General features: G+C 43.8%; 12 protein-coding genes across 23 annotated transcripts; 8 read left to right on the forward strand and 4 right to left on the reverse strand.

Annotated features, from left to right (window-relative positions):
* Positions 1-702: 702 nt before the first annotated feature.
* Positions 703-19,811, reverse strand: LOC311260884 (sodium- and chloride-dependent GABA transporter 1). The gene is made up of 13 exons (XM_084359153.1): positions 19,261-19,811; positions 17,473-17,607; positions 12,043-12,253; positions 11,082-11,214; positions 10,372-10,506; positions 8,418-8,521; positions 7,087-7,211; positions 5,815-5,927; positions 4,845-4,985; positions 4,610-4,709; positions 4,411-4,511; positions 4,133-4,300; positions 703-3,957 (listed from the first exon to the last, which is right to left on the reverse strand). Exons 1-13 carry the CDS (start codon positions 19,478-19,480, stop codon positions 3,844-3,846), a joined length of 1,800 nt encoding a protein of 599 aa, XP_084215279.1. The 5' UTR covers positions 19,481-19,811; the 3' UTR covers positions 703-3,843.
* Positions 19,812-24,539: 4,728 nt separating this feature from the next.
* limk2 (LIM domain kinase 2) lies at positions 24,540-45,752 on the forward strand. Its single transcript, XM_084359842.1, has 16 exons — positions 24,540-24,999; positions 25,198-25,294; positions 32,771-32,906; positions 37,596-37,705; positions 38,336-38,521; positions 39,198-39,303; positions 40,143-40,357; positions 40,472-40,658; positions 40,749-40,835; positions 41,153-41,284; positions 41,802-41,858; positions 42,262-42,327; positions 42,609-42,783; positions 42,885-42,940; positions 43,999-44,156; positions 44,510-45,752. Exons 1-16 carry the CDS (start codon positions 24,984-24,986, stop codon positions 44,721-44,723), a joined length of 1,998 nt encoding a protein of 665 aa, XP_084215968.1. The 5' UTR covers positions 24,540-24,983; the 3' UTR covers positions 44,724-45,752.
* Positions 45,753-46,998: 1,246 nt separating this feature from the next.
* Positions 46,999-55,242, reverse strand: pik3ip1 (phosphoinositide-3-kinase interacting protein 1). Its single transcript, XM_084360508.1, has 6 exons — positions 54,979-55,242; positions 54,720-54,848; positions 54,284-54,400; positions 52,575-52,763; positions 52,389-52,467; positions 46,999-49,019 (listed from the first exon to the last, which is right to left on the reverse strand). The coding sequence occupies exons 1-6, from the start codon at positions 55,088-55,090 to the stop codon at positions 48,803-48,805; spliced, it is 843 nt and encodes a 280-aa protein (XP_084216634.1). The 5' UTR covers positions 55,091-55,242; the 3' UTR covers positions 46,999-48,802.
* A 2,251-nt stretch (positions 55,243-57,493) lies between these two features.
* On the reverse strand, positions 57,494-71,559 carry LOC311261199 (tRNA (32-2'-O)-methyltransferase regulator THADA). Its single transcript, XM_084359672.1, has 31 exons — positions 71,279-71,559; positions 71,015-71,195; positions 70,844-70,930; positions 70,737-70,764; positions 70,511-70,659; positions 70,313-70,435; positions 69,425-69,545; positions 69,090-69,229; positions 68,915-68,999; positions 68,702-68,838; positions 68,416-68,613; positions 67,594-68,323; positions 67,335-67,487; positions 67,124-67,233; positions 66,871-67,031; positions 66,646-66,788; positions 66,356-66,520; positions 66,117-66,265; positions 65,890-66,027; positions 65,693-65,797; positions 65,395-65,595; positions 65,166-65,316; positions 64,770-65,022; positions 63,794-64,030; positions 63,503-63,707; positions 62,995-63,183; positions 61,352-61,599; positions 61,118-61,270; positions 60,768-61,037; positions 60,241-60,443; positions 57,494-60,147 (listed from the first exon to the last, which is right to left on the reverse strand). The coding sequence occupies exons 1-31, from the start codon at positions 71,386-71,388 to the stop codon at positions 59,897-59,899; spliced, it is 5,574 nt and encodes a 1,857-aa protein (XP_084215798.1). The 5' UTR covers positions 71,389-71,559; the 3' UTR covers positions 57,494-59,896.
* Positions 71,560-73,100: 1,541 nt separating this feature from the next.
* On the forward strand, positions 73,101-78,143 carry tctn2 (tectonic family member 2). The gene is made up of 18 exons (XM_084358923.1): positions 73,101-73,227; positions 73,430-73,543; positions 73,812-73,882; positions 74,047-74,248; positions 74,340-74,440; positions 74,554-74,753; positions 74,850-74,970; positions 75,065-75,218; positions 75,306-75,389; positions 75,476-75,598; positions 75,687-75,761; positions 75,864-75,962; positions 76,080-76,197; positions 76,283-76,386; positions 76,515-76,662; positions 76,817-76,960; positions 77,056-77,144; positions 77,805-78,143. The coding sequence occupies exons 1-18, from the start codon at positions 73,128-73,130 to the stop codon at positions 77,924-77,926; spliced, it is 2,169 nt and encodes a 722-aa protein (XP_084215049.1). The 5' UTR covers positions 73,101-73,127; the 3' UTR covers positions 77,927-78,143.
* Positions 78,144-80,305: 2,162 nt separating this feature from the next.
* On the forward strand, positions 80,306-92,216 carry atp6v0a2b (ATPase H+ transporting V0 subunit a2b). Its single transcript, XM_084359798.1, has 20 exons — positions 80,306-80,900; positions 81,172-81,250; positions 81,634-81,731; positions 81,824-81,961; positions 82,105-82,202; positions 83,456-83,582; positions 85,025-85,107; positions 85,252-85,345; positions 85,948-86,160; positions 86,628-86,778; positions 87,310-87,449; positions 87,586-87,731; positions 87,931-88,021; positions 88,504-88,622; positions 88,722-88,932; positions 89,050-89,169; positions 89,268-89,387; positions 89,502-89,619; positions 90,262-90,433; positions 90,528-92,216. The coding sequence occupies exons 1-20, from the start codon at positions 80,784-80,786 to the stop codon at positions 90,628-90,630; spliced, it is 2,538 nt and encodes an 845-aa protein (XP_084215924.1). The 5' UTR covers positions 80,306-80,783; the 3' UTR covers positions 90,631-92,216.
* A 4,338-nt stretch (positions 92,217-96,554) lies between these two features.
* emid1 (EMI domain containing 1) lies at positions 96,555-156,161 on the forward strand. Of its 4 annotated transcripts, none has more exons than XM_084360772.1 (17): positions 96,555-97,799; positions 104,872-104,985; positions 106,467-106,570; positions 142,202-142,291; positions 142,495-142,556; positions 142,655-142,787; positions 144,097-144,141; positions 144,242-144,349; positions 146,425-146,532; positions 149,732-149,821; positions 150,558-150,610; positions 150,730-150,792; positions 150,876-150,920; positions 151,116-151,160; positions 151,332-151,343; positions 153,276-153,360; positions 155,308-156,161. In XM_084360772.1, the coding sequence occupies exons 1-17, from the start codon at positions 97,624-97,626 to the stop codon at positions 155,439-155,441; spliced, it is 1,467 nt and encodes a 488-aa protein (XP_084216898.1). In that variant the 5' UTR covers positions 96,555-97,623; the 3' UTR covers positions 155,442-156,161. The 4 variants fall into 4 exon arrangements, with proteins under 4 accessions (XP_084216898.1, XP_084216901.1, XP_084216899.1 ...); XM_084360775.1 differs by having other exon boundaries at positions 142,655-142,769; XM_084360773.1 differs by lacking the exons at positions 151,332-151,343; positions 153,276-153,360 and adding an exon at positions 153,555-153,645.
* A 137-nt stretch (positions 156,162-156,298) lies between these two features.
* Positions 156,299-159,699, reverse strand: rhbdd3 (rhomboid domain containing 3). Its single transcript, XM_084360776.1, has 5 exons — positions 159,207-159,699; positions 158,729-159,112; positions 157,520-157,646; positions 157,188-157,436; positions 156,299-157,075 (listed from the first exon to the last, which is right to left on the reverse strand). The coding sequence occupies exons 1-5, from the start codon at positions 159,367-159,369 to the stop codon at positions 156,907-156,909; spliced, it is 1,092 nt and encodes a 363-aa protein (XP_084216902.1). The 5' UTR covers positions 159,370-159,699; the 3' UTR covers positions 156,299-156,906.
* A 1,121-nt stretch (positions 159,700-160,820) lies between these two features.
* On the forward strand, positions 160,821-169,343 carry ewsr1b (EWS RNA-binding protein 1b). Of its 5 annotated transcripts, none has more exons than XM_084360171.1 (15): positions 160,821-160,888; positions 161,403-161,442; positions 161,722-161,773; positions 161,929-162,070; positions 162,379-162,574; positions 162,664-162,920; positions 163,047-163,206; positions 166,692-166,729; positions 167,303-167,332; positions 167,447-167,562; positions 167,648-167,777; positions 167,891-168,001; positions 168,227-168,353; positions 168,445-168,801; positions 168,962-169,343. In XM_084360171.1, the coding sequence occupies exons 1-15, from the start codon at positions 160,873-160,875 to the stop codon at positions 168,996-168,998; spliced, it is 1,809 nt and encodes a 602-aa protein (XP_084216297.1). In that variant the 5' UTR covers positions 160,821-160,872; the 3' UTR covers positions 168,999-169,343. The 5 variants fall into 5 exon arrangements, with proteins under 5 accessions (XP_084216297.1, XP_084216299.1, XP_084216298.1 ...); XM_084360173.1 differs by having other exon boundaries at positions 161,932-162,070; XM_084360172.1 differs by having other exon boundaries at positions 160,822-160,888; positions 166,695-166,729.
* Positions 169,344-172,880: 3,537 nt separating this feature from the next.
* On the forward strand, positions 172,881-196,299 carry gas2l1 (growth arrest-specific 2 like 1). The gene is made up of 5 exons (XM_084360012.1): positions 172,881-174,088; positions 183,724-183,831; positions 188,358-188,454; positions 189,853-190,177; positions 191,651-196,299. Exons 1-5 carry the CDS (start codon positions 173,378-173,380, stop codon positions 193,725-193,727), a joined length of 3,318 nt encoding a protein of 1,105 aa, XP_084216138.1. The 5' UTR covers positions 172,881-173,377; the 3' UTR covers positions 193,728-196,299.
* An 868-nt stretch (positions 196,300-197,167) lies between these two features.
* On the forward strand, positions 197,168-221,716 carry ap1b1 (adaptor related protein complex 1 subunit beta 1). 5 transcript variants are annotated; one of them, XM_084359141.1, is made up of 23 exons: positions 197,168-197,226; positions 198,903-198,963; positions 200,939-201,044; positions 201,148-201,283; positions 201,498-201,743; positions 201,918-202,108; positions 202,208-202,429; positions 202,565-202,685; positions 202,793-202,888; positions 203,065-203,180; positions 204,222-204,387; positions 205,100-205,198; positions 205,631-205,890; positions 206,874-207,081; positions 207,291-207,311; positions 208,196-208,225; positions 208,322-208,459; positions 208,554-208,699; positions 208,794-208,923; positions 211,716-211,800; positions 212,238-212,324; positions 212,888-213,042; positions 220,161-221,716. In XM_084359141.1, the coding sequence occupies exons 2-23, from the start codon at positions 198,927-198,929 to the stop codon at positions 220,233-220,235; spliced, it is 2,871 nt and encodes a 956-aa protein (XP_084215267.1). In that variant the 5' UTR covers positions 197,168-197,226; positions 198,903-198,926; the 3' UTR covers positions 220,236-221,716. The 5 variants fall into 5 exon arrangements, with proteins under 5 accessions (XP_084215267.1, XP_084215268.1, XP_084215269.1 ...); XM_084359142.1 differs by having other exon boundaries at positions 197,216-197,294; XM_084359143.1 differs by lacking the exon at positions 197,168-197,226 and adding an exon at positions 197,261-197,311.
* A 2,865-nt stretch (positions 221,717-224,581) lies between these two features.
* Positions 224,582-240,912, forward strand: rasl10a (RAS-like, family 10, member A). The gene is made up of 3 exons (XM_084360042.1): positions 224,582-225,604; positions 236,076-236,200; positions 238,763-240,912. The coding sequence occupies exons 1-3, from the start codon at positions 225,389-225,391 to the stop codon at positions 239,031-239,033; spliced, it is 612 nt and encodes a 203-aa protein (XP_084216168.1). The 5' UTR covers positions 224,582-225,388; the 3' UTR covers positions 239,034-240,912.
* The last annotated feature ends 2,919 nt before the right edge of the window (positions 240,913-243,831 follow it).

Raw genomic sequence — 243,831 nt, forward strand, 5'->3', positions numbered from 1 at the left:
GTACTTCTGCATTTTTGTTTTGTTTTGTTTTTGTGACTATACAACCTCCAATGTTGATGCTCAATAAAAACATATTCATGGTTTACAGTATAAAGACTGTTACCATGTTGTAATACAATTCTGTGAGTATATGGATCGACACTATCATTGGATCAGAACAGGATACATTGCACATTTGTCCGTCCTATGAGCTCAAATTTGTGCTAAACTCACAACCCAGCTTCCCACAGTCAGACTGTAGGCTTATCGTTGACACTGCAGTATTGTTAGTTCAAACCAGAGTTCAAGCTGTGAGGATTTCATTAGATTTTTTGGCTGGGTTAGGGTTATTTTTAAAGTAAAAGATTTTTAAAGTAACGAAAATGTAAAAAAAAACCTTTAAAGATAGTGAAAAATGTTTTGGATCCATCCCCTAATCCGGATCTGCACCAAAAGTTAAAGAGGTCTATCCAGGGTCATGACCTATCCTCCATCCAAGTTTCGTGGGAACCCATTCAGTAGTAGTTTGTGTAATCGTATTGACAAACCAACGGACCCAGGCGAAAACATAACCTCCTTTGGCGGAGGCAGCCAAAGAGTTTGGCAGCCTGGAGTTTTGATTTTTGAAACATGACCTTCGAGTTTTTCAGAGTGGAGCGCATCGTTCCAGTTTTTGTGTGTATATAATGAAGAAAAACCAAAGTTATTCACTGACACCAGAGCAAAAATGAAGGCTTTTTATTCAACATAATATAAGACACCACAAACCACTACACAGTAGAAATATGATAAAAATATAAGGAAACACACATTGATATGAAAAATCAAAGAGACTGTGGATTTGTAGATTTTTGTTAAACAAACATGAAACATGAGAAAACATGAAAAAATATCCCACCGTACAAATATATATACTTGTTATATATAAAGTCTGATTAGCTTGTTCACAGTGACACTGCGTGAATGTGAGGATACAGCAGGTTTACAGTGAAATTACTATGAAACTGTAACAAATTACAATGACAGCATTGAAGACTAAATGTGTATTATGGCAGGAAAGTTGAAAATATGTGTGAGGACAGTGTGATTTCATGGAGCAAAGAACTTCTGCCGGTTTTCATTCATTCATCATCACACAGCCACAAACTGCAGCAGCTAACGTCATGGATCGATTACCTCAGAATCACCAAGTAAAGTAGACTATTACATTTAAGTTGTACGAGCTAAAACGTTTAACAACTCAAGATTATCAGTCTACCTTACATGGTCATTTTGTGGTGATCGGTTTCCTCAGTTTTTTTTTTTTTAAATAAAGTCACTTTGTCAGATTTTACAGTGTAATCAGTGAAGTTTAAAGGTGAGAAGAAAACCAACAGTGTCAGCACATCATGGTACATGTCTGCCCAACTCCTGTCTTTCAAATAACCCACACTGGAAGCATAATTAATGTTACACTGTAAATTATAATGGTTGACTTCCCGTCAGGATACTGATAACCTCAGAAATACCAAGTAATACTTTATTACATTTAAGTTGTGCGAGCGGAAAAGCTTTAACGACTTCAAAATGATTAATCGACCTCACATGGTAATTTTGAGGTAATTGGTTTCATCGGTTTTAGATTTTTACAGTGTAATCGTCCGTTGAAATTGTGTATTTTAGTTCATATTCAAGCTAAATATCATGAAGTGTAAACAGGAACGTATTAGAAGGAGAATCTTTGCATGTTTAAAACGGTTGATACAATTCATAAAACAGGAAAATAATGCACTTTACACTGTAAATTTTCGAAAGCTGAATTTACTTTTTTTTTTAAATCGAGGAAACCGATTATCTCAGAATTACCAAGTAAAGACGACGACCACTTTAACAACTTAATTTTAATAGTCTACTTTACTTGGTGATTACAATGTAATCGGTTTCCTTGATTTTTTTAAGTAAAGTCACTTTGGGTCAGATTTCTTACAGTGTACAACAACAAATACAACATGCAACAGCTTAAATAAAAGTTTTGGTTGTCAAATTAAATAGATTATTAAACACAAATCATGAAAGGCACTTGAAGAAGGTAACATTAAGTTTCATGAAACAGATGCTTCTCTTGTGAAACTTTAAACCCCATTGTTATGATGTAATGAGTTTTGTTTGTAGTTAGCACCTACAGTACATCTGACAGTTTTGTTACAGACCTGGGATTTTGTATCTAAGACAGTGGTGTTGCACTCAGAAACTGCCAAATCGCACAAAATGACGACTTCTTCATAATCGTTTAAATAGTGAGAACGAGGTGTAAGATACATGTTTCGTCATTGAGAAATATCATCATCATGAAATCATGTTCAGATGTTTTTTTTAGCATTTATTATCAGAGCATGTGTTCGATGCTTTGGGGGAAAAAAGGCACTCCGGGATGAGGGTTTGTCTGGTAAGATATCAATAAGACATAGTTAGACAATCTGACTGTGAAATAACTCCTCCGGTCATTTCCAGTTGAGGTTGATCGTCTACTAAACATTATACATTAACCCAAAGCTTATACTTCTGACTCTGACTGAACCTTCTTCTGTTCACGTACGACGAGGAGGTCAATCATTAAAAGAAATGACTCATCACTGATGTCCAATCTCAAGGTTAAACCTTGAGTTAGACTACATTTTGTTTCCAACCAAAGTAAACTCATTGTCCTCCAGTCAGTGATTGACTGCAGGTTTTTGGATGTCCGACTGCAGGAACCAGAGAGATCCCAGATTACCAGATAAATGTTGCCCTCCCGAAGATTATCTGCCCTCATTAGCCCGATTCAGCTTCGTGGACGTGGATCAAAGGCAACACTTATAATCTCTAAGAGTCGCCTGCTCCAAGAGAGTCAAAATAATGCAGACGCACTACTGATTAACCCACTTCTCAACCTGCAGAGATCAGATGGATCGTCCAAGCGCTGATTCATGGGTAGAACATTAACCTGCAGCCCAGATCACATCAGTCCCTGTCCCGCTTTTGATCACCTCTGCTAATGTCTGTTCAAGGATTTTACCTCAGAGACTGACATCACATGCTAACGTTTCTCATAACACTTTCTGGCTCGGACAGGTTGTGTCACGGTTCAGAGGCTCTGCATTTAGATGATGTCTTCAGCCTGTTTGTGATGCATTTCATCAAAACATGTGGCCTTTAACGGTTTCAACACAAATGTATTCAGCTAAAAAGTAAGTAAGCTAATGATTGCCTCTGCCACAGATGAGTAATACACTTAATCCACACAAACTCACTGACATTTATCAGAGATTGCAAGAGATTATCATTTGTCTCTTTATCTTTGGCTGCATAGTCGACAGGACACATGATCACTCAGACCTGAATCAGATTAAATTAATTTAACCTAGTCCACAAAACATTTCTGGAGCTTCACAGCAAAGCAGCGCTGCAGCATTCTCCTAAACAACTGAGGTAGACTTTGTTTAAACCCTTTCTAGAGCCAAAATCATGTCTTTTCAAATCAATTTGGGATCTCTGGGCTTCCGAAGATTTGGATTATGCTGGACAAGCTCTACGGAGCCATGTTGTGTTTCTTTCTGTTGCCCCCAGCCACCTCAGATGTTTAGGAGAAAATGCTGCAACGCTGTTTTGTGCAGCTCCAGAAGTGTTTTGTGGACGACGAAACTTCACCCGACTTTCCATCGGCATGAGGGTGAGGAGATGACGACAAGATTATCCTTCAAGATAATGTAAAGAGTCCTTTGGTAATACAAAAAAGGATATACTTGTAATTTTATGATCGAGACTTTAAGACTGTAAATATGTTTCTTTACATCACTCAACACGACGCGTATGGACGCACTGACGTGGCGTTTGCTGCATTCCTGCTCATGCCACTGAGGTCAACAAGGTTTCAGTCGCAGGGTTGTCGAGGTTTAGCTTTTCCGGCAGCCAATCCTCAGCATCCAGGTCTATTGTGGAGGTCAAGGCTTTTTTTAATCTCTGGAGGTTGAAGAAGGAAACATTTTAGACACAAACAAACTCTTCAGGGAACTTTGTTCAAGCCTGTCGGCTCAGGCAGGCGAAAAAAAATGGAAGTGGGGTGCAGTCATGCAAAATCATTAAAACCCCCTCTGAGAAACTTCTACTAAACTTTTGCCATGGCTGTTACACTCACCTGAAAAAGTGAACCTTTGTTGTTATAGATCTCTTGAAAGGCTCCAAGTGGGATCCACACGATGGACACCAGTGAGACGCCCCAGCCCGCCCACTCAGCCCACAGTGGGTATGTGTACTTTTCATATTTAGCTGGAGAGTACTGGGCAATGCTGGAGAGCAGGATACACTATGCAGGGGGGGGGAAAGGATAGTCAGAAATTTGTACTGATAATGCAACACGATTAATTGAAGCTTGAGCTGCGGTGATTTGAATTAAGATTAAGTTTAAAACCTCACCAGCACCAATACAGGACAGAAAAACCTCCAACAGAGACGAAAGAAGATGTTTGGAGTTTTTCCGAGCATCCTCTTAATCATTAAGGAAATCCTCGGGACACCTGATGAAAAAAGGAATAAAGCTCAGAGGTCTAAAGCGTTTACCACGAACTGGAAATCCGAAAAACATTTGAACTTGTGAACTCTATGTGGATCTTACCAAAGACCCAGCAGACAGCTACAACTTCAAAGAAAGCCAGGAACATGAGGGAAACCACAGCGGTGTAGTGGTCCATCAGCTGAAACACATAGATACCTCCCTGTACAGGAAGGAGAAGAGAGAAGAGAAAGACCAACCCTGTCACTGGTGGTGTAGCTGTTACCCTGTAGGTTATCTCATATCCTCAAAATGTGGTTCTCTGAGAAGTAAAAGAGTTTCACTGTTAGATATCTACCTTGGTAATGTGAGGAATCCCCAGAATGAAGAAAACGATGCACACAACGAGGGTCAGCAGCTCTTCTCTCTTCAAGTAGCGCAGAACTTCAGGTCCAAACTCGTCTTTTATGAACGTCACGGCGACCTCAGCTGTGGCAAACTGTGGCACACGCACAACACAAAACTGTGATTATGAAAGTTAAACCATTTGCCGTTTTCTCTTGATTTGTTGTGACTCGCAGACATTTGTTTATCTTTGTTTGAGGCTGTGCCAAGAGCCGTGTAACCATGACTACAGAGATGAGCGTCAAAATAAAAGTAGTTTAGTTTGTTGCACACAATTACTTTTGCCATTTTGCATCATAAGTACCTTTAATTTTGATACTTTAAATACATTTTGCTGGTAAAAAGTATGTACTTTTAATGAAGAAGAGTTTCTGAGTACTTCCATACAGGAAGAGGTGAGAAAATAAAAGCATCAACAATTTGGGTAATTAGCTTTTTGGACCTTAAAGTTCCAAAATAAAAAGGAGTGGGATGTAAAAGTTAATATAAGGAAGAAAAACTTTCCAGTAATTGTACATTTATGCTTGTAAGAGCCTGGCAGTCAGTTTGGGTCAGAGGCACTTTATTTATTTTGATGAATAAATTCTGTGTGTAATCATTTCCACGACCACGGCCAAATAAATGACCACAGCTAGGTCACAGAGAAACAGTCTGTCTGAACGTGCACAGACAGAAATCCTCTGTATGTATGTTGAGTAATGACACATCCACTTTGCCCAATTTCCCCAAGAGCGTGCCTCTGACCTGACGACATCCGAGAGACAAACAATCTGTCTGACTTCAGTTTTATTGTGCGTTTCCAACAAATTCGAATTTACAAAGAGCACAAATTCAAATGTGCATTCCTTCATCATCATCTTCATACTGTTCTCCTTCTCGGACGGTCTCACAATGTCCTTACAGGAGTGTTGAGAGATGTTTACCTGACTGTCCAAACCCAGACACAGCAGCATGAAGAAGAACAGAGTGGCCCACAGCTGAAAGACCGGCATGGTGGAGAGGACCTCCGGGTACACGACAAACACCAACCCAGGACCTGAACCGAGACACAGTTAAAGTGTTGTTAGTACGATGAGATGCAAGATGTTTATTAGCGAGCTTAGAGGTGGTGGTATGCCGTCTTTTTTTTACCTTTGGACAGAGCTAGGCTAGTCATTCTCGCTGTTTGCATGCTAAGCTAAGCTAACCGGCTGCTGGCTCCGACAGGATAGTTTTACTTTGTAAATGATCTTCTCAAACCTTTCATTACATCATCACCATGAACCTGATTGACTCTTTTCTACATTTTTACATAACACAGTGCTGTTGATGTAGTGTGGCTGTACCGATCGACATGATTCATGCCCCTTCTTGGATTGATCTTTACTGAACTGAAGTTTAAATCCTCAGCTAATCCAAGCAGGAGCTGCTGGCAGTAGATATGAGCAAGAGGACAGCAGCAATCACTGCAAGACTGTGAGTCTCAGTGTGTGTCTTCGTGGTACAACTGTGCTAGACAGAGTCCCAGAACTTTACAGGTGCACAGTTGAGATCAAAATGATGGTGGTTCAAAGACGGTTCTGGTCCGAGTGAGGGCGCTGAAGTAGGAGGGTAGGAAGTAGGGAAGGGGCCACCTCACTTAACGCCCCTGGCCCACGTTCGTTTTAAGAGACCCATTGTGCTTTTTCATTTTTTTCCTTTCCAAAAAACTGGATTCTACATTTCCCATAATGCACCTCGTCTTTCATTAGACCTTCCCTGCCTGAACAACCAATTTATAAATGACATTTTGCAACCAAAGGATTCTTCTTATTACAAACTGGATGTGAAGGATATTTTTCTCTGCAGCAACAGAAGAAGAGCAGCTGTTACAGGCTCAGTAATACTTCTCATCGTGTGTCAACTGAACTTGCGTATAATCGGTGGAGTACCACTTTAAGAAACTGTACATTTCTGCTATTTATCCTTGAGTGACCTGCACATGACAAATACTCAAGGCAGACGTGCACATCCAGAAAAGCGTGTCTTGTTTTTCCATGGAAAGAAGGACAAAATGCTCCCGGGAGGATGAAAAACCAAAACAAGTTCTTGCAGCTGACAGCAGAGTTCAGGACCTATTTGTTTGTCCGTCTGTAACACCCTGACATCATTTAATACATCACAGTGAGTCCGCAACAAACAAACTCAGAGTGTGCTGCAATGGGCTTGATGCTTACCATCTGTTGCTATGTTGTCCACTGGGAGGTTGTGAATATGAGCCATGTAGCCAATAGCTGAGAAGATCACAAAGCCAGCCAGGATACTCGTGAATGAGTTGATGACTGATACAATTAAAGCGTCCCTGAGAAAAGAAGGAGGACAAAATAAAAATTTTCAGTACAGTTCAAGAAACTTAAGACACCAGAGACACCTGGATCAGCAAACTCCTTTTGTTTGTCAGGAAGGATTGCACACATTGGAAATAAAAGTAGAAAGTGACTGGTCGGTGAATAATGCTGAGGCAGTTGAGGGTTTGTGGTCTATTTTCTGCATCCCACAGAGAAGCTGAGGCCTTCGTTGGTGCTTCACTGTCGTAAAACATCCTTCAGCTCTTCTGGAAACTAGTGATTCACTGCTGGAGAGCAGGGTAAAAATGTTGGTATCACCATGAAACTTCTCCAGACGATTACTCACATTGACATTTTTAAGATTGCAAGTTTTCTGACATCATTTGTTTAAATATGCAGATAAGGTTTTGTGTAAATAAGAACAGGAATGAAAACGTTGGATAAAGTTCAAAATTCTTGTTTCATTTTGTTGACATATTAGCGTCATATATTTTTTCACGTGATCGAATATTAAAGAGCTGTTACTGCATCCTCTGGCTTTTATTTTGAAAAGAAAATGCACACCAAGCTACTTCCTCCATAAATGTAAACAATGCTTTCACCAGTCGTTCTCCATTTCTCCCTGTCTGGTTATGTGGATGGTAGCGAGCCCATCAGACTGGTTATGTGGATGGTAGCGAGCCCATCAGACTGGTTATGTGGATGGCAGCGAGCCCATCAGACTGGTTATGTGGATGGTAGCGAGCCCATCAGACTGGTTATGTGGATGGTAGCGAGCCCATCAGACTGGGTTCATCTCAGCTCTCTGCAGGCTGGGAGTGGCCTCCCGAGAGAGCAGCTCATGTGTATGTGTAACAGCAAATTTAGACAGAAGACTAAAACTGGAGCTACTTCCATAAACAATATGTCCACTTTGTTTCTCTGCTGCTGTGAGAAAAACAGCCACACACACACACACACACACACACACACACACACACACACTGTGATGGTCCCCTTTTCAATTTTGGTGTTTCACTTGATTGTTTATTCTGTGATATATCTGAATTTTCTTTTAATTTTTGGTCCCCATTTCAGGTCATTTTGGTGACACATTTCATTTGACATGTATGTATGTATGTATATGCACCCATATCACAAAATCCCTAACTCATCGTGAGTGGTGTTCATACAACAGAAACTCAGAAAGCAGTTTCCCACGCAGAGGATAAATTCCTTACCTGAGGATGTTGTTGTTGAACTTGTTGTAACTAGCCATCGATATCATGGAGCCAAATCCTATTCCAATGGAGTTAAATACCTGGGCAGCTGCATTAACCCAAACCTGTCATGGAGATGAAGCACAGCAAAGAGTGGAGATTAACTTGATTTAGTTTTTTAGGCCCCACAGAAACCTGTTTTCCTCCGAGATGCAAAACACTTTCAACCAAACTTGGATCAGTCTTGTTTTATTCACGAGAGATTTCGATATCCGTGGGGTTTTTATCTGAGCGCTTCTTACAGGTTTGAAGTTGGAGAAAAGGTGATGTCCTGCAACTCTGTGCATCTATAAAAGCCCATTCCCGCCAATTGGATCACGTAAGTCATTATAATGAGACACTGTAACTCAAAATAACCAGAAACCTTTTAAAACGTATTAACTAAAATATCTCTTAATATTTACTTAAAATAACGAGTAACTTTCTCAATATTCTGACCTACGTCTATCACTAAGTCCAATGAACAAGCTAGCTTAGACTCATTATTTTGAGATGCTAAGTCATTATATTAAGAATGTTTCTTATATTTTGTGATTATGTGTTATTATATTGAGATACTAGGTCATAAGTCATGATTTTGAGATAAGAATTCATTTTTTACAAAGTATATAGAAAGTCATTAATCCGAGAAAAGTCATTACTTGTGAAAAACATTGTCATTATTTTGACAAAGTTTCTCATTATAATGACTTATAGTTTCTTATTTATTTATTTTTGGCTGGAATGGGCTTCCACAGTGCACTAATGGGGATTTAGCAACATTTGAATCAAAATGTGATCACAGCTGTTGCTGATGTTGTCAGTCAAATCTAATACAACTCAAACAATTGACTTTTTGAGTGTGTTTGTGTTTCTCTTTGACTTTATTCGATTGCACATTTAGTGAATTATGTTTAATATTCTTTTTCACTGCACAGGTTCACTGACATTTGTATTTATAGTTTTAAACCTGAGTTGGGCTATTCTCGGCTCAGTAAGGGAGCACTCTGTACCATATCCAAGCATGTTTGACCCCCCAAAGTCCAGTTTGTTTGACTAGTGTGAGCACTTTCTTGGCCCTGGCGCGGTAATAGGAGGCGTGCTTCGGCACGGTACGGTTTCTAATGCACAAACACAAGCATGCAACATGCACGTGTCGTATAATCGGCACAACTATTCCTCTCCACAATCATTTAACAACAATGGCGGCAAAGGTTCACGTTGGTCCGATGCAAAGCTTGAGTGTTTCCTCGAAATTTGGACAGATACGAGTTAAGTCAGTAAAGTTACAGTCATGTTCTCCGTGTATCTTGTGAACTAAAGGGCGCTTTATGATGACGTAAAGTCATGCGGCCCGGTTGGGGCTGGAGCAATACGAGTACAGGCCAGCAGGGGGACTGGGGAGGTGGGACAATCGTGCTTCGGCACAGTACGGAGTAACTGGGCCAAGTGTGAGTGTACCATAAGTAAACAGCTTATTTTTGTCTTGTGCTACTAAGAGGTCCAACAAATCTGTCTGTAGATGTCCCTGACTATTTTGGGAGATTTGAAGCACTGATTTTTATCTATCAGAGGGAAACTATCACTCTAGTATGGCTTTCTGTCCTGAAATGTTATTGTGGTAGCGTCTCTTGTCCCGAGTTCAACCTAAAGAGTTTATCGAGTTTATTCCTGCGTTGACCTCTTCCCTTCTTTCCTCTCGCAGCTCTGGCTTCGGTTGACTTTAAGGCTTGAGCAAACACAAGATAAGAGCCTATTCTGTGGAAAGGGAGGCTTCAATCTAAACAAAGGTGATTTGTATAACATCCCTTGATTTCTCACACAAACAGAAGTTAAATATAACATCAATACCATTTATCCACCTCTACTGTTTGAGATAATAACTGCCAGGTGAGCTTACTTGTTGTGATGTTTGGTGTTTGATTATGAGTCTCACCTTCACTTCGAACAGTTTGCTCCAGATGGGTGTCAAAAAGAAGAGGATACCGTTCATCGCTCCAGGGAGCTGCACATTATTAATGAGCAGGGCAAACAGGATGAAGTACGGAAATACAGCGGTGAAATACACAACCTGTGTGACACAAACGGTGAAAAGCAGAAACTGATCAACGCACTGTGAAGTTGCAGGAGTTGAGCTTCTGCAGCCAGTGAGGATGATTTGATTTGGCTCAAAGAAGGTTATTTTATCAAACTTTAGGTGATGAGTTACTGTACAGCATATCAAATTAAATCAAAGACACATGCATGCTGTTAGAATATCCAGTCGTCACTGTGTCATTCTATCGCGTCCTCATTTGAGTTGGCTGAGCAAACATGTTTGTTTTGTATCTGAAGCTTGTCTGTGTGCAACAAAAGTGTCCCACCTGCAAAAGACATAACACATAAGGTAGAATATGGTGAATAACCATTTTACAACACACTTTAAGATGCACACTTATCATTTTAGATGTCATTCTTGGAAATATCAAAGCTTACAAACTATATTCCAGTAATCTGCATGAAAATGAAACGCTTCCCTGTAAACCTCCCCCTCTACACATATTAATTTTAAGTGTCACAGAATATAATTAAAGACCAACGAAACATTCATCATATCACCACAGTGCATAAACACATCTTGCAGAAAAAAGCAGCCGTTGTTCTAACCTTGCCGCTGGATTTGACTCCTTTAAATATGCACAAATACACGATGACCCAGGAAACAAGGAGGAGGCCAAAGAGTTCCCAGCGAATACCACCAGCTTCGTCAATGCCATTTGTTTTCTCCAGAAGCCTGTGACTGGGGGGGGGGGATGGAAAAAGAAGTGTTAAAAAGACAAACGGCATCCGTAAAGCCAATGAAAACTTGGTTTCAAACCTTAGAGAAGTATTTCTGGGCTGTCTACGCACTTAAAAGATTAAACTGATTTGAATTTGATTCTACACGACCGGAGAAAACAGCTGAAAGAAAAGGACTGTGGTGTTTTTTCCTTTTGCTCATAAGGTTAAAAAACCTACAATAACCAGAATGCAATGCGCCACACCAGACTAATAAACACTCCCGCTGATGGGTGACGTAGTGTAAGTTGGCCGGTGCTATGCCAAAAAGGTTTAACACTCAAAACTCAGCTAATCTGCTTCATCAGGACTGTGTGCGCGACGTTTTAAAAATAATTGTCAGTTGCCTCGTAACATAAACCTAAACACAACTGTCGACAAATTTTGATTCATATGTTGCTAAATATATTATAGACACAACAACACACCACATGATTTTAGTGACGGCGTCTTCCTCCACTGAATGTAGGACACGTTGCCATAAATAGCATAATTGTTAGACTCCGACCTGTGCTCATTTAACGGTGCCGATACTGATACGATTATAAGGCAGTAAAAAATTCTGATGACGATAGATCGGCTGATATACACGTTTATGGGAAATGATCCCTAAAATGACATTAGCACAATTAACATTTAACTTTTAGGGCATTTAGCTGACGCTTTTGTCCAAAGCACCTAATGATGTATCTGTGATAGGCCAATATTGGTCGATAATATCGGTCAGGGTCTAGTTATTATATAGAAACAATACATTTCTGTGGTTGAAAATGAAGGAATCTTTTCTCACTCAAAGAACTGCTGGCTGGCAGACTGCAGGTGAGTGTTGTTGCCCTGAAAACCGCTGGAACAGTTTCCGACTTCGTTCCAGGTGTTGTTGCAGGACGTCCAGGGGAGGGTCGCTCCGAACGAGTTGAGCAAATAGTAAAGTGCCCAGCTCATGAGCACATTGTAGTACGTGGAAAACACAAAGGCGATAACAACTGTGGCCAGACCAACACCTGCGGAGTGACACGTAGGGGGGAAGAAGACACAAAGTGAGGGACGGATCTGCCGAAGTGATGCCATCTGTGTGGAAGAAGTTGTAGCCTACACTTTTTAAAAACTGTTCTGCAGGGGAAGGGTCAACTATTTGGGCCTGGGATTGTAATTAGGGCTATATCTTAACATCTTACAAAAAGTTAGAGAACAGTGAAAAGCTGGTGTCTAATCTCTGGGCAGCGGTGGCCAAGATGAAGTCAAGCAAAACTCGGCCACACATAAAAGGCATTCCTGGAGCAATGGATTAAACATTCCTCTCTGTCATTTGTCCTGTGAGTACAACAGGCCCTCGCTCAACTGAATAAAGGTGAGATCAAAGTCCTCCGACAAATGTAAATTATTCAGTCTATTTACACCTGTGGTTGTCTGCTGCGTTATCGCATTTCAGGTTGGGGTGTGTATGCTTGCATATACGATATGTGCGTTCCTAGTTTTTGCACCTGTCTCCTCCTGAGCAGTGACTCAGCAAAAAGAGCTCAGCAAGTAGAGGCTCATTATTGTGACGGAGGACACTTCAGTGAAGTGGACATGGAAGATTAAACATGTACCTTTTTAAATACAGGAAAGTATCCTCAATAAGCAGCCTCGATAAGACATTTTCCACTGCTCGCTTCTTCCGTTTAAAACTGTTATTTCTGGAATAACTGCTCTACTTTTTGCTCTATCTGACACATAGATCAACATTTTGCGAAATCTGCATATCCGCTGACTTGCTAAGAGACTCTTAGCTTAGCACAAAGACTGGAAACAGCTGGAAAAGGCCTGGCCTTGCTCTGTCCAAAGGTAACAAAATCCACCTAGCAGCACCTTTAAACCTCACTAAAGCCCTGTTCGCACAGGATTATATTACAGCGGGCTTAATGTGATTTATAAATTAGCCCGGGGAATAAGAAAAATCTATATTTCATGTGATTTACCGACATTATCTTTGAATATGATGTCAAGGCTCAAGGTAACATCAACGTCTCAGAGGCAGATACATGTTCCTCAACAGCCAAATTAATAATATAGTTCAGTGATTATCTAACAGTGGTACGAGCTCCACTGGGTGGTCCAAAGACCATAAACTGTCATTCAATTTCATTTGAATACGGACAAAAGTGATGTATACACATAGAGTATATACACATCACATAAATAAAACAAGTATCTGTCAAATTTCAGCCACGCCTAGCCACGTAGGTTGAACATGAACGTGACATCACGTTACGTAACCTACTGTATACGTCCTGAAGTTGGTGGTACTTGAGAAATTTGGTTGTGCATATAGTTAGCTAGCGAGCGAGCTAGTAAGCCAACTGTTTCCAGTCTTTATTCCCGACTAGGCTAACTGGCTGCTAACTCGAGCTACTGACCCTCCCATACAGCAGACAAGCAAATAAGCTAATTTCCAAAAAACACTGAACGTTTCCTTTACATATCACTATTCCTAATCTTGTTCATCATGTTATCATTGCCATGTTTGTTATTTAAGAATGACAGAGACGTGCTTTGCCACTGTCTCTGAAGGAAGTGGCTCTCTGTTTTTCAGCAGTTTATGAAAACGTTCCTGTCGAGATTTTCTTTACTCGACTGGAATGCCACGCTCCGCCGGACCCAGTGTCAATATCTGGTAAATGGGAGGACAGGCGGCTGAAAAACAGTTCTGTGTCATCACAATGACAGAGCCAAAAGGAACCCCCTCTCCAAGCTCCAGGATCAGCAAGAACTACTGTGTGCGATCCACAACAAGCACTCCTTCCTTTGTTAACGCCTGCTGACTTCTTTTGCTTTGCAAATCTAGCTTACGCGGTCGACTGCTCTGCTGGTACAAACCCCAAGTGGGGAAGTGATTTGTCATTTTAAACTGGCAAAACATTACCGGCTGTTGGACTCGAAAACACGGCAGAGCAGACAAAGATGGAGGGAGTCGGTGAGAGCTATCCTCCTCTGTCTCTTTTCTTTTTATTAATGCATTACCTTGTCATACCTCACCTGTTCACTGACACAAAATTTGAAATTTTTCCAATCAAAACTCCACATTTCTACGCTTTGATTAAGCATATTGCAGTAAATTAAACATGAGCATATTTTGTTGATTTGTGATAGATATGTGCAGGGGCATCTAAATCAGGGATCACAGGTTCATCACAGCAAACTGCACTGAGTTGCACAGTGAAATCATTCAAAAGAACATACAGAGAAAAACTACCTGCTTTTGGACCTTGTTTAGCACAGATCATTAACCAGGAAGAAATGAGCGATAAATCAAGTGAAGGACCCATACGTTTTGACCGGGTAGATAATCTCTGTTATTAAGGAGATAAGAAAACTAGGGAGAAAAATCTTCAGTTAGAACAAGACAGGCAGCATATTCACTTCACACCCACAAGTATTGATTGTTGATGGCTGGGCTCTTGTTTGATTTGATCAGTAATCGGTTAGATGAGCTGCCGGTGCTCTCTGAGTCCAACACTTTTCAGCTCAGTCATACGTTTGATTTTACGATTTTGCAAGGAGCTTCTGCCGTGTGGGATTTTTTTCCACAAGCACGTCAAGCTGTTAAACAAACATCTGAATGATTTGCCTGATTATTTGTTTTGAGAGCTAATGTGGACTGTGAGAGCACGTCTTCGGTCGTTTGACTTAATCATCGTACGAATAGATCGAATTCAAGGTTACAGAGCAAAATGGTTCAGTTGATTTTAGTGATTTCTTTCTGAATGATACACATTCAATGTTTATTGCGTATTTAAAAACAATCAAGATAAATAAGTCAAAAGAGAAAAGGGATTGAATTGTTAGTGCAACAAGTTCTCATCCATCAACAAGTGAAAACAATTCGTTTATCAAGACAGAAAAAAGTGCAGATTTCATTTCAAAGAGAAAACAGAGCACTCCAGCCTGCAGCACAGACCTCTTACATGATCGCAAAACATTAAAAACATCTAGTTTGGATTTCCAGATATGCATCAAAATATACTAAGACAGAAACATGAACACAAAGTGAAAATGTTCATGAAGCCCTGTCTCGCAATGAAAGACCTCAATGACAGACATAAACTGACACAATCACATACAGTTATCTAACTGCACACATATTATCTCTCATGAAAAGTAGACTCACTGGCTAGTCAATATATAACTACTGACACAGCCCATCCACGGCTGACGTGACTGAATAGTTGTAGTTGTTGCGGCCCATGAAGAAAAACCTTAAAACTGAAATACTGCTCTTACTTGAAAAGCTGCATCTTACATACACTGTAAAGATGTTGGATGTTAGAGGTATATATTATAATTTGCTGCAATTTATGCTGTGCAGAAAACAGCAGCTTTAAATTATACAAGACTGCTGAATAACCCCTCAACTGAAGAGAGGAAGACTGTCTGCCAGTTCGTCTCCACAGGCTTTTACAAGTAAGAAAAAGTACCTGTACTTTGTACTCTGATGCAATGTGCATACAGTATTACAGTTTGTATGGGTTTTCTTTATGTTCCTGTGCTCAAATGCATGTGGGGGTTGTTTTTTTTTAGCAAAACCTCCATTCCAAAAAAAGTTGGGACACTTTGTAAGTCATATACAAAACAAAAAGTGATCATTAGCTCATCCTTTCTGACGTATTCTCAAATGACAACAGTACAAAGATCACCCAAGTTCACCCAAAAATGAACCCTCATGTCGAAGGAATCATGGGTAAAGTTTCATTGTCCACAAAACATAGCTGTGGATTTGCTTTTTAAAAAAAACAACAACTGAAAAATAAAATTAAAATGGCTCCACACCACTTGTCCTGCACAACCAAAGTCTCTGGAAGCCTCAAGATCCCAAAGTGATTTAAGACAGACATATTTAAGCCCTGGATGCGTAGTCAAGCTTGTGCACTCGTTTCAGACGGCGTCCAGCTAACGCTTTTAGCTTAGCAGCTACAGTGATGATTTCGACCAAAAAAAGGTCTAAATAACATCTTTTCGAATAGATTTGGGATCTCAAGGGCTTCCAGAGACTTGCCATTTGCCGGTTGAGCTGTATGGAGCCATTTCATGCTTTCATCCATTTCTTTTTTACACTTCAAAACAAGTCCCCGTCTACTTCAGCTATTTGGGAGAATGCTGCAACGCCGTTTTTGCTGTGAAGCTGCGGAAAATGTTTTGTGGACGACAAGAATCCGACTTTCCATCGATACGGAGGTGAGTAGAAAATGACTGAATTTTTCATTTTTGGGCAAACTTATCCTTTGACTGGTTACTGGTGTCATGATTGGGTGAGAGGAGGTATCCACAAAAAGGCTCAGTCGTTCACAACTCAGGATGTGGTGAGTTTGCCACTTTGTAAAACACATGACTGTGTAAAGGATATTGCTACATGGGCTCAGAAACAGTTTCTTTGCAATTGATAGCTTTCAGTTTTCTATTGACATTTTACAAAGCGTCCCAACTTTATTGGAAACATGTTTGTACAACTAACAGCAACGAGTGCTCACGTTCACATCATATCTATTGCTGATAATCTACTATAGGAGTCATAACTGTGAGTTATTGCTTCATTTTTACTGACTCAGCCCTCAACAAACTCTTCTGTTATCAACAGCTATAAACTCTTATTTTCATTTTAAAATGTTGATGTTATAGACATAAAAATGTATCATCCTCGTGATCTGAATGAATTGATATTGTTCACACCGTTTATAAACCAAATGTGATGCCTCGTCCTCTCCAGAAATTGTCTACTTAAAAAATGTGGAGGTCTTTGTTTACATACTGTATTGATCAACTGGGATTTCTGGGAAAGATGGTTAATAATTCACTTTTTTGGGAGGTAATTTGTTCAACAATGGCTTGTAGCAACATTTTGATGGTAACTATACAAATAAATTGCTATCAAACCAAAAAATTCCTTCCACATTTTCATTGCCCTTTTATGATAAATGAGGATGTTTTCCCACCTCCATGATGAAATCATCCTTTTGATGATTAAATCAGGGTTGAATAGACACTTCTTATCAAATCTGAGTATACAAGAGGATTTCTTGAGAGGATGCACCCACTGGTTTTGTATACAAAAACTTTATATTTGACACAGAGTAAAGGACTAAACAACAATAAATTGTCTCTATGCAGGACTCAAACATCAATTTGAAACTGAAGGTAAACTCGTCAGGTGCTCGTCAGCGACCCCTCGGCCTGGAGAGTCACTCACCTTTGAACAGGGGACACATTTTGGCGAAAGCATGCACGGGACCTAAACGAGTGTACTGCCCAATAGTATACTCCATGAAGAGCAGAGGGAAGCCACACAGGACCACCATGATGAGATAAGGGATCAAGAAGGCACCTGAATCAGAAGGACAGAGAGGAACAGTGGGTGGCTCATAGTACAAGCAGCTACTAACTAGCAGTCAAGTATGTGTAGTCGTGCTTCTTTAGATATGATGTGGTAGCTGCTGTATCATTGATTGGATAAAGCATGCTTACAGTGCAGAATGGTTTTATGATTGGTTAATGCATTTATAATGCTCAACAAATCACTAAATACTGTGACTCTGTTCAGCTCAGTGAAAATGAAGCTCATGTTTAACAGCAGGACACTTACTCCAGTGGGCTGAATTTTGCTGAGTCATTCTCAGTTACAACAGAGATGATGTCTTGACTCAGTCTGTCTGTGTAATGATTACTAATAAACATACAGCGATCGGCTCCTTTCTAATTCCCCTAACTGTCGCTGTAGAACATTTTAGTGGAAATACTTTGACGTGACGTGACTCGGCACTTCATCCAAAGATGTCACCGTCACCAGCCTGTGCAGGGTTTTTCCATGCATCGCCCTAACTTGCCTGATATGTACCCAAACAAGTTTTATAGTTCACAGAAGAGATGGATGGCTGGATAACAAGACGTTATAGATTGGTAAGGAAGATAAACACCACATTGACGCATGTAATGACTGAGGCTATTTATGAAAATGCTTTTGTGTAGGTCATATGCTCATGTGACTGCTTGCTTTCTTGCTGCAGATATTAGGGGTTGTGTAAGAAGATGACTCATACATTGTAAACATGGCAGTCAGAATGGTAGCTCACATAACCTTTGTTAACTTAATTTTTCTGTTGTTTTTGTGTGTGTTTTCACTCACTTGATGACTTAAATTCAGTTGAAAAGTCGTCTATTTCCACTTTAAGTTTCGTTGAGTCCCACTCGATTTCAAACCTTATATTTATGTTCCACATCTTTCGAACAATACGAGTCGTATTCAACTTTTAAAATCTCATTCATACTCGTGTCTAACTAGCTACTGCTGTAGCTGTGTTATTTTAGATCACGCTACCTCGCTCGGTAAGACCCCGCCCTACTCTGCATCTGATTGGCTACATTCTGCCCGTTAATTACATTACATTAATGTAAGTTTTAGTCACTGATGCTCTTATCAGTATCTATTGCGACCTTGCACAAGCAGTCTTCACCTACTTTAAAATCGGTCACACTCTATTTATATTTATATAGCTTTTATTATGGCTTTTTAAGTATTTGTATTATTGTTTGTTGTTTTGCACCTACAGACCACAGCAAATTCCTTGTATGTGTAAACTTACGTGGCAATAAAAGCAATTCTGATTCTGATTAAGTAATGTGCATTTGCAAGCCTCACCAAAGATTGAACAGAGGCGAGATGTCTCACTCTGTAGCTAAAACGGAGCGTTCAAGACACAGTGTGAAAAGGGATGATGCGGTAATGCACCATATGAGAAAAATGACGTGTTTTCTGAAAATTAAAGTATGTAAACCTGTTCTACTAGGACCCCCAAATAAAAGTACGAACCTGAAAATTAGCATCATATGACCTCTTTAAAGTTTAGGCTCCTTTTAAGTGTCCATTCTGGTGGCTCTACAACAGCAATGTCCTAAAGTAGCCTTTTACAAAACATAAAAGCTATTTCACATTTGTATAAAAATGTGTGTTCAGACAGGGGTGAGGCTCCCTCAGTCTCACCTCCACCGCTGCGGTAGCACAGGTAGGGAAACCTCCACACATTGCCCAGCCCCACCGCGTACCCCACCGACGCCAGGATGAACTCCAGCCGCCCACCCCATGTGGGTCTGTGCGCCTCTGCTGCCGCCGTCTTCTCGGCGACCACCTTCAGATCAGAGGGCTTCACAGCATTACCCTTCTCATCACACGGTATCTTTGAATTGTCTTCACCGACCTCCATCGTGGTTTAATATCAGTGATGAGGGTGTAAGTGGCTGCTTTGTGTTCTCACTGCGCGTTTCTGTCTCTTGTCTCCGAGGACAAAAAAGCACAAATCAGAGAACAGACTGCATCGATTCCGTTTGAACTCGAGTGAATGAGCCTCCTCAGGTGTACAAAATCCTCTGTGTGATGATCTCACAACACCGGAATAAACTCCCACCAGGTCCGTTACTCAACAATGATTCATGGTTTGTCAGTGAACGCGTAAATTCAGCGCCGTGGAGCCAGTGAGGAGCGCGGCGCACGGGAACACAATGACCGGCTACATACACGTGCAGAGCGACCGGCGCGTCTGTTCCTCATTCAGCCAACTCAGTCTGCTGCTGTGACATAAGTGCAGATGTCGTTTTCCACTCACACCGACCCGGCTGCTGTCAAGCAAGCGGGGTTGAGGCGGGGCCCCCTCCAAAATAAAAGCCCGGTAGTACGCGTGAGTCAGTATGGGAGCAGATATGTGTGTCAGCAGGCCAGGAAAACACACTCTATAGAAAGGCTGCACCTCATATACTTAAGTAATGTCTGACTTCTGCAGGATGCATCCTAAATCCCTGAAGCTCACCATTAAAGGGGCAATACGTAGATTTATTTAGGAAGCGATTCAAACTCAGAATTGTAGTATTTACATTATTAATGAGGTAATAATACAAACACAGAGTAAATTAAAACTGCAAGCAGTGATGAACGGCCCTCGCAGTCCTACGCATGTCGGGGCATGCTGCTGTCATGAAGTGCTGCTGTTGGGGTATGCTGCTGTCGGGCTTGTTCATACAGCAACTTCTGCTGAGTTATGAAAAGTGAAGGCAGTCAAGCTGTTTTTTTGTCATTTAGCAATAAAAGCGCCACCTATTGGCCGATTTGCACCAAATTTTTCACAAAAAAAATATAAAATGAAACTGCCACCAGAGCGCCACCTAGTGGCGGATCGGTAAAACCTTCAACAGATATCCTCAGGAGGGCATTGACAATAATTTTGCCCAGTTTTGTGTTAATCCGACCAACCGATGTGGAGATATAAAATACTTCAATTTAAAGAGTGCCACCTAGTGGTCATCGGCCAATTTTGCACACAGGCTTAGGGGGTTATGGGGAAGTAGTATCCTGAGTTTCATGTCATTTGGACAAACCAATGTGGAGATATGCAAAACTTGGAACACACTTGGAATATCAAAATTATTTTAATAACTTTTTGTCAGGAGGGTCCACAGATGGTGTGTGGCAAGGTTGGTGCAAAATTGCCTGGGAGGAGTTCGAAAAAGTAGGTTTGCGTCATTTTGCGAATTTGCAGAAAAAAAAAAGCGGAGGCGGATATGGGCGTGGCCATGCAACACTGTTTGAAGCTAGAAAGGTGGCAGGGTCCGCCACATATAAACAAAAAAGTCAAACAGTATGAGTGTTTATGAAAGCACTGTGTCGTGACCTTTGTAGAAGAAAATGATTTTACTGTTATTATATCATTTTGTTGTTGTATTTTTCTTTCTTTCTGACCTGAAGCCACTTTACATTGATAACAGACACAGATAAACAGACACTGATTAACAGATCTCTGTGGTTACATAAGACCAGCCCTGTGAGGCGTCACACCAGAGTCTCAGCTGCTCCTCCTCCATCAATACAATAGTAATCTAAGTAATAGTGAGGTGTAATCTGTTTCACCCAGGAAGCCTGTTATTCAGTTAGCCTTTTGCCTTGAAACATTTGCATATTGAGCCCATGAATATCTACTCAGACTTGAGGATTTCTCGGATGCCCTCCCCCAAACCTATTTCTTCCTGTTACCAGTGACCAGGAAGTTACTTTGCTCTTGATTTACTACAATAATAAAAATGATTCTTGTGCACTGATGCACGAGTATAACAACATTTATCCCTCATCAATACACATTACACCATGAAAAGATATTAATGCATCATTTATTCTTTGTGTGCCAGATCTTTTAAACATTTCAGCAAGAAGCTGACACGCTGAATGTTGACGGAAAGATATTTACACAATACTTCCTCTTTTCCGCTCCTCTCATCCTCCTCCCGACCTTCACCCCCCCTGCTTTCCTGTCCTCCTCTCCTCCTCCCCACCCGCTCCTACTCTCTACCAGTGTTTCATTGCAAATATGGGATCTTCTTTCATTGAAAGCACAAGACACAACAGGTGAGGGCATGAAAACTGACACATCTTTGAGGTGTAAGTGAGCGTGTAACTAAGCGTGAGGTTTGAATAACACCTGCCTCGGGGGTGTGAGAGCTCAACAGGTTTGGCAAATAGAAGGACTGCTGATTTAGATGATGTTTTTCTTTGTGCCAGTCATATCAATCACTACGAGAAGTGTTTTTTTGTCACGATAGCTCACTTGGTTCGAATCCAAACTGCAGCCCTTTGTTGCATGACGTCCCCTTTTCTCTACCCCCCCCCCCCCCCATTCCTGTCATCATCTCCAGCTGTTCTGTCACATAAAAAGACACACAACTCCCCCCAAACAGATAAATCTCTCTGTGTCACAAAATTGAAAATAACCCAAGTGTCGTGTCAGCTGTCAGAGGTCTTAAAGGAGGAAACAGCATGCAATAAAATGAGGACATGGCTCAACACTGGTATCATATCAGGTCGTGTTTAGGACACAGTGACGCACCTTGACTGTATCTATCTCAGTGGATACACACGTTATTGTTCTGTGTCAGAGGAGGACACCATCTGTGCTGAATGAGCAGGTTTTCTCACAAACTCTCTCCACAAACGGAAAAAAAATGATTAACTGCAAGCTTATCAGGAATATCCTCCTGATTACGCTTTCACTACGCTGCTCTGTTTACTCCTCTCAGTTACACCTTTTCTATTATTTGACTGTGGTGTCAGAAACAAAAGGCACAGTTCTGAGAAATGGGTCTTCCAGGTATCTGAACGGCAAGTTATACGACTTTTATACAGAATAACATCATTTTTTAAATCATCTTCTTTATCAATACAGTTCATCAAAACATAAATGTGGTTATTCAGCGTTAATTAATAAAATAATTACATACAACAAGAAAATATTTTAGTGTGTTTTCTTCATGGTGTTTTATTTTTTAATATAAATCAGGTTGTACTACTGTTACTGACCTGACCAGACACCTTGAATATCAAAAGGTTTGTGTGGCCAATCCAACCTTGTGAAGGCAGAATATATCCTTTGGTGCATATCGTCCATTGGAGTGGAGAAAAAAAAGATGTAGAAGAAAAAAATAATATTGAAATTTTAACATCTCTAATAGCAAATTATTTTACCTGTCTGGTTTTGTGAAAGTGAAATAATCTGGCAGTAATTCCTGACTCACTTTTTATAACGTTGATGCTCCTTTTAAATATATTCCCAAATATATTGGGGGGAGTTACTGGCATGATTTCTCACTTGTTTAAGAGTAAAAACAAACAAAAATATATTACTTTGTGTTTTGATAATTAATGCAAGTAAGAGTTAAATCATGTGTGGTAGCTCAGCTTTATACAGTATCATACAGAATCACGTATCATCCAGTCAGGGAGGGACATGATCATCTTATCTATACCTCCAGACAGAGTGTATGCAAAGTGTGGAGGACAATGAGGCTCTCTCAGGTCAGCTTACCATGAGCATACAATAAACATTCCTTCACATACATGAGTTTCTCCCACAGATGTAAAGAAGGGTGGACCGGGGCTGCTTGTCACACTGGTTATACCTCCAACACCAGAGGGCGCTTTTTAAAAATTCTAACAGCTGGATGTGCCATTCATTGTTCTGGGGTGGCTTTGCTCTTTGCAAAAGCCCATATCAGTGACAAAATCTAACCTATGTGGAACCAGTCAGTTTGGTTTATAAATGTTATATTTAAAGAATGAGCATTTATAGATCAAGCTCTACTCGATGGACAGGACAGATGTATCAGGCCGTCCTTTAGAGAGGACAACTCACATACTAAAGGCCAAACAGCAAACTGTTTCTTTGTTGTTTTTCATTATTTCTTGATGTAAAAAAAATATTTTATTGCTATTATTTTTGTAATGATTCATTAAAAGTGCTGGGCAAGTTACTTTCAAAATGCAATATATTACATATTACTAGTCACCTCCATTTTAAAGTAATATCTTACGTTTCAATATTACTGTCTGCGTAGAGTAATAAATGACTTTTTACACTACTTTTTAGTTACTTTAATTAAAAAAAAAGCCCAAACAATCTATATAGAACGATTAAATAGCTGGATGGATTGTTAAAAAAAAACAACAATAAACTCTTCGGTCGGTAACGCAGATTGTAACGTGTTACATGGCATAGCTGTAGTAATATATTACTGAAATATCATCAATAACGCGTTAGATTACTCCTTTACTGCTAAAAGTAATATGCTACTGTAATGCGTTGCTTTTGTAACTAAACAAGATTTTACAAACACTGGAAAAGAAAAAGAAAAAGAAAACTTTTCTTTTTCTTTTTTCTTTTTTCTTTTTTCTTTTTCTTTTCTTTTCTTTTAATAAGATTTTACAAACACTGGAAAAGAAAAAGTAAAAGAAAAAAGAAAAGAAAAGAAAAGAAAAAGAAAAAAGAAAAGAAAAGAAAAGAAAAGAAAAGAAAAAAGAAAAGAAAAGAAAAAGAAAAGAAAAGAAAAGAAAAGAAAAGAAAAGAAAAGAAAAGAAAAAAGAAAAGAAAGAAAAAGCAAAGAAAAGAAAAGAAAAAAGAAAAGAAAAGAAAAAAGAAAAAGAAAAGAAAAAGAAAAAGAAAAGAAAAGAAAAGAAAAGAAAAAAGAAAAAAAGAAAAGACAAGAAAAGACAAGAAAAGACAAGAAAAAAGAAAAGAAAAAAGAAAAGAAAAAAGAAAAGAAAGAAAAAGCAAAGAAAAGAAAAGAAAAAAGAAAAGAAAAGAAAAAAGAAAAAGAAAAGAAAAAGAAAAAGAAAAGAAAAGAAAAGAAAAGAAAAGAAAAAGAAAAAAGAAAAAAGAAAAAAGACAAGAAAAACAAAGGAAAACAAAGAAAGTAGACATCATCTCACACTACTCACTCTGGTACAGCAGGTGGCGCTGTGCTCTCACAAGTCGCCATAAACAACAAGTAGAACAAGAGCGTTGCAGCGCGGCCATTTTGTCAGCAGGTGGCGCCACTGTCGCCTCCCGCTCGAAGCTCAGCGTCCTCCTGCTTCCAGGTGCTGCAGTTGAGCCCTTCCGCTCTCCGTACAGGAATGTGTAGACTGCATTACGTCAGTTATCCTGCCAGCAGCAGCGAGAGAGCAGCTCCGTCCAAGAGGAGTTTGGTTACTGTGTGTTTTTTTCTCTCTCTCTCTCGCTTTCTGCGGTGAATTAAAGGGATTTGCGTGATTTTTTTCCCTCTTCTCACTCGGGAGTTTGGTGTCGTGATTTGTCGACGGGGACGGATGAGAGTTTGAAGCGGCGCATCACAGCTCTGCTCCTTCAGTATGAGAAGTTTGTGAACGGGATCGACGATACTCTCCGACATTAGATGGAGGGACTAGAAGGTGAGGAGATATCTTTCAGGTTGTGACTTTTAACACCGGCGAGAGGCTCACATCTGTCTGCTTTACCGGCGTTGTGTTTTTCGCACTTTCAGTGTAAAGTCGAACATTTGCTGCCAGTTTTTGTGTTTGTTTTTCCTCACTTTCTCTCAGTTTTTTGACCTGTTTTCATGTCATTTTTCACGCCTTCGTGTCCTCCAGGTACAGATGCGTGTTACTGTGCGGGCTGTGGAGGAAAAATCCAGGACTCGTTTCACATGAAAGTCCTCCAGGACACCTGGCACAACGCCTGCTTTCAGTGAGTCCACGATTACGATTATAAACACCGCCTGCGAGCACTCTGTGTACTGTAATGAGCATAGTTGTGTCAGCCCTGGTTCTGATAAGTGGATGCTTTGTTTGCATAGAAGAGAAGAGAAAAGAGGGGACAGTCTGCATTGACATGGACACAATTGTGTGTCTCTCTCTTACATATGGCCTTGTGGGTAATCCCAGAAGTTTCTGTCCTGTAGCCTCAACATTGGGTTTAAATCATTGTTCTCACTACAACATGTAATGTTTCTGCCTCAGACCTGTGCACGAGATGATCCAGGTTTTCTGGTCAGTGGACATGGTCCTGGATGTCTTGGGGAGGGGGACTTTGCCCAGGCTGTCCCTCTGCTCTGAAGCTTAATGATTGCCACACTGGGTTTCACAGGTCACTGCCCCCACAGGGAGATATCTCAGTGAAACCTGTGGCTGTGGTTGACTGCACCGCACATGCCAAACACGATCGGACTCTTCCAGGGTTTTTTCCCCTTGGTTAACAGCCGCATTCATGTGCCCTCACAGGAGATAAGATGCCTAAAGATGTAATAATAGTAAACTTTATTCGCAGAGCACGTATCGGACCGAAAGAACAAAGTGCATACATAAACAGTGTTCTCACGTGTCCTGAAGACCTGGAAAATCTATAAAAATCTAATACTAATTCACAAGAGGATAAAGGCATTGGTGTTATAAATTGATTAATTAAGGAACATATGAGTGTGTGGGCACGCTCCCTGTCTGTCCCATCAGCCAGATCTTCACTGAAAACGTCCTGGAAAATGATTTCTAGAACAATAAAAGCAGGAAAATCACTTAAAATCTTATGCTTTCCATTAGATAAGGCTTAGAAGAAGACACTGACTCACAAAGACTTATTCCTCGGGCCCTGATAGCAAAGGCTCTGTCTCCTTTAGTTTTCAGCCTGGACTCTGGAGGAGACAGAAGACCACATTTGTCTGGTTGATAAGGGATTTAAAGGTCTGAAATATAATCTGGAGCTTTAAAAGTAATCAGTACTATCTCAAATATGGATTCTGGGAGGCTAAAACAGGTGAGATGCGATCGTACTTCTTAGTTCTGGTTGTAGTCGTGTTAAGACACAAGAAGAAACTGTTTCAATAATCAAGACGTGAGTAGATAAAAGCATGTACGACAGTTTCTGCCTCTCCCACATATAAAAAAAGATCTTACTCTTGCAATATTTTCTGAGGTGAAAATGGCTCAGATTTCTCTCGTCACACTGTTTCTGGTCCAAACTGTCATGTAAGGTTTGACGGGAGGATCACAGCTGCTTTTTCAATAAAAAGAGCACTCGCTCAATAGTTAACTGTGTCTAATTTGACAGTTACATAATCAAACAGATGATTAAAAATCTGTGAATGTAGCTGATTTGCAGCAAAGCTTTTTCCTCGGTAACCACATACTGCAGAGTATATCCAAAATCCTTTGGTTATGTGACTGGAGGTTGGCTCTGGAGGACTCCTGGCTGGTCCAAAAAGCCTTAAGAATAGAATAAATTAAATGCTGACCGACCAAAATAGCTCTCTTGAAGTTCTGCGCCAGTATCTAGCAGCACGTCGTCCTTACATAACCTGGGATTTCACTCTTCCCAAACACTGACTCTTCAAAAAACACATGCTGCTACTTACATCATCTCAGTGGCAAAGTTCCTGATGCAGCTGACCAATGATCTTCTCTCCTTTCTTTGTGCTGTTGTACTCCCTCACATTTCATGGCATCCTCTGTCGTAGCAGCGTCTTCGTCTAGAGGATAAGTCTACCCAAAAAGTGATAAATTCAGTCTTTATCTACTCAGCCCCATGCTGATGGAAAGTCGGGTGAAGTTTCTGAGTCCATTAAACATCTTTAGAGCTTCACAGAAAAACAGAGTTGCAGCATTTTCCTGAACAACTGAATCTGTTGAGGAGTTGTTGATCCCAAATTGATTTGAAAAGATGTTATTTACAGCTTCGATGGGCGGTCGAGCTCATGCACTTCAGACTTTAGCTCGGCAACTAAAGTGAAAATTTCATCCGTAAAACCACGTGAATAACGTCTTTTCAATTCAATTTGGAATTTGTTGCGAAGCTCCAGAAATGTTTTGTCGACTATGAAACTTGACTTGACTTTCAATCTGCATGGGGGTGAGTAGATAGTGAATCTTTTTCATTACACAGGTTAAGATATCTCCAAGCTGCATCTCGCCTCACGTTGCGATACAGTTATGTTGCTTAACGGGACTCTATAGAGCTCCTGAGTTGTGCTGGAAACCGGTTGTTAGTTTATGTTAGCGACTCGCTTTCTAAACTAATTTTAGCTATTCTTTAGAGGCACTACAACGAGGCACTCGAGAATACGCCTAAAGTCACATCCTTTGGACTTTTGCACCAAATCCAACATGAGTCCTTCTCAAAGAAATCCACAGTCCAGCAAATCGTCCACTGACTTGTAAAGGCAACCGAGACAGACAGAGAGTCTTTCACATATGGCCAGTAAGAAAAAAAGTGATTAAGACGTGTAATCTACTACAAATTGTTACAAAGGGCCCCTTTAAGAGGCTCAATCTCTGAACTTTGTCATGGAAATGGTAGAGCCAAAATAAAATGTCTTTGTTGACGTGACTACCCCATGTGGTGCTCCTATTGTCTATTGTCCAGTCGCTGCCACTCTGCCCTCCACGTACCTCCACCTCGTGTAACATTCTTACAAGCAGACGTCACCCGTGGCCTGTTCCAGTAAACCTGGCAGTGTTATTGAGGCCTATAGGTAACGACACGTTCCACTCGGCTCTGTTCTGCATTCCTAGACGGCGATTCAGAGATCTGAGTGTGCTGTCTCAGACACCGACTGCACAATGCTTTGGTTTTTTTTGGTCTCCAAAGACAGCTGGATATTTCCTATGTTGTACTTCGCTGAATGTGTGCAGTGCTGCAGATGTTATCATAACACTTGGCCACAAAAATAGGATTGCATTTCATATTTATTTACAAAACACAATGCGGTGATACTGAATACCCTTGAACCCCTTTCCTACTCCTGTTGCCCTCGCCCTGAGCACTACCGTCTTCGAAGACGACTTTCATTTTGTTCTCAGCTACACACCTGAACAGTTTCATGACTGCATGTTGTGTAGTTTTAACGTTAGCAGGTTGACAAAATCTGCTGTGGCTGTCTAGCAAACAATTAATAAGTTAATCTGCAGATGAATCGATAATAAAAAAGATAATTTTTTAGTTGCACCTGACTGTGATGTGAAGACTGTTGCGTAATCAAAGCCTGATTACATTAGCAATACTCTAATACCCTTGTGATGTGAGTGGAGAAATAACTGTCACTCTCACTCCTTGAAACTCCTTGAAACTCCTTGAACACAGGAACACACCAGCCCTCAGATAAGGTTCACATGACAACTGAAACACTCCCTCCTCACGTCTTTAAGGCTGCAGCTCGAGGTCCCTCTCTTACCATCTCCACTCCGTCCTCCAACAAAGGAATACACTCCAGCAGGAATGTGGATTTAAGGAAATGAGTAATGTTGACATTGTAGTGTTTGTGCAGGCAGGACCTTTGCATTGTTCATTGAAGAACCACCTGAGTTTACCCGCCCCCCATTCACCAGTAAACACAGAAAGAAGTCAGGTGTTTACATCACTTTATCTCCATATATCATAGGGACATAATGGACAGTAATTGTAGTTTATCCGCTCGTTGTGGAGTGGAAGGCAGACAGGGTGGATGTCTTTGTCTCTTCTGCCACACCTGGACTGATACTGAATACTTGATGCATACCAGTTGAAATACTACACTCTTGACAAGCTTCTTTCACCTCCCTTTTATGCAAATGTTAGTTTTTTATCTGATTGGATCAAATGGGTGCACTGGTATCACCAGGTGATACTGAAACTGATCCTACCAGTACTGTTGCATGCTGTAGCTTCACCAATATTGGGGTTTTTTTAGGGGCCGATACCAATTATAGGGAGTAGAAAATTCAAATATCGATTCAGCGATTTTCAATTACTGCTTAAACAGAGACGGATAGCAAAATATTATAAAGCCAGCGGCCTACACGTCATGGCATTGCGCCTGAAAAGGGGTGGATATTAGCAAGTCCACCCAGGTGTTGTGTTTCCATCACCGATCGCAGCTGGAGCCACTTATCACCCGAGACTACTGCAGAGTCATTTGATGCTGGAGTAAATGCCGATTGTACCCATTCACATTAAAGACAATAGCCCGATGTTTGTGGGTGTTAGTGAGTTTAATGTCCGGTGTGAAATGGCACCATGTTCCTCAGTTTCTTGTCACTCTTCAGCTGACAGACACACCGACACTGATTATATCTTTGATAAGGTCGTATTCAAGACTGATTTATTGGTCGCGCTGCATTGTTGTGTATTTAAATGCTTTCATAAGCATAAAACAGAACCTCATGTTATTCTGCTCCCAGACTTATTTCGCAGACAAATGAGGCCACAACAGCACAGCTACCATTACTCATGCAGTCTTTACCTCAGCAGTCTTTCAGCGCTGCCTCCCCTCATCATGTCACAGTGTGATGAATCAGGCTGGAGTCATTATCACGCTGACCTCATGCTCATTCTTAATTTTTGTTGCTTTCAATGTCAGAAGAACAGAATGTTTGTTTCTTCACATTATTTGTTATAAAGCCATTAACAAGGATGTTAAAGACTTAAACATCGCCCTGCCTGCGTCACAACCAGAGCCTCCCCGTCTCTCCGCTCTTCTCTCCACAACAGACACAAGCATGTGGTCTTCCCCCTATAAGACGGCTCCTTCTTAACTAATGCCAGAAAACTCAGAAATATGTGGAGTCTTTGCCAGAGTCAATAAGCCCCGGATCAACTATACCTGCAGTGCGGAGAGCAACGTGATGCATGGGGCTCAGCAACAGGCCGCTGCCAGCTCTGCACCAGAAGATTAAAAATGCACAAAAACACACATTCCTACTCAAAGTAAAAATTTCTGACTTGTCATTTCAGGTGGTTGCATAAGACGTAAAATGTGATATTCATAAAGTCATCATAGACGTGAGCATTCGGGGGGAATTTTTTCCAGAAGAACAACAGCATCAGCAGAGCTCTCACAGTCGTACTGGTTACGATCGTAGCCCCCATTAATTCATTTTTTTACTGCCTTCACCAAGGAGGTTATGTTTTCGCCTGTGCCCATTTGTCGGTTGGATTGTTGGTTGGTTTGTTAGCAGGATTACACAAAAACTACAGAAGGGGTTCCCATGAAACTCGGAGGATGGGTCTCGGCCCAGAATAGACCCGATACAGGGATGGATCCAGGAGTTTTTTCTCTCTTTCTTTAACAATGCATGGATCTTGATGAAACAAATCAGGCAGATTGAGGTGCCTGTTATCTATGAGAATAATTTGATGCAGATCCAAATAAAAATCTGGATCTAGGAGATTTTAAAGTTCATGTTTTTTGACATTCAAATAGGCTTGATTCTATGAAAGGGAACTGTTGGGCCCCGGCAGAGGTATACGCTCTACTGAGTGCCATTCTAGTGTAACCTTTATTTGATGAGGCAGCAGCACAGTTACACAGCTGCAGACATAAAACAAACATAGAAGAAGAGGGAGCAGTGGGCAGCGTATGAGGACTAACTCCTGATCTGAGCCAGTGTGTTGGTCAAGGGCACTGACTGGAGAATCAAAAACCATAAATTATCAAAACGTTCATCAACATTTAAAACATCTACAGCCAGATATCCATTTTTGCAAGTTGTTCAGAGTTGCTTTAAATGCATCGAATGAGACCAACCTCCAGGAAGATTCAGGCAGTTTTGTAACTGACACCAGGCAGGGGGAGCAGCAAACTGTAAGGCCCTTTTTTTTCCAAGTTCAGTGCATACTTTAAGGACAGTTAGTAGAAATAAACTCTATGTCCTTTGTCTGAACTTCATCACCTCAAATTATTTCTGAAAGGCGAGCACAAAAATGTTGTGAAACAGTCGCAGCATCTGCACAGTCCGACTGCAGCGACGGCACAAAAAGGCAGCAGCTCCGGAGACATTTCTGTAATCTAATCTCCGACAGGACGGCTCTTCATTGACTGTTTTCTGGCAGTTGAACCTGCTGCCACCATTTCACATAACCAGTGCAGCTTGTTCAAGGAACACCCATAGCCTGCAGGTGCTTTCCAGGCTGCTAGCGACTTCGGCGTTCTGCAATCTGAACATGTTGTCCCGGAGCGGCAGCCAGAAATGTCCCTAAATTCCCAACGTTCTTGTGAATCGATCAGCTGTTAGAGTACTATTATGCAATGAAGGGGAAATCATATGACAAGTTCAACTGCTTTTTACATTTCATCTGAAGGAGACAATAGAGAGTGACTAGAAATATGGGGAGAGTTAGCATACAATGTGATCAAGGCCCCCGGATGTTAGTCAAATGATGTGCACTTTTGACCGCAAGGCTAACGGGATGCCTCATTATTGTTTACATTGACCTAGATAAGAAAATGCACACTGAGAAGTTTGTTGTGTAAGTGCGAACAAAACAGCACATTAAACAACCAGCTGATCCGAGGACTTTACCCCTGAAGAGATTTTTTCTTAGGCTATAGATTCGTTCTCACAGCGGTCGTGCAAGCTTCCCCTCGAAACAACTGGATCCTATTAAGGTGCTGGAAATTGGCAAAGTATTTAGAGGCCTTGTTATCGGTCGTGTGCACAAGCTAAAAACAAAACGTTCCTGGTATCCTTTTCCAAAAGTGGAACAGCTCTTTGTGCCGTCTGTTTTTTCTTACTCTGAAACGGTGCACAATAAACGCACGCATGCAAGACCCAGCAGATGTCAGGACGAGGTATTTACCGTGCCCTACACCCTGTTAAGAGAAAAGTACGTGTTTTCGTTTTCAGAAACTTGCCCCCAGCTAATGTTCTTGTCCTATGCAACCTCGGAGTATAAAATGTTGTCTTCAGCAGAATGATTAATGGTTCGAGATGATCTTTCTTTCATCTATTTACGCCATTCGCTGGTATGTAATGTATGAGCTTTGAAAAAATGTACATATAGGTAACCTAGTTTGTGTGATGGTTCAAATATTTAACTCTTACTAAACTGTAAATGTCTCATATTATCAGTGTTCTTGTGGCTCTCATCTCATCATAATTATGTCTTGTAGTGAGCTATTTGTCAACTTTATTCACTAAAAGATGAATTGACTCATAAAAATACTGCAGTAGATTAATGAAATCCTTTTCTTGCAGCACTAAATGCATGTTAACCTGTACAAGACAGACACGAGACACAGACGACACCCACATACTTTTGAAATTATAAACAGGTCTTTGAAATAACACCCAAGGCCTTTGAGTCTCTGTTGTATTATCTCAAAGGAGATTGCTTCACGCTTGGCTTAATTTTTCCCCGTTCGCCCACTTTGTTCTGTGCAAACGTGACCGAGACTTGTTTTCTGTGTCCTCTCAGGTGTTCTGTGTGCTGTGACCACCTGACTAACTGGTACTATGAGAAGGCCGGCAAGCTGTACTGTCGCAAACACTACTGGGAGAAGTTTGGAGAGCTCTGTCACGGGTGCTCTCTGCTCATGACTGGACCTGCCATGGTAAGACTGCTGTGATTATTGTTGATCACCCTGTGAAGAGATTTACAGCCGGTGTCAGTCTGATGTTCCACTGATTTATCGCAAGCAACCCTGTTTCCAAGAAAGCTGGGGCCATAGGGGTGAGAGAGATATTGATGCAGCGATACTGAAGAATAGTATCACTTCCCCATACGATATGATTATAGATATGCTGGCATCAAGTAGAAGCACAGATACTTGTGTAAATAAAGACAAAAGTAGAAATACTGATTCAAGTTCTTTACTGTAAATGTAAAGAAAGTACAGGCTCACACATTTCTAGCTCACTGAAGCTCACGTCATGTTAATACAATGCAGACTATTATACTTAAAGGTAGAATCATGTGGATTTGTCCACGCTGTACGTAAACGCACCAGAAAGATAGATGATTGTTGACTCTCAGTCGCAGGATGTCAAATGGGTTTGTTCCAGCCAGCCAGCAGAAACTGTTTATCTTAAGTATCTGTTTGTGACTTTTCTTTCTTGGACACCACACGTTTGTAACAGACAGAGTGGAGGTTTTTTAAAAAAGGGACTCAAAGTCGGGATATGTTAGATTATCTTTGATTATAACCATCCTTCCCTCACGAAGTGGAACAAAGTTGAACCTGTGACACCTGCAATTTCCTTCTATTATCTATAATATTTATAAATCTTTGCAGGTGTATAATGAGCATTATGTACCAGACTGTTACCTCGGCTACATACTCTAACATTGTTTTTGTGTGTGCTGGCTTGAGTCTAATAAAGTCCAGCGCTGGGTCAGAACTGTTGGACCTCTGTTACTATGTGTGATTGCCAGGCGTTACATACCACGATCGTATAACAACAATCGCCAACAATTTCCTTACTTACTTCTGTAATACCAGAATGCCCACAGAGCGTGTCAGTGCTCGATTATTACATTTACAGATGAGTGATACTTTACATTGGCTGCTGCTGAACATGGCACGTTGGGCTCTCGGCCTCACTTGTGAAACCCCCCCCGGAGGCCCCATTATGTTCCCTCTCGGTACAGAAGTTCTCCACAGTTCACTTCCCCAGGACACAGAGGATCTGGTGGGAAGACGCTAGAACACGAGGTGGTTTCAGAGCACGTCATGTTCAGTCCTCTGTGGTGAGGTGGCTCTGTGTTATTACACACAGTCTAGGAGCTGCTGTTAAAGCAAAACTATATCAAAGTAGAAAGACAGATTAAAAGTTTGATTAATAAGCAAATGAAATGCAACTTTAACTGTCAGGGGTTTAGGTGCCACAGTCCTACTTCTTGTTCTGGTACCAGTAGCTTGTCTGCAACATTGAGTTATGTAACAGATATTACTGAGTAAGCACACTGACTTTGTTTCTACTGCTCGCGTTCTGCAGAACCTGTTACATGTTCAGGAGACGTTTTGTTGCCATTACCTCTGCTCACAGTTTTCATTTTCATTTGTTCAAGTCTGTATCTTCCATCTGGCATTAATCATTTTAACTTTATCACAAAACTGCAGCTTCTGTGACTTGTACCATCTTGCAATTTTGTAATATATCGATTTTATTGCGTAGCCCTACCTCTAAACAATTTCTCATAGTGCAGAGTTGCGATGATCGAGAACTAATACAAAGAAAAGTCACCAGAGAAACTGGTGCGTGTTGAGTTTAATCCGAACGTCAGCCAGCTTTCATTTCGTATCTACAAGTTGAAACATGAAATTCAGGTGGCAGCAGCTCTCGCTGGTCAAAACCGGGGTCACTCGTTTAACACGGAGCCAGACCGAAGTTTTTCTTTTTGCCACCAAGCAACACACACAATGGACTCTTCTATTTAGTATTGGCATCCTGCTTCATCAGCCAGCGAAGCCAAGTGTTTTTGGCAGAGCTGATCTGGCACCGCAGCCTCTCGGCCAAAAAGGGAATCATTGTGGGCCATCAGCAGAGGAGGGTCATGCAGAGCTGCTGCTTGTTAGGCATTCGAGTCCAGCACATGATTGTTTTTGTCCTGGTTTGAATTATTTATTAGTTTAGTTATTGATTTAAAGATGATTGTCATATTTGAAGTCACTGTTTTTGATGAGCTTCTTGTAATTCGTCTGCTTTATCTGTCCAGTTTCACAGCCCTCTCTCCAGAACGAGTCCCTCTTAATGAGTCTCGTCTCTTGTTTTTGCCAGGCTTGTTACAGCTCTGTCTTGCTGTTGAAGCCTGAGGCAGGTTGTTGTGGTGGTGGTGGTGGTTCTGTTCCTGGCTTGAAGGCAGGGAGTTACAGACAGACTCCTGAGATGTCACAATGATTTGTCTGACATCACTCTGATCTCCCTGTAGCAACAGGGAAGCCTTTCCCAGAAGTGACTCACTGACTCAGACCTGTGGCTACTGTGGGAAAAAAATGTTGGCTTCAACTTTCAGCGTGCTTAAATTATTATTCACGAATATATATATTATAGCACTGTACTTACTTTTATTATATTCTAACACATTATATTTTTATCTACGTCCTTAGTATCTTATCAATACTTTACTGACTCTTACACTGACTGCTAGTGCACTGAACTCACGTTGGGTTTACTGCACCTTACTGGCTCACATCCAGTACACTTAACATACCAGTATACAATTCTACAGTTGTTACCCATTGTCCGTTTGCTGGTTGGTTTGTCAGCAGGATTACATAAAAACTATTGAACAGATTTCGTGAAACTTGGAGGATTAACTTTTGGTGTATTGCCGAATAAGAGACAGATCCAGGACGGGGTTTTTTTTTTAGACTTTGTGAGGGTGTTTTTGACATTTTCATGAATTACTCAGGGAATACTGCAGGATTTGGATGGAAAAAAGCGTGAATTATGTTGAGATGTTATTAGAGGTGTAACGATACATCGATCCAATATAATTCATATATCATCAATAATTAACCGATAATCTATTGATAAGGCAGCCGATTATCAACTAAGAAAACTGCTGAATATTTGCATCCCTAGTACGTAGTGTATGACCATAAAGGTTGCCACTGAAAATGATAAAACAAAAGGTGAAGAGTGATAATGGACAGTAGTTTGTTTCTTATTGAATCTTGACTCTATTCTTCACAGAGAAGGTTATCTGTCATTTCATTGAGCCACAGCTCGAAGGTAGAAACTTCTTTACTTCTGTCAAAAAACATTTTCTAATCAGTAAACGGATCAAAGATAAGAAGATGCTGCTGCGCTCTCCTTTACACAGATGTGGAAACTGAAGCTCCCAGTACAGTTGAGACACGATCGGGTTCAGTGTGGCTATTAAGACTATCAGAGAATGTTTTATAGTTTCAAAATTTGTGCAAAATCTGTCGATCCTGGGACGAACTACATGCTAATCCAAAACAGAGTATGTTGTGTAATCACACCAGAAAAGTGCCGGTCAGTGTGATAACTTAAAAAACTATTTTGAGTGTGCTGGTGGTGGACGTTATTCTCCCACAGTGCGATGCTCAAAGGAATTGGAGAAGCTGCTCACAGCTGGAAGCTATTAAAGCAAATTATAAATGGCAGTGAAACAGCTTCAGAAACATTCCTGAAAACAAAAATTACTCATACATTTTTCGGAGAAAAGCTTTTTTGCGTCTTCCATTTTTCAAAATGGTTAAGTATGTTAATGTCTAGTCCCACAGACAAATCGCCCTCTGCCACAAAGATGAATGTCAAACATCCTTTGTTTCAAAGCGGAGCTGCACAGTTAGTCTGAATATTATCTTAAATGGCAACATGGCTAAGTGCAACATCCCAATCACAGAAGCTGCAGTTTGTTTTTTTTTGTAAAAGTCGAATGTGTCACAACAGAATGTAATAATGAAGCATTGTGGTGCGACAGAGCAGCCTACAAATCATATTCTCCAGCAGAGGAACAAGCAAAAATCACATCATCATCATCATTTAGAGATTATTATGCCAACAAAGATGGTTGGGGTCAGTCATAATCATCAGAATGCCAGTGAAAATGTCCTGCTTCTGTTAAAGTTCTTTATATAAGTGTTTAATGAACACATTTGAGGTATCATTGCAAAAAAAGAGACTATTTTACTCTCTAGTATTGGTATCAGCATCATCTCGTGATCTAATATCGTTCAGCCGTCTTTCAAAAATAATCCCGAACGTTGAGGAATATTTTTTCCAGCGTCACTTTCCTGCATCACTCAGGTGCACGTGTACATTTTGTTCCCTGCCAAATTGAAACGTATGCCTAACACCTACAACATTTCACAACTGATCATGACACCAACATGTTTTTGTGTTTAAGTTATGTGCACAATTAGATCACCTGCTTGCTGAAGGGCAACAGGATACACATGATCTCATCTTGCATGAGAGGGAGAAAGCCAGATGAGGAGTGAGCGTAACACAAATTTTTAGAAAAGGGAAATGGGTCAGTCATTGTTAATGGGAGAGAAAGCACATGACAGACAGCGAGCTGGTTTCAGAGGGTTCAAAGCGAGGACGTCAGCGAACAAGTGGCTCAGACCTGTACGAGGAGGTGACATCATTGCAGATTCCAGACAGCGTGAGAGAAGCAGGTGTTACCACTGTGTCACAGCAGGAGGAGGGCCGACGGCACACATTCATCTCTCATGAGCAACGCCTCGCACTCGGCGTATTACTTCTCCCTGCTTCGAGTCGAGTGAACACTTTGAAGATCAGCTCTTTTTTGTTTGCGGTTCCAGGTGGCCGGAGAACACAAGTATCACCCTGAGTGCTTTGTGTGTCTGAGCTGCAAGGTGGTGATTGAGGACACGGATACCTACGCCTTGGTCGAGAGATCGAAACTCTACTGGTAAGACGCCCTGCACGAGCCTTTTTAAAGCTTTTTGTATATTAGACACTGTTGGAAACATTCAGCATGGCAGGTTTTGAGTTAACATCCTTGAAACACCAACTTAATTAAAGCTGCAACAATTTTGATTATCAATTACATTTTAAATCACCTTTCAAGCAAAAATTGTCAAACATTTGCTGGTTCCAGCTTCTTAAATATAATGATTTGCTGCTTTTATTTGTCATTCATGATACTAAATGAAGAGTATTTGGGTTTTGGTCTCTGTTGGACAAAAGAAGCAATCTGAAGCTGTCTCTTTGGACTTTAGCAGTAAAATTTTTCACAATTTCTTGGGATTTTATTGATTTAAAGATTACAGTGTGGAAGTAAAGATGTTGATACACCGTTGAAATAAAGAAGTAATAGTGGAAACATTTCCTTTCGGTACAGTTGTGCTTTTACATGAACCATATTGTTTTACTTGTTATGCATAGTGGCATCGTCACTGTTCTCGCTCAGATATTTAATGTGTATTTTTTCAGTTATGAATTTATCATTAACAGATCAGTGTTCATAAGTTCATACTCAGTCAAGTGTTAATTAACAACCACATGCAATGATTCGCCCCCTTTTTTCTGTCCTGTGCAGTGGAAAGTGCTACAAGCAGGTCGTCCTTACACCAATGTTGGAAAAGCGCTCTCACGACTCGGTCCTTGACTCCCTGCCCCACACAGTGACCCTCATCTCAATGCCCTCTGCGGCCAATGGCAAGAGGGGCCTCTCCGTCTCAGTGCTGAGGGACGTCAACGGCTCGGCCAGCGTTCAAGTCAAAGAGTAAGTGGGACCGAATGAGTAATGCTTTACATAAGACTGATTATGGGTCTGCTAAATAACAGGGTGCTGGTGTGGTTAAGTGTGCACCTGCAAGGAGAGGTAGTTATCGATAATTTAACCCAGAGCCGTCGGCGGTTAAAAAAAAAGCGATTGTTCTAAAATGTTGAATAACTTTTGAACTGCTCATCCTGTCGTTATTCTTTAAAAACACATGTGAAGTGGAATTTCTCAGCTTTTAAGTTGTATTAGACGTGTTGTTTGGCCATTTAGGGTAACCCAGGTAGAGGATGATATAATAAATGTCTGTAACTTACTTTGGAAAGGTCAGATATAAACAAAAATGTACAAGGCACTCTAAAACATCCAGGTTCATCCTTTCAGACGAAAAGGATTCATCGCATTGGAAATATCCCGTGATTCTGACCGAGTTCAGGGACTTTGTAAGACCCAGACTGAAACTTAAGGTTCTCCTGAATCACACTATGTATGGCACTTGATGCTGTCCTGCTAGAATAGTGGAGGGTAAAACAAAATAAATGCAGAGTCAGGCGCTCAAATATTGCTCTAGGTCTTTGAGGGTTCATATGATGTAAGAGTGTGACCCTGTTCTCCTTCACCTACTGACCCTCTGTCGTGTTAATACTCACATACAAGTGTTGGTGCTGTGTTGTTCCAGAGTCAGAGGGATGCTTATTAGTCCAGAGGTGCGAAATGCCATCCACGTCGGGGACAGGATCCTGGAGATCAACGGCCTTCCTGTCGGGACACTGATGGAGGAGGAGGTGGGCCTACACCTTGAACACATGGAGTGATATATGTTATTCTTCAGCTGGAGCTAATGAGCGTTGCTATTAAAGGGCAGGGCCATTCCCTGAGTGCAATTTGTCAAAGCTATGTACGTTCTTACTGTACAACAACGGCACATGATTTTTGGCATTCCTCACATTCCCCCATCATTTATACATTCTTCAGCTGGGAGAGGACGGTATGTGGAATGACTGTACTTAAAAGCTCGTTCCCACAACCTCACCCTCGCTTCATACCAGCTCTGTCATCACGGCTTCCATTTATTTGCTTTTTATTGTTTTGTTTCCAAGCTCCAGCCGACAGCATCCTGTTTTCTCTGTGACACATTTCAGTATTATACACGGCCTCAAAGGCTGCATCACGTTAGCTGCAGTCCAGTCCTGAACTTCTACACGTCCCATTGTTTCATCGAGTCCTGCTGATCTCACTCTTCTACTCTCTGTAGTCGAAGCACAGTCATTTGACACTTTATTAGGTAGCTAAAGTTAATGTGGTCTAATGCAACACTGCTGCAATAAATCCTCCATACATGAAGGTTTTAATGTTTTGTTTCAGTTGAAATTATTTTGAAAAGATGTCAAATCGCCCGAAGGATTTATAGCAGGACTGTTGTTAGTTTTAGCGTTATTAAAACAGGCAACCGAGTGTGTGTTAGCAGGAGATCAGCAGCTTGTTTTTGCCACCTTTAAAGATGATATACTTTTAAAAGTGATAGTTATTTGTATCTGCCATGAACTGAAACAGAAGAACGTTACAATAAATGCCATTCATATATTTAATTCATTATTATGACCTAATATTTGGGTTTGTTCAGGTGGATGATCTAATTCAATGCACCAGCCACACGCTGCAGCTGCTCATAGAGTACGACCCGGTCAGGCAGCGTCTGGACCGGCTCAGGCTCGGATCACCGAGAACCCGGCTGGGAGTCCCGGCCACATCCCGCATGCGTCTGTCCTCGCCTTCTGATGCGGTCCTGGAGAGAACCGACGTGGTTGATGACGGCACACTGAAAAGGAGGTCTTTGAGGTACGTTGGAGCAGCCAGAACACACACAGGACATGAGTGTACGAGGGGTCGGCCGGTCCCTTGAGTCTGCATCATTTTTGTAATTCTCAATCCACCACATTGTCTCTACTCCAGGCGCAGTAACAGCATCTGTAAGTCACCTGGGCCAAACTCTCCTAAAGAGACGCTTTTTATCACGCGAGACATCGGCCGCTCTGAATCCTTGAGGTCCTCCAGCAGCTGCTCTCATCGCATCTTCCGGCCTTGTGACCTCATCCACGGAGAGATCTTAGGAAAAGGCTTCTTCGGACAGGCCATCAAGGTCCAGCCTCGTTTCTTACTACCACCATTCAGTACTCTTTTGGTTCCCTCACGCATCGGGCTTCATGTGTTGCTTTTGTCCCACTAACAGGTGACTCATAAAGCCACGGGAGAGGTGATGGTGATGAAGGAGCTGATCCGCTGTGATGAGGAGACCCAGAAGACTTTCCTGAAGGAGGTCGGTGTTCTTCCTCACAGACAAAACAGAGTCGTCTGGCTCCGCATGGAGCTGTGATTTATTATACTGATGACTGAAAGTATGCTTCATGTTCCCACTGTAACTTATTATTTTGTGGTTTTTGCCTCAGTCTGATGGGAAAACATTAAGCAGGTTTAAAGTGTGGTTAATGTTTTTTTAAATGGATTAAAGGAGACAGCCTTGACTTTATGCACAGAGCCTTTAAATTTCACTTCTGTGGAAACTCATTAGAGATTATCAGCTTGCAATCGCGCTGGTAGAATTGCCTTTTAACTTCTTCTCCGTCTAATCTTCAGGTCAAAGTCATGCGAAGCCTCGATCATCCCCATGTTTTGAGGTTCATCGGCGTTCTCTACAAGGACAAGAGGCTGAATTTGATAACTGAGTTTATCGAGGGAGGCACCCTGAAGGATTTCATCAGAGACACGGTGAGTTAAACTAGTTGATTCACTTAACCCTCTCCCTCTCCTCCTCCTCCTCCACAGCAGAGCACAAAAAAACCCTTCAGTGACCACAGAGTGAGCTGTTTGCAGTGTGGGAGGGGACTGACCTGAAGTAAACTCTGCTCCGATAGATAAGTGGGCCCTCGGCTCTGTAGTGGGCCGGCTGGCATGTCGACTGGCCGAGACGTGGAATGAGAAAAGTTGTAGAAAGTGTTCCCAGGTGATATTTAAAGGGGCTTTGCTCCCCCTCCTCCCACAGCCGACTATTTTGGAGGAGCAGTTAGGCTCAGCTCACAGTTCAGGGAGGAGAGGGAGAGTGTTTTTATTTTTGTCTCTAATTATGTTAAAGTATGTGGGCGAAGGCCAGTTTTTTAATGTGATTCAGAAAGGTTTTATTTTGTTTACTGTTACTGTTTCCCTGTGTCTACCTCGGCCTCTGAGGAAGCTTCTATTCATTTCTCTCCTTTTGTTTTTTCTGTTTGTCTTTATTTGGGACTTACAGGACCCGTTTCCATGGGAGCAAAGGGTGAGCTTTGCAAAGAGCATCGCTTCTGGCATGGTGAGTTGGCCTCTTGCAAAGACATTATTACTAAAAGTGAAAGTGGGTTGTTTTTTAGCTGTTTAAATGTGCTACTGGACCCCTTGTGGACACTGGGGTCACCACAGGAGGTCCTGAGATGATTAGTGGGAGAGTAAAAGGATCAAAGACGAGATATTTTCTCTATTTTAGTTTATTAAATATAAAAGTTTGACCTCTTCAGGCAACTAAAATTAATATAATCTGTATTAGTTTATCAATGTCTAACCCCCCTTTAATTTGTTTATTGTTTTTCATGTTTTAAGCTCTAAATATTAAACCCGACTTCCACCATTTTTGCGATCTTTGCTGAAAAGATTTCCTGTATAAAAGTGAATTTTCCAGCACACGCGTTCACCATCCTTGTTTCTCCTCTTTGTTTCAGGCCTACCTCCACTCAATGAGCATCATACACAGAGACCTCAATTCTCACAACTGCCTGGTTAAACTGGTAGGTGTCACGGCATCTCGCAATTACGCATCATCATAAAATTTGAACAATGAGAATAAAGGGTGGGAACGTTTTCCACTTTCTGGCTTCATGAAGCACTTAAAAGTTGGCGTATATTCAGTTGTGACCGTTCCAAGTCTAAGATAGTTAAAGACCTTAATGATTTTTTATCAGATCATAAAAGCCTATGAGTCCTTGTCATTACCGAGCATGTACTCGTCTGCCATCAGTAGTTGATATAAGAAGTATGCACTCTCAAAGTAACGTTGCTCCCTCAACAGGACAACACTGTGGTCGTTGCTGACTTTGGACTGTCCCGACTCATCGTAGAAGACAAAGTCAAGCCTCCACCTGAAAAACCTTCCAACAAGAAGAGGACGTTCAGACGTGTCGACCGAAAGAAGAGGTACACTGTGGTCGGGAACCCTTACTGGATGGCTCCAGAGATGCTCAATGGTGAGAAAATAAAAAAAATGAAATGCAAACTTGGTTTACAGAGGATGTGTTTCTGGGTCAATAAGTGCATTTATCTGATCCTTTTCTCAACATTGTTTCAGGTAAACGCTACGACGAGAAGGTGGACATTTTCTCTTTTGGGATCGTGCTGTGTGAGGTAAGAACACGATGATGCTACTCTGATTATCTGCTCTGATAACAAAGTGGGTTTTTTTGGAAGGCATTTCTAAAATACACAATGTGGAAACACCACTAACTGTTTTTGAAAACAGATTCTCCACAACTGCATTGTTGGATCATGACAACAAAACCTTCACAAAATATCAGCTCACCAAATAAATCCAAATCTAAAAATCCAGTTGAATGCTTTAAGGACATCATGTAGAGTTTACACGGCAGGCACAATTGTTGTTTATTCATGCACAGGTCAATTTTGAGATTTTATTTTGCTTGCAGCAGTCCAATTGTTTGAGACTTGCTATTATCCAAAATCCCTCATGACTAATCACGGGGGATTCAGATCACATGTGCAAAGGTGGGGAGACTGACTCCTTATTGAGGACTGGAGGCAGCTTGGGGCATTTCCCTCCCAGCCAATCATGGTGTGATGACACCCTGTTTGTAAAGGCTTAAAAGAGGTGGGAAATGGGCTCTCACCCTCAGTCTGAATCTGTCCCTGACCCTTTATGAACCTCATTCCCCAGAGATTGCCAGTCAGAAACTCTGGTCTATTTAGGCCCTATTGGGTTTTCTTGGCTGCCCACATCTTTCTAGGGAGGAGTCTTTGTTTATTTGGGAACCCCTTAAAACCCCAAGCCCCTTTACACCTTCAGTTTACCATTTTATTTCCCTGGGGCTTGTAGAAGAGGCATTTGTTTATTGGTTTATTGTCCAAGTAGCGGACATTGGGCATTCCCCTAGTTTTAGACTTTTTAATCAGTTAATTTCTGTTATGGAAATTAGTGCTTATTTAACAATAATGGCATCAAGAGCCATGCATTATTTCTTTTAACAAAAAATGTCAAAGGAATAACGCACGATGTTAAAGTGAGACCAAATTCCTGGATCCGTCCCTTTATCCACATCTGCACCAAAGTCAATGGGGTCTAATCTGGGCCGAGACCGATCCTCCATCCAAGTCGGGTGGAAATCAGTTCAGTAGTTTTTGTGTTATACTGTGTTGATGGTAACCCACTCTTCTGTCTTCTGATCCAGATCATTGGAAAGGTCTATGCGGACCCTGAGTGCCTCCCCAGGACTCTGGACTTTGGTCTGAATGTTGGAAAGTTTGTGGAGAAGTTTCTCCCTGAAGACTGTCCACCAGCTTTCTTTCCACTGACTGTGGCCTGCTGTGACCTCACGCCAGACAACCGGTGAGCAACTGCTGTTATTTTAATGTACATAGTTGATTCTGATCATTTAATCCAGAGTGCTGCTTCTCAAAAAAGAGCTGCAGCAGCTGTGCAGCAACAATGTAAAGAATCCTGTGGGAATAATGGTGTTTATCAGCTTGAAAGACGGGCAGTCATTTGATCTCAAATGAGGAAAAAACAACTTCTTTTTTTAGATGCCATCTCGACCTGCCTGCGCTGGGGCACGCCTCTACATGCTGCCAGATTGCTTCCTCGTGTTTTCTCTCAACCTTGTCAATCTGGTTTTAACCCAAAACCCCCTCTGTGTGCCCTCCCTGCCCTTTTTTTTTCCCCTCTTGCTCCTCCTCCCTCAGTCCACCTTTCCAGAAGCTGGAGGACTGGTTTGAAGCTCTGTCCCTCAACCAGGAGCTGGGGATCCCCCTGCCAGCCGAACTGGATGAACTGCACCAGAGTCTGAGTCGACTCCACTGGCCTAAAGACGTCTCCCCGACCCAGAGCACGGATCAGACACCGCCTCCCACAGAGGCTTCTTCACACTCATCCACCATGACGGACAATGGCACCTAGTAGCTCTCCTTTTTTATGTGACCCCTCTGAACTGCTGCACTAATACTGTGGACGAGAAGAAGAGGAAGATTGCATTGAACCCGAGCCATACTAGAACTGGATAACCTGAGGTAGCTGGACCAATCTCCCTGTGCAGGACTCTTGAGAGCGCCAAGAAACTGCACCGCGAGTGGAAAGACACATTTCAAAAAAGACAAGTGTTATTTACTAATAATGTATTTTTTATTTTTAACCTGCTCAGCCCTCGTTCAACACGCGCAGGGCTGTACTAATGTTTACTGTGTACAAACGAGCATCTATGTCAGGTGAAGGACGGCACACATTGTTTTTCTGGTTCTGGAGTCGTTGTTTGCTATGTGTGGTATGCGCAGCGATGAGTTCTTGCCCACAAGAGGACATCACTTCACTGCAGCAGCAAAGAAAAACAAAGATGCTTCACGGTCCATGTAAACAATAGCGCAGAGCGAGAGAAGGAAATCAGGTGTGACTTGTGGCGGCGGTGGAAACAAAACGCTCTCTGACCCTGAATAGTTTCATCAATCTGAGATTAGACACAAGATCGCAAGAAAAGAGGTGCTTAGATTTTTTTTTCTGAGCACTGACATTGTAAATTTTGACGAGACGGTTAAAAGTATGATTCTGTACTTTGAAGTCTAATTTCTCAGAGCGATGAATGAAGACGATCTAGACTCTTCATGTTCGCCACGCTGACGTCGATCACCTGACGCAGGAGCTCTTTCTTAATAATTGTCAGACATAAACATGCATTAGTTGACCATGAAAAGTCGGTTTGTACAGATGAACTGGATTTTTTTTTTCTTTAGCAGTGTATATAAGTGTGTACATAGTGTGCCTCTAATTGGATGTCATTTTCTAATGGGAATTCTAGATTTGTAGATTTTTAGACATTTCGTCAACAATGGACGTTTCTGCCTTCTTTGCTACGATCACGCAGGGTACGGACGACCATTTGTAACCACTATTATTTATATCACTGTAGTGTTTCATAAATAAACCATATGAAAGTTGGTCTTTTTGTTGTCTCCTCAATTTTGCATGTCAAATCTGCTCTTTGGGATTGAAATGAATAATGAGTCAATCTTGGAACTCACTGGTTCTCATCTGAGGACGATTTAGCATTTCTGCTTTTATATGTAGAAGAAATTCATAATTATTAAGTCTGAGTCTGCAGGAAAACAAGCAAGGAATCAGTTCTCAGTAAAAAATTATTGAAATCATCATATCATGTTTTAATTACTTGAGGTTTTGACTCTTGGTCAGACAAAAGCTGGTTTTAGACCTAATCTTTGACCCGTGTTGATGTGCATTTGCTGTTTTTCACATTTTATAGAGTAAAAGATAAACGGGCTCTACAAAAAAACTTACTTGCAGCATTAAAGGATCAGTTCACCTAAAAATGAAAATTCAGTTATTATCTAATCACCCCATACTGATGGAAAGTCTGGTGAAGATTCATAATCGACAAAACATTTCTGGACTATTACACAAAATGGCTCTGTACACTTCGTCTGGCACAATCTAAGCCTCCAGAAGCCCCAAGATCCCAAATTGAATTATAAAAGCAGCCCTTTTTAAAAGAGAAGATCTTCACTGTAGCTGCTTTCAAATCAACTTGGATGTCAGGGCTTCTGGAGACTTGGTTTACACTGGACGAGCTGCATGGGGACGTTTTTTCAGCTGGTATCCTCCATTACTTTAGTTTTTTTAGGAGAGAGCGGCAAAGCTGTTTTGCCGTGAAGCTCCAGAAATGTTTTGTTTTACAAAATTTCACCTTACTTACTTTTAGCATGAAAGTGAGTAGATAGAGACAGACATTTTGGGTGAACCTATTCTTTAATAATGATTCTCATCAACTCTAATTTCAGTCAACTACTTTCAGCACCTTGGTACAGAGCCATGGATCAACGGTGAATATTGTCTCCTGAAGTCTTTCCCTTCAAAGTCCATGTCTCATATCTAATTAGGAATAATTAGAAAGGAATGAAAAGTGTGTGTGCCGAGTAAAATTAAGAAACAGGTCTGACAGAGTTCAGATGTTTTTCACCTTAACCTTCTTTCTAAAGGAGACTCCAGTGATTGAAGTGATGTGTTTAAGATCTGCCAACAGAGGGAGCTGGTGCAAAAAGTTCCTGTTGTGAACTGTGAACAAACCTTAAAATAAGACGCTTGTGACTGCTGTTCTGTTTTTCTCTTGGCGGAAAAAATCCCTTTAAGTCTGCAATTATAAATATACAGACTACATGACATCATCTCGTCTGTGTTTGATGTTTTATTTCATTCTCAGCAGTGAAAACCTGCATCCATACAAACGAGTACTAAATTCAAATGCTGAACAAGAGTATTTTTTGAACACGTTGCTTAAGTGAAGAAAAATGATTATTACAACCAGCACACAGATGCTTGAAATAATGGAGCAGCAAAAAAACCAAACAAAGATTACCAGTGATGTGGATCCAGCAATGATCCCAAAACAAAGATCATGACGGAGTGATAACAAACACACTGGGAAGTAACGGTGCATCGTACGTAACAAACGGTGATTTCTAACGTCAGGCAGGTATTTTTCTAAACGTCTTCTTCGATCAGTAGTTCTACTTGTTAAGATGCAGAGAAATGGCTCCTGATACAAACATACAGCAGGTAACCAACATGCATTCATGTTTTTGAGCATTTTTTTTTCTGAATGAACACCAACAAACTTTGGACCGCGGCCTGACGGATGTCGGATTTTCTGGGGCCGATGACGATGCTGATATATCGGCCGATATTATTTTATACACAGAATATTTACATTAACACACATTTTTTTCAAATGTGGTTATCAAACACTTCTGATAAAGATTTGTATGTAACGGAGGCAGGATAACAAAAAACTTCATTGTCCAAAATGACCGAAGCAGTAAACTTCTTCATGTTCTGTAAAAATAAGTTTCCACATATTGGCCGAGCTGTGACCGGCCAATATCGGCCGGTAATATCAGTCAGGCTCTTCTTCAGACTGTTTCTATTCCACTTCAATCCTGTCTCTACCCTGAAGCATCAACTGCATAACTCAAATGTCTGAATCTAATCTAGGCGGCAGCACGTCAACACACACACCGTCCTGCTCTGCTCAGACAGTCTCCTCTGGGCTCTTTCTTTTTTCCGATGCCATCTGTTCTGTGTTGTGGCAGTGCTATTCTGTCCTGAGGACTAACTACCGTCTCTCACGCTTTCCTGAGAGCGCTCTTGTTTATTTCCTGTCACTCCTTAACCTGTGGAAGAAAAGGGCAAAGTCCTCTTTTGTTTTTTTTGTGAACGCTATCATACTTTGTATTCACTCTGGCCCTGTCAGGTGAGTACAAAGAGAAGAAAATCACTCGGGAAAGGATAAACAAATACATTCAAATTCAGAAGTATCACGCTAAGGCAGTTTCCCTTGTATTTCGTGGACCTTGCTTTAGCTCAAGTTCCCTCATCCTGTCTCGGAGGAGGATGACTTTATTTTGGACACTCACATCTGTGTCACCAGTGTGTCTCCGAGTGTGTCTCCGCGTCTCCCTCGGCACAGCCAGCGGGTCGATAAAAAAAATACATATATCAGTCACATATTCATCATTTCACCTCACACCTTCACCACATTGAAACATACTTAAAAAAACAAAAAAAGGTTATAAACACCCCCCCATTGGAAACACCCTCTCTTTAAAGAGAAGTGGTTTCATCACACATGTCAACATTGATCGGACTAGAAATTCATACTGTTATTTAAGGGGGCAGCCAATGATTTTCTTGGCTATCACAAATGATTTTTAAAGACCTCCCGACCTTTTCATCAACAGATTCCTCTGATAGTTTCTAGATTGTGTCCATTGTGTGTCAGCTTATCTTGTTTGTGCCTCAGACGTGTAAAAACTAAAAGGACACATGATTCAGTCCGAGTCTTTGGAGCACACGCTGCTCCCCAACTCCTTTTAAAACAGAGGTTACTCAGGGAGGCAGAGAGGAGAGACAATGATGGGAGTGTTTTGGTCCACAAGAATGTATCACAGTCCCCGTTTGAGGACTACAACGCCGACTCATGCTCCGGGGGTACCGGCTTGCTGGCCCATGAGCGGGTCGGCGCCCTCCACGCTCTCCTGGTTGGGCGTGGTTTCGGGGTCCGCCGTGATCACGATGGTGTTCTCGTCCACCAGCTCGCAGGTGGGGTTGGAGAAGGCCGACAGGGGCAGGGTGATCCTCTGCATCTCGCGCTCGTACACTCGCTGCTCGTGCTGCTTCTTCAAGTCCCGACCCCTAAACACACAAACACACGAAAGAAATTCATTAAACACACACATCTGTTACAAATCTGGAGTTACCTACTCCTGAGGGAAATGTCTGGCTCTTAAGCTGCTCCATAATGTTCACCAGCTAGTTGCTAACTCTACCCCTCAGGTAGCACACTGAGGGTTTCTCAGAGATTTTCTACTGAAAGCAGCTCGCTGCTGTGGCCAAAAACTAGATGCTTGGAGCACTAAGGGGAAACAAAACAGTTAAAGGGGCTCTATGTAACAATTTACATGCGTTAATCCCTTTTTTATTGGTCATATGTGAGCGGATTGTAACATGACATGAAAAATTAGACCTTCCCCGTCTTTCTCAGTCGCCTATACCAGCCTGTGAATGTTTTTTTAAGTTGTTTTTTTGTGAAGGACTCAGGTTGGATTTTCCATGACAGTCCAAAGGATGTGACTTTGTGCACATTCTCGAGTGCCTCTCTCCGCTTACAGAGATCAACAGCAGCTAACGTGAGTTTAGAAATAGAGGCTGCTAACATAAACCAATGACCGGCTTCCAGCTCAACACAGACGTTCCCCAGCAGCGCCTCTTTAAAACCAAAAATCAATCAGTACAAATGACTCTTCACATCATCCTGGTTGTTCACTGTTATTTTTAACCCTTCAATGAGGACAAACAATCACTAATAGCACCAGCATGCTAGTGGCAGAACAACATAGCAGTTGTCTTTCGACAAACTGATCAGCGGGGGTTCACAACACGTCACACACACGGACCACGGAGCGACACTCCCACACTGCTGCACCAACCGGATTTGGTGTAAATGCAGCCTAACAGACAGAAATCCTGCACACTGGACCTTTAAGTACTGTAGCTGATACTAAGTATAGACTCCTTTTGTGGGACCATCCAAACTAAACACTTGTGATAAGGAGCTTTAGATAACATACTGTATATAGATAACAGACCCTGTTTGAGCCTGGTCTGCTGCAAACACAAGGGACAGATGGTGAAAGGGAACAGGCTGGCGAGGAGTTTATCTCCTCCGGGGCAACACAGTGCTGAGAAGCAGCATGAGGCGGCTTTCCACTGATCTGGAGCCAAAACAGAGCGATATACTCTGAGATTTAAAAACACTTCCTACCTGCCTGCTTCAGTGCAGCATACTGCGACACTTTGCTCTGCTGTTAAAGCCTGTATACAGCCACTGGTTCTTTGCACCAGGGTGTGGTTCACTTTAGTTTCAAGCATATCTGGGTTTCTTTTTAATACCATTAATTCCTTTCAATGCCACTCTAATATCTGTATAGCCAGCACCTAGCCTAGCTTAGCTTTGATTTCTTATTCTGCCTTTGCTTGGTGTTCGGTTTATTCCTCTGTTTTTCCACAATTCTTGGATGGAGGATGGGTCTCAGCCCAAAAAATAGACCCCATTAACTTTTCAATGTTTTTCTCACTTCGCAAAATATGGAATTTTTGTTAATTTCTCAGAAATAATTCATTCTTTATGAAAAAAATCAGGCGTATTTGGGTGGTTGGTATCTATGAGTGAGTACAAAAAAGGACTGTTGGGCTTTGGCGGAGGTATACGCTCTACTAAGTGCCATTACAGTTGTTGAATGAACTTCTAAAATGGAACTCTGCCTACCATCAGCTCTGAACGTGCTAATTAGCATGTTGTACATAGTTTGTTTAATCTGTGTAAAGCCCAGGGTTATGCAGGGTTATGGGCCAGACTATTTCTTGGCCAGGACTGGAAACTCTCTGGAGCACTATTACTTGTCAAACTACCCAGGCTAGCTGTTTCCACATGTGCTATTGTAAGCTAACTGCTGCTGGCCCAGTCTACATATTTTCTGGACAGATACGAGAGCAAGAAAGAGGACAAACATTTTCCCCAAATTTTGTGAAATCTAGTATTTTTTTGTGCATTCCTGAGGGCATACAGTCAAAACACTTGCTCATCACTGCAGAAGCTATATGCGGTGCTGGCGGGCGGGAAGCCTTCGAGGGATCAGTGTCCTTGTCGCTGCTCAAACCGACTCTAACTGGTTGGTCGGCAGCCTGTTCCCACTGAGGGTATAGTATGAACCTCTGGGTGCAGTACACTCTCTCCGGCCTGGAGAGGTCTAGAGTGAAAAGAGTCGGTTTATATTGAAGGAGGCATGTGGTCGTCTACAGCCAGTGGGCACGCTCGCCACACAGCTATCACATTACCGGAGCTGATGCCAGAGCAGGTATTAACCCTCTGACATAATATGCTTCTCCTCCTTATTAATAATCACCTTCTTAAAATAGAAAACAAAAACCGGGGCACTGCTAATCAGATTTGAGAGCCAAACAAAGATCTGTACGGGGCATTCTGTGCCGTGCCGAAGGGAATCCGAGTCCCCTGTTTCACAACATTGGGGACGTCACTTCAGATCTTACATAACTGTAGCGAATATGCAGGCTTCTCTTTTCAATCCAACCCTCCTCCTCTATGCTCCCTTCTCTTTCAGGAATATAAAATAAGTGGAAGTGCTTAAAAATAGACTGCGAGCTTTCCCTTTCCTGCAGCGTTCTGTTGCGGTCGACGTCAGAGGAGCAATAAAACGTCTCGTTTACATCCAAGTGGAACAACAGAGAGCATCGCTGGGGAATGTGCACAACAGCTGAGACCATTAACGTGCCCGCGATCACGTGTGTTTAACACATCACACTGGCATTTCTCCTGCGTGTCTTTAAGCTAGAAAACAACACGACACGCGCCGGTGGAAACAGGAAGACGCGACAAACCTCTGCAGCAGCTGGCTTTGTGCCAGAGTGACAGAGAGGAACATGCTGTAATAATAGCATCCTGTAAACAGATTAGATGTGTTAAGTCTCATGTCTCTCCATCTGATGCTGAACCAAAGCAATAAAGGGTAACGCCACCAATTTTACACGCATTAAAGTGTGTTTACAAGTCTTGTGGAGTACTACTGCACATGTTAAGAGCGTAGTATACAGGCTTTTTGTGGCTCCAGAGGAAGCTTAATCTGATAAACTGCCTACAGAGATGTCACCCATTGGCTTAGTTGCATTGTGGGTAATGTAGAAGACTGCGTGGAATAAAAAATGCAATAGCTCTGGTTCAACTGTATTTTGATCATTTGTTTTTAAACTGTCCATAATGAGTCTAACAGTGTTTTAGGAGAGCAATGCTAAAATGGTGGACCGCTTTCCAAAACCTGGTGCCTACATTCCCCACAATGCAACTTAGCCAATGAGTGACATCACTGGAGAAAATGTATCAGATTACATGCAGCTTCTTCTGGACTTTTTTCACATGTGCAGCAGAAAGACCTGTGAACACACTTTAATGTGTACAATTGGCGGAGTTGCTGCCATGCCGATACTGACCTCTTATAGAAGTAGCCAAACGTGATGCCGACTCCAAGGACGATTATGATCGCCATCATGAGGATGCCAATCACGTAGCCTGACAAACGTAAAGAGAAGAAAAAGGTTTAAAAAATGACCCTAAACACATCAAAACGTTACGTAGCTCATGTGCAGAAACATACAACTAAGATTTATACAACATACCAAGTGTTCCCAGGTCCTTTTTCTGTTTGGGTCCTGTTCGCACCCGCTGGCTGATTCCCATCACCGGCTGCACGGCGGCAACCTCTCCCTGAGAGGGGCCGGACTTGGCCGGCTGAAAGCTCTCTGCGGAGGGAGTGGTTCCTGCTGGGTCGAGGGATTCGGCCTTTGCTGGCACAGTCGGGCCTTGTTCTGGAGACACAATTAAACAATACCAGTGTTAAACAATATGCAACGTCTCTCTTTGCAAAGACGCGTCTCTCCCTTTAATATCTCAGTTTGCATTAGAACATTGCGGGCTGTGTTTTAAATCACCGAGCTGCTTTATGTTTGGATTTTCAGATGAACAGGACGAGCTACCTTTATTTATCAGTCACTGCATTGAGCTGCAAAGGTTTTATATGTCATGTAATTTCCTCCATGAACAGTTTATTTGTTTTTCCAGAAGATTTCCTTCATCCCACCGTCCATCACCATCGAGAGGGGCAGTAGCGTGCACAGACTCTCTCTCTCTCTGCTGAATATTAGTTTATGCCAGAGATTCACATAAATTGATGCCACAGGGTCGGATTATTATTATTGTTTCCGGAGAGACATTTTGTTTGACGACACTGTGGCTCCTGGTTTTGCGGTATTGTGTGCCTAGCAGTTTATCTAATTTATCTTTATCTGTTCTTTTACTGTTTCATTAATGTTGATTTATTGTCGAGAGTGTGGAGATGCTTGTCATAACGCTCTTAAAACACACTTAACCTCTATTTGACTTGACTAGAAGCACATCAAATGGGCCGTGTGGTTTCTAACACCAACACCCTCGTCTACAGTCCTGACACGCTCTCACCAAGTTGTTGCAACATAAATCAGGAGGATCGGCCGCCGCAGGTTGTTTTTTTTCAAATATGTCAGACATAAACAGGCTCTGCGTGCTCGGCTCTGTCACAGGAAACAGGTTCGGCTGCAGATGTAAACATCAGCTCTTTAACTCTGTTTCCGTCTCCTCTGCATAGATTGTCTTTTACAAACTCTGCTGGAGTCAAACGGCGTGAAGTCATAAATTCAAGCAGCCAATTAGATGCCGTCTCCAAGGTAAGACTGTTCCTTTTCTGCCAATGAGCTGTGGTCGGGGCGGGGTCGACACTTGTGGAAACTGAACTTTTTCAACATGTGACTGCAGGGCTTTGTTGTTGTGTGACTTGGGTTTGGCTTCGCAGTTAAGAAGGAAACAAAGGCCAAAATAGAGGAGACTTCTCACAGCGGCTTACCCCTGACCAACTGACCCACTGCAAACTCTGAAGAGAGAAAACACATGTGTGTTGTCTCTAATCTCTGAACAATGACTTGTTTTATTTAAAGAGAGAGAGAGAAAGCTTTTCTGACCCATTTAAAGTTTAAAGATCTGGCTGCATCCTCTCTCATCAAGCTTCCTGCATGTGTTGTGTCGACTAATTAGAACATTTTTTCACAGCTACAAACATCTCGCATCATTATTTTCCCCCAGAATAACCCACTTTTTTAAAAATAATGAGCAGAGAAGAGAAAAGTAATTGCTGGCAGCATCCAGAGACCAGAGTCTGAAAACTCTCACAGAGCCCCGCGAGAGGAAAGCAGCCATTTCAGAGAGGCTGTGCCATAAATCTAGAATATTTATATTTATCCTGCCTGTTTTTCCTGTGAATATCTCTTCATACAGTGTGTGTACAGTGTTTGCCAACCTCTGCACGTGTCAATCGCGCAGAATTGTCTCTGGACCGTCCCATCTGGGCCAGCAATGTAGCACCAAGGCCTCTCGGAGGAGTCTGGGTTTCGGCAGTAATTGTGATCTCCAGCACCTACAGGAGGAACGACGAAAACAGTCTGTTACTGATGTCTCATGTGAGCACAGGCCTCTGTCTGTCTGCCTGTCTGTCTGTCTGTGAGGGCTAACCACTGGATTCATTAATCATTAATAGTACTTCATCACACGACAATGAACAGGCCGCCATGAGCACAAAGGAAGGAAACAGCAGCTAAAAAGACAGAAAACAGAAACCAAAAACTTCCAGTTCTAGTTTTTCTATTCCTTTAAACTGTTATCAACATAACAACACAAAAAAATCACAGAATCATCCTTTATTTGACAGTAAAAAGACACCTGAGCGTGGGGTTTACCTGTCTGTGAGTCAGGATGCACGTTCACATCATAGTCTCTGGTGGTGTTGGTCCAGTTCAGACAGGTCAGACCTGAGGAGGAGCTCTGTTGTTCCCCTCTGTACTCCACACCACTGGACCTCATGCAGTCTGAGAACAACAACATGACATGTGAGATATAATAATAAAACATGATGCATCACATTTTCAAGCAGGACATTTCAAATCAAATCAGAACACAAATAAATGTATAAAAGCAGTCCAGGATGAGTCATGTTACCATTTTGATTTCCATTTGATGCACTGCTCTCCACAATCACCACACTCAGGAAAACAACGTGCAGGGAGAAAAACATCTTGCAGAGCTGACGGCCTGAATTCACACGCATCATGATGAGGTTCTTCTCAAAAGCAAAAAATTACAAAGACATGTAGAAAACAGACGAAGAGCCTGTGACTGAATGTGCTTCAGACACACTGCTGCTTCTGCATCAGGAGTCCCAGCCCTTGTTTTTGTCAGAGCAGCTCAGCTTTCTTCGTAAACAGCCTTCACCAGGAGGAGGAGGAGGAGGAGGAGCTGCCCTTTGCAGTAGAAACCTCAAGGTCCTAAAGCCTCACCAGGTTCCACTCATGCCCAACAGGACTGAGAGCTGCAGCTGAAAAACAGTTGAACAGGAAGCTGATCCTGGCACACAGCCTGGTCAGAAGCAAGCAAGAAAAAAAAAAAAAAAGCTCATGCACACTTTTGTTTAAACTTTGTTTTACATTGTCTGCCTATAAACAGCTGCTCTGCTTAATTTTAAAGCACACTCACTCAATACTTTCCATTTATAATCCTTCCTTATCTGGCTCTCAGGGCTCGGTGCATCCCTCCCAGACTTCCTCTACCTCCATGAGGCCTGTTTGTTTTTTCCTCTGGACTCTACAGGGGCCGGCAAAGGACAGCTGCCCATAGTATTTACCTCTACCATCCGCCTGTGCACTGGAAAGCACAGAGAGGCCCTGTGTCATTGTTGGCTGGCTGGTAAAAGAGGGCAGCCAGCAGCCTGAGTCAGTCAAAGCTCACTAAGCCACTTTTCAAACAGATGCTCACCCGGGTTTTCGGGCAATTACTAGAGTCAACATGCAGCATCTGTCCAGCACTCTCCATCACACTCTGCTCATTCAGGAGGCAGCTCCCAGCATGCACTGCGTGACACTGGCCAGGGTGAACTGATTCTGGGACTGAGCCCGGTGAAACCTCTGGAGGAACATTTTCACCACAAATAGACTGTAGACATGTTTGAATATTTGACAAACAGAGTTAAATTTATCAGGAAAAAGTCAACTTTTTGAGTTTGATGTGTATTATTACAAACTTTTCATGTTTTTTGGAGGAGTTTGTGGAAATTGAGCCCCATACCAACCTGACCTGAACTCATATTGACAGAATTTTGATAAGCTTATAAATCATTTTATTTATTATGATTTTGACATAATTTTGACCTAAACCATCATAATTATGACTCAACAACTGCATCATGTCACCATGACTAACCCTGCAGAAATGCAGAACCATCCATCGTTACCAAAAACACTGACGGAAAAGTATATTTACTCATCTACTGTTTAAGTACAGTTCTGAGGTACTTGTGTACCTGGTGGAGTATTTCCACTTTCTGCAACTTTATACTTCCACTCTGCTACATGTTGGAGGTAAATATATATATTTTTATTTGTTTTTACTAAATGTATTTGATGACTTAAGTTACAAGTTACTTTGCCTGCTGCCTCAGAGCCAAAGTAGCACATTTTGAATAAATGTATTATCAGTAATCGGATTACAAAAACACAGTTTATGTTCTGATAATCAGTGAAATGCAGAATATGGGATCAGACGACACTTCAGCACATTTAATATCAGATAAGACTTTTACTCAAGTACTATTTGTATGGGGGACTTTCACTTTTCCATAAGTAATATTTTAACACAACATCTTTACTTTTACTCAAGTTTGACTTGTGGGTACTGAAACTGAGAGACTGAAGGAGTGGAAGTAACTGATTAAAGGGGGAAGTTCGCCAAAAATGAAAACTCAATTATCTACTCAGCCTCATGCTGATACAAAGTCCAGTTGAGCTTCGTCCACAATACATTTGTTGCAGCGTTTTCCTGAACAACACAAGTATCTGACGACTTGTTTTAAAACGTAAAACAACAAAATAAAACATAAAATGGCTCCATACAGCTCGTCTGTCACTGTCCATGTCTCCAGGAGCCCAGTGATCCAAAACTGATTTGAAAATAACCTCAAAATAACATCTTTTCAGACCAACTTGGGGCTCTTGAGGCCTCTGGAGACTTAGATTACTCTGCATGGAGCCATTTTATGTTTTATTTTGTTGTTGCTTCGTTTTGTTTAACATTTTGAAACAAGTCCCCATCGACCTCGGTTGTTTAGAAGAATGCTGTTTTGCTGTGAAGCTCCAGAAATGTTTGACTTTCCATCAGCCCGGGGGTGAGGAGGTAACGACGGTTTCCATTTTTTGAGGGGAACTTATTCTTTAAATCTGTGACACAGCTGAGGACTGTTTTTATCTACTCGAGATACTGAAATTCTCGTAAGCGCAGCAAAGTAGACGAAAAGCAAGAACCTGCATTGTGCTGCATCATTACAGGCTGATTATTTACAGTGAAGTGAGCAGTGACAGGATGGAGGGTGATTCAGCAGCATGGGCTTCATGGGGATTTCAAGCTGTTTGTAAAATAATTTGGAAACTAAAAGTAAGCAGCAGTAATAGTGAAACAAAACGAATAACAACCTCAATAGTTCCCTTTATTATAATCAGTTATTTTTAAATGTACAATTCATTCTTTAAAAAAATACATTTGTAGAATAAAAAACATCACTGGCTGCTGCAGTGGAAAAACACAGCCATGCTCCGAGTGCTGTACACATACCTGTATGCACGCACGCACACACACACACACATGCACAGAGTAAAGTGGTTGGACCTACTTGGCCTTGTTCCCTGTTGCCATAGTTAAACATTTCATTAGCAGGACGCAGGCTTCACCGAGAGGCTCTGAGCTCTGAGCAACAACAACAAAAGCCTTTATTAAGGCAGACGGTTATTTTCCAGGTTAATACACGCTCTGCCTTCAGGAGACCGCCAGCCTTGTTTTTTAAATGCACTTATGTGTGTTTTTCCATTAAAATTAAAAGGAACAGTTCACCCAAAAAATGAAGGTTCAGCCATTATCTACTTGTTTTCCCATCTGACTTCAGTTGATAACGAGAAGGCGGCAGCGCTGATTTGCTGTGAAGCTCCAGAAATGTTTTGTGAACTGCAAAAGTTCACCTTACGGGAGTGAGTAGATGAACTATCTGACTAGATTATCAGTCTGTTTTCAATATACACCCGCATCACTGGAACAAACAGATACGTTTATATAAACATGTTTTTTTTTTTACAAAGAAAGAAACATCTTCATGTAAAATATTTGCCGAATTTTCAGGAAGGCCCAAATAGTGAAGAATGTGTTGTAGACAGTTTTTCACAAAGTTTATACAGTTTCTCCTACTGTAACAAGTCTCAAAATTGAGTGTTTTTTTAAGGGAGTCTGGTGACCTCCTCCCCAGACGACAGAGAAGGAGCATTTTACTGTTAACTGTAATAGTTACTGTTTACGAGAATGCTCCAGAAATGTTTTGTGAACTGCAAAACTTCACCTTACTAATGTGAGTGAGTAGATGAATCATCTGACTGGATAATCAGTTTTAGGTGAACACATCCTGCCTCTGTTTTCAGGCGTAGTGACGAGCTTTCACAATCCTGCCACATTTTTCACTCCTCTGTCTTGAAGTAGAGCAAAGTTCAAGTTTGTTTTTTTCAAAGTGTCTGTGCTACAAAGCTTTTCTCAAACTGCACGTGATTCTCTGAAACTTAAATATAGTGTTTTGTCACAGTTTCATTAAGTCTGGCGTGATTCAACCTTTGCCAGAATTCTCGATAAGATCATTCAAGGTTTTATACAAAAATGTGGACGTCGCAGCGCTGCTCCACTTCCACTATCTAGCATAACCTTGTTGTGTGCGTCATGTTCTGCCACAGAATGCGTCAGGAACATGACAAGAACCACCTGTAGCTTCCTCTAAGGCGCACGTTAATCTCATAGAGCTCTGCAGGCCAGGTGTTAATTTCAGCGTGGTCGTAGGGAATCACTGCGTAAGCTTTATGTATTAATCATTAATACAAGCTCATTACATAACCTGGATGCTCACAGGCACAACGGAAAGCTTAGCTGACGCATATACGTGTGTGAAACAGTAAAAAATAAAGTATGAAACTTTGACTCTACTTTGTCAATAAATTATGTGTTTACATCCTGAAAATTGAATCACCTCTTTGAAAACAAGTTGTAATAAAGACCAACCACAGCACGCACACAGTCTTTTAGGTGAGTGTTTGTCTGCTACTGAAAGCCGCCCATCCCAAACAAAAGCAGTGGGCTGAGCGATGATGTAAGACTGCTGGAGTGCGTGTGGTCGGTTGCAGAGCAACTGATGGCTCTCTATCTGATCCAGTCAATCATCTTCAGCCCTCATGTGGTTGGAAAATGGACACTTATCCAGGCAGAATGGCTCTAATGGAGCATTAAAGCATACACTATATTCCCCCGCTGGGCACCAAGCAGCCAATTTCACCTGATGCCGCTGCATTACATCACTGCATCGGTCAGCGCCCGCCGACTGCTGCGGCCGAGACATGACAAACAGACTGGAGCTTCGGCGTGGCAGCGGTCATAAAGACGAACCTGAGGTTATCTCTGCATAAAAAGGTTTTAGTCTAAGAATGTATGAAGAATCAAAAAGTATTCAATTACAAAATATTTAAAAGCTTTATAGTTAAAACTGGCCTCTAGAGCTCATGAAGAAAAGCTGATTTGCGTCACTGAAGCCCAGCTGGTCTCTTCTCTATACAGGTTATATGATGATGGATACAACAGACTGGAGCACTGAGCTCTTACATAACTAAGTCTGCCTGCCAGGTCCTGGTGTACTGCAGCATCAGCAGATGCATCACTCATTCAAGACTATCCCTGCACATTTAGACGGCATAAGCATTCCTTAAATGTCCAGCGGTAATTTCATCCTGCTTGTGAGCGGCCAACAGGCTTCGCTCGGTGAGTGAACAGAGAAAAACCCTCCGCTCCGTCACACTGGCAGCTCTCCAGTCACAGCAGCTGTTAAGGCGGAGGGAAAGTGGACACCGCTCTGACTGAGAAGCCTACAAACGTCCTGTAAAGTCATGCGCAGCGATGAAAGATCACATGAAAGGTGTCGCACATCATCGGACGTCTTCACCAGCTTGAGGAGAAGGGAAGCCCTGGTGAACAGGCCGCACAGGGTGCTGTGGAGACGGGGGTCCATGAGGAGAGCCAGCCAGGCCGGGGTCAACGCCTCAGCTACAGAGAGAATAAATAACTGCACTGTAACACAACTCACACATCACATGTGAATTCATCCAACACGTTCTTATACTCAGGCTGATGTGGTACCTGACTGGAGCTCTTTACAGACTGCAAGGCTGTCTTGAACCTGCGCAGCGCTCTCCTCAGCCCACGAACACAGGCTCTGTGCCAAAGCAGCAGATTCAGAGGATTTTTCAGCCATCTGCAGCAGGTAGGGCAGCACATGTGCAGACATCACAGAGGGCTCTGCAAACACATTGGCCTCATCCTGCTCATAGAGACTGGAACACCTGAAAAAAACAAACAATTACACAACACACAGAAGCTGTTCACACCGGGTTTTACCCTCCGTCCTGCTTGATCCAATCACAAGTGGACAGCTTCAAGCCGACACTCCCAACAGCTGAAACATCTTCATGTAAAATATTTGCCGAATTATCAGGAAGGCCCAAATAGTTAAGAATGTGTTGAAGACAGCGTTTCACAAAGTTTATACAGTTTCCCCTATCGCAACAAGTCTCAAAATTGAGTATTTCTTTAAGGGAGTCTGGTGTCTTTCCCCACAGACGACAGAGAAGAAGCCTTTAATAGTTACGGTATTTGAGGTAACGTACCCCGTCTCTGAGGCCTCCTTCAGCACAGATCTGAGGTCAGGCTGAGGCAGGTTACCCAGGAGCACCTCCAGTGTGCCTGGACTGTCCCAGCACTCCTCCAGCAGCAGGTCCAGTAGGAGCGGCAGAGCCTGGTTGACCTGCATGAGGTAGACGCTCCTCTGGCTCTCTCCTCCTCCTCTCGCGTGGTGGAGCATGGAGGCAAAACAGGCCGCGTTCATCCTCACCTGCTGGCTTTGGTCCTGCAGCAAGTGCAGGCCTGTGTTGATCAACCTGAAAATGATAGATTCAACAATAATCAATAATTTCAGCTAATTTCAGAGTGTTTTCTATTCATTTGGCTTCCTTCATACCTGCTCATGATGGCAGTGTGCCGTTCTCTCATTAGAGGAACTCCAGCCACACACAAAGCTTCAGCACACGCCGTCCTCAGCACCTCGGGAGCGTCTGGGGACCGCTGGCACTCCAGGACGCTACACCACCGTTGGACCACGGATATCTTTGGACTGATTCACACAAAAGAAAGTCAGAGCTGCAGGGCAGGAGTGCTCCAGTATGTAAACACCAAACAATAGGACGTGTCAGACCTGGAGTCCTGCCACTGGGAAAGCAGCAGACTAGCCGCGTGCAGAGCCTGCGACAGAAACTCTGGCCCGCCTCGCTCGTCCTCCAGGTCCCCAAGCAACAAATCCAGACACTCGGGCGGAACCGGCTCCTCCAGATGTTGTGGTAAGGAAGTAGAATCACCATCACTGCCCATCACTGCTGCCAGGGCTGCGAGGTAGGTCCTGCGGTACTCCACACTGCGGCTCAACAACGCCTCCTTCAGGTTCGACTGGAGACAGAGCATGTGTACAATCCTTTACTAACTGTGCTTTTAAATGCCAACCTGGTTTTCCTGGATTAACCGTCATCAGGCTTCATATTCCCTAAATAAACGTCACTGCATATTAAACATCTGATACATGTGGAATAAAAGTCAAGATTCTTTTGGTTTGCTGTAATCACACACTGATGTGACCATTTCAGTGATAGTTCAAACACCTTGTTTAAAAAGTATGTTCAGATCCCAATTTCTTAGTTTAAATGATCCCATAATGTGTTTCTCGTATTATTTAGTCCTTACAACTTAAAGTACACGGTGTATTCCTACTTGTCGACCTTGAGACCAAAAAAATATGGAGGATTACGAAACCAGTGAGGTTTTGGCAGTCCAACCCCCGAAAATGTGAGATTCACGGACTGTTTCCTGCAATCAGGTGACATTTTAAGAATGAAAATAAAATAATAAGCCAAATGCAACATTAATATGTCAAATAACTTACATTTTTACTCTTAATTCTCAGAAAAGTAACCAGAATAATTCGCCCTCATTCATTTTTTTGCCTCAGCCTCTCGATGAGGGCTGACCCATCCCGACCCGAGCCCTTTAAGACTCTCCAGGGCGTCTTAAATGTGTTTAAATATTCTTTCTCCTCTCCTTTTATTTGTGCGTCTCTCACTCAGTACAGCAGACTACACGTTGCACAGTGCCAGACACAAGTTATGATGACAAAAAGGGGAAAAAGTTTTAAAAATTGTCATTAATTGGGAAAAATACGTGAGAATTGTGATCAGGGAGGGAAACCGGGAGAGGGCAATGAAGAACGGGAGTCTCCTGGGAAAATCAGGAGGGTTGGCAAGTATGAGTGTCTTATTTTATTTACAATTACCATTATTATAGTCAGACTGAATCAGATAAATTAAGACAGATTTGTACTTTGTATGTGACACTCGCAGTAAAATAAATGACTGGGCCACATGAACAGTAGCCTCGATCTTCACACGCGGTCTGTAGATACGCAGTGTCGTATCTTATCACGCTCATTTAAAGGAGAGTCAATCAAACACCGACAGGATATTCATAGGAAGGCACACCTGGCCGGTCTAGATAATGTGACATGCCGGAGAGTTTATCTACATGACCTACATGAACAGAACATAATAAAGGACAGACATCCTCAGCTTGACTGTACTTAAGTCTCCTCGCCTGAGTATAATAGTTTATAGACACACCCTTTCTTATGTCAGAGGGAGAAAAAGATCTCCAGCCAGATTTCAGCCGCAGTCAGCATTATGTTCTGCTTCCTCTGTTTCCTTCCATTGTGCTGTAAGAAGGTTGTTACACTTAAAGCTGCTCGACAGGTTTTTTTTCTCCGCGCTGAAGTCTGGAGAGCAGATCGCGTCTCACCTTCAACACCCTCTGGATGACCGTTTTTAAGCTGCCCCGTTGCAAAACCCGCCCTTCCACCACCCATGTGACCAACGACAGCCTCAGGTCAGGCCTCGCTGCAGAGAAGTTGTCCCAGATTTGGCGTGCCCACGTCAGGTCCGCACATAGAAAATGGATGGCTTGCTGGTGGAAGGATGACAACCCAACCTGTGGAGAATACAGCGATAAAGTATTAGAAAACATATCTGCTGCAGGCATCCTGGTGGCATTTTGCCTACTAGCTCCTGAAAACCAATTTCCTTCATCAGTTTTTTACTTTTAATGATGGGGTCATGTATGAATGCACTGTCAAGGTGTTTTGTACGACGGTCACGGAGGGATTTTGTTTTTTTTTGTGTGTTTGAGGCTTAATAAGCAAAAGTACTGTTAAAACTGTTCAGCGTTGGGACATCTCTCCCCATATTCTATCAATAAAAGGTTTAAATGTCCCTTTAGTTTTTCATATACGTGTGTGTCAGTCGAGCACCTGCAGCTCCTGTTGAGGCGTCTGGAGGTCCAGCATGAGCGTGTCGCTGAGCTTCGACAGGTACGACTCGCAGCAGAATCTTCTCAAAGCGTCTGCCACTCTGAGGTAGGCCGCCCTCACCAGGGGGCAGCGCTGAGCCCGAGTCACCAGCCACAGCGAGGCGTCCACCCTGCGCAGCACCTCACACAGGTTGGCTGACAGGGCGCTGGGAACAGAGACGCAGCGGGATGTGAAACAGCCTCTGACAGCGTGCAATGAAAACATTTAAGACTTAATTTAATGAAGTCTCACCTGACCGTGCAGAGCGCTCTCTCTAGAACAGCTCTGATCTGCAGCAGCTGTCCGTGGAGACGGTTGTGGCAGCGGCGCTCCTGTGGATTGGGCAGTTGAGCCGTCAGTTTGAGGAGGATGTTCTCGTACTCTGAGGGGGGAGTCATGGCAACCAAAGCCTTCGAGGCCATCGCTCTCACGCTGTAGATGGGACTGGCAGACAGCTGCAGCAGAGGAGGCAGGAAGTCGGACAAAGTTCTGGCAGAGGAAAACCAGAGAGGATATTCACTTGGTCAAATAATATTCAGTGTCCTCAGAGTCCTTCACCACTGCTTTGTATAAACATAGTTTAACATTTTAGGAAGTACGCTTATTTAAATCCTTGCCAAGAGTTCAACAAGAGAATAGACAGACATTATTCTCGTCAGTTAGCTTTAGCTTAGCATAAAGACTAGAAAGCAACAAAATTTGCAGCAACCCTGAAGCTAACTGGTTAATACTCACCCTATATATCTTCTTTTCTTTTGATCTATACAACAAAGTGCTGTTTAAATAGTGTAAAAATGAGAATTTACTGCATTACTGGACCTGACACGTAGACGGCATATTTGCAGGATCACGTGTTCCCGTGATCTTGCATTTCCAGCTGCCCGGGCGTTATGTGCCGGATAACGTTTCAATACAACGTGGAGGGTTTTGTTACTTTCCGACAGCGAAGGGCTAGCTGTCTTCCCCATTTCCGGTCTTTATGCTAAGCTGAGTTTTGTCTTTTTATCCTACTCTTGACCAAAAAAAGCGCACATTTTCCAAAATGTCAAACTATTCCTTTAAGCAAGGAACCTTCATTTTAATTCCAATCAAACATCAAAACAACTGGTATTCTTTCTTCTTCGCTGCTAAATGTGAGCAAAATATTACTGAATCCACTGGCCTGACATTAGCTTGTAATAAAAACCTATGTAACATGATGAAAAACCACAGTTAATTCAGTATTTACTCTGTTGAGTCTTGGACACCGGGCTGCAGTTGTGCTAACAGAGTGAGGACCGGGTAGAGCGAGGGCTGGAGGTGTAGCTTGGCCTCATCAGATGGACCCTGGAGGTCCTGCGCTGCCCCTCTCAGCTCGCCCAGAAGGAAGGGCTGGAGCGCAGGGTAGTGGAAGAAGAAGGCGAGCGGGGACATGCCGTGCTGGGCGGGGCCACACTCATCGCTGCTGGGCCGCTGGCCGAGCATCCGTGAGCACAGAGAGCCTGGAAACACATTTTAATCACTGTGGTGTCAGGTGTAGAGGTTAGAGATGAACCAAGTCATCGAGTAGATCTATTTTATCATTTATTTTTGCAGCGACAAGGCAACTAAAAATATCATTAAGATCAAATAAATCTGCACCTACTGTAGAGTTGCAGCGTGGCGTTCCTCATGGCCCAGCAGGGAGAGCTGAGCAGAGTGAGAGACAAGACGACCACAGCTGGAGCGAACTGCAGGACAGCTACTCCCAGACCTGACCCACGCACCAGGGCCTGCAGAGTGTGAACCGCACACACCTGTAATGGAAAGGAAACGATCACATGATCACATCTGTCACACACACACACACCATCCTCCTCCTTGTGTCTACAAACCTGAGGCAGGTCCAGCGTTTGGTCCCATTTCTCAGGTAGAGGGGTTTTGGCCGTCTCCAGTAAGGTTTGAATACTGTGGGCTAACAGGGGTTTTGCTTTACTGGCCTCCCCTGCCGACAGGACACACAGGATGAGCATAGGTAACCCTGCAGCCCGGCGGGTCACAGATGTGGGACGAGGAGACTGCACCACCTGCAGCCCCTGGACAGAGACAGGAGGGGGAACATATCTGTTAGCTGACAGTCCAGAGTCTCCTTTTATTTATGAAAGGAGCGTTCAAACGTGTGTCATCCCTCACTTGTTTCAGCATGTTGGCTGGGATGTCCCGAAGCTCTGCATCGCCGCTGCTCAACAGAGAGGCACAGAACTTGGTGAAGCCGATGCAGCATCCCTCTACTGCCCCCTGGTGGAGAGAAATGTGTTTCTCAGTGAAGAGCAAGAGAGTAGAGGCGATTCAGACTTAATGCATCGAAATGGATTTGTAACGTAACGTACCCACTGACGGCATCTGAGAAGAATATTCTTGAACACTTTTGATGCTCTAATTAGATCCTCTTTCGTCAGAAGGCACCTGCTGGGCTTCGATTCGATGAGGATTTTCTCCACCAGAGAACCTAAAAAGATTCCTATTTCCTGATGAGACAACATGAGGGCAAATGTTATTGAGAAAAAATTCACACGCAGCTAAAATGTCATGTTTGGTGCATCTGGCTCTGTTTTACCTTGAGGGAGACCCAGCAGCAGGTGAGGACGAGGCTGTGCTCTTCAGATAGCAGCACACACTCCTCCTCGTCCCCTTGGACTCCTCCTGATGCCTCGGCTATTAGCGAGCTGATGGCGTTTCCCATATCGCAGAAAGAAGGGGGGGCATCTACGACGAAAGAGATTTCCATAAATAAAACCTGAAATGTTGTGGACCTCATCCACAAATCTACATTCTTCCTGCAGATTGCTCCGTTACCTTTTTCAGTGGCACAAGCATCCAGGTCTCCATACAGAACGCCGAGCAGCAGCAGAGAGATCTTCTCCAGCAGGCTGAGCACCTCGTCGGTCAGACTGCGGTCGAGTGTGTCGTAGACACTGTCGGGAGCCTCGAGCAGACACCTCTGAAGTGCACTCAGAACACCTGGAAGATAAGTCATGACAGATTTTAAAGAACACAATGCAACATATCCATTATTCTGGCAACCAGGTTGCTGTGGATTAACATAATTTATGGTGGATGTCGCTGTTGTAGATCTGAAGTCTCACCATGTATAGGTTTGGTCCTGGCAGCGAGCATCATGTCGGCCTTGGCTGTCAGATAGTGCTCCTCCAGCTCCTTCACCAGGGCTGTGACCATGCTGGAGGCCTTGGGGTCACTTCCACTGCCGTCGTCAGGCAGGTCCTGAGATCTAAAGGTGGAACAACAACTGATTACTGCTTATCCTTTGCATCTCCACTTCAGAACAAGGATATGTAGGAGGAGAGATTTACTTCTGAAGGAGGACCTTCATCATCAGTGCTCCCATCTGAGCCTCCTGCACTCGAGGGCTGCACAGAAGCTGCTTGGTTCGCGTGAGCATCACTGCAGCGATATCATCTGGGAAACTGGGTGGGAAATATCTCAACAACAACCCGGCTGAGAGCTCCCGAATCTGCAAAATAAAATAAAAAGTCTTCATGCATTCTCAAAATTTTTGGCTTGAACTGTGTAAAAAACATACGAGGTAAATCAATGCGGCTCTACCTCGTTTGTAGAATCCTCCAAACAGCTGATCAGGACCAGCTGTTTGGTCCTGCAGGTGAAATCCCACTGTCCTCTTTGTCTGGCAGCGTTAGTAAGAGACCCCATACTCGCTGCAAACATTATTTCAAGAGGCTCGTTTAAAATCCAAACCAAATAATATAAAAAACAAGATTTTTTTGCCATTTTCCGATCATAGTTTTTCCAGACTGACCTGGAGGTTGTCCTTTCTTTTTGTCCGGGCTCCAAGTGTCCGTGCAGGTTTCCAGCACCGCAGACAGCAACAGCAACACAGTCTTCTTCCTCTGATAACTGTGTCCTGGTGCCAGATAGCAGTATGGAAGTTGACCCAGCCATTCAACAAACCCTGCAGGATACACAGAAAAAGGTTTTTAAGAATGGAAAATAGACAAAGGAAGGGAAAGATAGAAATTAATACTGCTAACAATGCAAAAAAGGCAAGGTTATCCCACCTATTCCCTGCTCCAGTATATCTTGTGCCCTCTCTGAGTCGTTGGCATCTCCTTTCTTTTTGCCCTTCTGTCCCCTGACATGTGCCAAGCAGCCGTCTCTGATACGAACCAGAAACCTCTTCACTCCGGCCTGAAGATGCTGACGAAATGGCGAGGACTCACAGTTGAGGTTCTGAGGAATAAACGTCCTCATTATTGACATCTCCTCTGCGGTTGGAGTGTCTTTGGTCTTCGGGCTGCAGCAGAGGAGGTTCAGAGCAGCAAGACGCACTTTGTCATCTGCAGATCCCAGAGCTAGCTGCAGGGTGTCAAGGGTTGAGCTCCCCTGCAGAGCCCAGGGAGAGCCTCCGGTCACGGCCCGATAGGAGCTCATGATGCAGGCCCAGGCGTGGAGGTGGCCGGGGGCGAATGGGTCCAGAGAGGCCAGCAGAGGATGAACAGCAGAGGGGAAGACTTGAAAGGTGCAGGGCAATAACAGCGTCGAGCTGTTGTTCTGCAGAAGAGTCACATCGGACGTCAGCGCCTCGTGAAGGACAGCCCGCCAACTCCTCGCCCACTGATTGGCCAGATCCAGCTCGGTGTGAGGAGCAGACTTTTTCGAGCCGTCACACAGCTCTCGCCTCTGCTGCTTGATCAGACACTTGTAGAGCTCCGACCCACATGGTGACAGGTGATTGGCCGACAAGCACTTCAGGAGATGATTGGGTAGTTCAGCGTACTGATCCAGCACCTGGTCGATTAAAGAAACATGCACCAGAGTCAACATGACCTCTCCAACAACATAAGAACACTATTAACACGGTAATAACTCCTAATCCTCACCATGTCGGTACCCACGTACGGCAGCACGGCGCAAAGGCGATGATATTTGGCTTTTGCTTCCCACGGTAGTTTGATTATTCGCTGAAGCAGAGCAGAATAAAGAGGCTTCTCAGTGTCACGAAACTGCTCGCAGTCCATCTTATAGAGGTCGAGCAGCAGACTGAAGGCGCTGCGCAAAAACTCTGACACACCTTCCACCTGACAAAACACAGCGAGACAGATTCAAGTGATACGACTTTAAATTATTTGAGAAGCCAGAATGAGGTCAGATGTTAATTAGACTCACTGGGCTCTCTGCATTGGTCCAGATAATGTGAATGAGCTCTCGCTGCAGGCTGCTGTCGTCAGGCAGAAGGCGAGCGCCCGTCATCTTCCAGATATCAGCCAGACATTCTTTAACCCTCTTCAGCCACAGTGTTAATACTGCAACCACATGTCACATTAGGACAGGTGATATGATCATTCATGCACGTGAAAAATCAACCAGGACGAAACTCACCTTCAAAGGCAAAGTAGAGACAGTCCAGCTTTTCCTCACACAAAGCGCAGACCAGAGGAAACAAACCTCTCAGGAGTAAACACGTCTGAAAAAAGAAGGGAAGTTATGGATTTTGGTCATGAAAGCAGGAACAACTAAAAGCAAAGCGTGTTTCTGAACGTTTGGCTAGATTTACTTCATCCAGGTGTGAACTGAGCAAGATGTGAGGTCGGCAGCAGGTCAGGAGGCCCCTGCTCACAGCCAGCCGGTCCACTCCGTCCTCACAGGTGGGGCTGCACTGCACCTGCAGAGCACCGACGCTCAGCAGCCAGGGCTCTGAGGAGCGACATGAAAAACAATTTTCAAAAAGAAAATCTCCAGGAATTCACACTCAGCTGTAGAATCTGTAGCACTTATAGCATTTATGTTTTTTTGGATATGTTACACCAGAGAAAGAAACAGGATACAAAGACTGTCATTTTACCCATGCTCTCACTATCTGTCCTGCAGTGTTGATGACTGGTTACGTACCTGAGTCAGAGACCTGTAGCAGACTCCAGGCGGCAGCTTCTCCAGCTCTGCTATCTGGTGCCGTGTTGACCAGCATGGCCACAGCGGTGCCTGCCAGAAGACGGGTGTCCCTGTTGCAGCACTGCGACACAGGACACACTGACTGGTTAGTTAGTAGTGGCAGTGGTTAAATAAAAAAGGATTGCCCGTCCTTTTACCTGCCACTCAGGTGTTGTTAACCCACAATCTTGCAAGAAATATTCACAATCTTACTGAGTTTGTTCTTGTTGACTACAGACAGTGAAAAATATCAAGCAATGAAGCAGTGAATACAGTCACTCTTGATAAATACTTAAGGAAGTAGAGTCAATGTCTGTGCAAAGCTAAGTGAAGTTCACGTCATATCAGTATAAAACTGTTAAACTTAAAGGTTGAATCAGTAGGATTTGTCTGAGTTGTTCCTAAGCGCGCCAGAAAGATAACTCAAACACTGACATTTTGCTTTGGTACGGCATCCCGAGCAGCAACAAAGTAAGAAAATAAGAAAATACAGGCACGCTAACACTCTTCCTCTCTGTCTGTTTCCGTCTTGCTACGTCTGCGCTGATGAAAGGGTTGAAATCAGTTCTGTGATGTTGGGAAGGCGGCATGCAACAACGCAAAACACAAAATAATCGATAATTCCCCTCAAATGCATGAAACTAAAGTAATGAGTCTGTAAAAAGCTCAGATATTTGTGTTCAAATGTAGAAAGTAAAAGTAAAAAGCAAAGTACAGATACTTCAGTAACAAAGTATTTATACTTCACCTCTAACAGACTGACAAGACAAAGCAAAGTTACAGCTGTACAGATCTCCTTCTCTTGATTTAAGTGACTCTGAACTGATGAATGAATAATCAATCACAAACCTGTCCCAGTATTATGTCCATGAGAGCCTGCAGGATCTCCTGCACCGTCGGGCTCCTGTGCTCCTCGTCCCACACCAGAGGGGCCACTTCACTGGACAACAGCTGAAACATCTGCAAACACACCTGCAGAGACGACAGTCCTCAGGTCAGTAAACAGCGAATGGACCGATTCGTGAAGCACACTAGCTCCTCACGTACCTTGACAGCGATGTAACACAGCGGTCCATCTCTGAGGGATTCCTGCCGCAAAACGTGAGGGAAGAACTCGGACACTTTACTCAGCAGGGACGGGTATGACTCCCGGTACACCTCACGACCAGCGGCGCTGTCTTCCAGGAACATGCAGGCTAGAAAATGAAATAAAGACTTGCATGAGAAATTAGCGACATGCTGTCATAAAACATCATCTTAGGCCGGCACCAACCTCTCTGCAGATCCTCCAAAGACAAGATCTGAAAAGACAGATCAAAGTTACCTGCAGTGATTTCATGCAGATATAAGATAAACACATGTGAAGGAGGAGCTCTGTACCTGGTCAGTGTGGACTACAGAGTGCAAACACTGATGGGTTTCTCTAAACACCAGCTGGTGATCCACCTTTGCCAAAAGCTGCAACATCTGTCGAGCAAATATGACGTAGCAATGAGATTCCAGTTTTAGTTTTAAGCTCTTTACAGTGAGCAGACGCGCTGTGGGACTGACCTGGTCCACTTTGCGACAGGCTGTGGAGATGTTGACCATCTGCAGCTGCAGGGAGATGAGCAGCCTGACCAGGAGCAGGAGGTGTCTCTCCTCCAACACCTGCAGCTGTGGCTCCGGTGTCTGTCTCAGCAGCTGCACGGCCTCCTCCAGGCAGCGCTCCTTGCATCGCTTCACACCGCTCCTGTTCGTGCGAGGCAGGATTGTATATAATAAACTGTGATGAACGTGATGCTGTCAGACATGCTGAGGGTTACAGACACCAACCTGGAGGACTCAGACAGTTTGTCAGTGAAGAGCCTGAGTGTCTGGCTGGCTTGGTCCTCAGAGATCACGCAGTCTTGCAGACTTGTCATCAGCTCTTCAAACGACAGCATGGTTTTAATCTGTCCTCTGTACTCCTGATGTTGTCAGACACACCGGCAGCACGCTGCTTCTCAGGTCACGTGACAACTCTTACTCTACTGTTGTCAGAGCTGCAGTCGTGGACCAACCACAGCGACACACTGCCACCTAGAGGCCGGCTTAAAGTCTGCTTTTCTGTCAAATTAAAGGTGCACTGTGTAGTTTTAGGGAATAAATTATAATCAGAAGAGAAAAATCTTCATTGGCTGATTTCTATTTATGCCTAAACAAACGATGTCTTTGTTTTCATGAGTGAATAAACAGATCAACAAACTGACAACACAATTTCAAACTGTTTTACTTGTTTTACTTTGTTTATGTTTGGATGCTCTTGAGCATGAAGATACAACTGCATGTTTAAGCCTCCTAAAATCATGCCTACATCTGGATCCTAGCAAGAGAATCACACCAAAGCAAGCCCTAAAACACCCCCTCATTGCAATGACTCACCTGGTAAATGAAAAAGACACTCACTCATATGCAGGTGAGGCCCATCAGTTCATGGCTGTTTGCCCCGTATATTATTCAGATGAAGAAGGTGATTCTCCACACTAAGTGCCGTTCAACCAGTTGGCATTGAAGATGTCAGGAAGGGAACAAAGGAGATACCGTTTTCAGACCATCTGTAGGGTCTGCAGCAGAGTGACGGCGAGCATGGTTTCCATCTGTAAAGGGTAACTCCCGTGGCCACCACCCCCCCACCCCCGGGTGCCCTTCACCCCGTCAGTGTGGAGAATGAATGTTTGCCTCATGCTTGTCTGGGTTTACTCCAGGTGCTCTGGTTTTCCTCCCACATCAACAAATATTCAATAAATAAAAAATACAAAATAAAAAAAGAAATTCAATAAAACATCAAAATAAAAATGCAAATATATCATTTATTGTTTTTATTGAGAACGCTTCTAATGGTAATTATGGAGTGTAACATTTACATTTAAGTTGTAATCTGTTTCTAAAGCTTTGCAGTGAACGAGGGTGAAGTTGAAATAAGTAGTAACTTGAGTGAAGGACTGTGGTGCGACATGCACAGCCATCAAAGTAGCACTGCAGCAAGGTTCAGCATCACAAAAAAGGATGGACAAAAAATCTTAAACCTGATGGTAGAGTTGGAGTTTTAATATGCTTATCGGAAAGAGAAGCTGTTAGATGATTTTCAGGTTTTGTAAGAAGCTCAGCTAAGTCGTATATCAAGAAATATTGTTGAGATCATTCATGTATTCAATTTTTTTAAAGGGATTTCTCAAGAGAGAAGGTCTTTTTGGAAGTGCAAATATTTTGAACTGTGTTGACTGTGAAGTATTTATCTGCTAGTCTAACAGGGCTTATCAAGAAAACCTATAAATAATCTTTTTGGAAAGTTATTTTTTGGCATATAAAACAAAACATTTTAAAATGCAGAGTAATGCACAGATTTATACTATAGTCTTCAACATGCTCTCGATGTGGGGGTGGGGGGCAGGGCCTCAGTATTTTAAAATCCTGGCTGCGGCCCTGCCAGTAACCATGTTTTTGTGACACTTTGTTGTCTTGAGAGGATGTTTCTCATTGTGAGTCAGTCACTGTGCGCCTCTACCCCTCCAGGCCGGACGAGGTCGCTGTTGTGCGCGTTGTCTCCTGTTTCTCCAGAACAAGAACTTTCCGAGGCTGTGATTCGCTGAAATCTGCGTTGCCAAGACAACCAATATGTCGACTATCGTCTGAAGTGAATCAAATGGCTAACGTGGTTGTTTTATTGTTTTCCTCACATATTTCACGCCTGGTAACATGTGTTTTACTCTTCATTTCCTTGGCTCACACGCAAAAAACTGTCGGTAAGACATTATTATTATTATTATTATCATAACTACGCATGATTTATCCAGAGCTAACGTTACGCGAGCTAACCTAGCCGATGCTAAAGAAATAACTGGCTAGCTAAGAGCTAGTTAGAAGACAAACCTGTTTTCGTTAGCGTGTTTTTATGAAGCTATTACGTTCAGCAGTAAACAGAAATGTCACCCTTATGTTGAACAGTTTTCCAGCCGTCATTTCTGACCGCAACTGGACCAAAGATCAGTGCACTTTTGCTGGGAAACACGTCGGACATCTCTCTGAATCTGAGGACGGTTTCTCCGTCCAATGAGACAGGTAAAGAGCTATAAAGACCTCCTGCTGCATCTGCTTGTATGCAGACTAGTAGACTGACATGTTTTTCCCCTGCAGCGATGTGTATTGCTCTAATAGCTACCAGAATATTACCTCACACTTTTAAAATGTTTTTCAGTGAAGTGAGTAGTATATATTGATGCTTAAGTATACCATCCTCCTGTTAAAGAGAGCAGGAAGGCAATCATGTGGCTACTGTGTGCTTGTGTAATCTGTCATTTGGACGGATTTGATGTGTTTTCTGTTACAGGAAGCATTGGTCCTCCATCATGTGTAGCTGAGGCAACACAGTGGGTGCTTACAAGGGAGCAGGTGGGAAAGGTAGGAAGCCAATTGTACAGTGACTGGCAGTTGTCATGACGTTTACAGGTTGTGCAAGAAGTAATTAGACTGAGTTTATAGGAAATAAAACCTCCCACTACTAATTTATTAAAGCTTGTATATGGTATGACCTTTTTTCTTCATGCCTCATGTTTCATTTCTAGTCTGCAGTTCGAGTTCAGCTGAGTCTGGAGAAAAGTCTGCGTTTGTGTGGTGAGAATGAGACGGACACGGACTGCTGTCCGAAGCCACTGTGTGTCCTGGAGACGCTTCAGTTGTCCGCCTGTGTGGGCGGCACACCTCAGGCATCACTGCTGATCCAGGTCAAGATCCATGCCCTGTTGGTGCCTGCTCAGGCTGGATCTGGTAATTCAAAAATAACTTGTTTCTCGTCATAATGGGTCATGCTGAGGATGTTCCACATTTCAAATAAATATAAATCTCCTATTCGTTTCAGATAATAAAACAGTCATTCCAAACCAAGTGTACCAAACGCTGGGCTCTTGTCCCTGTGACCTTACATTTAGAGCATGCGATGTACGCTGCTGCTGTGACAAGGTATTTACATCTCTCACAATGTTGCAAGAGCATTTTAGCATGCACTGCAGTGAACGTATTTCCTCATGTATTAATTAACAATTACTGATCTTACACCCGTTCACTCTCAACAGGACTGTTCCACTGAGGTTTTGAAGCTGTTTGCGTCCCACTGTCTCCCAGGGCCCTTTGGTGGACAGGTCTCTCCTGCCCCAGATTTTCAGTGCTCTGTGCAGTCTGCTGAAAACTCCTCAGACTGGTTTCCATTTTTATGTGTTCATTCTCCACCTGAAAACAACCCTTACCTGGGGCTCTTTTACCAGGGAGACACAATGTGAGAAATGAGTGAATATACATTTTCTTTCTTTCTAATTTATTAATATTTGTGTCTTGTTTTCATCATTAGTCTTTTGTCTTTTAATTTGTCTAGTACATCTAAGCGTGGCCCATCCTTTCAGAGGCCCATTTTGTCAGCTCCACTTCCAGATAACGTTTATCTTCAAGGAAGTCCCATTTTCACAGTAAATGACGCGTACTTCACTATTCCCCAGGTGAGTTGTGTGTATGTTGTTTTTTAAGTTAACATTCTTTTGTATGTGTTACCAAAGCTGTAACATCTAATGCTTGTATATGTCTGTTCCACAGAAAGTGCTTGGGCGCTGTGTGAATCATGCTCCTGTAGCGTTTTTGAAGAATTTCAAAGTGGAGTGTGTAACTCTGCTAAACTCCTGTCCAGCTGGAGCTCCCTTACAGACACTACCGCAGGATTTGACAGTTAAAGTGAAGAATGGGCAAGGGGGTATGTTTGACCTGCTGTCGCAGTGCTTCCTCAATACATTGTGGGTTCTTTGAATGTCTTTAATTTTTAGTGTTTGATGTATTCCAGGTGATGCTGAAGTAGACGTTACTGAGGAAGTGGCCATTGACTTGAGTCAGTTTATTTCAAGCACAGATGCTGTCGCCTCCTCAGGTATGAAGATTACAGCACATCATCAATAAAACAACTTAAACTGACAATTAACTGTGATGTTTAAATTGATGAATATTTCTCTGAAGACGAGAGGCTGCTGTGTGAGAATGTGACCTTAGCGCTGGATTACAAAATCTACTGGAAAGGAAACGGCATCACAAGTATCTCCCTGACACACACTGTCGGGACCATCACTTTGAATAGTAGCGGTAAGTACCCAGTGCTTAACACAAGAAATAGTCAGTAGATATGTTTGCTATAAATTAGCTTATTTTTGCTGTTGTGTCTCCTGAACAGTGGCGTTGACTACAAGATATTCTGCTGAGTTTCTAAATGGAGAATTTGCTGGTGAGCCCAACTCAGGAAACCCAGGTACGAGCAAGATAAAACACTTTTTCTGAGAATCGTTGATGTAGCGAACCGTTTTGCTATTATTGTTTTTTCTATACCATTTAAACATATTTTAAATGGCAGGTTATCAGGTGGGAAGGCCTGTTATCGCTGGAATTGTGGACACTTTGGAGAATAATACAGGCTCAATACAGAGGACATCAGTTAATCTTTGGAAACCAGGTAAAACCCATTAAGTCATGTTGTTGATTACTGTGCCACTACTAGCATGATATAGAATTACATAGTTTCTAATCATAACACAATGACTAAAACACCATTTTCTGATCTGGCTTACAGTGAGTGATGGATTCTGTTCCACTGCTGAGAAGAAACCGGTTCTGTTTGGGGAGAATTCAACATCAGGATGTCTGCTGCCAGTCAGTGGACAGAATCTGACACAGTGTGACTTCCTGAGGTGAGAGGCCCAGCATGAGTTCATGTTTGATCTACTGTATATCTGTATGTATTTGTGCTGAAATAAAATGTGTTTTCTCCTTTAGGGAGACTGTTACTTCTCTCCAGGCAGCTTTGGTTACAGCTACATATGTGGCAAAGAGTGGAAATCCAGATTCCCTAACTATGATGGACTGGGTGAACATAAGCTGTAAGTAGATGGTGCAAAGGATCAGTTAATGTAATGTTCTCTCTATGTATGTTTGTGTCATTAAATCGTTCTGCCACTATTTTTCTTTTTGTTCTAATTAAATGTTACACACAACATCTAACTTTCAGATGTGACACTGAACTCAAGCACAACTATGGAAAACAACACGAGTTCGTGCTCTGGGATTCCATCCCACCAGCATATCCATGTTTGGAGTCTTATTACTGGCACTGTAGATGGCATACCTCAAAGGGATATCCAGGCCTTGCAAGTCAGGTGTGTAACAGGTGTATGCTCATTGTAATGCACCGTGTAAATTGTATTCTTATTCAGAAGAAAGTGTTGATGATTACAGGTCACAAAATGTCCTGATTCCCATTAATATTATACGTCTTTGTGAATTGAGAAGCTTATTTTGGTCATTTTTCAGCTACAGCCCGTCCACCTGGGCACCGGACTGTGGAGGAGGTGATGTCTCCTCCTGTGTGGACCCAATGGAGACTCAGTTGTTCCCCATCACCTCCTCCGTCACCTTTACTGATATTCCAATCAACACGGGACCACCAAAAACCAGGTGCTTGACTTCAGCCAAATGAATAACTTCTACGAGCGGCCTGACTGATTCTAACCTGGAGTGCGTTTTTTCCTTTTTGACGTTTCCCCCCTCAGGTTTCAGATCAACTTCACAGAGTATGACTGTAACCGGAATGATGTCTGCTGGCCTGAGCTCGCCTTCCCCCTCACCAAGTATTACACAGGTGGGAATTTATATAGACCTGGAAAATCTGATAGGTATTTTATCATTTCCATCCACTGATCATTCAGTTATTTCGGAGAAACAGATTAATTACAGTGAAAAGTCATAATTCGAGTTTAACACTGTATCAGGTTCATTATTTCCATTATTCCACCATCAGAGCTGACAGCCGATAACTTGGTTAAAAGGAAACTTCATCAGTTTTACACATTAAAGTGTGTTTACAGGTCTTGAGGAGCACTACTGCTATGTGAAAAAAGTAGTATAGTCTGCATGTGACTTGCATGTTGCATTATGGGTAATGTAGGCACCACATTTTGTAAGGCAAGCCAGTCTAGCATTCCACTCCTGTTGGACTCATCATGGACAGTTAAAAAATCAATATAGCAGACAAGAGATATCATCTGTTTTATTCTATGCATTCCTCTTTTTTAAGACATGGTGCCTACTACATTACCCACAGTGCAACTTGACCACTGAAATACAATAATAAGTACAACAATAAGTGCAATTGATGATTGGTGGGTGGACCCTTAATAACAAAAAAAAGCCACTCCCATAATTCACAGCTGCGAAACATTCCTGCGACACACTGCTTTAATTATGACAATGGATACTGACAGATCCACTCCTGACTTTCTGTTGCTTTTGTCCCTCCTAGGTGAACCGTATTCTCAGTCACTGGCTAAGGGCCTCATCTTGGTTTTCTTCTTTGTCACGGCCTCAATTCTTGGGACCCCATGGAGACAAATCCGACAGGCGTGGAGCTGTGCTGCTCTTTAGAAGATGCTGAGAACAATGTGGAAGCAGACAAACATGAGTGGAGAGAATGAAAGGTTGCACAAGATGATGTATTTAAATGTCACTGACATGTAATGACAGCTTTTGTCTATTTGACATTGTTTATAATAGTATAGTTTGTACATGTTTATAATGTGTTTGTGGGAATGCAAATAGTTATATTGATGCACCATTTTGTAATAAAGATATTTTTTTATGACTTTTAAAGGCTCTATCCCTTTTTATCACAACATTAGCGATGGTTTGAAAGTGGGTAGGCCTCTTGTGCACATCCTCTAATCTGGTTTCAGTCCCACCTATCAGTTTGTTTCCTACGGAGTGCTGCAGAGCTCAATCCAGGGTCATTGGTTATGCAAGTTTTAGGTTTCCTTTAAGGTTTCAACGTTATACAGACAACACCAAATGTAACATCACTGATGCGCCTCATGATTCCACACCAGGGCTGCTGAAAGTGGACCAATATATCATCCAACTGAATCAGGTCAAACATTAAAAAATCATGCATCTTTTTCATCATTGTCTGCCTCCCACTTAATGACACAACCAAGATATTCAAAAATATTTGCCCTGAAGGCCCCAAACAGGTTAGTTTGGCCCATAAATACTGCTGATACTTTATTTTACTCCCCTTTTCTAAATTTGTTTTTAGTATATAACTGACTAGACCACGAAGACTTTCCTGTAATACAGCTTGTACTGTTAATGCTATGTAGCTTAGTATATTTACTCACGCACAGTACTTAAGTGCACTTAACTACTTGTTCTTAAAATGAGTATTTCCATTTTCTGCTACGTTATACTCTCACTATTACATTTTGGTGAAAACTAATGTACTTTTCACTTCACTACGTCACAGGAAATCATAAAAAATGCCAGTTTCTACAAATTGTTCCTGTAATACAATACGATATTGTCCCTGTGGGGAAATTTGTCTCAAATGCTACGCACACAAATGCCTCCAAGTTACAGTAAAATAAATTACATAAAACAAAACCGCACCAGCTGGTATTAGTCATAACAATAAATGGCCCATAACAAATATTGCACCCACCCCATGATAAGAAACACCATGAAACCATTGCACAATCTCTTCAGCCTCAAGCAGCTTTGTTTAAAAGTTTGATAGAGGTAGGCATAACATTCACTCCGGAGACACCCAGCGGCGTCTCTTACTCAGTTTCACCCAGTGTTGGCAGCAGGGACAAATAAGACACACCTGTTTTTTATTACATTTTACTGCTCCTTCTATTTTATATGAATATTTATTATCAAAATTCAGCACTTGTTTTTCAATAGCTTCCATGTAATTTGACGCAGTGACTCCAAACCAATGCTGAATTGTATTACTACTATATTGATCTTCTATTTTATATGAATTTTAGTTGTATTTGTTTATCCTTCATAATTCTCCTGACAATAAAACAAACAAACCCATAGTGTGCTTCTCAAAACTGTTGTTCTGTTTACTACAACTGCTTTGCTATGTTGATGTGTCCTATGTGGTCTGTGTAGTGATAGATTTTGGTATTGATTTTGAGTCACTGGGTCACATGACATGGAAGCTATTGAAAAACAACTGCTGAATTTTGATTAACATGTTGATATAAAATAGAAGAAGCAGTAATCTGTAATAAAAAAGAGGTGTGTTTTATTTGTCCTATTTAGTAATGCAGTTCTGCATTGGTTTGGAGTCACTGGGTCACAGGACATGGAAGCTATTGAAAAGAAATACTGAATTTTCATAATAAATAATCATATAAAATTGAAGAAGCAGTAAAATCCAATAAAAACAGGTGTGTCCTATGTGACCTGTGTACCAATACAATTCGGCATTGGTTTGGAGTCACTGGGTCACATGACATGGAAGCTATTTTAAAAAAGCCGTTGTCTTATAAAAATATTGTTGCAAAAATAAATACATAACCCATTATCAATCAAAATAAGTGTGCTACATGAAATCAGTTTAGTATTATTTTTATCATAATTTTCACTAATATCATCATGTCAGCATAAAGAAACACTGTATTTGTGTAAATCAAACACTGGTAATTTATTGATGGTCTGAACTGAAAACTAACTTCACTTCGGTATATTTTAACAATATATCGTTACTTTTACTTCACAAGTATGACTTTTAGGTAATTTTTTTTACAACACTGACTTTCACAGACTAGTATTAATATTCGGCTCTGGCAGTTTACTTCTTAAATGTACTGATGAGGACTTTGCATGCCTGCGTGTACATCTGCCTTCAGACAGCGCTGAGGGCTCAGAGCCACCATGTTGCAGAGCGGGTCTGTACTGCGCAGACTCCGGGAGGCGGCGCTCATTGGTCGAAGGTATATTCACTGCCGTGGAAGTTGCTCGTATTCAACAGTGTGGAGTGAAGTGACGTGTAGTACTATGGACGCGGCCAGCGGACTTCTGCTCAGACTTCAGAAACTATGAGAAGAGTTGTGACCACATCTTTGGATATAAGCGTCCTCGGTACCGGCTGCCGTACAGTGTTCAGGTCCAACTTTAATGAAACAAGTATTTCGTCCAGGAAACAACAACAACAACAACAACAACGGCGCTCACCCGGCTAGCTCATTAGCTAACAGGAACAGCCTCCTTCTGCTGTAACGTGTGACGCCAGCTAGCTGAAGTTTTCTGTGAATGTGGGTTAGATATTGTTTTTTTTTATCACGGCAGCAGAAAGATGAACAGCGCTCACGTCACGAAGGACTCGCCTGACCGACGCTGACGTGCTGTTAACTGACGGGGAAACCGTTGCGAGTTAGCTTGCTAACGTTAGCACGTCGTCTTGAGCTGGAGAGAGTCGGAGCGAACTGTCAAAATGAGCTCCCTGCTCCGAGGTGAAGAGATGTGTCTGGCCCAGCTGTTTCTGCAGTCTGGGTCGGCGTACGACTGCATCAGTGAGCTCGGAGAACTGGGGCTCGTGGAGTTCAGAGACGTGAGTCACTTTGAAAGTTACTGCCGAGTTTCGTAACGTCGAAAGCCCTCGAGAAAGTGCTGTTTGTTTATCGTACGCACACTGACATTTGCTGTATATCAAGGCTGACATGGCCGTTTCCCCACAGACCATATCTGCTGTAAAACGCTGCTGTAAAGTGTCCTGTACTTGCACTTGCACTTGCACTGGGAGGTTTATGATGGCGTCCACAGCGATGAGATGATCTGTTAATCATTCAATGCCTTGACTGTGTCTCTTGCACCTGTTTCAGCTCAATCCCAGTGTCACTGCATTCCAGCGAAAACATGTCAACGAGATCAAGAAATGTGAAGAGATGGAGAGGATTCTTGGTGAGCGTATATGTTGATCTCTTTAATATGGCTGCAAATGTTGTTGTAGATGTAGTCTATCTTGCCCCAGCGAGGATTAAGACAAAGCTGTGATGGTGCTGTTCAAACAAAGCGGGAATAGATGAAGCCCACAGAAGGCCCTCTGAGTTAATTGAATTGAGCGCCAGTGACCCTACAGTCATAATTAATGTCAGGTGGTTTGCAGATGCGGCTGAATGAAATGGTTAAATAAACCTTTTGTTATTAGATTAAGAGAAGACACTATCACACTGTGAGGCTTTGCTTTAAATCCAAAGGCTGCTCCTGAAACTTGAAATATTTGAAACATCTTTTGAGCTGTTTTCTATGTGTATTAGAGACGATCGGTCTTTATTTTTTAACAGGATATCTTCTGAGGGAGGTCAAGAAAGCAGACATTTCACTACCGGAAAGAGACGTGAACCCAGTGGCTCCTTTACCCAAACATGTCATGGCTATAATGGTTAGTTATCTGCTTATGTATCATCATTTATCATTTTTTATGTTGATGCTGATGTCACCGCAACTCATTTCTCTCTCTCTCTCTGTTTACAGGAGCAGCTGCAGAGGCTAGAAGTGGAGTTAGGTGAAGTCACCAGGAATAAAGAGAAGCTGCAGAGGAATTTACTGGAACTGACAGAGTACACACACATGCTGCGGATCACTCGCAACTTTGTGCAGAGATCTGCTGAGGTAAGTGTGTCACTCTGTAATGTACACCCACACTGGCATCACAACATATCCTGTTTGTGTGGCAAAGAAGTATTCTTCATAATGCACCAATTTGAATCTGCTCTTTGGCTTGATTTTGATCTGCATCTTGTCTTTACCCTCAGCGAGAGCCCCTACAAGTTCAGTATGAGGAGTTTCCCTTCCTAGAAAAAGAGACAATGATGGATTACAGCAGCATGCAGAGGCTAGGAGCCAAACTGGGGTAAGGGATGAAATTCGGTTAGCCATATCAGCATTACGTTTCTGTTGGAGGCTGTTCAGACCTGCTATCAAAATGCATCCTGGGTAACCTAATCACAAATAGACAGCGCTCAGTAGAGGTGTGAACTCGCCCGAGACACATTCAGAGGTGGTCTGGGCTGCACGTGAGCACACTCTTTAAAGCGGTGTGTAAACACATGTCTCCTGGGCCGCTTCCTCAACCTTTGTGAATAGTTGAGTCAGGAGAAATTATATAACTTTGTGAAACGCTGCCTGCCTCTGGACGGATGATGATACCCGGTCTGAATGCCCTCTTGGGGTTGAACTTGGAGTTTGATTTATTTTAGAGTTGACTGTCGTCACCAGGTCCACCAGGGTGTACCAGTTTTCACTTTTACAACCCAGAATTATATCACAAGCTACGAACTACATGTTTCAGTTGCTTTAATTCACGCTGTCCTTGATTGTCGTCCGGTGTTTCTTTAAATAACCAGTTCCTGACTTTTGGAGAATCCAGTTAGTTCACATTCCCCAAGAAAAATACAGCTCAGCAACAACAACAGCAACACCAGGCGTTGGCAACCACTAGTCCACAACACACATTTCCATTCCCCTGAGATGATGAGATATGTAAATACATCAGAGTACCAAAGCTGGCTCATCAATTTACAATATTACAGAGGACGAGTAGATACAGGATGCATACACTTCCAGAGGATATCATAAATATTTATCAGGGAACAAGTTTAAGTTTACACTTGTTTTCTTTATAAATGGTTGTAAACATGTAGCTCATACAAACCTTATTCTTTGATTTTATACTCATGAGAAGTTGCATGTTTTGTTGATGGTGAATGGGAAGTGACCGTGTCATATCAAAGGAAACACTGTTAACCTCAAAGCCACATATCTCTGAAGGCGCTAAGCCACTACTTCGCTATATAGGAAGTAACACAGCTATGGCAGGAAGCTTGTATTATGTTGAGCTGAGGCCCGGCTGAAAAAGGATTTCATCTTATTTCTCATTAAGTTTTTTCTTTTCAGATGTTGTTGCACAAAAGAGAACATTAGATTGTGGAAATGTTATTATGAAAGCAAGACAAACAATGCATGAGTTGATGAATATTGAATTATAATAGTTTTTTGAAGGTTACAGAAATTTCTGCCACAGTATCATAATTGTGATCTTTTCAAACGCATTAGTATGCAGATATGTTCAGCCTGTTTGTGAACGCTCTCTTCTTTCTCTTGCAGTTTCATTTCTGGGCTCATTCAGAGAGTGAAGATCGAGGCCTTTGAGCGGATGCTTTGGAGAGTTTGTAAAGGCTTCACCATCCTCAGCTATGCGGAGGTTGATGAGTATCTGGAAAATCCAGACACGGTACGTTTCTCAAAGCTAACATTGTCGTGGATTTGTGCCAAAGTTTAATTACTTATGTCGTGTCTTCCTCGCATTAAAGTGCAGTAATTGGATGTCATGAGGGAAGGCGGAAGAAACATTTGCACGGATGACATAATTTGCCTGTATATTACTTCCTAAGTTGGGTTCTTCGGTAGATGTCAGATACTTTAATTGAAACTTAAACTTAACTTGACTGATGTAAATATGATTTATTTACTGCTTTGAAAACAAACTTTGGACCTCATCCAAGAAGTGCTTGTAAGGACAGATCAGGCTTCTGTTTCCACATGTGATAAAAACGTTTGTTGGATAAATCGTTATTCACTGTTTCCATCATTTTTGCTGATTAGATCAAAGTTGATATACAATAGAAGGCTTTTATAAGCTGTTGCATATAAGTTATGACCATGTTTTGTGTAGTGTTGAGGCTCCAACATAGTTTCTTTTGGTATCAATCTAATTATTTAGCTATAACAGGTTAGAGACGAACACATATTTGATTGTAATGACGTGGTTCATGGTTTTAAATATCACTAAAGATATCATTGTCACTTTTTGTGTAGTGTTGCTACAGCGGAGTTAGTTAAGAAACAGTACGGAGGATCGAAGAGAATTGTAAATGATAAGAAGAAAAGCAAAAATCTGAAACTATGACCGAATGTTTATCTGTTAAATAATGAGACAACAGTGAAAATGACACCGGCGAAGCTGTTGTAAAGTCTGTTCCAGTCCTTCTGGCTGTTCTCATCAACAATAAGTGCCGTTATCTTGTCTATTCATGTTGAGTGACAGCACTAATCCAATTATCCATTTCCTCTGCCTGACCAGAAGGCAGGCACGCAGGGCTGCGACTGATCAGTGATGGAATGTCAGGACATACTTTCACTGACGGGAAAATGAGGAAAAAAATTACAAGCTATGCTTCTGTGCTTTTTTTAAAAAGAGAGTAGAGAAAGCCATGATTTTCGGCTGCTGTTTCGAGCCATGAATCTCAAGTTATTTTCGGTTTTGCGTTTAGTATCGACCAGCTTTATTTCAAGTCGGTTTCAATTTTATTCATATTACCCAAAATCAAAATTACGTTGCCTCAGTGAGCTTTACAATCTGCACAGTGAACAAAATCCTGTCTTTAGACTAACAATTACAATTACTTCCAGGTAGAAAACCAATGTATCACAGATATTGCCTATTGTGTAGATATCAAAGATCCTAGCAACACAATGAAATAAGCACAGCTGTAGCTTTGCTATATATTCATTCATGTTCTAGTTGCAGAAATCAACAAGTTGGCCTCTTTCACATCTCCACAATGCAAATTAATTGTCAGTTGTCTACCTGGAAGTGACTGCTGCTGTTTAACACGACATCACGGTGATTCAGCCCATACAGTCTACTTACATCCTCTTATTTTATATCTGCAGGGCGAGCCGACCAAATGCGTAGTGTTTTTGATCTCTTACTGGGGAGACCAGATTGGCCAGAAAGTGAAGAAGATCTGTGACTGGTAATTATTCATCAATGCTTTATTCTCTCGTTGTTTTATTACCAGCAGGAAATAGGGCTGATATTTGTTTTGTATTTTATTCTGCTCTCCTTACTATTAGTAGCTGTGAGTTGAGAATAACACCCTTTTTTTTTCGCTCCATAGCTACCACTGTCACTTGTACCCCTATCCCAGTAGCAACGAGGAGAGGAACGATGTGGTGGAAGGACTAAGAACTCGCATTCAGGACCTGCACACAGTATGTCTCACTGCATTTTAACCTAGCTGATTACGCAGATGTTTAATTAGTAACAGAAAAAGTAGTTCAGCTGTTTACTCTAACTAACTGCTGTCATCTCCCTGTTAAAATATAAGCTAGATCATTTAAAATATGAGCTCTCTTGATGGTTTTCTTCTCCTGGTGGTGGTTGTGTTTAGTTAAACCCATGACATTCACAAAGGATTTCTGGTACGCTCTGCTCTTTTACAGTCAAATAACTAAAGACCAGAATTGAATGGCTGATTGATTTTCTAAAAGATTAACCCGATTGTTCTCCTTGTGAAGCAGTCCTGGTGGTTACAGGCTCAGTCAAGTTTCTGTCTGGAGCTTTGCGCTGTGAATCGTCTGGTAGCTTTAACCCACCGTGACTGAAAAATAGAATTTCACTCGGCCCCTGTAGCACATGATCAGCATGAGGCTTCAGCTGAAAGTCAAGTTTTTTTTTCCTCTAATGTGTGCTCCTCTTCTTCCCTTCTCTGTTCTTGGCTGGTTTTTCTTGTCTGACTTATTTACACAGTCATGAATCTCATTTAATATGATTTACCACACTGAAATTCCTGCTTATCTGTCACCGTGTCTAGGTACTTAACAGGACAGAGGACTACCTGAGACAGGTCCTGATAAAGGCTTCAGAATCCGTCTACACCTGGGTCATCCAGGTCAAGAAGATGAAGGCCATCTACTATATTCTGAACCTGTGTAGCTTTGACGTTACTAACAAGTGTCTGATCGCTGAGGTGTGGTGTCCTGTCAGTGATATTCCCACGCTGCGGAGGGCCCTAGAAGAAGGATCGGTGAGGAAGCTCTTAACAGCGTTGCTCTGTTTGACTGTTGCTTCACCCCAGGCTTTCTTCTTCTGTTTATTTAACCCCGGCAGTTGCTTCATGAACTGGGGCGTTGTTTGGATAAACGCAAGTATTGTTTGAGGCATTGCTTTAATTTCGCTCTCTTTGGTTTAGTGAGGGTACTGAAAGGCCACTGTTCATTCAGTGTGCAGGCTGAGGAGGACCAAGTGTTTATTTGGGATAAAGATACATTAATAGGTGCACTGTTCCTACAGTAGTTTATTTATCTTTTCCCCACAACTGGCTTTTTACTTATTATTTTTTGGCTATACTGCTGAACCACAAAGAGACATTATATCCACGTCTTTTTCTTGTTTAGTTTTATCTTTGGATTTTGGTGCCTTCTTTTTAGAGTTAATCAGATGTTTGAAGGACACGGTTGATGCTGACATTTTGATTTGACGTTGACATTTCAGAGAAAAAGTGGAGCGACCGTTCCTTCCTTTGTCAATCGTATCCCCACCAGCGACACTCCCCCCACCCTGATAAGGACCAACAAGTTTACCTCTGGCTTCCAGAACATTGTGGATGCCTATGGAGTGGGCAGTTACAGGGAGGTTAACCCTGGTGAGTTTGACTTTCTTTCCCCTTTTCCCTGTCTGTATGTAAAACACAAAACAAACAATCAGTGGTTCCCAAAACAGTTCAGGTGTGCTGTGGGATTTTATTACAACTATACATTGTTATTGCCGTACACAACTATACAACAAGTAATGAATGAGTTTTAAGTTACTATATCAGTATTTTGTACACATTAATTACCCGATACAGAGGCAAATTCTACCCTAAAAACTCTCAGGGCGCTCCAGTATTTTGCTGTTTTCATGCAATTGTTGGTTGATGGGAATTATTAGAGTGCGACCCATTAAAGGTCTTGATTGACAGCCAATGTGAAGGAGGGTAACGAGGGAAAATGGATTTCTTGTCCGGAGCAGTTCCTCATTTTTTGATTTTGTGTCTTGTGCACAGAAAGTTTAAACTTTCTTACTTTCCAACCACCTCCTAATGTTGTTTTTTTCCTGATAATGTGAATATTTTTTAAAGGTTTACTTCACTTAATTTTTTTGTTTGATTGTTTGATCTCTTTCTCGTCTCTAGCTCCTTTCACAATCATCACTTTCCCATTCCTGTTTGCTGTAATGTTTGGGGACCTGGGTCACGGAGTCATCATGGCTCTGTTTGCTACCTGGATGGTGCTGTGCGAGAACAACCGCAAACTCAAAAACACAAGAAATGAGGTGAGTGAGTTCTCCAGCAAGCTTTTTTCTTTTACTAACACTCATGTGAAAGCTCCCTTATGTGACCTCAGTAATGCCAGTGTGTGTCATACAGTGTGTCTGAAGTGTAACTGAGTGATTTGATGTGTTCGAGCAGATCTGGAACACGTTCTTTGAGGGGCGTTACATCATCCTGATGATGGGCCTGTTCTCCATCTACACTGGCCTGATATACAACGACTGTTTCTCAAAGTCCCTTAACATCTTTGGTTCTGGGTGGAGTGTGAAGGCCATGGGGTGGAAGTGAGTACTTCATCATCAAAAGGACTTCATTGTAACAGTACAAACAGCTAAGCAGGCCAGAAGTGCATCAGTGTTATTTTTACAGTGGAGAAATTGAATGTACCTGTTTGAAGACACGCACGACATGATGACATTTGTGGATTTGTTTCGTATCGACATGCATTTTACTGACACTGATGGTTTGATTTGTGCCCAACAGGAAAGAGGATATGAGTGGGAATCGTTTTCTCACTCTGGATCCAAATGTTACAGGAGTTTTCAAGGGACCGTACCCTCTGGGAATTGACCCGGTGAGCAGAGAGCACGAATTACATTATTACATTGATTTCTCATGTAACACCTCATATACAGAGCCTTCATCATACTCACAATCACAGTTAAAAGCACTTTGAAATGTATGATTTCACCAGGATATGTGCACACAAAGTTACACTTGTAAACGTACGCAAGCATATTTTTTGAGTGCCTACATAAATGCTGAAAACAGTACTGTTTGGGATCTTTAAAAGTTGGGGATATAAAACTGCCACCAACATGGAGCAGTAGTTTCTGGTGCTGATACAGAAGATTGGATCAACTATTAAACAGTTGGTTATTTGCATTTAGGATGCAAATTGTGTTGTAAAAATGAATAATGTCGGTCACTGAATCACTAGATCCCCTTTAGAAACTATACTGCAATTCTTACACAGTTAGTCATCATTCAGCAGTTCATCTTTTACCAATCAAAACCATTTTATAATTCAGTGTCTGTCCTCTTTCTGTTGTGAAGATTTGGAACTTGGCGTCCAACCGGCTCACATTTCTGAACTCCTATAAGATGAAGATGTCCGTGATATTGGGCATCATTCACATGAGCTTCGGAGTGATCCTCAGCACTTATAATCACCTGTAAGTACCACTTTGTTTTTGTTTTGTGTTTATCTTGTAAAGCCCTCATTAGATGTTACGATTTTTAATCGCCTGCCTTATTTTTGTCAACAAAAACAGGCACTTTAGGAAGAAGTACAACCTGTACTTGGTATTTCTTCCTGAGCTCCTGTTCCTGCTGTGTCTGTTTGGCTACCTGGTGTTTATGATACTGTACAAGTGGCTTGCCTTCTCTGCAAAGGACTCCAGACATGCCCCGAGCATCCTCATCCACTTCATAAACATGTTCCTCATGCAGGGGGATGGATTGCAGCCCCTCTATCCAGGACAGGTGAGAAGCTAATAGAGCTCCATTCCTGCTACAGCGTCACTGACTCAACAGATTAAATCTAATGCTGTTGGAAAACACTACAGACAGTTGATGACAACATTGTTTTACCTCTTCCAGACTGGCCTGCAGATATTTTTGGTGGTCATTGCTGTTCTTTCAGTGCCTGTCCTTCTCCTGGGGAAACCAGTCTACCTTTACTGGCTTCACAATGGAAGCCACCGCCTAGGAATGTACAGGGTGCGTGTTTGAATGCATGTCTGACTGTGAATATTTGCATGAATGTGAAACAACTGTGTAAATATGCTAATCTTATTCCTTTCTCTGTGTGTTCTTAGGGATATGAGCGTGTGAGGCGTAATAGTGAAGAGGAGCTCTACCTGATGAGGGCTCACGACATGGAGGAGGGCAGCAGTCACAGTGATCTCTCCTCGAGCAGCGAGCACCCGACAGAGGAGGTGAGTGCAGCCAAACATCTGGATCAGTACCCGTCCAGCTTAAACTTCCTTATAAGCAACCATTCTTCCGTTACTGTCAGTGATGCTGATGAGTTTTGTCTTTCGTTGCAATAGTTTGACTTTGCAGATGAGCTTCTGCATCAGGCCATCCACACGATAGAGTACTGCCTGGGTTGCGTCTCCAACACAGCGTCCTACCTGAGGCTCTGGGCTCTGAGCCTGGCACATGCCCGTGAGTATAACTGTTACTGACTGACTACTGACTACAAACTGCAAGATTCAACTTATTTCAGGGTTTCTTTTCTTTCTTTCTGTTGCTATACAGTCAATAAAAGCGCATTCTTAAGCAGAACAGCTTAAAATGTGATCATGCATTTGATTTCAAGCTATAATAAACTGTTTCAATTGATTTCACATCACAAATTAGAATTAAATGGAAAACTGATTACAGGGCTGTTTTATGAAGGCAGAACCAAACGACCATTTAATTTAATATCTCCGATAAAAACTCTGAAAAAAGTACTCGTCGCCCCTCTCGAACATAACTCAGAGTTGTAAAACTGTCAGTACTTTTTTGGAGTGAAGTGTGTAGTACGTCTTCAGTCCCTCCTAACAAAGTCGTTTAACATTGACCAGGGACATAAAAGCCAATGACTGGCCTGAGATCAGCCAGAGTATTACAAAGTTACGAGCTGTGGTTCAAAAACCAAAAGTGTATCAGCTGGAACATTAAATGTCTTGTTCAATGATTATACTTGAAAAGGTTTTTTGTAAATCATTGCATCCTGTTTTTATTTACATTTATTTATTTAGTGTCCCAACATTTTTTGCTGTAGTAACCGGCATAGACACTTTTTCTGTTTGTCGTTCACAGAGTTGTCCGAGGTGCTGTGGGCCATGGTGATGCGAGTGGGGCTACGGATGGACTCCAGCCTGGGGGTTTTATTCCTGGTGCCTGTGTTTGGCCTGTTCGCCGTTCTCACTGTGTCCATCCTCCTGGTCATGGAGGGTCTGTCTGCATTCCTTCACGCCCTCCGGCTGCACTGGTAAGATAACCGAAAACATTTAAGTACGTCTGCCAAAGTGCCTTGAATCATCTCATTGTCGTTTGCTCACAGCAGCTGTTTGTTTCCTCCTCAGGGTGGAGTTTCAGAATAAATTCTACGGCGGGACCGGAATCAAGTTTTGCCCCTTTGCCTTCTCTCTCCTGCCCTCCAGCTTTGAACACGACGGCTTACTGTGAAGAGACTTATCTCGTTACACTGTTGGCGCTGGTTGATGGTAAACAGAGCCATAACAAGCCAGCAGGGTTTCATGCTTAGAAACACATATTCCAGAGATGTCATGAGGTGATTTTTGATTTTTCTTTTTAGTCTTTTAACAATTTGTCGTGTAAAGAAGCTTCAACCAAGTTTGGACTGAAACATGCTGCCCTCCCAACAGTCTCAAGAACACAAGCGGCACAGAGAGTGTACTTTTGACAAACGTGTGTGTGTATAAAAGGGTTTTTTGTACGAGAATCCGTACGCTTCACTGCAGAACATTTTGAGAGGCCCATATTTTATCAGGCATATATTGTTAGCAGTTGTTGATGACACTTGTATGGAGAACCACATCGACCAAACGTATAAATAGTTGATAGTCAAAAATGTGCTTGTAGTATGAGACGACACGGTTAACGCTTGTTAAATTTCGTACTGGTTTTGGTCTCTTTTATTGGATTTGCTGATTAAATAATATTCTTTCCTTTATAAGAATAATATTTAAGAAAATATATCCTTATTTATTATTTTCTGTTTCCCTCCATTTCTTCTGTATCTCGTTATTTTTGGCATTAATTGAGGCATAATTGTATATATTCGTGCGGTATGTTCACAAGTTTCAGTTTTGGTAGGTGTGGTCTCCATACACTGGTTAGTGAGCCAGCTTTTCCGGGTTGCGTTCTGTAGTTCTTGCTCAACTTTTTGTTGCACTGACTGCCTTACAGAAGTACAACCAAATGACAGCATACTGTATGACTCTTGTGTTTCCCTTGTAAAAAAAACAAAAACAAAACAACAAACACTGCAAAGGATCTTTGACTTTTCAGTATTGAAAAGTGCTCAGGCAGGTGTGTAATGAGATGTAAATACTTTTACAGAATTATTTTTTAATTTATTATATTTTAAATGTTGCTTTCTGAATTAAATATGAATGTCAATGGGATATGATTTTTACTCGTATGCATTCACAGTGTTGCCTATGCGTCTGCCACTTTCTGTACCTTTTAACATTCCATGCATGGAGAACTTAAATCATCTGCTCTGCTGGTTGGGAGCCCGTGACATCCACATTCAACACAGCGACAGTTCGACTGTATTATTAGAAGAAGATTGAATTATGTACTAATATCAGCCGCTGGTAGTATTTGCTAATTTAGTGGAATTGTTAATATTGTATGGAATTGGGTTGTTTTTCTGAGGAAAGGAGATTTAAATGGCATCATTGTCACATTAGTGAGATGTCTGCACTTTTTCACTGGACTCAGTTTGCCACAGTGAGATACTGCCACACATTTTTGTGTCGAGTTTAACAGTGAAACGATATGAAGTCGAATCTTTGACGTTACAAGTGGCAGTCCCCGTTTTATTGGAGCAAGTGAAGTATGATTAGTTAACATTTAAAGGTTTTGGTTGGCTGAAGGGTTGTTGAGATTTCTTCTGCCGCAGCCCTGATCTTGCTGTTAATTTTAATATGAAGAACTGTATTTTTTCATTGACAAACACTCCATGCTCTACTTCTGTTGAGAAAATCATCCATATGTCAATAATAAATTGTATTTTTGTTTGAGTTGTTCTTAATTGCGTTTCTTATTGCGTCTGGGTTCAGACGAGCAAGTCGACACCAAAACGATTGACCGAAAGTCTTTGATACACACTGGAGAGGGACTCCAGTGTGTATCAAATCAGTTCTCCCAAATGGTTACTCATCTATTGGTACATTTCTGATTCATAACTGATTATTAAAATGCCAGTTATACCAGGAGATCAAGGGATTTGTCATATGATGTATCAGTTTTTGATAAACAACTGAAGCGCTTCATTAACAGCCGCCTCGAAAAGTAACATAATGATGAGGAAATTAAAACAAATACAAACAAACCGATGACAAGATGCATTTAAAATTGACATGTTAAGCTGACAAATCTAAAATTATATACTACAGTTAAATCACATAAATGTCCATTTATTCATATGAAGTTAGCATCAGTTTCTTTAATCATGATCGTCAGGTGATCTGTCAGTTGTGTGGTTGGTTATGTGCAGCCACACTGAATTAAAGATCAATTAAAATGCAGTCTGGTTCTGACAGGAGGTTTCCAGGATCAAGGTTTTCAGAAGCTGTCTTCAGTTTGAGACGTGACCTGCACAGATCGGTGCCTTCCAGTCAACGTTCTGGGGAAAATGTTCCTCTGTGCCTCAACTTCAGTAGCACCTCAAGGGGTTTGATGGTTGCTGTGGCAACATCCAACAGGTTAATCAGAAAGTGATGCTCGTTAAAGTTTTTATTTCTTAAAAGGTTAAAGGTGCACGATGTAGTTTAATCAGAAGAGAAAAGATCATTTTCGACTGATTTTGGTTGCCTAAATAAACAAATTCATTATTTTCATGACTGAATAAACAAACACCTTAATTTCAATTTCATACTGTTTAACTTTGTTTATATGTGGCGGACCCTGCCACCTTGCCAGCTTCAAACAGTGTTCTGGGGACCTTATTTCCCTCTGATAACAGCTTGTTCATTCAGTTATGGAATAAATTAATATTTCTGAGTTTGTATTATTACCTCATTAATACTTAATACTCTTCTCCAAAACGACATAGTGCCCCTTTACTGTTACATGAGAGACACAAACTGAGGCTAACAGTTACAGCTTTGCCAACTTACCGACTGGAACTTGAGCTCTCCAGAGAGACAACGTTCAAAAACTGATAATCTCCACCTCTTCTCCTCCATCTCTGGCCACTGGCTGTTTGTGCAGTGCGTCGCTGAGCTGCTGCTGCTGCTCACTCATGTACAGATGAGAGTGAAAGCCTGTCACTGCTAAACACACTGGAGGTATTGGGTCTTCAGCTGAAGACATGTGGCCTCACCTAACAGACCTGCAGCCTCAGACAGGAATGATTTTCATTTCTCTTGCCTTTTGGTCTGTCCTTACGTTTTAACAGCTGAAGATTATCCAAGGAAGTAATATTTACTATTTTCTTGCCAAGTGCTTCCTCTCTAACGCCTTTACACACTCTGTTATGCCTCAGGTGAGTCTGTTGGAAGCATCAGTGGGGATGAGTGCATCAGCCAGGTGGCGCAGGACATCCAGAAGTGGCCAAGGTTTGTTGACCTAGACGTGATCCATCCCTGAGCTCAGTGGTGCTGCTTCAAGAACTACAACGTTTCAACAAACTAGTGGTCTGCATGCAGCGCTCTCTGGCTGAGCTGCAGAGGGTGAGACGGAGGGGCCGAGGGCAACGAGATATAAGCAAACAGACAGACAGGTGTTGGGTTTGCGTTGTGCTTCACACATGGATTATTCTGTCCTACTTCACTTGTGTCCCCCAGGCATTGGCTGGTGAGGTGGGTATGAGCAGTGAGTTGGATGAGGAAGAAGAAGTTGGCACCCGACGCTCTTCAGTCCCTCGGCACCTGGATGGTCCATTTCCAGAGGTGCTATGAACAGCAACACACACACTGTCACAGATAACCTGGTGCATGTAGCCTTCTGCAGTATTCTGGCGATACAGAACAGTGGAAACACCAGCTGAGAATATATTGTTGTGCATCTTGCGTCCACCAGGTGGATGAAGGAGAGCGTAAAAGTAATGTGGCTGTCAGGACTCCATATCCCAGAGTCCTACCTGACTGCCCTGCTGCAAGTGAGGATGTAGACAGCGACAGACCAGGACAGGGAAATGAGATGACGCTCACTGTTTACAGCCTGATTAGTGATGAGATCTGAAGACTGATGGTCTTTTTCTCCCTGTAGGCAGCTTTGTGTCCAGCCTGTACCTGGAGGGAGCAGACTGGGACGTGGAGAAGGGCTCGAAGTCGTCCCCATAGACGCCTGAGGCTACAGGTGTGGACCACAGGCTCTGCATTTCACTGTTATGATGTTATTTTCCTCACTGTTGTGTGTTTTGTAACACAGAATAAGCTGCCGACCCCTGACTACACCACGGCCTTGCAGAGGAATGCCATGGGCCTGGGGTTGGTGTTTGAGGCAGAACCTTTCCAGCACCAGGCACCTCTCCCACTGGGTGCTCCAGGGAGTCTCACAGAGCTGAGTACCTTTCACAGTCTGTTCAATCACAACGACGCCTCATGTCTGATTTCTTCAAAGACAGAAGATTCCTCAGCATCCTTCTCAGCTTTTACTACGTTTTCACTAGATGGCAGCAAACACCAGTCCTGAGCTCCCCACCCTGTGCAGCTCCAGAGATCTTTATTGATTGTTAAACTGCCAATATTTCTCCAGTGGTTCAGGATCCTTCAAGCTTTAAAGCCTCTCACTGTTTGTTAATGACTAAATGTTAGTAGGTCAATCAAGTTCGAGGTATTTCATCACTCTGTCCGTTCTAACAGAGGGGCAGTAGATGCCGAGTGTTTCTGCTGAGGTTGTGAACATAAGCTGCTGCACACAGTGGAAAATGTGCCACTGACCAAAGGCTGCTAAAGTTTTCCACTTCACCCAAGTAGCTTTTCAAGCTGCTCTCTGCGGTGCAGGCAGCGTTTTGCATCGTTACAACAGTTGAACGAGCAGATCCAGCGCAGCGCTGAGTAATCGAGGCTGCTGAGCTCAGCGTGCCGAAAAGCAGGTGAAGTTCACTCTAAAAAATCAGACAGCCCTGCAGGATCTGGCAGCTGGCGTGGCAGTGAGGTCACAGGAATTAAAAAAAACTGCAACGCTTTTGAGCCATAACACGTGCAACATGCATCATGTAGCCTGATTTGTGAGCGTGCAGCTGCAGTGTTAGAGTAAACTGTGACTGAGGCAAACAACCAGCAGCATGATCATGTGTTGCATTTACTTTAAAAGTCCTTGTGTTGCCTGAAAAGCCCTGCTCTGAATGGCAGGGGGTAAAGGTCAGACAGCCCCCTCCTCAGCTGTGACTGGTACGTATCATAAAGAGTGACCATCAGGACACGTTGACAACAGCAGGGGAGGAATCCTGTTTCCCTCTTGAATAGATGAAAAGCAAGTTGTGTTGTTTAATGAACCTACACTTGATGTGGGTGAGCAGACTGAGGGCCAATCCATCTCTTCCTGATTACAGAAGCAGGAGAGCCGATGAATGGAGTCGAGTGGCCAAAATGATTTTCAGCTGCTTGTGACCGGAGAGATTCACATTAACCCCCAAACCCGCTCCAGTTCCTGCTCGGCACCGAGAGGCCTCAATAAGATGCCCCTGATACTAAAAAGTCTGACACATCAGATTCAAACCACCTCCTCCACCACCACCCGTCCCAAACAGTTTCCGTTTGGTGTGACTGAGGGCAGGTGGGCTCACTCAGTCCTGTTAAAGTGCATGTCGTGTTTGCTGCTCTCTCCCTGCAGCATATGAGGTGATACTGACCAGTGACATTGGTATGGAAGCCCGTTTCTGACATAAAGCAAAGAAATTGGTGGAAAGTTCGCCTCCATCAAAAAACAAACAAACCCTGATGAGATAAAATTTCAAAATTATTAGATAAATGTTGACTTTATATCTCAGAATTGACTATTATTTCTTAATGTTGACTCTTTATTACCTTTATTCTCTTTTTAAAATATCATAATTGAATTTAATCAAATTTTTATGACTTTTATTTCACAATTTTCGATTTGTCAGTCTCATAATTAGGACTTTTTATTACCTTTGAGCTTTTTTAAATTTTCTAATTTATGATTTTTAATGTAATAGTTGACTTTTGTTTCATAATTTTGAGTTTTTAAAATCTCATTTATGACTTTTTCCTCATATTTTTTACTTGTATATAATAATTCTGACCTTTTCATCTTATAACTATGATTTTTATTACCTTTTAAATGTCAATTTTGACTTTTTTCACCCTCATAATTGCCTTTTGTCTCCGAATTCTGACTTTTCATCTCATAATTATTAATTTAATGAATCTTATATTTCATCCTCTGTGTTTCTCTTTAACTGGCGGGCACGAGCCTCCATACATGAGTACTCTGCAGTCTGCAGCATCTCTTGCAGCTGGTGAGACTCGCAGCTCAGCCCTCGGGGACCTGAGAGGTGTGTAGTCACCCCGACCACAGATATACATGTTGGGCTGCAGGTTCTGGTTGCAGTGCCGGGTGTTTGGTTTGGAGCTGGGCCCGCAGCCCTGTGGTTTGCTGGCTGCTTGCACTGTAAACCTACATGTCCCACAGTTACAGTAACCTCCTGCCACTGTCTGCCCGGGCACTGATGGCTTTGACAGAGAGGCTGCAGACCACATGGTGAATATATGATGGTCACAGAGCGATGAGCCGTACTGTGTTCATATAACTTTTCATATGCAGCCAGGACTTAGTCATAATGTGTTTTATATGCAGTTGTGTTCACCCAGAAAACAATTACTCATCATCGGCACAGCTCCAGAGATTTGAGAGGACCCTCTGAGAAGCAGCAGCAGCAGCAGCAGCAGCAGCCCATAATAATTCATTTAAAGGAAAACAATGCGTAATGTGCCGACGCCTTGAGCGCGCATTGTCCTTTGTGCGGGGTTGAAACGGGGCAGGGTAACAGAGACCCAGCAGCAGCAGGCTGTGCTTTTAAAAGACCCGAGGAGACTATAAAAGTGGTTTCATGCCCGCTGCAGTGAAGGCTCGGCTCGATGTGCGCACAGACAGGCGGAGGTAGGCAGAGCAGATAGAGAGAGAGAGGGACACACTGAGCACTCAGGGTCTCACATGTCGGCGCTCAGTCACAGGTAGACACGCACGAGAAGACGCGAGGAGTTCAGGCATTTTTCCTGAAGTTCACTCAGGATTTGAAGACACAGACGAGTTTGAGAAATCGTCCCTGGAAGTCCTCAGAAGTGCATGTTTGGTAACCGAGTAGGATGCGCGTCTTCTCCAGCCGACCCGGTTCTGTTTGACACTTGGATTCACTAACTTGGCTGTTTTTCTAACCGGGGGGAAGTTGGGGCTCGTTTAAACTTTTTTTTTTTTTTTTTTTTTTTTATTGGCCGTCTACCTTTTCGTGCCGCGGAAATGGGACCGCGCCAACCGGGGAGCGTGTCCGCGCTCTGCAGAAGAAGTTTGCTCTGGACTGTGCTCGGGCTCTGGCTGACCACGTTTGTTGACGGGACCTGGAAGACGGGACTTTACAAAACCTACTCAGCGGGGACGCAGACATCAGCCTCTCACACCTCAGTCTACCAGAAAAGGTAACGAAATCATTTCATTTCTATCATAACTGTCGTGTATGAAGTGTTTTACGCACAGAAAAACATTCTCTTGAATCTGTTTTTAAACTTCTGCACTTCTTATCAATGCATGCCTCCCATCTCCATCCATCTCCCAGCTCCTATTGTCTTCCTGACAGTCGGTTTCCTTTTTCCTGTCCTGGCAGCACACGGTGCTCTGCTGACATGCCCATCCTCATTGTTGTCCCAGCTCAGCCACCGTCTCTCTCAGAGCACCTCCACTGTCTCTGAGGGTTTGTGTAGGAGCAGCAGCAACATCTGCTCCCTCTCAGCTGTCCTGCTCTTTAAACGCACCACCTTCTCCTCACATCCCTCCACATGAAGCCTGCTCCTGGACCCCAGTATTGAAGACAGCTTAAAAGTGAATGAGGGACAGATGAGTTTTATAACACTAAAGGCCACTGGATAGAAAAGGGGGGTGAGATGTTGCACGCAGTGATTGAGTTGTTGAGAGAGTTTCTGAAGGAGACTCACCAGACTAAACACGCCGGCACAGAGCGCACACCAGCTCTGCTTCCCTTCTGGACTGAGCCAGTGTTTAGCTCGGAGACCAGCCAGCGCTTTCGTGATGAGAGGACGTTTCCCATCTTACAAATATTTACACTGTCAGGTCGAGTGCGTGTGTGTGGGCTGAAAGTGGCCGGAGGGCTGATAACCCTCCCTCTCTCTGGTGAGGCCTTTTGCCTCTAGGTGTGTCCAGGTGGCTTTCAGCACTCCCAGCCTCGCTCCACTGGGCTCACCTCTGCCGCTCGGCACCCCTACAAACCCAGAGGTTTGTGGACATGTTTACTAAACACAAGCAGCTGGGACTCCACCACATCTGGGCTCGTTCTGGGAAAAGGGGACGTGAGTTTACAGTCAGTGTGCCGCTGTTTCTAAGAGGAGAGAAGCTGCTCCTCGGTGTGAGTCAGGAGGAGGTCAGTGGGTTTGAGGTGACACGAGTGGAGCTGAAAGTCTCGGTCCACCTGCTGTCTGGCCCTGATCTGAGGAAGCAGCAGTTTATGGTGTGTCAACATGAAGCCAAACAGTGGCGGACAGCAGAAAGGCTCTCTCTCAAGGGCCGGGGCAACTTGACATTCAGTGACATAAACTTTTCAGTCGGGTTCAGGAACATAAAAGGAAGTAAACATTCATTTTAACCTCCACTAAGAATGTCTTTCCCCGTACCAGCCCTGTCTTCACACAGTGATTACCCAAATCAAAGGGGATTATCAACTCTTGAGTAGTTTCTCGACTGGTGCGGTCGCTCTGTGGAGGAGCTGATAAAGCGTTCGCTCACCCTTGTCCTTCTTAACGACGATATGAGCTCAGTACACCGAGGGCCCGACGGAGGAAGCTGCGTCTTTATTTCTTGTCTCGCCCACTTCTTTATCCTCCCTCGGAGGACTTGTCATGGTCTGACAGGCAGTCTGGACCCCGTGGCCGACCTCATTCCTCACCCGTCTTAACCATATCCACTGTTTTCTTTAAGCATGGGGATGAAGATGACGGAGATTCCAGCGGGCTGAGCCCCGAGTGGCTCCGAGCAGGAAGGCTTTAGATTCAGGACATTCAGAGAAAATCAAATAATGTATGTGCTCAGGGAAAGTGTTTCACGGATATTACACGGTTAGTAATCACTGGTGGTGGATACATTACAGACAGTTAAAGATACAATATATAACATGTCTGCATTAAAGGAGCGATTTGTAAGATATGGCCAGAATTTTAGGTTAAACATTCCAAAAATGAAATAAAACAAACATTATCAACAACAGTGTTGATGTCTACTGAAGTTAGCATGCTAACCAGCTAGCCCTGTCCCGTCCTGTCTCGAAACGCCACTTTCGTGGCCTGCCGCGTCTTGTCGCCCCACAAAGTCATAGTCGTTTTCAGAGCTTCTGTAAATCACCTCTGTAGTGTAGCCCCTGTCGTCTAACTGATCTCTGTTGGTTTTGGAGTCTGTCTTCAGTCTTCAGGCTGCCAGATTCAGGTGAGCTGGTCCTCGTCGCCTGTGGAGATCCGAGTTCCTGATCCGGACACAATCTAGGGGCCATGGCTAACTGAGCCATGAGCTAATAAGCTAACTAGCCAAGGAAAGCCTATACCTTCAAATTCTGAACATATTCTACAAATGACACCTTTGAGAAGGTCGATATCAGCTCAGCTCCACATGATGGATCGTTGATGATGCTTTCTACTTCCTTCCTCAAACACTTGAAGACGCACGGACCCGGCACGCTCACAGACACACTCAGAGCTCACAGGTGTTCAGGCCTGTTCGAAGGTCAAAGCTCAGACCAGACAAAGACAGATGAGCTTTTTCCTCGTTCCTCTGAGGCTGCTGTGAGGAGTCACTTAGCCCTGACCCTCGAGGCCTCATCGGGGTGCTTTGATGATCTTCACTGTCCTCTGCACACCGAAAACACACTGCAGCTTTGAACCTGCAACACGAGAGTCTCCGTTAACTCATCATTCAATCATTCGAACACAAACTGAACACAACTCTTGTCGTCTTCTGTTTCAGTTTAATCTCTCGTAGGCTACTCAGGTCGTTTTCCAAGAAGCTGCAGATTAAAACCCGAGGAATGTCGTATCCCTCTCCATTAATTTCACTGTGATTGAACTCTCTGTTTCTCTCGCTGTCATGTGTTGTCGCACCACATTTATCTTCTAGATCTCAAGAGACCAACATGGCTTCATAATTGTCTTTCCTTCCTCCTCCTTGTTCCCATCGGACGTCCCCTCATGTGACCCTTATGATAAAATGACCTTTGTCTCTCCTCTCCTCTCCTCTTCCTCTCCTCTCCTCTCCTCTCCTCTCCTCTTCCTCTCCTCTTCCTCTCCCTCTGGCCATTTGCCACATTTGACCATTGTCCTCTGTCCCAAGTATTTTTCCCACAGGCAGAAATCTAGAGAAAATCCTTTAGATTTGTATCCGTGCTGCATTTCAAACATATCTTCGAGCTCGGCCCTCCTCTCCTCCTACACTACGTGAAGCGCTCGGTGGATGGAGAGGGAGTTACGAAAATGTTTCTCACCAGAGTCTTTTTGCCCTTGTCAACCCCTGTCGTCAGTTCACACGACCGAACCTCCGGCTTCTTCCTCCCCACACAGTCTGCTGCAGAAAATGTCAGCAGCATGATAACGAACGATGAGGCAAACAAGCGTATGAGCTTTTTTGTTTCAGCTCACGAGCTCTCTGACAGCGTTCGCACTCATTTAGGGTTTTTGTTTCTGTCTTGGCGACTGAAGTGTTCGTGTATTTCTTAACTATTGGCTGTGAGAGACGGTTGATGATTTATTTAGCTTGGGCCCAGCGTTCAGAGTGTGCCATGTGTGCTTAGAGACCCGATACTCACCGAGGGGCTGCTCGCTGCTCTTTTGCCAGCGAAACAGCGTGGTGCTGGTGGGTTTCACACTTCATAACACCAGAGCGCCTCCAGTAAGGGGAAGGTGTTGACTATGAAACATTTTTGAGTGAAAGACTGAGAGCGCACCAGGCACCTGTGTGCCTTAATGTATAAATCCAGACAAAAGTCAATGGACCATTGTATGGTGGTTCTCAGCAACCAAAGAAGAGGAAAGTTATTTGCTTTAGTCTTTTACAACCCAGAGGAGATTAATGATTAGTTGATTGAAAAAAAAGTTTGATTCATTGTTTAAGTCACTTTTCAGGCAAAAATACTAAATATTTAATATAATATTTACTTAAATATGATGATATGTTGCTTTTCTTTGTCATTAATGGCAGTAAATGAGGAGTCGTTTTGTTTTGGACTGTTGGTCGGACAAAAGAAATAATCCTTTTGACTAAATGATAAAAACGATTGACATGAAAATAATCAGCAGATTAATCATAATGAAATAAATGTGTTGTTACCTTGAAATACCTTGAAAAATATCACTATCCAATGCTGTTTTTGATACCCTGGAGGAAAAATTGACACAACAATGAGGGTATAAAAATTTGGATTTTATCTAAATAGGAAATAAATATAATCAAGGTTAATATTCACATGGCCACCATTTTCCTCTGTCATCACGCTCAAGTGTCCCACAAACATAAGAAATGTCACAAATCGTCATCATTTCACCTGATTCGGGCCGTATTTCAATGCACAAGAACATATTTGGTAACTCATAAGCTAACGTTAGCATCCATGCAGCACTGCTTGCAGCCCTAATGTTACCTGTAATAAAACTTTGTAGCATTTCTAGCAGGAACATCCTCGTCTCTCCTACCACCCTTCATTGTATAAACTATCCTGCTGCCTCTGGTTAACATGTTTTGATTCAGTTTCAGCGAGCTACGTAGGTAATGCAGGGATTGGTTTCAAGCCATTAGGGAAATTGTAAGCTCTCTTCTGCCTACGGCTTTTGTTATTTCATTCACTGAAGAAGCAGCGGTTGGCATTTCCTCTCTGGTAATTGCATAAGTGCAATGCAAAGAGAGAAGAGGAGACCATAAAACCCACCCCCACATCCCCTCCTCGGTACCCCCTGGTGACAATCTTAGCTGTTCCCAGGTGAAACCTCCTCTCAGCCTGGGAAACTTTAGATGTTTATCTGTTGGGTCTGGAGGATAAGTGGTGGGGAGGAGTCAGTACCCAGCGCTCCCCTCACTCCCGGCTCTACCTGACCACAGCTCCTTCAATGTCTGAAATTTTCCACCCATGATTAGAGCAATTCTTTCTGGACAAGGGAAAGCAATCACGGGGTAATCATATAGATCCATGTTCATTTTTGTAGCCTCACGGCTGATGGATACACTGAGAGACCCGGAGGAGGGCGGGCCTGTATTTAAATAACATGTGTGGCAGATGTAATTCCTACTAGAGACGTTTAGGATTAATTCAAACTGTGTCTCTAATAGTTCCTGAAATATGTCGTCTCAGACTCGAGCTTTTTACATCTGTAACCTACAATAACATTTCCACATTAGAAACGACTATTTGTTCAGTTGTTACATTATCCCAAATGTTTCCAACAATGTGGAGGAAGAAAGACGTTGAACACGACTGAACCGAACATGAATAAAACTTTGATGCGTCGGCTCATCCGTGAACATTTGTTGCCTGAGACAGTCAGATAGATTTTCATCGTCACCGTCTCCCATGATCCCCTGCTACTTTACAATGTTGTCATATTTGGGAGAAGAGCTGCAACAGTTAATCAATTAGTTGTCATTAACAGCCAACTACTTTGTACATTTTTTAAGGAGACGATGCTTTTTCCTTTCCTTCCCTTCAGTGTTTATACAGCTTCTTGTGCACATAAAAGATTTAAAGTTAAAAAGGTCAAAGTCAGCACCAACAGAAGCTCCTCTCTCCCACAGAAAACACTGCTCCTGAAACGCCTCGTCAGCGGTCTCGCCTTAAATTCATTGTGACTTTGTGACATTTGCATAATTTATGTCTATATTTTTTGGGATGTGGACAAAAAAAGACATTTGAGGATGTTATCTTGGGCTTCGGGAAACACTGATCGTCATTTTTCACGTTTTTTTACATTTTATACAGAAAACAACTTAATTACCTGAGAGAGAATGAACAGATCAATGGACAATGAATATAATCATTAGTCGCCGGCCTAATTGAGAGATACTCTGCGTTTAATCTGACAAAGTAACATATTTTCTAGATGCGTAATCAAAAATTAGTCATGAAAAAGAAAACACTCTGCAGTGCTGCAGGAGCTCGCACACATCTCACCGTGTGCGCTCTCCTGACTGCCTCAGCTCTGTGTGTGCGGCCACCACAACATGCGAGGATTGTTAATGGGAGCTGCTCCACATCCTCCGCCTTCGGCAGTTTCCTTTAGTGTAAACCGTCTCACACACACACACATACACACACACACACACACACAAACATATGGTCTCACATATTGACAAACAGACTTTGATGGGAACACCCCCATCCCCACCCAGTCTTGCAAACACGTTGGCAGCAGAACAAACAAAGTTTTGTGCCACACAGCCTCCTTTGTGGCTTCTGCATAGAGCCTCCTTTCTATACATCCACTGATTGTGTAAACACAGGCCGTAGTAGGTAATCATTTTCCCTCCTCCAGCTACAGTCACATGAAGGTAATCAGAGTATTTGTACACTTCATTGTTAATAAAATAACAGTAACATGTGGTGGCTCAAGCAGTCGCAGCGTGTTTCCGTACGTTCACGTCGAGTAAACAGCCCTCAGTGCAGCAGCCTGAGCTCTTCTCATCGCCGCTGCACTGTCAACAACAGATATCTGCTGCTGTTAGGACGCTAATTGAACTCTCAAACCAATTAGCTCTCAAGTGAATCATCCTTTTACACAGTTTGGTGCTGTTAGTGCTGTAACTGGACCCTCTCATGGAGTGAAAACCTTTCAATTTGCACCCAGAGGCCTGAGATATAACTCGGACGTGATTGTAAGTAAGTGTGCCGACTCAGCCTGCTCTACATGATCACATCCTAATCTATCAGATCTTAACCTCTGACCTTTACACGGGCGTTTTTTTCCAGAGAAGGTCAGTTTCTCGACAGCCTCAGTGAATCCTGATAGCGTCTTTCTGGAAAGGGAGTAGACGACCTTACTTTAACCCGTGTTGAAAACCTCTAATCTCCTTTCGGGACCTCGTCTTCCTCTTTATTTCCTCCTGAGGGACTTCGCCTCCTCCTCCTCCGAGAGCCGAATGCAAACGGATGTGTATTGATGGAGGGGAGACCGCAGTGTAAATACAGCCCACAATGCACTCCTGCAAAATCTCGTGGCTGATTAAAAGCGTGTAAACACCATAAAGGAGTGTCAAAACAAAAGGCAGGGGGGAAGGAAGGGGGCGAGTGTAAAAACCCGCGGGAAGACAACAGCGTGCTGAATGTGACTGCGTGGCTAATTTTCCCTTTGTGAGCGCGGCACAGTGTGAGTGCACTCGCTTGAAGGTGTTTTGGAAACATAGACTTCTCTTTCCTGAATTATTAACTCTGAAAATGTTCTTGTGTCTCAGAATAACTTTTCCTCGGCACTTTCCTGACTCTGTCTCTGTCTCTCGCTGTGTTTCTCCCGACAGGAACTGGTGTCCTCATACGGTCACTAAGACGGTGACGTGCCAGGTACAGAATGGCACGATCCTCCAGCGGGTCTACCAGACATGCCGCTGGCCACAGGGATGCACGGGAGGCAGGTGAGGAGGGCGAAGGGACCATGGCTACTGTGAACCTTTTAAAGCAGCCTTTCCCCAAACACAGACCCTGTTCGTGCCATGTTAGGGTCATATTCTTGAGACTATACTTATATGCCACAACAATCAAAACAAACAAGCAGACTGTCAGTTAGAGTCAGAGATATCCAGAGTTTTTGACAGCAACTATATCACCCACTTAACTCAAAAAAACTACAGATCTATCAACAAACCACGGGCAAAATGTCCGCAAAGACACCATCACTGGCACATCTAATTCCAGTAGTAACCCAAAATAAAATAAGGAACCAGAAAATGAGCATAAAGTGTCTCCTTTAAGAAGAAAAAGTCAAAATTCTCTGATTCAGCTTCTTAAATGTGAATATTTTCTGGTTTCTTTTCTTCTCTGCGGCAGTAAACTGTGTATTTTTTGGGTTGTGGACAAAACAAGACATTTGAGGACGTAATCTTGGGCTTTGGGAAACACTGATCGACATTTTTCACGACTTTTTGACATTTTATAGAGAAAACAATGTAATTACAATGTAATTACCTACCAAAACTATTCAGTGTAGCACATATAAAATAGATGGAGGAAAAATAGAGAGTAGAAATCAATTAACTGATTGGTGGTGATTATTTTCTGTCAGTCGACTAATCGATGACTAATCATTGCAGCTCTTATCTAAATGAAAACCAAAATCAACAGTTATACAATCAATAAAGTTCACTTTAAGAGGCGCTGTATAGTTTGTATCTGTGTTTCTCATTAAAACTGGCTAATTAAAGCTGTTTTAATGATGTGAATACGAGGGCAGCAGTGGGGGAACAGAATGGAAAAGAGAATTGAATAAACTTTATTGTTCGGCCGAAGCAGGAAATCATGTCCATAAGATTAAAAGGAAAAACATCACATTACCAGAAAACAAAGATCTCTCAGTTTCTCAACAGTCGGTGCATTCATTCCCGTGGTCCCCAGCTTCCACTCTCATATTTAAGTTTACTGTAGTTGGTTGACCACATGAATTACATTTTGGATAAAAGAAGCCTTGTAGATCTTTTTCTTTGTCCGGCGTTATTCTGCAGCGAGGGGAGCAGCTCAGAGCCAAGGTAGAGATGTGTTTTCTTTAACGATTGACTGTGCTGGAAAGATCACCAAGTCTTTGTCAGCTGGTTTCTGTTTACTAAAGTTAAATGCTTGTACCAAAGAGGACCATGCTCAGTCGCTGCTGTGTTGTAATAACTGCAGGTTTGTTGTCTCGGTCAGTGAATGCAGCAGGAAATCTGTTAACAGTTAAACCAGTTTCTCTTCATAAAATCATCCACAATAGATCAAAATGCCACTGCAGCACACGTTGTGTTCTGAGTGAGGAGCGGCAGATCACTTCGAAATCAAATCAGACCATTTAAATATAAAAAAGATGAAAAGACGGCTGTTGTTATCTGTGTGTGTGTGATGGCTCTGTGGTTTGTGTGTCTTGCAGCTACAGGACCGTCGTCAGACCTTCGTATAAAGTGGTGTACCGCACTGTGACCTCTCTGGAGTGGAAGTGCTGTCCAGGATTCAGCGGCGCCGCCTGTGAAGAAGGTGAGTCGAGACAGAAAGACTAACATGACGCACATTTTAGTTATGAAGCAGTCAGGAGAGTAGTGCCAAAGGATGCTGCTTAATCATGACAACGGTTTGTATATCGGCGGAGAGGTATTTCCTTTCGCACAGGCGCAGGATGCACAAGCTTTTAGGCCACTGGCTGTCGTCTTCGCGGTGTGTTCAAGTGCAGCTTTTTGGCCAAACGCGCAGGAGATGACAGGGGACAGTCGGCCATCAACGCAGCTAGTTCTCTGTTCTCAGTTTGGTGCGTCGGGGCCCTCAGAGTCAGGAGCTTGACAATGCGAGGAGCTCGGAGCAGAACCGCTGCTCCTTCACGTCGGAAGGAGCCAGCCGAGGATTAGGATGCCTCCCTTTGGAAGTTTTCCAGGCCTCCCAACTGGGAGGAGACCTCGGGGGCAGACCCTAAAACTTGCTGGAGGGGTTACATATCTCATCTGGCCTGGAAATGCCTCAGGATCCCCCAGGAGGAGCTGGAAAGCGTTCCTGTGGAGAGGGACGTCTGGAAGCCCCTGCTGCCACCACGACCCGAGCCTGGATAAGCAGAAGAAAATGGATGGACGGATGAAAGTTTTCTCTTTTCTTTCTCAGTGGCCTCTCCCTGCCTCTCTCTGTTTCTTTCTTTTTTTTATCAATCTTTACCTCGTAAATCTTCCTCATTTATCACCATCTGCATCCCTCTGTGTTGATTTGAAGCCTCCGGACTGCGTGTGCCTTCCAACACACGTGTGCGAGTAATACTTTAAAACAGGAGTGATTTCCATTAGGGCTTACATAAGGCCGCCTCTGTCTTCTACACGAAGTTCAGGAATAAGATCCCTCTGCCTCCTCAGGCTGAGTCAGATACCTCCACTTTGTTAATCAGTTTCAGTGTGTTCGTTCTGAGAGGCATTGTGCTACGTCAGGCGTTGTTTCTTTCGTGTGGTTTCTGGGTTTTATGGTCCAGCTGGAACTGAGACTCGGTCCTCTTAAACTGCCATTTTAACGCTGCTGTTTTCATTTTTAGGCTACTGTAACTGCCCACCACACACACACACACACACACACACACACACACACTCCTACACTCCCAGTGCATAATGACTTCCCCTGGCACTGGCCCCCGTGTCTCTGCAGTCTGGCGAGAAGGGTGGAGCGTCTGTTTATGCCGGGGCCCAGGACTTGACTGGGTGTAACATAAATCGTCAGGCCTTGCAACACAAAGCACAATAAATGTTTACAGTGGTTAAAGTGGTCACTTTTTAGTGGTGCTGAAAGCGGGAAGGCTGTTTTTTTTTTCTGTTTTATGCTCCCTCCACTCGAAGGTGAGCTCAGAGTAACTCCCAGCCTTCCCAGCGGCCGGTGCTCTGCTGCAGTGTGGCTGCAACTGGAGACGTTTCTCCACTTTTCCTGCAGGCTGACACATTTTTTAGACAATTATATTTATTGGCATTTTTGTTATTTCAGCACCTCAAGACAAATAAAATCATCTTCAGATGAAAATACTCAAAAATGACTTAAAGACATAATATAGACACTATTCATCAAGCCCAGTCAGAATGAAATGGATATCAGAGGCATTTTACATCTCAAGCTGAGTTACGTGAGGTACAAAGCTTGTAAACAAAAGAAGCTTTACATTTTTCGGTCACGTTTTTCATATTCAAAGTCACACCTGGTCTTTTTCCCAAAAGTCTAGGAAGTTCCCCCATGTTACTTACCTCCCTCAAGGAGGTTACGACTCCGCTTGTGTCTGTTTGTGTAGACCCCACTAACCTTTGATGTGGCTCTAGGACTTACTTTTTTTTGAAATATGATATATATTTATATCTATATCTATATGTGAGTACAATTTAATGCGAATTCAAATAAAAATCTGGATCAAGCGGCTTTGAATTAGAGCCCAACCGATGTATTGGTTGACTGATATTATTGGCGTATCACAGATATATTGGTATTGACGTATATTTTATCCGATATGGGCAAATATGAAAAACGAAAAGATGAAAAAGATGCTTGGGCTAATTTAAAATTAGCACGTGTCAAGTGAGGTTAGGGATGAGTGCAAAAAATCGGTGTGTGTCGGCCGATATATCGATATCAGAATTCTTTACTCCCTAATATCGGCCCCAAAATTTGAATATTGGACGAGCCCACATTTAAATATGTTTGATTTGATATCGGATTAATTTCCTCGGCGGAGGTATGTTTGGTAGAAAAGGTTACATCCTGATAGATGATGTGTCTGACAGATGGATATTGTATGTTTTAAATAAATAATGAGTTTTTTCTTGGTGTTATCGAGTGACACTGCCTGAATGCCGTCCTTGTTTCAGACCCTCCCCGCTCTCGGAGTAAAAAGAAAAAACACATTCACATTCAGACAACCCAGACTTTACTTAACAAAAGCAGAGGAACACACAGTCAAACTGGGAGGAAATTATCCAATTAAGTTGTTGCTGGAGGAGATTCCCCTCCGGTTGTCATGGCAGTAGGGGGCTGTCGAGCCAGCGGGGATGCTGGGATTAGCCACTTATCTGAGCGTCGTTCCGGGTGGCTCAGATCACAGGCGGCGCTGAGTGGAAGTGACAGGTCCCATTCACGGGGCCTTTACTCTCCGGCACCATGGATGCTATCCAGGGCCACCGGCGCTTTGTTCTGCTCCTGCCGCGTGAGCAGAACCTCTTGCCAGCGCAGAACCTGATACCCCGCTGCTGTCTGCCTCGTTCGCCCGCTTTAAGGAGAAATGAAAGCTTGCCACACGGGCAAAGCTGTAGGCCGGATTGTGTTTAAATCTGTTGCCATAGTGTTGCCAAGTGAAAGTTAAAGCTGCACTTGAAGTTCAGTGGGTGCAAGTTTCAAATCCAGGTTCTTAATACCTGTGTGAGGCTCTCCACGCGGTCTTTGTGGGTTTCCAGACGGCTGCGAGCACTTGTTTGACCTTGAGTGGGGCTGAATTAAAAAAAGGCGATCACCTTTGTTATATAAAAGAATAACTCTCATCCTACTGCACTTTTCAAAGCCTGCCGTCTAGGTCAGACATTGAAAACATATTGCTTTTAATCTCATAAACCTCCCAGACAGTTAACACCGGATACATACATCTTTAAAGATCTCGTCTGTTGCTTATATACCTTTGCTCCCATCATCCCTTTTCCCTCTTGCTTGTCTGCTTTTCACAGACTGTGGAAAATGTGTGTTATCCGCTCGTTTACTCAGGCTACTCTGCTTTTAACTCCACCGGTCTCTCACCAGGCCACCCCGAAAGCCCCCGGCCACGTCTGACTCCCAAGGCCGGTCTGCATTACAGCAGAGTCCACACCGGCAGGACTGTGGGGCTGTGGTTTCTCTAAGTTGCAAGAAAGGAAAGGAAGCGCGTTATAAGCCGAGAGCACGGTCATCGATACGGTCATATTTCAAGTAGAGATGAGGGAGTTGTTTTCTCTCGTGTCCCTCCGTTCTCACCCCTCCGCCCGCCAGCCGATTGGTCAACACGCGTAAATCAACGAGTCCGGTCTGAGGTAAAGATAACGCGTCTTTGTTGAAGTTTTGGATTGTGTGTTTTTCAAAAACCCGGAGCAGCAGAGCGCGGAGATAAAAATGTGAGAACATTGTGAGAAAAGTTCACGCCAATGCTGTCATCCCGTCATACAAAGCAAAAACATTACATCACGCCCGGGGCTGATAAACAAACTGACTCCATCGGAGTCCGAGCTGAGAAAGATAACACCGCGTCAAGACAGCCACCTTTCACATGCGCTCTCTTTTTCCTTACTTCCTCACCCTAACCTCAGGACTTGGCTGGAATTCCAGGCCGGTGGTGTAATTACTGGGTCCTAATTGTTTTCTACGAGGCTTGGGAGATATTGTCTTACTGCTGGACCTGGAGCACAATGGTCTTTATCTCTGATTGAGCCTGAGAGAAGAAAAAAAAAAAAAAAAGGCTAAGTATTTGCAGATGGAGGCACTTTAATAGCATGCCAGAAACAGGGATTTAACGTATGCCTGGTTGGCTTTTGGCATTCCAGGAACCTAAACGCTTGTTTTCAGACGGGATATCCCAATTTGTGCTACATCAAACACAAATATCAAAATTATACCTCATTTAGAGGCAATTTCATGATACAAGAATATCAAATGTAACCTATAAAAGCAAACATTATTGAATTAGAGTTGGCTCTCAAAGACCCTTACAGGTTGCATCAGCGTCAACACGCTGAAGGGTTCCTGCGCACTCAGCGGTTGCGGAAACCCGTAACATTTTTTTGTATTTTGGCGCTTTCTGCTCATTTTGATTGACTCTCAAAAGTGTGAAGATGACGCTAAGAGACAGCAGTTGATATCTCGGACCTGATTTGATTTATGGCGACAGCGCCATAAAGGAAATATGGCTGCAGCTTAACGCAAGAGGGGGGCCGCCGTGCAGCAAAACATATGGGGGATGTAGACTTGAATTAGCACGGCTGTCAAAGCTCTGCCGGGGGGTTGGGGGGGGGGTCCCCGTCAAGCCGTATCTCGCAGCCAAGCGGAGGCTGCGGTTTTTGGGTCGCAATTACGGTGTGGCTGGGAGGCAGAGGCGCGCTGTCTGTAATAAGCCGCAGAAACGTAATCTGTGTTTTCACAGCTCAGCGCGGCTTATCACGGGCCTCCACGCTAAACCCGGCGCTTTAAACATCAGTCGGCTGCAGCTTGCCATTAGCGAAAAGGAAGAGTGGGAGAGAGCGTGGACACCAGTGTCTGTCTGACTGCCAGAGTGAATGCGTGGGTGGGAGAGCGAAGGTGTGGAGGATTTGTACAGTGAGGGATGCAGCTGTTCAGCGTGATTAGCTGCTTTTAACGGCAGCAGGCTTTAGGAGCTGCGAGTGGAGGGAGCCCAGATGGAGGTCAGAGGGGAGCGAGCTGAACGAGAAGCAGGTGACCTTCCACTCCCGATCCCGTGAGACCACACAGCAGCACGACCAGGGCCGGACACAACGTGGAGTCACCTTTTCATTTAGACCGCCTCTTTTCTTCTCCCAGTCGCATTCCTGGAGTTCCCTCTGTTTGCATGAGCAGGTGTTAAATATGTCTCTCTTCATTGATACATTCACAGACTAGACTGGCACAAAGTTAGGGTTGCAGCGATATACTGTTTTTTTTTTTTACAGTTACAGTTACAGATTCCCTGCACTCATATTTTGGAGGTTATTTATTTGCCACAAAACACATTGTAAACAAAAGTAAAGATGAATTTGATTGCCAGCATTCAAATTTCTATAGATATCGCAAAAATATCGTTATTTAAATATGTTTGGCGGCAATTATCTTAGAGTGAATTTGTGATCAGATTTTGTGACAGCCCTGATCCAGTATCAAAATATTCTTACTCATCGATACCAGCAACCTCAGTATGATTTTTTTCATTAAGATCCATTAACTATTCCCTGATATATGAACGAAAATGTAAAAAAAAACTTGCAATGTTGAAAGAATTACTGGATCCTCTCCTTTAACTGGATCCGCACCAAAAGTTGATGGGGTTTATTCTGGGCCGAGACGCGTCCTCCGTCCCAGTTTTGTGGAAATCCGCTCAGTAGTTTTTGTGTAATCCCGCTGACAAACCAACCGAACAACCAAACGGAGCTGAAAAACAGATCTGAAATCTGCAGCGTTCACGCAGCTATCCAGAGCATTTACGCAGTCATGACAAAGACACATAAATCACGAACATACAGGGAGGCCCGCTGCAGCCAGCGTGCAGAAAAAAAGGCCACAGCAGCTGATATTCATCGTTATGTAAATGGCCAGCGCAGCACAAGTGCACAGCCTAAATTGGAAGCAGCTGAAGTGAAGGCTGAAACTGGGCTGAGGGCCCCAGATGAGATTAGACATGGGAGCGACCAGCCAGCCCCTCTCAGCCCACGCTGCTGCACTCGGGGGAATCATCATAATGGTCATTAATTAACAAACAATACCACTGAAAAAAAACAACGAGAAGCCAAACTAAAACCAAACAGCGGAGGGGAAGTTTCCTCTCCTCCTGCTCGCCTTTCTTTCCATACAGTCTTATGAAAAACCCCCAAATCATACTTCATGGAGCCGTTCAGGTATTTAAATTGGGATGCATGCTAATAATTATTATATATTACTATGACATGTTCCATGCAAACCACAGAGAGAGCACACACTGCTGCAGAAAACCCTCTTGTGGAATAAAAATGACTATATAATTATGACTCCGCGCACTTCTTCGACTAATATTGCACGGCTAACGGCAAAAGACAAGCACAGTGATGGCAGAATTTATTTTTCTGGTACATTTAGGCTTTTATTTATTACAACATCTAGCTTATCTACTTGATTTCCCGTCTATATCAGCGATTTACGCTCCGTTTGTTTACCTGCGCCGTCTGCTGTCTCGTCTGACACTAAATCCAAAATGTCAGCGAGCTTCAGGAAACACAGATGCTCCGGCTGAACTGTTTTAAAAAAAAAGTTTCATACATACTGAGCCTCGATTCTGAGTTAAGTTTTATGTATCTGGGCGCGTGGACTGGAAATGCCTCTTCTGCTTACTGATTTATTTATTATTTCCCAAGACTTCCCTGGGGAATGCATTGAAAAACAGTCAGAGGGAGATAAAGTGGGCCGAGTCAGCAGCGCAGAGAAACTTTTAAGGGATGAAAATAGACACGCACACACGCCTGCGAATGCACACACGCACACGCCGCGAGCAGCTGGAGTATTCTTCTGTCCCCAATAAAGCAGAGGCATTTCCCCCTCGACCCGGCGGTTTAAGTGGACTGGTGTGCTGACTGAGTGACCCACAAACAGACGGGCTCTTCACAGATCACGCAATCAGCGGCACGCAGAGAGGAAACACGCTCTCTTCCTGGTCGAGATAAGTGAACTGGTAACAGAGCTGTTATCATGTGGGAAGATAAAGAAGAAGCTTTCAAATCCTGAACTTTTTTTTTTTTTTTTTTAAATCCTCCTCACTCGTGGAGGTGTGAGCTCTGATCCACTCAGCGTCTGATGTCATTAAAGCTGCATTAACCCACGTCTGCTCACTGCGCTTCAACATATCGCCGTCTCTGAGCTTGAAGGTATATAGAGGCACGATGATGTAGGTAACACAGCTCTCCTGTCCGTAGGTAGTCTCCGACAAGGTAATGAAGCATATTTTGACGTCAGTGCCGAGACAATGGCAGCATTGATGGAGTCGGTGCGCTCGGGGTTCCTGTCGGTCCGTACAGCTGTGATGAGTTCAGTGGACCCAGTTGCTGCCTGCAGCGCATTGGAGAGGCTGCTGATGTCTTTCACAACCTCGGACTCGTTGCTAATCACCGTCTCTTGGCTAAATTGGTCAGAATTCCAGTATCTATGCATTTTTTTCCTTCTTCATCTTCATTCTCCCTCTTTGTTTGGCTTCATGAAGCTGTTTTTTTGCTGTATTTTCTCTTTAATGTAGAGCCAGAACTAAAAGTGTGAATCTCCAGACCCTCACGATTTGATTATGATGTACCGATCCATATGTGAAACTAGAATGCCAGCCACCTAAAAACCTTCATTTTTCATCAGGATCAATGCACTGTTTCCTTAGAAATTAACAAAAATGTGGAAAAACACAAATGTAAAAGAAAAGTCCTGGATCCGTCCCTTTATCCGGATCCAAATCAAATCTTAATGAGGTATTTTCTGGGCAAAGATCCATCCTCCTCGCATGTTTTGTGTTGAGTAGTTTTTTGTGTAATCCTGCTGACAAGCCAACCAACCATGGAGCGGACACACAGGTGAACACATTACCTCCTCAGGCCGGCCGATGGACCGATTTCTTTATCGACACGTTCGTCCCTCGATTTCGTTTGGGAAAGGTTCCTTCTCACAGTGTAATTACAGTCTAATCAGCATTATTTGGTCGGACCTTCTGTGTTTGGTCATGTCATTATTAGCCCTGTCAATCTTCTGGATAAAAAGATCAGCTGTTACTCTCTGAAGTGTGGTCTTTAATTTTCTGGAGACATTCCTTCATCAGAAGTCATAGGACGTAGATGTGTTGGGTTTTAGTTTGTTTCTTCATGCATCTCCCATAGTCTTCAACACAGCTGTCACCACAGCGATATTTGGTCAAGGAACAAGCCTTCCTTCTTTTTTAGGTTCCTTGGTTTCGTGTGACCAAACATAAAAAACCCAACGTTATCATTTTGATATAAATCAAAGAAAAATGTCAGTCTTTTATTCCCTCGCTCCCTTTTTTCCATGTTGTCGTCTCCTTCTTACCTCTGCTCCACGCCCACTGTAACCCCGGGTTATATCCACACTCTGGACCACAAAAACACAAAAACACAAGGAAAAGTGTGAACTTCACATGATATATCATTCTCTCACACATCAGCATCAGTCTGTGGTTCTCGTACACTCCCAGTAGTCCTGATGATCTCGCTGCTCGTTTGTCACTGTTATGAGTTCATAAACATATACAACACCACATGAGAGGGGCTCAAGTGTTGTGGCTCGGTGGGTGGGGGATTTACGAAACCGACCTTCAAACCTCCTCCACTCCCAAGTTTACCAAACCACAAACAGACCACCACATCACAGGGATCTCGCTGTGTCGTGTTGTGGTGACATCATTTACGGCCTCTCGTATCGCAGACCTCCCAAACATCCCCCCTCCGGTTAGGTCTCAGTTTCCCAGCCGCTTAACGTTGGATAACGTGTAGGGTTTAAAAGTCGCTGCCCCCCGTCTGACTCTCGAGCTGTATTTCGAGCAGGTCTTTGCATATATTTCCATTTGCTCATGTGCTTGATACGGCGCTCAGTGGGGATGAGGGGAGTGGTGCTGATGGTTGTGATTAGTTCTGGACCGAAGACGAGAGTGGAGAGGAGGGTTTGGATGAACCTCACCAGCAGTTCGACCTAATTAGAGACATTCCCGGTTGACTTTTCAGAGCTGAAACCCGACAGACGATCGGGCCTTCCCCGTCAAGGAGCCAATCGTCTTGACCAAAGGAGAAATGACCTCACTCGATTGGCTAGAAGAGGAAAGAGCGGAGGATAATAGAACTTGTCCTCGAGAGATCAGATGTCTGATATTTAAAGCTGGAGTCACACACGGCTGGCAAATACATGAGAGCAGCGAGAGATCTTCCATTATAGAAGTGATCCTGCAAGTGTGGTGTGTTTATCAGCTCCGTGCTTCGGCAGGACGGCGTTGCCACGAGCCAAAATGAAGAATAATCTTCCAAAGACTGCAGATTTATCTTAATTCGGGGCTACAGTTAGCAGCAGTTAGCAGATACTCTGGTGATATGCACCATGATCTTATGTATGATCTTATGATCTTTTAATGCTAGCTATGTAGTTTTGGTGCCTAAACCAAACCGCACATTCATAACAGTCCAAAAGTCATAATATGTCATAACTGCAAGCTTTATTTTGAAAGTCTAACCAATGACGTATTATTGTTAACTGAGAACTTGTTGAAAAGGGGAGTGTAACAGACATTTCTCCCCTTAAATGAACCCGAGCTGCATGCAGCCGTTCATTAACGCTTCAGTATACCTGTCACATTTGAATCCAACAGTACAAATACAGTCCGACGGTGTATTTATTATGGAGTAGAAAGGAAGGAGTCTGAGACTTGTGATCTGACGGGCATTCGTTCTGTGGAGAGCGCCAGTGTTGTCTCGTTGATATGAGCTTCCTCGGACCACTGGGACGTTTCAGAGCACTCAGATCTGGGTTTCTAGGTCAAATCAGGATTCCTACTGAAGTCTTTTTGCTTTGGACAAACAGTAGTCATGTTGCTGGTGCCGACAGCAATACCACAGGGAAACACTAGGAGGGAGAGTTTGCGAAGTTTCCGTTTCCGCTTTAAAATAAACCTGTTTTGCCCCCGACATTCATCTTTATCTGCCGCAGTGTTTCACAGAACGTGTGCGTGTTTCATGTTTGCAGGGCGCTGTTTGCTCTGCGCTAATAGAGCGTGTAAGACATGCATCATTTAGGAAAGAGCTTGTATCTCCTCCGCCGTCCCGCATCGTCTGAGGTCACGTCTCAGGGGGCTTCTCTTAATACCAACACACCCATGTGCATGCACACTCGTTCAGACGGCTTCAGTCTGCAGCGCCCGGCACTTTCCTTTTAACGTCTTCTTGCATTTGGAGACAAACATCGTTGAGATCATTGTGCAGGAAGTGTGGTATGCATCAGCGCTCCACGTCCTGTCTTTGAGGCTGGAGGAAGAGGCTGTGGCAGCGCTGGTGTGGCTGGTGGGGCAGCGTCACGGGGCTCAGCGCCAGAGAGGCCCAGCGGGGTGAGCTCATTAACAACAGGACGTACCCCTGAACCTCTAAACCCAGGCCTGCATTCCGTCCGCTCCGCTGCCCCCCTGGGACTCATCCAGGGGGGCTTTAACAGCCCCGGTGTTTTGGTTGGACCCTCGCCACCGCCAGAGCCGAGCTGTGCATGACGACTCTCCCCTCCCCTCTCCTCACCCCGCCTCAATCAGGACCGTAAATACAGTCCAGAGAGGGTGTCTGTGTGTTCCTGCTTCCTCAGGTGTTTATGGCTCTCTCACTCGTTCACGCTGAGCTCGCAGCCAGCGGCCGGCGGCAAACAAACACTCACGCTCACGCACACATGCAGACATATTTAAGGCACCGGAGAAACACCTGCTCTCACCAGCGCTGACACATATATCCAGTCCGTACGTACCCACGGACACGTGACTCCGACTAAAATTAAATCTTTACACCACAGATGACTCAAGGTCACGCGAACATGAGCCCAACTTTGCTGAGTTCGCTTCAATCAATAAACTTGATACGGGACATGGACACACACTCACTGTGTCTCTGCACAAACACACACTCACTGTGTATCAGTTGCATGTGTGCAGTATGACGGATAGACTGACGGGGCAGTTAATCACAGATCGCTGCTCTGTTGGAGAGTTGGAGCGCTGTCTGCTCTGTCTGCTGCTGTCATTGACTCTGGGCTGAGGGACACATGATGATGTCACGGCCCGTTTTATTTCTGTTGGCTGCCCTCCATGTTGTCTTCTTAAAGGGCTCCACCACCTCGACCTGACGGGGAACCCACAAGACTCTTTCTGACGGCCAGACGATCATCAAACCACTGAAAATATACAACTGTCTACTGTCTGTGTTCGGTGGCAGTGTTGTGAGTTCAGATATGGTTGTGAACTGGCTTTCACGTGTTGGTAGAACGATGGAAACATTAGATGGTTCGTACATTAACAGCTCATGATGTGCTTTAATTATGTTCCCCACTGTAATTGGTTTACATCGCTGTGACAGAGACTGACGATCGTGAAGAGTAGATCGTAATCTTATTTAACATTTAAGCTGTGTTTTTAAATGAAACACTTAACATCCCCTAGCTCCAGCCTTTAAACTGTAAGGACAACCGAATCAGCAGAATAAATGTGACTACTCTCTGCAAAACCACAGATACGTTAAAGCGTCACGTTTCTTTATGTTGCAACTTTTTTGTCTAGGCACAAAAAACACTTGGTTAGGAAAACGTCATGGTTTGGCTTAAAAGACACGGCTGGAAATGTCCCGAGGTCTACTCAAAAAACAGACTTTGACGTCCCATAAATAAATATGGATATATAACTGGAAATTGTCCTGAGATCTCCCAGGATGCCGCCTACATTAATGGGATACTATCTGCAGTGGAAGACGAAATACCTGGTACCAAAAGTGAGTCGAGTCGAGCGGAAACGAGGCTTCGGACTACCTGTAGAGGCTCCGCTGCTGCTCTGTGACCTCTATAACTCTTGCTGAAATGTGTGCGTACCTCAGACTGTAAGGTAGTTTGAATAAAAGCGTTCACCAGGTGACACATGCTTCTCATTTTACACATTACAGAACTAAAGAAAACAAAGGTTTGGCTTTAAACATTCTTCGGATGATCTCAGCGGTTTCATATTTGTAGTTTTTTGTACTCTTTTGTGTTTATTGCCTGAATACTTAAATCAGCGTCTATCTGAAATTAGACCGCAGGATCTGCTGCTGAGCCTCGGCCTGCACACAAATTGGCCTCTCTGATCCTTTTTCAAAATGGTTACCCTCTTTGGACATCCCCCCGTCATTACATCCTATTTACAAAAGACCCAGGAGGATTATTCTCAGTTAATGCGTTTTATATGAACCCTTCACTTTGCCTGTGTAAACCTAGCTACTCGAGTAAACAGAGCCCTATTGAAGCAGAGTTACTAAATCTGCAGCCAGATGGGTTCTCGACCCCGAGACAAAGTGGAGAATTACAGTTTGTCCTGAGAGTCCGAGCTCAGCTCTCAAACTCCCTTTCTCTTCCCCCCCGGGCCTCGCTCGAGCACCGGGATAATCTATTCCCTCTCTCATAGATGGTGAAAGAGATGAGGGTGTAAAACGAGAATGGCTGCACTGGTGAAAGGCTGGCACAGCTCCAGCGGGACACGTTTTCTCCAAGCGCTGCCAGGTAGAAGAGAGGATGTGTTTTCCCTCGTCCCTTGTTGACACTTGCAAAGACATCGGATGGCGGAAAACATACCATAAGGGATGTAAAGAGCGGGGGGACGTGGAGGGGTTTTCTTACTGGAAAGTGCCTGTTCATCATGTTACTGTTAAAAGGACAAAGAACAGACTGAAGTAATAACCGTGATGAGCATCATTCATACTTTCTCCACGAGCCATAACCACAATGTTCCCTTTGAGGTCGTTTATCTTCTCATAATGTAGCTGAACTAAAGTGAAATTAGATTTGAGGCTCCCCTTGTCTTTGTCTGCGCCGTCTAACCCTCTCACAGTCCGTGCACCGTTACCCCCCGGGTGGGTAGCCATCGGGACGCCAGAGGAGGAGGAGGGGGGGAAAGGGCAGAGAATTGAGGGGTGCAGGGGTTTGTGCTTTCCTGCAGAATAATGGCAAGTATTGTTCCTTAAGTGGGCAGCGCTGTATCGAGACTATCGCAGGAAATTTCTTGACATACTCATTCGGTGTCAGTCTTAAATTTCTCAGACACTTCAGAGCTGTATGTTGTGAGCCGGTCATGGTAAAGGGAGTACAATGTGTCCCTGTTGGCGCCTGAGTATCGGCAAAATCAAAGGGATGATTAAAGCCGAACGAGAGCGCCTCGAACATTTAGGAAGACGATTGACTGAGATAGCCCCGAAGAATTTAGTGCACTTTGTATTACGGTCCCTTTTTCTTTAGCGTCTTTTCATTTCCCTGTTTTCTCTTCATCTTCGCTGTCAGACTGAAAAATCGTCGCCAGCGGTGATGCAGAGACTCCAGAGGTCACTACGAGTAACAGATAAGCCTCAGCCTCGGTCTGATACTCTCGCTGTGGATGTGTAATTGTGATGGAGGCCTCACACGCTCCCCTCATCCACGCAGGGACAGGAGAGGGCACGCTGGGAGATCAATTACAAACACCGCTCAGGATCGTTCATCCATCAGAGCAGCTCTTTTTCGCCAAGCTGGAATTCCTTTTTCCGCTGGCTGCACCTGACGGTGCAGAAACCTTAGCCCGAGCTACCACCACTTCACTTTTTGTTCCAAAAGTTTGCTTGAGATTTTTTTAGGAGGTTTTCTGTCAAGACCGAGGCGGCTTCTGTCAGCAGCAGCAGCAGCAGCAGCAGCAGCGAGCAGCCGCCCCGTCGATCTGAGAGGCTTTCATCGGCAGTCTGACTCCGCTCGCTGCTCCTCCTAATGTTGTTTGAGTGAAAGTTGGGGGAGAATTGTTGATGAAAAGTGCTGGATGTTGAAAGGGAATGGCTTGATGTGCTACAGTTGACTGTGCAGAGGGAATGGGCGGCCATTTCATAAGATCAGGTTCACGCCGGAGGCTAAAATACTTCTTCCTCCATATTCCAAAGATGGAAACGTCCCCAGAATCGTTGTTTAATCATGTTCTGATGACATACAATCCAAACAGTCCTGAACTTGTTTGGGACGTTGTGGAGCACAAAGTTTATACTTTCCCTCTCACAGAATGTTTCCGTATCCCACTTACAGTCGAGGGCTTGTGTGAGAGGAAGGGAAAAGGACTGCTTCAGTGATGTGGCTGGAGTTATGAGTTCCCACAGATGACCCTGTACCCTGTGGCAGCTGGTGGCGCTGTTGGGGTTGTATCGGACCCAGGCGGACAACTCAAAGCGTCGTGTTATTCTTCATCAGCAGTATGTTTGATAAAGTCGGCATAGAGGAAAACACACAACCTCAGGTTTCGATCCCAAAGTGGGTCAACAGATAAACTTGGGCTGCCCACCAGGTAAAGGCTATGTGTGGGAAACACTGGATAGCTAGTTTTGTTTCACTGAAAAACTTGGATCCACATCTGGCTGATCTACATCTTAACACGGCTGCGACGCATTCCCGCTGCGACCCGGCTGCCGAAGCTGATCGCACCCATTGTAGACGATGGTTGCGGTTCCGCCCGATCACCACGACACATTTTAAAAGCATCCCAGCAGCGATTCTTCTTTAATATCGAGAATCGAGCCGCACCGAGCAGATCGAGCCGGGCAGGAAGTCAGACAGAAGAACGGCACAGAGCTGTTGTTTAATCATGTTTTCATGACACAAAATCCAAACATCCCTGAACTTTATTTGGAAAGTTGTGGAGAAGTTTATACACAGATACTCATGTTTACTTACACATCACAAGGACTTTTATATAAATAGTGTTATTATTAATATAGCACCACCACCAGATACTGTGGTTCACATCCCGTTTCTGACAACTTTTAACCACGACCGTGACCGTTCTCTCCACCTGAGCCTGTAGTTTCCCAGTGGTGGCAGATCAGAAAACATGCACGTGGATCATTTTTCGTTCGTGAAGACGATGACGAACAACACACTTTAAATCATTTAGTTAAGATATCCTGTAAATGCTCTACACTGTACCCCGACTGTGCTCAGTGGCCACCGTGTGAATACGGTCTCAAAGCTCTGGGAGTCACCGAGGTGTCGTCTGCGTGACTCACACAAGGATTATCGCTGAACTTTGCCTGCTATGAAATCAGCTCTGAGGCTCGTCGGCTGTATCTCAAGTGTGAATTATGAGTTTTCACCCTCATAACTGCGCAGAAGACCAGGGAGGAGGCCTTAAGTGCTAAAACAGTATAAATGACTCTGATTTTCCACTTGTGTCGAGTCTTATCACCTCACCGCCGAGTGATGTCATGTGTAATTCTGAAGCTTTCATAAAGCTTTTAAACTGAAAAACGTCTTTACAGTGGTCTGGTGTAAAGTGTTACGTAGATGGGTGTATAATGAGTTTTAAAGGTTTGGTTACTTGTGATATTTACAGCTTTTATAAGTAGTTTAACAACCTTCAGACGAAACAGAAAACAGCCGGCTGAGTCGGCGCAATGAGCCTTCGTGTTTTCGCGTGTAGATGGTGAAACTTAATCTCTCGATTGTGACTTTTACGAATCAATTAAACGACGATAAATAGCAGGCGAGAGAGGGGTGGGTAAGAGGATTAGGAGCTGGTGAGAGGTGCCGCTGATGGTCCGCGCCTTGAAGTCCTTAACAAGCTGTTCTTTAACCTGTTGGTGTTCGACTACTGTGAGCGGAGGAAGATGAAGACGGAGCGCCTCTTCTCCTCACAAAACACTCCCCTCCATATCTCCCAGTGCCACGGTTTGATTTATGTCAGACATTTTTTGGGCTTGGAGTCAGACAGTGGGACGCATCCATCCATTTGTTTTTTTTTTTTGTTTTTTTTTTTACGCCTGGTGGGATCAGGCCGTCCTCAAGCCAAGACCTCCACGTCGACTCTCGAGCACAACTCACGCTGCCAGATGTCAGCGGTGAAGAGGGGAGGACAGTGTGGATACACACACACACACGTACATGTACACTTGAGACAGACAGACTCTTCAAATACACACACACACACACACACGGGAGACGTATTTAGTCGAGACAGGCCAGATGTTTTATCTCAGTATGTATGTGTCAGGAGTGCACCGCTCCCTCTGATGGAGAGCTGGAAGCTCGGCACGCCGCCATGGCTGCTGTGACCGGGACCGCTCTGATAAATTACACCACTCGTACTACGAGGGGGTCCAGAGCACTAAAAAGTCTCTGTGACTTCTGTCCCCCGTGACTCTCTTCCTGAAACTCGATAATTTGTCTAAATACGAGCACTCGTCTCTAATCATCATCTAATTACTTTTTATTCTGCTGTAATGACGATCCTGCTGCTGAAATAACAAGAAATGATGTTCAGATGATGATTAACAGGAACATCTGATTATTGTATGTGATTACAAATGACAAACAATATAATTACAATTAACAGAAACATCTTTTTTCTTCTTACCTCAGACTTTTTAAAGCATGTGAAGCGTCTGATGTAATTTTGGATTTCTGCTCACATTCAATCCAAGGGTATTTATATAATAATAACCGTAAAGGCCACAGACATCTACACGTACTAATATTTATCTCATGCTAGCAATTAAAGGATAAGTTCACCCAAAACTGTAAAATTCAGTCATTATCTCCTCCCCGCCCCATGCACATGAAAAGTCAGGTAAAGTTTTCTAGTCCGCAAAACATTTCTGGAGCTTCGCAGCAAAACAACACTGCAGCGTTCTCCCTAACAACCGAAGCAGATGGGGACTTGTTTTAAAATGTTAAAAAAAACAAGTGACAAAAACATAAAAAGGTCCATACAGCTTGTCCGGCACAGTCCAAGTCTGCAGAAGCCCCCAAATTGATTTGGGAAGACGTCATTTACATGTGCGGTCGAGCTTGTGCACCAGCTTCACACGCTAGCTTAGCAGCTACAGTGAAGATTTCTCTTTGAATAATGTATTTTTCAAATCAGTTTGGGATCTCGGGGCTTCTGGAGACTTGGATTAAGCCACAGGAAGCAGCTTGGAGTCATTTTATCTTTTAAAACAAGTCTTCAGTTGTTTAGGACAACGCTGCATTTTTCTTTTTTCTGTGAAGCTCGAGAAATGTTTTGAAAAGTTTGAGTTTTTGAGGTTTTCAACATCGAAGAATCGCTCATGAAGCACATTTGCTGCAGTCCTAGTTTTTGTAGAAGTTTCTGCTACAGTACGCAGTGATGTAACCAAAGCATCCACTTCTGAGTTTCTCTTGAAGTTTTTTCTTTTCCCTGATCAGCAGTTTCTCACAGTGTGGCTGTGAGGGAGTGCAGGAAGGCTGTTGTTGAAAATGCTGTTGGGAATGCCAGCAGGGAGGAGTTTGAAGGAGAGCCTGTGTTTCTTTGTAATGCAGCGCTGAGATAAGGGCACGACGTCAGCCCCTGGTGGAGCCCCCGCAGGGTCTGCGGACCCCCGTTGACCTGAGACTGTGATCACACAGTCTGTTTTATTAGCTGACAGGAGCGACGTTGATTGATTGCTCGGCATTGTTCGCCCCTGGTTTGGCCGGTCGTTTCTCGGTGCTGTACAGGCGGCGATGGTTCTGCGAGGTTTTGATCTGTGCGCCCTCGCTGCTCTGATCCTGTAATCTGCTCCCACTCCCCCTGCATGGGAGCCTCTGCTCGGGATGTGCGTGCTTTCATCCCTGTGTGCATGTCTTCACACTGTCAGCTCTGTCTGTGGGCATGTTGTGTTAAAGTGCTTCTCAGAGATAAGACCCTCATTCTGAGGATGAAGGGAGTGAGAACACTGTGAATAGCAGCATCCCGTCTTATCTCTGCTCCTTTTTCATTTTTCCCTCCAACGGTTTTCTCATTTTTCTCTCTGAGCCATCTGTTAGCAGAGGCAGTAAATTTCAGCGCACTTGCGAACTGTGAGTCTTCAGCCCGAGAGCGACTGAGACCGGGTGTCACATTAACACCGGAGCACTCCATCACCTAGCAGCATCTCTGCCTTGGCAAGACACAGAGAGAGAGAAAGAGTTGGACGTAAACTGGAGGAGGAATAGTGCATCACTGAGAGCTGAGTCATCCAGCGCCCCCCCACTGCTGTGTCTCAGCCACAAAATGAGCAAAAAATGCAAAATCCCTCATTATACTGTTAATAAATCTGTCTTTGCAGAGTAAGAAACCCTCAAGCAAACTGCTGATTTTATTGTTTGGGATCATTTCTGTTCCCAAAACTCATGTTTACGTCATCCTTAGTTGCTGAACATATTTCATGGTACGTTCTGAGGTATAATCATTTTTATTATGACTCTTTCAAAGTTTGTCGACGCTGGTCTGAGGAGTTCAGTGAAAACAGGCTGAAGAAGGACTTTCTGTTGGAGTACAGTGCATGAAAATTGAAAGTACAAAGTAGCGGCATTAAAAAAAAAAGTTGTAAATGACAATTTGGATTTCTGAGAGTTTGTGAGAGTTTGTGAGATTGTGGTTAAGACCTCTCAGAGCGGTGCGATGCTCCCTTGGAAGAACATTTTGTACATTTTAAAGTTAAACGCATCAATCTGGTGCAATTTGAAAGTAAGTTGGAGCTTTGTGCTCTTGTAAACGATTTAATAATAAACGTATCGGTTGTATAGATATGAACGGTGATGACACGGCAATAAGTCACGGCTACAAAGCAAGACAGGCGAACCTGCTTCTGGGATGCTCCTGTGTATTGCAATCATGTCTTCTTCTTCTTCTTCTTTTCTTCTTCTTCTTCTTCTTCTTCTTTTCTTCTTCTTCTTCTTCTTCTTTTCTTCTTCTACTTCTTCTTCTTTTCTTCTTCGTCTTCTTCTTCCTTGTGTTTACTGACCTGCCAAAGACCAACACTACAGGAACATACTGCCTCCTACGTTTCAGACTGTGTCAACGAAAGAAACTTGGCCATATATTTCACAGATATGGTACAGAAATGGTCAGTGATATACATTTTGCCAATATCCTACATATTCTGCATCCATACTTAGATAAATGTTAATTATCAGTGATAACTTCTGCATTAACGTGATGTAACGTCTTTGCTGTCCAACCACAATAATGATAAGTTATGTTTGGACTCGTTGATAACTGCAGTGGGTTCTGTAATGTTACCTCAAACAATGCTGTGTCCTCAAAACGCCTTTGTGTGTTGGTCTCTGCCAGGAATGTGTGTGTGTGTGTGTGTGTGTGTGTGTGTGTGTGTGTGTGTGTGTGTGTGTGTGTGTGTGAGTCCAGTAATTAGTGGGAAACACTGCATGTGTGAATGTCCCATTGGCTGGTATATACAGTATGTATGTATAAATGTGTATGTATTTCATTTGTATTTAACTTTTTAAACTCTTTCTTATTTAAGTAGTAAAGTAAAGGTGTCTGAGCTCTTCTGCATGCAGCGTCATTCCCACAGATACAGGTGTGACAACAAATGGCCCTTATATCTTTTTTCTTTTCTTTTCTTTTCTTTTCTTTTCTTTTCTTTTCTTTTCTTTTCTTTTCCCCTTTCTTTGCTCTCCTGCCCAAACCCTCCAGGACGACCCTGGACTGGTAGAAAAACACTCGCTCTACTGTCTCTGTAGCTGTGAATGTCCCACTTAAGCTTATCATCCCTTTGTCGAACACACAGAGCACGCGTACTTATCTCCAATGATGCAAAACACAAACAAACCGTCGCCCCCACCAACCTCTGCGGCCCACTTTATCCCCATCTGTCAGAGGGAGCAGACACGAGACAGAAACACATGTTGGAGTAACGCTGGCCAGAACTGAGGTGTCGTCGCTGGGTTTCAGTTGAGTGGGTGGGTGGGTGTGGGGGTTGGTGTTTCTCCAAGTAGAGCAGAGATAGAAACCTACGAGGAAGGAATATGAGTTAAAATCTTGCATCTCTGCTGATAAAAATGAAGAGCAGGAATCAAGAAATCTGGGCCGTACACACACAATCAACTTTATTTGTTTGCCTCTCATGATTGCACTTATCTGCAGGGTGCTGAAATCCTCTGAAGGTCATTTTTTGTTTGTTTCCTCGGGAGTTTCCAAAAACATGCTGCGAGTGTTTGTCGTCAGGATCGAGATGCTACAGATAGCTCCGGCTGTACGTGGATTAGCCTTTGAATTCCTACATCCAGTGATTAGTGTCATCCCCCTGCACGCACCGCTGCGGGTTTTCTCCCCGAGCGCTGCACAAACACACTAATTTCCCATTATATGTGCGTATATTTGAAGATATGCTGAGTTTATTTTCGGCGTGCCCGGAGGGTCTCGCCGTGTTAGCCTTGTTAATCCCGCTGTTGTATCTCTGACAGCAGACCAGAGCTCGGAGCTCGTTGTCATCTCTGTGTATTTGTCTTGCTCTCAGCTATTTTGGTAATTCAAATACTTCACACATAATGTCATGATAAAGACTTCCTCGTGTTGTCTTACGTGGGTTAAAGAAAACCAGTTTTTTTTCTGCCGGGGGTAAAGGTCAGACGCTGTATGGATCTGTCCTGAGGTCACCGCAGATCAGTCATCGTGTTTGTTTTGTCTGTCTTCTGTTTTGCTGGATGTAAGTTTAGCCCGTGTAAAGCCTGCGGTGCGATCAGGGGAATGAAGTCCAGATTGCTGCACAGTCCGTCCCGCGCATGTCTTCATCATAGAAGCGGCTCCTTATACTGTGTAACTGGTAACAGGGCAGACGAGAGCCGCGATTAAAATCTCCTTCGTTTGTGATTTGTGTTTGCGTAACCTCAGCGAGGCCGAGGTCCGGCATACCTGCATTATTGCCGGAGTTAAAGCCTTAACCTCCTGCAGGCCTCGCCATCAATCAGCACAGTTAGCGCGCTGCTGGATTAGCGTAGGTTTGACCCCTGCCAGGTGTGTGCGGCCTGTGTCGCCGTCTCACGTCTCGACTGCGGTGTCGTATTCGACGGTGCCCCCCCCCCCCCCCGCGAGTTCACCTGAGTAGAGGCTCGCTGTTCAAGCGCTATCACCCTAAATCCAAAAAAAAGCCCAATCAGCTTTGATCCCACCCTGCAGCCTCTGGAAGTAAGTGGGGTCTAATCCCCAAAAAAGCCTTAGAAAGACACAGAGGAATGCCTGGCACACAGCACACCATTCACCCAGGGACTAGCCCCGAGAGGAGGCTCAGCTTCACACAGTCATTTACTCCACCCACTCTGTGTGAGTACGTGTGGGTTTTGTGGTGTGTGTGCGTGCATATGGACATGTATGCAAATTCTTGCGCGCCTGCTTGCATACATACATGCAATTAATCTAAAAGTAAAACCTCAAGAGGACCTTCGCTAACGCTGCCAGAGAGCCAGGTCATATTAGGTTGAATGCTAATTAGCAGCATTTGTTGCTAATAAAGAGTTTTTCGAAGCAGCAGGAGCGCCGAACAGGCCGAGTGATCCGTGCCAAGGCTGCGAGAAAATAAATACATAACAGTTTAGCCGAGTGATGTCAGCGTCCAGATATATAATCAATATACAAACAGTCCCGACACCTTCCGCAGAAACTTCTTTCATCCACGTGTTATCCATATTAAGCCAAATGTATCCAAAATAACACACAACATAACGAAACTGTCTTCAGACAAAACACATGTCAAACTTGAATGGAACTCAGTAGAGCGCATACCTCCGCCAAGGCCCAACAGTCCCCTTTATAGGTGACCTCGTTCTATCGTTGTCCTTCAGTGTGTCACATACTGTCGGTTCTTACGCATGTCAAAAGATCAAAGTCTGCGCCAACGGGCCTAAAACGCTGCTCCTCAAACGCCTCGTCAGTAGCCCCTCCTTTAATTCTGTGACTTGGTGACATCACACTACGTCACCGTGTCACACATTTGCATAATATACACCTGTATTCAAGGTAGAGGTGAAGCTAACTGGAAGCTGACACCAGGACAGAGCCAGTGCAGGCTCAGGCGTGTGTGAGCTGACCAATCAGAGCAGACTGGGCACTCAGGAGTCTCTTAAAGAGACAGGAGCTATAACAGAACGTCAGAGGAACTGAAGCATGTAAAACTATTCTAGCAGGAACCCAAAGAGCATAATATGTCTCCTATAATTCAATGAAGCCTGATCCGTTATCAAATAAAATGTAATAAATCTGCTAAATTTAGTTTTTTATTTATATATGCATCAAATTGCACTCCCTCTTAGATACCACCTAAATATGCCTGATTCTTGCATTATTCCATGAGAAATTAATGAAAATGTCAAAAAAAAGTCCCGTCATTAAGTATTATAGAACGTGAGAAAGGAGCCGGGACTCATCCTCCATCCAAGTTTCATAGAAATCCACTCGAGTGAGGTAACGATGACTCATTTGTTAGTTTATAACTCAATCATTAATTCGCACAACAGAATTTTGTGAATGATTCATCGCGACGAAAGCCGATACAGTCTAATGTTACCGATGCAGATGCTGGCAGCCAAACGCTTCTAATGAGAAACAAGAAACATTACTTGTGCCTGCAGTTAATCCTCGGCAATGAAATAACTGTCTGTTCATTTGTCTGTCTGGAACCTGAAGCCGTTTTTCTTCTATAAACATCTGTAACCCAGCAATCAACAGCAGCTAATCACCATCCGGTTTGATCACACTCGACACTCCTCTGAACACATTTTTTCAATACTCTCTATTGATCCTCGAAGGAGAAAGCTGAGAGCTGGAAAACGCGAACCTGCTGCCTTTAATTATCGTTTGCTTCTCTGCAGCAGCGGGATTGTGCGTGTCCGCAAGACATACTGAGCGTGTCTGTCAGCGCTCTGAGAGGGAGGGATGCAGCGGGATCAGGTGGATGACGTGCGCTGTTCAAGCTCTCGTCACAGACGCGCAGTGTTGTGGTCAGTTCGCGGCCCCGCGTGTGTGTTTTAACAGGTGCACAGCTGAACAGAAATGCATAATGATGTACGGAGTGATGCTCGGAGTGGGTTGGTGAAGACAATGAGGCAGCAGTGTTGCAGCAGACTCGTCAATCTCGAGCGTGGAGGGAGTGATGTTGATCCTGGCGCTGCTCCGCTGCTGTGAGAGCTTACCCATATGTGCCTGTATGTATGTAATAGAGCGATGGAGCAGGACTAGGTGGACTTTTATATGATCCGACGGAGGAGACGTGAGATGTCGCTTTGGTTTATGGTTTCGTCTACTCTCTTATGTGGGAGTATTTTTGGTAACCGCTCCTTCCTGTGGTTTTTTCTGAGATTTAACTGTTGTTGTTCGACAATCTCAGTGAAGTTTTTATTTGACGAGAGAGCATGAGCTGTCTAACTCAGGAGCTCTGCCTGCTGAGTCAGGTCCGTGTCGTCAGTAACAGACTGTATGTGACTCAGCCGGGTCCAACACTCCTTCAGCACGTCAGATGCAAAGACACAACCGGCCGGGCTTTCATCAGCCGAACTTCCACATCTGATTTCCTTTCATGCATGAACATGAAACCTATTATTGGACCTGAATACTCAAAGTGCAGATAAGTAGCAGTGTCTCTGTTGTGATACACTGCAAGAAAAACCCGTCATCTGACCACATGTAAAGAGTGTGTCAAGACAATATAATTGCTCATATATTTGTGAGAATACACTTTCAGAGACACGAAGACTAACGCCAGTCATTGTGAGAAGAATAAAAGAGAGGTCACATGTTTAAACACTGAGCACCTCGCTGAGTTAAAGGTTTGCTGCAGAGTTTTGAAGAAACAAAGTTGTATTTAATTATTTTCCTCACCAAAATGCTTTAAAATACATGTTCAGTTCTCCTTTCCTGCCTTTTACCGGATTATTGCTACGTTTCTTGTCATGTTACTGTCACTTTATGTCGACATGTTGCCTGATATCAGACTGAAATGTGTGTTTTGCAGGTTTGAGTGCAGGTAAACCCCCTAAAAACAGAAGATTGACTCCTTTCCCATTGCCAGGAGACTTTCTGTTTCTCGTCTTGTGTTTTATCATCACACCTCAGATCATAAACCTCCTCAGACTACATCCAGACGATGTTAAAGCCTGTTTTGAAAAGTCTTACTCAGTTTTCTGGATCTGATAATGGAAATTGTGAAGGACCGGCACATCTCACTTCTTTATCATCTCCGTTGAGAGTTGCACATGCGCAGTATGGCAGCTGGTTGTGCCCGAGGGTTGTGTTTTCATCAGAGCCGATCAGAGCTGGAGACGATAAACACCCGTGTCAGCTGCAGTCATCTGATGCGGGGGTTGAATGCGGATTGTACCCGTTAAAGATAAAAGCCAGATGTTTTGGGCTGTTTGTTTGTCTGCTTTGAACTGAGAGAAGTTTTTTACCCCACTGAGTTTCTGAAACGATTTCAACATCTCATCAATACGAACACCATTTCTTCATTTTAACGACAGTAAAAAATGTAAATGAACACGTCTCTCTAGAAGCTGCAGCACTCAGATAGATAAAGGGGGTTTTTACTCGACAGTTTATGTTTCCACAGCCTGTTAATATCAGCCCTTGAGCATATTTACAAGGACAAGGGGAATATCTGATGAAAAGATGATGCAAATGAAGTTTCTTCTCACCGACTCCTCTGCCTCCGTCCCGTTTTCAAGTGCGTGATGAAACAGCGGTGTTTAGCTGTGTCAGTACGTTACGTCCAACATTTTTCACTCTGACAGACCTCGGAGCGGCGCCGAATACCTCCACAGCAAACTGATCCAAACATATGAAGGCAAAATGGAGATTAGGGTGTTATATGAGCGCTCCCAGAGGACACTGACAAATCAAATGATTTGTTACGGTGGAGGGAAACGGACAATGCTCCGCGAGAGGAGCTGAATCATGAGGAAAACTGAAACAATAGTGAAGAAATATTTGGCCTACTTCTTACCACACATGTCTGCTGCTCCCAGTTCATTTATAGCCCTGCAGAGTGAGGCAAGTTTATGGTTTGCTATTGAAGCACAGTATCGTCCTGAGGGGAGATGAAATGGCAACAGTCTCTGGCAGCCGGTCCTGGCTCTGGACGGACGAGTCACTATCTGGACCGGAGCTTTGCTGTTTGGTTGTCATGGATCCCGCTGCTCGGCCGTCAGCGGGAGCACGATTGTTTTTATTGTTTACACGGGCGGTCGAGCAGAAGTATAGGTTATCGAAACCTGTTTCTTAACAAGACTCGCTCTCGTGTGTACTCGCACACAAATCATACAGCGGGGAGGGGAAATTACATCTGGCCGGTGTGGCAACAGGCCTCTAAGCCGTAATAAGTGAGCGTTCGGATCAGCCTTGGACAAATAAACTGTGCGCTGCGCTGGACGTGTCCTTCAAACACTCAGAAAAAAAAAAAAGGATTTACTCACCCAGTGCTGAGTGTGTGTAGCAGAGGACATGGGGCAGGATGTTTAGCTGAAGGTTTGAGGATTGGCCCACGCTCTCCGCTTGGCTGCAGCTGTGGGCAGAGAGCTGGAGCGCTTGTCAACCTCTGTATGGTAATGAACGGGGTCAGAGTCGAGGGGCTGCTGGCCAGGAATTCAGCAGCATGTTTTTGCAGAGCGCAGCAGTGTGTCAACTTTACTTCTCTCCACTTGCAGTTGCATGATTTAACTTCTTTTGTATTGTTTAGTCTTTGCAACATTTTTGTTTGTATAGTTTTCATCCTCCAAAACTTTCTTTCTGGAACGTCCCGTCTTCTGTTATTTTGCAGCTGCGGTCTTATTCAGTGTTGAGCAGTAACTTTGTCTAGTAACGATCAGAAATGTCACGATTTCGAGTCCAAAGCGAAAATCAAGCTCTCGTTTACGATAATCAAAAGAAGCCTCTGTGAATTTTTTCCCCTCCGTCCCTGCTTACTGGTGCGTATCTGAAGAAAGAAAAAAAAAACACAACACTTGAAAGACGACACAGCTAGCTTACCTCCGGGTCAACTTCCAGACAATCATCCTGTGAGCACGAAGATGATCAGCGGACTGGAACCAGAGGGAACTTCCACAGCGTCATAGATGTTGGGTTTATTTCTCTTGCAGAGATCCTTTACTGATTTGTTTGTCAGGACGGTTCACTTGGAACAGATCTGAGAAATCAAACTTCATAACAAACTGAATTTTAATCCTTTGTTGTTTATTGTTGGATCTCTGAAGGGTGTTTTTTTTTTTTGTTGGACTCTTGGATTTTTATTTTTGGTGAATATTATTTGAAACCCAATCACAAGACTAAGGCAGCACTCACACTTGGCCCAGTTGCTCCATACTGGCATGACCGTAACTTTACTGACCTGTTTGTGGCTTATTTTGTGTTGTTTTGGTCATAGATGGCCTGTCACATTCCTGGACTTCTTGATTATGCAAGGCTGCGTGCATGATATGCATGATTATACTTCATGTCCACGTTGCACACCGTGCTTGTGCTCGTGCATGAGCAACCGTACCGTGCCGAAGCACACCTCTTCCGACCGTGCCAGGGCCAAGGAAGTGTACCGTGCTTGAGCACTGTACAGAGCGCTCACACGAATCAAACGAACTGGCCTTTGGGGATCAAACGTGCATGGGCATGGTACAGATGGCCTAATGTCAGCTAATTAAGTCTCTGCTAAACCACAGACAGAAGTTTTTTTTATGTTGCAACTTGAATTTACTATTTCTCTCTTGTCACGATGCTGTGATTATGCTTTGGTTACAGTAGGTTTGGGCACAAAAAACACTTGGTAAGGGTTAAGAAAACACCACGGAGCAGCATAAAATACGTGGTTTGGTCGGCACGATCACAGATGGAGGTGGTCCGATGAAAAAAACACCCTTTTTTGAGGACACAAAACCTTGGACGTATCTGTGCTTTGCAGAAGTGTTAAATGCTGACATTATATCCTTGTGACTGGGCTGGCCTCACCTGCAAAAAGTGACCAGGATCCAGTCAAACTGTTAGCTTAAACTTCTGTGTAAGAGGACAGTTAAGGAGAGCGGGCTGTGACCCGACACACTCCTCGCAGTTGCTCCTGTCGAGTCTTGTTTCGGGTTCATCGCTGACAGTTTGGGTGCACTCGGTTTTATTTGGTTAGATAATCCGGCTTAAGTGTTGGCGTCTTTACGACTCGTCTGATGTGCTTTTGGCCCCCATCAGACTTTATTGTAGCCACTGTTACAGTGTTCTCAGATGTAATGATATAATTTTGGGTTATAACCTACAGAAATTAGTTTTAATACACCAGAATTATAATTAAAGGAAAGTCAGCTTTGCATAACCTTCGATGGGGTTTTCTTATTTTAGGGGCTTTTAAAGTGCTCAACACGATATTTAATGTGTTGTGTGTGTGTGTGTGTGTGTGTGTGTGTGTGTAAGCGTAACTGTGGTCCTGGCTGTTTTCAGAGCTATTGTTATTTTGGCTGAGAGGAGTGTGGTTTAATTACTGCGGTGTGTGGGGAGTGTTTTATACGGAGAGGTCACAGACAAGACGGACCCCTCCCTGCCACACTTAAGCCACAGCAGAGGAGTGTGTGGTTTCATCCAGTCGTGTCCCGGCTCTGCAGCTCTGCAGCTCTGCAGCTCTGTTTTCAGAGTTTCCCTGGTGACCACACGAGAAGACCGAGATGGAGAGACGGTGGGGAAAGAGGTTGCACATCGCTGGAGAAGACGCGAAAAACGAGGTCACAGAACGAGAGAGCGAGTGACGCCAAGGAAAAGTTTACAAAGCAGCTTTTATTTGGGTCGACCGGGGTCACGACAGAGGAGGAGCCGGGTCTCATCGGGCTTCTGTGTTATTGTGCCTCGCTTAATAAAAGTGAAGGGTGTTAGCTGGATCTTCAGCCCTTTGCCTTTTTATTAGACATCTGCTGCTTTCAAGTAGAGGAAATGTTAAAAGACTGGAGTCTGTCCCGACCGCATGCTATCTCAAATCGGTGCGCTGCAATCCAACAGATGTGCCCGGCACTAATTTTAGCCCCTTTACACAGACCGCAGCATTGTTTGCTTTCATGGCACCAACAAGATTGCTTCCATTTTGCCCATACACTTCAAGTGTTTTTGTTTTTGCATACAACTGGGACGATAGTAAATTACAGTCATTCCATTTTTAAATTGAAATTCCTTGAAACGCCACTTTTCTTTTTCTGTTTTGTGGGGCTGTCTGAGGCGACCAGCAGTCACTCAGGGCCGGTGATTAAAACACCCGAGACAAGTGGTTTGCAAACAGTGGAGGCAGGTCTGCTCTGCTTAGTCATTAGAGGAAGCGGCGGTGAGTGATTAGGAAACAAAGCTCTATTTCCCTGTAATTAGTATCTACGGGTGCCTTGAAGGTATTCTCCACAGTCTGGAACAAACCTCCGTGTGTTGTCTCTCGTGATAAAACCTCCTGGAAAATACAATAACCAGGAAGCGGGACAGGCGGGAGGGGAGGTGAGGTTTACCCCACAGCTGTCTGTGCCCAGCGAGGCCAGTCTCCTGCCCCAGAATGCCAATGGGAGCAAACACCTCTGTCAGCAGAGCGCAGTCACCCCACCAGTCAGACCATTCAGCCCGACGCTGCTCTGTAATTACACACCGCCGCCTGCTGTGGAGGGGGGGCGGGAGGGGGCGAGCCAGACTGACATGCAGACCCCATCACTGCCATCAGCATCACTGCAGGCAGCGCAGTGGAAAAACAGAGAGAGTGAGACAGATAGGGAGAGTGAGTGAGCGAGAGGGAAGGTGAGGTAAAGACAGCCCTGTCTGGGATGGAGAGGCGGAGGCAGCGAGGCAGGAGACCCTCCTCCTTCCTGTGAAAGATTAGAGGGTGTGTGTGCGAGCACATCTGGATGGGCCGGACGAGCTGAAAGGAACTGATGTGAGAATCGACAGAGTCCAGAAGTGAAGAAGATTAATGAAACAACACTGCTGCTCACACCGAGCTGGCATCTGCAGCATTTATCTCTGTGTGGCAGCTCATAGAAATACCTTCACAGACATGTTTCTAAAAACTAGTTCACTGTAGCAAGGCACGGCACACTTACTTATTCTCTGTGCGTATACATCTTTGAGTCTCGCTGCAGCAATTGATTAATTTTCAACCAATATGTGAATCACAAACTATTTTAAAGAGAAAAAAAAGTTGATACTCTTCGATTCCAGCTTCTTAATTGTGAATATTTTCTGGTTTCTTTCCTCCTCTGTCACAGGAAAGTGAATATTTTTGGGTCATGGACAAAACAAAGACATTGGAGGAAGTCGTTTTGGGGTTTGGGAAACACTGACTGACCATTTTCACAGATGCCACAGATTAATAGACACTGAAAATGATCTGTGAGTGAGCTGTTATTTGAACAAGCGTGTATGTTACTTCAATCAAATCCAAATTTTAAAAATAGTACACAGTGCAAAGTTTAGTTAAAGGTAGGGAAGGCGATCCTGGAGAAAAGATAGGGTTAGAGTTTCGGGCCGAATACCAACAATCAGCTATCGTTCTCCAGAAAGGAACCTGAAAAAGAAGTGGGGGCCATCTTGCTTTGGTGCCAGACTGTGGTGTCAGCTGTATTGAAGTCTATGGGAGAAACACACTAAAATCCAACATACGGCAGTCTCATCAGCGATATAAGCGAACATAAATCACCTCCTCAGGTTCGGTTACCAGACTAGATGTAATTAATTATCCCCACCTTTGTAGTGACTGGTGGAGGTCTCGGTCTGTGGAGGGTGTGGTCAGGGTGGTGTGGCGAGTCTACGCTGCCTTTGGGTTAAGTGTCTGTGCTGACTGATGAGGTGAGGTGTGTGTGCATGAGCTGCGAACCTCTCTGACCCTGCGTGCTCTCACCTCGGGGTCGCAGGAGGCTGAAGCGTGGTTTGGTTTGCAGCAGGTCTTTGCAACACCTCACCTACACTTGTAAACCGGAGCAGATGTAGACGGGCTGCCTCGCCGCTCTTGTTTTTTAACTCCAGCACAGAGCGGAGGGGGGTTGAGGATTCAGTCTGGCTCACTTTCCTCTGGGATCAATTATCTGACCGATTGTTAGAGCGAGGCCGCACTTCCTTCTCACCTGTAATTGCAGCTGAACCTGTCCGGTGTGTGGGCCGCTCCGCTCTCAGGCAGAGTGTGCAATTCCAAAGGAAGGAGATGATGAAGTGTGTCCCGCCCTTTGAGTCAATCACCTAATAAAAGAGAGCTGCGACCCTGGGAAAGCGCAGTAAACACTGGCGGTTCAGACGCAGGTTTGCACCGAGCAGAGCACCGAGCCCTGACGACTGAAGCCTGTCAGCTGTTCGGGAGGTGGAAGCTGCAGATTAGTTGACTTTATGACTTTGCACTGTTGAAGTCATTTTTAAAATTCGTACTAGAGAAGGACAAATTGAGAGGTGAGAGAGGAAGTGAGAGGTCCAGGATCACATCGCCTCAATTTGTCTGCTCGGAGTCAAAAAACAAAACAAAAGAAACCGCTCACTCAGCGAACATATGTTCGGAGTAGCCGCCTCGTTCAGCTTGGCTCGCTTCGAGGAGTACAGTGCTCCCTGTGAGTGGACTGTGTGTGTGTGCGTGTGTGTGTGTGTGTGTGTGTGTGTGTGTGTGTGTGTGTGTGTGTGTGTGTGTGTGTGTGTGCAGCAGCAGTCCGTCTGTCCGCGGCGGTGCAGAGACAGAGACAAACGCCTCCCTGGTCGGCTGTCAGCACCTGGTCACTAATGATGCTGCAGCGCTGAGCTCAGCTAATTGACCAGACAGAGATGGATCAGGAACTTACACTCTGCTGCGTCTGCTCGCTGCACAGTGTGTGTGTGTGTGTGTGTGTGTGTGTGTGTGTGTGTGTCTGTCTGTGCGGTGTGTTTGCGTCTGTTTTGATGTGTGCACTCGCTGCCAGGCCCTGCACTGAGTCTCCCCACAGGAACCTCAAACTTTGAGATAACACAGTTAGACTTGAGGAAACAGCTCAGACGAGCCTTTACAAGTTTCTACTTCAACCCTGTTGTCATGTGTCTGCTGCGGACCAAAGGAGAGGATGGAAGAAGTCTCACTTGTTTATAAATAAAGCTCCTTAAAAGAACATTATGTAGAAATTCTTATTTTGTGTGATTTGGCGCCCCCCACAGTTTCTGAGTGAAACGCAGCAGTCGTAGATGCAGATCCCAGGTTTCTGTCACGGTTTGTCAGATGTAACGTGGCGTTACGTGCTAAACACAAACAAAACTCGGCACGTCATAACACTGTTGTGTCTTAAAGTCGACGTGCATGCTCAGGCCCGTAAAGCCACGCTAACGTAACCTGAACCAGAGACAGTGTAACATCTGGCTATGACACGCTACCAGCGAAACATCTGTCCAGATGGGCTGACTTGCCGAATGATGAAGAAATAGCGAGTTGACAACTTCGCTGACTCAGCCAAACGACACAAGACATATCAGTCAGCGAGTTCATATCACTTACTGTTACTTACAGCCTTTTAATTAGTGGAGTTGTCGCCGACTACTTCTTAGCTTCTTCCATCGCCGTCCTCTTCGGTGTCTTCACCTCTGTCGTGTTGACGTAGCTCTGTGAGCGCTCCCCGGCGGTGCTCCGCTAACAGAGCTAACTCGTAGGTTGCTTTCAGGAAACTCCGTAAAATGCAGAGAGCTTCGGCAGAGCAGCCAGAGGACATCAGAGCGACAAAAAAAAAAGACATTTTCTCCATAAAATATGATCCAGTTTCCCCGAACGTCAGCGACAGTGTTGTGTGTGATGCACTGCCGTAAAGTGTAAAGACACGACGAAGTCACATAGTGCAGAAACAAGTGATAGGAGGCCGTAGTGGCTGAGACAGAGACACCATTCACTCCATTACAAGTAACTGTGACATGAAAATGATTTTGAAGCTGTTGTTTTAAGGCCTGTCTGTCTGCAGGCCGCTGAGTCTCTCTGCAGAAGCAGAGAACAAATAAAGCTCAGTAGGTGATGAGCTCCGAGGATTCAGGCAGTCGGTGCAGCTGAGTGTGAGATGTGTGTTTAAGGGCTCTGGTTGGCAGAGCTAACTGGGCTCTTAGCGAGAGGGCTCTGGTTTATTTTCACTGGGAGAGTATCACTGAAGGAATGACCTTGGCCCATTAATAATACCGCCAGTGTGTGTGTGTGCGTTTGTGTGTTTTGTGTGCACTTTCTCACACACGCACACACACTGACAAACCCCCCCCCCCGACATGCACACACCTTCAGTAATACAGAGCGAGAGGTGCAGCTGCAGTCCTTGTCATTGTGCCCCTTGGCTCTCGCTCTCGTGGTACCAGCACCGAGCTCCAAGTGGGTTTTTTAAGGCCAGTAATAATAGCTGTGGAATAAAGCTGCCATGATAATAATAATATAATGATATAATAGAAACAGATTGTTCATGCTTCTGTGGAATCCAAATCAAAAAATGTGGAGTTTTTCTTTGAGTGCAGTCGGTTCAGATCGAGGGCTTCCCCCTTCGCACTTGGCATGAACGTGCCTGTGGTTTTGGCCCACGAGCGGTCTGGTGCCATTCACTTTCTTTCCGTCCGCGATGTCGTGACTCACTTTTGTTTCACTTTCGTTATTTTATGTGTCGTTTTATCCAGTTTTCCAAAAGCCACTCTTGTCTTTACATTTTTTTTCTCTATCAGCAAATTTTACCATAAAAACCAACTATTGTGAGCGAGGAAGTCAAATCCGAAAAGGCTGACTCTATGCACATGTAGGGTTGCGCAATTAATTGAAATATAATCGACATCTGTTCTCCAGATGTCAGAAAAGTCGGTTTGTTTGGTACAGACCCCAACAAATGTCACAACATTGTGCTTTTAGTCGTTTTTTTCAGTGCAAATGAAACATTGTTGGGTGTTGAAAGTGTTGCAAATATGATCATTTCAACTTATTGTAAATCATATGGCAATACTGTGAAAAAACTCACCGGGCTCCAGACTAACTGCTCACAGTGGTTGTAATGATGGCCCGAACTTTCTCATGTACAGTAGGTGCCCCAGCACTTAATTTAGGTTTCACTCAATAGTGTGTTTTAATTTACTTTCCTAACACGTTATCTAAATCAGTGGTGCCAAACTTATTCCCAGAAGCAAGCACATGAAATAAACTGCTTCTCTCTTGTGTTTATGATTAAATTTGCCAGGATAATCTTTGCAAGTTCCTCAATTATGTTTCCATTTGCCTCTCCGTCAACTGACTTCCTGTGAAAGACTTTGCCTGCTTCTTTTTGATGCGTATTTAAAGAGATGATGACAGATTTTTGGGCGCGTGTGCGACCAAACTAGTCGCACCCATTGAGCCCTGAATCACAATATGTTTGTTTATTTTTTTAATACTTTGTCGGGCGGGCCTGATGCATTTCAGCACCTTATTGGGACGATGTTTGAATACAAGATACATCCAGTGCAACATAACACAATAAATATATTTTTTAAGAAACTGGCCAGTGTTCAAGCTGCCTCAGTGTTAGAGTTAGTGATGTGCAGAAGAGAATAAGTCCTGTTGGGGTTTCATTCTCCTCTCCGCCTTTATGCCTGCAGAGCTCCACAATAAACTTTTGATTTAGATAAATTCAGTCTGAAAGATGTTCTCGGGCGTCTCATCGCTGCTGCAACAAAATGTCCTTCTGCACAATATTCAGCGCTTATCATCATGTAGTTTTCCACCGGACGTCCTTCATGACTGACTCATTATGACACACTCAGGATTCACCTTCTCACTGTGACCTCCTCTCATATCTTGTCCTCCTTCTCCTGTGAGATTATTGCGGCAGCGGGGGCAAAGATTATTCAAAGAGTGTTTGTCAACAACTTACTGAACTCTGTCCGAGTGTGAGAGAGTGTGTGTGTGTGTGTGTGTGTGTGTGTGTGTGTGTGTGTGTGTGTGAGTGTGTGAGACAGAAAAGTGGAGCGAGGGACGGCGCTGATGTCAGGACGGCCTCTGGCCCACTGAACTCTCTGTGGGGGTACTCCTCTAATGAAGAGCTCTGACTCAGTCGCTGATTCGGGCCCAGTGCAACGTGGGGGCAAAAGGTCAAATACATTCACACATTTCTTTGCCTACCCCACTGGGGCAATTAGCCCACTGAGAACAAAGCGTAGATACAATGAGCCGTGTCCGTGGGGGGGAGAGGGGAGATGGGGGGCCTTCATTAGCTGTGATGATGTTATTGTTGGCCGAGAGAGCGATGGATCACACCGAAGTCCTCCTCGGGCCTTTTAGGTTACAGTCACTGTCACAGGAGGCGAAGAGGGGGCCCGGATTTTAAATTTGTTGTTGCAAGACAGAGAGAGAGAGAGAGAAAGTGTGTGAGAGGTGTGTGTGTGTGTGGGGGGGGGGGACAGTTGTCCTCATGCCAAAGCCGGCTTAATGCTTCATACAATAGCTCGAGTGTGGGTGAGGGGATCTTGGCGCTCGAATGTTCTTTACTCTAGAGGGAGGAGAAGGGCCGAGAGCTAGATTTCCTATCCAGAGCCCCCCTTTGTAATTGAATGCAGCCATCTACATGAGCCGAGCTCCGGAGAAAACGTCCCCGGCATGCACACACACACACACACACACACACACACAGACACACACACACACACACACCTCACTTTGTGTGCCTGCAGTCTTCCCCGTGTGGACCGCAGTGAGGAGCAGATCAAAGTGTGTGTTCTCCTCGTCTCCACGCGACGTTTTTATCGTTATCGAAATGTAGAAGTGCTTTTCTGCAATCTAGAGCGACTGCCATAACATTTCTCTCTCAGGTCTTACATGGTTTAAATCCATCTACACTTGTAATCCTCTGAGAAATACCCAGAAACCCAAAACAGTGAAATCATGAGCAGCAGAGGTTGAGGAGGGGGGAAATTATTGGAGCGGTCTCAATTTACCCCTGAACCATGTGTTCTGTGGACTTCTCATGCTCTTCCTTTTTGCCCTCTCTCTCCCCCTTCTTTGGGTTAATCGCTGAACCTTTTTATGCTTTCCAGTCTTAAGTTCCCAAACGTTTATTTTTCTTCATGACAATGAGCTCTCCACTTTCCTTTCCTGGGTCTGCAGTGGATAGAGAGCGGATCGTGACATGTGAGTACCGTCCCTCCCGCTCCAGCCCCGGCGCTGCAGGTGCTATTTCATGGCTTCTCTTGGCGTGTCGCTGCGGCTGCTGGCCACCGAACGGCAAAAAGGCGCGCTTCCCGGCTGGCTAATGAGGTGCCGAACCCCCTCCGGCCTCTTGTTTGTATCAGGAGCACCTGGGCCGACCAGAGCCAGACCGGGCCCGGACAAAGGAGTCAGTCTAGCATTTCCACAAAGGTCTGCCCATTCAAGACATTCAGAACCCAGAGACACAAACTCCCACACTTCATAAAATGAAGGCAAGACAGAATGTGAGCCCAGACAACCCGTTCTGTCTCCGCACAAGGAAACTATTGTTTGTCTTTACACGCCCTCACTCCCAGGCTTTAGGATTTTTATACTTTTATAAAGCATGAACACTGTTTATCTCTTGGAAATGCAACAGAGGCAAAGGCTGCAACTGTCTCCTGACTTCCATATCAGTGGACTCGCAACACGAATGACATACTGACACCTGCAGCCTTGAGTCAGTTGAGAATTGGAGATTATTTCATGTCTCTTTTTCTTCTGATTCTTCAGCGGTTTGTCTCTCGTCTCTGTCGGTCTCGATTAAGTCAGATAACTATGTTTATAAAATGTGTATGTGTAATATGTTAGCTAAAAATACGGAGCATCTTTGTGGTCCTGCTGGAAGGATTTGTTCAAGTAATCAATCATTAAGCCTCTCAGCTCGAATGTCAATGTCAGGTGTCCCACCATTTGAACACCACGTTGTGTATGGATCTAAACATCGTGTTTTCAGGGTCAAGAATTCACCAAAACGTCCTTTTTTCTGTGCCTTTATCGTCCGTTACAGATGCAGGGAACCAGCTTGTCGCTCAAGAGGCAGTAAGGAAACCATCCACGCTACGCCGCCCGCCTGCACGCACGGGGGAGACAATCTCCAGTAAGAGCCCTGAACATGTTACAGCTTTTGATAAGGGGTGTACAGCTGGGTGTAATGGTACGGTAATGGTATGGTAAGTTTGGTACAATGGGAAAAAAGCATGAAGCTAGGTTTATTTTCATGCATAAACATGTTAAATGTCTGATTCCTGACGGTAAAGAAAGACATTTTCTGTTCATTTATTTGCTCTTTTTTGTTTTTAGATTGTCTCAACTGCAGTCGGATCACAGCTCTGAGCGACAGACTGAACTCTCTGGAGACGAAGGTTTGGACTGCACTCATTCAGCCACAGTGTCCGAATCACTGAGAAATACGATATGATTGCTTAATCGCCCACGTTTGATTTATGCCTTCCTGTACCAGGTCCAGTTACTAAGTGCCCCTGCCTCCGTATCACATCGCCACCTTCAGGGTAAAGGAGGAACCGCAGCAGAGGCCTCATTACTGATGGGGGCTGTGCCCGCTCAGGGAGCTCCTGGTGAGCAGGGCCCTGCAGGTATCACGCTGTCATGCATGAATAAGTTTTAAGTTAAGAAATACTGCATGTTTCCGTTAAGCGGAGTCCAGGGCTTTTGTGTTTTGATAATTGAGTCAGAAATCACTCCTTGCAGCTTTTTCCCTGCGAGCTGCAGCTCTTTTCCTGCCCTCTACCTGCTCACCTCCGCTCGTATCCTATTTCCTCCGCTGCACATTCACTCATTTCCTTTAGCAGAAAAAAGTACGAGCCCGGTTGTCTGTGCTGCTCACTCTCAGCGCTCTGTGGCTGTGTGAAAAGCAAACACTGCAGAGCATGAAAGTCCTCTCTTCTCCTGGAGTCGAGCCCAGCGCTGGCTGCAGCTGAAAAGTTCACCAACCCTACTGCTCCGTCAGAAGAGAAAGTGTAACAGTTTTGGTAAAATGAAAATGGAAATGGGTGCTCTGTGTGGCTCCTGCATTCACCCCTCCCTTTAGGTACCTACAATTCATATAGTTTGCTCAGCAGGGAGCAGTAAAGTTAGACTTTGAAGGTGTAAACGACAGGTGTAGAGTCACATAACAGACATGTTTGCATCTATAAAGTGCAACACATCCATTTGTGGGTTGTTAGCAGAAGCTATGCTATGAGTAGGATTCACACACAGAGTTTTTAGTGCCACTTTTGGGCCAAAATATGCAAGATACCACATGTCATAATCATATTTTACGATTACGATGACATTTGCTGAGTGTGTTCATGACTCCAAGGAAATAAACCCTTTTGACTGCACTCACTGCTCCTTGTATGGTGGCTCTGAGGGTCAAAACACAACAGCAGTTCTGAGAACACGAGTACATTTCTCTCAAGTGTCTATCCTCAGACAGAGATGAGGAGCAGATACCTTCACAACTTTTTTCTAGTAGTAGAAGTCTTAAATCAGGCAATTTTTCAGACTTTACACAGCCCCCTCAGGAGCCACAGAAGGCTTTATGCAACTTTTCTTGCTAAAGCAGTCGTATTCCCAAGACCTGCAAACACAGTTTGATGAATACACTGGATTTGAGAGCCTTCCTAACTTCCCTGTAGCCAGAGGTCTGCATTAAACCTATCGCTTAAGCATAATTAGCAGCGTGTGCCGGCTACAGCCCACATTTGAAGGCAGTCACAAAACTACAGAAACTCGTGCTTTTCTTTAATTGATAAGTATTATTTTGGAAGTGAAAGTTAAATCAGCCCTGATGATGATGACAAAAACACAGTAATGAGAGAGTTTCCAGCTGGTTTGAGCCCAGATTTTTCCCACAGAGCTGCACCTCTCAATTAAGCCACATCTCTGTTTTCATTACAGGTCCTCAGGGTGAAAAGGGGAGAGATGGGCTTCCTGGCAGAGAAGGTAAATTGTAACCATAGTTGCCTTTCAGTCAGTGTAAACCCGTTTAAGATGTGAACCGGTTAAGGCTTCGTGATTACTCATGACTGTTTCCTCCTCTCAGGGAAGCCCGGGTCTCGAGGGCTGCCAGGTCCCACTGGGCCTCGTGGGGATGCCGGGACAAGGGGCCCATCAGGAACCCCGGGATCGAAGGGATCCCTGGGTCCTCAAGGTGAGAAGAAAATACACAATGAAGCTCGTCCTTGAAGACGTTGACACAGTTTGTCAACGAGCACGTTGTAAAGATTTGTGTGTGTCGCTGAGAGGTGTCGCAGGGCAGTTGTTACTTGCCGGTCCACTTAACCTATTGTCCGGAGAACAAGATGCTTGAATGGCTCTCTGTTGACCGAAGACTTGTGGAAACAACGGCGGAAAAATGAGAGAGATCTCCAACAAAAGGCCGACCCGCGATGTTCTGCCCTGGACTGTTTGTCTTTCTCTTAAAACCACTCGGTCAGCCCACAGACCCTCCAGTGGTAAATGCTGGAGCCTTCCAGCGGCATGCTGGTTACTTACTGGAATTTGGGCATTTGGTTGGTTGACTTTTAAAATCATATGTTTCTAAAAGTGCTGCTCCAGCGGGCAGCATTTGGTTTTCAGGCTGTGTATAACGTGCCGCTGCTCAGGGTCGTAAATCTGCTCGATGCACTCAGAGCCGGTTATGTACAGATAATGAATGACCTGTTGGGATAAAAAAGTAAATCCACAGGCAGCTGTGACTTGAATGATAATAAAGTAAACGGCGGTGTAAGTGTGTCACCACATCTGCTCTCGCTATAGGCTGTTTTTCCTCGGCTCTGGCTCATGAAGGGAGTGCCCCCTCCTCGCAGGCTCACATATGACCCCTGCTCTGTGCCTGCTGCTGGGGCAGAGATGAGATTTAGAGCAAAAGTTAAACTACAGACCCACTTTTCCGAGAAGCGCCATGTGACTTTAATCTGAAATGAACATGAGCTATATATACACAAGTCCCAGGCCCTTATGATTTCCATATGCCTGTGGTGTTATTGTTTTTTCTATCTCCATTACTTCATAAGTACCCAAAACCGGCGCTGCGCCCCGCATCCGAAGCTGCGTTTTTCCTTATTGTGCTGATTTTTTTTTTTCTTTAAAGAGAAAGATAAACACGGGACTGGAATGTGTCCAATGTCACGGAAAACGTAGACAAATGTGCTCTCGAGCTGGAGGTTGTGGGAAAAGATGGGACAAAAAATGAACTCACGTTGTTTGGGGGAAGTGATATTGTACGTTATGACGAGCCCCGATAAGTTAAAGGAGAGTTTTATTGCAAACTTTGACTCATATTTTGACACGGCGTCTCCCCGCTCCTCTGGGGAACCATTATCCTGCAGGAGAAACCAAAATTGTTTTCCCCAATATGTCACATAGACTCTGAAGGGCCACTTTGATTGGCCGTTTGAACCACTGTGCCGATGATTGTAGCTTACAGTCTCCCCGGTGAAGCCAAAACACAGCCGGGTCGTGCTGCAGTGTTTACCGAGGCTAAGTGAAAACGGCCCACTTGGGTGTCAGTTCAGAGCTTGTAATAACTTTACCTTGCAGAGCAGTAATTAGTGGACTGTCATTGTCAGTTGCATCATTACATAAACAGAGAGGTGGTGAGTTCGGGTCCGTCCGAGGGCAAGAGGTGGTGTTTAGGGTGCAGCATTACCTCAGAAGAGTCCAAACAAATGAGGTCAGATGTAGCTGAGGTGGTGCTTTTTTTCCCACCTTCATAAAGAGCGGACCCGGCTACAAGCTGTTACTTAAAAGCTAGCGGTGAGTGTGCAGGGAACATTTAATTTACTATGAAGCGGTGCCAATAACACTTTGCAAGAGTTTAATGGTGTTTATTTGAGCTTTCCCATGCCCCTGAGTGAGTTCCCAGCACCGGACCATTAAACAGCCTCCTCCTGTTAATTACATAGAAACAGAGTCAGAATCCTACGTTTCTCCTCGTCGGTCCAGCTGCTGATTTAACGCCACATGTGCACAGATATAAAGGAAAACACACACACACACACACACACACACTCCTGCCAGACACCATTATGTCGTATCACTCAGCGGTTTATCTAATCTGTTTCCTCTTTAGTCTTTGTCATAGTTTATCCTCCTGTCGTCACATCACCCACAGTCATTTATCACTATCCTCCCCAGAAAAAAAAAAACTTTTAAGGCCTTATTTTGCTACGGCATATTTCATATCTGTCACCACAGTGATGTTTCTGTCCTCCCTCCTCTCAGGCCCCCGTGGTCCACAAGGACTCCCAGGAGAGAGGGGTCTACCAGGCCCGCCCGGCCCTCCAGGTCCTCCAGCGCCTGCCAGTGCCCACATCCCAGAGCCAGACCACAGTAAGACCTTGGACGACTAACAGACTTCCTACATTCACCAAGACACACACGGACAGCTAAAAGGGCTCTTTTGTTTGTTTGAGTCAGAGTAGCACTGCACTCTTTAAACATTGTTTACATTTTTGATTGACTGTGAAAAAAAAAACCATCGATGCCACATTCTTCCACCATGCCCACAATCTAATCGAATGCAGAATCTGTGGGACAAGGTTTTGGTACTGGAAGCGTTCTGGAGTCCATTTATAGTCCGAGTAATCACATGTGAGCGGTTCGGTTGCATGCAGGTACTCCTCGGCTATCGTATTTTTATTTGCATTCACATCTGCTTATAGAGACTAGTCATCTCTCGACTCCACAAAGGTCTGGTTCCCTCACATCTTTCTTCCTCCAACCCCCAGATTTTTTTTTTATTTTCAGACTTGTAGTCTTCAGACTCAACCGATGCTGACTCAAGTGACATCAGCGCAAAGATCTAATAATTAACATTTCTGCAGTAAAGTGTCCACAAGTGAATAAAACCTTTGTTGTACATTTTGTTGAGTTGTGTACGGACAATATCCCAAATGTTTCCAGCCATTTTCAAACCCAGAGAAAATCATCCGCCCCAGATCACTACCCGGTGGACCTCTGTCAGGGTCCGGACCAATAGATTATTGATCATTATTACATTTTGACAGAGCATTTCTATTTTATCCAGCCTAGTTTTTCTGGCCTGTCTGTCATTAGCAGCCCAGAAAACCCCTATTGCACGTGTTGTTATTCACTAATGTGACGGCAATCGACCAATCGCATCTACATGTTGGGTGGCATTGTGATTTGGGTCAGACGGACACACAAACAGATGAGAGGAAGTAAAAAAAACAGCCAGAACAGCTTTTTAATTAAGAATGGACTCTTACATGTTTTTTCTACCCACAGACAGTTCAGTATCTGAGACTGCACATGTGTCGGGGGGGGGGGTTTCTGGTTGCCTGGTGCTAAAACCTGTTGGAGAGAGTCCGAGAGTGAGGAAGGAAGATTTTAATACTTCACCTCGTCTGTGAAAATATTCCTGCGGACGCTCGTCAGATAGGTTTTCATTGGCAGCGGTGGTTGTCTGACAATGAAGACGACGACTCTCACGATCCCACGCTGCTTCTTTTCATTGTTTTGATTGAGAGACTGTGCACGTAACTGCCGTGCATGTCCTGAACCCAGCACGTGCATGCTCGCAAATTAAGGAAAGCCTTTGCTCCCAGACAGGATGATGTAGGTTTTACTAATTTTCTAGCTCGACTCTTCAAACTGCTAATATTCACGTGCATTCAGCAGCGCCGGCAGACATGTTCTCTCCTGTAGCGTGAGAGCTCTCGCAGGTTTTCGGCCTCATGATGTACAAAAAGCAACAAAGAGAATGAGAAACAGTGGTAATCCTTTAACCGCTACTTGCTCCTTATCGTCTCGAGCCAAGTCGAACGGATTCAAAGAGCATTAAACGGAGGCAGAGACGGTCTGAGGTTGACACAGACTTCACATGCTGGGACGAGAACCTGTCCATCACTGATGTCACTCAACAACTTCCAGATGTAGGCCTCCGCTCAGACAGCTGAAGGGGAAGGGGGGGAGGTGGGGGGCCTGCACCGGCTCTTTTCAAGGTCAACACATCGGTGGGTTTTATGTGTGGATACAGCGGTAAAACAAAGTATGCAGCGCGCAGATTTGTAAGCTCTGAATTCCTGCGCGGAGAAAGCGGTGGGTGCGTTGAGGTTGGCACGATGATTTCCGAAAAAACTGCGAGCCATTTCTTTTTACATCAAAGTAACAGCAGGGGACGTGAGGAGAGAGAGGAGGGAGGGGGCTCTGTCCTGGGCTTCCTTTGGAAAACACTGGCTTATTTGGCTTTTACGTCTGCATCAGGAGGTTGGAATTCCCTCTCTGCAGAACAGGAGAGGGTTAGCGGAGAGGAGGAGGAGTGTTCGGACACTTTGAGCTGCAGATCCCGGTGCGTTTTTAGTAGGAAATGAAGAAAGTGTGTAGAGAGAGACGCAGCGAGGTCGGCCCTGTTTTGGATGTCACCTCTGTGAGCAGCGTTCTGGCAGCCGGAGGATGTTTCTGGCTTCCTCCTCCTCCTCCTCCTCCTCCTCCTCCTCTCTGTATCTCCTGAAGCCTCATGCCGTGATTGGATCTGCGTTTCCTGTCAGTATGAAATGACCCAATGACCGCACATTTCCTGTATCGCTCACACGTTCACCACCCTCTTCCTCTTGCGCCTTCTCTGCAGGCCCATTTTGACGCAGAAGTTCAGTTGTTGGACAGTCTTAGCTCTTTACAGTATTACATAACTAATTTTTAATGAAAGTGAAACACTGATCTACTAGCAGTGCTTTTGTGCAGTGTAGGTTACTACTCTGTTGAAGTCATCAGGTGGAAGTTTGAGTATTGGTTGGAAAACACTGCCCTCTGGAGGTTCCCCTCATGTAATAACACAGGAAGAGTTGATCTTCTCAGGCTGCAACATCAGCAACAAAAGTAAAAGTCAAACATCACACAATGAAAGGTTTGGTTCAGGTTCTCCGCCAGCCTGGCTGCTGTAGATGCTGGTGCAAAATCCTGATTCAACCCTAAGCTGTACAGTACATTATGAAATAAGGTGACAGCCTACAACAAGTGTCTTTGCTCATTAGATAATAGATGTGATCAGCAAATACTGTAAAATCAGAATGTAACACATTAGATGATTAGGTAGTAGGAGTGTAAATCGCAAGTTTCATCCAGTATGATATTATATCGATTCTTTGGACAACGAGACGATATTTGCCGATATCACAAAGTCTGCCACGATATGATTTTGATTCGATTCGATACGATACAGGGGCCTGTGATCGATACATTTATATCAACTCACAAAAAGCAAAAAAGCTAAAATATGATTTGACAATATTATTACTGAACTCTTCAGTGGAAATATTATTTTATCAATGGTTCCAGACATTTAAATGGAAAACAATCTATTGTTTTTAATAAAAAGAAAGCACTAAAATGAAAACCAATGAAATCCTTAAAAGCAACAAGATAACTGATCAAATAATACTAATAAATACTAATAAAAAAATGTTTGGACAGCGAGTCTTTGTCCGTGAGTCTTTATGTATTGCAGATATTTTCATCAGCTTTGTTCCTGTTTGACCTCCTAATTAAACACGTTTTCTTTCGACCACAGCTCGTGGAAAAGACTCCTTCTACACCAACACCTTCCATGACCCACGAGGGTCTCCTGTTCCAGGACCTCAGGGTCCCCCCGGGCCCGTCGGTGAGTTTGTTTTATGTGTGTTGTGTTCGTGAAACTGTGACCTCACATTGGAAGATACAATGAATGCAGATGCTTTTGCATTCAAAAATACAGCAGGAGCTCACTGCAGTGTCTAATACACACTTCTAAATGATATCAGTTTCATTCAGCTCTACCAATCACACATTAATTAACAACCATGCGAATCCTGATTTCACCTAAAAAAACGATCTCAGTGCTATGAGAAGGCAGAGTAAAACACCTGGTTGTGTTAATATTAAGCAGGTTTTGTTACTAATCAAGTAGAAAGATTGCCAGTTTGTCTCAAGTCTCAGTGGTCAGAGGAAACACACACATCAGCGAGGGAACAAACTTCTGTCACTCTCCCTCTTCTCTTTCTTTGCCTCCTCCAGCAGGAGGTTACCTGAGGATGGCGACCAGGGAAAACAATGCCTTTGTGCTGTAATTCGTCCTTAGTTTTTGCTTGAAAAATTGAGCCTGGTGTCAGGGCGAGTAGCGTAGTGAAAGTGAGTCTTGTTGGGATCCAGTCTCTTTGTGGATGGGGCCATTTTTCTACAGCCTGTACACTGTGCAATCAGTATTTACTTCAGATTGATACGTTAAAGCAAAAAACTACTATAAAAATGGAGGTATAATAAATAAACATCACTTCTATCATAACGTATGTCAGGTTGAGGTCATCACCTCCTCCCAGAGGGTGAAGATGCTTATATAAATCTTTTCATGTATCATGCAGGTCCTCCAGGTCCCAGAGGCCCATTAGGACCTCCTGGCCCATCAGGACAGAATGTAAGCTCACTCGCAGCACAGTGCTGCCCTGCAGTCACTCACTCAGTTCAGCACTGTCACATTTGTCGCAATACAAATTACTCATTGTCATTTTGAATTTCTTTCCTGACTCATCGCAGGGTAAACTTGGAGCCCCTGGAACGCAGGGCCCTGTTGGGCCAAAGGGAGAGCGTGGGGAGAGAGTGAGTCCCCTTCAGAGCTCCACAGTGTTTTTGTTCTGCATCCTTAAACAAAACTCTCGGTGACGTGCCTTTTGGTTTTTCAGGGTCCTTTAGGTTACCCAGGAGAGCGGGGCTTCAGAGGCGAGCCGGTAAGCCACGTCCACCCCGCCGCCTCGAGTGCATGAAGGGAAACATCAACACATGTCATAGCTGGTTATATTACTGTAAACTACACTTACCAGATCAGAGAGAGCGCTCTCTCTCTGCTGAACCAAACTGCTGCACCGCTTTCATTAATGTCTCTTCACACTCAGTTATTTTCTGTTGTTAATATTCTCTCGCAGGGAACACCGGGTCTCAAGGGAGAGCCAGGAGAGAAGGGCTTGCCGGTAAGAAAGTAGTTGGTGGTGGTTGACAGTTCACACGGTGACACAGTGTCTGCACTGGAGGGTTTTACTTTGAAGATTTAAAGAAAAAATAAGATTCCTTTGTTGAACATTTAATATTTCCTCTGTCTGTCTAACCCTTATTTTTCTTTTACCTCTTCCTCATTTTACAAGAGCAATCTAAATGTAAGATATTTTTATTTATGTCATCACACGTTCACTTTGCAATGCAACAAGTCTTTTCAGTAACCTGATTTAAGTCGAACCATGACCCACGTCTCAGGTTATGGTCACGATCTTTTCTACAGTCACCATGTTTATGTTTCTCTTTCTCTCTCGAGTCCATACTTTCCTCCCTGTTGATGGTTCATTAAGTCTGTTTTATATTGTTGTATATATAATTTTAGCTGTGGTGTGATTATGTGCGTGAAACCTTTTGGTGTTAATGTGTTTTTGTTTTTGTCGGTCCTCGGGGTGTGCTCTGGACTGCTGTCCCCTGTCACGACACTGTCCTCTTGACCCTAAAGCTGTCTGACTCCCTCTGCAAGCTACTGTCCCCATGGCTACCTTTCACAGTCACCTTTTCAGCATCTGACTTTGGCACATACATATTGATATAAATACAGAAAACACAGTAAACAACCATGCACCTGCTTGGACTGGGTGAAAGAAATTTGAATTCAACCGTGCTGTCTGCATCTCTAATTAGTTTCATGGTTACGGATAAAATGTTTCAACATGTATATGCCAAATGACTCCATATGTGTCAGTGGTGGGTCCTGTTGGGTTTAGAGGTGTTGTGCTCTGATGTGAGTGGAGTGGATACAGCTATCCTCTTTCATCCCACAATGCAACCTTGCATGATTTCATCTTTACATTCTGCACCACGTAAACTTTACGTTCTGGATGTTTTCTGACTAAATGTATCTAACAATGAGTGAAATAACACGGTGCCGCTCAAACGGAAATAAGGCAAAGTTGTTGTTTTTTATTTGCACACACGTAACATTTCATAAAATCAGACAATTAAAAGATAAGAGATGCGTCAGGAGAAGGTCAGGATTTAACAACAGTCCCCTTTGATTCAATCGAGCCTAATCCAATTACTGCATAATTATAATTTAATCAGAATCTCCATTATGTTGTGGAAGAATAATAGGTTGATAAACAGACTAATAAAAACAATTGGTACTTTTCTGAATCTCCACTGTCTTAGCTGCACATATAATCAATCATATACTAGTCAACCTCTTTGTGATGCTACAGGAAATGTCAGTGGGTCACCAACATCAGAAGGATTTGTAACATGAACTTCATATTTAACAGTAATTTATCCAAAAGTTGTTGCGATACTTCACTCTGAACCAAAGAGAGGGAGCGAACCCACAAACTGACATCTTGACATCATGTGACTCAGTCAAACTTTGCCTTTTTTCTTCAACCACTCAGTCTGTCCTCTTGTCTTACTAATCAGAGCATTTCATAGCGGGAGTCGCTCACCATGGCACCAAAAGCTTCAGCTACTCTCTGCATGCCTCTTGTTGTAATGGTCTCTTGTCTGCTTTACTTCTCTTCTTCAACTACTTTTGTTAGTGTCTTAAAGGTATGACTCATGAAGCCATCGCCTTATCTTTAAAAGACAAATAAATTAGATTTCAGTGTAAATCTACACTGGCTTCATTCTGTCAGGTGACAGTGGATAACTTTTTGTGACCGCAGCGTTAAGAATGAAAGCTGCGGTGCTGAAAGAAATACTCACCTGGGCTTAATAATGAATGCAGATGGCATGAAAAACCCTGGGAGAGTGTAACCCAGCTGTGTTATGTCACCAACGTGAGGCTGGTCTGTAATGTGCATGCAGATGTCGCCCAGCCCAGCATGGCAGAGTCTGACTTCATGAAGCAGCATGGCCAGAGAATGAGGGAGATACAGCAAGAGAAAAAACAAAAAAATACAGGGATGCAGATATGTTTGAGAGTGCTGGGCAGACATGTGGACTGTTTTAACCTTTCTAACTGCTGAACTGTACTGAGAGAAAAAAAAACAAATGACTTGCATCTTGGCGAGCAGTTCTTTGGCTTGTGCTCCTTACCTTGACGGCTGTATCTATCTTCACAGGGGGACGGGATACATCAGATCAGAGAGGCGCTGAAGATCTTAGCCGAGAGGGTTTTAATCCTTGAGACTATGATCGGTATTCATGGTGAGTAGGAGGCCTGAGGCAGGGTCAGCTTTAGGCAGGGGTCAAAGGTGTGTGGGGGGTGTGTGTGCGCTCACACTCCCACCGTACCTCACTGCTGGGACAGGGAGTGGAAACAGTCGCGAGTACAGCCCCGGGACTCAGGCTGGTGTTTCCACCCCAATCACACAGTCCCCCCTGTCACTGCTCTCTGATAGGACATTAGCTTGCAGATGTTCCACGACTTGCAGGCAGACCTTGAGCTTCTGGCTCGCAGGGTGACGCTGCTGGAGGCTATCATCTGGCCAGGTAACGCTGAGACTTCCTCACCCACAGCTCTGCAAAACTGACGTGAAGCGTTAGAGCGTTAGATTACCACTTGTTACTGAACTGCTGAATGTTTTGATCTAAACACTGAAAAGTAAAAGTAGTCCTTTTTTTAGAAATGTATTTTTCATGTATGACTTGTGTTGGATGTGTTGGTTATCAGCGCAGATATTTACTTCAAAGGCCCTGAAAACAAAAAAAGAAGAAGCTTTTTTACGAGAGATGTGGTCCTACAAGAACATTTTTATTTTCTACCAAAGCTTTAGCATTTTTGGGTTTTTTCACATGAGATATTTCTGTTTCTGATTTAACGCGTGTGGGGCTCATTTTCAAAAAAAGATGATGTCACATACGGAGGATTTAGCAACTCTTGAATCTAAATCAGATGACAGTTTACTTGTTTGGGTGTTGCCGATGTTATTTAGTCATGAATGTTCCTGAGAAAAACTAAGATTTGAAACCAAGTTCTCAAGGGATTTAATCTTTTTTATAACATTAGTGCTTTGTAGGTTTAATATGTCTGGATGGCTGTAAAGTACTCAAGTCCAGTCAGTGGTGCAGTAGTTGACAAGTCATTAAGACGATTAGTCAAATGACCAATCGTGTTATTGATTCAATAAAAACTGTTTAAGTCCTTAATTAAGTGAAACATACGAGACAGTCGCTGGTTTTTGCTTCTCAAATGTAGGTAAATCTTCAGATTTTGAACTTTTAGTCAGACAACATTGTCAATTTTACAAAACTGTTATCTTTTTTTTCGAACACTGTATTGATGAGACAATTAATCTTTAGGAAAAAACAAACAAATGTATTAATAATGATAATAATCGTAGCCATACGAGCCACCAGCAGATGCACCTCCTTAACAGCAGAATCAGAAGAAGAAGGATTTGTTAACTCCTGTGAACGCTCTACGGAAGCTCAGAACGGCCGTGCTCGCAATTTATTTTTTATTGCTGTTATCTCAAGTTTTCTCAAGTATTTATTAGTGTTTATAAATAATAACAGTTTAATTCATATTGATATGTTTAGGAAACAAAAGGCAGATTTCTCAAGATTATTTATCATAAGACAATTAATTTATAAGATTGATAAGAGACGTACAAACACTGATCTATGAGGTAGGCTACAACCAAAACAGTTCTCGTTTCCTGAGGGGGACTGAAAAATAAACTATATATATATGTTAAATTATGTATATAAATAAGAATGATTGAAGTACAGTCTGATGTGTAATCAATAATGTGTACTCTTCGATCTGACATTTTCATCTTAAATCAGTTCCTGCAATCGTCAAGAAGCCATTCATGCATGCTGGGATGAGACTGCTGATCTCTGATGAACATTATAAATAATACAATAAGATGACTGAGCTCGGGATAACGAAATAAATAACTTGTGATCTGAAGATAGCAGCATTTAAAAAAATATTCCTGCTAAGTACGCCGCTCTCGGCTTCCGTGACATTGACTCGTTAGTTTTAATACAATAACTGGGCCACTGGTATCGTATCATAATAAGAACCGACTCCTGTCACCTCCATGTTAGCAGCTACATCAGAGTAGACTTGGATTAGGGACTACAGTGTCCACAAACACTGATGGACAGCGAGGCCCCGTTCCAACTGCTGTCTTTCTTCAACAGAGCCTGATCTAGGGTCTGGGGATGGACCATTTGGCACACCCCTCCCTAGTTTCTACAGAGATAAGCGAGCAGGTGCGCTTCCATATCGACTTGCTTCTCCTCTGTCCTCCGACACCAAGGTTCGAGGGAAGTAGCTCCCCCTCCCGCTCACCCTGAGGATCACAGGCTGGGTTGACTCCCCCCTCCTATAGGTCTCATCGGCACTCAACAGATTTAGACCTTATCTGATACCCTCCGTGGGCTTTGCCGTCAGATTTAGGATGGGGGACACCTCAGGGAAACTCCACTGATACTCCACAATGCTCTCCTCCATCGGGAACCTGAGAACTAGTTTGACCGCCCCCACCACCCACCCATCTCAATAACCAAACACTTATCTTCCCATAACACACCCTGCAGCTCCTCCTGTGTCTCATGTCTTTGGCTACAGAACTAAAGCCTCAGAGTAAAGATGTTTGGGGAAAAAAAAAGGAAAATCTCAATCGTCTGTGGTGCTCCTTGAGCTGCGAGTTCTGGACAATAAGGGTCATTTAGAGTAATAAATTAAAGGAGGAATCAGTTGTGAGGAAACAGACTGGATTTGAGTTTGTATTGCTTTCACAATGTTACTGCAATCTGAAGAGATTCCACTATTTAAGTATATTGCGCATGTACAGTTTGCAGGACACAAGTACACACGAAAAAAAACCTCTTCCTCTAGTATTCATTTTGTTATACTTCTATCATATTGTTTAACTCGATGTTATGTAGTGCACTAAAAAGATGAAGTCATCGCCACTCTAACTGAGATACGTGTTGCTAACAGTGATTTGTAGTTTTCTGGTGTGAGTGTTTCCCCCCCCTCCCCCCCCTTTCAAGTACATACTGATGAAGTGATTTAATACGCAACAGTATATTTACAATATGTGCAAAAAAAAAAAAGAGCACAAACACTTGGGTTTGATTGCATATCGACGTCGATGTTAGTGAGAAAACAACTCTGCAAACTGGCTGTCCATTCAAGATGTTTAATAAACACACACGGAGAAAAAAGCAAACCTGTTAAAGGAACTTGAACATGTTTACCACTGTTGTGTTGGTAAATTGCTTAAACTGTCCTGATGAAATCGTTTTGTTTTTTTTCAGCTTATATCAAACTATTGTGAAACTATTTAAAATGATCATTTGTAGTTTATTTTGTATGCTGTCGTGTAACCATTTCATATTTCACACTTTTTATTTCTTGCAATTGTGTTATTGTGTTAAGATAATCCTGTCTAGATGATTGGTGTAATAAAATGATGTTCATTGTTTTGTTTTTTTTAAACACGTCGCCTCTCGTCTTTTGTGTCGCTGTTCATTAAACGTGATCGCAGCAGAAATAAACGTCCACTCTCTCCAATGTAAACTTTATATATAAACGGTCTCCACAGCAGTCCAGGTTTCATCTGTTGACCTGGAAAAAGAGCAACTTCCATGTGAATTCCTGTCATTAAATAGCTCTGTAAGTCGCCCACAGGGAAACATCCAATATTAAAGCTCAGCAAAACCCAAGCGTAACGCATGTCCAGTTTACTTCACAAATGCACATGCAGTGTCAGTCCAGGTGAGTGAGGCTGTCTATGTGCTCTGCGGTGTCAGGGGGCTCTTTCCTTTTGACACCACCACCGCCTGTTCACCAACGCTGTCGTCGATGAGCAGAGAGATGGCGCCATCTAGCTGTTTAGAAGCTGCAAGTGCCACGACGGCTTTCTCTGTGGGGAATCCCATCTTCTCCAGCTGCTGGAGCCTGAGAGGAAACATGAATGATTACTTTTAATCACATAAATTAAACTGTAACAGGAAATAATTTGAGTTAAAACAAACAAACAATTTATTACATAAATTAAGTTATCACTAACCGCAGGGAGGAAACTGACGATTTAGGAACCTCCACTTTTGCATTAGGGTCGTCTGGAGCATCCTGTAATGAGGCCAGTATCCCTGCCCTTAGCATCTGTTCCTCCAACACGTCGGCCTCAGACTGTGCAGCAGTATCTCTTATTATCCAGTCAGGCACTGGATCCCCCCATTGGTGGTGGTTCAAAGCAGATGGATCCCTCAGGAGGGGAGCAGCTGCCTGATCTACGGGCATCCTATGAGGAAGTGATCTGTAGCAACAAATTAAGTTAAAAATGATTATATCAGTGCAGGTGCCAAGTGTGACATTTGATGTGAACGAGATGGATCAGACCTCTGTGAGGTAGAGTAGGTGGGCAATCTGAGGCGGGCTGACGTGGGAACATACGCCCAATGAGGAATACAATCCAGAACTCTGTATTCCTCCAGCTCCTGTAATGACCCAATGAAGGACTGATGATCTGGGAGGTACATTAAGTATGCTTACAAAAAGACTTGAGAGTGAACCAGTGTTATTAAATTATACACATTAACGTGTGTTTACAGGTCTTGGGGAGAACTACTGCATATATGAAATAAAAATATATCAATATTTCAGCACACACCAGGATACGACTGACACTGTTTTATTAAGTTACTTTAAAAACAAGGAGAGAACTACGCGCTTCGCATGTAGCTTCATCAGATTCGTATATATGTATACATCATTTATACAAAATGGCAATGTAGTTTATAATTTTGTACAGTGGGATTATTGTGGCTATTGCCTATTGCTGATTTTCTGAACCTGTATTGGAGAATGTGACCTGGTTGGATTCTCTGCTGATCAGCGTCTGATAATCTAAACAAACACCTGTTGGCAATTAAGCACAGAGCGAATCTGATGAAGCTGCATGCGAACCGGTAGTTCGCTCCCTCTTGTCTTGAAGGTGACTGTTAATAAAATAATGTCTATCGTATCCTGGTGTTCGCTGGAATACTGATTTTTTTTTATCTACTGTGCGTACTGGCTGCACCCAGAGGAGAAGCACTGCTGTGCAAGGGAAATCTTCCGCTTTTGAGTCGAAGTCCTTTGTGGCCCCAGAACAAGCTGCATGTCATCTGAGAAAATAGCCTCAAGTGATGTCACTCAGTGGCTAAGTTGCATTGTGGGTAATGTAGGTGCCAGGTTTTGAATAGGAAGAAGAATGCGTGGAACAAAGAAGGCGATCTCTCTGGTTCTGCTGTATTGATTTTAATCATTTGTTTTGGTGTTATCAATAATGTGTCCAAGAGTATTAAAAGGAGTGCAACGCTGGACCAGAGGACTGTTTTTCAAAACCTGGGGCCTACATAACCCACAGTGCAACTTAGCCACTGAGTGACATCATTGAAGGCAGTTATTATGTTAGATGACCCCCTGACGAACATCATACTACTTTTTTTCCACATATGCAGTATGTGTAAGCACACACATTTAGTTGGTGAAAGTTAGCCATGCCTCTTAACAACAGAAAATATTTTAGTTCATGAATAAGATGGCTGCATACACAGGAAAGGATACAGTTGTGTCCGATGCATATTGTGCAGAAGTGGAGAAAGGCAGGTGTCCCGGGCAGCAGCAGCAGGCCAATCAGCAGAAGAAGCCAGGGGAGAAACCAGACTGGCAAACACCTCAGCAGCCTCCTCTGCGTCACCTGACGACACTGAGCTGTAAACAGAGCCAGCTGGATGGCAGAGTGACCACAGATCCGACTCGGTTCACCGCTGCCCACGAAGAGGACCAGGGCGTAGAGGAGAGGTAGTATGATCATTGTCAGGATGGAGAGGGCGAGGAAGGCGACTGTTCCCCAGCGATGCTCCTGACATCTCCCAACCAGCAGCAGGAGAGCCACACTGACCAGGAGGGAGTGCAGGTCATCATGACTCAGAGCATACAGGAACACATCTGAGGAAGAGGAGGAGGAGGAAACTGCGTTATAAGCTCTGATTTCACCAATAATGCAATGACAGATATGTATGTTATTATAAAGCACAGTTACCTCTGAACCTTGGGAAGTCTCCACCTGGACCTAAGCTCAGATTTGCTTGGATGCCCCCAGCATACAACAGCAGCATGAGCGTGATCAATAAAAATGTTCCCAGACAGAAGCCAGGGCGATCTGATCGAAACCAAAGCCATCCTGACAATATACGATCAAGCATTATTTAGGTTTAACTGTACATTCAACACTCACTTGTCCTCTTGTGGCATAACTATGTTTATCAAGCATCTGTACGTGCTCGTAGCAAGCGCAGCGTCCATTTTGATCACAATGTTGACAGTAGGAACGACGTAAATCCAAAGCTTTGGCTGTAAAATCCTCCACAATTTATCTGGTTAAATCCTCTCTGGCTCGTTGTAGCTACTCGTAAGATTAAGCCTACGAGTTAACCGCTATTCTTAAAGTATCTACGTCGTTGATACGTGAATTATAAATGTTTTTAAAGAAGAAAAAGCCTGAAAATAGATTCATGGCTCGTAGTGGAAGCTCACTTCCGCATTACGTCACGTTGCTTCTTTGTTTTTATTGGTAGTTGGCAGGAGGAGTGACAGACCTCTACCGCCACCTATCGGACAAACTGCAAGTGTGCACTACTGTTCACTGTAAGAAAATATGTGCTGGTCCCAACCATATATATATATATATATATATATATATATATACACAATACAATACAATACAATACAATCTGCCTCCATGGATTGTGGAACAAAAGTGAATTGGATACAGACGTTGCAAGTAAATCATGACTATATGAAGCATTTGACCTAATTACTTCCCCCATATTTTTTGTCTCTTTTATAAATGAGAATCCAAAATGAGTTGACAAAAGTTTAATCATGCCGTCTGGGCTGCCCAGTTTTTTCACTGTATCGATGGACACAACACTGATTGCAGTCATTTATGGTTTCCATATGCAGAGAAGGTCAATTTACACCACTGAATACTACATTGCTGCATAACTGATAAGTGTTTAGACAAGCTTAATATTTGGTCCTTTGTGAAATATTTAAAATTGTACCTATTCAAATTAAACCAGTAAAGTTTATTGGGGAATCACTCTTTAATGCAACTGCTATCAACTTATAAACATCTGAAACATGAGTATGGACCCCAACCATAGACACTGCTCTTTTGTAAGCCAAACATGTTGGGAAACCCTGGTTGAATCTTTAACAATGAAGTACATTTTATAGGCTTATTAAATGTTTTTGTTAGTAAAATCTTAATCTGAAAATGATTTCCTGCCCTACTTCTGTACAGTTCATTACATTACTACTTTACACTTATTTGGCTGACAGTTTTATCCTTATAACTTGCAATAAGTGCATTGATCTTTATGGATACCACCTGACTTGCAAAAATCATGCAAGTGCATCAACTTCTTCAAATTAGCTGAACTGCTTCAAGTGCTACATTTAAAAAAACAATGTTTTTTTATAGTTTATGTCTGTGTTTTTAAAAAAGAGCATGCTTTGCAGGCATAGATTAACTGGAGTACAGTTACTTATTACACACAAGCATCTGCAGCAGTATCGGATGTGGGCGTGGCAGAAAAAGCCAGGGTGCGTATATCTCGCGAGAGTTCGTGGCTCCTGCGAAGAGAAGTACGTTTCTCCAGCAACAAGCTCTGCTCAGTCGTCTTGCACACAGACACACTAAAATGGCGTCGGCTCCGGGTGAGTGGAAAATTTAAACATTTTGCAGTAATTACGAAGAAACTGTGTTATTTACTGGAAACGACTACTTGAGGAACGTGATTTTAAAGAGGCTCTATCGGTATAATCCGTCTTTTTGGGTTATATCGTGTCGAATATCGTTCAGTGTTAGCTTACGCTAGGCACAAGGCCTTGTCATGGTAGCTAGTTAGCTCATCCAGTCGTTGTGGCTTTTTTCCTCTGAATGACTTTTGTTCATTTCTGCATACTGAAGTTGATAATGGACGCCAGATTAAAACGTTTACCATTTTTTTGTGTTCATGTTTTTAAATACCCATAATCTCTGCACGCCTAAGTTAATTTCGCACCATCTTCTTTTAAGCGATTGCCTGGTAATTGTCTGGGTGTAGTTGAATGGCGACCTAAATACCGGTCTGTGCAGCGTGCTACTAGCATTAGCATCTCCGCTCGCGCCTAAAGACTGTTTTGTTTGAATGCGCCACCGTCGGCTAACAAACCTGTAACTTTTCTTTAGCAGATTACAGCTCCTACAGTCAGACCAGCACTCAGCAAGGGTAAGAGGCTTCAAATGTATTTACAGAAGAGATGATTTATTTATGTGTATACATTTATTAGCGTCGTTTGAGTCCATAGTATCAGTTCAATGGTACTTAGAGTATTCACTTAAGAAATGTAAGGCCTCATTATATGGAAATATGAATAGGATTGAAGTGGCTGTGTAAGTTGTGTAATTGCCACAATCACATACCAGATACATTCAATTAGTTAATAAGTGTGTCCGTGTTTGAGGGACCACATTATCTTGACTCAATAACATTGATTTGTTTTAACAGGTATGCCTCTTATGCTGCCCAGCCCTCCCAAACCTATGGACAGTCGGCACAGGTGAGATTTATAAAGATTGTGATAGTTGTCGTTTTAATTTCACAGATAATTTGAAAGACTAAAGTATTTGTTTTAATGTCTTCTAAGGCATAAAATAAATAAATCAAAATGTTGTTGTTTGATGTGTCTGTTAATGTTGTGTACATGTCTTTCAGCAGAGCTATGGGCAACAAAGTTATGGATCCTACGCCCAACCCGCTGCTGCTGACGGCAGTTACACCCAGACAACCCCTGCTTCAGGGACCTATCCACAGCAGCAACAGCAGTATGGTTCCTCATATGGCCAGCAAGCATCAGGTCAGTTATTAGGATATGAGCATTTGGCACAATTTTATAGTATAATGAGGCGTTCTCTCTGATATAGTCCACATTTGATTGATTTCATCAAGTGTAGACGGCAAACACATAGGTGGTTAGATACGAATCAGATGAAACTCATTGATAAACTTTTGAAATCTGACAGATTGAATCAGTCTGGCTGCTAAAATAAGATTTCAAACTGTTATGTTCTTGCAAAATGCCACCTAATTATACAGCACATCAAGGTAATGTTACCTAAACATGCTAATCTGATCTATTGAGTGATATTGTTATGTTTTCTACAGCTGGATATCCTGCTGCCCAGTCTACCACTCATAGCTACTCCCAGTCAACCCAGGGTTATGGAGCCAGTGGTTATGAGAGCACTCCTGCTGCTGCTGCTCCAGCTGCCTCCCAGTCTTACGGCTCTCAGCCAGGATATACTGCCCAGTCTGCCTACCCTGGATATGGCCAGCAGGCTGCTCCCACTGCGCCACAGAGGTAAGTACCCACTGGTCATGAACCAAATTCATCAAACCAAAACACGTATCTCTCTTTATCGACTGATTTGCCCTGCCTTATCCCATCAGTTACAATGCCAACAGCCAGCCAGCTAGTTACAACCAAAGTAGCTACTCCCAGCCAGCAGCATATGGCCAGCAACAGCCTGGCTACCAGGCCCAGCAGGCAAGCTACGGCCAGCAGCAGGGGTACCAGCAGCAGGGCCAGCAGCAACAGGCTCCTCCTGCTTACCCTCCTCAGGCTGCTAGTTCCTATGGACAGCCCCCAGCCAACCAGTACAACCAGCAAGGTGGACCACCCAGCTACAACCAGTCCAACCATTACAGTAAGCTTTGCTTTTCACCCACACCTGATTGCTGTTTTCCTATCTTCATAAATATTGTTCAGTTTAATGTCACTGTAAACATACTATGTCTGTATATTTAGATGCATTTGTGCTTCTCTTGTACAGGTAATTACAGGCAGGATGGCCAGGGTGGAGGTTCTGGTTACTCTGGCTCTGATTCCTCAAGGTACCCAGGTGGAGGGGAGAGCAGGGGCCCTGGTAGGGACGGCTTTGATCGAGGGGGAATGATGCACCGTGGGCGTGGAGGCATGGGCCGTGGCATGGGGTAAGTGTCTTTCCTTAGCGCTTAACCTCACTTGTTTTTGACTCTACAGGTGCTGTGGCCACTTGGGGCAGGGCTGAGACAAGTTACCATCAGAAACGTAATCAAAAAGTAATATACCAGCAATTTATTAAATTTAATTCTCTTTAGTATGGGAACGTCATTATTTATCAGCAGTTGATGCTAGTAAATGATGGACTTTGATAATACCAACACTGGCAGCAATTGTAGCTGTTCTCATTCAGTTTCTCTCAGTCCTGCCTCTCATTTGGCCAAAGGTAAGAAAATGGTTTGTCCCATTTTATTTTTAAATCAAAGTTGATTTTGGTCAAAGACCTGTGCATAAACATTTAGGTTGAACAGCATATATCCTAGAACATCATTGGATTATGATCTAATATGAATAAGTTAAACTGAGAGGTTGCATATTTCAGGGTTGGTCAGGGAATGTGATAGAAGCATATTGAGAGAAGCTCTTATTTATATATCAAAACTATAATGGGTATCTTTCTATGGAAGGTTCAAACACTCACTCTCCCAGCAGCCGCCTTTTTAAAATCATTTTTTTACTATGATGCATCAATCCTTGTAGGGTGGTACAGTTGCTGAAAGAAGAATGCAATCAGAAGTAAAATCAAGCAGATGTTTTGGTTTCCAATAATGTCATGCTGTAGTCCTTAACTAAAAGTTAGTGTGTCCTGCAAGAACTCAAAGGATTTATAAATACAGTGGCCTCAGTATATTCTGTTGCATTTCAAATGCACATTTATGCTTTATCTAGTCCAATATATGGGTCAGTATAATTCCTTAATAAGGTTTTTTCCCTTTTTTTTAGATAGTCTCTTATTTTATTTTTATTTTTTTCAATTTGTAGGTGGTTTAATGCATTTGTCCTCATTTCATTGGCCCGAATAAGCAATACCAAAAAGAAAAATGTCACCATAGACCTGGTGTCAATTATGCTAATGGAAATGGAAGATCTTAGTAATAAAATGCATCGTCTACAGAGATAAAGAAACATTTTTTTCTCAAGTTTCTCGGTAGTCTGCTTGGTTCTGTAACACTGATCCTAAAAGAGGATCAAAATGTATCACTTGACAGAGACAGTCTGTTAAATGGGTTTTTGTGGTCAGTGTTTTCATATCCAGCCAAGCCAAAATTTCATCAGTGAAACCTGCAAACTTGCATTGAGGTCAAAAAACATTGAGAGCAAATTTGATATGAGTCAGTATTTCATTTTAAAATGACTATAACTGTAAATAACCACTGTTTTGATTTGAGTTTTCTGGTGTCACGTGTCCTTGATAAAGTTAGATGAAAATAGGGGTCCGGTTATGTTACAAGACATGGGAAAACATTAAGACTGTGTAAACAGACGTACTGTTTTCAGTACAATACTAACAATACTTTAGGCTGTAGGGATTGTCTTAGTGCAGTTACAATTATACAACACTGAAGATACAGTCCATGGATTTTGGTGTTGTGTTATACAGTCTTGGCTTGGCTGCAAAAAATGGGCATTCAGGTATATTATACTTTTTGTATTGTATGTAGATGTGTATCACTCATGATAGTGAAGGTTTCATCAAGCTGGTCAATGACGTATTTACTCTGGTACACTCATTGAAATGCAGTCAAATTTGCTCTTGATGTAGCTTTGGGTATTTGGACAGTTTGCTCCCTGTAAATGCACATTTTTCTACTATTCTGTAGCCAGAAGTGGTTTTGCCAAACCCCGAATCAGATTAGGTGACATCAGCTCCCCTGAAAAGGATTTGAAAAAGTTACCAAGAGAGGGTCCAGGGACATAAAACTGAACAGAGGTTGTACTCTACATTCGTTTTGGTTCAGATTGGTTGTTGTTGCTGTAGAACTAAAATATGTAAAACATTACATTTGTGAATAGGCATGTTTGGTTTCTTAAATATTTCCGGCGCTCCTCAGTATTGATCTTGATGTCATGACACAAGGGCACAAAATTGGCACGAGCTGAATGCCAGAAAAATGTGCAAGAGTGGCTGGTAGATTTGCTTTACTCACTGCCCAAGAAAAACAATGGTAACCTAGTGAGTGGCTGGTAAAATTTGAATATTCACAAACCATTTGACAGGTGGACAAAAGTTTATTTGGCACCTGCTTAACACATTTCCATGTCAGGATCTGTTTTGGGCAAGAGCTTTTTTTTAATTTATTTTTTAAACGAGATCACGTTTTGGGTCAAGCATGAGAATCATCCGCTGTCATTTCAGGTGCTCTTTTTTTTTTTTTTTTTTTTTTTTAAAGTTCTTAGATGGTTGCATTTTCTGAGTCACACGTTTTAAACCTTTTAGTAAATCAGAGTTCTCTTTTGGGTGTTTTTTGGTGCCGCAAATACACAAAAATGCAGTTTAATACAATATAGGAATCTAATTTAGCAACTCTGCAGTCTTATCAACATAGTGGAAAATAAGAATGCATATAAGCAAAAGACATAAATAGGAAAAACCGCTAAATACATTTATAAACTTGGATGTAGCAGAGCTGTGTTTAGAGTTACAATTTCATTTTAGGGTCAATATTAGCTTTGCACAGGTATGTTTGTCTGTTGTGGGGGGGAGGGGTTGCACACTGTCATTTTTGAAATGTATAAACTTGTTTTGTGGTTTGGATTACAAATGTTTGATCACATTCTTTTGACCACTTTTTAACATGCTTTGTCACATTTATACCGTACAGGTAACAGTGAGAGCCATTTAAAACCATCTATTCTCTAAAAAGTATCTGTACTCAGTACAGAGGCGCCAACTTAAGCAGCAGGAGGGGAGCTAAAACAAAGATTCGGGGTCTGCCTTTTTTCAAGAACTGAGGATGGTGTTTTTTGTTAAGCATGATGGGTTTACAAATTTACCAAGTCTTTGTTTTAAAGTTAACGTAACCCTGGTGAACAATGTAAAAATTTGTTTTTGGTGTTTATGAAGTGAACAATGTATAATTGTTTTTTTTGTTTTATTTCGTGGTGAATGTGATCACCGTATCCTCTTGTGAAATTTCAGATGCATTGTGTCTATTTTTACACTTGCACACATCTGATTCAGCTATAACTGATGTCAGAGCTACTTTTTTATTGGGGGTGTTGGCTCGTTTCTGGTTAAAACTCTCGACTTCAATGCATCTGAAATCCTTCTACCTGTGTACAAATGTTTTGGGTTTTGTCACATTTTCAAAGGCCGTGAAAATACTGTATATTAGTCATTCATATTTTTACACAAATGTATCCGCTACTGCAAACTGTCACTAGAGTTGTACTCAGCTAGCTAAGAAATGGCAAATAGCTAATACACTCATCCCCTGGATTAGATTGTGTTTTCATAATTTTGGGGAGTTTTTTAAGTTGCTGTTTGGCTAGTTGGAATGTTTTGATTACTCCCTCAATCAAGCCACTTTGGTCGAGCCATGGAAGTGGCTGTAAAAGGGAAATCGCCTTCATATCTCCATTTATTCCCCCATAGCAGCGCTGGAGACAGAGGTGGCTTCAATAAGCCTGGTGGTAAGTTAACGAGTATTACACTGGTTAGTCCTTTTTGAAAGCCTTAAACTTTTTGAGCAAATATGTTTCGACTATTGATGTGGCTTACTTTGTTGTATGAAAAACAAAATTGATTTACATGAACACATCTGAAAATATTGGGGAATTTTTTTCAATGCCTGAGACCATTTTCCCTGGGATACTTGGTACAAATTCAGTTTTCTCCTTATGGTTCGACAATGAGTTTGACAGGTTAATGACAAATTTCCACACAACTGTGTCTGTTACTGCTTTAACAAATCTCATGAGCTGAATTCCTGGGTATTTTTGAGGGTTTCTAACTGGTCTAAGAGGCTTTTACACAATTACTTACCAAAGGGTCTGAGGTGTTCAATTTTCAATTCAATATCACTCGTGCGAATTGTGGTGTACCATAAGGTGCCATTTTCAACTTCTCCTATATGACTGACAGTGGTTTTAATTGAGTGTCTGGATTATCTTGGTAGTACTCCTCAGGTGTTGTACACTGACCTTTAGTTGCATGCACTGACTTGTCTCAATCTGTGTCTCTTCCCCTTGACTGATGGACCACAGGACCAATGGGCGGTGACGAGCGTGAAATGGGTGAGTAGAGTCACGCTAGACGCCTTGTTACTTCTTGACATTGTTGGTTCATACCGTGAATAATGTTCTGAAAGATTGCATTTTTACTGGATATCTGTTATGTATTTTTTGAAGGACGCCCTGAGGAGCAGGATGACTCTGAGAACAGCACCATCTACATCACAGGGTTGACTGAGAAGGCTAACCTGGAGGAGATGGCTGAATTCTTTAAACATGTTGGACCAATCAGGGTAAGAAGAGCTCATCACTCTTAATGTTAAAGTAGGCTAAACTAATATGGAAACAAAACTAAATCAACTCTTTTCATGCGTCTAGATTAACCGCAGACTTGGCCAGCCTGCCATCAACATCTACACAGACAAGGACTCGGGAAAGCCCAAGGGAGATGCCACGCTGTCCTATGAGGAGCCAGTCTGTGCCAAAACAGCTGTGGAGCATTTTGATGGTACGTTTTATTGACCGTGCACATCAGAGCAGAACAGATGTTGCGTATCATACATGATGAATTAATATAACTTGTGAATGTGATTTAATTTTTTTTATTATTTTATATTCTAGGGAAGGAGTTCCAAGGTCGAAGGCTTAAGGTATCCATGGCACGCCGTAAGCCCATGATGGGTGGAATGAGGGGTGGCATGCCCATGCGAGATGGCATGATGGGTCGTGGAGGTAAATATCAGCTATATTTGTTCGTTAGACTATTTGAGGGCATGTTCGCTCAATTAAGCACAGAAAAAACAAAAGGTTGAAAAGTGGCAGCTCAGCCTCTTGTTTCACGTGAAGGCGTCCTGCAATGGAAGATCAGCATTGATCTTAGTTGCTGGAGACGGCTGAAAAATATTTAAAAAACAGTGGAAATGCAGTAATCATTTTATAATGTCCTTGTCTTATCAGGTATGATGGGCCGTGGAGGAGACCGTGGCGGTTTTGGCCCACGTGGTGGTCCACGTGGTATGGGCAGAGGGGGACCCACAGGAGGCAACATGCAGCAGAGAGCTGGGGACTGGGAGTGTCCTAACCCGTACGCATTACTTCTTATTGCAGTGTCATCTTTGGTGTCTATTTTGTATCAAAGTTTGGATTTTAATGTATTTACTTGTCTGTGGTCTTAGGGGTTGTGGTAACCAGAACTTTGCCTGGAGGATGGAGTGCAACCAGTGCAAAGCCCCCAAACCAGAAGGATTAGGTGGTGGCCCTCCATTTCCCCCTGGTGGTGACCGCGGCAGAGGTGGGATGGGAATGCGTGGAGGCAGAGGCATGGACCGCGGTGGGCCAGCTGGAGCTGGAGGCCCAGGTGGCCCCGGAGGTTTCCGCGGAGGCTGGGGAGGCGACCGCGGTGGATTCAGAGGACGTGGTGGAATGGATAGGGGAGGTTTCCGTGGGGCCGGGCGTGGAGGACCACCCATGGACCGAATGGGTGGCAGAGGTGGAAGAGGAATGGGCCCACCTGGAGGCAAGATGGATATGAGGTAACAGTAAGAAGTTTTCTTGCTCTGGCCATCGAGTAGCTCCAGGATTGACAATATTTAGCAAATTAACGCAAACCTGACCAGAACAGTTGCTCTACATGTTGGTGTAAAGACCAGACACTGAACTACTTTTCTGCACCTTTACTGTTTGTTTTTTTAGGGACCATCGCCAGGAGCGCAGAGACCGACCCTACTGAAGACTTTCTTGACAGTTCCTCTTGTGGAATATCATTTTTAAGACGAGGATTTTTAATTTATGATTCCATATTTTGATGGTCATTGAACTGCTTTCAAACATCTTGTGCAGTTTCATCAAGCTCATGTTTCCACTTTTTTTTTTTTTTTTTTAGTTTACCCATGTTTATGCTACGTCTTGTACTGTGCACGTTTATTTTTGTTGTTGTTGCTTTTTTTAAATATGCAGATTAGTTTTGACATTGTATTGTACAACATTGTTCATTCGTTAACATAATTGCTTCCCCTTTCCCATAACTGGCAATTGTATAGTGACGAATTTGGGAAATAAAATTTTAATGATTTGATGTTTTTTCTGTTGTCTTTACTCAACTTTACAAAAAGAAGCCGTAGAGGATCAGCTGTAACAAAGATGTCAGTGCAATCACTGTTAAGAGTGAAAATGTTGTTGTTGGTGAAGCCATATTTGCTTTAAGGTCTATAATGAAATGTTCTTACAGCTGCAATTAATAACACAAAGTGAAACAGATGTTTAAACAATGCAAGTTCATGGTGAAGTCCAAGGCTGTAATGACAAGATGGAAGCAGTCCCTTCCCTGTTACTTGGTTGAATGGATTTTTGTTCACCATCACAGATAATGACTTGGCCCTGCTAAACTCATTCCTCACTGATCTGTGATGACTTTCAGAAGTATTGAACAGCTCTCTCCCTGCAGGCCAAAGGGTTGATCACATTACAGTCACTTACAAAGGCTATGGACCCATTTCTGTATTCCTATTATGTGAAGGGCACTTCAGATTATTCATATTTTTGAGTACACCAACTATCCGCCATTTTCAGACCCATACTACGGCTCTGTTTTGTTTCCACTTTTGTGCTGTTTAGTTCTTGGCTGTGGATGGAGCTCATCTGCAGGGCCTAACAGCTGTTGCATCTCTTACCAATAGGTGGCGCAGGTCTGCTGCTGCAGTCCTGAGTCAGACTGGCTGGGCCTGGTCTCTGGTGCTTTGCATCAATGATGCTATCAGTGTCTTTGTTCACACAAAAGACTAGGAGGATGCAGTGCTTCAAGCCATTTCCTGTGAATGATTTGATTTTAGCGTTCGTATTTAAATCACAGTCAACGAACGGCAACTTATTTTCCGCCTTACAACGTGACATTGTTGCCATAAACCGCCACAACACAGCTGATCTTAACGTCCTGTAGTTAATACATCACATATATTGAACTGTTTGACTTTTCTCCTCAGACGTTACTATTTTAACTGCACTCATTGAGCAGTTTTCTTTAATCAGGCACGTCATGTTGAATTAAGTGCCGTTATTAATCACAGATGTCAATCCTTGGCACGTTTTCTACTTCAGCATGTGGCAGACATGCTTCTCTTTGATGTTTCCTTTTTGTACACCTATTGGGTTACCACCGGATAATCCTGCCTGGAGTATCCTGTCAAATTCATTTGGTTAAACAGTATATTATAACTGCAGTATTTTCCATTTAGCAGTTTGTCTACAAATTGCTTTAGTGGAGCACTTCAGCTTCAAAACTAAAGGTTGAAAACACATCTGTATGTCACTAAACATGTCTGAAAAAACATTTTTGAATACAGCAGCTGGCTTTTCCTTCAGAGCCAGCAACTTTTAAGACTTGAAAGTGATTTAGAGCAGGACACAGTTGTTTTTCCAACTTCAGGACTGCTGTGCTTTTTCTGGAAAAAACAAAACTTACTATTATTTTATCACAAATAACCAGTAGGTCACTCCATCTTCACTCAAAAAGCTTACAACTTTGTGGTCTGACCTCATGATCTGGTTCCTGATGTAGATACAGTTATCCCTGCTGCAGCTGACATCTTGAAGTGCCCCTCATCTGCTGTGGCCAGTTCTTGTGGATTAATAGTGCTGATTTCTCCCCCTATTTACTGACCGAAAAGCTGATTCATCCAGGCCCAGAAAATGATCTCATCAACCCCCACCTTCTCTCTCTCCCTCTCTCTTCTTCTGTCTCTCTCTCTCTTCCGCCCCCTCCCTCCCTTCCTTTCTTTCTCTCTCTCTTTCTTAAAAAGACATGTCCCTCTTTTTTAAATGAAAACAAGCCCTCCTTCATGCCGGTGGGCTTTGCTTCAAATTCAAAAAATCACACACTGGGAGGGAGCATGAGCTCCTCTGATGGAGGGGAGCCTGTGATTTGTAAAAAAGTTGTTAAATGAGATGATGGAAAATAAGTTTTTGAACATTCATTTACATACAAGCAACGATTTTCAAGATAAGAGCCCCCTGCACATAACCCCTACAACACCAGAGACCATTAAAACTGCAGCTGAGTTTGACGTCTCAGTTTCTAATGGTCTGCTTTTTTTAAGTTTTGGTGGTGATGTTTCCCTTTTGTTTTAACAGAGGGTGACTTTAAAGCCTGAGGCAAGCTTTACCTGTTTTCGAAAATTTTAACATGCCACGTAAACCTGAAAATCAGGTCGTTTGCACGGACGTTTGACCCCCGAGTTTCAAACCTCAGTGTGTCTTGATTCTCAGTCTTCTCAAGATGATAAAGAATGAAAATTTAAAGTTTTTCCTGAGTTAACTTTACACACATGTTGTCTCAACTTACTATCTAAGTGCCCCCCAAAAAAGTAGTAGTCCTCTGCCCTGCCCTGCCCTGACAGCAGCCCTGTTATCTTGTGTGATAGTAGCTCATTTCCTATCATGCACACAGTAGATCATGTGCTCTTGAATTGGCTGCTTTGACCTCTGTTAACAAGCAGCTTGATTAGCCTCGACTATCAACTGTATATCTCTCACTATCTGCCTTTATAATCCAGCCTCCTCCTGTGTCTGTCCTCCCAGGTGTGACTTCGTTGATTTCTTGCCTGTGCTTCCCACAGAGCAATAATCACGCGCTGATTGCACTGAAGCAACACGGCAGAGTTACGTCTTCACCACATCCTTCAATCATTAATAAGATTATACAGTCGGGAGGGAAATTCTTGTGCTGAGCGGAGTCGATGTCTCATGATGCTGGGATGCAAGCTTTATTGGCCTTTATCGCTCGAGGCTATTTTGTAACGAGACCACACACAAAGGCTTCATTCTTCAGAGACTGTGAAGCCTGCTTATGTGGAAATCCCAAATGATAAATGATAAAAAATGTATGTCTCGTTTTCCTTCGGAGTGAACAAAACAGCCTTAAGATAGAACAACATACAGTTGAATCAATAATCCTGGACAAAATAAACCCTGGAAGTGTCACGATACATCGATCCGGATCGATTTAATCGTCCAATAAGCATGAATGCAATTGGAAAACATTGTTTCACATCACCACCATCGTTAAGATGTGGCTTTATTTTGAAATTCCCATGGCACTTCCTCTTTTTCTGTCCTTTCTAAACGGTGCTTTGTTTTTATTTAAAAGAATATATTGTTTTCTATTTAAATGTCTGAACCATTGATTAAAATTGTCAAATCATATTGTAGCCTAGTTGCTTTTTGTGAATTTATATAAATGCAACAGTATCGAATCGAAATTGTATCGTGATATCTGCAAATATCGTATCGTTGTCAAAAAAAATCGATATAATATCGTATCGTGATGAAACTTGCATACTGTACAGTACATACTGTATTTACGCATAAGTTTGAGGTATATGTACTCAATATTTAACACTATAACACTGATATTTATCACTAAATACGATGCATTGTGACAGATAATAAAGTATAAGTATTTATAAAGCGTCTCTGTCACTGTAGTAACTTGTGCATCCTGAGTTGGTGAACATGGGGTTAAGTTTTCCTCCTCTGCCGGGCGTTGATCCTTCATAATGGGATGTGCCACCGAGTCGCTCTGCTGGTCTAAGCTACAGCAGGTCAACATATTCAGCGGGAGAGGCGGGCCTATCTGCGGGACGATGAGCTGCGGGCTCACTGCTGCTCAGTGGTCGTGATTTTTTCATCGATGCGGAGCCGAGCCTGACACACAGGACATGGTGACACGTGGATTTTTGCGTGTGAGAGGACACACCGGCCACCGGTTGGATTAAAACTGCGCGTCGCATGGGTGTGTATCGACGTCCCGGACTGCTCTGCCCCTGATTCCCGGTCCGGGACCCGGCGATGCGCTCTTTAAAGGAAACGGGTTTCGCAGAGACATCCGGAAAACGCATCCATGCGCCACGGACACTCCGCATCCCGATATGCCTCTGACAACACAAAGCCTGGTTTCAAGGAGCCTCCGATAAGAAACCACACAGGCACAAACCGGCATGGGTGCGTCAACGCGGTTATTTGGCTTTATTACGCGGATGAGGCTCCGGAGCGCAGTTGTGCAATGAGACAATCGGGAATCATCAAGTAGACTTTATTGATACAGAATCCGACAATATGGCTGATCAGAGCAACATCCAGTCCGCCGCCTCCAAGAGTATCCGGCCTTTCAAATCCAGCGAAGAGTACCTGTACGCCATGAAGGAGGATCTGGCGGAATGGCTGAACACCCTCTACGACCTAGATATCACTGCGGACACCTTTATGGATGGGCTGGGCTCGGGCTGTGCCCTGTGTCGGCACGCCAACAACGTGAACCGCGCCGCGCAGGACTTCCAGCTGGAGTACCCGGAGGCTGCACAGTCCATGAAGGTGCCATCTAAAGACGTGGTCTTCCAGTCGCGCAACGTTATCCCCGGCTCGTTCCTGGCGCGGGATAACGTGTCCAATTTCATCAGCTGGTGCAGGCAGGAGCTCTGGATCAAGGACGTGCTCATGTTTGAGACCAACGACCTGGTGGAGAGATGCAACGAGAAGAATTTCGTGCTGTGCCTCCTCGAGGTGGCGCGGCGCGGCTCCAAGTTTGGCATGTTGGCCCCCATGTTGATCCAGCTGGAGGAGGAGATCGAGGAGGAGATCCGGGACCAGGAGAGCCTGCGGATCGATGACGGGGAGCCGGCTGAGCCGAGCCCGCCCAGCAGGTGTTTCAGCCGGAAAGAGAGCAGCAGCAAGAGTGTGGAGGATCAGGACGAGGATGAGCCTGATCCAGAGCCCTTCATCTGGCCCCAGAAGAGAGTTTTATGTGACATGCGAAATTTGGACGAGTTGGTGAGTTGAAAATATTAAAAACACAAAACACTGTGTATTAATATCCTGATGCAACTACCCTGACTAACCCTAGACTCCACGGAAACCCCACATTGTGTCATAGCTGCATTATGATTCATGCAAGTCTTCATATATCAGTGTAATAATCTTAACAGCTCAGTTTCATCACCGCTACTCATAACACAAGTGTGAAATACAGTCTCCCACAGGCTCCTCTGGCCTTGGTTAGAGGTGAATATCAATCAGTGTGTTTGTGTCTGGTGCTGAAGCAGCTGATAGAAAAACCACAGCGAAACACAGAAATGTGTCAAAAGTGAAGCATCCTCTCTGAAAACATCACACCGGTGCTACGAAGAAGGCAGGCGCCCCGATTCGCTTTGCATCTACGCATGTCCGGGCTGGTAAATTCCTGCTCACCTGTGGAGGGTCAGTGTGTGTTTGACACCCAGATTCTTGTCCCGGGCCGTCTCTGTGACATTTCGCCTGCATTCCTGCAGAAATGTCAGCCCGGCCCTCTACAGGAGATTGAACTATTCGTGTCTGTCACCTTCAACTTCCCACATTTAGCTTTAATACGACATCCTGCAGGCGATGAAGATCATTAATCGTGTGCAGCAACACTAGTAAAAATGTCCCCTTTTGGCAGTTTGGCTCTGATATATTTCCTGTCCTGTGGAATTGAACTGGCTGACCTTTGGCCTGCCTGCCGGCTGCACATGAGCTCGCGAGAGAGCCAAAGATCTTGTCAGGGCCAAGCTAATGAGCAGCTCAACATGTGCTTAGACTGGCGAGTGGGGGAGCACAGCAGTCAGAGGGAGGGAAAGAGGGAGGGAAGGAGGGGAGACAGTGGACAGTCACCCTCGTGCCGCCCAGGCAGCAGAGCAGAGCGGTTCTGGTGTGACCTCCACAGACAGAAATAGGAGCGCGTGTGGAGGAGGATGTGCGCTGTTCACAACCAGACTGTCTGAGTATCGAGGATTATACAAGCAGAGCGCATTTTGGGACAAAAAGAGCACAGGAAAAGCTACACGGCGCATGTCTGTCCTTTCCTTTTTCTGTCATCCGCGCTCACGCAGCCCTCATCGAAAGATGACGGACAGAAAACGTTTGACTGTCCTCCATCCTCCCTGTCAACCTGAGGAAACTGCTGTGCATGTCAGCTGCACAGAACAGCCCACACAGCAGCATGAGGCCCTTCAAACGAGGAACCTCTGTGGAGATGAGAGGCCGCGATATTAAAACAGTATCATCCAGGGTGCTCTACAGTGGTTGTACTCACACATATTGTCTAATGGCTTCAGCTGCTTTGTGGTCAATCTCTCATTTTGAGGTCCAGACTTTGTGTGAGACGTTTCTCCACTGAATTACCATTTAATATCCCGGAGTGGAGGGTGCTTAACAGGGAACAATCAAAATTAAATCCACGTTTCTTTCTTTCTGGATCAATATCCGCTCAATCAGGTCTTACTGCGAGGCCTCAGGCTTCTGCGACCTCCTTAACACCGGTCACAAGTTTATCCTGCAGAATGCTTGTCTGCACTTTTCTCAGTATTTCCGTCTCATGTAGTAGCCTCACAAGAGATTAGTGTCTAGCTCTTACTGGAAACTCATTGCTTGAGTGTCTGACGGGGAGGGAGAGCAGGAAAGTTAAAGGGCTTAGTTTCATCGGTCCACAGCTGTGACAGCAGACGGTGTATCTGCTACCTGTGGTCAGGTGAGCAGAAGCGACTCTCCAGCACCATCCAACATGGATTGAATTTCACAGGATGTTTTTGTTATTGACATAAGCATTTACTGATTTTTCTCAGTATTAGAGCCGGACTTGCTGATTCTGATATTAGGCAGTAAAAATACCTGAATCAATCGGCTGATTGACATTTTTTTGGCAGTGATCCCTCAAATGCAGCAATCAAACATGTGAGACAAGCATTGATATGTAATACCGATGCCTTGGGGTTGGTGACCGGCCCGTCCTAGCAACCCAAAGTGTCGAGTTGGGAATGATTGATCCGTTAACAACAAAGTTTAAATGACACGAGAGCACTGAAACAGTCAATTTCACTGGGAATGTAATAATTATAAATGAGCCCAAGCATCTTTTTTCTGCTTTACAATCTCTAAAAAGAATAGTTTTCATCGCTGCATGTCAAACAACAATATGCCGATATGTTATTCTGTATTTTTGATAGGCCAATATCGGCTGATCATATCGGCCAACTGATATCTCAGTATTGAGCAATTCCTCATGATAACTTAACTTTGAAGCTGCTTTTCAAACAATACATTATTTATCAACCTGTCCATGAGCTGCATCTCTGCTCATGATCAATAACAGTATTGATGAAACGTCACCAATTAATTACAAAGGCATTAACTCCCGCAGAGATCTGCACAAACAGCCTCAGATGCCGAAATGCTGCGAAACTCTTTACTAAAACCTCAACATGAGCCGACAGACGTTTGCGTCTGCCGCACCTACCATCACTTTTTATACACGAACCCAGCAGGTTGATGAAAACGTGAGCTGTGCACAGTGTGTGCATGACCGCCAAGTTATCTTCAGTGTCGATGAATCTGCCGTTGATTTTTTTACGATTAATCGATGAACCATTTAGTCTATAAAACATCACATTGCTTCTGTTTTCCAGCCAAAAGTCCAAAACCCAAAGTATGTTCGTTTAGAGTAATGAGTAGCAAAGAAAAGCAGAAAATCCTGACGTTAAAACGTTAAAAAGAGGCTGAAACTGTGAATTTCTGACTATTTTGATAATCATTTAACTATTCAAATAGTTGTTGCAGCTCTAATATTGATAGTAGCAAGTATCCAAGATTATATTTATTTATTATCCAGTTGTAAAGACATTAATAATCACATATCCAGACCAATGTTAAATTCTGGTGCGCTATTTCTTTTTAAAAATAGTTTTGGCATTTGTTTCTTGTTCATCTCATTAAGATTTGTCCACTTGGCAGCTGTTTATCCGTCTGTATGCTGTGTAGTAGTTGGATGATCAAACTAATCTTCTTGTTGAGTCCAACAAGACAATACAAGTGTAGTGATAATAGGATTACAGGTCGTTATTCTAATGAGTGTAGTCGCCTGCATGCATACAAACAGCAGGATGGTTTAGAGGCACGCGTCCCTTTTAAGGACATCTGGCTGTTCTGTAATCAATCACAGTAACAAAAAACGTAGCTCCAAATGTTGTCAGATATGATTTGTCCTCCTACACGCAGCTTATGTAAAAGCGGAGTGACTCAGTAAACTCCTGACTCTCAATGCAAACAGTTGATGTGTCACATAAGCAACACAATACATAGTTAATCTTCAGGAAGGTGTCGTCTATCCGGTTTGCTCTCCTGGTAACGACTGGCCGTCACGTAAACACTCACCGTCCCCGTGTCTGCCCGCTACGTATGTCGTTACTCATCCCCGCCGAGGGACAGCTTTCCACCGAGTTGAGGAAGTAACCGCCGTCTCAGTTCCTTCGTCATAGTTTGAGTCAATAAATGTTCCTTTTTCCCACTAATGGAGACTTTTTTTTTTTTTACAGACAGCAGCTGGTTCACATTACTATATATGCCCACATACAGTTTATCCTTTGCATTAGGGGATTTTCTATCATATCACCCATTATAGTGCAGGGATTACGACTGAAGCTGTACGTCCCTATACGCTGCGGGCGGCCTGAGGTAAAGAAACACGGTCGTCTCGCTAGAAAAATGACCTTTTTGTGTATTTTCTAGGTCTTGCAATTAGACCCCAGGCTAGATTGATAAAACACATACATATCTGTACAAACCGACACACATGTAATCATTTGAACGACACCTCCTGACCCCCTTAATGCACACTCCCATTGTTCATATGTTCAATGCATGCCTAGGTATCTCTGCAGGACGGCCTTTGTCGCCTTCCTTCAGCCGCATCTTTCCCTTCTTCTTGTTCAGTCACACAAACTGGTTCATGTCTCTTCTCACCCCAGGCTTCAACACTCAGTCATACATGTATGAGAAACTCATTCCCATCCCCCCATCCCCTAGACATGATAAAGACCACAACAGTATGTCTTGTCGGTGGCATTGAGGAGGAGGACGTGAATAGACTGCTGACAGCGGGGCAATCAAAGGCTGACGTCTCAATCAAAGACGCTGTATGGAGACACCAGCAGAGCAGAGAAGGAGGGGGAAATTGCGTGTATATTACGCCTGTATGCACCGTCTGCTCCATTAACCTTAAGGTCCATTTTGTGCATTCAGGGAATCAAAAAAAAAAAAAAAAAAAAAAGGGGAGTAGACAACAGATAGTGTGCCTAGAGAGACTTTACTGTACACTCTGTTAAACCTGACCGGAGTGGATGTAGCTCTGGGAGGCAGAGCTACAGTAGAGAGCGAGCGAGAGTGAAAGAGGAAAGTAGGTCATCATGCTTTGCGTTGGGTCACACTCATACGCTTTGCTGAGAGAGCGTGGCATCCTTCAGCGTGTCTCCCTCCTGTGTCACATGCACTCGTGTTTTTAGGGGTTTAATATTTTTATTTATTAAATTATTTCTTTACCCTCTAGACTTTGCACAGCAGCAGCACAGACCAGCTCTCACTCCTCCTCCTCCTCCTCCTCCTCCTCCTCCTCCTCCTCCTTATTTTCCATGCAGCAGGGTACAAGTGGAACCAGCTGACTGTGCACTTTGCACATTGCCCCGCTTATGTCTTTAACGCAGCGTTTGATGATATCAGCCAGATCGTTTGCATGATTATCATTTAATTGGGGTGTTTATTTGAATAGGCGTCTGTATGTGTGAGCAGTGTGGTCAGTCTGCACCTGCCGGTCCTTCAGTCGGTCATCTTTTCCACTAGCTTCAACTGCCACAACTTGGTGCTTAGTGTTTTTGAGCCTCGTCAAAACAAACCGGCAAAAAGGCTTCGACAGCGGTCTGATATTTAACTTCCTGCGCCGGGTGATTACACCGCTGTCAGATTGAGGCGGATGAATAATAGAGTTATTCACCTTGCAGCACTGAATGCCCATTAGATTCATGTGTCCTCCTCCCCCCACCTCCCAATGGGTTGTCTGTCATGTGGCCAGAAGGTAGGCATCGATTTGTAGAAAATACTTTGCTTGAAGAGGTGGATGAGGCCTGCCCCGGAGCAGATACGATCACATCTTTCACTCTGATCAGAACGCCGGTCATAAATAAAATATATAAAGGCTTGTCGCTTGTTGTTAAGTAGTTCTTACGTTTTGTGGGAAGTTAGATAAGAAGCTTGATAACACCAAGTGTAAAGCTAGTGTGACGTCACCCACTGGAGCCAGAATGACTGATGACTCATGTGCTGTACACTTTTGAAGGTACTTGTACTTTACTTGAGTTTTTCCATTATCTGCTACTTTATACTTCCACTCCACTACAATTAATTTTCAGCTTACTATGCAGACTGCATGCTGCGTCAGAGCCAACGTAGCAGATTTTTAAATAAGTTTCTATTTATTGAAATAATTAAGATTAAAACTCTAGTATATATACATCTATGTAAATGTATGTATAATTTACAGTATTTTAACTTGGACATTTGTTGCTAAAGTACATTTAATATCAGATACTTTAAGACTTTAACTGAAGTACTATTCGTACCGGTGACTTTTGCTTTTATTTCATTTATTTTAGCACAATATCTTTACAATACTTTATACAACACTGCCTATGTCTCTATACTGATTGACTATCCCAGCATGCACTGAAGCAAACCCTGCTGTATCGTCTCTTTACTCTAAATGGGACCACAATTTGCTAAATGAAAATCACGCTGTGTTGCAGAAGACTTGAAACTAGCGATACAGATCATAAACTCATCAGGAGACAGTTTACTCAGGTAATGCATAAAGTGAGAAGCAGGGTCATTTTCTCATAAGCTTACATGCTTGGCCTTAACTTCTCAAACCCAGAAGCTCCGTTCTTACTTTATACTGTCAGTGGATACGGTAGATATGAAGCTACAGCCAGCAGCCGTGTGTAGCTTAGCATTAAGACCTGAGATGTCTCACCTGGCTCCGTCCAAAGGAAACAAAATCCACCTTCCAGCACCTTTAAGACTCGCTAATCAACACATTATCTCTCAGGTTAAGCTGCTATTAGGTGAGCTGTTTATTTGCTGGTATGATGATTTTGTAGCGAGCGAGGCTTTTTCCACCTTCACTCACATTTCCCAACGTGCTAAACTAATGCATTCTTTGTTTGCGCTCAATGCCAAAGTAAAAACATAACTTTCTGTCTGTTTTCTCCCAGTGGAAGGTTACCGACACACCTGGCCCTGAGGCGTTCATCCAGCGCTTGTTTTTCCGTCTCATTTCTGCTGGTCTGCTCTGTTGGACCAGCATGCAAACATTCTCTAAATACACTTATTCCCATGATCTCTCCAGTTTGTCCCCTCAGGCTGCAGCTTCAGCATTATCATCATTCATTCAGTCATTTGTTACCGCCCCGAAGCCCCCAGGTTGATTAAAGAGATAATGTGTTGCAAAGAAGGCTGTTTCGATGTTTATGAGTTGTTGCACGGTCGTCCACAGAGGAGCCGTTTATACAGGCTGTCAGAGCGGTGGTTTAATAGAGGATAGACTCTTGATATGTAGCTGTTTCGAGCGTGCGTTCACAGGCTTTAGGAATGCTTGCTGTGGGTGGTGGAGCAATAACCACTCAAGTTCCCAAAAATCTCCCTCCTGCCAAGCAGGCGCCCCCAGTGGCTTCGTTTTCTTGTCTCTGTGCTTATCTGATGTTGAGGTTGTTTTATCTGTGCAAGTTTCCAGTCTCGGCAGGAGATCCTCGGGGCAAGACGATAAACTAAGAGAGGAGTGTTGTTCTCATTTCCCTCATCTTAAAACGTCTGTACGTGACCATAATAATCTTTTAATCCTCACAATTTTCTCTACCTTTTGAATGTATTCTGTCATTAACCCCCTTCAATCGAAGTCAACTCCTGGAAACACCCTCGTGTAAATTCCTGTGGACTGACTTTGTTGTAATGTTCAGTTTTTATTGTCAGAGTTTGGCAGTAATTATCCTTCGCATCGCAGTCATGAAAGGAGCCAGTTACAGCAGGCCAGCACACCTCTGTTTGATGACTGCAGCAGAGCAAACTGTGCGGTCGCACATTGTTGTGTCATGAGGAGAAACTGGCAAATATTCCAACGGATGTGTGGCTTTGTTGAGTACATTAATGAAAGCTGGATCTCAGTCTGAAAGCCTGAACGAGCAAACTACGACTATATCTTGTGTGAGAGCAAACGGCCACCTCGTGCGTTCCTTTGTTCGGACACCGCACGTTAGTCCGCATTTCAAATCAGTGAGGAAAACGGGGGGAATCAAATCTTTATCTCTCTCCTCCCATTTCCTCTCTTCATCCCCAGGGTTTGCTCAGCCCTCAGTCTCGGCCCTATCTCTTCCATGAATGGTCCTTCAGATGTTTGCAGGTCAGGAAGGAAAGGCACGGAGAGGTTGTTGACTCACACTGAGCAGATATGACGTGATCCGAGCAGCGCTGGGGATCATTAAAGCAATACGTGCTTAGAGTTTCTGGGGGGACAAACCCTGGCTGCTCAATTCACAGGAGATGTCGCAGCATTTTCAGTCTAAGAACGAAAGTGTTTCTTTTCTCCGTTCAAGCAAAAACAAATCTCTGCATTCCTATCTTAAGATAGCTGCAGCAGATTCCCAGTATAGGGGCGTGCTGTGGATTGTTCGCTCAGTTTTTCTCTCCCTTCTTTTCTTAAACATCTGCAGCTCTCACTGAAAGCGTCTCTCATTTGACCCGCGTGCATCCATAATTCATCCTTCAGCTTTTCGCAGTGTTCCAGCTCCACTTCCGCATGTTTCCTGCGTGACCTTGTCGCTCTCTCTCTGCCTCCCCCCCCCCCCCTCCCCTTTAACTCACTGTGGTGTGTGAAAGTGTGTGTTTTGGATTCAGTGTGCCCGTTGTTGACACAGCGAAGACATGGGAAGTGCACACATTCATACCAGAGGTTTCCACTGAGCAAATATTTCAGATGTCAGGGCTGCTATTGATCAGGGTTATTATTAAACACGTCGTGGTGCTCATTGTTTCATACGAGAGTCCTTCACCGTCTCTCTGGAGGGAAAACGTATGACCTCAGCTGAACGGCTCTGGGGCGAGAGAAAGGCTTCAGTGTAGCAAAGGCTGAGAAAAAAAAAAGGAAAAGAAGGCAAAACTGTACAGTTAAAAGGGGAAGGGTAAGGCTATGTGTGTGTCTGTAGCCATAGCAATCTTTCCATGAACTCACCAGCTGGGGTTTTTCCAAGCAGGGCTCGTCCACCTACTGACAGAATGAAAGACGGAGTGACGGAGCGGAGAGAAAGAGAGGGAGGGAGCAGAAATGTAAGCAAAACAAAGAAAGCAAAGACAAATATAGGTCCGGTCAGCTAGCGCACGGGCTAAAAATACAGGCTGAAACACAGCAAAGAGGAGGAAGGCTGGATGGAAGCAGGTGAGATCGGGAAACAGACGGGCAGGTGAGATGCAGAGGCTCAGCGCTGATCCCACCCTTGTTTAATTAGCATGGGAGAAGAAAGAAGGGTGCTGTTTCAAGAAAATAACACGTAATCATCTGAATACACTATAATGTAGGTGTTATAGAGCAGCCTGCTCACACACACACACACACACACACATCATACCCCCTCAGCGCTGTATAAGAGGAGCTGTAAACACTCAGAGGGTGGGAGCTCACAACCTGAAATTTTCCTCCACACCACTCAAATAATAATGGCCGCCCCCTGCATGCACATTTGTGGAGCAGGTATTCTTCTCCTCTTCCTGCGCTCCTCTCCTCCTCCTCCCGCTCTGCCGCTTTACTTTCTCTCCCTCGTGGCCGACAAGTGCGCATACGCCTTTTGTCTGAGAGAGACGCCAAGAAAAACACCGCCAACGCTGCCAGAGCACAGGCCTATACAACACAGGCGGAGCTCGCTCCACCCTGCAGTTGTGTCTGACTCCAGTTGCCTAATAAGCACCCCCAACCACAGCAAGGGCACCGGCTCCGACTCCCTCGATTCAAAACCCAGCTGGCATCGCAGGCCTGCTGACATCATCACCAGTCTGGTTTCTGAGCTCCTTTTCTCTCCTCGGTTTTATGATGTCAGAAGCAGAAACATTGTTGTGTAGCAGCCCGAGGAGCGACGCTGGGACGGTATTCATTAGCATGTCCACATATGTATTTTTGTGCTTTTGTGACACTTTGCGGTGAACTAAGTAACCAAAATGTTCTGTGGAGATGAGATGAAACGGGGCTTTTAATGTGGCGAGAGAGCCGGGCGGGGCCCCTCCGTCACCCAGGAGCTGCTCGGAGGGAAAAGTTGGCAGGAAGATGACGCACACGCACTGAACACCCTCACGCTCAGGCGGCCATGATTGCTCATTCCTCACACCATAAAACAGACTCATTGTGCTGTTGACACACAGCACTCAGGACCAGCGGGGCTTTGGTTACAGTTAACATGACTAAACATGATCTCATATGTGGACCGTGACCTGAAGAACAGGAAGGGGTTTCTTGTCAGGTTCCTCTGGGATATGTGTCATGTTTGTGTGCTGAGGATGCTAATCAGCTCTGATTTTGTTCTCCTCAGGTGCGTGAGATTCTGGGCCGGTGTTCCTGTCCAGCCCAGTTTCCCATGATCAAGGTGTCGGAGGGGAAGTACAAAGTGGGAGACTCCAGCGCGTTGATCTTCATCAGGGTAAGCTCCTCGCCTCGCCGCAGAATTATCTGTCACCGTGAACCACGAGACGTGTTTTTGTTTCCACGTCATATGTTAATAGATAAATAATTAGAGAATAATTATGTATTGTATCATCTGTGAAAGTGTTGCACAAAAACTAAATAACCAGCATTTAAGAGCTTTGCTATGTATTTTGTTGAGTTGTGTACATAAAGTTGCCCAAATGTTTCCTCTGAAGAAACATCAGATGATACGTCAGAGTGAGGATGGAGGTTGACGAACATTAATGCGTCACCATTTACCGTCGTCCATGAGCATTTGTGCCTGAGTCACGTCAGGTAGATTTTCACTGGCAAAAAACTCCCACGATCCCACACTTCTTCACAGATAGCAAAAACGAGTCCACACACTAGATAAACGCTCCCGTCTTTAGTTTCATCATTCCCATCAGTAATTATAATATTGTTCTCACTGTGTTAAACGCTGAGATCTGGGAACAAAGCAACGTCACAACAAAGACGTCGTACAGAGAAAGAATGATAACTATTGTTGTTGCTGACTGTTGATGGTGCACATCCATCACACTTCACAGATCCACTTCTTGGTTTAACTCTGCTGAAAAAATACCCACGCACCACCATCTTGTTGACACCTTAGGAAGACCATTTGTGGTGGAAACGTAGTCACATTCATGTAGAATAAATAAAAATAAGTGTGAAGGAGATGGCAATGTGCAGACACGTACTTCTTCTGCAGATTATTGTTACCCACCACCTGCCAAAAATGATAATTCAATCCGGATGTGCCTCCTGATGATCAACTTTGACCCTTTGTACTGCACACACATCTTTTCCCTGTGCTCTGAGGGCTTGTTACTGTCATTTCTTGTGCTTTCACTCTCTCACCTTGAGAAAACAGTGTTTAATCTAACTAACTAGCCATATTCATCTGGCTTCTTGTGTCTCCCGCCCCTTCTGACTCACAAAACAACAGAAAAAGTAGACCTAGGTTGTAATAAACCTTTCCTTGAAGTCAGTTGTCACGGCTATATTTAGCTGCATTTATATACACAAGCTACTTTGGCTCACGGGGCAGAAGACAGCGAGGCCTGCAGTAATTGCATGGAACCATACGGTGTTGACATATGGCATCATATGTTGTTTCAAGGATTATGTCGCAACAGATAAAACCCACCCTCGGCCGCACCGTGGCCCAGTGAACTGTCCGGTGTATGTAACAGTATTGTGATTTCTCTCTCTCGTGTGTGTGTTTACAAGCTGCCTCGGTCTGGCCCACTCCCAGGACTGTACTTTTTCCCACTGAGACACAATTAGAGCTTTAGGTCATTTCCTGAGTTGGTCCTTATCTGGGTCGTAGCCTGTTTCTGCTCGACTGTGTGTCTCGGTTTCAGTTTAAGAGCTGCCACGGTACCCACACGAGGCCTCACAGGACCGGACAGGAAGGCTCGTGGATAGCAGGGATCGATTTGGTCTCACTTACCCTAAAATGTATCCCCGGCCGGATTAATGGACTCTCCGGATGGCACTCCAAGTCGTCTGCATTACATTAGAAACCTGTCTGACTGGCAGTAATGTCAATATTTCTTCACTTTTAGTGGCACCACTCGGTCCAGGCGATCCCCTACATATGAAAAAGCTTTTTCTACCTTTATAATTTGCTTAACATTTACTCAAAAAAGTCTTCAAAGGCGTCATGTTTACTGAATTAAGCAGGATTTACTGTAAGAACGATCAATGTTCCTGCCAGTCTCCTTTTTTAAGGCAGACGTTATTTTGTTGTCCAACTTTATAAAACATAATTATGGGATTATACTCTTCGCTATGATGCAGAATAAAGTGGCTGGCTGTAATAATGAAGTGAAACAGAGACAGGATTGTTCTCTGCATTTTCCATGTGCGTCATAAACACTCATTTATGAACACTTTTTTTAATCAATCCTGCAGGGGAGGGAGATCAAAGTATGAATTAGAAATGGGAGACCTTTTACTGCTCTCTAAAAATAAATAAATAAATAAAAACACATAACCCTCCAGCTCTTCTCACCTCTCCTCCCTCCTCATCATCCTCATGTAGTCTAAGCTGCAGTGTGAAGTCTCTGATCTATGGAGGCTCACGTCTGCCATTTTCAGTGTACCAGACATATACAAACATGCATGTTTTGCAGTGTGTGAGCCTTTGACTCGTCAGATTAGCCCTCTTCACACTGCCTCCGCCCTCCCCTGATTCCTCACTGGGGATGACAGCGATTATGCGTATGCCCCAGCAGCTAACAAGTGCGGCCAACACACTTCCCTTATTCTTCTGAGGGGAGGGAAGCGGGCAGCCACTCTGAATGCCAACAAACCTCCATTCAGCTGCCAAAAGCTCTGACAATGATCTCGGGCAGAACAAGGGGATGAAGTGGAGAAAGGGAAATGGGTGAACGGGGCCACATGAACAGAGGGGGGAGTTAATAAGGCCTCTTTTGTCCCAGGGGAGGTCGCTCCCTAGCGGGAGGAGGAGATGCCTTCGGTCGATGGGACACGACAACTACAAACGAACCACGGGCTTAATTTTTGAACTCGCCAGCAAGATTTTAAGAAGAAATTGGTTGAGCACGCCCCCGCAACGATGACACGTAGAAGTACTCTCTGTTCGCTGTTGCCATAGAAACAGGGATCTGGTCTCTCCACGCCGGTGAAGACTGTGATACCCCTTTGGTGTTTGGGAAATTAGGCGGCTAAGCCACGCATCTAAAGAGGGAACATGGTCCCAGAACGTTTCTTTAGCCTGAACACACTCACTTTCAGCAGAGCTGCAGCATCATGTATAAAACATGAAATGCATAATAAGGTTGCTGGATGTGGAAACAAGTGATACAGAATGCAGGAAAAAACAACATTTAATCATACAAGCGTTTAGAGTGTAATTTAGATCATTTAGCGTGTGAGTTTGCTGCCAATAGCTGCATAATGTCGTCTGTTCTTGTCTTTTCTATCACCTCATCAGCGTTGTATACTTGCTTTCTGTTCTTGGACGTCTACACGACAATAAAGAGAGCGGATGAGCTGACAGGCTGGAAATTGCGACTGCACATTTAGCATTTTAAAGACCCCTGGATAATTCTTTTTATGGTCGTGTAATTATCTCACTCCAGTTACACAAAGATGATTCCCGGTAGCGGTTACCGTCATGACAGCTACTCCTCCTCCACAGTTGGAAAAAACAAAAACAAATTCATTATAAAGAGATTTATGCCACATCACCACCTCTGTTACAGTGAACTGCACACACCATGCAGATGTATTTTGTAAACTGCGTAGACAAAGCTAAAGCATGTCTGCCGTCTCCTCCTGTTCTTGTGCAACTTTATACCTCTATGATGTTTTGAATGCGATCAAAATATGACGTGAAAGTCGTGCGGCCTCGCTTTGCTCTGCTGGCACACGACGGTCACGCAGCATCACACAAACCGACGTAAACCTGTTACCGACATAAGGCCAGAGCAGAGGAGAGTAAGCAGTTTATACTCTCAGGTCTGATAGAGATAAGCAGATCAGCTGTTTTGACGGATTTGATGTAGTCGGGGAGGGAGGCCGATGAAAGGACTTGTAGTGGATTGGCAGAGATTGTGTTGGAGGGAAGGTGGGGTCAGACTTTGGTTGCACATGACCGTGTCCGTGGCCTCTGTCTGACCATGGTCAGGGACCCGGAGATGAGACGCCGTGCCACGTGTGATTCGGTGGAAACGAACTCTGTGCCAGCCCACACAGATGCACCGTTATTGCTTTGCCTCGCCTGCCCTCTGAGACACGGGTACAACCTTTAAAACATGTGGCTGACAGTCCCTGTTACACAACCCAAGGCAGGGGGGATGCGTCCACGGGGCTGTCACATCAGTCAGATTGTGTTGCTTCAGTGAAGGCAGCTTCTGCCTGGAGGGAGCGTGGCTCTTTGGTCCGACGTTGCGGATGTGTGTGCCTCAAAGAAGAGAGGAGAGTAGGAAGTGACATATCCACAAACCCCCCTCTGTTATGCCCTCTCCTCTCAGCTGAGATCCCAGTTATCGGGAGAGGAGCAGAGAGGACGGCGGGGGGGTTGAGTTGTGACCATGCTAATTCACCCCGCTACCCTCTGAAAACACGGGGAAGCCAGCTGAGAGGCATGAGAGAGAGAGATGCCAAAGAAAAGAGTGTCTTTCACAGCACTTTGGCTCTTTATTATGCTGCCATACTCTGTTTTAATTGTGAGTTGGCATGGCAATGAACAGCCCCTCATAATGGCAGCAGCTGGGGGTGATGTGGGAGAAAGAGGAGGTGAGGGGGAGGAGGAGGCCGGGGTGCATCTAGATGTTATGTAACACTGAAGGCCGGCCAGCCTTCAGCAAGCCGCCCCACTTGTGGAATTAGCATATCTATTGACTTGTGCAGCGTGTGTGGTGGAGCTGTATATCAAAAGGTTTAGCTGTTTTATTTGTGCATGACTGTGTATGTTACTCTCCGTTCATCTATTGAGACCTTGTTTTCTTCTTTTTCCTCCCTCAGGTCCTTCGGACTCATGTGATGGTGCGTGTCGGAGGGGGCTGGGACACATTAGAGCACTATTTGGACAAGCACGACCCGTGTCGCTGCGCTGCTTTCGGTGAGGTCACTTCCTATTCCTCGTCAGCCCCTTGCAAAGAAACAACTTGGTTGTTGTGTCTTGGTGATGCAGCATTCGTGATGCTTTTAAGATGAGAAACAAATCACAGCTGATGTTCAGTCTAAACATCTAATGTATAATTATGTAAATCTAAATTCTGTTATTTCCCATTTTCTGATTTTTTGTTCCTTTGTTTGGTACTGAAACCAGATCAGAATAACCTCCAGACAGGAAATGTAGGTGGGCAACGTGACGCAAGTTTGTATTTGAAACTGTGAAGTCACTCTGAGTCAATAATAGGAACATTTCTCATGACTAATTTCCCTGATGTTTAAAAGGAAGTTTAAACTTAGACTGGTCGACCAGTCTGAAACATGACTACTCAAAAAGCAGGCAAAACCAAGCTTTCTGTAGCGTCACAGCAAAACAATGTCTCCAAAACAACTGAAAAAAAACTCCTTGATCCTTGAAGCTTGTCCGGTGTAATCCAAGTCTCCAGGATACACTAGATCCCAGATTGATTTGAGAAGATGTTATTTGCACCCTTGACACAAGGTCAAGCTCATTCAACCACTTCAGATGGCTCACGCTTTTCCACTTTAAAAGGGGTGTGAATAAGAAGAAGAGAACGTTTGGGATCTCAGGGCTTCAGGAGACTTGGATTTGAAGTTAAAGTCCACATCTGCTTCAGTTGTTTAGTAGAAAGCTGCTGCTACTGCTTTGCTGTGGAGCTCCAGAAATGTTTTGTGGACTATAAAACGTCACCTGACTTCTCACCTGCATGGGAATAATTAGATAATGGCTGATTTTTCATTTTTGTGTGAACTTATCCTTTAATAACAAATAATAAATTGAATCAACATGTATTATCTGCTGCTGCCACCTGATCTCACAACACATTTGTGTAGCAACTTAACGAAGACCTAAATTGCTCTTGAACTGGACAAGTGTCCGGATCATTCAGAGCACACTGATACATGTTCATAACTATGCTGGGTGGGACCGTCCCTCCTCACCCACGGGTCAGAGCTGCTGCTGAAGCGGTGATGTCAGGGGCCGAGCGTTCGGCCCGGACAGCTGACGCTAGCTGAAACCGTGATTGGTGTTACATTTCTAACCACAGGAGGAACCGTGTTGAAGATCGTGGAGTATTAAGTGATTACAGCAGTTCTATAAATGTTCTTCCTAAATGGTGGGATCATCAGCATTTCTCTGGCCGGGTCCATCTAAGGGAAGAATTCAGTATGTTATCTCCTGCTGCGATCTAAGAGCTTGATGGCACCGATGTGGTCGACTGATATATTTCTGGACCTTTAAATGACTTTAATCCTTGTTTATTGTCTGGCGATGTTGGTTACGAGCCCGTTTTAAACACTTGCTATCAATCCGTCTCCGCAGCCCACCGCTACCACCAGGCTAAAGCCAGTGGCCAAGGTCAGGGAGGCCACAGCAAGTCCTCCAGCGCCCACTCCTCCCGCTCCACCAGCCCAGGTCCACACTGGCGAAACGATGGCATCGCACCATACAAACCTCCTGACAGGCGCTCCTTGGATGCCCCCTCTGCTCCATGTGCCTCCTCCACCACCTCCTCCTCCGCCTCCACACGGCCCGGCCGCTCTCGTAACCCGTCCGGCTCCACCGAGCCCGACTGCGGCGCGGCGCGTACTCTGCTCCCGCGGCCGCCACGAGACCGCTCAGAACCGCGACACTTTAATCCTCTCAGGTGAGTTTGTTGTCTACGTATGTGCGCGGATAAGTATGTGGCCGTGATAAGAGATTAATCCATCTCAGTAGCCTGGCAGGGCGAGCTCATTCTGCCTTTTGCTCTTTTCTGCCCACAGAAGAGAAAAACACACACACACACAGACACACACATACAAACAACTGGGAATATACACAAATACACATGCCAGGAAGCCACAGATTAGACCCGAGCAGATTTATCTAATCTCAGGTGACATTGCCCAGACAAATCCATCACACAGCGGCGCCCTGCAGCACATCCTAGTGGCTGGAAAGGTAGACACCGAGCACGATCACTCTCCTTTCTCCTCACTCTTCTCTCTTCTACCTTCATTCACTTAATCCATCGACTGTCTAAAGATGGCTGTGATGCCGTGCGAGCTGTTGCTTAAGCCTTTCTTCTCTTGCCAGTGCAACAGCAGATGGTCTGAGTTAGTACGAAGCCAGCGATAAATGAAACCGCGCTTCGGTTTGATGAGGCGACATATCAGTGATAGAGAAGTGGCTGCCGACATCAGAGCAGCGGCATGTTAAGGCCGTTAAACGTGGCTCCTCCTACGAGACACAACGACATTAAGATATGCTGCTTTTTCCTGAAGCTGTTAAAGGTTAAGCCGGTCACATACCTTCCCTATATGTAACAGTGTGAAGGGCGCCATTGTTTAATACAATTTGCAGCTGAGTGGTGGTTTACTTTGGCCTCTCTCCAACGTATGTATCATCTCTCTGCTGAGCGATGGCCCAGACCAGACGTCAAGGCATCAGCTCATGCGAATTAACCCTGTGTGGGTGGGTCATCCCCTTTCAAGTGGCCCCAGACCAGATAAAGACTAATCTGACAACTATCCCTCGACAACTGTTCACAGCTAACTAGGGAAGTAGGTCAACAGGTGGGCAAATTATCATGCCTGGATATATAAACCGAACGTATTTCTGAGGATAACTTTAGAAAGTCCGGTGTAATTAAACTATAATTAAAGCCAAAACCTGTGATCAAAATGAAAACAAAACTGTATCCTCGCTACTCAAAATGCAAAACACTGAGCGATGGCTCTGTTGATTCGTGGATTCTGGACAAAACGTTCACTCTTTTCTGATGCTTATAAAGTTTTAGTCGGACAGAAATAGTTAAAGCAGGCCGGTGTGCTCTGTCACGATAAGTTGATAAACAGGGTTAGGGCCACCAAATGCTATTTTCTTATCAACTGGGTCTTTAAATATTCAATTAAGGACACACGCGCTATTGATGTGCACTTGGCAAAGTCTGTCTAGGTATTTGTTCTTCCTGGAAGTGAAGTCCAGGAGCTGATTATACAGTTAAACCTGATGCTGCTGCTGTGGAGTCGAGTCTCGTTGAGAGAGAGCAGTAATGTGTGTCGGGTTAGAAAATCTATAACAAGTGTGTGGTGTTATTATAAAAATAAATGACCTTTGTCTCCTTCATATATTCTAGGAATAAGGAGACAATGTTACCGGTGACAAGACGTCTGTCTGGAGACAGCGACTCCTCTACAGCCTCCTCGAAAGGAGGAGGAGGTGGAGGAGGAGGAGGAGGAGGGCGGTACTCTCTTGGTGGTGCCTCACGCCGCTCTGGTGAAGAGGTCGTCCTGATGGTTAACCGAAAGGAGGGGAGGCATATGATTGAGAGGCCCGGTGGTGGTAATCAGACACCATCCCTGCGGCCCTCGCTGCCCCGTGCACGCAGCCAGTCTCGGGAACGTCCGGGAGCACTCGCTCCGATACTCAAACCCAACCCACCGCAAGGATCTTCTGATGGGGCGCGGACATCCCGCACAGAGAGGGGCCGCTCCATTGGAAACGAGGGCCCGAGGAGGCTCCACGCTCCACGGTCCCACAGCCAGAGTAAGTTATCGAGCCGTACGAGGTCAAGCGACGCCAGCCCGGGACCCGCTTCCAGCTTCAGAGAACCTCAACCCCCACCCTCGGACAGACGAGAGGACCTTCGGGCCAAACAAATGCCCCCGTCCTCTCCCAGATTAGGTGGTGGGTTCAGCAAGAGGCAGTCGTCCTCGTGCTCTAACTCGCCAGTTAAAGGGCTCCAGAACAACAACAACAGCAGCCCCAGCAAGAAGACGATAACTACTCCCAGACCTCCTGCCCCCCGCTCACCCTCCTTAGGAAAAGGTAGACTACTCCCACCGGTCGCAGGAGGTCGACGTTCACCACACTCATCGCCCCGCAACTCACATCATCATGCTGCACGCTCCTCTCGGACATTACAGGGCGCTCGCTCCGCCGGGCGGGGCCACCACAGGAACTGGACCGGCCTGGAGCGCCAGGAGCCAGAGGAGGAAGAGGTGGGCCTCAGCTTCCAGATGCTGCCAACACTAGATCCCCAGAAGGAGCAGGACCTGTACCGCAGCTTTGAGGCTGAGTTTCTGGCCAATACGCAGCAGGTTAGAGGAGTGACGAGCAGAGCCCCAGGAGCAGCGACCCTGCAGGGAGCTGGGACACACTCACTGCCAGCACCCACTGACGCTAACGTCACTGACTCTGCTTACTCTTCTTCTAACTCCTCGTCCTCCTCCCTGAATGTGGGCGCAAAGATAGGAGCTCTGCCTGACCTCAGGGAATCCAAGAGGACTAACGCCCGTCCCTTCTCAATGGACGACCCCTTAAATTTACTTTATGGACACAATTTTGGAGGACCACACAACTTCGGAGAAGGAGAGCCGGAGCACTGGGGGGAGCGTGGAGGAGGTCTCAGGAAGCTCCCGGCCATCTCCAGCTCCATGGAGGAGAGGGAGCTTCCATCTTCACTGCCTGGTCTCAGAGACACAGAGTCGGACAGACTGATGAACCAGGTCCCCTCACAACCTGCTTTCCACTGTAGGAATATGAACGGAGACCATGGAGGGTTTTCTCCCACGGGGGGGCTGACAGGTCAGCAGGGTCAGCTCGGCTGGGGCACGGGGCCTGAAGGAGACGTTCCTCTGGAGAATCACCAGCCAAACTTACCTTACGACCTAGAAAATGGTGATGGCAGTGACGACCTCCCGCCTCCCGAGGCTTGTCCGTCACCTGTGCCCCTCCCCCCCTCTGAGGACTGCTCCTTCAAGGATTCCTCCAGTGAAACCTCCTCCATGTGCTTCAGCCTGAGCGAGTCTCGCTCTGAATCCCCCCCACCATCGTCAAACATGGCCAACGGGGACACCGATGGAGAACAGTCTAAGAAAGGGCAAAAGACGGGGGTAGGCCCCATCCCAAAGCACAAACTGACGAGCAGGATCCGGCCTCGCATCGACAACAGGCCGGAGAACAGCCCCTCACGCATCCCGACCCCGGTCAGCTACCGAGATCTGCAGGCTCACGACACGCTCTCCCCGTGCAACACCCCGCCGATGTCCCCGCAGAGCTCGCACTCCACCGGTCGTCCGGCCACGTGCAAAAGCCTCCACCAGGCCTTCGCAGACATGATCCACCCTCAGCCACGTTCCCCAGCCATGGGCAACAAGGAGTGCTCGTACCCTGGACAGTCGGGGAGCCTGGACACTGAAGCTTGGATGTAGCACAAATGACACAGGGGGGTTGTCGTCGTCATGAACTCTGACTACTGTGTAAAAAGACTTATTAAGACTGGGCTATAGACTGTTTTCACTGCATGTCTAACACTCCTTCTTTTTCACTTAGTTTCCCCCTGCAGGGGCTTCACATTGCTTTTATTTTGCACTCAAGCCAAATTATTTATTACCAAAGGAAAATGGTCTTTAATATTACTTTTATTGTGATTTTAAACGTGTGCATGGGGATGCTTCTGCCAATCATAAGGTGTTCTTCTTCTTCTTCTTTTTGTTTCACGTGGTCGATACAGAGCGATGGAGACGGAGATAGAAAGAGCATATGTGCTGCCATGTGCCCCGTGGAGGGGCATGGTGAAGTGCCAGGGATTTTAAAGCTGCATTTCCATAAACAGTGTAAACACTAAACCTTTAGTCACATGGATTAGCTCCCTCTTGTGGTTTTGCCTCAGCATCTCTGCTTGCCTTGATAGTCAAAATACTGGTATGACTGTGATATTTCCACCCTCTCACATACTCACATTTACAATATAGTAATAGGTAACATAGACTCCATCATCCTCCTGATCTGTGTACAGTCGTCCGCTGGTTATTAACGTCTGGTGTCACCTTCTCACAACAGTCGATGTGGTCGAAATAGATACTTGTTTTTAAAAAAAAAAAAAGCTTAATATGTAACAACTTTATGTTCAATGCAGTCAGAAGTTTTAACTTTATTTCTAAGAGGAGCGGTGAAGGTTGTGTTACTTTGCGTCATCGTCACTGAAGCAGAAATGTTGAGAGCTCTTCCTCTGGAGAACAGACGCAGCTACATGTGCAAGAAGTCAGTCGCTTCGGTGAATGAATGTGTAAATATACATCGTCGACGCGCTCCCTGTTAGAGGCGAGTGCTTTGTACATATAAAAAGGCATTGAATATACAGTTTAATGTACATATTCACTGTAATGAGTTCTGTGCTGCCTTAGCTATGCAATATCGGTGTTGGAAATGCCTTGACAATTCCTATTTGCCTTAACGTTTATTAGCAGGTTAGTTTTTTGAATGTTTTGTCGCTCACTAAGATCTATTCGGTAAAACACTACATTGCCATCGTTAACGGTTTATCATGATAGAAATTGAGGTTGTTTTTTTTTTATGAGCGTGAATGTGGAGAGAGGTGAGGAACGTTGCCAATTTCAATCATAAGTTATACTTGATGTAGTCGTCATGATGAAGATATATAGCCTAATTTATTGCCTCTGAATCCTGTGAGATGTTTTGAAACACAAGGAGCCAGATAACCTAGTTAGCAGCAGATGACACGATCTGTGGCGACACCTAGTGGCTAAAAAAGAGACATGTTTTATTCACAGGACAGAAAAAGAGATGTTTTCCTGACACAGAAATTAAATTTCCCCCTACGTTTTGAATGCTGGTGCCGATCAGAGCCCATGATAACGGTATTATGAGGTGAAGTTTGATGGATGAAGGACGTAGACACGCTCACAGTCCCAAATCACTGGACTGTGAGCCAACAGTGCATGAATAATAGATAAAGCAACTGGATATGTTCTCTTGTGAAGCTCTTTCACAGTCGTCAAGAGCTCGAAAAAGGTCCAGCTACTGTTTTTTTTGTGTGTAAAAATATATTTGGAAGTGGAAACGTGGGAATTGTAGCGTCGGTGCCCTGCAGACGCCTCGTCACCTCCCAAAAACATGGATGACTTGTTTCCTGCAGGGCACGGACGTGGTGAAGAGGCTCGGAGGGGGAAAAAAAAAGAGTGTGCATATGTTTGTGTACATACTGTTTGAGAATATGTACAGAGGTGGAGCGAAGAGGGACGAGTGATGTTGGTTTAACTTATTTATTTATGAAATGAAGCCTGATTGGGGCTCAAGGGACATCAGTGTCCTGTCAGGTGAGCTGTAAGTGTTTTAGGGGGGAAAAAATCCAAGTGAGGTGGAGCCCAACGCTAGAAACATGTACTTTAAATATTAAACTGTCAAGAGACGTGATGATGAGGTTGAAATCTGATCTGACGGACGAATTAAGCACATCTGGGCTGTTTGCAATCTTCACAGATACAGTCGTTTCTGAATGCATCAGTATTTGTCAGCGCTGCGTTGATCAGTTTCACCTGTACGAGCTGATTTTGTTCACATGTATTCTGATTGTTTTACATTTGGATCTTATTTTTGGCTTATTTGCATTTTGAACTGTGACTTCAAACAAACAAACGCGTCGTTAGACGTCGTTATCAATCACAATAAAACATAATCTGCTCTTTATCCTGCACAACTTCACAAAATGTCATGAAACTCTTCTTCTTCTTCTTCTTCTTCTTCTTCTTCTTCTCTGTCCCTAATCGGCGAAATCTGAATGTTCATGGTCAGACAGTTTTCTTGTTTGCTAATGTTATTTTCACTTAAAAACACCAGTAAATATAAAAAGATGTACAGATTTGCTCGACATCGTGGAATTTGTATGTATGAAATAGCAATACTGCAACATTTCACTGTTTTTGGAAGTTGAAAATGCTGTCAGGTTGTTCTTGTAATAAATATTTTTTCCTCTGAAGTTCACGAATTATCTCTGATGAATTTTTCATGTGGAGGCTTTTGGTTTACAAGCAGACCGGGGTTTGCACTCCTGCAAGTGCCTGTTGGAGAAAAAAAAACAAAGTGTGAACGTGGATGACGACAGATTTATTTATTTACTAACGTTATATAACTTATATCTGATGATCTCCTGTGGATTTTGCAATCTAAGGTTAATAAATGCCCCAAAATTGAATGCCGCATACTCCGGGCAGCTGCAGCTCAGGAGGTAGAGCTGGTTGTCTAGTAATTGGAAGGTCACTGGCTCGAATCCCTCCCCTGGCTGAATGCTGAAGTGTCCTTGAGCAAGACACTGAACCCCAAATTGCTCATCAGTGTGTGAATATACGTGTGAGTGGGTGAATGTCCATTTGCCCTGCCGTGTCTTATAGTATATGGAAGTCGTGATTGCAATTTAACCTACATTTACAGTTTCTTTGGTAAAATAAACCTTTTTTTTTTTTCAAAATCCTTCAAAAAAATCCTTCGAAATCCTTCATTCATGAAAGTTTTGGTTATTAATTGTTGTTTCGAGAGGTGTTGAATTAACTTTTTGGTCATTTTAGAGGCTGTAGGTGCTGTCAACCCTCTTTAAATGGATGGAAAACAGTGTGAATTAATATAAAAGTCATGGATTTGACATTAGGATCACTTCTCATGACACTTTAATGAATTTATATGAGTGTGAGTTACATTTAACATTGTGTAAACTGCAGCTTGTAGAGGTCAGTCTGCTGCAGCTAATCTTCAGAAATTGTTAAAAAAAAATAAAAAATGAATTGTGTTGAACATTATGTGTGAATGAAAGCTGACGTCGGTGTGTTTGCAAACGTTACTCAGAGCAAAGGCGGAAGTAAAACATCCAGTGGGAGGGGACGGAGGCCATCACAGCCCCCACTGACGCCTGTCACGGTAAGATGTTTGTGGAGGTTTTTCTCTCCGCGTTCATTGTGTGGCGGGTCTAATTTTAACTCCAGAAGGTACGCTAAGTCGTCGGGTAAGGTTTTGAACCAGGCCGACAGATTAAGAGCTTAACTATCCCGGCAAAGGCATCCTTAAGCCTGTGCTTAGAAGGTCATGTCTCAGCCGTGCGAGCTAAGAAAAGTGGCCAGGCGCTAGCTGACACTGACAGGCACACTGCAAACCCACGGCTAGCCTTCACAGCTAGCACTAGCTTCATTCAGCTAACTACTGCCAACATGCAGGAATGGGCGAATCAGTTATGCGTGAGTAACTGGCAGCACGGCTGTCCGGACAGTTCAGCTAACTTCACGTCGTCGTTACATATTTCGGTTTTCTCGCTTTTCGCGATTGATTTGTACACACTTGAGCTCGCTATGCTAGCGTTAACGTCGCGGTAGCTCGATGCTAAAGCCAGCTAGCGAACCGTTCCTCTACTTTTTTCGTTGGGGGGGCTAAGCTAGCAGCTTAACTCACAGTCAGCCTCTGTGGAGTACTCGTATTGTCTGTCTGGAAACTATCCAAGAATACGCTGTTTATTATTTATACTCAGTATGGCGTGAATTATCGTACAAACGTGTCACATTCAGCTGCATCCGTCTTGCTAGCTCCGTCGTCAGCTGTTGTTAACGCATCGTCTGTGCTTAACTTGTGGCTAACAGCCTGTCTGATGCTGACAGCCACCTGAAGCTCAATGAATAATGAAGCTGCTACGTTTTATTAATGAAACGCTGTGTTGTGTTGATGCTGTCACTTGTTACCAATAGCTAGTAAACGTTAACAAGTGATGGGGCCTTTGCTGACAACATCTCTCCCTGCTAGCATGTTTATGAAGTTTCATTCAGTCAAACGCTAGCTGAAGATAAAGGCAGTGTTCAGTGATATTACTGTTAAAGCACTTTTCTTGTTGTTATATAGATGTATGGTTTATGTCTCCATTAGCTATCTGAAGTACCATCTGATTTAATGAATGAACAGCTAATTAAATAACAAGTGCAGGCACCTGCCATCAGTATTTGTATTATGTAATAATCATTATATATGAAGTGTTTATAGCTGAACAACCTCCAGCAGAACAAAAAAAGCATACTTAATGTTCAAAGTCAACATAATCTGATGATTACAAACATGGGATAAGTTACGTAAAAGTATACTTCAGTTAAAAGCGTCACAGTCGGATGGCTTCGAGTATTATTTTACTCATAGCAGGAGAGTTTCTCAGTTAAATCTGAGTTTCTGTTCCTTTTTTGTTTGGGTTAGACTTCCCTTCATTTCCTTCAGCTTGAACAACATTCGCTTTTAGCAGGAAGTATTGTTGTGTAAACGGGAGAAGATGTTTCTCAGAGAGGCGCTGGGTCAGGAGAGGGAAATCAACAACAGGAAAGCAGAAAGTATTTTGAAGTTTGACTCGCCAAGTTCGCCACATTCATGCTGACCAAGAAGTTGTTTCAAGTTTAAAGAGATGATATCCATTGTTTTCCTTTCTGATAGACGGCTGCCGTTTGTTCAGGAGAAGACAGGAATTCCTCTTATTTCCCTGTGCTTGCACTTCTAGTATTTCCTGTCGCTCTCGTGATGCTCCAAGTTTCCACTCGTCGTCTTTCTCACCCTCACTTATCTCTTTGCAGGAGAATCGACAGTTTGGATCCAAGATGACGGACTCCAAGTACTTCACCACTACCAAGAAAGGTCTGATAGCTCGCTGCTCATACATTCATCAGATAAATTATTTAACGAGTGAATCAATCGATAAGTTGCCATCATCCGTGCAGTGTTTTCAAGCAAGCGCATGGTAGATTTCAGCTGCGTGGTGCTGAATTATTATCTCCACAAACTGCACTACATTTTGTTAATGTAATGTCGTTACATATTTGAATATCACTCAGTTAAAGATGCTTACTCGGGTAAAGATTGTAGCAAATCCTCAAGAAAGCCATGTTCTGTAAATTTGAGTTGTTGAATATAACAAAACCTAAAACTAACCTCGCCTGAGATGTTGTCACCCTGCATGTCTCGCCATTTTTACAGCGAACAGAGCTGCACTGGTTATTATAAATCAGATTAGACATATTGAGCATTAACTGACAGATTTGACCGTCCTGCTGTGCCTCCTGTTGTGTTTTTGTTGCACACAACCCAAAAACTGTGCATGTTCGCACGCACCGGGCTTAGTTTCTTTCAGTATCTGCTTTTTTTTTCTGTGCATCTGCCCGATGTTGCTGTGTCGCAGTCTGTAGTTAACATCTTGGAGGAGATTGGGAGTGATTAGCGGTTTACAGTTCCTGGGAAACTCTTAAGTAGGTAGACTCAAATATAAGCCCAAAATTGACAGTGTACTGACAGTGTGTGATGTTTATGGTGTAATTCAGAGCCAGTGGGTTTGTTAGTGGCACTGCACTGAAATATAAATACAGTTTAGCCTCAGTCAGTTTTGTACATCGCACCAAAACAAATCAAAAACCGTAATCCTTGTTGAGATGTTCACACGGTGACATGATGTAGTTACAGTACAGAGCAAGTTAGCCCTTCTTCTTCTTGTCAGCTCTTCCTTAATAACTCGGTTTGTATCAGAGACTAGAGAGCGACCCACTCACTAATCTGTATCACAACAATACCCACAAGTTTGGCAGGACGTTGTGGTTGAAATCAGCTCATGATATCGATAAGATTGTTTTTCTGTTCAGTGTTTTCCACACTTAACTTGAGCGGGCGGTCCAGGTACTTTAACAGCCAGCCAAGTATATTTAGTGATCCATTTCAGGTTGTCTTTACTTTTACTTTTTATCGGTGCGAGAGAACGACTCTGTGGGTGATTAACTATTATTAACTATTTGATAATCTGCCCTCACATTCGCACATGCTGTGCAGAGAAACAGAGAGCGAGATGTATAACGTTGCTCCTCCAAACACACTGTTTTTAATTCAACCTCTCCTATTTAGTGTCGGCCTATTAATGCCGTTGTTTCTGTTCAAGCTTGTAAGAGCACCTAGCTGTTGCTGTGACATTTGGTACCACATTGGTTTCGATAGGCCACATAGTTAACGACGAGCTTCCTCCAAACATGGCTCACCTGAAAAACATACTGCTGACGAGTGAAGTCAACAGAGCAGCAGACAAATACCTGGAGAGAGAAACCCGAAAGGCGAGGTCAGCCAGTGGGTGTGTGCATTAAGGTGGACAATTAATGAAGGCAAACTTTTTTAAAGCCTCTAACTCATCAACAGTCAGGTCCATGACTTGTCACTCTTACTTGTTATCGGCGCTGTAAGTCTGCTGCTGTTCAGATACTTGCAACGCCAAACAAACAACTCCTGCTGCAGCTTTAATGTAAAAGCCTTCGATCACTCGGCCATTAGGAGGCTTATAGGCAGCACCATCTATCGTGCACTCTGATCACGTTGGTTTCTTCCGGCATGTGCACCTAAACACCTGAAAGCAATACAAGCCGGCAGTATCAGAAAACTGCTGCGGAAGTCAATGTCCTGGTTCTGAATGAGGGATTCTGAAAGGGTACTGAACGCTCTGTATTATGTCGGCGTATCCACTTTCCAGTTTTCCTGTTGTGACTTGTGAAAAATGTGCTGCACATTCGCCCTTCAACTCCTTATATCACAAATATATTACATGATGTGTGATTCCCTCTTTTCTCTTGTGTGTTCACAGGGGAGATCTTTGAGCTCAAGGCGGAGCTCAACAGTGACAAGAAGGAGAAGAAGAAGGAGGCCGTGAAGAAGGTCATTGCGTCTATGACCGTCGGCAAGGATGTCAGGTGAGCCAGGGAACATTTAAAGTCAGAGACGCAGGAGCTGGGATAATTAACTGTGACACATTATTGGAGTGAGAAGTTATATAACTCGTCGTCCCCTCTTCAGCGCTCTGTTCCCAGATGTTGTGAACTGCATGCAGACGGACAACCTGGAGCTGAAAAAGCTCGTCTACCTCTACCTGATGAACTATGCCAAGAGTCAGCCAGATATGGCTATCATGGCTGTCAACACCTTTGTAAAGGTAAAGTTTAATCCATTATAAAAAGTATATTTAATTATCTATTTATAACTCATTCGTACTGAGCCATAACAGTGTGTGTCCTACGGTTTGTGAGCCAAAACATAATGAAAGAAAAACAGAAGTATTTTAAGAGGAAGGAATTAATTTTACTGGGAAACTGTGTTGTATATAGAAATAAATCAAGAGTTATGATCTCTCTGAACCACCCATCTAGGACTGTGAAGACCCTAACCCTCTGATCCGGGCCCTTGCTGTCCGTACGATGGGCTGCATCCGCGTGGACAAGATCACTGAGTACCTCTGCGAGCCGCTGAGAAAATGTCTGAAGGACGAAGACCCGTACGTGAGAAAGACGGCTGCCGTGTGTGTAGCCAAGCTCCATGATATCAACGCTCAGCTGGTGGAGGACCAAGGCTTCCTGGACACCCTGAAGGACCTCATATCTGACTCCAACCCCATGGTACGACTCCTTTGAGCAGCACACTAGATGGCTGGGTTAGCCCCTGCTCTGTCTTTAACTGATACGCCCTGTGCTGGCATACAAATGACCACCATGTTGCCAGAATTGTGTTAGTTCAGTGACCTCTCTTTTATATCTCTTTTCCTTTTTATCTGTACTCGTCTTTATCTTTAGGTTGTAGCAAACGCAGTGGCAGCGCTGTCGGAGATAGCAGAGTCTCACCCCAACAGTAATCTACTGGACCTGAACCCCCAGACCATCAACAAGCTGCTGACCGCTTTAAATGAGTGTACAGAGTGGGGACAGATATTCATCCTCGACTGCCTGGCCAATTACACACCTCGCGATGACCGTGAGTCCCAAAGGTAAGCGAAGCCCCTTTTTTTAACGTTGCATGTAAGATGACAAACATTCACAGTTTAATTTTCTGATCCTTCTCCCCCAATTTCATCGACGTCTGCCAGCATCTGTGAGCGTGTCACCCCACGGCTCTCGCATGCCAACTCCGCGGTGGTGCTGTCAGCGGTTAAGGTTTTAATGAAGTTCATGGAGATGCTGCCCAAAGACCTGGACTACTACGGCACCCTGCTGAAGAAGCTCGCCCCGCCGCTGGTCACTCTCCTCTCTGCTGAGCCCGAGTTGCAATATGTGGCGCTCAGAAACATCAACCTCATCGTACAGAGACGGTAAATGTGGGGAGGTCTTTTGCTATTAGCATAAACTGTAAAATGGTCCGTTACAGTTGGATTCCTTTTATTTTATTGTGTGTTGTGTTACAGTCTGAGTCGATCGCCACAAATAACAACAAATGTCTCTTATAGCCCAGAGATCCTGAAACACGAGATGAAGGTCTTCTTTGTGAAGTACAATGACCCAATCTACGTCAAACTGGAGAAGCTGGACATCATGATCCGCCTCGCATCTCAAGCCAACATCGCCCAGGTAACACGCCCGCTGCAGTAACACATTATTGTGTTAGAAAACCTGTAAAACATTTCTTTATAGATAACAAAGCGATCTGAGTGACACCACTGCTCGTCTGTCTGCAGGTCCTGGCTGAGCTGAAGGAGTACGCCACTGAGGTGGATGTGGACTTTGTCCGTAAAGCGGTCAGAGCCATTGGCCGCTGTGCCATCAAAGTAGAGGTGGGTGGAGATGATGTCATATTGTCACTGTTTTTTTTGTTGGCCTTTGTAAACAATTAAAGGCCAACAGTAAGACACAGATCCGGGAACTTTGACAACTAACTGATCAATCGTTGCAGCTCTACTTGCAGTCTAAACTGTTTCTGACTGATTTTTATTCCCTTTACTTTCAATAGCAATCAGCAGAGCGCTGTGTCAGCACACTGCTGGACCTCATCCAAACCAAGGTCAACTATGTGGTGCAGGAGGCCATTGTGGTCATCAAGGACATCTTCCGGAAGTACCCCAACAAGTAGGTTCCCACGTGGCCATGTCGGTGTGGTCACACGCGTATTGTTTGCTCACACTGGCCGTTCAAATTGAGACATTTGAGATGTGTGACGTTGTTTGTGTGAATTAGATGCTTCGCTTTGTTGTCAAATCTGTAGTATTGACTCACACAAACTGTTAAACACAAGCAGACAGCGTGTCTGTTCCACATCACTGACCCCCAGATTATTCTCTCTTGCTGTTTAAATGGGCAGAGTGAAAGCTCATTAAACAGACAAAAATTGTTTTCATGTTGGCATTCATCCTGATACGGCATGCCCGAAAGCTTTCGGACAAGAAAATTGTTAACGGTAACGCAGAGAGTGTTCGCGGTGGACCGCGCTGAACAGCCTGCCTTGATTGCACCTGGTCGAAGGTCAGGTTTATTCATCCGGAGCGTGACTTTCCACTGTGGATCCGACAGAGTGCATTCATGTGCCAGACAGAAACCTCTCCCACACACCACTGTGGAGTCGTGAGTCGCACAGGGAGCAGCTTTGCAAAGCTTCCAGCCTCGGCACGGCTCAAGCCTTCAGCTGTATGAGTCACTACCCACTCAGACTTCTGCCTTTTCTAATTAGAAATCAACTAAATCTTTTTGATTTGGCAAATCTTGTAATTAAACCATTATGTAAATGGAATTGTTCATTATGAAACATTTAGTGCAGGATAGAAATTTATCCACCACGGCAGAAAAAATCGAGCATCTAGTCCTGAAGACGTACGAGGAGCTAAAAAGACAGTAAATATTGCATTTACATTGTCAGGCTGCCAGAATACACGGCTCCAAGGCAATGCTAATGCTGCTCTGTGTCTCCTGAGTGTTAAGTAGGCAGCAGTTGATGTGGAGACTGTATCTTCTTGTTTTTTTCTGTCCCTGCCGGTCCCAACAGAATCATTCAATTTCAGGACAATTAGATTAATTTCCTCTGTGTGATTGTTTATATTTCAAATGACATTGTCTCCCCTAATATATTTGTAATATTCGACCGGATGCGATGTTGTTTTGTGTGACTGTGTGCAGGTATGAGAGCGTGATTGCCACTCTGTGTGAAAACCTGGACTCCCTGGATGAGCCGGAGGCGCGCGCCGCCATGATCTGGATTGTGGGAGAGTACGCTGAGCGCATCGACAATGCTGATGAGCTGCTGGAGAGCTTTTTGGAGGGTTTCCACGATGAAAGCACTCAGGTGTGTTCAGGAGGGTGCGGGGAGGTTGTTAATTTGTCCATTTTTGATTTCAATTAGCGGGCAGTGCTCGCAGTAAGTAGCACATTTAAGTTTCTGTAGTTGGAAATAATTAAAGCCTTTGGTTAGCTGCTGTTAAACACTGAAGATGGAGGTGACACGCCACACACAGCACCACAGAGAACTGGTCTTGTTAAACTGAGAAATGAAAGAGCCCTAGATGAGTAAGATATTTTGTATTAACTGTGCTTAAAGGGAAAACGTTACAGTAATGGTACATTTTTTTCCAGTCTGGTCCAGACACATTTTATAGAGAAGCCAGCTTTCATTCAGAGGAGTGTTGTGCAATTACACCAGGCTTACTTGTTTAGACGGCTCACTATTTAATAGATCGATTCCCATCTTATTGCCTTGGAGAGGCTTTTCTGATTACATTCGGTGGTTTCGTGGGATAGAAAAATGTTTGTTTTTGTGCTGTTGTGTGGAGTAGTAGTTGGAGTAACAGGGTGTGACCATGGGAAACCTGAGCCCTGAGAAGTAAAATGAGTCTCGACTTTGTTTATTTATGTGTTTACTCTACTTCTACACAGGTCATTGTTAAAGGATCATCATTAAGATGCAACTTCATGCCGAATTGGACTTCACTGGCTGCATTTAAAAGTCGTAGTAAAGGAGTTCTGACATGTACTGCTTGTGTTTACTTGTTCACCTGTAGGTGCAGCTGCAGCTACTGACGGCAATCGTCAAGTTGTTCCTGAAGAAGCCCACTGAGACCCAGGAGCTGGTGCAGCAGGTGTTAAGCTTAGCCACACAGGTGAGAGAGAAAATGCTCACAGATACAGTCTGCAGATATGTGATAATCCTCACCGTGCTGCCTGCTGCTCTGAATGCTGCCCGTGTCGTCCTCAAGTAGTTTGAGGCTTCTTCAGTTCTGGGAACAGAACTGAAGAAGCCACTTGGATGAGAGTTGAAACGTCTTCAAGAAACTGAACCAAGTCCAGACACCTATCATATAGCACACTTGAAACCCTGTGAACTTTCTCCTTTTTTCAGAGGTAATAAAAATGTAAGGTGTCAGTCTGCCTCATGCATCAGCCGAATCTTATCTGTACCGAGGCTGACTCAGTTTTTGACATCTTTGAATCACTGCTCAGTCTCTCATATCGGGGCCAAGACGGACTAACATTAAGTATTTATTAAATAAGCTCCATGAATAATAGTCCTTCCTCTTCTCGCCTCACTGCAGGACTCTGATAACCCAGACCTCAGGGACCGCGGCTACATCTACTGGCGTCTGCTCTCCACAGACCCTGTGGCTGCTAAGGAGGTGGTTCTTGCTGAGAAGCCCCTGATCTCTGAGGAGACGGATCTGATTGAACCCACACTGCTGGAGGAGCTCATCTGCCACATTGGTACTCTGGCCTCTGTGTACCACAAGCCTCCCAGTGCCTTTGTTGAGGGCAGCCGCGGCGTTCAGCACAAGAGACTCCCTGGCAGCGCTGGATCGTGAGTCATGCCCTTTTCTCTTTTTTTTAACACCGCAGGGAAAAGGGGGTTTGTTTACTTAAGTGGACAAAGCTTCTTGACCCGGCTATTATGTTACACTTCAAATTTGCTGAGTGTCACACTTTCTAGCAGTGTTGAGCTGTGCATCTGTTCTTCCCTGTTCCTTCCTGCCTTTTAGATGCAACACATCTATTTGTTATCTCTCTCGTTGACTACATGGAGTTATAAACGCAGTTTAATGGCATACAAGGCTCACAGTCTATGCCAGACTTTTACACAATGGTTTTGCTGGAGACGTATTTCTTAGCGAGGCGTCTCTGTTTGATCTGCTGCCATGTTAAACTATTTCTGCTATTCTGTTTTGAAACATCTTTTGTTGTTTTGGCTGTTGTCACATCTTCCATTTCGTGAGCAGGAGGACATTGACACTTTTCTGTGGTCTTGCTGGCCTCTTTTGCACGATCGCTTGTTTTTTTCATATATATATAAAACTGGCACAGAAACTTCTACATCACTACTGACATTTTCGACTTGAGTTAACTGCTGTCGACCCAAAGTGCGGGGCCGTTGCTTGGAGAAGGCTCATGCCCATGTCCATATATATTTTATCTCAGGTAGAAATCGCTGGCAGCGTGCTGGATAGGAAGGAGCACTTGTGCACTGAGAGACAAAGCTCAGCACATGACTTAACACTCAATAAATCTCTTTAAGTCTTAAATGCAGAGGCAAAACCAAACTCTTGCATAATAGAAGTTTATCTTTAGGTTATTAAGTATGCTTATTTATACATATGGCGTATTTTCCACCAGACATTTTGGCTGTTGATATTTTCATCCGACAGTCAACCACACGTATCTGCCAGCTAACGTAAACCCTGCTCACCGTGTACATTAAAATCAGGAACCAGGAATATCTGCAAACGGTTTGCAAATGAGTGACAGAAAAGGGCGTTCACTAAATTAATTATTTTTAATTTCTTGTAGAGGGGAGAGTGTCGACAGCCCAGATACAGGTTCTGCTGCTGGAGTTTCTGAGGCGCCCCCTGCTGTAATCCCATCCCAGGGAGACCTCCTGGGAGATCTGCTTAATCTGGACCTAACACCTCCTACTACCACCGGACCACCACCAGCCCCCTCCTCTGGGATGCAGATGGGTGCTATGGACCTTCTCGGAGGAGGACTGGACAGCCTGGTAGGTTGTCTATACACCGCTGTTTGAGTGCAGCTATCAGGCTCTGAAAGGCTGGCTTAGCACATCTCAGTGGATTTAAGGCTTATTGTCATTAGGACCGAGTGATTAAATGTATCTTTGTATTCTTTTTTTCTACCTTTTGTTGCTTTTTCTTTTTTTCCTTTGACTCCTGTGTGTTTTCCTTTCTTTGTTCAACGCTGCACCTGCAGATGGGGGATGAGTCTGAGCCGGTAACTACACGGAGGGAGAGGGCAAAACATTTTTAAACCATGTCAGGCCATGTTAGAGGATTAATTTAATGAGTGCAGATCTACTCTAGTTCTCGTGCATCATTCTGTAATTTTCATCCATCATTTATCATCTTTTCTTATCGTGATATCTGTAGGAAGCATGCTGTTAAATCCTTGAGTCCGTCTCTTTTCTTATCTCTGAGCTCTGCGATTTGTTTCATGTTTCAATCAGCCACCCATTCCCCAACGGACGGACACCCCTCAGTCACCTCAGCTCTCTCATCAGTCCCCATCGCCCCCCGATTACAGCCCCACTGAGGTTGGTCCAGGGGACCACGCTGGACCAGTAAAGGCCAGCAACAGCTTAGAGCCCCCTCTTGTCCCCTGTTGTACCACTGTGTCCCCTGAATAGTCCTCCTCAGCAGTCATTTGTGCCTGTTTGCACTTTGTTTATGTTTCTCATTTCATTTAGGTGAGATTTTAGTACATTTCCCCCACGTTTTGTCTTCCGTACACAGTAGTTTAGCTTTGTCACTGTGTAAAATCACTATATGTCTTGCACCTCCAGTTCTGGTCACTGTACCCGCAACCTCTTCATCATCACAGTAGACACATTTAGTGAGTAGCATTTGAACAAAACCTTTTGGATTTTGGACAATAAAAGGTCAGTTACATAAGAGGAGACATTCTCTCATACTGGTGCATATCTCCTTCTTATTTTGCTTGTTGCAAGTATAAACCCCCATAGCCGTCATTGAGACATCAGAAAGACCTTTCTGAGACCCTCCACCACTCCATCCACCCTCTTCAAACCCTCCATCATATAATTTAAGATTGCACCAGTAGATAACCTTGAATTTCTGTTCTTCTTCCTCTCCTCTCAGCTTGGCGGCGACCTTGGAGGAAGTCCTGCTGTAAGTCATTTTATCTGAGGTTGTTGCTCTTGGATTGCTCCGTAAAACGTGACATTGAATGTTTTTTGAGGTAACCTGTTGCTTCCTGACCCACAGATGGGTGCCGGTTTTGGTGCACCGCCAGCTACAATGCCAGCTTCTTTCCCTCCCCCCGTGAGCGGCGGTCTGGATGACCTGTTCGATCTCGGTGGCAGTGTTGGTATGCCCATGGGAGCCTACAGCCCTCCTAAATCAGTGAGTCTTGATAAGCTGGGATCGACATACTATGGAATAATGTAACAGCAGTGGTGGGGTCGCTAACGAAATAACGGATCTTGTTTACGTTCAGATTTGGCTTCCAGCCATGAAGGCCAAGGGTCTGGAGATATCTGGCACGTTTGCCCGCCGTGCTGGGGTCATCCAAATGGAGATGACCCTCACTAATAAAGCTATGAGTGTCATGACTGACTTTGCCATCCAGTTCAACAGAAACAGGTAAGATCATCGACTCAGCAGTGTGCTTAGCTTAGATTTTAGTGTGTTTTCACCTTTTGTGACACCTTTTTTCCCTCCTGTTGTTCCTCTGTAGCTTTGGTCTCGCTCCGGCCGGCCCACTCCAGGTTCTCACTCCTCTCAGCCCAAACCAGAGCATTGAAGTGGCCCTTCCCCTCAGTACTGTGGGACCTGTCATGAAGATGGAGCCTCTCACTAACCTGCAGGTAACAGCTTCATGACATTCATTTCCCCTGAAATTGTTGGATTTGCTTTTGATTGAATAGGAGGGAAACCTTTCGATTTTTCATGAACTGTCTCTGGACTGACGTTTCGAGCATCACACTTGTGACAGTGATGCAAGCTGTCAACAAGATGATGGTCACATGTCAAGTACAGACCAGAGGCACAGTGTAATGTATGCCAGCTTTTTTCAACGCTGGTCTTTTGAGGACACCAATGCCTCCAATTTACTGTCCTAACAAGGCTTCCTACTGGTCCTCAGACATTGTGACAGCTCTCTGTCAGAGGTGAATGGTAATGTAAGCAGAGCTGGTAGACATGACAGCTTTTTAAGTTTTTGATAATCAGATAAAAACATTGCTTTCCAAATTAAAGTTGACAATGTTTCAACTTCTTAGTCATTCATCTTAATATATCCCAAGTTTAAAGGACTAAAACATCAAAATGCTTCATGGTTGAAATACTTCTGAAGCTGTCCATCTCTTGAAACATTAAGTTTTGTCTGGAAATAGGACCAATGTTGTTTTAACCGATTTGTAACGCATCCTCGCTGTTATTAAGCTATACTGTTGAATTCCCATGCCGTGAATGAAAAAACGGGATTGAAACATGAAACAGCCGTCAGAGCGGCTGTGATAGGTGGAAAACAAAAAGCGCAGCGGTGGCGGGCTTGTTTTTGATCAGGGTGGTTTCTTTTAACTGGGCAGAATGGTGGACGGGTGCTGTGTGCAGCTGGAGAGAGAAGATAAGAGTGTCGAGGGGGATGATAGAGGTGGAGGCGGTCATTAGTGGTCAGACAACACATGGCTCCTTTGTTTCTCCTGGCCTCAGTAGACCTGCTAACCTTTCTACTCGGCTGCCTCTGGGCCCTGCTTTGATGAGAACTGCTGTCTGTTCTGACATTTTCTCGGATATTTTATTTCGAGAGCTTCTTCATGTATTTTATCTCGTGGAAGATAATCACAGGATATTATTTTGAGTAGTCTTTTAACTACTGACGTTGTGCAGCGCCGCAGTCAATAAAGCCCCTTTCTATCACACATCAGCACTTTTTAGAGCAACGCTTTTATTACCTTTGGGTGCAAGTTTCATGAATATTTTGCCACCTTAGTGCCTTCTTCATTGACACAGCAGTTCAATTTTAAACATATCAAAGTGGTGACAGGATTGCTTGTTACAGGAAGAGATGGGAATCAAGAACCGGTTCCGGTTGAGAAGAGGCTCCAAATTGCCCAATCCACTGGAATGATATTCCCCAAGCTTATCAATTCCTGTGATCGATGGTAGTCTGGTTTTCTGACATTTGCGCGTTGCAAAACACTGTCTTCAAAAACTTGTCTGTGTCAGCATCTAAGCTGCTGTTTGAGAGGAAGAAACGGCTGAAAGTGTGGCTTCATTTCAGGAAGAAGGACGACAACAGTTCTTGTAATTTCTGTAAAAATGATACATTTATGGAGGGATGGAAACCAACAATGTGCTGACAGACTCTTCTGCAGGACATGGGCTTTAATTCTTAGACTGCCATGGATTTCACACTCGACACACAAGCGCCACTGCTGAGCAGCCGGTCCATCACACAGGGGAAATATTCTATGTTACAATGATATAGGCGCCACACAGGGGCCACACGATTGATCAGGAATCAATAAGAGAGAGAGTCAGACTGATGAGCAGAATCCAAAGTGGCATTAGTATCATTAAGATTGTTATCAGATCCCATCCATAGCTACAGAAACAGACATACAGTAATGCCTGCCAAACACTTCTGTCTTATTAAACATATGGATTTATATAGACATATAGATACAGCGCCTGTCTGTCAAATTCTGATTTCTTCTAATTATTTTATCTATCACAGTTTTCCACAACAAGAGTCGCCGGAGTCAGATTGATTAATTTTACTACCAGCAGTCTCAATCCTTAAGTTATGTAGTTTACAGTCAGAGGAGACTAAGAAAACAGGCAAATATTAAAAAATGCATTTTCCTTTTAATCATCTCAGCTTTAGTTCAAAGTTCCTTCTGGACATTAAAATACTCGCCTATCTAAGATGACGAATGGCAATCAAATTCTGGACAGTACTTGGGAAAAGATGTGCTGACCCACGTAGCAAGAGCACAAAAATGTCTTTTTGCCTGACACAGCTCTTTCTGTATAACTTGCTGTGTTACTGGCAGTCCTGCATTGCACCCAGGAATAAGACGCCCTGATGAATTATTCACGAGACCTTCCTCTGTTATCCTCTGGCCGATCTCACTGTCCTTCTCTCAGCACTTTGTTGGTGAGCAGCCTGATTGATAACGCCGGCTGCCACCTGTCAGGTCTTTTTCTCCTGGGCCGATAGACCGTTAAAGGTCCCGACTGCTCGTCTCTTTTTGTGTCACATCTTTTATTTTTGGTGTTTTATTTTTAACCACTGTCTGCTATTCTTGCCTCCATTTCTGTGTTCATCTTTATTTATTTCAACTCGCTTAGCACTTTCTAAAGGCTGTGCAGAAAGAGTAATGTTTGATGTAATCAGCTTCTAAGTGATGTTTGCTGAAATTCTTTTGCAAATTGAGACCTCATGTTACTCCGAGACACAGTATGATGTGTGTGTTTGTGAAAGAGAGAGATTTCTCAGGACTGCAGCCCTCTTGATTCAGTAAACAGCACACATAAACCAGCAATGCCCATCCTTGAAGGGCACTTGTAAAGTAATTACCCACATATTGCTTCTTGTTCCTCATCCTGTCGTCCTCCTCTGCCCCCCTCCTTGGATGTAATCACTCTGCAGGTGGCTGTTAAGAACAACATTGACGTCTTCTACTTCAGCTCCCAGTACCCCATCAGCATGCTGTTTGTAGAGGACGGCAAGATGGGTGAGTGTCTCTTGGATAAATCTCTTCACTCCAAAGTCTGAAAACCAGGCTGACGTCAAAGACATACTCAGACGTCAGTACGAGCACGTGCACAAGTTTGACGTAGATGTGTGCGAGTCTGTCCTCTCAACTCTTTGGGGTATTCAGTTGCTCTGAGGTTGTGCACCAGTGCCACTGTTTGGCCTTTCCTCCTCCTGCTTTTGTGTGTTACTGTTTATTTATTCTGTGAAAACCTGCTGGCCTTTCTCCCCGCGGAGCCTCCTGATGGGGCTAGCAGCAGGGCAGCTGCCGGTGGCGGCGTGCTTATGCTCTGGAGCCGCAGCAGGAAACCGACTTAAATTTTTTCACTGCCGGGCGTACAATATCACCTGTTGTTACATTCAGTGTGTGTGCTCTGTCTTTGCCGCATTCAGTGATTTGTGTCTCCACATCCACAGAGCGACAGGTGTTCCTGGCCACATGGAAAGACATTCCTAATGACAACGAAGCCCAGTTTCAGATCAAAGACTGCCATCTCAACTCAGGTAATGGAGGATGAAACGAGAATGCACTACCTGAAGAGCTCCACACTGTGCTGCCACGTCCTGCAGATTCCCCAAATGTAGAAATAACCCAACAGAGCAGTGGCCATCTCAAATTCAAATCCTTGCTAATGAAGCAAATTGTATTTGATGAGAAGTCATCTGCTACAGTCCCTATTTACGTGTGATAATTCAGTTTCACACAGGCGTGAGAGCAGCTGAACTGGAGAAGAATTCCTAATGACAGCTTAATGGAGATTTCCCCCCACAGATTAAATTTCTTCTTCATCAACACAGAGAGAGGGTTTCACATCCTACTGGGGCGCAGCAGCAAGACAGTCTGAGGAGAAATGATTATTTCAAATTAGTGACTGCATCTTTGCTGCACAGGCAGCCTGGAGTGAAATTTAAGGGGATAATAAAGGGGGAAAGAAATCCTGCATGGTACATTAAATGACTGTTTTCAATGGTTTAATAAACAAATGAGCTGTATTCTATTCAGATGGTTAAAGTAGTATAGATGTAACAGCATAAATGTTGACTTCTCGAACATGTTCCCTCAACAGATGCCGCCTCCAGCAAACTGCAGGGTAGCAACGTCTTCACCATAGCCAAGCGTACGGTGGAGGGTCAGGACATGCTGTATCAGTCGATGAAACTCACCAATGGCATCTGGGTTCTGGCTGAGCTGAGGGTGCAGGCAGGAAACCCAAACTACACGGTCAGTACTGCATTAGTTGTTTTATACGAATTCATGAGTTTGGTCACATCATTGTGACTCAATTCTGACTTGATAAACAACTATTGCCCTATAAAGAATGATGTTTTTAAGTGTATTAAATGTCCAGATTAAGCTGCTTATCACACCACGATTACACGTCAACTTTCATCATCGGGCTGCGGCGGCTGTAGGTCCTCAAGTTTTCCAAAGACTCCTGCAGTGGTGTGAATCCATGTGTCTGTCACTTATTGGAGAATTTGGTTTCTTCCTTGTTTGTAGCTGCAAATCAGAGCACAAACGACTCTGACTGCACCATTCCAGTGTCACGTCTCATGTGTGTGTGTTATCTTGTAGTGTGTGACCCCCTGTCGCTGATCACTCAGAGTGTTCAAACCACAAGGATTACAAGACAGAGCTGAGAAGTGTGAACGCGACATCGATCTGACGACTTTGAAAGTCGTGTAGTGTGACCGAGGCATTCAGTTAGCATGGGTTGAAGTTTTCGCAAACTCTGTGGCCAACCTCCTTCACTTTTAATCTATTTATTCACCAACAACCTGCCTTAAAATGTCTGCACACTGCACTGCTACATTCACCCCTCTAACAGCTGGGGTCTGTGTATTGATGCTGCAGAAAATCAGTAGTCAAACTAATATAATACTGATACTGTAGCAGCGAGCCTTAAACTGCACACATGAATGCCGCAGTTTGCAGGTCTCTTAATAGCGTGTTCGATACATTGGCTTGACTGGCCGTTTCCTCAGATCTCTTACCCCATGCTGACAGGAGAGCGGCTGCTTAAATGTTGCCAGCAGCAGCAGCAGCATGCATTAATAAAGAGCGCCGAGTTCACCAAGGCAACTCTTACAGGAGCAACATGTAAGTTAACTCATAATTCAAGTCAACTAAAATAATCTGCACAGTGTGAAGGAACAACACTTCTGACGTAAAATAATAACATTAGTCAGTGTGATGGAGTTAACAAAACACCATCACCACTGGACATTTTTCCTTGATGTTGGACAAATGACGGCACAGAGCCATGAAGGAGATTGATGTTCAATGAGTTGTGAGTGCGGTGAAGGTTCAGTGATTAGATTGTGGGCCAGTATTGGTGACTCACCTGTGTGTTTGTGTGTGCACGTGCGTATTTGTTTGTGTTGTCACATGACTCAGCCCTGTCTGCTCCCCATCTTCTGCACTTGATGGATTGTGTTCGGCTTAGAAAATTCTTTGCGACTGGCCCAGAACGAGGACCTTGGTGTGACTCTCCTCCTGTTCATCACTCAGGACTGCCTGTAGATCATGTTTTCTATTTATAAGGTGGCATTAACCACCTACTTTTATTACCACTACTGCTTTAATGTTTTCTTCTGTCTAGACAAGTCAATTTGTTCTAACTTCATGTAGGAGACTTGGGGAAAATACGGCTTCAGGAGTATTTCGTGGAATTAATTGACTGAAGTGAAAGATTTTTACTTTATGGTTATTTGTGGAGTATTTACTGTGTGTCATTTGTTCTGCTGGGGGCGGCGAGCAGCTTTCATTTCCTCGCTCTTGATCGGTTGCATTTTTATTTCCCCTGTGCGTCCCATTTGTGCCGTAACCTCATTAATTCAGGACTCTCTGCACTGTACCCCTCCTGCCATTTCATGTTAATTTTTAAGTTCAAATTGCTCCTCAGCGAGGCTCGTAAGGCTCCCCCGCTTTGTTTTTTTGCAGAGGGATCATAAATTGTTCAGTGTAGAGGAGGCTCCAAGTTAAACATGCTGCATGTACAGTGTGTACTCTGATGCTTGTCTCCGAGAGCTGCTGGCTGCTGCATGGTCTCTGCACTCTCTTGGCACGGCACATTAAAGCCAAGCTGCTAAAGCCTTTTGTCAGCAGCTATTTATAGACCTGAAGAAAGTACAGCCCTGCCAACGGTTATTGTCTGGATTTTATTCTGCTTCTTCAGACGAGACATTAAAACAATTATAATTCATTTCCTTCATTGAGACGTGAGGAAGCATGTTTGAATGTCACTGTTTTTGTCTTAAAACTTGATTGGCTTCAGCTCTCCCATGATGCCACACTACTTATAGCTGTGGCCCAGTTATTATTATTATTACTCTGTGCTTATTCCAGCTCAGTTTGACTATGTTCTGCATTAACAACAGCCTTAATGGACAATATCTCCCCACAATGCAATGCACAATGAAATGGAAGATCTTAAGAAAGCAAAGTAAAGATCCAATCACAGTATTTGCATGTTTAAATGCTTTAATAAATGACAGCTTGAGTTTACTACAAATTAGCAGTTAGTCTGAGATGTTGCTGTTGGTTAGATATCACAGACGCTAGCAAAGCAACACGGCACATAAAATGGGCACAGTAGAAACGTCTCAAAGGTCGGATCACCATGGCAACTGTTTATATATTCAAACGTGACACGTGAGGCTGAAAGGGAAAACAGAAATAAACAAGTTTGAAAACCCATAGTTTTACATATCTGTGCAACGCTACTCAACCACCAGTCGTCTGCTCGGATGTGATTGTTGCTGCGTGATGTCACAGTGATTTGGTCTGTTGCACCTTTGAATATATTTTTGTGTTTCTCTTCTTAAACCTGCGATGCAACCAAGTACTGAGCACAGCAAAGGATCAACAGCTTTTACTTCTAATGCTTACCGTGTTTGTAACAGGTTTGTCACCTTAAACCTTTTAGCAACAACACATCCTCACGACTAAATGGGTTCATTGTCAGCGTCTCCCAAAACGTTTGGTTGGGTTTAGGAAAACATTGTGTTTTAAGTTGAAATCACCACGTTACTTCTGTCACGTCAGATACAAATGTACCTGTGTTACCTCAGTTACTAAGTTAAAAGTTAAAAGATCTCTCTGCTGACTTCTGGTTTCAGCTCGAATGTCCTGTGTCTGTATACAGACTTGTCACTCTTTATACTACTTCACCTCATTTCCTCCTTTGCAGCTGTAACAATGACCACAGATGCTAGAGGTCGCGGCCTATCACCAGATGTAAATACGGCTCATAATAAACTGTTTTCATTTTCAACCTAACCGGCTCGTTAGCAAACAGTTGCAGCTGTCACAGAGCGTTCGTTCATTCAAGGTTGTCTCTCTTGCTGAGAACTGGCAAAGAAATGTGCAGTTTAACTCTTTTACTTATGTTTTCGGTCTCTATCAGCTCCTGAGGGAGATATCCGGCTCTTCAGTTGCTAAATGTTACACCATGTTTACAACACAAACACAGACACACATTTGTTAACTGTGTCCGTAAAGTTTTAGGCCGGACGGATAAACAAAGAGCTGAAACAATATAAAGTTCATCATAGAGTCAGGTGATAAATCTGTGTAGCGTCATCATTGGAAACTTGTTATTCTTAAGAAAAAAGCATTGTTAATGTCTGATTGTAGCCACTTTAAGTTTCTAATTCTGAAGTCGTCAGTCGCTCTCAGATTGATTCATTAGTCTGACCTCCATCGCAGCTCATTTATTCTTTATAGTGTATGTAGTGGAGAACTGGGGCGCTGCTCGTCTTTTTGACATGAAGCATGGTCTTCTCATCTGCCATCTCCTGTCCCCATGGCAACTATTCGCCCGGTGATGTTGGCTGATTTCCTCTCTCCACCTCTTGAGCTGGTAATTCTGAGGGTTTTGGTTGAACACAGAAATGGACACCAAAGTGCTGCACTGCACGCAGATACAGACTATGTGTCGTCCCTCCAGACGAGCTCAGAGATTCGGTTTTCACATTCGTGTCCCATTTAATATCTCACAACTTGATCATTGTTGGTAGTTTTACAAATAATATAACAATATGATGACGTACCTTTTATTTGTGAGGTTTTAAATGAACTGGATCGACCAAAAACAGACAAACCGGTTGTTTCACTCAGGATGAGTTGATCGTGGTGAATTTCCATTATCTGTATAATCATGAGTATCCTCACGTGTGACTTGAGAAAGCTACCTTGATAACATACAGTCCTCCTATATTGATGTCCTGATTAATTTTCCATAAATTCTTATATTATTACCAATAAATTATTCAAGCCGATAAATACAGCCCATAATATGAAGCCAGGCTGCTTTTGTTGATTTAACAAGAGCAGCATTTACAAACTCTGATACAGTAGGCGTCTGTTTTTACCTTGAAAGTTGGTTTCAATCCACCAATAAACACAGAAAAGGAGGAGGAGGAGGAGGAGAATACCTCCAGGTGTGCATAAACTACAGGTTAGGAATTTCTTCTTAAAATACAAACATGTGAAGTTATTGTTTATCGAATCCCCACCAGCCATGAGAAAAGCAGATAGATTATCGTATCGGCTGAAAAAACTCCATATCGTGTACCCCTTAAAGAAAAATAACATATTTAAAATTAGGATTAAGATGCACACAACTTTATCAGACCCTGATCATTAAATAGCCGAGTGTCTTTGCTCTTCCCTAACGCACTGCAGCACTCCCATGTCCCCATTTATGCAGGTTTCTCAAAGACTCCTGCTGTGTCCTGCAGCGAGATGAATCCACGTCTCTGTCTCTTCCATAACACATGATAGCACCATTTTTATAACTAAACATTAGAAAGACAGAATTATGTAAACACCTTGATACTTGAAATTCCCTGTCTTGGTAAAAAAAAAAAATCCTGTCCCTCCATCTACACCATGTGATTGCACCCCCTTCGTCACTACAGTGGCTACCTGCTCCTTATTTGTCTGTTTCCCTGCTACTGTTAATATAATCCTGATTTTCTAGCAGCGAGCCTGAAGCTGAACACAATCATGCCGCAGTTTTTAGGTCTCTTAATAGCAGGTTCTGCGCAGTGGCTAGACCATCCGCATTTCCTCACATCTTTTACCCCATGCTGACAGGAGAGCGGCTGCTTAAATGTTGCCAGCAGCAGCATGCATTAATAAAGAGCGCTGAGCACATAGAGGCAACACTTAAGGAGCTGCGCAGTATTGTTGCTTTATTCCACTGCAGCCCTGTGGCATCCACCACAACACGCTCCCATCGCCTTTGTTTGATTATTAATATCCAAACATTTTTAATAATGGCGGCAGTCTCAGAAGACAAAACATGACTGGAGCTTCAAACATGGACTCCGTTTTCCTGAAAAAATTATATTTTCAGGACTACGAGACAAAACAGCAGACATTTGAGGACTTATTGTGACTGAAAACAGAACTTAGACATAATGTTCTTTGGATTTAGTTTCTTATCTTCCTGCGTTGTTTGTGTTTGTCACTCAAAACTAGTCACAGAGGGTCTGCACTCGCTATCTTTAGCAGATTTGCATTGTGACTCCCCCCCCCAGACGTTTTTCCAGTGGAACAAATGTGAGTCTGAGAAATGACACTGATGAAAGCTGAAAGAACAAGTCGGAGGCAGAACGGCTCCGTGTGGACGTAGACGGCTGTGTGCGTTTCTGTCAGGGAAAGAGAGAAAAAAAGCTTGTTTTCTCACATCACAGAGACGTTTGTCTGTGACGAGAAAGCGCAGCTGTTTGTAATTATGAAGCAATTAAATGGTGGAAAGTTTTTAAAATATTAGAAGTAACAGTCTTTGTGTTAAGTGCAGCATCATGGCAGTATCTGTCCTGGTACACATCTCCAGCTGCCCTGTGTTTCCTGTAGAGAGTGTCTCCTCTGGATCTGAGGAATAACATCTGCAGTATGATTGTTGGGAGAAAAAACTGTATGAAATCCTAAACCGACTCCCTGCTGGGAAATAACATCAAAGATTGGAGAGGCTGCATCTGTTTTCCCCAGTTTATGTATCTGTATTTCTGTCAGTCTTCAGTCTGTTTCCGACTGAATTTAGCTTTTGGTTTTTTTTTCATCTGAGAGATATTGAATTTTGAGACTTCTGCTTCTTTACAATGGTCTTATTTTTAAACCAATCGTCTTGAAATTAAAGAAAATGTTAACACAGTTTGCCTGATGAAGACCTTGTAGGTCAAAACAATCCATTAAGCTTGCAAAGTGCCTGTCCCCTTCCCGTTTCCTTTGTTTGTTGTGCTTAGAGATGTTAATTGTTAATCATTAATCACCTTTAAGATTTGAACCAATTAACATTTTGTTTGCAGACAATCAGATTTGGGCACAAATTAAGCGTCGGATGCTATAAAAATGTCATGCCCTGATTATCCAGGGATTCATGATGTTATGCTGACTATCATCAAAATATACTTTATATATATATATTTATATTTATATAATATAATCTTTACCTTACATTTTGCTCAGAAACTTAATATCCTTTTTACTGTCAGACTTCTCCCCTGCATAAATAAATGGGGGCATCTCATCTTACCTGTCGTTCTTTTGTTAGGAATCTATAGTATTGATACAAATCCGTTCAAAATAAATCAGGAAATCAATATCGGATTGTATGTTATCAAGCCAGACGACAGATATTCAAGCTTAACCCGATAAAGATAATTCACCACAATCCTGAGTGTTTTTATCACAATCTGTGATTTTATCTTATATCCTCCCATCTGATGCACAAATACATCAAAAAGTATCAAATGTTTCAAATTAAAACACAAAATACTGGTTTAAGAAAATGTATTTAATTAAGATACATCAAAAAAATTTAAAAACGCTCCAGACAAACTGATATTATCACATTTTAGCCGTTTAGTTGCATCAGTTTGGGTTTGAGTCTTTATTTAGTGTTATTTAGTTTCATTCATCTGTTTTTTAAACTCCTAATGATGCTTACTCTGATTTAGCATCAAACAAAGATCATGTTGATGCTTAAAAAACATTTTCTAATGGAAGCACATCCAACATGTTTCATATTATTGATTAACTGATAATCCATCGTTAAAGCAGCCGACTGTCAACTTCCATCACTGGTTTTGCAGCTTTATCCTGTCATTACTTCATCATACCAACACAAGCTGTGATTTATTAGCTAATGTATCAGTGTGTTATCTCTTCTGTGTATCTCGTTAAAGCTGTATGTGATTTGTTGCACTTCGTGTCCCACAGCGGTCGTCTTCTGTATTGATTTGTCCATCAGAACCTTGTCTGCACTTTTGACAGCCGAGTTGCGAAGTGAAATCACGCTCATCCTGCTCCTCTGTCCTCTCCCTCAGGTGTCTCTGAAGTGCAGAGCTCCCGAAGTTTCCAACTGTGTGTTCCAGAGCTACGAGGCGATGCTGAAGAACTGAGAGACGCCCCGACGTCGACCCGGCCGCTGCCCCTCGCAGACTCCCGGCACCTCTTCCTGCTCTCCCCTCACCTGACCCACGAACCATATTACAACTTCACTCAGTGCGGGAGCCACTTCCTGCTGTGTCGGGCCTGGAGGCTGCGCTCTGTATGTCATTCAGCTCTTTAATTAGGATGGTTAATGATGATTTCTGTCCCATTTTGACCACATGGCTGATTGTTTTATTCCCCCTGAGACTGCAGATATTTCTGGTTCGCTCTCTATCCTGTCCCTCTTTGTGTTTGTTGGCACACCAGTTCCAGTTTCTGGACATTTATCTCATGATAAATCTTCTCAATGATCACCGTCACACTGAGCAGGTGCTCCGCTCGTCCCTGCCGCGCCCGTCCTGTGACGACCTTTATTCTTTTGGAGACGGACAGCCGTGTGACTTGTATCCCCGTGACTGTTTCCTCTGCATGAGGCTCTTTAATCACTAGCTAGCCCCATTTCTCTGCAAATTGGAGTCTATTTTTAGCGTCTGCAATCAGCAGGTGAATCATCAGCGTCTGCATATTTATTTAGGGTACTTTCGATTTAAAAATGCGGCTGAAAAAAAGGCTTTAACTCTCCCTCCGCCTGCGTGAAGTGGAAGGTGGCCGCCTGGGCCGTGGAAGAGACACATAAATACTTACAAACTACATTATTGTTGTCTTTGTCATTTTGTAGAGTTTTCTCCGGCGTGTGGTCGGCAGCGGGATCGGATCCTCTGAATGTCTGATGTGTGCCTGGAAATGTTTGTCGTCGTGTGTTTATTTTAATTTCTTACATCAATATCTGGACATTTTATAGACTAGCAGCAGTTGTCCGCTGCCAGCTCTCTTACTTAGTCATTCCATGGTTTAATTTGTGTTTGTAGTCTTGTTAGTGTGCATGTGGCAAACTGGGAGAGAGCCTCAGGTGTTGAGGACGAATCGGTGACAGCCGATCGGAGCTCTCTCTGCCACTTTGCTCTCTCTGTATCCTTATAGCAGCTTTCGGAGTACCACGGCCACCTGAGATGAAGGCTCAGGTGAGAAATCTCTAAACTTTCTAACACTTCTGAGTAATACGTGTACACGCAGGTAGCAAACTTAGCTCGAGAGAAAGACAGAGCAACACCCAGTTATCCCTGTTTTACCCGCAGACTCCAGATGAAATTGATTCCTTTTTCCGAGTCGTTACACTGAAGCCCTTTTTATCGGCTCCGCAGGACGTTTGCACTTTCTCTACAAGGCCTTGTAAAAGACTACAACGGAGGTGGCTGTGTGTTCTGAGTGTGTGTCTTTGTGTGTGGTGACGGCTGATTCATATGAAATGCTGTATAAAAAAAAAAAGAAAAGAAAAAAAAGATAAAAGAAAGAAATCAAATGTTTAATCAGATGCTTTTTGGTTGACTTGATTTTGTTCATTGTGTGTACATCATTTGAAAAAGAACTATTAAAAGTCTTGATAAATTCACTCGCTCAGTCTTTTATTCAGTATGTCGACATTTATGACGGAGTAAAAGTTAAAAACGATCTGTGTCAGTGTCACAGGACGCAGAACGTTATCTCAGTGTTTGTTTGCTTGGCAAAGTTCACATTCCCAGAGTCCCTGGAAGCCGGCGTGCGTTGTTTTCACACACACTTAATAATCATTGATGACATTTGGGGCGTTCATGTTCCTTCTCATGCTCGGCTCTGGCGTTTCAGACCAGGCAGCCTTCACAGCTTTTGCATACAAAGTCTCCCAGTGTTGTGAAGTCTGGAGGTTTATCCACAGCCGAGTGCATCTTTGAGGTGCGGCAGCTCCTCTGAAGCAGTGACGGGGTCTTTAAAAGGTCCGAGCTGCTTGGGAAAGTCTAACTGAATCGCTTAGACGGGAAGACGAACAAGCTCCCGTCTCAGATCGGCTCCTCTGTGGGGGATAAAGCTGCAGAGTTACTGACCGGAGAGGAGCCGCGTCGTCCAAAGCTGTGCCAAGCATTAGTCTGTTAATGATGTATTGATCCTATGTGATTTATGCCTTCCAACAGGGGGCGCCACTGCACTGCACTTTGTTAAAGGCTTAGTCCGTATAACAGACTCCCAAACTGCTGAAGTTAATAATATGAACAGTGTTTTTCTTTAACATTAAGGGATTAGTTTTATTTCTTTGCTGGCCTACAGCGCATCAGGCCACCCACCACTGCCTGCTCATTATTTATATGCAGCATTTAAACACTCAGTTTAAGCCTCACAACCTGCAGTGGAAGATTTCCCAATGTATGAATAGTAAAGTGTCAAAGCAACAAACCTCCACTACAGGTGAAAGTCCTGCATTTAAAATCTTACCTCAGTAAAAATACAGACTTATGAGCAGTATCAAAAGAGGTATTAATAGTAAAAGTACTCATCAGGCAGCAGAATGATGCCTGATGAGTACTTTTACTATTAATACCTCTTGAGTCATTGTTAGACATCACTGTGTGAGCAGCATTTCAGTTGTTCAGGAGAAAACTGTTTTACTGTGACGCTCCAGAAATGTTTTGTGGACTATGAAACTTCACATGACCACCAGACACATTTTCTCACTTATTACGGTGTGCACGTACTAAAATCTGCATCAGACCAGGTGAGATGTGACACTGAGCAGATACTGCAAGAAATGACAAAAACCTGAGAGAACGAGGATCAAGACAGCCGACCCATTTCTGTTATCACAGCAGGCGAATAGGGTTTAGTGCACTAAGCATGTGACAGGTTAGAAAGTTAAACCAAAGAAGGAACAAACATGGCAGTAAACTTTTTCAGATCTTTATTCCGTGAACTTGTGGTGGGTTGAAACAATGACTCTCCTTGTGTTTGACTTGAATTAATGAAACCTGTGAGTGGGTGGAAACCAATCTCACATCAGACAGTCTGACAGGTGGGATTAATAACACAAGTCACTGTGTTCCCTGCAGGTGAGCCGGCTCCAGGGCTCCAGGTACTGAGCATGCCGACATGGCTCAGGTTGACACTTAATGGAAAGGAGCTGTTGTCTAATTTAGAAAGTATTAGTAGATGGTTTATTAACCGTTAAAGGTGCAGTATATAAGGATTTTAGATGAAAACATTTAAAACTTCATTAGAATTATTGACAGAATTGTGATGCACAAAAAAATTTATCCAGCGTTTTGTAGACACTTCTTTCACAATGTTAGCTCACGGGAAAAAGTCATTTTTGGGCCCCGGTGCATCACGTGACGATGTTATTAAACAGTTTGGCCACTACAGTAACTGGCTTCAGAGCCTGATTTCCGTCCTGGAGGCCTGGTGCTCGTCCTGGAGGCCTGGTGTCCGTCCTGGAGGCCTGGTGTCCGTGGATCTAACAACCGGAATCTTGGATACAGGCCAAAAAAACTCGACTTCTGGCACGGTAGATGGCTAACTTCTGGTTTAGCTCCCGACTAACTTGTATTTGAATAAAAAGATTTAATCATGCAGCTCTTCTAGACATTGCAAATTGTATTGGACCCAATGGCTCAAACTATGATAGTCCAACAAGTTATTTCCGGAGGCTTGTGACGCAAAAAAAAAAATTAACCACCGCTTCTTTCGCGATGTAGTGCGACGTTGTAATAACACCGTTTGGCCACTACGAAGACTGGCTTCAAAGCCTGGTGCTGTTCCTTGTGGCCCAGCTTGGTCCAAAGCTCCCAGTCCGGGCTGCTAACTGCATGGCTAACTGAGCTAACATGCTAATGGCAGCTACATTTAGCAGCAGTTAGTGATTCCCCTTGAATTCAACAGGTGGCGAATTCTTCCATGTTGCACCTTTAATAAAACCACTTTTCTGACTTTTATAATGTCCTCTTAGTAAAAACTGGCACCGCAGTGAGAAACTGGAGCTCATAAACTCATGTGCAGTTCTTGTGAGTGAGCCTCATGTCTCATGTTTACTCTCTGACTGGATTTGGGGCCACTATGTGCTGCTGCTGCTGCTGCCACCCAGCAGTGATTGATGGGGGCACATGACCCGGCTGCCCTGCCCGAGGACCCTCTCCAACAATCAGCCTCGTCCCCTCAGAGATATGATGCTCAGTCTTCTTCATGACCCTCACACTGAGATGATGTACAGCGTGTGTGTGTGTGTGTATGTGTGTGTGGCCTACTCCTCTGTCATTTATGTGCGGCGTATGGGAGCCAGGAGCTTCACACGCCTTGCGCACGACATGATCCTATTGGATGAGAAGGGGCAGGGGATATAGAGCAAGTGATGGGAGAGAGAGAGAGAGAGAGAGTGTGTGTGTGTGTGTGTGTGTGTGTGTGTGTGTGTGTGTGTGTGTGTGTGTGTGAGTGTGTGTGTGTGAGAGAGAGAGAGAGAGAGAGAGAGCAGTCCTCAGCCGCTCATGTCTCTCCAGCAGCAGACACACAATGCTCGTTAATAGGCTCCAGATGCCTTCACAGAAAACGCGCGTCAGCCGGCTGCTCTGACTGCCTCTCCTCTCCTGAGCCGGCACAGATGTGAATCCACCTTCCTGCCATCGACGCAAACAGAAGATTATGGGGTTGCGTGCGATTTCGGAACACGTGGGAAGCCTTTTTTGAAGAGGCTGGCGGCTGCGCGCCCGTCCTCCGTGTGATGGAGGAGCGCGCCGGCGGTGCTGCATCGGTGGAAATGAGTGAGAGGTGCGGAGGAGATAATCAATGAAGACACCGAGGGCTCCTGTGGACAAGGTCAGAGTCTAGCCTGGGATGAGATTATGTCAGTGCGCGGACGGCAAGGACGGACTTTTACGCTTCCTCTCGGGGGGGGACGAGGTCGCCCGGGGATGTCCCCCTGATGAAAAACCAAGAGTTTCTCTCCCTGTGTCGGATTGCAGAGGCAGCGAAGACCTCTCCGTCAGCATGATCGCGGCTCAGCTTTAATTTATTTATTTTTTTGAAGCTGCATGCCTTGGAGATAAAGTTTTCCCCCCCCTCTGATGAATCACCCGGCCGTCGGTCGGTCTAATCGCACGCAGTTTGGGTCGATTTGAAAAAGGGGAAAAAAAGCGGCTGGGGTTGAAAAATTCCGGCAGAGCAGCGACGGATACGCAGCAGCGGCGGCCAGCTGTGCCTCTCCTGGACGGTCACATCTGTCTGGTGTTGTCGTCGCTGTCCATGGTGCTGAACTCGTGCTCCAGGAATGGTGGAGACGCTGAGTATCGCAGTCATCGGCGCTCCCGGAGTGGGGAAAACTTCTATAATCCGCCAGTTCATCTATAACGACTTCTCGGAGGTGTACACGCCGACCAGGACCAGATATGTGTACAGACCCTCCGTCATACTGAACGGGAACATGTACGAGCTGAAGATTTTGGACGTCCCGCCAATCTCGTCCTTCCCGTCGAGCTCCAGTCAGGTATAACTGTCTCTGCGTGCAGGACCGATTTAACTTCACAGAGGAGGGTTGACTCCAGCTGGAGCAGACCTCACCTCACCTCACACCTCATCTCATCCATTTCATCTCCGCTTCATTTCCCCCCCACACACACACGCACGTGCCCCCCACCTGCTCACAGCCAATGGCATCCCTCAAAGACACCAGTTTTATTTATTCTCACATCACTATCAGATGTCTCTAGTCTACTAGTTGCTATGGAGACCCGACTGACTTAAAGCATCGCAGAGCTCCACTGGTGAGGAAGGACTGCCAGCTTGCATATTGTTGTTTATTAATCACAACATGTCCTCTGCAGCCTCCCGACAGGTAAATTCACCTGGTTAAACTCTCCCAGTTTTTAAAAATAGAGCAGGCTGCCCTTTTAGTGGAGGCCACAGGTCAGATGGCACACCTCGTTAGTCAGAGACACAGCTGATTGCAGGATCATTTTTAAAAAAAAAGAGAAGGTTTGTAGTAGTGTGGTCATTACTGGAGGATATTCAGGGTTTATCTCAAGCTTTCTGGTAGATTTTCATCTCGGGAAGTTTTTTGTCTTTGGAGGGGAGGCTCACATTAGTTCTCAATAATGCACATTAGAAGCATGACTAGATAATTTAATTGTTTCTCCGGCCTTGAAGAAATATCGCTTCTTTAAGTAATTTCAGCGATGAGAGACAATCCATCGGATTACAAAAAGATGGAGTCTAAAAAACAAATATTTTTCGCCTCAGTAGAAATGAGGGCAGCCTCCCACAAATATTCCTTCTTGTCTTTAAAGAGGTCACATTCTGCTTTTTGGGGTTTTTGCCTTTTCTTTATTGTGTTATGAAGCATTTTTTTGCATGTAAAGTTACTCCCTCCCACTGAAGACACTGCTGCACTGCCTGAAATGCCTGGAGCCTTTACTTCTGTAACTAATGTGCATCACTATGTAACAGCCGTTATGTAAATATATATATTTATTATATAATATATGCACTTCAGTCAGTCAGCAGACAGTTGCTACTGCTGTAGCAGCGTTATTTTAGATCACACTACCTTGCTTGACATGACCCGCCCTACTCTGCCTCTGATTGGCTACATCCTGCTCGTTAAGTGATGTGCAACTCTCACCAAAGATTGAACAGAGGCGAGATGTCTCACTCTGTAGCTAAAACAGAGCGTTGAAGACACAGTGTGAAACGAGATGCTGCAGCATTGAACCGTATGAGAAAAATAATGTGTTTTTTGAGAATTAAAGTATGTAAACTTATTCTACTAGGACCCGCAAATAAAAGTATGAACTTGAAAATTAGCATCATACGACCTCTTTAAACATTGTAATGCAAACAAAATGTTAAAGGTGCACTATGCAGTTGTGGGGAAGACACTTTAATCAGAGGAGAAACATCTTTATTGACTTTCTTGACTGAATAAACAAACTGTCCTACAAGAACAACACAACGTCATCCTGTTTGACCTTATTTCAGTCTGAGGACAGCTTGTTTATTCCTTATGGAACAACGACATTGACTTTGTGTTATAATCTAATCAATTTTGTCAATATTACCTTTCTGTGCTTGAGTTTATTTTCTAAAACTACACAGCGCCCCTTTAAAATGATAGTTAGTTCTGTTGCTGCTGTTCGTTACGAAAAACCACATGAAGGACTTTGCATTTCAAGTTGAACTTGTCCGTCAGAAGCATTTTTTCATGAGTAAATAGAGCATTGATTTCTATTTGTAATCTGCTGTTTTGTAGTCTGATAACATAATCGCAAGTTCGTGATTAGTTCGGCACAACTGAAAATTCAGTTGTTATCTACTCGCCCTCATGCTGATGGAAAGTCAGGTGACAGTTTGTTGTCCACAAAACATCTCAGCAGCTTCTGAGCAAAACAGTGCTGCAGCTCCTTAACAACTGAAGTAGATGGGGACTTGTTTTGTTTTTCTTGCCCCAGTGTTTTTATTTAACTTTTAGCATCATGTAGCACTCCTTCTTAATGGGATGCCCCATAACATCTGTCTTATCCTCTGAGTAGAGCTCGGTCTGTGAATGGACTTTCATAGCAGTGCAATATATTTTTTGGCAGAAAGCAAGATGAGCTCTATAAATACTTAAACTGTGTTTCTCTGGTTAATGGCCCAACAGGAAAGGCTTAGGGTCTAGTAAGATTTGTCTTGAAATGATCCTCTCGATCAAATCAATGTTATTTATATATCACAATCACATTGCCTCAGTGGGCTTTACAATCTGTACAGTGAACAACATCCTCTGTCCTCAGACCCTCGATTCAGGTGAGGAAAACTTGCCATATTGAGAAAAAAATGTATTAAATAAAATCCCCCAAGTTGAACTCTGCGTTGCTAAATACAGTGAAACAATGTCCCTGTAGTCTCCATACATTTTGTGCATATGTCTGGTATGTTTTCATCGTATCGATTTAAATCCACCAGTGTCACATTAACCATTTATACTGTATTAGTTCAAGACGTGTATCTATTGACATTTTATGAGCATTACCACATGCTACCTTCCAATCCCTCATCTGATATTTCAATTTGCAAGTTTTCTTTCCAGGCGTTCAACCTGCGGGACTTGTTTTAAAAAAGAAAAACATGAACTGGCTCCTTACAACTCGTCCAGAAGTCTCCAGAAGCCCCTGAGATCCCACATTGATTTGAGAAGACTTACAACCTTTTTAAAGATGAAGTCTTCACTGTAGCTGCTCGGCTAAAAGCACCTCGTCTGAGGTAGGTGCACAAGCCTGTCAAGGGTTGTAAATAACGTCTTTCCAAATCAATCTGGGATCTAGGGGCTTCTGGAGACTTGATTTATGCCGGGCGAGCTGTATGGAGACGTCTTATTTACTTTTTCCCATCTACTTCAGCTGTTCAGGAGAGCACCGCACACTGGTGTTGTTGTGGAGCTCCAGAAATGTTTTGTGGACTATGAAACTCTCCATCAGCCTCAGAATAAATAACTGAATTTTCATTTTTGGGTGAACTTATCCTTTAAAGTACAGGCAACGCTGAATATGATTATGAGGCATGAACAGTGTGAAACAGAGGGAGTCTGATAGCAGAAGACTTTAGAAGATCTCCTCTTGATTTGAGTAACTAGAGCGGCTGAACCCTCACATTACCTCCAGCTGACCTGATACGTTTGACACAGTGTGACGACCGAGGGTTTTGTCCCCGTTCACAGCCGGAGAGGAGGGACACTTAAAGCGACCAGAACCTGTTTCAGTACGAGCCTGCGAGTGAGAGATTTGGTGTGAAAGTGTGAAAGAGCCGTGGCCCACTCCAGGCCTCTGTTGCCTCGAGTTGTGTCCGCTGCAGAGAGGCTTTGACGCCATCAAGGATGAACTCTCCAAGGTCACCACACCTGACTCCTGCCGCCGCTGCACATTTCCCCTCCTTTCGCTTCCCTTCAGTGTCACGCGTATAGCCCTCCCAAGAACAGCTGTGGTTATCTGCACAGACGAGGTGCCGGTGAGAAAATGAGATCGGGCCAAGGAGGACGGAGAGAGAGAGAGAGGGACAAAAAAAGAAACCCAGCTTGAACGTGAGGCCTTTGCTGTGCGCTCAGAAGACTCGGCGATGACGTGGAAAACATCTGACAGGCCGGGCTTGAGAGGCCAGAGCGATCATCCTGTCAGAATTACATGTAGCTGTTCTGCTAGATTAAACATTTTGTTTGAGTGTTAAGAGGTCTGCAGAGCGCTGCTTTGTTTCCTGGCCCATAGAGACCCCTCGGTAAAAGACTGATCGAGTTTCTTCTCCTCTATCTGCTAAACGGTGTTTAACCCCCATTAGGGAAGGAGTTGGTAGGTGTGAGCAGAAAGCAGGAATAAGACGGCGATGAGTCTCATGAGTGTGGAGGAGTGTGATGGTGTGTGTCACATGAGGAAAAAAAAAAAAGGTTTTAAGCGCACGCACAGCTTGATATCATGTCGGATCACACAGCGTGAACATTTCATGCTCATTTCAGAGCGTGGAGCGGTCTGTTCGGCAGGCTCTTTGTGGAAGGTATACAGGCGGAGGAAACCATTAGCCGAGCGCTGCCACAACATTTCTATCAGACAGATTTATGGTCGCTCGTTGGCTGAGGAATGACCCCGCGAGGGCCCCGCTGTACTTTTTCTTTCCCCCGCTCCCTGTCATGTCCTGCCTGTTCAGAGGCACCGCTCTCCCTCTCGCTTTATGTCTGCTGACGTCCTCCATTCTCTGAGAGACGGGGAGACATTTTTTGACTCTGTATTTCACCCCCGTGGGCACAGAGACGTAGCCCCGGGGGGGGGGGGGGGGTCAGAGGAAGTGGACACAATGTGAAACCTGATTGAAATTTACTTGCAGTACACTGGCAGATTGAATTAAAGCACGGCTCCCTGCTGGAACACAGCCGGGGAAATAAAAAAAATAAAAAACGAGCAGCGGAGGAGACAGAGGGAATTTGCTGCAGTCAATTAGAAAAGGTTGCACGCAGTCTAATGGACACCGAGGAAGTAAAGGGTTACCAAATGAGCTTTTGTAAATGTTCTCAGAAAATTTGTGATGAATAAGCTGCAGAACGGAGTGAGTCAGTACGCCTCCATGCTTACGCAGCGTGGCAATATCTCATCAGTTCAGATTATGTTTGAGAGGAGAACTGTAATGTTCTGGCAGGATACTTGTGACCCCATTTTAACCACGTAGACAGACATTTTTATCCTCTCCCGTGCCGGAGACTGGACCAAGATTTCTACTATCTTACTGCGATGGCGTAATGATTTGTTTGCTTTGCGTTGTGTCTGTTGCTGATAGCATTACATTTAGAGAGCATCTGTTACAGAGTGTCAATAGGATGTGGTGACAGATGGATTTAAGCCTGACAGCGGATTCAGAAATGATTTTTCTTGTTCGTTTCTTCTTGTTCTCTCTCTTTTTTTTTTTTTTTTCTTTTTTTTTTGTTCTTGCCATCATGTATCTCCATGACTTCCTCCCACACAAAATGCTCCGCTCTCCCTCTCCTGCTCTTTCTGGACATTTTTCTCAGTTATCGCTGTCGATACTGTGTCTGATAACAAGGTGGAAATTATTGCTTTTCCATGTCACACATTGTGATATTCTGACTCTCGCAGACGCTGTAGAAATGGGATGTGTGAGCCTGTAAAGAGGCGCACAAACCAGCTGTTAGTGTCAACAAATACATACAAATTAGACAACTTACAGTTAATAAAATGAACTACGAAAACTGGCTTCAGAGCCTGGCGCTGGTCTTGGAGGCCTTGGTTGGACATCCATGAATGTATAATCGACGTGGACGCTAGCCCCAGTGGCCACTTGTGGTATTGCAGCAGCCCAAAAATAATTCTCTCTATAGAGCACAATTTCCCTTGAGCTTAGAAAGCGATTTTAAAAATCTGTGACGTCACAACCAGGAAGCAAACCCGAAAAAAACAGAAACTAGAAAAAATCGTATCCATCTTCTCGCCGATCACTCGACTAGAAGGTGAATAGTCTCGAGCTGTTTCTTTAAAAGCTTCTCAACTTGTGTTTGAAAATCATCAGCGCATCAGACGTCCTCATATTAATTAAAACAAAGTGCAATAAAACCTACAGATATTAATGGCTGCCTGGTATAGGTCACCCGATGAGTAATGGCGTTTCATCCTCAGGGGACGTAATAGATTTGAATTGTAAGTCCACTGGCGTGGCCTCTGTGTGATGTATCTCTAATTGCTCGGCCCCCCTTCCCCCTCCAGGTTACGCCGGCCTCCCTCCTGCGCTCCAGTATTGATCCATCACAACCGCTCATATCAGATCACACCAGGGGACACGGCGACGACGCTTCTGTCACAGCCTTCTCCAAAACTGACCGCGGCCTGCCACGGTTGTCAGGGAGACATGTTGTGTTTGGCTCTCGGGGAGCGAAAAAGGCTGAGATGCTCTTTTTGTTAAGAAGAGCGACTGGAGGATACAGACAGTGGCACCACACTTCACATTCAGGCTCCCACGAGCACACTCTCACATCCTGCAGGCAGCGCACACACAAATAAACGTGCCCACACATGCATTTGAGATGTTCATCAGCCGCGGTCCTGTTCCTCCTTTCCCTTATTTTTGCCTCTTGTTTGTGTTTTGGAGGAGCAGTGTGCTGTTTTGTTGTTGCCGTTTGAAGCCCCTCCTCCACATTTTTTAAAAACAGGACTTGGATGACAAAGAGATATGAGATGAGAACACGAGCTGCTATTTTTAGCCCCACAGGGATAAGAGGCTGCAACTGAAGCCAATGTGAGCATCTCCCGTCGTCAATAGCCTCAGTTATCAGAAAAGACTTAGCTGCAATGATTGTCAGAACGGGGGATTTGTGTTTTTCTTACCTCTGGAAAAAAAATAGGTGAATGTTTTGTTTGGATTTCGGCTGTGCCGGACATTTCACAACAGAAGTGACAGATAGAAATGGCACCTCCTGTGACATGTTTTTCCCCTGCTCTCTGAAAGCTGATTCAACCTGGAGAGAGACAGACAAAATAAACACATTCATGCCAGTTTTCACAACACAGCGCCCCCTCCTTACTCCCTCTCTGCTTTCTCGTTTCACTTTTAATGGCAGCGATCTTCGTGCCACGTCTGTCTTCGTGCCTGATCGGCCTCATTATCTCACCACTGATGTGCGAGGCTGTTTTTCCCTCCTCGCACTCACCTAGACGAGCGAACGCCCCTCTTCCAAATCGAATGAAGGCAAACGATTCCTCGCTGACACAGATGTGTTAACGTTATCGTGATTAGAAGTTACACTAATCATCGCCTGCTCCCTTAGTCATAAATTATCAGCTGATCTGATTTGCACAGACTGCCTGTAAGGTGTATTGATCTGAAAAAAAGCATATTTTCTGCGTCCTTGGGCGAAGTATAATTAGATTTCTCCTATTTTAAGTTGCACAAGCTGTTGCAGGAGGTGGAAGAAACAATATAAACGCCACATGGGAAGATGATGATTTCCATCATATCAGTCATCGCCTCAAAACACTGCTACAGACAAGGGTCATATTGGCTCCGTGCTAATTAGAGGCAGAAAAATGAAAGGAGGTCTGATAATCAGCACTTTGATATCTGAGTTTTCAAAGCAACGAGCACACGTCGCTGCCAAATCGTCTGTGCCCGAGGTGCAGGTGCATCAGGCAAAGCAACCAAAGCCAAATTACTAACCACGTCAGGCGGCACGGCTTTGAAATTCACAACGACAGATGAAAAAGTGAACAGCTTTCAGTGGTGGACGTATATTTGTGTCTCAGTTTTAGACACAAACACACTGGCACAGTGCTAACTTAGAGTCTGAGGAAAGATAAACATTTTAAGGGAATGTGTTTTAGATGAGCGGCTTCCTGGAGTCCTCGCTGGTTGCTTGGCAACTTCGCAGGGACTACAGGTCACCGCATCCGGCCGAGAAATAGGCTGCGTCCGAACTTTCATACTAATGTGCTACTTAGTGCGCTAAAACAGTGTGTGTGGTTATTTTTGCTAGTGGATACAATTATCCCACAATGCAATGCAGTACTGACAACAGCGACCACATAGATGATGGCAGACAGCGACCAGTGTTTGTTTACAGTGCATCGTACTGGCTCACATACATTTTATTGTCTTTCTTCACAATGTTATTCCAAAGATGAGGATATACTTTGATAGACGTCATTGGATGCTTCAGATCTCATCAATTAAAACACTTCTACTAACTTTAGGTTGGAGAATTAATTAATGCCTAATTTAGCTGTTGGGCCACAGACTGCAGCAAATGACAGCTTGAGTTTACCTCAAATTAGCAGTAAGTCTGAGATGTGGCAGATGTGCACATATCAAAGATGATAGCAGGACATAAAATAAGCACAGCAGAACCCTCAGATAGGTCGAACCTCCGTGTTTTACCACTGACAGGGCTGAAAATTACAACAGAAGTAAATTAGAGACCATCTTGCGACGAGATCACACCAGCTGCGACGCCCATTACACGAGTGCTCAGCGCTCATGGGTCGGCTCACAGCCTTCAGTTTATCTCAACTGCACACGTATAAAGTTTCATGAGTGTGTCTTGCACGCTGCACATCTGTCCACAGACAAACACCTGGAAAAGTTGGTCACATGTTGATGACTCACAGAGACTCGGAAAGCAAAACATTACCTATGACAGAGCCAGGCTAGCTCTTCCCCCCTGCTTCCAGTCTTTATGCTAAGCTAACCAGCTGTTGGCTCCAGCCCTCCTCTTTACTCTTTGGTTTTGAGTACAGAATCCTGCTAAATTATAAAGAATACAACAGAGTAGGATTGGCTTAACCTGCACACAGTCCCTGACAGTCTCCGAGAGGCTGCAGACCCTTCATTAGCAGTGTTTGTGCACCCCAGAGGTTATGTTGACACCCTGTCTGCTCATCCCTTGATCCACCCCTGCCTTCTTTTTCATCTCTTCGACATTCTCCCCGGGCCGCGTTTGTTTCCAATTTCCCTCCCTTCAGCAGATCTTTTTCTTCCCGTCCCCTTAAGTTCCTCTATTTTCCCGTCTCTCTTTCATTTGACCAAATGCTTATAAATTCATCGCATGCTGTTAGAGGCGGCGGAGGTGGCGGTGGGCGGTGGGTGGCGGCGGTGGGTTGGTGAGAGCTCTGGGAAACACAGCGTGACTAGAAGAATGGGTCAGTGTGCATCTATTGAAGCAACTGTTCCCCAGTAAGGTGCAAACGAACCCACTTGTGCCACGTGTTTTTATTCATCACCATCAAACAAACGATGCTGTTCGCCCCGCTGCATGTGCACGGCATCACAAAACTGAGCCACGCTGCAACAGAAGTTGGAACGGTGTTTGTTCCTCGCTCTCCTCCTGACAGAAGGCCCCGTTTGCGTTTCTCTGATAAGCTGTAACCTCTGTCATTGTCCTTGAACACGTGTAGCTAGGACACCGTGCAGTGCTTACCGCTGAGCAGTCACCATGTTTTATGACTTCCTTCCCAGGCTGTGAGACTCACAGAGCCCGGCCTTCTCCAGGACTTCATTGACTCTGCACTTTTTTTTCCACAGAGGCCGAGCAGCAGGGCAAGACCAACTTTGACTTTGAGCCAAGGAGCTTCGGTATAATTACAGAAACACATGCCACATGCTGTTCATCTAGCCGCTTTCTGCTATTACTGTAGGTACATTATATGCTGGCAGATCTATGAGGCTGTCAGGCACAGCGGTGCTTTGGGCTTAATGGTTATATCAGCATATCGTCCCCCGTTGTGTCAAAGAAAATAGACTCGACGCGAGCAGGATTATGTCTGGCATGCAATGTTCACCATGCTTAATAGCACGGTGGCATGTATGCTAATCAGAACTAAATGTAAAGAACAGCTACGAGTTTTGCTCGTTTTTAGTCGTAGAAATAGAAACTCTGACCTGATGGTGGCGCTACATGAAACGTCAGAGGATCAGCGAGTAGCGTCGTCACGATACTGGAATGTCTAACTTTGGTACAACACCTCAGAAATATCAATATTCGATACCAAGCTCGATACAACGAAAAACTTAAACAAAAGCACCAATACACAGCACCAATACTGTGGAAAGATATTCAGTATTTATTGTTATTGAGATATTTTTGACAACAGTAGAGCAAAGTCAAGTCAAGAGAACTGGTTCTAGAGGGGGAGATGAATGTGTATCATAGTCGTATCAGTCAGTAGTTGTCAGCACACATTTCACTCTGATCCACAAATATCAACCTCACGGTGACACTGGAGGGAAAGTCAGGAGCTCCTCAAAGTCAGCAGGATTCATTGTACAAAAAAGTTAGTGCCAATCCATGAGATATTTCACACAGCTTGAGGATCACCAGATATTTCATTCTGGACTGTAGTAGTGGACCGACTGATTGACTGACCAGTGTGGAGCTGAAGCTAAAACGTCTGATTGTTCATTTTTAACACCCTGACCCCACAAGAAATACTATAGTAAAGCTACAGGCAACAGTGTGTCTTCGATCATCCTCCTGCTTTTCTGTTTCTACATATTTCTGCTTATAACTTTGATCATGAAGGCTACAATATTGTTTATAATTGAGAGTATTACAGATTGGACATTAAACTGACAGAACGGCGGGACTGAGAGGAAAAGAGGTGATTAAAACTGTTTGCTCCTTCAGCACCGCTGACATCACCATGGATTTATTGACACATTCAGAGCCCGGGTCGGATCCATAGATTCAATCGCTATTCTATCAAACCTCAGTCAGAATAAAGGTCCAGTGAGTCCGGCAGACTGGACTAACATATTCAGCTAAACAACCCCTCTGGCCCTGCGTTCTCTCTGCTATTAGGAGACGGCAGGTTAACAAGCGGGGTGCATTTGGGTCATTTAACAAGAGGTATGACATTCACCCCGTGTGCCCCCTCAAACTGCCTCCTGGCCATACTGAGTATCTACTTTTTTGTGTTTCTCTCTGTGTGTCTGTCCTTTAGGAGTGGCTGGATTTGCGCTGCAGAGGCGTCCGCAATGCAAACGCCTACATCCTGGTGTACGACATCTGCTGCGTGGAGAGCTTCGAATACGTCAAGATGATCAGACAGCAGATAGTGGAGCACAGGTACGGGTCGACCGCCGGTTAGGGAACGCACAGCCGCTGACATTCAGCTTGTTAACTCTCACTTGTGGTTTTTCTGACGACATCGCCGCGTCACCTGCCTGGAGACAGTGTGGCAATTTCACAGCAAAGCTGTACAATTACACATTTGTCACCGTGTGACAGTGACAGATTGTCTGCCGCTGGTGATATCTTTTAATTCAGGACACTCCGCCCTGCATCCTGACAGTTTTAGAAATGACATTTGATTCTGCCGTTGCTGCTTGAGAGCCAGCGAACATGTCACCAGTGATTTAAAGGCGACCTATCATGCTTCCCCCCTCTTTCCTTCAGTGTCATGCAGGTTCATGTGCATGTGGAAGGACTGAAAGTTAAAAAGGTCAAACCTCTCTCCTACAGAAAACCCTGCTCCTGAAATGCCTCTTCAGTAGTCCCGCCCTTTATTCTGTGACTTTGTGACATCACACCACGTCACCATGGCACACATTTGCATAATTTATGCCTAGCAGCTAGTTTGGCATGTAAGAATCGATTTTAACACCGCTGCTGTGTTGTTGTTAGCGGTGCTGGCTCAGGCTTGTGTGAGCTGACCAATCAGAGGAGACTAGGTATTCAGGAGGAGGGGCTAAAGAGACAGGAGCTTAAACAGAGCGTTTCAGACAGAGGGGGAACACAGTGCTGCAGAACTGGACAGTAAAAGAAAATCAATGTGTTTTTTTAGCGCTAAAGCCTGTAAACCTATTCTAGTAGTAACTGGAAATAAAATCCTGAACCGGTAAATGAGCATAATATGTCTCCTTTAAAGCCTAACCAGACCAAGGACAGAGTAGAGCAGCACAGTACAGGAGGGAAGGCGAAGATATGTTCAAGGTCTCTATGCCGGGAGAACCAATACAAGAGCCACAAAGGACTCGACACTTGAGTGAAAACAGACCGAAGAAAAGGCATCACCTGCTCCGTCACCCTTGCAGTCGGCACCACCTGCATTTATTTACATACTGAAAGGTGCAACGAGTGGCCTTGTTTGTTCTGCTATGTCCAAACCACCACTGCGCCGATAATCTTCACCCTTCCCCTGCTGTTCCAAATGTGTTATCATGAACATTTATGGCCCATGACAGAAAACCATTACCACCAGCAGCTGGGGGAGGAGACGCAGGGTGAACGCAAGAGAAATGGAAAACAGGAGAAATGTGTAATCATCGGGAAAAAACGATCTGAGGTCAGACGGGAGGAGGGAAGGAAAAGAGCGGGGAAAGGGAAAGATACTGTATGTTAACTGAAGTCATGAATAATGGAGGCTGTTAAAGCACAAGGTGGCTTCTTTTCTTTTTTACTGATTTATAATATTTGCTTAAAATGCTGACAAAAGCCATTCAAAACCAGAATAACCTTATTCTTTCTACTCTATTCTTTATTAGCCCTCGAGCATGAAGCCCATGACGAGGTCCATCCATCCTTTATAGTTTCACAAAAGACACATACGGTACATCTTGTTCTGCTGAAGTACACAAGCCGGAGCAGAAATGCGAGTAGATATTTTTAAGGCTGTTATGTGAGCACAACCTGTGAAGAGGAGAAAAGTGAGATGATTCCTGCGATGTTGTTTTTTTTTTTTTCAGCCCTACATCTTTAAGGACTTCGCCTCGGGGCTCGAAAAAACTGTACCGTTCCTACATTTCTCTCCGTGTCTTCCTCTGTTATCTGTCCATCTGTCAAGGCAGACGCGCAAATATGCATAAAGCATGCGAGTCCTTGTCAGGAGACGAGGCATGATGTAACAGAAAAGAAAAGGTTCATTCATTGTAAGAGGGAGAGATAAATTGTTAACGCAGCAGCTTTACTAAATGTATGCGTCAGCTGACATTGAGCTCTGTGCTTACGGCTCCTTCAAGTTTCATAATGAAGCAGATTTAATAGTCCTCATTGAATTCAGCTTGACCTTCTTTCGCTTTCAGAACGTTATTTTCCTTCATGAAAAACAATAATTAAAGCTTTCAGCTCCACCGACTTTGGCAGCCAATCAAACGGAAAGCCTACAAAGTAAATATTAATCTCATTGTTAGAAATCCGATTTTATATAATCAGCCTTCTTTCCATCAAAGTATTTGCTCTACAGTTTAATCCAGGATTTACTCTTGTAACTAATTTTCCCCACATCGTTTTTTTTTTAAGTGGAGCGCCAGATTGGATTTCCAAGTCGCCACCAATGAGGTGTTGCTGGAAACGGTCGGACCTGATGACGTCCTCCTGGATGTGTTTTTCTCATTAACACTGCGGGATTACAAACACAAGTCCTGAATCTCTAATTAATGCCTACCTCTGGCTTGCCGTACAGTTTCACACTTACAATAATGCTGTAAACCAGTCGCTGCAGCGTGTGGTGGGAGGCCCCTTGAGCCTGTGAGCTGTAATCCTCCAGTCCGCCCCCACACACCTCAGAAAGGAGGAAAAACTGCACACAGACATCTTGCATACGCCCAGGCAACCACTGTGACAAACACCGAGATGATAACTGTGCTTTTTGAAATGAACCTTTTTTCTCTTTTTTTCTCTTCCCTGCAGGGAAGGCAGCAGCAGCGAGGTGCCAATCCTGGTGGTGGGCAACAAGAGAGATCTGCAGCGCCAGCGCTTCATGCCTCGCAGGGCCGTGTCAGTCCTGGTGAAGAAGACGTGGAAGTGCGGTTATGTGGAGTGCTCTGCCAAGTTTAACTGGCACGTCGTCCTGCTCTTCAAAGAGCTGCTGGGCATCGCCGTGGCACGCGGCATGCGCCAGAATCACACCTCAATCCGTCTGCAGGGGGCGCTACAGAGGAATCGCTGCACCATCATGTGACCCAGAGAGCTCCCTCCACCCCTCTCACCTCAGGAGCAGAGCGGCAGTGGAGAAAAAGGACTTTTTATCTAAATGGCTGGAAAATATACCCCGTGGCCTCCTGCTTTACTGAGCTGATTTTTCATAATGAGGTTTATTAGACTCTTTGCGCTGTAAAAGACACTAAAAACGTTCACACAAGGTCATCCAACCACTTCCTAGTCCAATTCTACCAAATGTTGAGATGCAAGGAGGGAGGTAGACGAAGAGAAAAGCAGGTGTAAACACAATGAGCATAGCACAGTTATTTTTTTCCTCGCATCTACTAGACAGGTACACGTCTGAGGCTGTGCTGCCCAAACGACACAGCGGCGGGTCTTACCGAGGGTTTGTTTCGAGGCTGTAGCCGGGCCTGACGGGATGGAAGCCGTGATTGTGAGACTCTGAAATGGAGAGGCAGCAATATCATCGAGTCTTCCTTTTGAATTTGTCATATTCAGTAAGACACTCATATCAGACACATTTGGGTTTCTTAGAGGGTTTTGCAGTTAACGGTTTACTAGAACGACAGAATAACAACGAGCAAAAAACAAACAGCTAACGCTTTACTTCTGGGGAGGTTTTCTCGAAATGTACAGATAGATAGTGTTTGATTTTAGATCCCGAGGAGTAGCCTGCCTTTTTTTTTTTCAGTCCCTGTCCCTGTTTCGAACTCGGCCTACGGTGAGAGCTGTTTGTTCAGACAAAGGGTGTTTTAAGGTTGTCTTGCAGCAGAAAATACTGCAGTCCTTATCGTGATGTACTGTAGGGCTTTAATCTGCTCCCTCCCCTCACTCAGTGTCTGTTTCTGATGAATACATTAAATCCAGGGAACTGGGGACCTGCAGGAGGCTGCAGAGCCTGAAACGAGAACCTGTGCATGCAACGTGGATGTGTGTGTGTGTGTGTGTGTGTGTGTGTGTGTGTGTGTGTGTGTGTGTGTGTGTGAGAGAGAGAGAGAGTGAGGCAGAGGGAGCAAGAGAGAGGCAGGTTTGATAGCTGACATTCAGACACGCAAAGGACACCCACAAAAAGATAAGAGACAGATGTTGAAGCTTTGGATTAGGAAGGAGCAATAAAATCCCACAGGGGCGTCCTGACTGACTGTACGTGCCACCACATTGTATCAAAAATAGATTTAATCTACTCTCGCTCAGATATCCTGCAGAAATAATGACGCAGACCTCGACGACTTCCACAAAACACCCCATGAGTGCATCACAGACACACAGGGAATCTTAATAAAGCTTTCATATCAGTATCTCAGTAGTATCTAATTGGTAATGTTGTGAGATTAACAGTTGCTTTTTTCATTTGATTAGGCCTAGCTCGGTAGTTTGTGAATTTGGCAGACCTACTGTATATAAGAGTGATTCATAGAGTTATTGACTTGCATGCTTTTGTTGGTAGAGCCAACGGGTCAGGGTTTAATTGCACTGATGTTTAAATTTGATATCGTGTTTAATTTTTTGTATTACATGTTTTTTTTCTGAGCAGCTGAGTGGAGTGAATGTGGTCGTTTTTCACTGGCATGTAAAGAGCACAAGCTCACGATTCCCTCCGAGATGTAGTGTTGAACCCCTTCGATCAGGGCAGATGGCTGTGTGTAGATCCTTTTATTTGTTTTTGTTTTGTTTTCTAGGAGAAAAAAAAAAAGAAATATGTAGCAGAGATACACTAGAAAGCAACTGTGTGTAGCATGAGTTCTCATCAGTCTGTCTGCTGCGCGTTTCCAAATAAAAAGGGCTACAGTTTTTTATCAGAAACATTACTTACGTATTTATTTTTACTGTGTTAGTACTGTGAGTAATTTTTGGTTTTATTTTGACACATGATGAATTATTAAATGCATTTGAGAACAGCAACCCTCCCTCTGGTCACTTTTCAGTCCTGTGCAATAATCTGTAAACACCGCGTGAAGATCATTTTGACAACATTGCCATCTTGTGGTAAAGAGATGTTATCAGGAGACAAATCAGAGGCTGACAACAGATCAGGCGTCACAAACTAAACCCCCTCCAGGTATTTAACGTAGGATTTGATCGTATTAAACAAAGCTAGAGCATCCTCTGGGGATCTCCCTAATATCATAATGACCTACTTTTACTTGAGTTAGCGCTGTGATATTGAAAATAGCCTGTATATTAACAAATTCATACATTAATTGAGTCATTAGACAGTAATTTTCCATGATACTTCATTGCATCTAACCCTAACCTTCTCAAAAAATATCACCGTTTCACAGAATCAAGGTATATGGTATTATTTATCATTATTATTATTATTATTATTATTATTATTATTATTATTATCAGTTACAATGACAGTTGAAATGGAAGATTTTCCTTTTTTAATTGCCGTTAATATTCAGGCAGAATTGTAATGATCTTACACAGACCCAAAATTTGTTGTGGCTGTAGTCAGGTTTCTTATTCATTGAGTTGGTTGTAAACAGAGATGAACGTGTCCGAGGGCAGATACTCCACTTTACTGTTGAAGGGGACAATAAACAGAAAACAAGAAAAACGAGAAATTCCTGAAGGTGCCACCAAAAGTACTGTCATACTCAATGTATGCAGAGGAAAACCTGATGACCAGGCCTACAATTAAACTATACTGTATAATGAAAGATAAGTAACTTCAGGGTTGCACCAGCATGTTTAAAGTACCAATATTTTGGCTTTCAGCTGGATTCAACTGTGAAGTAACAGGCAGAACCAAAAGCAGTCATACCTGTACATGTGTTTTAGTTATTAAGATAAATAATAATGTCAGACACATTTCACACACGTTTCAGTCCAGTCGCTAGGATAAAATTATCTGCACGTCATAGGGTACACAACATTTGTAAACCTGACACCCCTGAATATTTTTAGGACAACACGGGACATTTTCTAGCCGTGTTGGTGGTGACAAAACCAGGTGTTTTTAACGAGACCTCAGGACATCACAGGGGTGTTTGCGGCGACTGAGACAGGGGGCTATTTCAAGCAAAACACTGTGATTTTCTAACCAAACCAAACATTTCCGTGCTCAGACCTAACCCTTTGTGACAAGAGAAAAATAGCACTTTTCTCTAAAAGTTAACATTTGCAAAATATCTACCCACTATGGTCCGCCAGCACCACCAGAACCACAGACAGAACCACTGTGAGGCATACGGAGGGGGAGACAAATCTTTAGAAACTTAAAAACACATTGTTCTTTAATTTGCAGTGTTTTCATTGCATTGAAACATGCTTATGTTTCCATTGACAAAGGTTATTGATTACCTCACCGACAGACACCAATTCATCAGCATCCATACCTGCAAATCCCCCTCTGCTCCCCTCCGCCGAGGTGTTCCCCAAGGCTCAGTTCTCGGCCCCCTCCTCTTCATCCTGTACATCCCTGGTCACATAATCAGCCATCATGGACTTCAGTTCCACTGACATGACATCCATCTCTACATCTCCACCAAAGAAATCACCACTGCCACTCACTCAACCGTGACAGACTGCAATCCCCGCTTCAAAACAACTTCCTCAAACTGAACTGTGATGAATCAGAATCATCATTATTGGACATAAAACTCACACAAAATCCACCCACAACTTCTCCTTCACCACTGAAGCCTCTGCTGCACTCCCCTCCCCTCACAACTGAAACCCAGGTGTCATATTTGCCTGCCTCCGTCCATCACTCTCCTTCACAGCTGCAGAAACTGTCATCCACACATTCATCACCTCCAGGCTGGATTACTGCATTAGTGTCCTCTATGGTACATCATCCACAATACTCAAATACACTCCAATATAGTAGTATATATGTGTATATATATAGTAGAACTTTGGATACTACTAGAATACTGTGGATAAGAAAACCTACCCGGTTCGATAACCATCAGTTTCTATACCTTACCTTGAAACCCACAAGCCTAAACATGACAGCTCTTTGGATCATCTGCCACATTAAACTGTGATGGAGACCAGGAACAACAGATTGTTGTTATTGATCCCCATAGTCCCCTCTCTGTGACCCTGTGTATCCCATGTACCCTTTAGTAAACAAGTGTCAGTCTGTTTGTGGTAATCTGATTAAAGGTTGGAGAAGAAATCCAAACTCAAAATCTAATTTTTATGATGCAATAATACAAATTTCCTCCATAACTTCGTGCTGGCGTCGTACCAGGGCCCGCCAGAATCAACAAAAACTGAGCGGTCCTCGTCGTCACTTTGAGGTCAGTTTATTTATTCATTCATGAAAACAAAGAAGGTTTGTTGATTTAGTTTGTCAGTGATGATCTTTCTATTCTCCCCAAAAACTATGTAGTGCATCTTTAAATACAGATTTATTTGTGAATATACACAATATAAACAAATACAATATCATATTACAGTTCTTTTGATATCAAACTTTGACTCTTTAAGAGAGCCTTCAGATTAAAATACCCTAATGATGCAGGAAGCTACCAAAAAAATCAATCAACAGGTGGGGCCCCTGTGGAGTACTGGGCCCCCCAGATGTGGATGAAGTGAAGGGGAACCAGAAGTTTAACATCACTGTTCATCTTCATCAATCAATATATATATTATGAGTGTGCAGCCAGGTGTTTGTTCCACACAACATTACAGTGTGTTTTTACTGTGTCAGCTCACCTGACCGGCAGCAGCTCACCTGACCAGCAGCAGCAGGTGAGCTGACAGCAGCAGGTCTGAGATCAGCAGCATGTCAAATGTTTGGGAATGTTTAGATAACAACGTCACGTGGTGCAGCTGTGAATCATAGACTTGAATTGATA

Source organism: Pagrus pagrus (assembly GCF_965226575.1).
Source record: "Pagrus pagrus genome assembly, chromosome: 8".
NCBI classification, from domain to species: domain Eukaryota; kingdom Metazoa; phylum Chordata; class Actinopteri; order Spariformes; family Sparidae; genus Pagrus; species Pagrus pagrus.

Excerpts from the sequence above, each read along its gene's own strand:
- LOC311260884 (XM_084359153.1), bottom strand. The coding sequence starts at position 19,480 with ATGGAGGTCGGTGAAGACAATTCAAAGATACCGTGTGATGAGAAGGGT. Across the intron at positions 10,507-11,081 it reads GAGTCAAATCCAGCGGCAAG|GTTGTGTATTTCACCGCTGT; the intron begins GTTAGAACAACG and ends TGTGTCACACAG. Across the intron at positions 4,986-5,814 it reads GTCTGGGTTTGGACAGTCAG|TTTGCCACAGCTGAGGTCGC; the intron begins GTAAACATCTCT and ends CGTGTGCCACAG.
- limk2 (XM_084359842.1), top strand. Across the intron at positions 38,522-39,197 it reads GCCAGCGTTCAAGTCAAAGA|AGTCAGAGGGATGCTTATTA; the intron begins GTAAGTGGGACC and ends GTGTTGTTCCAG. Across the intron at positions 40,358-40,471 it reads CTGAAAAGGAGGTCTTTGAG|GCGCAGTAACAGCATCTGTA; the intron begins GTACGTTGGAGC and ends TCTCTACTCCAG.
- pik3ip1 (XM_084360508.1), bottom strand. The coding sequence starts at position 55,090 with ATGATGCGTGTGAATTCAGGCCGTCAGCTCTGCAAGATGTTTTTCTCC. Across the intron at positions 54,401-54,719 it reads GCATCCTGACTCACAGACAG|GTGCTGGAGATCACAATTAC; the intron begins GTAAACCCCACG and ends TTCCTCCTGTAG. Across the intron at positions 52,468-52,574 it reads AAAGGACCTGGGAACACTTG|GCTACGTGATTGGCATCCTC; the intron begins GTATGTTGTATA and ends TACGTTTGTCAG.
- LOC311261199 (XM_084359672.1), bottom strand. The coding sequence starts at position 71,388 with ATGCTGTCGTTTGAAGAGCTGATGACAAGTCTGCAAGACTGCGTGATC. Across the intron at positions 69,546-70,312 it reads TGGACATAATACTGGGACAG|TGCTGCAACAGGGACACCCG; the intron begins GTTTGTGATTGA and ends CCTGTGTCGCAG. Across the intron at positions 63,708-63,793 it reads AGAGCGCTCTGCACGGTCAG|CGCCCTGTCAGCCAACCTGT; the intron begins GTGAGACTTCAT and ends CTCTGTTCCCAG.
- tctn2 (XM_084358923.1), top strand. The coding sequence starts at position 73,128 with ATGGCTAACGTGGTTGTTTTATTGTTTTCCTCACATATTTCACGCCTG. Across the intron at positions 74,441-74,553 it reads TACGCTGCTGCTGTGACAAG|GACTGTTCCACTGAGGTTTT; the intron begins GTATTTACATCT and ends CACTCTCAACAG. Across the intron at positions 76,663-76,816 it reads ATCCAGGCCTTGCAAGTCAG|CTACAGCCCGTCCACCTGGG; the intron begins GTGTGTAACAGG and ends GTCATTTTTCAG.
- atp6v0a2b (XM_084359798.1), top strand. The coding sequence starts at position 80,784 with ATGAGCTCCCTGCTCCGAGGTGAAGAGATGTGTCTGGCCCAGCTGTTT. Across the intron at positions 81,251-81,633 it reads AGAGATGGAGAGGATTCTTG|GATATCTTCTGAGGGAGGTC; the intron begins GTGAGCGTATAT and ends ATTTTTTAACAG. Across the intron at positions 82,203-83,455 it reads AGGCTAGGAGCCAAACTGGG|TTTCATTTCTGGGCTCATTC; the intron begins GTAAGGGATGAA and ends TTTCTCTTGCAG.
- emid1 (XM_084360772.1), top strand. The coding sequence starts at position 97,624 with ATGGGACCGCGCCAACCGGGGAGCGTGTCCGCGCTCTGCAGAAGAAGT. Across the intron at positions 142,292-142,494 it reads CACGGGGGAGACAATCTCCA|ATTGTCTCAACTGCAGTCGG; the intron begins GTAAGAGCCCTG and ends TTTTGTTTTTAG. Across the intron at positions 150,793-150,875 it reads AGGGAGAGCGTGGGGAGAGA|GGTCCTTTAGGTTACCCAGG; the intron begins GTGAGTCCCCTT and ends TTGGTTTTTCAG.
- rhbdd3 (XM_084360776.1), bottom strand. The coding sequence starts at position 159,369 with ATGCTTGATCGTATATTGTCAGGATGGCTTTGGTTTCGATCAGATCGC. Across the intron at positions 157,647-158,728 it reads AATATGCATCGGACACAACT|ATCATCAGTCCTTCATTGGG; the intron begins GTATCCTTTCCT and ends TGTACCTCCCAG. Across the intron at positions 157,076-157,187 it reads TCGTCAGTTTCCTCCCTGCG|GCTCCAGCAGCTGGAGAAGA; the intron begins GTTAGTGATAAC and ends GTTTCCTCTCAG.
- ewsr1b (XM_084360171.1), top strand. Across the intron at positions 163,207-166,691 it reads GGCATGGGCCGTGGCATGGG|CAGCGCTGGAGACAGAGGTG; the intron begins GTAAGTGTCTTT and ends ATTCCCCCATAG. Across the intron at positions 167,563-167,647 it reads AACATGTTGGACCAATCAGG|ATTAACCGCAGACTTGGCCA; the intron begins GTAAGAAGAGCT and ends TCATGCGTCTAG.
- gas2l1 (XM_084360012.1), top strand. The coding sequence starts at position 173,378 with ATGGCTGATCAGAGCAACATCCAGTCCGCCGCCTCCAAGAGTATCCGG. Across the intron at positions 188,455-189,852 it reads GTGTCGCTGCGCTGCTTTCG|CCCACCGCTACCACCAGGCT; the intron begins GTGAGGTCACTT and ends CCGTCTCCGCAG. Across the intron at positions 190,178-191,650 it reads CGACACTTTAATCCTCTCAG|GAATAAGGAGACAATGTTAC; the intron begins GTGAGTTTGTTG and ends CATATATTCTAG.
- ap1b1 (XM_084359139.1), top strand. The coding sequence starts at position 197,514 with ATGCAGGAATGGGCGAATCAGTTATGC. Across the intron at positions 201,284-201,497 it reads CTGTCAACACCTTTGTAAAG|GACTGTGAAGACCCTAACCC; the intron begins GTAAAGTTTAAT and ends CCACCCATCTAG. Across the intron at positions 212,325-212,887 it reads AGACTGCCATCTCAACTCAG|ATGCCGCCTCCAGCAAACTG; the intron begins GTAATGGAGGAT and ends TTCCCTCAACAG.
- rasl10a (XM_084360042.1), top strand. The coding sequence starts at position 225,389 with ATGGTGGAGACGCTGAGTATCGCAGTCATCGGCGCTCCCGGAGTGGGG. Across the intron at positions 225,605-236,075 it reads TCCCGTCGAGCTCCAGTCAG|GAGTGGCTGGATTTGCGCTG; the intron begins GTATAACTGTCT and ends TCTGTCCTTTAG. Across the intron at positions 236,201-238,762 it reads CAGCAGATAGTGGAGCACAG|GGAAGGCAGCAGCAGCGAGG; the intron begins GTACGGGTCGAC and ends TCTTCCCTGCAG.